At 40.1% G+C, this 288,358-nt stretch overlaps 1 protein-coding gene and 2 long non-coding RNA genes across 9 annotated transcripts; all 3 read left to right on the top strand.

Moving 5' to 3' along the window:
• Positions 1-57,355: 57,355 nt before the first annotated feature.
• CHN1 (chimerin 1) lies at positions 57,356-254,270 on the top strand. Of its 7 annotated transcripts, none has more exons than XM_021076315.2 (14): positions 57,356-57,444; positions 57,575-57,770; positions 106,683-106,721; positions 113,879-113,934; positions 130,686-130,717; positions 133,208-133,321; positions 171,544-171,832; positions 208,140-208,217; positions 230,233-230,317; positions 240,693-240,866; positions 241,852-241,929; positions 244,679-244,816; positions 251,872-251,977; positions 253,381-254,270. In XM_021076315.2, the coding sequence occupies exons 2-14, from the start codon at positions 57,752-57,754 to the stop codon at positions 253,550-253,552; spliced, it is 1,380 nt and encodes a 459-aa protein (XP_020931974.1). In that variant the 5' UTR covers positions 57,356-57,444; positions 57,575-57,751; the 3' UTR covers positions 253,553-254,270. The 7 variants fall into 7 exon arrangements, with proteins under 7 accessions (XP_020931974.1, XP_020931975.1, XP_084855686.1 ...); XM_021076316.2 differs by having other exon boundaries at positions 130,686-130,772; XM_084999559.1 differs by lacking the exons at positions 57,356-57,444; positions 57,575-57,770 and adding exons at positions 57,955-58,101; positions 59,263-59,296.
• On the top strand, positions 68,115-72,379 carry LOC146395991 (uncharacterized). The gene is made up of 2 exons (XR_014829611.1): positions 68,115-71,742; positions 72,320-72,379. It is a non-coding gene; the product is annotated as an uncharacterized LOC146395991 (long non-coding RNA).
• Positions 138,711-141,147, top strand: LOC146395990 (uncharacterized). Its single transcript, XR_014829610.1, has 2 exons — positions 138,711-139,847; positions 139,961-141,147. It is a non-coding gene; the product is annotated as an uncharacterized LOC146395990 (long non-coding RNA).
• Positions 254,271-288,358: the final 34,088 nt, after the last annotated feature.

Below are 288,358 nucleotides of genomic sequence, written 5' to 3'. Positions count from 1 at the left end.
TCTCCTTCAAAGTGTTTATTACCTGAGAAGAGCCTGATACTCTATTTCTGTGATGAAATTAATTCCTTCTCAGAGAAGTTTCAGCTGCAAGGTACTCAGGCCTTTTTCCTCTTCACTTTAAGCCCCATTCATACACAGTGAACCTTTAATTTATGTCTCCAGCCCAGAACATTCCCTTAGCCACCCACAGATTCACTGGCCTTTGGCATCTCATGGTGACTGCCTAACGAAACAACTCGGAGTATCTTCAGTGCTGACCTCTGATCTTCCCTCACTTACCTTCGAACATACTGCTCCCATTCTATTTCATAAATCAACTGATGCCAACTCCATCCTTCCAGTTGCTTAACCCAGAACACCCTGTTCTCATCTTTGATTCCTCTCTTTTCTCATAACCCACATCCAACCCACTGGGAAATGCTTTTTGCTTTACCTTCAAAATAATACAGAATTCAGCCATTCCTCACCATTACCAGTGCTATCACCTTGATCTGTGCCCTCACTGTTCCTCACCCAGATTACATATTTACCTTAGAACCATCTTCTTTCTTCCACCCTGGCTACTACACCCCATCCTCAATATAGAGTGAAGCTTGTCAAATATATATCAGGTTACGGCACTGGCACTCCTCTATTCCAAATTCTAGAATGGCCTCTCGCTGCATTCATAGCTGGAGTCTGTACAGTGACCAATAAGATGATCTGTTCACACATCCACCACCCATTGTATCTCTGGCTTCATCTCCTAACACACTGTTTTGTTCGGTGCATCCAAAGCACTGCTAGGAGTCAGTCATTGTCCTAGGCACTTGGAATATACCAGTAAACAAATCACAAGAATCCCTGCCTTTGTGAGGCTTACATTCTAAGAGAGGGGAGGGGGTGTTGAGAAACAACACAAGAACATCATCATATTAGAAGGGAAAAGTGCTAAGTGAAGAAACAAACACGCCAATTTTGCTGGACAGCATTGGAGTGACACTTCAGTCTTCACTCTCAGTTTGAACCAATTTGAAGAGATGCAAAGAATCACATGGCTATTTTTTTTTTCCTAAGGTACACATTTCAACAAATGTGCTTAACCAAAATTACATGATGTTAGATAAAAAGATTTCATGAAGACAAGCTGATGAATGATACATTGAAAGAGCATACTCCTTTGATTTATTTCAGGAAAGATCATCTCTTGTCTCTGGCATGTACCTACTATTAAGTGTAGTTTTGCTAATTCTCCATCCATTAGTGATGCTTGACACTAATAATTTATTTGTGAGAATTATGGGAGAGTTCTTTTTACTTCTAGACTGTCACCTTAGAAAAATGTACACATGTACAAACCAGATACACACACACAAAATGCCTAGAGAACACAGTTCTCAAAGCAATTAGTTCTAAAATACAGGAGAAAATTATAATCTGACTAGGTTATCATGACCAAAGATAATAGTTATTTTTGAAGCAATTATACCATCTTGTGTCTGATGTAATTATAAAAAATTATTTCTTTAAACTTAATAAATACAAATAAACTTTCTGTAATTCTTTTTTAAAGGGCAGGTCTTTCTAAAATATCTGTAACTACAGATTGAGACTTGAGTGTACAATGAAGCAAAGAATTAAGATCCTTCTGTGTGAAAAAAAACTCAGAATATATAAAAACCTTTCTGGAGAAATAAGTAGTCCTACCATTTAGGTAAATAGTGAGTTGCCAACTCTATGGTGCCATAGAAAACGTACAAATCAGTGGAAGTGTTTCCAAAACAAAAGGATTGATTAGTTCTGAAGTAACCAAGGCTATGTGACATTGGAAACTATAACAAAAGAGAAAATATGCATAGTTTTATTCTGTTGTAGCACTCCAAGGCACCAAATGTTAATTCTAAAATTACCAAATGTGTCATGGCACTCGAACCAGAAGGATCGTCATTATTCGACAATGGGCCAGTGAGTTGTAACTTTTTCTCACACGTACATGCATATTTTTCCAGTATCTTTGTGAAAGGAGGACATCATTAGTACACTCATGTCACTGTGACAATGCTTCCCTTGCCTCAATTTGCATTAGATTTTACTTTTAAGATATCATTCATTGAGCTAGGTTTTTTTTTTTTTTTTTTTTTTTTTTTTTTTTTTTTTTTGGTCTGTCCCACAGCATATGGAGTTACCTGGCCAGAGGTCAGATCAGAGCCAGAGTCGCAACCTATGCTCCAGCTGTGGCAACTCCAGATCCTTAACCCACTGTGCTGGGCTGGGGAACCTATGTCTCTATGCTGCAGAAACACCCCTGATACCGTTGCACCACAGTGGAACTCTAAAGCTAGAATTTTTTGAACAAAACAGTTGCCTTGGTTTTATCGTGCGTTCCCTCTATTATTTGGGAAAGCATTTCTGATGATGAATTTCATATTTAACTATCAAGTCAAATAAACATAGGTTTACTTTGTTCAGTTAATTTTACAGTAGGTTTTGTTTTCTATGAAAGTAGACAAAAGAATGTTCCCTCAAGAGAGCGCTTTAAAAATTCATCTTTGCTTTAATAAGTTTTTAAAAGAATGTAAATTAAAAGAGATGTTGTTTTCCATAACCTGACACGAAAATTATTTAATGGGGATTAGTTAACAGAATTTAAGACGGTAGAGCTATCTATTACAAATTTCTCCTAATTGGGACCAAGTGCTTCATGTGATGGTTGAGGAAATGAGAAACTTTGTCAATACCATTATCCTCAAAAATAAATACTTCTGCATAATACGGTATTAATGGGTAATCTATTTTGTTTGATTTTTTTCCCACCCCCAATTTTTTAAATCTCTGTAATTAAACATGGGGCTAAGTTCCTCTGTCTGTTGTTGGGAGGTGTGCTAGTTAAAATTCATTGTCATGGGATCTAATAATATCAGTGAAAAATAAGTTAGGTAATAATATAACCATCCTAGCATAATTGATGTGAGCATTTAAAAATTGTTCAAGAGATAATTATTGACTTTCAGCAACTACTAATTTTCTAGAGAAATACTTTGAACATTACATCTTAATTTATTCAGCTCAACTAATGGTTTCTGAGGTGGTCGACTTCCAGCACCACAAGGCACTCTGCTAAGTCATAAACAACATGGCAATAGCCTAAGTTAACACAGTGCAAGCAAAGCTCTTCAGATCTTGTTCATGACACTGAAAACCAGTTCAAATATAACTGGTGGCAATTCCTTTTTTATGGACTAGAGTATGTTTGTGACAGGTAACATTAGATAACAATGTTGAAAATAAGATATGCTTCTATTGTCAATTTCATTCATGTGTCCTATTTACCTGTAGAAGTTGTGTAAGTGCCTCAGAAGTAGTGAGCTATTGAAAGTATCATTGATCTATAATTTAAGAACTTGCAGTAAAGGTATTTGCATGTGTACTATAACTAGTAGTATATAGGTATATATAATTTTAAATCATTTATAATTTAAAAATACTTTAATTTCTTGCATAGTTTCCCCCAGAATTTTTTAATCAGAATTCCTAGCATTAAAAAATTAGTTTAGGTGTGTCTTATTTCTCTTGCTGGTAAAAGCACATATGAGTATTGACCCACAATACTTATGGGCTATGACAGGCCATGGATGAGGAGAATTTGACTAGTAAGTACCTAGCAAGCAACCTACTTTGTGCTGAGGTGTTGGACTGTAGGGACGACAATAAAAATAAGGACCAGGATCTAACCCACAAGTAGGATCTATTTAAAAAGACAAAAACTGTTGTTACACCTATGACAGAAATAATCACAATCTACAACTTCGAAAAAGGTTTTATAAGTTCACAAAAGGAGGGAGTTGTGGCTCATCAAGTTAAGAACCTGACTAATACCCATGAGGATGTGGGTTCGATCCCTGGCCTCTCTCAATGGATTAAGGATCTGGTATTTCAGAAAATGGCTGTGGTGTAGGCCAGTGGCTATGGCTTTGATTAAACCCCTAGCCCGGGAACTTCCATATGCCCTAAAAAGACCAAAAAAAAAAAAAAAAAAAGTAATAAAAGGAGATAAACCACATTATACTTGAACTTTGCCTTAAATTATGAATGAGATTGGTATAGAGAGGAAACTAAGGTAAAGACAAAAGTTTAAATCAACACACATATTATGTTCATAAGACAGTGGAGAGACAGAAAGAAGAGGGTGAGGAATGAGAAATGTTACACAGAATAGGGCTAGAATTATAGAGGGTCTTGAAAGTTGATTTAGACTAGAAAACTTGACTTTCAGAAGAGAGACATAAAGAAACTGCCTTAAGAAACACACAGTAGGGAGGCTGGGCCATAGGGAAACCAGCCAACAAATTGCACTAATCCAAGCATGAGTTGTAACAAGCACTAGGGAAGAAGAGCCAATGAGAAGCAAAAGGAAGAGATATAAAGAATGTTTTGCAAGGAATACCTATAGAATTTATCCACTAATAAGGGAGATTGTGAAAAGCACAAAGGTCAGAAGACTGGAGAGTGGTAGTGTCATTTGTGAGAACAAGAAAGTTGGGAAAAGGAAGCCAGTTTGGGAAGGAAAGATGATTCGTATTTTGGAGATAAATGCGAATGTCCAGGAAGCACATAAAGATAAAGTAATAGCCTCTACTGAGTATGTATTGTTTACTCAGTCACCTGCATCATCATCACAAGCCTATGATAGTAGTAGCATTTCTTCAGTAAAAAGAAAGAATTGATTAAAGCTTTAGAAGTTGATAATAAAATTCTGGGACTGAATTATCTCAAAATATCTGAAAGAAGATGGAGACAGGCAGAAAATCAAGTCTTGAATCGTACCAAATGAGTATAACAAAGAGAAAGAGCGGAGTGATCAGAAGAGAGCCAAAATAGTATGGTAATTCATCTCTCTAGTGGTCTATAATTTATTAAGTACTTTTATAGATATTAACTTATTAGAACCTCTGAATGCTAGGAAGATGGCATTATCCCCATTTTAGATAAGACATGAACCTCCAAGTTGAGTTATTTGACCAATGTAACACAACCAGCAAGATCAACATCACATGCATCTTCTAATCCCAAATAAAAGTGTTTTGTCCACCAGAGACAAGAAAAGCAAAATTTAAAAGAGAATTGGTTTACATGCAACAAAAATGTCAAAGGCTGTGAAGATTTAAAATGCCACTTAATTTGGCAATATAAAGGCCTTGCATAACTTGTGGGAACATTTTTAGCACAATGATTGGGACAAGTGGCAATAACCTCTATAGGCACTTGGATTTTATTTCTCATCTGGGGATCAGTGGAAGGGGGATGTCTAGGGCTTTCTGATTTCTGGAACTAGACCCCTGCTTTAAAGTGGGATCTCAGGATTGTACCCACAAAGAAATATAAAAGGATGGAGTTCCCATCATGGTGCAGTGGTTAACGAATCTGACTAGGAACCATGTGGTTGCAGGTTCGATCCCTGGCCTTACTCTGTGGGTTAAGGATCTGGCATTGCTGCGAGCTGTGGTGTAGGTCGCAAATGTGGCTTGGATCCCGAGTTGCTGTGGCTGTGGTGTAGGCCAGCGGCTACAGCCCCGATTAGACCCCTAGCCTGGGAACCTCCACATGACACGGGAACGGCCCTAGAAAAGGCAAAAAAGAAGAAAAAAAAATACAAAAGGAAGCTAGTTTGTTTCTGCCTAAGTTCTGAGTTGTAAAAATATCTCCTCTGAAAAATGGAACCCTCCTAGCACCATGCAATTTGGTTGCAGTGTTTTAATGTGCATTATCTACATGATCTAAGAATCCAAGCTGAAAAATTAACAGGATATGGTTTTGGCATAAATGCAGAGTCTCTACAAGTGAACATTCCCACAATCCAAGTCATACTCGAGTGCCATAGGAAAAAAATTTACCTCACTAAAAATATGCATATGTTTAAAAAAAAAAAAACTATCATAAACCAGGATTAGAAAACAAGAAACAGGAAGATTAGAGCACCAGGAATTCGAGCTAATAAAACAACCAGAAAAAAAGGTATAAGTATATTGACATCATTAATGATTAAAAGAAGAAATCAAAAGTCTAAGGAAAGAAGGGTGTTCAGTTAGCCCTCGGTATCACAGATTCATCATCCGTGGATACCGAGGGCTGACTACACTACACCATTTTATTTAAGGGACTTGTGCATTGATGGATTTTGATATTCAAGGGGGCCCTGGAACCAATACCCATGGACTCCAAGGGATGACTGTACTGTGAAATATGAACAGGAAGATTTGAAAATGGTCAACAGAACTTTTACAAGTGAAATGCACACTTTGAAATGGAAAGGTTAATGAATATATTAACTGTAGACTAGAAACAGTAAACTCAAATTAGACTCAAATCAAGAAGAACTAAAAGAGAGAAGCTTAAAGAGAAAGAATAGAATAAGACACTCCTACATCTTTTTAATAGGAATTCCAAAAGGAATGACTTTTTAAAATGGGAGAGACTGGGAGTTCCCATCGTGGCACAGTGGAAATGAATCCAACTAGGAACCATGAGGTTGTAGGTTTGATTGCTGGCCTCGCTCAGTGGGTTATGGATCTGGTATTGCCATGAGCTGTGGTGTAGGTCGCAGATGTGGATTGGATCTGGCGATGCTGTCTGTGGCTCTGGCGTAGGCCGGCAGCAGCAGCTCTGATTAGACCTCTAGCCTGGGAACCTCCATATGCCACAGGTGTGGCCCGAAAAAGACAAAAAATAAAAAATAAATAAAAATTTAAAAAATTTTAAAAATTAAAATAAAAAAATAAAATGGGAGAGATTATATTAAAAAAGATAATGACTGAAAATTATCTACTATAAATGAAAGACATGAATTCTCAGATTCAAGAAACAGTTTACATAAAACAATCTCTTCTTAGACACATCATGTTAATACTTTAGAACTTGAAAGACAGAGAAAATCTTAAAAGCAGAGAAAAGAAACTATTCCACAAAGGAATAAAAATGCTCCCTCTCCCCCCAAAAAAAGCTAAAAAAAATATTGATAATTGTTAACCCTAGATTGTTTTCTCTACTTAAGAGTTTTTGAAACTTACTATATGCCAACAAATTTCACAGCCTATAAGGAATGGAAACATTTCTAGAAACATACAACCTACCAAGACTAAATCATGAAGAAATAGAAATTTTGAAGAGACTACTATTACTACCAATAAGGAGATTGAGTCAGTAATCAAAAACCTCCCAACAAATAAAAATTCAGGACCAGATGCCTTCACTGGTAGCTTCTACCAACTATTTAAAGAAGAACTAATACCAATTTTTCTTAAACTCTTCCAAAAAAAATATAATAGAAGGAATACTTCCAAACTTATTTTACAAGGCCAACATTATCCTGATAACAAAAACCAGATAAGAACATAACAAGAAAAACAAAATTACAGTCAATATCCCTGAAGCATGTAAATCCAAAAATCCTCAGTGAAACGTTAGCACACTGAATTCAACAATACATTAAAGGGATCATACACTTTGATGAAGTGGGATTTATTCTAGGGATATAAGCATGGTTCAAAATCTTCAAATCAATCAACATGTTACAAAACATTAACAAAATGATGGATAAAGATCACAATCATCTCAATAGATACAGAAAACACATTTGACAATTCAGTATCCATTTTATGATTGAAACTGTCAACAAAGTGGGTATAGAGGGAACGTACCTCAAGATAACAAAGGCCTTATAGGATAAGTCCAAAGCTAACATCATAGTCAGTGGAACAAAACAGGGACCAGGAACAAAAGAAGGATGCTCACTTTCACTACCTCTATTCAATACAGTATTAGAAGTCCTAGCTAGAATAATCAGGGAAGAAAAAGAAATAAAAGTTTCCAAATTGAAAAGGAAAAAGTAAAACTGTCACTATTTGTAGGTAATGTATTATATATATTAAACCCTAAAGATTCCACCAAAAAACTGTTAGAATAAATGAATTCAGTAAAGTTTCAGGACACAAAACCAATATACAAAAATCTGTTGCATTTCTATATACTAATAACAAACTATTAGAATGAGAAATTAAGAAAATAATTCCAGCCTACAAATAAAAAATGCTGGAGAGGATGTGGAGAAAAGGGAACTCTCCTACACTGTTAGTGAGAATATAAATTGGTACGACCACTATAGAAAACAGTATGGAGGATCCTCATAAAACTAAGGATAGATTTACCCTATGATCCAACAATCCCACTCCTGGGCATACATCCAAACAAAACTAGAATTCAAAAAGAGACATACACCCCTATGCTCATAGCAGCAATATTCACAATAGCCAAGACAGGGAAACAACCTAAATGTCCATTGACAGATGAATGAATATAGAAGATGTGGTGCATATATACAATGGAATACTATTCAGCTATTAAAAAAATGAAATAATGCCATTTGCAGAAACATGGATGGAACTAGGGATTATCATACTGAGTGAGTGAGGTTAAGTCAGAAAGAGAAGGAAAAATATCATATGATATATTATGACACAAATAAACCTATCTACAAAACAAAACAGACTCACAGGCATAGAGAATAGATTTGTGGTTGCCAAGTGGGAGGGGTTTGGGAGAGGGATGAAGAGGGAGGTTGGAATTAGCAGATGTAAGCTCTCATATACAGAAAGGATAAACAACATGGTCCCACTCTACAGCACAGAGAACTATATGGTGTCCTAAGATATACCATAATGAAAAAGAATATTTTTTAAAAAGAATGTGTGTGTATATATATGTATATATATTACTGAATCACTTTGCTGTACAGAAGAAATTAACATAACATTGTAAATCAACTATACAAGTAAAAAAAAAAGAGAAACAATTCTATTAATAGTTGCATCAAAAAGAATAAAATATCTAGAAATAAACTTAACCAAGGAGGTGAAAGACTTGTACACTGGAAACTTTAAGGCACTTATAAAAAGAAATTGAAGAAGATACAAATAAATGGAAAGAAATTTCATGATCATGAATTAGAAAAACTAATATTGTTAAAATGTCTGTACTAGCCCAAGAAATCTACAGTCATTGCAATTCCTATCAAAATTCCAATGGCATTTTTCATAGAAATAGAAAATCCTAAAATTTATATAGAACAACCAAAGCCCCTAAAGAGCCAAAGCAATCCTGAGAAAGAACAAAGCTAGAGGCTCACATTCCCTACTTTTGAGGTACAGTTGACTCTTTTTTTTTTTTTTTTTTTTAATTATTATGGCCACACCTGCAGCACATGGAAGTTCCCAGGCTAGGGGTTGAATCAGAGCTGCAGCTGCTAGCCTACACCACAGCCATAGCAACACCAGATCCAAGCCACATCTGTGATCTACACCACAGCTCACAGCAATGGTGGTGAGTGAAGCCAGGAATTGAATCCATGTCCTCATGGATACTAGTCAGATTCATTACCACTGAACCACAATGAGAACTTCTTTCAGTTGACTCTTTTAAAAAAAAAAATGCTTATCCAAAAGGGAAAGGACAGTCACTTAAATAAATGGGGTTGGGAAAACTGGACAGTCACATTCAAAGCAATGAAGAGGGATCACTGTCTTAGACCACACACAGAAACTAGCTCAAATGAATTAAAGACGTGAATGTAGGACCAGAAACCGTACAACTCCCAAAAGAGAACATAGGCAGTAACCTCCTTGACACAGATCTTGGTGACAACTTTTTGAATCTGACATGGAAAACAACAAGAACAGTAAAAATAAACAAATGGGACTGTATCAAACTAAAAAGCTGTTGCATAGCAAGAAATCCATCAACAAAATGAAAAAGTAGCCTACCAAATGGGAGAAAATTTTTGCAAATCACATATCTGATAAGGGGCTAATATCCAAAAACTGAAAGAACGCACCAACTATAACAGAAAAAAATAAAAACCATTATCAAAAAAAGAACTCCTACAATTCAATAGCCAAAAAAACAAACAACCTGATGATAAAATGGGCAGAAGACCTGAATGGACATTTTTCTTATGACAACATATAGATGACCAACAGGCATGTAGTTTCCCATTATCAGGGAAATGCAAACCAAAACCACAGTGAGATACCGCCTTACACCTTTGAGAATGGCTACTGTAAAAATACAAGAAATAACAAGTGTCGGTAAGGATGTGGAGAAAAGGAAACCCTCATGTATTGCTGGTGGGAATGTAAGTTGGCATAGCCACTGTGACAAACAGTATGGAAAGTCCTCAAAAAATTAAAAATAGAATTACCATGTGATCTAGCAATTCCACTTCTGGGTATTTACACAAAACAATAAAAACCGTAACTCAAGAAGATACGTGTACACCCACATTCATTGATTGCAGCATTATTTACAATACTCAAGTCATGGTAGCAACTTAAGTGTCCACTGATAAATGAAGGATAAAAATATCATGGTGTGCATATATGAGGGAATACTACTCAGCCATAAAAAGAACGAAATACTTCATTTGAGCCAACATAGATGGACCTTGAGGACATCATGTTCATTGAAATACTCAGAGAAAGACAAATATTGTATGATCTCATATGCAGAATATAAAAAATAAAAAACAACCCCTGCCTAACCCAAGCCTATAGATATAGAGAACAGATTGGTGATTGCCAAAGACAGAGGGTGGGTGGAGACATGGGTGAAGGGGGTCAAAATGTAAAAGAATAAATAAAATACAATTTTATTAAGACATAATTTTAAAAACTAAAATGCTTGTCTATATACCACTGGAATCACTGCTAGGGTCACCAGTGTTTCCTTTGGAAACAATGGGGTCAGTGGGTCACTGACATGGGCTGTATATGAAAGCACATCTGGAGCTACCTGGCTGACTGGAGACAGAGGGCTAAATTGCTCAGTATAATGCAGCAGGAAGGCACTGGGATTTCTGTAGCAGCATGATGGGGGTTGGAGTGGGAGCACCAGAATGGAGAGGAGCTAAGAGGGGGTTGGGAGAGAGGGAGGGCTGATTGGGGACAGGGTGCCTGTCACCCTTCTTCCTTCATCTCCAGTCACCCAGCTTCAGGACAGGGGGCTAAACCCCAACATCATCTGAGTTCTCTGGCTCTGTCCCAGCTATCTGGCTGAGGGGGGCACATCATCAGAACAACCTAACAGTCCTTCCTTCTATCCTGGTTCCTCTGGGAGAGGAAGGCACACTCTCAGTTATCACTTAGTTCTTCCTGTATAATAAGTCACGCCTAACCACTGGCTTGTAACAACAAACATATCTCCCGAGTCCCAGTGGGCTCATACATGCATCTGTTGCTGTGGGGGGCTGAGGGCAGCTTTGATAATCTAGGCCAGGTTTCACATGTTGGGTGGCTGGCTGGTGCAGGCTGCTCCATGCCTTGGACCTCTGTCCTAGGGTCTCTGTCCTGGGCCCTCCAGCAGCTTCACACAGTAGCTCAGACTCCAAAAGGTGGAGTGGAGGCTGAGACCAGCTTGGAACACTAAGAGAAGCCAGGGATCGAACTTGCATCCTCATGGATACTAGTCAGGTTTGTTACCACTGAGCCCCAACAGGAACTCCTACGGCTGACTCTTGAATAATACAAGTTTGAATTGTGTGGGTCTGTTTATAAATCAGTTTTTTCAGTAGCAAATACTATGGTACTTCATGATCTGCAGTTAATTTGTTGAATCCACAAGTGCAGAACCATGGATGTGGAGGAACCTTGGATACAGAAGGCTGACTCCAAGTTCTATGGAGAGTTTCGGAAGGATAGACGGTCATTGTCTCTAACCTCAGTTTGTTCAAGGGTCAGCTGTATACTGCAAAGGTACAGTAATCAAAAGAGTATGGTATTGGGGCTTTTAAAATCATACCTCCAAACATTAAATAGTTAGGAATAAACCTGACCAAGCAGGTCAAAGACTTATATGCTGAGAACTATAAAACATTAATCAAGAAAATCAAAGAGGATTCAAAGAAACGTAAAGATATTCCATGCTCCTGGATTAGAAGAATTAATAGTGTTAAAATGGCCATACTACCCAAAGCAATCTACAGATTTAATATAATCCCCATCAAATTACTCATGATATTTTTCACAAAACTAGAACAAACAATCCGAAAATTTATATGGAACCATAAAAGACCCAGAATTGCCAAAATAATCCCGAGGAATAAAAACCAAGCAGGAGCTATAACTCTCCCAGACTTCAGACAATATTACAAAGCCACAGTAATCAAGACAGTGTGGTACTGGTACCAAAACAGACAGATAGACCAATGGAACAGAATAGAGAACCCAGAAATAAACCCAGACACCTATGGTCAATTAATCTTCAACAAAGGAGGCAAGAATATAAAATGGGAAAAAGACAATCTCTTCAGCAAGTGGTGCTGGGAAATCTGGACAGCTGCACGTAAATCAATGTAACTAGAACATACCCTCACACCATGCACAAAAATAAACTCAAATGGCTTAAAGACGTAAATGTAAGACAAGACACCATCAAACTCCTAGATGAGAACATAGGCAAAATATTCTCTGATATCAACCTTATAAATGTTTTCTTAGGTCAGTCTCCCAAGGTAACAGAAATAAAAACAAAAATAAACCAATGAGACCTAATCAAACTGACAAGCTTTAGCACGGAAAAGGAAACCATAAAAAAAAAAAAAAGATGGCCTATGGAATGGGAGAAAATAGTTGCAAATGATGCAACCAACAAGGGCTTAATCTCCAAAATATACGAACAACTCATACAACTCAACAGCAAAAAAAAGCAAACAACCCAATTGAAAAATGGGCAGAAGACCTAAACAGACGTATCTCCAAAAAAGACATACAGGTGGCCAACAGGCAGATGAAAAAAATGCTCAACATTGCTAACTATTAGCAAAATGCAAATCAAAACTACAATGAGGTACCACCTCACACTGATCAGAGTGGCTGTCATTAATAATCTTTAAATAGCAAATGTTGGAGAGGGTGTGGAGAAAAGGAAACCCTCCTACACTGTTGGTGGGAATGTAAATTGGTACCACCATTATGGAAAGCAGTATGGAGGTACCTTGGAAAATTAAATTTAGAACTACCCTATGATCCCACAATCCCACTTCTGGGTATATATACAGACAAGACTTTCATTCAAAAAGATACATGCACCCCTACGTTCACTGCAGCACTTTTCACAATAGCCAAGACATGGAAGCAACCTAAATGTCCATTAATAGATGAATGGATTAAGAAGATGTGGTACATATATATGCAATGGAACACTACACAGCCATAAAAAAGAACAAAATAATGCCATTTGCAACAATATGGATGGAACTAGAGACTCTCATACTAAATGAAGTAAGTCAGAAAAAGAAAGACAAATACCACATGATATCACTTACATGCAAAATCTAATATATGGCACAAATGAATCTATCTACAGAACAGAAACAAACTCATGGATATGGAGAAGAGGCTTGTGGTTGCCAAGAGATAGGGGGAGGGAGTTGGATGGATTGGGAGTTTGGGGTTAGTAGATGCAAACTATTGCATTTGGAGTGGATAAGTAATAAGGTCCTGCTGTATAGCACAGGAAAGTATATCCAATCATTTATGATGGAACATTATGGAAGATAATACGAGAAAAAGAATGTATATATATATGCATAACTGGGTCACTTTGCTGTACAGCAGAAATTGACAGAACACTGTAAATCAACTCTAATTAAAACATTTAAAAACAGTATGGTATTGGCATAAAAATAGATATATAGATCAATGGAACAGAATAGAGAACCCAGAAATAGACTTATGCATATATGATCAATTAATTTACAACAAAGGAGCCCTGAACATACAATGAAGAAAGGACAGTCTTTTCAATAAATGATGTTATTAAACTGGACAGCCACAGGCAAAAGAATGAAACCAGGCCACCATCTTATACCACACACAAAAATTAACTCAGAATGAATTAAAGACTTGAACGTAAGACCTGAAACCATAAAACTCCTAGAAGAAAATATAGGTGGTAATCTCCTTGAAATTGGTCCTGGCAATGATTTTTTTGGGTTTGATACCAAAAGCAAAAGGCAATGAAAGCAAATATAAACAAAGAGGACTACATTTAACTAAAAAGCTCCCTCACAGCAAAGGAAACCACCAACAAAATGAAAAGGCAACCTATTGAATGGGAGAAAATATTTGCAAATCATAGATCTGATGTAAACATCTCACACAATTCAACAGAAAAAAAAAATTGATTGAAAAATTACATATAGGAGTTCCCATCGTGGATCGGCAGGAACGAACCTGACTAGTATCCATGAGGATGCAGGTTTGATCCCTGGCCTCACTCAGTGGGTTAAGTATCTGGTGTTGTGGTGAGCTGTGGTGCAGGTCGCAGACACAGCTCAGATCTGGCATTGCTGTGGCTGTGATGTAGGCCAGCAGCTATAGCTCCGATTTGACCTCTAGCCTGAGAGCCTCCATATGCCAAGGGTGCAGTCCTAAAAAGACCAAAAAAATAAAAATAAAAATAAAAAAAGAAAGAAAAATTACATACAGAGGAAAGTGATAAGAACCACAGCAGACTTCTTGTCCAAACAAGCCTTCTCAGTATCTCCTTAACGTGCTGGTGAGAAAATCAATTAATCTAGATTTCTTTATTCAAAGAAAATATGTCCAAAGTTGAAGGAAAAATACTTCTTAGACAAGCAAATACAGAAAGAATTTATTAACTTAATAATTGTATTGCAAGAAATGTCAAAGGAAGTCCTTCTAGAAGAAGAAATATGATAACAGAAACTTGGATTGACAAAAAGAAACATGGTTTTCCAGAAATGGTTAAAATGAAAGCAAATATAAAAGACATTTTTTTCTTATGTCTCATCACTATAAAAGTGATTAAAGAAAAAATAATAGCAGAGTACCATAGATTTATAGCATATGCAATAATAATATGTATGACCACAATAGCAGAAAAGATGGAAGGAAAAATTGAAATAATATGGTCGTAAGGTCCATATACTGCATGTGAAGTAGTATGATAATGTTTAAAGATACAGTGTGAGGGAGTTCCCACTGGGGCTCAGCAGAAACAAATCCAACTAATAACCATGAGGTTGTGGGTTCTATCCCTGACCTTGCTCAGTGGGTTAAGGATCCGGCCTTGCTGTGAGCTGTGGTGTAGGTTGCAGACTCGGCTCGGATCCTGCATTACTGTGGCTGTGGCGTAGGCCGGTGGCTACAGCTCCAATTAGACCCCTAGCCTGGGAACCTCCATATGCCACGGGTATATCCCTAAAAAGCAAAAAAAAAAAAAAAAAAAATACGGTGTGATTATGCAAAGATAAATGTTGTAAATCCTAGGGCAAATACTAAAAAAAAGTGTAACTAATATCTTCTTTAAATAGCTTCTATAAACTATGAATATGAAAAAACAAACAAAAAATACTACAACCAAAAATGTAGATAAGGATGATAAAAGGAAAATCCAAACAGCAAGCATATACAGTATGTTTTAAAAGATTCAACCTAATAATAACCAGGGAACTGTAAATAAAAACAATGATATAGAAATTTCTCAACAGACTAGAAAAATAAATCAAATGTGACCAAGTATTGGGAGAGGATGTGAGGCCATGGAAAGGCCCGCACTTTGCTGGTGGAAGCATATATTGGTGCCACAACTTTGAAGAGCAACTTTATAATACTTTACAAAGCTGACGACATCCTACCACTCAGCAATTTCACTTCTCATGTCTAATTTTTCTCTAAGTGTTTCATAATTTATCTTTTTTGTCTTTTTAGGGCTGCACCTATGGCACATGGATGTTCCCAACCTAGGGGTAGAATTGGAGCCATAGCCGCTGGCCTACACCACAGCTCACAGCAACGCCGGATCCTTAACCCACTGAATGAGGCCAGGGATCAACCTGCACCCTCATGGATACTAGCCAGATTCATTTCCACCAAGCCACAAGAGAAACTCCAAGTGTTTCATAATCTAAAATTTAAAAATAACAATATTACATAAAAACAATTTTACTAAAACTACACTGAATTTTTTGGAGTCGCTCTTTGCCAGTTTTTCTGATAACAACCTGCGTTTTAAAACCCCGTTAACAAACCCCAGTCCGTAAATGTTTCTTCTCTTGAGGCTGTTCATAATCTTAAATAAGGTAAATGTTTATACCAAGAGCAGATTTACTTGACCAATATTTGAAACAAGTAGCCAGGGCTTTTATATCCTAAAATGCCACTGCTGATCAGTTTTTCATATATCCAATATGATTCTGAGATTCTACGTTTTAGTGGAATATAAATACCCCTTTGGACAGATACTACTATAGTACTATATCATACTCCTTTAGGACAAACCAAAATGGACTCAAATTAAGCAACTCAGCGTCAATATATATAGCAGAACTTCTTTTTGAACCTAGAAGAACCAATAGTTTATCTTCTCAAAAGAAAAGTCTGTCAGGAAAATTGTATTTAGAAGGAAAGCCATAGTTAGCTTTGTTTGTTTGTTCTGGCAGTGCCTGCAGCATAAGGGAGTTCCCAGGCCAGGGCTCCAGCCTGTGCCTCAGCAGTAACCCAAGCTGCTTCAGTGATAATGCCGGATCCTCAATCGACTCTGCCGCAAGAGAGCTCCCATAGTTAGTTTTTTAAAAAAAAAATTTTTTTATTTTATGGTCTTAAGATCATATGTATCTAACTGTAAATTAGTGTATTATATTTGTGTTCTACTTGATAGTGAGCAGAAGCCACTAAGAAATTTATTGCAAAAATACTGTATGGAACCTACTGAATATCACGCAAACATTAAAATCATAATTTACATTCTAATTACCACTATGTAAAAAGATGCATAGGACAAGATGAAATACATATATATATACATATATATGCATATATATATATATATATATGTATGTATATATATATGTTTTTGTTTTTTGTTTTTGGTCTTTCGAGGGCCACACCCATAGCATATGGAGGTTCCCAGGCTAGGGGTCAAATCGGATCTACAGCTGCCAGACGATGCCAGAACCACAGCAACACTAGATCCGAGCCACGTCTGTGACTCACACCACAGCTCACAGCAACGCCGGATCCTTAACCTACTGAGCGAGGCCAGGGATCGAACCTGCAACCTCATGGTTCCTAGTTGGATTCGTTTCTGCTGTGCCACGCCAGGAACTCCAAGGTGAAATAAATGTATTTTTAAAAGAAAAATAAAAGTAATGCTTCTGCTTTCCTAATGATTTAGTTCAGCATTTTTTTCCTTAGAATTTTGGAATTTTCTTTTTGGATGTTTGCTCTTATCTGGGAGAACTTCAGCACGGCAGCCAGAGCTAATGAGGAATGCAACCCTATCTCCTCCAAACACATAAAAATGCAATCTATTAAACTGGAAATGTTTTAATGCACAGCTGAGCTATAAAGCAAGAGGAGTGCCATGAATAAAGAGGATAACCACCACACAGAGATGGACTTGAAATTAGATGTCCTTGGCTGCAATGGATTCCCATTATAAAGGCAGAGCCGGGAAAGCACGATCCCGGTAAAACTCCAGTCCTTAGCAAGAAGAAACGATTGTATATCTTCCCATCAATAGCTACATTTTGAAGCTAGAGCACCATTTTCAATGGAAGGGGGTCATCTCTACAAGAGGGTACCTCTTTGGCTACCAAACATGGAGTGCACTCTTCTTCCCACACTCTTCTCCCAAGGGAAGAAAAACCAAAGTCCCATCAAGTTACTGCATCCAGGTCAAAGTCCAGGGCTGGTGACACACAGACCTCCCTACCAGATCTGGGTGCGGCTCTGTGCGACCTCCCAACACAGAACCTCAAGGACAGGCTATCTTCCCTCAGACTCCCAGCACCACTCCCACTATACCACTGCAAATCAAGGAGAGGATAATTAAACAGAAACTTCCCTCCAGAAAGCAATCAGAGGACACACAGCAATCACTGGTCTGCAGCAATTATGACATCTGATGGGACAAGCATTGTGAGGATTTTCTTTTCTGGTTGTTGGGGAATGTCCTTGATCTGGGCCTGATGCCACTTGGTAGAATCCTTCTATCCTCTATGGCCCCTGTATCACCTTAATGTCTCTTTAGAGTTTTAGGCGCAGCTCGTTTTTCCAACTCAGCCACTCTGGTTCTGACACCTAGACAAGAGGGGCCACTGCCCTCAGCTCCACACTTTAATTATTTTTGTCTTTTTTAGGGCCGCACCAGTGGCATATGGAGGTTCCCAGGCTAGGGGTCAAATTGGAGCTACAGTTGCCAGCCTAACACCACAGCCACAGCAATGAGGGATCTGAGCCGTGTCTGCAACCTACACCACAGCTCACGGCAACGCTGGATCCTTAACCCACTGAGTAAGGCCAGGGATCGAACCCGCAACCTCATGGTTCCTAGTCGGATTCATTTCTGCTGCACCACGACAGGAACTCCAGCTCCATACTTTAGAGAGTCCCTCCGTCACTCAAATCTCATACTGAGCCCTGGCACAGCACAAACAGTTGCTCTCATATCTTACACCGCTCAGGCCCCAGGAATACACTTCTATACATCTCTTTCATATGTCATCAAACCAAAATAACTACATCAGAGTGTCATGCCCTCTTGTGGGCTGTCACGGCTGATGTCAGAGACGAGCGCTAGTTTATAGTGGAGGGAAGACTGGAGTAATAAAAGTGCTTAGGAAAGAAGAAAGACTAACTTGCCAAATCTCTCTCATGGTGAAGGCAATAGATTCTGCGCAACAAAGTATCATTTCCCAGTATTGTCAGATGCCCATTTTCTTTTCCTGTTCCAATTTGTAGTATTGTCAAAAGATGTACATAGTGCTTGAGAAATATTTTGCAATAGTAATAATTCATATTACTCTTAAATTTGTAAATAGGAGATCTAGACGCATGCATAAAGTGATGTTAAGTCCCTTTAGACTGGCAACTAGAAGGACACTGAACACTAAAACTGCAATAAAATTACAAAACATCAGTAAGATTCAAGTTTCAAAATATTAAAATTATTTATGCTTACTTAATTTTGATTTATAAGTTTGATATTAATTATAATTTTATTTTACCTTTTCTAGATAATTTTGCTATTGTGAGAGGAAACTTTTTTGAAAATAAAATATAGTTTTAATTTTGTTTTTACATCTATATATTTTCCATCTTGATAAAAGTATCTTTAAATTTTATGTACTTTGAATAATTATTTTGGGTTTTTTCATTGCCGTTGTTGTCTTTTTAGGCTGTGCCCATGGCATATGGAGGTTCCCAGGCTAGGGGTCTAATTGGAGCTATAGCTGCCAGCCTACACCACAGCCACAGCAACGCCAGATCCAAGCCCCATCTTCCATCTACACCACAGCTCAGGGCAATGCCAGATCCTTAACCCGATGAGTGAGGCCAGGGATCAAACCTGCGACCTCATGGTTCCTAGTGGATTCATTTCCCCTGCGCCACGACGGGAACTCCTGAATAGTTATTTTGTTTTTAACCTTTTATATCCCTACAGTCAAGAGAACAGAAACAATGTAAAATTTTATTATATCCATGCTGTTACCGATTTTATTAAAATAAAAATTATATCAAATGTCCCAAATTTTAAAAATTTTCTTACTCATGTGAATGTTACTGACCCATCAAAACCCACCTAAAATATGTGCAACAATAATTAAATACAGCTAACTGTGACATTTTCTTGACTCTCAGTCATTAAAAAATAGCTTTACATTATTTTTAATTTTTTCATTATGGAAATACATTTATTGAGGCAGGATGGTAGAACATATTTTATTTAACATTTTGATATCTCAGTTTATAACTTTCAAACATCTAGACAATTTTATATTCCTCCTTCTGTACTCTGACCCCAGACTTCAGAAATGTCATCGGCAGACCTACCTACAAGGCCCTAAATTCAAACTATTCTTTATTCCTTTTCATTTGTGTGTGTAAATCAGACAATTCATATCATCTAAACACTGCTTATCACCATGCCAAAGTTGGAGGTGGGGGGGCTCTTCAGGGTCTCAAATCAGCGATTCCAGAGATCACAAATGTCACTTCTACTCACAACCAAGAACGAGTTACACAACTTAACCCAGGCATAAGGGGACCAGAGCGGAAAACTGAAAAGACTGGGCCAGCACAACAGATGTGTTATTTTCCTATTTTACAGATGAGGCAATGAACAACCTTTAAGTGACCAAGGTTACATGGTTGCATAAGCAACAGAGTCAGAATTTAAACACAGGCAGCTCAGGTCATCAATCTGCTCTCTTAACCATTATGCTACACAAATCCTCTGGGAATCTGAAGAAACCTTGGGTACTGGTCTGGACATGCACAGGATGTGAAATCAGAGTTCAAAATATAGGTTGATCTCATCTAGCACTCAAGGACACAAGAAACACCTACTATCTAAGAGTAATTTTTACAGTGTTCTGACCTAAGAACTGCACACCCAGCCAACTTATCTTTTATGTACATTAGTGCAAACACTACCAAGGAGACAGACATCCAAAGACTCTGGAGGATTGTTCCCTTACCTCTTTCAGTAAATTAACAAGTCCATTCAGCAGGTTTAAGTGAGCCCGGTAGAACAGGTTAAAACGAAAGGCTGAGTGCTGGAGGCTCTTTATCAGCCTCCTCAACCAGGAAACCCACTGTTAGATCCCCTGAGTTCTTCACTCTCTCCCATCTTCCCTATAAATATATAAAGTATTTTGGGGCCTCCTCTCCTGCAAACTGGTCCACATGCATGCAGTCCAGCTAGGCCACCCCAAGATCACCCTTCTGTGGAATAATGAGAGCTCAGGGCAGTGGTGCCCTCCCTGGGCTACTTCACTGTAAGGGTTTTTTCCCTAATTAAAATCATATTACATATGAAATTTACATCACATGACAGTTGTGATGTGTATACACATTCATTACAAGACACATTTTTGAACACCCGGGAATCCAGAATGTATGCTACACACACACATTAAAAAAATAAAGATACCCAGGGAAGGAAAAAGAATCAGAATAACTTATAAAACAAGAAGATCTCTCATACCAAAGACAGTTATGGAAAATAAAACCAGTAAAATGTGTTAAGTGTAAATAATTATTGATACTATACCTGTGATCTTAAGTAGAATTGTTTAAGGAAGTCTTTAAATGTTACAGGCAAAAACTACAAAACATTTTTCTGGGAAAAAAAGCTCAACATGGTTTCAACAAGTCTTGAAAGGTAGGGTGGGGTTATGTCCCCACCTGAATGAAACTGTACTAAAATTCTTGTTCTGCTCTGAAGACTAACAGTTGTCCCCAATATCCTATCTCATCATCTTAAATAGCATTAGAATTTTCAGTGGCATTTGTCCACCGAGCTACAGATTAATATATCCGTCAGGCAGGGTCCATTCAGGAAAGCTGAAACCATGCTAGGTGTTTAAACAAAGAATTTAATATAGGAAATTCACTTAGCAAATGTTGGAAGACTGAAAAGTCAAAGAGGGAATGTGGTGGTAAAACAGGTAATAGTTTCAGGAAGCAGCCAGAAGTCCTAGGGCTGGGGGACCAGAGAGAAGAGATGGAAGCTGCAGAATCAAAAAGCTCAGAGAAAGGGTCCCCCAAAGCTGTAACACAGCCCTCTGAGGAAAGGGTGATGAGGGTAGCTCTGGGAGTGCCCAAAGAGGTTGTATCCTGGAACCAGCTGGTGTGACTGGGGTGCATGACCATTCTTGGGCCACATGAAAAGGATAGCCAGCAAATAAGGAAGCAGCATTCGGCTCTTGCCTTCTCCTACCTTACAGCTTCCCTCCATGGCATCCTTTCGGTGGAACTTCTCATGACGTTGGCTGACAAAGAAGAAATGTAGTTTGCAGAGTCCCAATCCCAGTATCGAATCCCAAAGTTTAGAAGGGTGGAAATGGATCAAAGTGCTTGGTAGCCATGCAACCGACTTTCCCAGCTTCCCTTGCCACAGGGTGGGCAGGGGAGGCCGTCCTGGCTCCCTTCAATGAATGGGAATCACACGTGCAACTGCTGGGTCACGGCCTTCCTTTTATTTCCTTCCTCTGGCTGCGATGAACACGTGGAGGTGAGCTGTGATGACCACGCAGATGAGGTTAACACTTTACAGGTGGTGCAGTAGTAAAATTGAAAGGGCCTGAGTCCCTGAAATCATGAATCACGGTACATTAACTCAGACAAATGTTAATTCCTAGCAGAAATCATGAAATTGAGTGAAAGGGGAAAAAGCAATATTACGTAATAAACACAAAGATGGGTGATCTCCAACTATATTCTCTGTACAAGAGATGCACATAAAACAAAAAGAGATGGAGTTCCCTGCGTGGCTCAGGGACTAATGAAACCAACTAGCATCCACAAGGATGTGGGTTCGATCCCTGGCCTCGCTCAGTGGGCTAAGGATCTGGCGTAACTGTGAGCTGTGGTGTAGGTCGCAGGTGCTCCTCAGATCCAGCTCTGCTGCTGGCAGCTATAGCTTTGATTCAACCCCTAGCCTCGGAATTTCCACAGGCAGCAGGTGCAGCCCTTAAAAAAAAAAAAAAGAGAGAGAGAGAGAGAGAGAAACTTGAAAATAAAGAGATGAAAAAAAAAGAAATGGTAGGGAAAGACAAACTAATAAAATTGGGATTCAAGGAACATTCAAATCTGAAGTATGAAATTTGATCCCAAAAATCTATCAAAAACATAAAAAGCCTTCTATCCTGAACACATCACCAAAATATGTTGAACCATGGATAAACTGGATCCCTAGAATTTTGAATTCTTGAAGACTGAAAGGGAATTGGGCTTGGATTGTCATACAACCCAAATTTAATTCACCTTTTAATGTTCCAAACATACTCATATATTAGATAAAGCAGCTCAGAATTTGAGAAATGTATTCATAATTATCAGGTAATTATTCATTGGAGTCTATGAAGCCTTTGTGGGGAGACTTGCTTTTCCACTGATGGGATGGATATGTCCACTGCGAGTCATTTTGGGACCAGCTCAGACCCCTCGGAGACAAGGCTTTGGGCTGCAGAGAGAAGTACCCCCAGGAAACAGGAGGCCGAAATCCAGGGCGTGGAGATCCTGGCATGAGTGACTCCTGCTCAGGTGGGCTGAGTAGGAGGAAGGGACTCCAGGTTAAGGGCCCTGGAAAGGTTTCAGCCTGCGTAAGAAGAAATGTTTTTGTTGTTGTGTTAATGGTGCTTTATGCTTTTTTTCCTGTCTGGTACTTTCTCCGTGATACCTGGACCTTCCGGACAGTCTCATTGTCTTTTTATTTTATTTTTTATTTTTTATTTTATTTTATTTTATTTTATTTTATTTTATTTTATTTTTTGTCTTTTTGCCTTTTCTAGGGCCACTCCTGTGGCAGATGGAGGTTCCCAGGCTAGGGGTCTAGTCGGAGCTGCAGCCGCTGGCCTACACCACAACCACAGCAACGCGAGATCTGAGCTGCGTCTGCGACCTATACCACAGCTCACAGCAACACTGGATCCTTAACCCACTGAGTGAGGCCAGGGATCAAACCCACAACTTCATGCTTCCTAGTCAGATTCGTTAACCACGGCGCCACGATGGGAACTCCTCATTAAGACTTTTTAAATGTTCCCACCTGACTTCAGCTTTCACTGTGGGTGATTGAGGCAAAGTTGGCGCAGGGAGGGCAGCAGCCTGAGAGCATAGCGCAGCACCAGCAGGCTGAGGTCCAGTGACCATCACAGTGTCCTTTCAGCCTCTCAGCTCCCACACCACCTCGGCCCTCTTTGGACTCCTTAACCAGATGCTGTTGCCATTGGCATTTGGCTGGGCCTGTGTGCTCTGGGTCTGTAGCTGCCTGCTGTCACCCTGGCCAAAGGGGCTCGAGGCCCAGGACCTCATCACCAGCCCACTTTCTGCTTCAAGAGGAAGGGTCCCTGAGCTAAGTGTTCCAGCCCAGGGCTGGCGTTCCTCCTATGGCCAGATTTTGTAGTTTGCTTATTTGAGGGTGGAGAGAGGGGTCGTGATCCTTAATCACTGATCTGAGGGAGCTCTTTTTTTTTTTTTTTTTTTGGTCTTTTGTCTTTTTAGGGCCACACCAGCGGCATATGGAGGCTAGGGGTCTAATTGGAGCTACAGCTGCTATACCACAGTCACAGCAACGTGGGATCCGAGCCATGTCTGCAACCTACACCACAGCTCACGGAAACACTGGATGCTTAACCCACTGAACAAGGCCAGGGATCAAACCCACAACCTCATGCTTCCTAGTCAGATTTGTTTCTGCTGCACCACGACAGGAACTCCCTGAAGGAGCTCTTTAAACTGTGTAAAAGTGGCTACTGGGTACACAGGAGAGAAAGCCCCCAAGCTTGTGGTCATCAGTGGAGTCCTGGGCTAAATACTTTGTTCCCAGGGTCTTTTGGGTTATTTTTTGCCAGCTATTCCCAAACTGTCCACTCTTCCAGGTCGGCTGTGGGATCTTAGGAGTATAACTGTCAGTAGGGTTAGGCAAGGAGTTAGACTAAATGTGGAGCCCATTGGATGATTCCAGGACTTTATTGAGCTTGTTTATTCTCCTCAAGGGTCACAAGATGAGATGATTTTGAGCTGTCATGTGTGCTCCAATCAAAGAAAAACTGGGATCGAGTGAGGCAGATGACGTAAGAGATAATGGGGGGCTCATTTGGGAGAGGAACAGATGTTGGGAGGCAGTAAAGATGGCTGTAATCTGGGTGGGAGGCTTTGGGGTCCCTGCTGTGTCACCCTCATTCTTCAGCAAAGTCGCAAAGCATCACAATGTTAAACATGTCTGGAGCTCTTAGAACAACAGAGAAGGGCTTCACCTCAACATTTGATCCCCAGCTGAACGAAGGAGATCTGAACTCAAGAGCACAGAGAGCAGCAGGAGAACATAGTGAGTGGAAGTACTGGTGAGGTTTTCAAATTCACACAGATCCTCAAATTGAGGTTTAGTCCAAGTTTCATCAAGAATTCTGGAGGAAATAAAAGGGGGGGAGTTCCCATGTGGTGCAGTGGAAATGAATCCGACTAGGAACCATGAGGCTGCAGGTTCAATCCCTGGCCTCTATCAGTGGGTCAACGATCCAGCGTTGCCATGAGCTGTGGTGTAGGTTGCAGATGCGGCTTGGATCTGGTGTTGCTGTGGCTGTGGTGTAGGCCAGCAGCTACAGCTCCAATTAGACCCCTAGCCTGGGAATCTCCATATGCCACGGGTGTGGCCATAAAAATAAATAAATAAACAAATAACAAAGACTTCTGGAGAAACACAGAGGCTCCAAGTAATGGAGAGTCCAAGGATACCGCAGTGGCCTCCAAAGGAGCAGAGGTCCTGGGTCACAGAGACCCAGCAGGAAAAAGACAGCACACTTAAATTAGGTAATGTGAGGAGCATTTAATAAAGAGACTACATACAAAGAGGAGGGCAGAGAGTTTCTACAAGTTCAGTGACTGGGGCTCATCATAGGGCAAAGAGAGTGAGTAGTTACTGAAACCCAGAGGAAGACACAGATCCTGGGAAATTTAGTTGAGAGCTGCAGCCAGCCCACAATGACCCCATAGGAAGGGACCTGGATGAACAAACATCCCAACCTTTCTCCACCCTCCCTCCAACCTCCAGTCCACTGGCTAAACTCAGCCAGAAGCCAGAGGACAAAGGAATCTGTTCATCCAGCCTACACAAGTCAACCCACAAAATGAGCTGGAGATGGGTGGACACTGGGCTTGGGGTGGGGGAGGGAGAGCAAACAGCAGACGTCCTGCACAATTCCTGTATGTTATTTAGTTTTCAGGCAGAAATATCAATGAATCTGAAGAAAACAATGCACTTGTTCTTAATATCTGCTACTTATCAAGCATTCTGTACCAAACACTATACCTTAAAAAAAAAAAAAATTCTATTCTCTATAACAACCCTGGGGGTGGGGAGGGGGCAGATATGGTATCACAGGTGGGAAAGCTAAGCTTCAGAGAGGTCAAGAGGTTTTGCCCACGATCACAGACCTGGTAAGTAGCAGGATTAGTATTCAAAGCCAGGATGCACATAGAGGGAAAGGAAGGCTTTGGGTTGTTACATCAAATCCTATTTTATTACTTCTTTTTTGTTTGTTTGTTTTTGTTTTTTTAAGGCTGCTCCTGCAGCATATGGAGGTTCCCAGGCTAGGGATCTAATCGGAGCCGTAGCCACCAGCCTACTCCAGAGCCACAGCAACTGGGGATCCGAACTGCATCTGCAACCTACACCACAGCTCACAGCAACGCTGGATCCTTAACCACTGAGCAAGGCCAGGGATCAAACTGGAAACCTCATGGTTCCTAGTCAGATTCGTTACCCACCGAGCCACGACAGGAACTCCGTATTTTACTACTTCTAATGAGAAAGAAAAATGTATTTCTTTTACTGAAATAGCTGTTCTTCTAGCTTGGAGAAACTTCATAAGAGAAGATAATTTCAGTTTTTAACAGTATTTAGTAATGAATTTGCAGAAGGCTTGGTCTGTTTAGTGTAGAAGTGGTAGACACTATTCAATGGGACTAAGAAAGGTAGTTAAGTATCGTTAGTTTAAAGGGGAACTTGATTTTTTAAAATATGAAATTTTCATTTTTTTTAAAGGCTCAGGACTTGCAAATACAAAGCAATTTCTCATTCAGGCAAACATTCATCATTCTCTCTCATGTAGGACCTGCTTCCTTTCCCCAGATCTTTTTACAAGGACAAACAGAAAGACCTACTCATATTCATCTCCTTTAAAGACAAGCAGGACAGAGTGTAACACTTGAGAAAAGCAAAGTTTTCATTTATCCCATAGCTGGTCTAGAAAACTGGAGTGGATTGGAAAGGAAATATTGGGACTGAAAGGCGGCTGGTAGTATGTTTACCTTTCAGTACATTTCCTTTTGAAATAGGAATCAAAAGAAATTTTGCTTTTGAATGAATTGGACAAAACACCACCTAGTGGTAGTTAAAAATATTTTAAAAGTGAAGAGAACATATAAGTTCCCTGTAGAAAATTTGGAATCATTTCACTATCAGTTTATTTTACCAGGTAACTTTAGCTTAAGATGAAAATATCAAATACGAAAATATTTAATATAAAATATTATTTAATATTAAAATAAATACTATATAGCTGGGGACTGTGGAGGCTATTACTGTAACAAGCTGGGCAGATAAATTCCTGTTGCACCAAATATCCCTGAATACTTTTTTTTTTTTTCCTACTCGACTGCCTCATAGCATATGGAGTTCCTACCCCCATGCTGCAGCTGTGGCAATGCCACTGGATCCTTTAACCCACTGTGCTGGGCTGGGGATGGAATCTGTGTCCTAACCTGCAGAGACACTGCTGAACCTGTTGCACCACAGCAGAAACTCCTGAATACTCTTTTCTTTTTTTAAATTAAAAAAAAAATTTTCTTTTTATGGCTACACCTGCAGCATGTGGAAGTTCCCGGAGTAGGCACTGAATTGGAGCTGCAGCTGCCAACCTATGCCCCAGCCGTGGCAACGCGGGATCCAAGCTGCAATCTATGCTGTAGCTTGAGACAATTCCTGGATGCTTAGGCTAGGAATCGAACCCGCATCCTCACAGAATCAACATCATGTCCTTAACCTGCTGAGCCACAATGGGAACTCGTAAACACCCCTTTTATAATGCGTGTGTTACAGAGTAGTGTACATAGCCAATGGGATACAGTCTTTATGTGGAAGCCCAGAGAAACATCCTTCCCACATTCCAAAGTTTTCATTTGAAAACTAGCCTGAGATGATAATTTGCTTCATTGGCTGTACCAATGAGTCCTGCAGTGCCCCTTCTTTGTAGAGTTACCTCTACTCTTCTCAAACCTTCATCCACGTGTCCATCTCTCTGAAGGATTCGATGCTCTGCCTATTACTTCGCAGAGAAAAGAGGAGCTTTCACATGGAAAGTCACTCAACCACCTGCCACTGAAGCTGCACACCTCCATCCTCTTCCAGCTCAAGCCCAATGCTTCCATCTGAATCTGGGTACCTCTCCTCAGACTTCCTGGGGCTGTCCCTCTCTCTACCACCTCCGGGTCCCTCCCTGCTTACTCATTCCCAGCTTCATTAAAATGGGATGTTTGGAGTTCCGGTTGTGGCGCAGTGGAAACAAACCCGACTAGTATCCATGAGGACGTGGGTTCGATCCCTGGCCTTGCTCAGTGGGTTAAGGATCTGGAGTTGCTGTGGCTGTTGTGTAGTTGGTGGATGTGGCTTGGGTCCTGAATTGCTGTGGTGTAGGCTGGCAGCTGCAGCTCCCATTCAACCCCTAGCCTGGGCCTACAGGTGGGGCCCTTAAAAAAAAAAAAAAAAAAGTCAGTCACTGCCTCTATCTTTAGTCCTATTTCCTTCTTTACAGGTAATCTGAACTTGCTGTCCCTAATTCCTTTTTTTTTTTTTTTTTAAGGTCTGCATCTGTGGCATATAGAGTTTCCCAGGCTAGGGGTCAAATCAGAGCTACAGTCGCTGGCCTACACCATGGCCACAGCAAGGCAGGATCTGAGCCATGTCTGCGACCTACACCACAGCTCACAGCAATGCAGGATCCTCAACCCACTGAGCAAGGCCAGGGATCGAACCCGCAACCTCATGGATCCTAGTCAGGTTCATTAACCACTGAGCCATGAAGGGAACTCCAAGTGTCCCTAATTCTTTATCTGTCATTCATTCCTTAACCAAATGGAATCTGGGCACTTAAGGTTTCTCTGCAGCATTTACCTTAAGTGATCACTCCTTCCTCACTGAAGTGATTGTTGTCCCTTGATTCCTACGGCACTCTCCTCATTCCCCCAACACTCTCATCTCTAACTTTCCTCTTTGTCCATTTAAAGTGCTCTTTAAATGTTGGTGTGCCCTGGAGATGGCCTTCAGCTCTGGAGGTTTCACCCACTCCCGTGGCTTAATTTGCTGGTGGACGGAAGGGGTCGGCCACCTGTTACAACTTGCCACACGAACAACCACGTCATTGTTGCTCAAAATATTATGTACATTCTTTTGTTAATTTATACTCTGCCCTGTTGCAAAATGGATTTGAGGTATAAGGACATGTCTACAAAATAACTATGTGCTACTTATTACCCTGAACACTTTAAATGAATCATCTAATTCTCACAACAAACTCATGAATCAGGTTCTGTTTATTTCATCCATTTTGCAAATTAAAACACTGAGGATCTGAGCAGATAAATAATTCTTGCAAGGTCAATAGAGAGTAACAGCTAGGATTCTATAATGGGGTAGTGTCTCAGTATTAAATGGTACTCTTTTCTTTACTCCTCTCACCCTAACAATTAAGCAGTAGTAGTTTTCTAGGTGCATGACCTACAGAGGAGCCATGGAAACAGTCTAGAATAAAGAAGTTATAGCTCAATTTTAACTTTCAAAACAGAACTTGAAAGCCTGCGGTAGGGAAAAAAACCCATAATGAGAAGCCTGGCTTTCTACTGCAAGCACAAAGCCCTTGAGTGAGACAAAGATTCTTGCTATACCTCCAAACGCTGAGAATTGTACTTGGAAGATTACAGAATGTACCGAGAACCACTGAGAAGAAAAACCAGAATGTGACCTACAGGCCATGCTTCCTGAGTTGGGGAGGAGCTTGGGGAGATGTGGGGGGATGAGGACTTAACCCATGTGACAGCCTCTTCCTTGACCCCCACTTTGGGGCCAACATTCTGATGTAAGGGAGTGATGAGGCAAGCAGATAGGTGTGGAGAAAAAGCAGGTGGGCTTGTTTCTTGCTTTCTAGTACATGGCAAAGAAAGTTGCAATTCTCCTAGAGATGCCCTGTGTTTGTAAATTGCCAGGATAACATGATCCCAGGAGGTGGATTAGCAGCAGATGAGAGAGAGCTGTTTAGATGGATGCGCCCCAGGGCAAATTCACAGAGACATGGGCCCCCCAGAATGGAACAGGGAATGCATTTAAGGATGGACACAGAAGTGCTGAGAGCCTTGGGAGCCTGGAAGAGATGCAGGATCAGGACGATGGAGTCTCAGAACACCTGGAGGCAAGACTCACCAACATCAGCAGGGAAGCCCTTATAGAGGGATCAAAGATCTCAGAGGATGACAGCTTGGAACTGGGCCATCCCTCCTCATTACCATGATATAATTTGAGGTTCCTTCTGAGCCAAAATGTCACTTGGGAAGAACAGAATGGAAGTGGGCACATCCCCTGAAAGATGGACCACTCATGCCAAAGACTAGTGAACTTAGCCCAGAAGCCAGGAGTGAGGCTGGGGCTTGGGAGAGAAGATTTTAAGAAACAGTGAAGTAAGAGTCTAGGCACCACAAAGTCCCCCATGTCATGTGTCCTCTGGAGCTGTCTTTGTTTTTCTGCTTTGTTCCCCTGTAGTGACTGGTCACAGAAATCCTGGTGGCCAACTGTCTTGGACATAGCTGGAATGGGAATCTCATCACTGCTGCTCATTTTTGTGTGTGTATGTGTGGTTTTTTGTTTTTTGGGGGGAGTTTCTTTGTTTTGTTTGGTCTTTTCCTCATTTTCTTTGCTTGGGAGATGGGGAATTAAAAATACTTTTGGGGTGGTATGAAAGAACACTTAAAAGCTAATTAATTTGAAACATCAGTTGTGAGAGTTTACATTTGCTGACTATTTCTGGATATAACCAAACAACTCAGGGTGAATTAGAAGGGACTGGCTCCTTCTCTTTGTGTCCAAGGAGTACTTCCCTAAAATGCCAAGTTCCTCTTTCAGAGCTATGTTCTGGGTACCTTATTAAATATTTCATTAATGTGCATCATCTGTGTGTGTGTATTCCTCAAGACCCAATGGAACCTGAGTGATGAGAATACAGAAATCAGCATACCAGGCAAGTCATAAGGAACAGACCCCCTTGGTGATGCAGCAGACATGGGGGCATCGACTTACTAGCATTCCTGCTTCTTTTCTTTATCCATTCAGTCCGGACTTTGTTCAGGAATCAGGCAGACATGTGCTTCAGGGAACTCTGGCCTCTACCTAAATCAATCCCTGTAACACCAGGACCTTTGCCAGTGATAAGTTTAGCAATGGGCTAAATTCTGTTCAATAATACAGAGAGCAATAGCTGCTGCGAAGGTCCGGGATAGTTCAGGGAGGGCATCTGCAGTGATCCGCTGGGGCTGCTGGAACAAATGACCACAAACTGAGTGGCCTAAATAACTATATGTATTGTCTCATGGTTCTGGAGGCTGGAAGTCTAAACTCAAGATGTTGGCAGGGAGAGTGCCTGTGTGGCTCAACGGAAACAAATCTGACTAGCATCCATGAGGGCATAGGTTCAATCCCTGGCCTCACTCGGTGGGTTGAGGATCCAGCATTGCTGGGAGCTGTGGTGTAGGTCGCAGAGGTGGCTCAGATCCCCCGTTGCTGTGGCCGTGGCATAGGCCAGCAGCTGTAGCTCCAATTCAACTCCTAGCCTGGGAACTTCCATATGCCACAGGTGGTGCCCTAAAAAGATTAAAAAAAAAAAAAAAAAAAAGAAAGAAAAAAAAAGGTTAGAAGGATTGGTTCCTCCTAGGGCTGTGAAGGAAGAATGTGTTCCAGGCTTCTCTCCTTGGTTTGTCGATGGCCATCTTCATGTTCTAATGGCTTTCTCACTGTGTCTTCATATTGTTTTCCTTAAGTGTGTTTCTCTGTGTCCAAATTCCTCCCCCCCCCCCTTTTTTTTGTCTTTTTGCCATTTCTAGGGCCGCCTCTGTGGTATATGGAGGTTCCCAGGCTAGGGGTCTAATCAGAGCTATAGCTGCTGGCCTACACCACCGTCACAGCAACACGGGATCCAAGCCGCACCTGCGACCTACACCACAGCTCATGGCAATGCCAGATCCTTAACCCACTGAGCAGGCCAGGGATTGAACCTGCAACCTCATGGTTCTTAGTTGGATTCATTAACCACTAAGCCATGACAGGAACTCCAAAATTTTCCCTTTTTGTAAGTGATAGAAAAGGAGAAGACAGAGACAGAGAAGGAGGCCACTGGAAGCCGAGCCAGAGAGTAGAGCTGGGCAGCCAAAGAATGCCAAAGACTGCAGCAATCCCAGAAGCCGGGAGAGAGGCATGGAGATTGTCCCTCAGAGCCTCCAGGAGCAACCAACTCTGCTCACGCCTTGTTTCAGTTCTGGCCCCCAGAACTGTGAGAGGAGACACGTCTGTTGTTTTAAGCCACTCAGTCTGCAGTAGTTTGTTAAAAACCTGTGTGGCCCAAAGTGCTGCATTCACACAAAGAGAAGCACCACTGAATTAGCTAAAAACCATCACACCTGGAATAAACCTCCACAAAAAATAACATGAATGCTGAACAAGCAGACGAGCAGCAGGCATGCAGGGAAAGCCAGTTCCTGCACAATCAGGATGAGCCACCCAGAGCAGGATCAAGGTGCTTGGGGTGTACAGCCTGCTGTGGCAGTGTCCCTGGGATCTGGGAAAGAAGCTCAAGCCTCACAGAGGAGGAGAGGGGACTGCAAACACTACAGTGGCCACAGGAGACCAAGAACAGAAACAAGTCCTGGCTAGTTAGCTTATGAGATCACACTTGAGGGCAATGTGACTAGAAAGCTGCCACTGGTTCTGCTACCCTTGGACACTTACTCAGATTGCACTGCTGTCCCAGTAAATAATTTTTCAACAGTCCCTTCATCTTTGCATTACTGTTCAAGAGTTAAAGCCATAGTGGCAGCATCTGATTGGCTGAGCTCAGGTCCCCAGCTCCCCATGCTAACTCCCAGGGGATGGAAATGATAGAGACAGAGTAGGATGATTAGTTAAGAAATCCCACTAAGATATTAAAGACAGAAAGGACATTGTAATGGAGTCTGGGAGACTGTTGTAGGCCAATGACCACTTAAGAAAAAAATCCAGTAAACCAGCAACTATCTACACTAACTTAAAGAAGAGCAGGTGCACCAAAGTGCCAGACACACTCCAGCCACAAACTCTATAGTTAAAACACAAGAAATAGATATGGGGTCTGAATCTTGATACATGAAATCAAGGAGTTAATAATCCTTGAAGAGCAGCATTTCTGCAAGTAGCCAAGACAGAAATAAAGGGGAAAGGGGAAAAAAAACTAGATGAAAAGGGATATTATACCAAAACCTGAGATGTATTACTATATTTCAATATCTGTTATCACCCTTTTGCTAATATAATATGATGTAAATAGCGCCATGACAGTCCCAGTTAAGCCAGATAGGGTCAAAAGAGAAACTATTGATGTAAGCCTTTGATGTCTACCCCCAAATGAGGAGGAAGGTGGTCTTCTCCACTCCCCACTTTTTATTCAATTATAAAAAAGTAGCCTTTTTTGTTCTCCAGGCTTCTACATTCCTCTACCCTTTTGTCTTTCACAAGCGCACTATGCTAATAGACTCACACTTTGCCTGCCACTTTGCATCACGCTGAGTTCTTTTCGGGAGAAGACAAAAGCGCACGAGCTTCAGTAAGTTCTGACACCGGGTGAGCGGTTTTAATTAAAAGACAGTGGGTTTGAGTCCCAGCCCGCGAGTTTAAAAAGTCCCACTGCAGAGGAGTTCCCCTCGTGGCTGAGTGGTTAACGAATCCGTCTAGGAACCATGAGGTTGCAGGTTCGATCCCCAGCCTCGCTCAGTGGGTTAAGAATCCGGGCGTTGCCACGAGCTGTGGTGTAGGTCGCAGACGCGGCTCGGATCCCGCGTTGCTGTGGCTGTGGCGTAGGCCGGTGGCTACAGCTCGGATTAGACCCCTAGCCTGGGAACTTCCATATGCCACAGAAGCGGCACTAGAAATGGCAAAAATACAGGGGAAAAAAAAAAAAGTCCCACTGCAGAAGGAGCGTGGTTTCAGAGAGGTTACCTGTCTGCTTCTGGTTCTGTAGGGAGGGAGGCTTTTCCCCACCAAGGCTCACCCAACACAGAAATAAAGTTCGGATGCTGAGCAGGCAAAGAAATTAACAAGTATCCACCACAGGGAAAACGTGCAAGCCAAGCATCAGAAACAAAACCGATTAGGAGCTAGAACCCAGAAAGGGGGAGCTTGCTCGTCCCAGCTGAAATGATATGGGAAATGAAGGGAAACTTCCATCGATTTCAATGAAGAAAGAAGAATTTTAAATTTGATTCCATATCACTGGGCAAGGGTGGACTGAAAAATACCTTGTAGGGAGCACCCGAATGAAAAAATTCGCGTTTGGCATATCTCCCGAAGCCCTGGACCACAGACGGAACTCCAAAGACTAGGACCCGGAGGTGTGAGCAGGAGGCTGTGCACATGCGCACCTCGAGGTTTGCGCTCGGGGTCCACCTGCTGGCGCGGTTTTTCTTCAGCTTCTCTCTCACTGAGCCTTTCCTGTGCAAGGCTCGCGCTGCCCAGCGGTGGGAGGTTTAGCAAAAGTGGGCCCAGCTACAAAGTCTAGAGTGGGTTCCCCAAATACGAGTGAAGGAGAGGTGGTTATTCAAGAAGGCAGTTCTTGGTGGGTGGGGTGGGGATTGGAGGCTGGATGTTCTGTCATTCCGGAATGCCCAAGGCACCTCAGGGGTGAAGCAGAGGATTTCTGTGGTCCTGAGGTTGGGTATAGAGTTGACCTTGTGGCTCTCAGGGGTCTGCACTTCAACTCGATGGTCAGGACAGAGGACAGACGCCTGCAGACTGTGGCGCTGCAGGGCCCTTCTTGGCCCACCTCCCTCCCCCTTTCTCACGCTCCCCACGAACCTGTCGGCAGAAGAGCGGCCATTCTCAGCAGGTCTGTTCTTGCCGCTGGTGTGACTCATGGCTTTTTGGCTGTGACTTCTCTCTCACCCAAGACTTGTATATACATATAGCCCAGATCAGCTGAGTTTTATCACTGCTTCCTAGATTTCTCCTGCTTCTCTTCTCCAGCTTAAAAGACCAGTTCTTCCTCCCACCTGCTGCCCTGTGACACGTGCAGGCTCTCATGTTTGGGCTTTTTGTGTTTGTGCCCCGCATCTCAGAGACGTACACAGCATGATATAGAATAAATTTAGCTTGTTGCTTGGGGACTAATTCACTGCTAAATGACTTAAATAAATCCCACTGGGGTTACTGCAGACAGTCCTCCTTAGCTGTGGGTACTGTGGAATACCGATCGAGAAATCACTGGTTAGAGAGCAGCGCTCCAGTGGCCGGGGTCTGTGGACCTGATCGCCCTTGTTCATAGGGACAAGCCCAGCCCCAAGAAGCTTTCTTAGAGACACAGTTTAACTGTGATTTAAAAACAAAACAAAACCCCAAAACTAGGTCTAATTACAACTGTACACCTCAAATGTAGATCTTGGAGAATTTTTAGGAATTTATGTACTTATGTAACTGCTACCCAGCTCCAGATACACATGTAATTGGAGTTGAGCATGTGAGTCAATTTCTCCCGGGCAGGGGCACCTAAGGCATTGGTTCTCAAACTTGAACATGCATCAGGATCACCTGGAGGGCTTGTTAAAACACAGATGGCTGGACCCCACCCTAGAGTTTCTGATTCAGTAGGTGTGAGGTGGGTTGAGAATTTGCATCTCTAACAGTTCCCAGAAATTGCTGATGCTGCTCTTAAGGCCCACACTTAGAGAACACAACCCCAACGAGGACTCAAGGATTGCCAGTAAGTATTAGTTAGGCTGCCTGGTATTTGTAACCACACAAAGGAAGAAGGTCCTTTGGCAGAACAATTTTAATTAAAATGAATCAGCCAGGTACTTAGCTGATAGCCTTTAAATTCTGACATTCAGTTGTCTGGCCCAGAACCCTTTGATCTAGTCCCTGTTTCCAGCAAAGAGGTCACCAAAGTTATAAGCACAGATGGCATCAGCACATGGCCTTTTTGAGACTACTTACCAGGGAATTAATCCGTGTTGAGTATCCAGAGAGCTCCAAAGGATCAGTGTGCTTATAAAGTCTAGAAGATTCACTCTACCCTTTTATAGCCGGAGAAGGGGTATTGACAGATTGCTTTTGATCCTCAGAAAGGGATAACCAGTCAGCACACTTTAAATGCTAGGGCATTTAAAGCATTCTTTAAAGGAGGATTGTGGCATAATAAGAAATATATATTTGGTCTTTGGCCCCAGTTCCTGTCACACAGTTCCTAAAACCCTTGGAACCTCTGGAGAGTGGTAAGTGTCTTTAGTATGCTCGTTAGGTGACTGGTACCTGGAAGCCTCTTGATAGCTTCTGGATGAAGTTGGTTTCCAAGGCATGAGTAGAGGGTGGGAACTTTCAGCTCCACCAATGTCCCCACCTCTGACTGGGGAGGGGCTGGAAACTGAACTCAGTTACCAACGGCCAGGGATTTTACCAATCATACCTACATGATTAACCCTCCATAAAAACCCCTAAACCAGGAGTTCCCATCGTGGCGCAGTGGTTAACAAATCCGACCAGGAACCAAGAGGTTGCGGGTTCAGTCCCTGGCCTTGCTCAGCGGGTTAAGGGTCTAGCGTTGCCGTGAGCTGTGGCGTAGGTCGCAGATGCAGCTCGGATCCCATGTCGCTGTGGCTGTGGTGTAGGCTGGCAGCTACAGCTCCGATTCAACCCCTAGCCTGGGAACCTCCATATGCCGCAGGAGCGGCCCAAGAAATGGCAAAAAGACAAAACAAAACACCCTAAACCATGGGTTGGAGAGCTTCCAGGTTGATGAGAACATTGAGGTGCTGGGAGGATAACCTTCCCAGAGAGGGTGTAGAAGCTCTGTATCATTCCTTGCCCTGTGTATCTCTTCTCTTTGGCTCCTTATAATAAACCAGTAATATTAAGCAAAGCACTTTCCTGAGTTTTGTGAGCCATTCTACCAGTTAATTGAACCTGAGGCTGAGGTTGTGCGAACCCCCATTAACGGCCAGTTTGTTAGTCAAAAGTATAGGTGACAGATAGTCTGGGGCTTTTGACTGGGCAGTCCTATAGGCTCTGCAAGCTAACTCCAGACAGTTAGGGTCAGAATTGAATTCTAGGACACCCAGTTGGTGTCTGGAGAGAAAAGAATAGATTGATGTAGAAAAACACAAGCACAGTTAATAAATGTAAAACCAACCACCTAAAATGTGTGTTTTTGTTTTCACATTCATTTCTCTGAACCCAGAAAGTTCTTCATAACTTTCCAGATATTGCAGATTTTTAAACAATGATTGTACACTGCCTTTTTTATTTCTTGGCTGCACCTGTGGCGTGTGAAAGTTCTCAGGCCAGGGATCTAACCTGAGCCACAGCAGCAATCCGAGCTGCTGCAGTGATGACGCCAGATCCTTAACTCACTGCACCACATTGCTCCCACATTGCTTTTATAATTGGAACAAAACAAAGCCCCAAAGAAAATAAATTCCAGGGAAAACAATAATAGGGACTTATGTTTAAATGATTCACCGACAGACACCTCTTGCTGCTTCTATTTGGATGAACAAATGAATTTAAGAATTCCTATATTGCAAGATATTTACTTTTCTTCCTACAAACAAATATATATATCAAGTGTCCATGAGCTGTTTCTCAGTGCTATTTGAATCTACTTTACACAAGAAATAGGGAGTTCCCATTTTGGCCTAGCAGGTTATCACCCCAACTAGTGTCCATGACAATGTGGGTCCGATCCCCGGCTCCACTCAGTGGGTTGAGGATATATGAAATAGATTTTTAAACAATAGTCTTTTAATTTACTATCTTTCTATAGTTCTTTTTTCTTCTTAAAAAAGCAGCATGGGGAGCTCCCATCTCAGCTCAGTGGAAAAGAATCTGACTAGCATCCATGAGGATGCAGGTTCAATCCCTGGCCTTGCTCAGTGGGTTAAGGATCCAGTGTTGCTATGAGCTGTGGTATAGGTCACAGATATGGCTCAGATCTGGCATTGCTATGGCTGTGGTGTTGGCTGGCAGCTGCAGTTATGATTCGACCCCTAGTCTGGGAACTTCCATGTGCCACGGTACAGCCCTAAAAAGAAAAAAAAAAAAAGCAGCATGAAAGTAGAGCAATGTATGGATATGGAAGGAAGGTTTGCTTTTTGCTTCGTTTTGTTTTTGTTTAAGAGAAAAAGTAAACCACTTTTACTATGGAATAATTCTGGTCCCCCTGATTCATTTTAATCCCCCAAGTTTACTTGGTGTTGGCTCTGCTAGGCAGTGGTCGTTCTATGAGCAAACATTCTGGCAACTCTTTCTTTAGAAAGAAATGCACTTACAGACAGGATTTGCACTATCAGCTTTGTCTTCTGGGCCTCTAGGGCTGAGGGGGAAGTGACCAAAATGAGAAACTACACTCAGATAGATTCATAAAGCTTCATCTTAACATCACATTGGGGCAGGACTTCCTCTAGTTCCATCCGAGGCTGTGGCCAGGAATGGCAGCAGTAGCGAAAGCAGACTCAATGCTAACCACATGGCACAGTTCTGAAGACAGGGCCTGCTGGGGCCAATCTGTCCGGGGAGGCAGCCACAGCTCTCTCCGTTCGTGTTTGTTAGGGCAAAAGGCAACCAACATATGCAGCTGCTTCTACTTTTTAAAAGTTGCAGCTCCTTGGTCTAGTGTTTGGTTGACCTCCTTTAAATCTAAAAAACAAAAAATTTTTTAAACAGTTGTTTGTTTGTTTTCGGAATATGAAATGAAACAGAGCAGTCATGGATAATCCCCCACTCCCCACATTTAGCGTTCTTTGCTAATATGTCCCTAAACTCATGCTTACCCAGATCCTCTCGGGGGTCAGGGGCTTATCACTTTGCAAGGCAGCCCTGTCCACCACCACACAGCTCTTGTGGGTAAAAAGCACATCCTCATGCTGAGCTGGAGTCCGCTACCCGGGCCTTCTCGCTGGGATTTCTAGAGGATGTCAGATGAAATCCCATCCCTCTACCACAGGACAGCGCTTCAAGTATCTATTATTTCATTTTCTCCGAATCTCCTGTCATTCAGAACAAGCATTTTGAAGGCTCTCAACTGATCTTCAAATTACATGGTTGCTACACCTCTCACTTCCGTCTCACTCTCCACCAGACGCTCTCCAGCCTGTCCAAGTGCTGAATCTGTACTCTCACTTGATGAGCATTGAACGAAGACCCAAGGATTGTAATCTTCCTTAATTGACACTACCGCTAGCCAGGCTGTCTAACCTTTGAAAGTTTTATGACAGCCTTGCCATTCTCCTAGCTCAGAATGAGTTTGTGGTCAGCTAACCCCATGCCACTCCCCAGACTCAGGGTCTTTATTACGTGAACTTCTGTTAAACCACCTTGTGTTTAATTATCTGAGCCAGAGTATGGGTCTTTATATGTGCCTGGTTAAATAGCAAATAAAAACCCAGATTCTCAGGGAAAGTAGCAATATCATCTAAGATTCCACAAATAGTAACTGAGACTTTAGCATATCATTCCTTGAGAGCACACCAAATATTATTCATTCCTGACTCTTATCATTCAAAAAATTATCAGCATCAAAAAAAAAGGAAAAAAAAATGAAAACACCTGCATGTACCAGGCACTGTTTACATACTTTTTGTAAATTATTTAATCTTCATAACAACTTTATGGGCTAGGTCCTATTATCATCTACTTTGAAGAAGCTAAGACACAGAGAAATTAATAACTTGCCCAAGGTCACAAAGTTGATAAATGGCAGAGCTGAGATTCATGCCCAGGCAGTCTGGCTTAAGAAGAGGTGTGCTTGGGGGTTCCCACTGTGGCTCAGTGGGTTACGAACTGAACTAGTATCCATGAGGATGTGGGTTCCCTATCTTCGCTCAGTGGGTTAAGGATCTGGCATTGCTGTGAGCTGTGGTAGGTTGCATACGCAGCTCGGATCAGGTGTTGCTGTGGCTGTGGTGTAGGCCGGCAGCTGCAGCTCCTATTTGACCCCTAGCCTGGGAACCTCCATATGCCACAGGTGCAGCCCTAAAAAAAAAAAAAGAGATGTGCTTAATCACTGTGCCACTCAAAGTGATGTTTCTAGTTCTCTGTGACCAACAGATTTATAAAACTATCTTTGAATTTGAGAGCGTAGTCATTTATTTATTTACTTAGCATTTGCCTTTTCTCAGGCTTTATGCTTGGCACTTGGTACACATAAAGAGGACAAGGGGGAGGTGATTTTGGTCATAAGTGACAGAAATCTGGCTCAGGCTAGCCAAAAAGGAGGGGTCTATTGGTTCATATATTCTAAGTGTAAGAGGAGTAAACCTTGATTTAGAGGGAATGGGACCTAGAGGCAAAGTGTTTAGAGGATGGGTGGGGTTTATTCCCAGCATAAGATGAGGGAAAGCCAACTAGGCAGAGATAAATAAGAGCCATCTGTAGCCAATGGAGGTCTTTGGTTACAACCAACAGGGACCTATACTTTCAAGGCAAAGGAAATGTCTTAGAAGGTATTGGGTGGATTTTAGAATCATAAAACCAGCTGAAGAACCAGGCTCACCAGGAACAAGAACGAGGGCAGCTTGAGGGATGCCAGGAGCATGAGATTACCTGACAGGCATCTTCCCTAAAATGAATCTGATAGGGATGGAGTAGGCACAGGTGGATGCAGAAGTCCCAACAGGGGATCATAGATAAAGAGGGAAACCTGGGGGATGTTGGGAGACCACTATAAGTTCAAGAGACCCGTCAGAACAAGCAGGCTTGCTTGACTAGTCGGGGTTCGAGAATTGTCTCAGGTCGTTGGGTAGGGGATGAGGTCTGCATTCAGATTCAGACCAAAGGCAAGAGTTTGAGGACCACCCTTCAGCTGATTTGAATACACAACTTACCAGATGCTAAGGAGGAGCTACTACTCCCAGAAAGGAAGAGGCAGACCTTTCCAACCCCCACTTCCCTTGGTGGATAAAACTGTGGCCCACCAGATCCTCAGGGCAGAGCTTCCTTGCCTGCCTGCTTGCATCTTTCACAAGCACCCTATCCTAATAAATCTGTTCCTTGCCTCTCACTGAATTCCTTCTTCACAGAGGCATAAAGAACTTGAGCCTCAGTGAGTCCAGACACGGGATAATTCTAATTTTTTTTTTTTTTGTCTTTTTAGGGCCGCACCTGTGGTATATGGAGGTTCCCAGGCTGGAGTATAATCAGAGCTGTTGCTGTCGGCCTACGCCATAGCCACACCAGATCCAAGCCGCATCTGTGACCTACACCACAGCTCATGGCAATGCCAGATCCTTAACCCACTGATCGAGGCCAGGGGTCAAACCACAACCTCATGGTTCCTAGTCAGATTTGTTTCTGCTGCGCCACAACCGAAACTCCTAATTTAAAACAGTGGGTTCAAGTCCCAGCACGTGGGTTCAAGTCCCAATCTGGGTTTTGGCTGGGTTCAAGTCCCAGTACGTGGGTTCAGGTCCCAATCTGTGTCCTGGCTAGGTTCAGGCTATTAGTCCTGTCAGTTTCAAATCTGCACCAATCATTTTTACCCCTCCATGTCTCTCCACTCAAAATTAATGAGCTATCTCTGCACATCTGTTAGAATGGCTAAGATTAAAAAGACTGACCATACCATGTGTTGACAAGCATGTAGAGAAAAAGGAGCTCTCAGACACTGTTGGTGGAAATGTAAAATTGCACGACCACTTTGCAAAGGAGTTTGGTTATTTCTTAAAAAGTTAAACATGCATTTATCATCTGACCCAATCATTCTACTCCTAGGCATGTACCCAAGAGAAATGGAAGCATGTGTGTCTACTAAGATTGTACACAAATGTTCATAGCACTATTTCATCATCCTCCCAAACTGGAAACACCCCAAATGCCCATCAAAAGGTGAGTGAATAAACAAACTCTTGTATCCATACAAAGAAGTACGACTTGGTCATAAAAAGAAGTGAGCTATTGATGCACATCAAATGTCGTCCCTCAATGACAGGGATGAATCTAAAGTAATTATGCTGAATGAATGAAGGTGGTCAAAAAAGATTATAATGTATATGATTCAATTTATATAAAATTCAAAAAATGCAAACTAATTTGTAGTGACGGAAGGAGAATCAGTGGTTTTTCCACAGGGAGCAGATAGAGGAAGATATTAGAAAAGAGAAGAAGAAAATTTTTTGAAGTGATGGATATGTTTATTATCTTGATTGTGGTGATGGTTTCACAGGTATATACATATGTCTAAATGTAGCAAAGTATACATTTCAAATATGTACAGTGTGTCACATGTCAACTATTCCTCAAAAAAAGCTGTTAAAAAGGTTCTCTACAAAGTGTCCCCTGAAGATTAGAAAGCCACAACGCCATAGCAGCTACCACTACCTCATTAACCATATCTCTCCCTCTCCCCTTTCACCCTCACCTTCCCTGCTGCAGCCTCTGGCTTGGTTGTTTGAACGCACAAGTGCTATCCAACCTCTAGAACTTGGTGTTCCCTCTGCCAAAAATGCTCTTCCCCCAGATAGTCCTACGCCTTTTTCCTTGACCTCCTTCACGTCTTTGCTGACAAGTCCCATCTCATTGGACAACTTCCCTGACCACTGTACTTAAAACAGACACCCTCACCCCCTGCACTGCTGTCCCTTTCCCCTGTTTCATATGACTCTAGAGCCCTTAACTACTTTCTGGTATACAATACAATGCACTATAATTAATTGGATGTCTTTTCACACACAGAAGGCAAACTTCACGAGGGCATGGATTTGTCCCCAGCCTTCAGTATGTAGCTGGGCACATAGTAGGCACTCAAACATTTGTTGGATGAACACATATCAACCAATCATTGAATGTAAGCTGCCCTTATGTGAATAAAATGAATTAACAAAAGAATAATATCAGTGTTGTGCAGAGTCTGGGAAATGATTGCTTCCATACACTATTGATGAGACCGTAAAGTGGTACAATGTTTCTGAAGGATGTTGTAGCAATAGGGATCAGAAGTTTTTTTTAAAAAGTGCCTCTCTTGTATAACATTAACTTTACTTCTAGAAGTTTACCATAAGGTAAATATTAGTTAGAACTCTTTTGACTACAAAAGCCAAGAAACCACTTGCTTTAGGTAATAACGGTGGAGTGATTTATTACAAGGGTATGTTATAAGCCATATTACAAAGGAAGAAAGGGAGAACGCATTATGAAGGGCATTTAGACATCTCTGCCTCACCCACTGTCTTCAGTCAGGCTCCCCAGGAAACAGATGGAGACAGGGATTTACATGCAGAAAGTTTAGCAGACAGTGCTCTTTGAATCAATACCTGTAAGAGAGCCAGGAAAGGAGGACGGAAGAGAGGGCAACGTTGAACTGTGAGGTTATAATCAAGACCACAGTCACAACACCCCGGAGAGCCCTGGAATTCTCCCAGATTGAGGCAAGGAGCCCAGCCCTTTATACCCACATGTCAACCAATCATTGCATGTAGGCTGCCCCTATGTGAAAACAGGTATGACCTTGGCCCAAGCAGCACCTTTAGTCCAAGGACAGGGCCTGCGAAACAACTCAGCTGTGAGCCATCAGCAACATTCTGGCATCTGGGGGAATGGGTACTGCACTCCCGATGGGAAGGATCTGGGCAGCACAGCACAGCATCTACTCTACCTACAGGACCTAAAGAAAGGTTAAGTTCTTCCAAGACTTAGAATAATTGGAACCAGATATGTGCATGCTGTCAGGGCATCTCTCTCTCTCTCTCTCTTTTTTTTTTTAATGCACCTCTTTCATGCCGGACTGCTGTTTTCTGTTTATTATTCCACATGCAGTTCCTAACTTCAACATTGCAGAGAAAGGGGCAAACCCATGCTTGCATGTGCCAAATCTGTAGAATCAGAAAAAAAATTTGAAAGACTGTGAAAAGTTAACAGCGGCTATTTTTTGCTAGTGGAATTAACAATGGTTTATCTTTCCTCTTTTTCTTTTTGCATATATATCTTTGTAATTGTTATATGTAGAAAAATAATGTTGTAATTGAATTTTTTTTGGGGGGGGGGCGTCTTTTTTTGTCTTCCTAGGACCACACCCGTGGCATATGGAGGTTCCCAGGCTAGGGGTCCAATCGGAGCTGCAGCCACCAGCCTACACCACAGCCACAGCAATGGAGGATCCAAGCCGTGTCTGCAACCTACACCACAGCTCATGGCAACAACAGATCCTCAGCCCACTGATCGAGGCCAGGGATCAAACCCGCATCTTCATGGCTTCTAGTTGGGTTTGTTAACCATTAAGCCATGACAGGAACTCCTGAAATATTTTTTACAAAGAAAATGTAATCTTCTGTCTCTGGCTCTCTGTACAAAAAGGGCCACTTGGTATAGGGTAGAGAAAGATTGTTCATATAAAACAAGAACCGGTGCGAAAAAAAAAAAATCTGGCTTCATTTTGGAGAACTTATTCCACTGAAGTGCAAACAAATGAAAACATGGAAAAGCCAAATATCAGCAGTTACAATGAACCTCCTTATATCCTGGCGCTCCTTAATCCTCTATCATGCATCCATGCTGTAAGTGCAAACTTTAAACAAAACCTTTCCATTTGCCTTTGCCAAAATACAGGGTGGAGCAGGGCAATGTGAACCACTGACCAGAGTGTTATCAACATCCCAGTACACTCATCACAAGGAGGCCCAGCTTGTAAGCAGCCTATTTGGAATCACTGTGCTAGCTTTTATACTTACATTGATATATTCAACTAACCTTTGCTAAGTATCTATATGCTGGGGAATATAAAGGCGTTCCCATCGTGGCTCAGCAGAAACGAATCTGACTAACATCCATGAGGGTGCAGGTTCGATCCCTGGTCCGGCTCAATGGGTTAAGGATCTGGCGTTGCCATGAGCTGTGATATAGGTTGAAGACGTGGCCCAGATCTGGCATTGCTGTAGCTGCAACATAGGCTGGCAGGTCCAGCTCTGATTCCACCCCTAGCCTGGGAACCTCCATGTGCCACAAGTGTGGCCCTAAAAAGACACAAAAAAGAAAAACACAACAGAACCCTATTCTTGATCTTAGGATCCAGTGTGTAGAAAGGTAGAATGTGTGTGTGTGTATTATTCACAAATATATATTTTATATGTTTGCATATATAGTCAAATCATTATAATATAAAGTGTTTTTAGACCCACACTTGACCATAAGGCACAGAGTTCTCTGGGGGTTTAAAGCATTGCAACTTCTGGGAGGGGTGACTTTAGGGAAAATTTCAATTTAAATGACTATTATGGGAACTCAGCTGAACAGTATTATTATACATACTGTTATATATTTAATATATCATTATATATTTTTAAATTATATGTAATGTATATATATCATTTCTACACACACACACACACACATGTTTTGTTTTGCTTTAACCCAGTATCTGTATTAGCATATCCATATACTGCCAGGGGCTGCACAGGCTTGAAAACTACTAGGAAGCCTGAAAGAACAGACATTAAATATTTCCAAATTAAATGAAACTCTAACTCCCATCTTTAGGAAGGGCAAGAGAAGGGTGAAGTCTCAAGGCCCCAAGGGTCTGAGGGAGCAGGAAAGACCTGGAATGTACATGCTGTCCAGCCCATCTCCCTCACTCTAAGAGAAGCCTGAGTTTGACCCTGATGACAATAAGACAAGCAAACATCACTTCTTCCTTGAAGGAGATTATACGATTAAAAAAAAAAAAAAAAAACTGGAGAAATCAGTTATCCCATTACTTAATGGCACAACAATGTATGTTGAGTGGTAGAAAGCCTATCATAGTTTGAGGGGGGAGGTTTTTGAACTAAAGGGAGACTTCGGTTCAAAGTGTTGGGATGGGAGTACCCATCGAGGCACAGTGGAAACGAATCTGACTAGGAACAATGAGGTTTCGGGTTTGATCCCTGGCCTCGCTCAGAGGATTAAGGATCAGTGTTGCTGTGGCTGTGGTATAGGCCAGAGGCTGTAAGCTCTGATTTGACCCCTAGCCTGGGAACCTCCATATGCCACTGGTGCAGCCCTAAAAGACGAAAAATAAATAAATAAATAAATAAAACAATTTTAAAAAGTAAAAAAAAAAATTGTTGGGACAAATTAACCTTGGGCTTTGAGGACCAGGAAGGGGTGGGGAACACAGAGGCAGGGCCATGCTGAGTGAAGACCGGATGTGAGAGATTTTTCTCTTTCTAGATGTTTTTTCTCTTTGTTAGGACTAGCACTTTATTTCACCCTGTCTCTGGAGGTTATCTTTCTCCAATTTGCATTGTTCCTCAGAAGAAACACAGGAAACACAGGAAGACATACCCTAAGACGGCTGCTTTCCCTTAACAGTTTAAGAGGTTCTGGACACTTGTAATGTTTTTGAAGCCTAGGAATCAGGCTATTAACGAAGGCGTATTAACAAAGTCACTCACGGTACAATAAACACGCAACAGGAAGCTGCTTATTCTACCTCTTGGAATTTTAAAATTGTGTCAATAAAGAAAATTGTACCCTGGCACTCATCTGTTGAAGAACCTACTATGTTTTGACTCCTTGAAGTTCCTGGGTGAGGAATGTGTTGGCATCACGGTGGCAATGACAGTCCCATGGTAGGTGGGTTCTAAGGACCCTTCCCCTGCTTCTCCCCCCTGCCTGGCTGGTTCCCTCTCACCAGTCACCATCATCCAGAGAGACTTCAGGGCAAGAGCTACAAGTTCACTCTCCCCTAGTGCTTAAAAATCTAACCCCACTCTAATTCAATACTATTCCTTTCTTCGGTCTGCCCCAAACATGTATTAAACATTTCAATCAGAAAAAAAGCCACTTTGTAAAATATGGAATTCATTATAGATGTTTTATAAATACACATTGTTTGCTTTACTAATTGGATTTCATCTCTGTATTTCTGAGCTGGTACATTGTCATCATCAATGTTTTATCAGTTGGATGTTTAACTTCTCAACTGGATTCAAACTGGAACATCAGCTCTAAGCTCAAGTTTTTTAATAGCAAAATTTTGTTTATAGCATTAGGTTTTTACACTAAGGGGTCCTCAATGAGCAAACTATACCAATATATATATTAATATACCAATGATTAAAATATGTCTGTGGCTAGACCTTTAGAGAAAGCTAGTTTGCTTTAGTTACCCAAGCATTAGAGTTCGGAGTTGGAAGTCCTAGATGCCAAGATCTATCACACCTGGTTTCTGTGTGGCTCAAAGGAGAAAATGTCAGAAAATATTTCACACAGTCCTGGTGCTCATTTTAAGCTGGGGACAAAATTTATTAGAATTTTTTTTACCATCTCATCTTCTAATGAAAAGGCCAGATTTCTGTTTGTTTTGTTTGTTTTTTGTTTGTGTGTGTCTGGGTGCAGAATCCGGATAATGGGCAGAGAAAGTGTAGAACTGAAAGGCGAGACAGGGAGGAAGATGCTTACTGGGTGAGTTCCTGGATGCCCCGTATAGTGAGAAATTTAGGCACCAGTTGAAGGTTAAGGAAAGTAAACAGAAAATAGAGCAATCAATGTGTATAATAGAATATAGAGCTGGGGAGAGTGCAGGAAGGCCAGATAGGCTCAGGAATGGGAGAGAATTAGGACGGTTTGAGAGCACTCAGCTGTGGACTATGACAGGAAAAGGAGGAAACGAGTTTTAAGAGGTGTTCCTGTGTGGTATAAGGTAGATATCCTGTAATATTCTTTGTGAAATTCAAGCTTACAATTCCTTTTAAGTTACTTTTGCCAGGGGGACTTTTTCTTGGAAAGCCACTCTATGCAGAGACTAGGCCATTTGGGGTCCTTGAATATATCCATTTTATAAGTTCTATCATTATTAGCCAATTATTAACATAAATAACACCCAATCCTGATTTTTATGAAGTATGTGATTGTAAAACCTACTGGCTCATCACACACAAGCAGATTTGGGATACCCGTTGAGGCCCAACTAGAAATCCTAAAGCACAAAATAATTTTCCTTCTCTTGATTACATATTTTCAAAGAGATTTAAATTATTTTGAAATTGAAAACTATCACGACCAAACGGCCAATGCAATGAAGAAATCCAACTGTTTAGCTGGCATGGTATAGGAGACAAACTCATTTGACAAAACAATTGATTATACACTTACCTAAGGTTGTGTTGGTTGAAGCCACCATGAGTGTAGACAGTCTGGGAAGCAAATATCTAAGAGGTTAAAAGAGTCGGACATTGCTCTGACATTTCAGAAGACTTGTTGGTACAGGACTTGGATGCCTACCTTCAGAGAAAATTTGGCTTTTACTGAATATTGATGGAGATAATCCTCAGGGAGAGAGGACAAAAAACCATATTTGTTGAATGTCCGCTCTATGCTTTATTTAATCCTCAGAGTGACCCTGAAAGGCATAGGTGTGGGAGTTATATGTGTGAGTTCTCTGCCCAGCCCTTTCTCTCTCCCCAAATTATATGCTGGTTTTTCTTTGGGGAATTCACCTCAGCCATGAGGTTTAGGAAGATTAATCCACTCAGGTTCAGGGTAACCTGTGACTGGCCTGCCCTCACCCTCTCTCCCTGGCCACTGCAATAATTCATGGATGAGTGCATATCCCAGTTCAGGCCAATGAGAGCAGGATAGTCAGGACTTGTGTAAGACCTGGAGAAGCGAAGAAACTAGGTCCTTGGGGATTTTTTTTTTTTTTTTTTTCATGGCTACACCTGTGGCATATGGATATCCCTGGGTCAGGGATTGAATTGGAGCCTTAGCTGCAGTAACACCAGATCCTTTAACCCACTGCACCAGACTAGGGATTGAACCGGTGCCTCTGTAGCAACCCAAGTCGATGCAGTCAGGTTCTTAACCCATTCCACCACAGAGGGAACTCCGTTGGGAATACTTTATGCATTGCTGGATAAACCTTCCCCGAAATTCACCCTGATTCTGTTTTTCCATTACAGACCCAGTATATGCCTTTTGTTTCAGCAATGAGAGTGGTTTTCTGTCAACTGCAACCAGGAGGGAGCAAATCAAGTAATAGAGGAGGAAACTAAAGAGGAGGAAACTAAGTCCAAAAAAGATTTAAATCAACCCCCAATCACATATAGAGAGATGCAGCCAAGATTGAAGTCAGACATTGCTGACCAGTATTTTTCAAAATGTGCTATGGTACTGAAGAATTTTTAGAGAGGTAGCAGAGGACAATTCTCCCCCCCCAACCCTGGATGGAGTCACATTCAGTGTTTCATAGCTATCTCTTTTATAAGGCTATACTCCCACTCAATATCAAGAGGCAAAAAAATTCAAAAAACTCTTTCTTTTACCATGCTTGGTTTCTAAGTTGTGGAAGGGTCTACTCTAGTGCTAGCCCTTTCATCTCTGCATTATGGCTGGTACTCTCTCTCCATTCACGACTCTCTAAAATTTAGCCTTGGATTTCCCTGGTGACTTACCGGGTTAAGGGTCTGGCATTATCATTGCAGTGGCTTGGGTCACTGCCATGGTGAGTGTTCAATCCCTGGCCTGGGAACTTCCACATGCCATGGGGCATGACCAAAACATAAATAAATACAATAAAATTTAGCCTCATTTCCCTTGGATACCAGGGGTTTTGAGTGACATCTCCTGGAATGGTTGAAAGCTAAGCTTACTCAAAGTTGAGACCAGAATTCTTAGAACTTGGTGACAACTGCAGTATTATATTAGGTGTACAGGGCTTGAACTAAGAGCCACTGTAATTCAATTTCTCTCCTTTCAACCTATGCTATACACAGATATCAGATTCATCCCTCTGAAGGTCGGCACTGACCTTACCGCTGCACAGATATTTGCTCTGGCTTCCCAGGGGTCTACACCAGCAACCTCCAAAGAAGAGTGTGTGCATATTCCAAGGGATATGCAAGACTTCCATTGTCTTGTGGAAAGAAGAAGGAGAACTTCTACGTATAGTTTGTTATTTTTCTAAGTGAGGAGAAAATTAAGCTCTCTTAGTGTTTTATGTACAGACTGACACGATTCCCTTGGTTTGTGTGTTGGAAAGCCCCACATCACATGCATTACGTGCAAGTGATCCTGACGGAGGAAAGGGAGTTCAGCGAGGAGGTGGGGGTGATTTGACTATGTATTTGACTCATCGTTTCTCTTTTGACTCCTTGCAACTTACTGCCATTTACATAGTCAAGTTAATTGGACTTATGGGTTATGTCATATGTTTTTCTGTTAAACTAACCTTTACCAAATTGACATCTGTCTTTAAAGGATCCTTTCGAAGAAACCACACACTGAAAATCACACTAATAATACCAGCACAAGTAAACATAAAAGAAATGGAGGAACTGACATGACGTCTATCCTTGGTGCAAGCCCTTTGTCAGCTACCTTATAAAGTAAAATAATGATGATATAATAAGGCCTAAGTCGAAGCTGAACAAAAAATAAGAAATTATCAAAAAAACTTTAAAAGAGGGATTTATACCATTAATGATAAACTTCACCTGAAGGGTATATTGCGCTATTGTGCCTTAGGTTGTAAGCTTACAATAATAGAGTGCACACGGACTTTCCATGTGGCTCACAACAATAACGTGTGCGTGCACACGTGCACACACACACACTGGTGTGCACTCAATTTGTTACTGGAAAATAGGGCAATAAAAAAACTTGAAACCAGAGTTTTATATCATGAATTCAAATTTCTTGGTGCTTCAAGTACTTATAAAAAGCCAGTAGAGGAGTTCCCATTGTGGCACAGCACAAACAAATCTGACTAGTATCCATGAGAACGTGGGTTCTATCCCTAGCCTCGCTCACTGGGTTAAGGATCTGGTGTTACCGTGAGCTGTCGTGTAGGTCGATGATGTGGCTTGGATCCCACGTTGCTGTGGCTGTGGAGTAGACAAGCAGCTGGTGGCTCTGATCTGATCCCCTAGTCTGGGAACTTCCATTACGAAGCAGGTGCGGCCCTAAAAAAAAAAAAATCCAGTAGGGTTCAGATAACATAATAAGCATCCATCCAACAGCTTGGCCTTCTATACATGTCCCCAGCCCACATGTCTAACCAGTTCTCCTGTTGATTCCTTACAACAGCTAAACTGTCCTGCCTGCAATTCTTCTCTTATGATTGCCCATCTCTGACCTCACTACATGATGGAATATGAAGGGGAAAAAAATATATATAGAGAGAGAGAGGGAGAGGGAGAAAGAGAGATGAATGACTGGATCACTTTGATGTGCAGCAGAAATTGACACAACATTGTAAATCAACCATATTTTAATTAAAAAAAAACAAAAACAAATGGAGTTCCCTTCGTGGCTCAGTGGTTAATGAATCCGACTAGGAACCATGAGGTTGCGGGTTCAATCCCTGGCCTCACTCAATGGGTTAAGGATCTGACATTGCCATGAGCTGTGCTGTAGGTCACAGACGCGGCTCGGATCCCACGTTGCTGTGGCTCTGGTGTAGGCCGGTGGCTACAGCTCTGATTAGACCTCTAGCCTGGGAACCTCCATATGTCTCGGGAGCGGCCCTAGAAAAAGACAAAAAAATATATAAATAAATAATAAATAAATAAATTAATTAAAAAAAACCCCTCACTTCTCTTCTGGTTACCTAATTCCTGTTCATACTTCCATACCTCAAAGTTTCATCCTTCATGAAGCTTTCATCCATTTTATCAGTTGGAAATAATCTTTCTCTCTTCGGAACCTCCATGATATTTAATCTGTACCCCTCTTGTGGTCCTGTCATTGTTTCATTTCTAAGTCTTATCCCCAGGGGGATGCAAATATTTAAAGATCTGGATACATGTTTGATGTATCTTTGACTCCATTGCCAGAATCTATCACAATGCCTAGCATATCATAGGTCCTTAGTAAATATTTGCTGACTGCATGAAGGATGAATGGATAAATTCCAATGGGTACCTTGTCATAAATGTCTGATACAAGCCCTATTTCACAACAGTATACATAGGCGCTTTGTGAAAAATTCATCACAGGAATAGACAAGATTTGAGCCCAGACCGTGTTTTTAATCATGGAAATACACTTCTCTCTTTTCCAACTCTGTTATTTAATTAGAGATTGTGTAATTCTCACCCAGAGTTCATAGCTATTTTGCTGATTTATAACTCACAATGTAATCAACTTGAATAAGTCATCTTACTGCAGACACCCACATTAACCTGAAAAACCATGGTCATGCTAGGGAGATTTGATTTGTAGCCAAATCTTCTTACACCCTCTTGAAAACAAAGTCTGGCAAAAATCCAACTGCTGAAGTCAAAGAGACATTTAGATACACTCTGCATTAGATATGCCTGGTGACCTCAGAAAAATACACACAAACGGAAAGGCTGACTTAGAGTACTAAAAGATGATTACAGCTCAGAACAAAAGCTTTTACTTGAGAGCAGTGTAATCGCTGTACTTTTATCTAACGTGTATTTGAAAATGTATTTGATTTTAAACCTATAAAAATTTCCAAAAGATCTGCTATACTATTTACCAGGAAAAAAGTATTCTTTTAAATGTGTATTCAAGACAAATTAAAAGACAGATCCTTTTATACCCTTTCTTTTCTCCTGGTTACTCGAAACCAGTGGTCATTTTGACTTGTCAAAATTAAATTGTATTACAAAATTTTAAAAATTGGACCCGTAGCTTTTAGAAGGTTTTAACCTGCGGTTCATAGCAACACTTGTAGTCCTATCACCTACTGAACTAAAATTTCCTCTTCAAGGTAAGCAATTATCTTGGGTCAGGGATAGAAAACCTTTCCATTCTGCTTTTGAACATCAATTTCTCCTCTCTTCACACCTGTACACGAACACGCAGAGCTCTTCTACAGTTTCTTTTCACTTTGAAAGTGATGTCATAAAGACTGAGCAAATACCGCTTAGTAATATGCACTTGGTCAGTAACATGCAATTCCAAATCGGCGCCCAACCAGCCAATAGACACCTCCCCGCTTACTATAATTTTGGTGGGATTACCTTCTGCTACTATAAGAGGCACTATGGAGGGGAAATGAAAACGTTTTCAATTCTTAGGGATTCTTATGGATGTTTCAAATATTACTTCATTTCTCAGATCCCAAATTACTCCTATGGACATAATTTAGGCACCCTCTGGTGGTCAATAGAACACAATTAACTCTCCTAAACATTAATTTGAATTATTTAAGCTTGATGGCCAATTTAACATCTCATGACATAAATGTTCTTTCCCCCCTTAAATAGTTTATGGTCTAAATCCTTATATTCAAGACAAACGATGCCCCTGCTCTTTGTACATACATGGCTTTCCCCAGTGAAAGTACTATTTATGCATCATGAAATGCCATGCAAACCCCAGGTAGGCCTCAGATAAAAAGCAGAGGAGAACTCATCCAGCTTCAGTGTTTAAGGAGAACATTAAAAAAACAGAACGAATCCACTCTAAACAAATTCACACTATGGAAATAAATACTTCAACTGGTAATATAAACATAGGATAGAATGTCACGTATTGTGAATAGTTTAAATAATTTAAACCTTAATCAGTATAACTGAGGAATAGAAGACATTTCTATCACATTAGCAGAAATATGTTATGTGATTTTTTTTTTTTTCTTCAACAGCAAAGCTTCTGTGCTATTTTGGGAACTGTGTTAATAGCATTGGTATTCCTAGTGTTTAAAGCTGTGTTGACATGATAAAGTGCTATAATTTTAACTTGTTATTGTGAGACAGAAAGCACCTCATTAATTTCTGCTTCATTCAAAACGGAGGAACAAATCAATGTTTACCAATGGGAATGAAGCTAAATGAGTAACAAAAAGAAAACCCCAAACACTTGTGATAAGTCATTAGTTTAAAATGCAGAAAAAAATTTTTAAAAGGTTGTCTATGTTCTGTTTAGTCAACAAAACCTAAATAAAAACAAGAAACCATTTTTAGTAAATTTGAAATGGATTGTTCAGTGTATACTTTTAATTTTAATCTTGTTAATCCTGGAAATAAGGTTGCTTTCTATATAATAAATATAATGTTGGTATAAAATATGACTTCTTAGTCACTTTAGGTATTTATGAAACTGTAATGTCAGACTCAGATTTATTAGATATACCAACACTTTGAATACACTGAAAATTCAAATTAAAAAGTCATTTTATCCATAATCCAGTTCATTTAAAAATTTTAAAATATCACAGAATGACAGCTAAAACTAAAAGGAATATTAGAGATACTTCATCTCATCCCTTTATTTTACAAACGAGGAAGATAAGAACCAGAAAGAGTATTGGTCTAAAAACTGAACAACTATTTAGTAACAGCAAACTAATCTGGCCCTTCTAGGTACTTATGTATTAAGCACCAAAGTAAATCTTTTTTTTTTTTTTTTTCTGGGCACACCCGTGGCATGCAGAAGTTCGTGGGCCAGGGACTGAACCAGAGCCACAACAGGGACAACACTGGGTCCTTAACCCGCTGAACCACTAGGGAATTTCCAAAGTTAAATCTCTGAATGAAAACATAAATGTTTTGAAAAGTCAATTCATTTTTTTTGTCCTTTTAAATAATCTAAGGCACCGCCCATAATAATCACTTCCCAGTGGTTAACACCCTTCCTTACATTGAATCTGTAGCAAAGGGCTATTGCTTTATTTCCAGTGAAGTGAGAAAAGAAACACAATCTGTTCCTCATTGGATAATACATTATGAAAATGAGTACGATTGTCAAAACATAGCACTGTGATTAAGTATAGAAAGCATTTTGTTAGACCATAACACCATTGGGAAGTCAATTGAAAGAATGAATGACTTGTGGAAATCTAGGGGAAAAGAGATGCTTAAAATGGAAAATATGGCAACATTCAGCTCTATTGTTCCGAATAGTATCCTAAAAACATCTTGGGGTGTGTGTGTGTGTGTGTGTGTGTGTGTGCGCGCGCGCTCCAGCGAGTGTGCCTGTATGTTTTGGGTGTGGGAGTGCTAAGACTTGCATAGAAAAGAGGAAGGGGAGAGGAAGATAATCCCTACCTGCTCAAGCTGGGTCTGCCACTAGGATTCAGCTGTGAACAGCCACAACTAGTGAATGCAAAGCTGGTTCAGTAACCAAAGCTTGGATGGACAATGGGAGGGTAAGTCTGAGCACAGGACTGTTCATTTCCCTCCGAATCACCCCTAGCATATCCCTCCAAATACAGAGACAGTTACCAACAAACTGAGCTGTAGCACCACAACCTTGATGCTCAATTACCTCTCTAAGAGAGCTTAGCAGAAAAAAGCACTTTTATTCCCTTAGTCTGATTGGACACATCATTCTGAGTAGAAGAGCATATGAAGAAAAATTCTTTTGGACAAAATTCAACTTCTCAAACTCTAAGAAGACACAAACATGTAAAATGGCTGAGGACAACATCCCCCCACCCACTGCCCTTGCAACCATGCTTCTAATACTAAACAGATTTTTCTTTTAAAATTCAAACCATGTAGGCTTTAAATTGGTGGGGGATGGAGGTGGGGGAGGTGGTCAGGGAGAACACCAGATGCCCAAGATTTCCTATTAGTTCTGCCACTATATAGGTATATATATTTGGGGAACTCTTTTGAACCCTGCACCCTCAGATTCCTTGTCTGTATATTGGGGAATTTGGGTTCCTTTCTGTTCAAAATTCTGTGCTTCCATGTGAAAGCAGGATTTAAAAAAAATTTAATTATACAGGCAAAAATTTTCACAGAGTACAAAAGAGGCTAACCTAAGGTCCCGGAAAAATCTGTAATCCCTCTAAAATTGTGTGAAAAAATTTTGGTGCGTGATGGATGTACATAAACATTTTTTTTCAGGAAGAGAGACGGTATTTTCATTAGCACCTCAAAGGGAAATTAGGTGACCTCTGACTGAGAGATAAATGGTGTCCTTAGTTTCTGCTTTATCTGGTTATGAGCATTTTAGCAGCAATCTTTACACAGGTATAAAATCTGCCCCAGAAAGCTTTCTTGAGTTCCTCATTTATCTTCATGAGCTGTGTGTTTGTAATTTCTCATGAGCAGAAAGCCTGTTCAAAATTGAGTCCTTGTCATTAAAGATTTAAAATTCTGGGGATTGCCAGATTTATTTTGATATTAGTGGCTAAAGGAGAGCCATTTTCCAACATGAGAAAATTTCAAGCATATAGCATCTTAACTATTTGCCCAATGATGTTGAATTATTTTACTATTTCTTTTTTCTTGAGTTAACCGACATGAAACAAAAGGCTGGCTCCTCCTTCCAACCTGCTTTTCTTTTTTTTCTGATCTGAGTCTGCTGTGAAATGATGATGAAATTAACTGTGGCTCTATGTGAAGTAGTAATTTTCATTTTTATAACGATTTTGATCCTCAAGATAAATTAAATGGAAGATATTTATATAATATTCTTAAAAGAATTAGCTTAAAAGTAGAAAGAAGAGGAAAATGACCTTAGGGAATCTGAGCAACTGAAAGAGGAAAGACGCTTCCAGGAAGAAATGAGAACCAAAAAATCTACATGATTAGACACCAAAATAGTATCAAATCCCTAAGCAGAGAAACAAAAAAGGAGGAGGATTTTTTTTTTAGTGAAAAATATAGCAACTAGAGAATACTTATTTTTTGAATACATTAAATGAAAACGACCAAAACCCATCAAAACCGAGCTTTTCAAGAACATCTTTTGCTGATAACCTCAAGGCGTTATATGGCTTCTCTTTAATTAAGGCAAAGACAGAGGCGATCAGAGAACATCACAGAAAAAAGAATGTTGCCAGTGATTATCAGATAAATGCAAAAAGCTCAGGGGACCAATCTTTTGTGGTCAAGGAGACATGCCGGTCGGTGAGAGATGCTGATTATATTCCCCTAAGACAATATCAAAGAGGTGCAAAGTAAAAAAACAGAAAATTAAGTTTAAGCATTGGCCTTGTAACAAATTACTTTAGATATTCCCAGAAGCTTTTTAACCAACTCCTGTTTCCTCACATATGACAGTCTGACCAGAACTACTCCTGATGGCTCCTAAGTCCAAAGGGAGAGGAAAGCAACATTCAGTGCCTCTGCTCAACTCCAGGCTCCCTTCCCAGAGCCCAGTAGCTTCTAGTCAAGGGCTCCAGACTCCGTTAACCCAGGAGGCGCCAGGGGAGAGATATATCCTCAAACGAACCCAATCCCTAGATGACCCTGGCTGGGTCTTTGCATTCAAAGAGCATCCTCCAGAGACTCTTCCTCTTTCGAGTAACAGCTCAGTTCTTTTCCTCTCAGCGCCTCCACAAATCCCACTCAAGGAAAAACACCCTAGGATTTCAGTTAAATCGCTCACCACCCCCGCCCCGCCGCGCTCCAGGAGGCCGCCTCCTGGGCTGCCTGGGGCAGGAGGGGCGCGCGGCCCCGGCCGCCGCGCGCGCCCGTTGCCATGGGAACGCACGGGGCTCCGCCGCTCGAGGGGGAGGCGGGAGGAGGCGCGGCGGCAGATCCAGCGGGAGACGCTATCGCAAGATGGCGTCTGCGAGGCCGCGGGATGCGGAGTGAGCGCGCCCCGCCGGGGGCTCTGCGAGGCTGCTCCTCTTGCCGCCGCCGCCGCCGCCGCCACTGCGGCGCCGCCTCTCCGCCTGCCATTGCACCGCGGCGAAGCCTTCCCGCCTCGCAGGTACCCGCGCCCGCGCGCGCTTCGCGTAGTGCACAGATGGCAGTGACAAGTGCCGGCTCGCCGAGGGCTAGCGGGTCCCCCCTTGTCCGGGTGCGTCTGACAATAACGCGTAAATAACTTTTTCTTGCAGCGGCCCCCTGCCCCCCGGCCTGCAGGCTCCCAGCGCGCCCGCGCCCCCACCACGCCCCTCCGACTCCCGCTCCCTCCGAGGTGTGAGCGTGTCGGGCAGATGCGGTGATCTCCGGCCGGCCTGGGAGGAGCGCGTGGACCAGCGGGCGGCGGCGAGCAGTTGGCAAGCGCCTTTACAATGGCCCTGACACTGTTTGGTAAGTGGAGCCCTTTGCCCACGCCGCCGCAGGTGGGCCGCGCCCTGGGGCTGGGGGGCGGGAGCCGGGGCGCCTGGTGTGGGGACGCCGTGCGCAGTGTCGGCTGCCGGCCGAGGCAGCGGAGTTGGGGCGCCCCGGGCGCCGGGCTCGTTCCCTTGCTCCTCTCCCATTGTTTCCTCTCCAGGCAGGGCCGATGGGCGTGTGCTCCCCTGGCCAATTCTGGGCTGGGAGGCTCTTTGGTCCTGGGTATTTTGTAAACCGAGGATTCTCGAAGATGCCAACTTGGGAGCGAAGTTAGCTGGATGTTTCCAAACCTGTGTTTCTCAAGTCGGTAAATAAAGATCGTGGAAAGTTTATTTATTTTGAACAAGATGTCTGTGTATCCCAGCCCCCCGTGGAATTGCCAAATGCATGTATTGATTCCTGTTGGGTTTGGGGGGATTTTTTTGGAGTCGGTATATTCCATTAGAAACAAGAATAAGTGGTGCACTTACATTAATATTTGTTAGAATTGAAAATGTTAGCTCTTACAAATATGAGCAGACGGAAGAAAGTTCGTACTGAAAATAAGTAATTTCAGGAGAATATCTTGGAATATTTTAGGAAAGAAATCTTACTTCTGTAATGTAATTACAGTAACACCATTGTTTCAGTGGTTGACTTAAAGTGTTTTTATTTCCCCCCCCCCAGAGTTTGTAGTGACAATAGGTTTGAAAGAAGAACTGAAAAAATACTTCATTTTCTTTTACATAAACAGACCATGATACATGTGTACCTTGCTTTAAGAAAACTAAATAGGGGGAAATTTAGATGTTAAAAGTATCAGTTTTTCAAAGAAGAAAAGTACACTGATATGTACCTGATAGCTACAAGGACAGTTTTAGTAAGTTACTCAAAATATCAAGTTTCCAGTTACATTTTAATAATGTCACTTGATCAAGCACGTTACAGGCATCACATACCACAGTGCTTTTTGATGTAAATACTTCAGAGTGAATTAAATTGCTGGAATCAAAGAGTTACTTTCCTTTAACCATCTTATTTTACAAATTAAATGTAGACCCAGAGAGGTTATTTCCCAAGGTCACATGGCCCTTTTGTGGTAAAACTGAGCCTGGAACATAATATGCCAGTCTTCAGTCTGGGGCATGTTTACTTAACCCAAATACTCACAGTACTAGAAATGACATGTCTTATTTGGTGTTGGTTCTCCATAAGTGCTTTTTTTTTTTTTTTTAAATCATTCTTCTTTCTCTCAAAGAAATAATAATTTCTTGATTTCCAATGCCTTGAATCAAATCTGCATTACTTAGTAGAAGCATTTCCTTTTTTTTGGTACACAAGTTTTAAATGATGGAAGGTTTTTCTCATAGTTGATATTTCTTTTGCAGAAATGTTTATACATTGTTGTAGCTAATGCATAGCAGTCAGATCTACTGAAGTGAATTCTCTTTACAGCTATTTCTGATTAAATTCATTTTCCTTTCTAAAGATATAGCCTGAATTTTCAAGGTTTGTTTTCAAAGGTAAGTTGTACACATCAACGACTTTCCAAAGACTGACGTTCTCAAGGAATAAAACAGATAAATTGGGGAGAAGTGGAGTATGTGATAAGGCCCTTTTAAATGGATTCCTGTTATTAAACCTTTACTGAGGTGTGGGTGAGGAAAGGAAGAGCATGGAATTGGACCTCTAGAAGTATCTTTAAAATTTTAAAGCAGTCTTGTGGGAAAATGGAGCTTAGTTTACAACATCCAATCTGGTTAGTTTTTAAGAACATTTCTTTGTTGTAGAGCAAAGTATATCTATGTGCAGAGGCTGTTTTTTCCAATAATGATAGAGCAGCAGTTATCTCCAAAGTGTGGTTGCACACCACTCATCAGACATCTGAGATGTCTCTTAAAAATGTAGATTCCTTTGCTCATAGACACCCATAGAATCTGCACTTCTGGGGAAGGGGATTTTTAAAAGGACTCCCCTGTGATTCTTAAACACACTCAAGTTTGAGAAATCTTATTTTAAAGATAAAAACTAGATTTGTTTCCAGGAGTTCCCGTCATGGCTCTGTGGTTAACAAATCCAACTAGGAACCATGAGGTTGCAGGTTCAATCCCTGGCCTCACTCAGTGGGTTAAGGATCTGGCGTTGCCGTGAGCGTGGTGTAGGTAGCAGACGTGGCTCGGATCCTGCATTTCTGTGGCTGTGGCCGGCAGCTACAGCTCCGATTAGACTACTAGCCTGGGAACCTCTGTATGCTGTGGGTGCAGCCCTAGAAAACACAAAAAGACAGAAACAAAACAAAACTAGATTTGTTTCAAATTCAAAATAGCTTTTGTGAATATGTTAAGAGCAGTCCTCTAAGGTTAGAAAAAATGAATTTTATTTTAGATATTTCCACTGTTTAACTAGTTGGGCTTAGAAGTACCTCATATCCCTTTGTATTTACTCTTAATAACCACCCTAAAACAGAGGAACAATGACATAAATTCTATGAGATGGTAAAAAGAAGGTTGGAATAAGAAACTAGACAAATGTGACTTCTCAGTCGTCAAAGTCAGAACTCCATAGTTTTTCTGCCTAAGCCTTTCCACAGTAACTACTGCCAAACCTCTATGTTGTGTATGTTAAATGTGTTAGTTGGTTAAGCCATTGTCTTACAGGAAAGTACCAAAAACTGGGTGGCTCACACACAGACTTTTATTTCGCAGTTTTGGAGGCTGGGAAGTCTAAGGCCAAGGTTCCAACTGATTCATTTCCTGGCAGGGGCCCTCTTTGTGGCTTGCAGATGTCCATCTTCTTGCTCTGTCCTCACACAGTAGAGAGAGGGGGAGAGCAATCTCTCTTAATGCCTTATAAGAAGGGCACTAATCCCTTCATGAGGACCCCACCCTCATGACTTCATGTAATCCAGGTACCTTCCAGAGGCCCATCCCAGTTTTGGGGTAGGGCTTCAACATAGGAATTTGTTGGGGGGACACACTTCAGTGAGGAGCAGCCAGCAATTGAGTCTAGCTTTTTTGCTTTGTGTTTTACATGTCCATTCTTTTTTTTTTTTTTTATAATTGTAAAGAATGTTCTTTTTACAACACTCTTAAGTCAGCTATACTCCAATGAAATTAAATTTTTTTAAAAAAAATAGATGGGATGGAAAAAATGTCAGAATGAAAATTTGTTATTTTTATCTTTTGTCTTTTCAGGGCTGCACCCAAGGTATATGGAAGTTCCCAGGCTAGGGGTCGAATCAGAGCTGCAGCTGCCGGCCTGTATCTCAGCCAAAAAAAGATTTTTTTACAAAAGAATGTCCTTTTTGTAGGAAGTTAGTGAAAGTTAGATTCATTTTAAAAAACGAGCGCTTCTAAAATTACCTGATACAATTTTACGTTATATATATGTTTAATTTTTTCCCTCGGGTATGTTGTAGGAACTCAGTGATACAATATGCCAAATTGGATTTCCCTTGTGATGCGGCAGGCTAAGGATCCAGCGTTGTTACTGCAGTGGCTTGGGTCACTGCTGTGGTGCCGGTTTGATCCCTGGCCCAGGAACTTCCACATGCTGTGGGCGTGCAAAAAAAAAAGAGAGAGAGAGAAAAAAAAAACTTGCCAAATTAAACTAAAGAGTGAGGACTGTCTTCTCTGTTGTCTTCACTATTAATCACTTTTGCTGTTTAAAAGGATATATATTTTTTTGGTCTTTTCTTTCTTTCTTTTTTTTTTTTTTTTTTTTTGTCTTTTAGGACTGCACCCGCGGCATATGAAGGTTCCCAGGCTAAGGGTCCAATTGGAACTCTTGCTGCAGGCCTACACCACAGCCACAGCAATGCGGGATCCAAGCCACATCTGCAACCTACATCACAGCTCATAGCAATGCCGGATCCTCAACCCACTGAGCAAGGTCAGGGATCGAACTCATGTCTTCATGGATGCTAGTCAGGTTCACTAACTGCTGAGCCACTATGGGAACTCCCTGTTTAAAAGGATATTTTTGATGAGGATTTCCTTTTTATTCTGCCATAGAACCAGACCCCCTGATTTTACAGTGTCATTTGGGGGTTGAAAATGGGTATTGGTGAAGCTTCAGGACTCTGTAGATGTTTTTCTTCACCTTTCAGATGAACCAGTCATCAACATCAATATAAGTAATTTTTAAATCCTCAAATCCTAAAAATTAGTCAAATATAGTTCATTATCTGGTATGAGTGGGTGCACCTTGCCATGCTCATTCACCAAATAGAGCAGTTTGCAAGAAACATGGTCCCTGTCTTCTGAGAGCTTCCATTCCAGAACTGTAGTGTTTGCACCTAACTACCTCATTCCATATGGGTTTTGTTGGAACTTCTCCAGCCGAGAAGCACAAGTTGTCTAATGACTGCTGGCCTAGAAGGAAAGTGTCCGATCATCTAACTTAGGACTTCTTAGCTGGCGTATTGGACAGAATATCCTGAATGGCCACAGGAGTAGTAGAGCCCTAGTTGACAGAGATGGGTGAAAAGGCATCCTGTCAGGTCATCCTTTGGCAGGAAGTTCTGTCCTTTACAGCCAAACAGAGCTCTGGTTTACAAACCGGACCACCTGATGAGATTGGGAACTGAGTAACCATCCAGATGGGCTAGCTAAACCGGAATAGCTGTCTTCTCTCTCTATTTGGGTAGACTGGCTCTGGCATTGCTCCCACTCCCCCTTTTCCTTTTTCTTCTTATTACTAATAGGCACCATCATCACTGCTACTCTCATTTTTAGGATCTCATTGTAATTTCTTACCTTCTTGCCTCAGACTCTTCGACTAGCACGGAAACCTTTCATTATGCTGCTTTATTTGGCATCTTTCACTGTCCTGACACACCTGCCTGTGGGCGTGATTGTGAGATCCTTTGGAACAGTGAAATGGGGATGGAATATTTTTTGTGATGTCCTTAGGAAATTTTCTGATTTCCCTTGACTGTCCTTGGCATTAAAATTTATTTTTAAAAAGACAGCTGCACATCTTCAGTATGGTTTATTTGACCCGAAGCTAATTTTATAGGAACCCCACGCCTACCTCCTGGGAGTACACTCCCTGCTGACGTTTTTATTTTTCAGACTTTGCTCATCAGAGAATATGAGAGGGAGTTAGGTAAGCAGCAGGGTGGTCTGAGCATAGGTGCCCAGCTGCTTTTCTTAGAATGTTTCATCTTTTCAGCTGTCAATACAATCACCATCCTTATTTAAATACTTGGCCATATCCCTTTTCTTACTGGTATCAAAAATTTGATATTTTAGCTTTAAAAAGTTTCTTTTAATGTGTGGAGATTTGGTACTGTGTAAGAGAGATCAAAGAATTACAGGTGTTATAATTCTGATAGTCACCATCTGTGTACAGTATGAAAGAAATACATTGATAAACTTTTTTGAGTCACATCTGTCCTTGCAAATAACCATCCTATAAGTGCTATAATCTTTGAAGATAGAAGATAATGGTATGTGTAATTACAAACATTTACCATATTTGTCAAGAAGAGTTTTGTTTTAGATCAGGATCTCTCAACCTTTTTTTTTCTCCAAACTTTAAAAGAAATCACCCTCTGTAAGAAGCCTTTTTAGACTTTTTTTCTTTCCATGAAACTTTAATGCCAGAGACTTGGTTTATGGACTGTATGTATGTCTGCTGTCTGTTTTATGCATAAAAAGAGTAATTTTTTTTCAGTCCCCCCCCCCAAAGCCAGTTTTTGCTCCCTCAAGGGTAGTCTTACCCCCATTGATAATACATGTTTTAGACTAACTTAAAGTAATCAGAAGAGTATTAGTTAGGGAGAAAAATACTGTTTGGTCATGCTTTGTGTGCCATATGATAATAGTTCTGAAGGTATGACGTATGTATAATGTTATACATTTTTCCTCAGATTTGTTTAACCTAAATGTGAACAGTTGATTCATCTTGAGAGCAGGTATAAAAAGAGTTTCAGGGAATTCCCTGGTGGCATAGTGGTTAAGGATCTGGCATTGTCACTGCTTTGGCTCAGGTTTGATCCCTGGCCTAGGAATTTCTGCATACCAAGAGCACAGCAAAAAAAAAAAAAAAAAAAAAAAAAGTTCCTTGCTGGGCTGGGGTTTGTGCAGCCCCAGAAAGGAACAAGGCCCTCTAGTAATGATAATATCCTTTGATGTGGGTGATTGATGTTTTCTTAATCTTATATAAAATATCAGTAACATCACCTTTAAAAGACTTTTTTTGGGGGAAGGCCACACACCCAAGCTTATGGAGGTTCCCAGGCTAGGGGTCCAATCGGAGTTGTAGCCACAGCCTATACCACAACCAGAACAACGCAGGATCTGAGCCCATCTTCGGCCTATACCACAGCTCTCAGCTGGATCCTGAACGAGGCCAGGGATCGAACCCACGTCCTCATGGATGCTAGTCAGGTTCCTTAACCACTGAGCCACACAGGAACTCATAAAAGACTTTCTTATCTGCAATATTTAAACTAAATGAAGTCACTGAACTTTCTTTGTAAACCTAATACAAGACAGATGTTGAGCCTGGGCTTTCACCCAATCACTAGTCATAAGTAATTCTTACATAGAAAATGAATTCTATAAATTTTGATATTTTTTATTATTAATATAATCCTATTGTACTTAGAATAGAAAAAAACTAAGCAGAAAGATGCGACCATATTTTACATTGGAAATTGACATTAAAAAGAGTCATGTCTGAAAAAATAACATTACAAATATATAATACTAATTTAGTTTCTTATATTTAAAAACCAGAATGTGTACTTTGTGAATATACCAAAAACTACTGCATTGTGTATTTTAAAAGGGTGAATTTTATGGTATGTGAATTATGTCTCAATATAAGATTATATTAATAAAATCATGGGATAAGAGATCAGATTGAACAGAAGGAAAATTTACTTCACTTAAAAAACAGAAAATACTATTTTTAATTTTTTAAATTATTTTGCTTTTTAGGGCAGTTCCCACGGCATATAGAGGTTCCCAGGCTAGGGGTCAAATTGGAGCTATAGCTGCCTACCTGCGCCAGAGCCACAGCAATGCAGGATCCGAGCTGTGTCTCTGACCTATACCACACCTCAGGGCAGTTCCGGATCCTTAACCCACTGAGCGAGGCCAGGAATCGAATCTGCAGCTTCATGTTTCCTAGTTGGATTCGTTTCTGCTGTGCCATGACGGGAACTGCAGAAAATGCTATTTTTTTTTTTTTTTTTTTTTTTTTTTTTTGTCTTTCCTAGGGCTGCACCCACGGCACATGGAGGTTCCCAGACTAGGGGTCTAATTGTAGCTGTAGCTGCCATCCTGTGCCACAGGCACAGCAGCTCCAGATCTGAGCCACGTCTGTGACCTATACCACCGCTCATGGCAACACCAGATCCTTAACCCACTGAGCGAGGCCAGGGGTCGAACCCGCCACCTCATGGTTTCTAGTCGGATTCGTTAACCACTGAGCCAGGACGGGAACTCCAAGAAAATGCTATTTTTAAAAAGTTTTATATATAGGAACTTTTAGGACTTACCATGTTTTTAGAATTTTTTTTTTTCCTTTTATTCTCCCAGGAACAAAATTTAAAAATTGATAGGTTAAAATACCCCTACCTGTTTTGAATGATTTTTTAAACTTAGCAAAGCAGGAATTTCTTAGAAGGAGTTGCTGCTGACAATGGAGTGATTTGCAGGAGAAGGAAGATGAGTCAGGCCAGGCCTGCCGCCAGCTGCATGATGGCGTGGGGCCACATCCTTGTGTTTCATCCAGCTGCACTGAAAGTGGTTCCTTTCCCTTTCCACTATGACTTTTTACCTTTGAATTTCATGGTGTAAAGCAAGCAGAAAAAGGATGTTGTCCAGGAAACATACAGTCTCTGCTGAAATAAATTTTTATGACCACAAACTTGACATTTCGAAAACCAAATGGGTCCTCTTCTTTAAACTGCAAATCTTTCCTGATTTTCCCATTTCTACCACTAGTACATAGCTTCAGCCCTTATAGTATATACTTTCTGTCTTTTATATGGAACTTTATTTTTTGGTTCCTTAATGGCTGCGACGTTACTTTGTTAGAGATGACTTTAGGATTTGAAGTAGCTTGTACTGGGACAGGTGACAGGTGACAGGTATGTGTGTAGATGTTACATTGAGGGTTAGGTAAATAGCTGCGTGACCGAAATGTTTTCCCCTGCAAGCCTTTCATGGTGAATGAGTTTTATGCAAATATATATATTTGTCTTTTTAGGGCCGTACTCGCAGCATATGGAAATTTCCAGGCTAGGGGTTGATTTGGAGCTATAGCTGCCAGCCTACCCCACAGCCACAGCAATGCAGGATCTGGGCCACATCTGTGACCTACACCATAGCTCACAGCAACGCCAGATCTTTAGCCCACTGAATGAGGCTAAGGATCAAACTCAAGTCCTTATGGATACTAGTTGTGTTAGTTACTGCTGAGCCACAACAGAAACGCCTATGCCATTATATTAAAATTAAAGCATTATTTGTAGCATATTATCTGTGAGGTATAACATGAGAAATATAGATACTTCATATAGCCTGGAAGCATGTTTTTAATTTATGGACTGAAGATCTTAAAGTAGTAAGACAGCAAACATTCTGACTGAGGGAGCTGCACTTTAAGAGAAAAGAAAGTGGTAGATATTTTTACAGGGGTGGGGGGCATTACTAAGAGGGACCTGCATTGTGGGTGGTGGTATAGTAAGCAAAGCAGGATAAAAGCTCAGGGCATCTGGGATGAGGGGGAAGGAGTCGTGGTAGTATCGAGTGGGAGAAGGAAGCAGAAGCAAGAAGTGTACTCTTTCATGATTTTCCTGAGGACTCGCTCTGAAGCCTGGGAAGTGTTTTCTTATGATTTGTTTATTCATCTGTTCCATGAATTGAGGGCCTGATCTGTGCAGGTGTATACTAATTGCTGCCCTCAAGGAGCATATACTTGCAGTGGAGAGAGACAGACAATGAAAAAGGTATAGTGGGAGCTCCTGTGGTGTGTAGGTCACAGACGTGGCTTGGATTCCGTGTTGCTGTGACTGTGGTATAGGTCAGCGGCTGTAGCTCCGATTGAACCCCGGGCCTGGGAGCTTCCATAGGCCACAGGTACAGCCCTAAAAAGACGAAAAAAGAAAGAAAGAAAGAAAGAAAGAAAGAAGGAAAGAAAGAAGGAAAGAAAGGAGGAAAGAAAGGAGGAAAGAAGGAAGGAAAGAAGGAAGGAAAGAAGGAAAGAAGGAAAGAAAGGAAGGAAGAAAGGAAAGGAAGGAAGGAAGGAAGAAAGAAAGAAAGAAAGGAAGGAAGGAAGGAAGGAAGGAAGGAAGGAAGGAAGGAAGGAAGGAAAGAAAGAAAAAATGTAGTGTGCCAAGTGGCTAATGCTATGAAGAGAAACGAAGCAGGGTGAGGAGGGTGGGGCTGGCTGTGCGGCAGAGCGGCGAAGGCCTGGCAGCAAAGGTGGATTTTGAGCAGAGACTTGAAGGAAGTGAGGGAAACAGTCCTGTGAAAATAGGGAATCGCCTCAGGGAACAGGCTCTAAGGCAGGGGTGTGCTGGGCAGTTTCAAGGAACAGGAAGAAGGGCAGTGTGGCTGGCGTGGAGTGAGCCTCGGCAGGTGGTCAGAGGTGATGGCAGGGGCACGGGGGAGGAGTGCTGGGGTCATGGATTATGTCGGGCCCTGACCATAAACAGAGTAAGGCTTCTGAGTTTCTTCTGAGCGGGCTGGGAAGCTGGCGGAGGATGCTTCCATAGCATGTAGTGTAGAGGAAAGGGCTTCGATTTTGAAGTAAAAGCTACATTTAATCCTTTCTCTGCCAAGTGTCAGCTCATGTCCCAGTCTCATTTCCGTATCTGTAGAACAGAGGCTATTAATTCCTTTCTCCCATTAGTGCAAATGTAAATGAGATCATGTATGTAAGGTTCTTAACACAGTTGTTGAAGATACGTAGTAGCTAATAGTGTCACTGATATTATTGTTATCACAAATACTGGCAAAGATCCAAGATACTGAGTTTCTCCATTTGTTTATTTCACAAGTCTGATGACCCACTTGAAAAAGTGGTTCTGTGATATTTCCATTTGCATGTGTGGCTAAATACATGCCATGTGCCCCTATAGACTTTGAGAACATTTTGATGGAGACCTGGTTCAGGGAGGGCGGTACTGTGAAGACCAGATAGACTCTTCCTTCCTCCCTCCCTCCCTCCTTTCCTCCTTCCCTCCCTCCCTCCCTCCTTCCTTCCTTCCTTTCTTTCTTTCCTTTTCTTTTCTTTCCTTCCTTCCTTCCTTCTTTCCTTTCCTTTCTTTTCCTTCCTTCCTTTCTTTCTTTCTTTCTTTCTTTCTTTCTTTCTTTCTTTCTTTCTTTCTTTCTTTCTTTCTTTCTCTCTTTCTTTGTTTTTTTTAAGGGCCACACCTTTGGCATATGAAAGTTCCCAGGCTGGGGGTTGAATCAAAGCTGCAGCTGCCAGCCGCCACAGCCACAACAATGCAGGAACTGAGCCACATCTGCAGCTCATAGCCATGCTGGATCCTTAACCCGCTGAGCGAGGCCAGCAATCAAACCCAAATCCTCATGGAGACTACTTGGGCTTCTGAAGCTGCTGAGCCACAATGGGAACGCCCAGATCAACTTCTGGTCGTGCTGGATACTTGGTACTCTCTAGTGCACTCTGAAAATGTAAAAAATACACTGGTCAACAGGCAATGCTTACCTCTCTTTTGGGAGGTGATCCAGAATACAGTCAGATCTAGCCCTAGCCCTCGTGGCACTTAAATTATATCAAGGACTCAATGGTTGGCACATAGGTGCTTAGTCCAAGTTGATTGAATAAATGAGTGAATGAAGAATAAACATATAGCAGAGGTCTGTTACTCTATATAATTATCCTGTGAACAGCCTCAAATCAGTATAAACATATCTTTTTTCCTCTTTCATTATTTTGGGTTATTCTTGCTTATATAAGAGTCCATAATTGGGAACTCAGACTTGTCTCTTAGAAATGTATTAGTTCAAACAATTCACTTCCCTCCCTGAAACCTTCCAGTGGATTAAGATTAAAGGTAAGTCCAAATTTCCTAGCTAGCATAGAAGGCTATCAAGATAGGAGTGCTGCTTACCTGTTGGGCCTCATCTCTTATCCCCTCCTCAGATGTTGTGCTTCAGGCATCCGAAACAACTTAAAGCTTCCAGAAGGGATTGTGCCCAACATGGCTTTGGTGTCATCTCACAGGCCTTTCTTTGCCTCATTTCCCTCTACACATCTTGCAGAAATCAGTTTGAATAGTCGCCCCTTCTAAATGGTCTTTGTGAATTAGTTACACCTTTTGTACATTTGTAGTGCTGTATACACACATCTCTGCCCTGCTCCTTATCTGTAGTAATGTAATGGGTAGTTTGTATTCCTGTTTTCCCTATTAGGTGAAGTTCCTTAATGAGAAAGCTATGGATTTCTTCTTTCTATATTTAACAACTGCCACCGTGTCTGATGCATTCCAGCTACTCAATAGCCAAACAGTAAATGTTTGAATGAAGGTTTGGTGTTACAGTAGTCTACTGTATTTCTTACATTTGAGAGTAGTTTTAAGGTCCAAATCCATATAATACACACCCTCTGTTTTTCATTTTTTTTTGCTCATTTGTTCATTTTTTAAAAAAAATTTAGTAAATGGGCCATTATATCATCCCTTGGTTTCATACTCTAATGTGGAATCCCCAACTGGAAGCTCACAAAGGCTTGAATAAAATGGAAATTTCTCTGGGAACAGACTCTGAGTTTTAACTGTAGTATTACTAACCACTAGCAGATGTTTCTAAACTATTTGGTATAATTAGATAACAAATCTACTTCATTAAGCTATTGTTCCTTTTCATTTCAATAGTACAAAGGAATTGCACATAAATTAGCTTGGTTTGTTCCTGTTTTACCCTCACAGTAGGAAACATAATCAAATTGAATAGGAATTCAGTATGAAAATGGCTAACTTAACCTTTTAGAGGTCTGAAAATAAAAACAACATAATCTTTCTCTCATAATAATAAATTTGAGTGCTACATGAATGTCCTTATTGTCGTATATTTATTAGAAGAGCAGATTTAAACAACAGTTTGAGCATTTGTATTTTTTTAATTTTAATTTTAATTTTTAAATTTTTGGCTTTTTAGGGCTGCACCCGCAGCATATGGAGGTTCTCAGCCTAGGGGTTTTATCAGAGCTACGGCCGCCCGCCTACACCACAGCCATAGCAACATCAGATTGGAGCCGTGTCTGCAACCTACACCACAGCTCATGGCCATGCTGGATCCTTAACACACTGAGCGAGGCCAGGGATTGAACCCAGAACCTCATGGTTTCTAGTTGGATTCATTTCCACTGCACCACAATGGGAACTCCAGCATTTGTATTTTTAAGTGGAAAGATTTAAAGGAAAAAACTTTATTACTTACTAATACCTCTCATTGTTCCAGAAATAACTTGAGATGGTTTCCAAAAAGATACAGTGCAAGAGGACTGAAAACAATAGGCATGGGAATTCATTTTTCTCTGTCTCGTATCATTAGTTTCTTCCTCTCCCTTGGATCCTGGATCATTTCCCTCTGATTACAGCCATGCTTTCCTACTCCGTGTGGAAAAGCCTTTCCTCAGGGTTGGAACCCTCTCAAGTGCTGCCGTGAGTTGTTATTGGCCCTCTTCTTACCAGAGGTTTATGGAAATAGAGTTCCGTATGTCACACCTCTTCTTCCTGCACGCCTGCTCTTTAACCCTCTTCTGCATCCTCTCTTCCCAGCCACCATATTTTATCCTTATTGATAATGAGGCATCTGTGAACGTCATTCCTCTCTAGTAGAAAAAAAGATTAACAACTGTGAAAGAAAAAAATGTTCTGACACTTGTTAAAACAATAAGGAAGACTTTCTTTAAGACTGTTGCAACAGGTGTCGAGACCATCAGAATAAGAGAGATTAGGCTTAACTCCCATTATAAGAACAAGTGGGGATTTAGAACAAGTGGGGAGCAGGTTGTTATTGGTTGTGAGGGGTGTCAATGAATGGAAAATTATTATGAGGAGACGAAGCTATGGGGATTCTTGCTGAGGACAGGCCAGGGTGGTCACATATCAAGGGTAGGGGGTGAGGGATTTGATCAGCTATCAAGAAGGATCAGATATCAAGGGTAAGGGATTCTTTCTAAACTGACTTAGAATTCTTGCTAAAGCTGGGCATTGCAAGCCTGAAGGCTGGGGCCAATGTTGAGTTCTTAAGAAATAGGCTTAGACAAGGCATGGAAACAACCTAAATGTCCATTGACAGATGAATGGATAAAAAAGCTGTGATGTGCGCGCACACACACACACATACACACGGTAGCATATGAGCCATAAAAAGAATGAAATAATACCATTTTCAGTTACATGGATGGACCTAGAGATTCTCATACCAAGGGAAATAAGTCAGAAAGACAAAACACCATATGATATCACTTATATGTGGAATCTAAAATATGACAGAAGTGAACATATCTATGAAACAGAAAGAGAACAGGCTTGTGGTTGTTGTGGGGGAGGGACGGAGTGAGAGTTTGAGGTTAGCAGATGCAAACTATTACATATAGAATGGGTAAACAGTGAGGTCCTACGCCAGCACAGGGAACCAGAGGCAATGTCTTGTGATAAGCTGTAATGAAAAGAATATGTACAAAAGTATACATGTGTCACTGAGTCACTTTGCTGGATAGAAGAAACTAACACAACATTGCAACATTATTGAACTATACTTCAATAAAAATAAAAAGAGAAATGGGCTTAGAGGAGGCTGAGTAAAATTTGCTCGAGAAGAGTCCTCGTCACAGCTTCCATTTTATATTCTGCATCGTCTGTATGGAAGTACTTTATCAATTTATAGCCAGTATACAATGCTACTCCTTAGTCCCCATGTTTGATCTTTTTGCACTGTTTAATTTTTTTTTGCCCTTTTTTAATGCTGCACTTGTGGTATATGAGGTTCCTAGGCTAGGATCGAATTGAAGCTGCAGCTGCTGGCCTACGCCACAGCCACAGCCACAGCAACACCAGGTCTGAGCCGCGTCGGCAACCTACCTGCATTGCAGCTCATGGCAAGCTGGATCCTTAACCCACTGAGTGAGGCCAGGGATGGAACCTGCATCCTCATGGATACTAGTCAGGTTTGTAACCACTGAGCCACAGCAGGAACTCCATCTATTTAATATTTTTGGTTTCTTCTTTCTTGTAACTTTTTTGTCTTGCAAAATGTCTTATTCTCCTGCTGTTCTTTTCTTCTCTTTCACTGTTCCTCAGTTCCCTCTTGTTTGTTCCTCTATTGTCAGTACTTTTCAAGAATGGACCTTTTGGAGTTCCCGTTGTGGCTCAGTGGTTAACGAATCTGACCAGGAACCATAAGGTTGTGGGTTCAATCCCTGGCCTCTCTCAGTGGGTTAAGGATCTGGCATTGCCATGAGCTGTGGTGTAAGTCATGGACACGGTTTGGATCCCGAGTTGCTGTGGCTGTGGCGTAGGCCAGCGGCTACAACTCTGATTAGACTCCTAGCCTGGGAACCTCCATATGCTGCAGGCACGGCCCTAAAAAGACAAAAAAAAAAAAAAAGAATGGACCTTTCAGAGTACCCGTTGTGGCTCAGTGGTTAATGAACCCGACTAGTATCCATAAGGACGAGGGTTCTATCTCTGGCTTGGCACAGTGGGTTAAGGATCCTGACTTGCCGTGAACTGTGGTATAGGTCGCAGATGTGGCTCGGATCCCACGTTACTGGGCTGTGGTATAGGCTGGCAGCTATAGCTTCGATTCGACCCTTAGCCTGGGAACTTCCATATTCCCTGGGTGCGGCCCTATGAAAAGACAAAAGAAAAAAAAAAAAAAAAAAAGAATGGGCCTTTCTTTCTCACTTGGGAGTACGTAGGCTTCGACACTGAGCACTGTGTGGGTGATTCCAAGGTCTCCATCTCCAGCCCTGCCCTTCCAGATCCTCTACATCTCTATCAGGATTTCCTGCAGACTTTTTTGACTGCACTTGTTTCCAGCACCAAACCCTTAGCTTTTGTCCTTTATCCTCCCTCCTTTTGCCTGTAGTGCCCAATCAGCTGCCAGCTCTTGCAACGTGATCTTGGTGATAGCTTTTTTTGTTTCACTTTTGAGGGCCGCGCCCGTGGCATATGGAAGTTCCCAGGCTAGGGGTCTAATCAGAGCTGTAGCTGCCGGCCTACGCCAGAGCCATAGCAATGCAGGATCCGAGCCATGTCTGTGACCTACACCATAGCTCACAGTAATGCTGGATCCTTAACCCACTGAGCGAGGCCATGGATCGAACTTCATGGTTCCTAGTTGGATTCATTTCCGCTGCATGACACCGGGAACTCCATCTTGGCAATGGCTTCTGTTCTATTCCTTTCTCTGCATTTCCAGCTCTTGCTGTGCCCTTCATCTCAGATTTGCAATCCATACCCTCCACCCCTGCCATCCATTCAAACAGAATCCCTTCATTGTCTGAATTATCATTTTATCCATGAATCTCCTGTGACATTTGTCTTATGTTCCTTTCATACTAAGTAGTGGTGTATCTTACCTTTATCCTGTATTTTCCAGGTTGATAGTTTCTCTAAGGGAAGGGTCATTCTTGCTCATTTCTGTACTCCTTAGTATGCTTGGCACAGTGCTTCACACATGGTAGGGGCTCAAAAAATATTTAAGTGCATAAAATCGTTCTTAAACTATGGTACTTCTCTAGTTTAACCATTTCCAGAGTAGAAATATAAAGCATTCTCTAATTTTCTCTATAACTTGATAATGCTTTAACCAAGTTAGCAATAGTAAGCATATCTCCAAATTTCTCATATATTGTTTTTGTTGTCTGATGATCTTATTTTCGGTCTTTAAAGGAAGAGATACATATATTCCTGCAGTATGGATGCATGTCAAGGGCAGATATATCATTTACTTGATGATTGGTTCCTTCTGTTAGCTTGGCTTTTAAAAAAAATACCAGCTGAAATGCTGGTTGAATTTATACTGCTTTATATTCTATAAAAATCTTACTCCTAGAAAAGGGACACTAAACAGTAGTATCTGCAAACACAGGGCTTGTTAATCTAGGTTGATTTGCTGGTTCCTTTAATGTTGCCTGGTGTCCACTATTCACTTGAAAACAGAAACCTCCTTGTGGAGAAACCATGCTAAAAAAAGAGAAATGATGGGTTCTCTGGTTTCATATGTGATCTCTGCTTTTTTAGACATTTTCCGGTCATTAGAAAGGAGTGGTGAAGAGTCCTTCCTTGATCAAGCTCTCTTTCAGACCTTGGCGGGTTAGCCAGGTTCATAGGACTTTTACATATTAGTCTGCCATTTAAAAGCTGGTTTAGGAGCTCCTGTTGTGGTGCAGTGGAAACAGATCCAACTAGGAACTGTAAGATTGCATGTTCGATCCCCCTCAGTGGGTTGAGGATTTGGCAGTCCTGTGGCTGTGGTGTAGGTTGCATACAAGGCTCGGATTTTGCATTGCTGTGGCTGTGTCGTAGGCTGTAGTTGTCGCTCCAATTAGACCGCTAGCCTGGGAACCTCTATATGCCGCAAGTGAGACCCTAAAAAAAAAGGCAAAAAATAAGAAAATAAATAAAAGCTGATTTATTGAGTGTTTTTAAAATTACTAAATAGAAGTCACTAAGCAGTGGACTAAAAAGCTTATGCTAAGGATTTCTTTTCAGAATGTGCTAAAATCCAAAAAGATACATGAAGTTGGTAGTTTAAGGACATTTCATGTATTGCCAATGATACTTCATTTAATTGTAAAAATTTTTTTATGAAATTGATTTTGCAACTCCTATAAGTTGCCTTTGGTGATACTATCTATTTATGTCTTTGGATGGCATTTGTTAATATTCTCAGATTGCTCAGTTATAAAGATGCTCATTATCTATGTGCAAAATATGTAATTAAATATGGAAGCCATAAAAGCAAAGTTCATGTGTTTTTTTCCTTCATCGTAATGTTTAAAAGTGAACCAGTCTTTTAAGTTACAGTCTTTGAATGAGAAACGATCCTCAACTTCTCAGATCAGTCTTTCCGTTGAACTTAAAAGGATAAGTTATTTCTAAAGAATAAGAAAAAGGAACAAGATGGATTAATAATACAGTAATAAAAAGAAAGGAGGAAACAGACATGGCTGTACAGTAGAGAGGCTTGCGGAATACTTAGATGCCTGTCATCTGGAATTTTCAAGACAGATGACTCACTCTGGAGAGAATTTTTCTTGTGCTGCCTGCCCTCCCTTCTGCTATTCTTAGGTCTCTCCAGATGGAGGAGCTCTTGCTCTCTCTTTCTCTCAATCTTATACCCGCACATCCACGCCCCCCCCAACCCCCGAAACACACACTCACACAGTGTTCCAACTTGGGAAGGATGGGAGAGAAGGACAGTCCTACACACGCAGGTCCCTTAGTCCTCTGGGGTAAGACCTCATTCAGCTCCAGGTGTCTTTTGACTTAACGCCTCTAATCAAAATGTTTCTCCTTTCATTTTGCTCTTCAAGTATCATAATTGACCTTAGGGAAAATAGAGGCATTTGAAAATTCAGAAACAGTTTTTTGAAATAGTTTTCACTCAATCGAAAGTTGATGAAAGTCTCTACAGAAAATATCTAATGTTTTCAGGTCCTATCATAAGCTATTTTCTGTTACCAGGGAAAGAAAGAACATTTACGCATTTATGTGTGTTAATGTTAGGTAAATTTGCAAAAGATCTGTCCCAACTGCCCCAAGTATTTTTTTTTTTTTTTGGCAGAGTCCTCAGCATGTGGAAGTTCCCAGTCCAGGAATCAGACCCATGTCATAGCAGCAACCTGAGCTGCAACAGTGGCAACACTGGATTTATCCAGTTCTATCAATATATTCTATCTAGTTCTATCTATATATTCAGCACATATATAATGAGCATCTTGTTATCAAATTTTAAATCAGCTTGGCCAAAGTAATGTTCTCTCCCATCTCCACCCCCCCCCAAGTATTTAGTCTTTTATTTCCCTCTCATAAAGAAAATGTTAACACTTAACTTCCTGAGTTACCAGGGAGCTCCAGGTTACATTTAAAGTAAATGTGCTTGTAAGAGTAACTTGGTCCCCATGCTGTACAGCGGAAGAAAATTAAAATAATAAAACAAGAAAAAAAAAGTAAATGTGCACTTTTAATATATTGCTTACTATGTACTTTCAGCTCTCATGGTTAGGTAAGGTATAATTTCTTTGTTTCATTAAAAAATTTAAGCAGAAGTCTTATGGAAATATAATTAAATTGCATTTAATTAATAATCCCTACACAAATGAACCTGTCTTTAAAACAGAAATGGACTCACAGATATAGAGAGCAGACGTGTGGTTGCTAAGGGTGAGTGGGGAGGCAGTGGGATGGACTGGGAGTTTGAGGTTAGTAGATGCAAACTGTTACATTTAGAATGAATAAGCAGTGAGGTCCTACTGTATAGCAGAGGGAACTATAGCCTGTCTCTTGGGATAGACCATGATGGAAAATAATATAAGAAAGGGAATGTATATGTATGAATATGATTGGGCCACTTTGTTATACAACAGAAATTGGCACAGTATTATAAATCAACTATACTTTTTTTTTTTTTTTTTGGTCTTTTTGCCTTTTCTAGGGCTGCTCCTGCAGCATATGGAGGTTCCCAGGCTAGGGGTCTAGTTGGAGCTGTAGCCGCTGGCCTACACCACAACCACAGCAACTCGAGATCCGAGCCGTGTCTGCAACCTACACCACAGCTCACGGCAACGCCGGATCCTTAACCCACTGAGCAAGGCCAGGGATCGAACCCACAACGTCATGGTTCCTCGTTGGATTCGTTAACCACTGTGCCACAATGGGAACTCCAAAATCAACTATACTTTAATAAAAAAAAAAATCCCAGATTGGGAGACCAAGAGTTTATAGTACGTGAATTTCATCTAAATTTTTTTATTGGGAAAATATAGCCACTTGTAGTATTTTAGCAATAAATACTATCAGCACTTTTTCAAACTTAGGATTTTAAAGCAGACATAGAAATGGTTATGTAAACTGAAATGAAGTCTATCACATTAAACTCTCATGTTCTACATTTTGCATCTTTTTCCTTAAGTTATATTCATCTGAAATTTTTTCTTAATTATAAAAATACATTGTTAATTCTGAAAACTTGGATGAACTGGTATATTTAACACTGTGTTTATTATCACTTTAAACATTGTCTCTTTTCTAAAGAAAGCAACCAAAGATGAAGTTTAATAGTCTTCACATTTTATTTTCCAGTGCTTTATTATAAAAAGATTCATAGCCCCTGGGAAAGCTGCTATAGAAATAATATTATCTATCATATTGTCACAAGGCAACTAAAATATTATGGTAGTTATAATGTGAATAGTCACTTGTAAAAACTCTAATAAGAAAAAAAGTCATTAGCACTAGCAAAATGGTATGCTCTGGGCTGATTTTATTAAAACAGATGTGGGAGTTTGTAGAAATTAAAAGTTCTATCAAATTTTAAATCAACTTGACTTGGCCAAAGTAATGTTCTCTCCTATCTCCACCCCCTCCCCAAGTATTTAGTCTTTTATTTCCCTCCCATAAAGAAAATGTCAAACCTTAATACAAATCTCCCAAGTTCTTCCAGCTGGTAGTAGGCTTGGGTTTCCCTTTGCAAAACAGATAACTGTCTCAAAGTTTTGTGTCTGAGAACATAGTTTCTTAAAAGATGAATGCTCTGGAAACCTACAGGCATTGTTGCATCATCAACCAGTAGCCGAATTGGGATTAAGCACTTTTAAGTAGAACATTGGGAAAGACTTCTCAAATGGGTAGCCTGCTTTATAGCTTTGGAAGAAACAAGCTTGGATGCCATTGAGTATTTCCCTGTTGCCCTCAGAAAGAGACCAGGAAAAAGAACTCTGAAGAAAACATTAGGGAAATTACAAGGAAAAAATGTAAACTGAGGGCCGCAGCTGGGATGCCATCAGTGGGCAGATAGGTAACATAGACAATAGGGAATGTTGAGGAATATCCTAAATTTTTTTTTGTCTTTTTGTTTTTTTAGGGCTGCACATGGAGGGTCCCAGGCTAGGGGTCTAATCGGAGCTGTAGCCGCTGGCCAACACCACAGCCACAGCGATGCAGGATCTGAGCTATGCCTGCAGCCCACACCACAGCTCATGGCAACGCTGGATCCTTAACCCACTGAGAGAGGCCAGGGATCGAACCTGCAACCTCATGGTTCCTAGTTGGATTCATTTCCTCTGTGCCACGACGAGAACTTCAGGAATTTCCTAATTTAATTAAATTAATTAATTAATTAATTAATTTTTGTCTTTTTGCCTTTTCTAGGGCCGCTCCCGCGGCCTATGGAGGTTCCCAGGCTAGGGGTCCAATCGGAGCTGTAGCTGCCAGCCTACGCCAGAGCCACAGCAATGCGGGATCTGAGCCGCGTCTGCAACCTACACCACAGCTCACAGCAACGCCAGATCCTTAACCCACAGAGCAAGGCCAGGGATCAAACCTGCAACCTCATGGTTCCTAGTCGGATTCGTTAACCACTGTGCCACAACGGGAACTCTAGGAATTTCCTAATTTTAAATGTTGATAGTTAATTTGGGCCTTCAAAAAATCACTGTTTGGGCCAAAGGAAAAACATCTTTGGGTTGGTGGTGAGGTAACTCCCAGCCACTCTGTAAATTTAGAATATTAGTGTTTTATCTTTAATATTACATGAAAAAAAAAAGCTATACTATTTCTGAAATCTTAAGAGAATCAAATGGATACGATTCTGGGGCATTTTCTCTCTGTCTTTTGGGGTTTTTTTGTTCGTTTTTTCATCTTCGTATACTATCTACCTTAACTCCTAACTCAACTTGTAAACTTTTGTTTATAAGGCACACATATACATAGTGGATCTATGGATGTATCTGTTAATTTCACTAAATTTTAGGATCCTTGTTAAATTTTTTGGTTTAGTTTTTATTAACAACAAGAGACCTCTATTTTTTACAAGGTACTGTTCTAAGACTTTGCTACATTACAAAATCAGGAGAATCATTCTGATTTCTCCACTAAGAGAAGTTAGTGCTCTTAAAATTCCTTTGGTATATAAGATTCTCAAACTTCGTTATTACATATCTCTCCAGCCTAACTTTTGTGGATGCTCTAGAGATCAAATGGGATGGTTTAGTTATAAATATTCTAGTACCTTAGAGGAAGGATCTTACCTCAAATTCCCAAATATACTTCATTTGGGAAATTACCTTTAGTGAATACTTTGATTTAAATTAAAGTAACATTTTGAATATTGAAGATATTGTATTGAATATAATGATTTGCTTCTGGAACTGTACTGATTAGAATGAAAGCATTTTCTACAGAGTCCACAAGGTGGCACTTGTCACCCTGTTTCCTTGCTTTTTCCTTAGCTTAAGGAAATTTGGCAACAATTTAAGAAGAAACATCTAAATATTTATGTATTTTAAATGTTAAAGCTTAGATTTCCAGAAAGCTTGACTCCTTGAGACTGATGAGCTCCAATTTAATGTTTTGAAAAGTGCTCATTTCTAATATAGGAGCTAAGAGTCCTTGCTGAAGAGTTTTAAAGTTATTTTGAAAACATACTGGGTTCTGTGTAATACAAAAGCTGCCTCCATTCACTCCACTCACCTTTTCTTTCTTTCTCTCTCTCTCTTTTTTTTTTTTTTGGTCTTTTTAGGGCCTCACCTGTGGCATATGGAAGTTCCCAGGCTAGGGGTCGAATCAGAGCTACAGCTGCCAGCCTACACCACAGCCACAGCAACGCCAGATAGGAGCCGCATCTGTGACCTACGCCATAGCTCATGGCAATGCCCTTTCATTAACCCACTGAGCAAGGCCAGGTATCAAACTCAATTCCTCACAGATCCTAGTCAGATTTGTTTCTGCTGAGCCATGAAGGGAACTCCTCACCTTTATCTTTATTTGTTTTTAAAGAATAGATGATTATTTAATATATGATTTATGAAACATACAGTCTGTATGCACAGTTTCTAGACATCTTAAAGGACGTTTATAAGGACCTGGCCATTAGTAGCTGTTCTAAGATGATTATTTTGTTTCCTAATTAAAAACAGGAGGATGTAGTTGGATTATAGTTCAGAATTTCTAATTGTGAATGAGATTTAATAAGTGAACAGTAATGCAGGGCAGTGGGAATCCACCCAGTTGTAATCTGGATCACATTAGGCTTCTTTTACTCCTGTACTTTTAGCATTTCGTTAATCCTGCTTTTCGATATTTATTCTTTACATTGATGTTGTTAGGAAAGGGAATTATACTGAAGTTATATTGAAGTTGGTAAAGAAAGCTTTTATATTTGTTTATTGTTTTGTAAAATCCAGTCCATAATTTCAATGAAAAGCGCTATATTCATGAAAAAACTAAGACGAGAGTATATCCAGTAAAATTTAGAGCAAATTAGGTTTGTTTAGGTCTGTAGCATTCCATAGGTCTGATTTTTCTTAGCTTCATCATAAAAGTGGTCAGTGGGCTCAAAAGAATGGTGAGTAGGATCAAAGTCAGAGCTTGAAATAAGAACAGTAAAAGGAATTTTCTGTTGAAAACTAAGTCACACTTGGAAAATCTGAATTGAAGCTTATGGTCCAGTATTTTAGATGGTTGGGAGAGGAGTCATTTTTTACCATTTTTATGAAGGTTTGTGAAGAAAGAATCTATTATGTATGGAGAAAGAATCACTAAGGGTTCCTTTTTTAACCCAGTTATCACATGTACTGGCTGCTAAGCTTGCATCGTGAGTGTGTTCTGTGGGTAGGCTGCACACTGAGACCCTGGCTCTGTCCGCTTGCCCTTTCCCATGTCAAGGCTCTAGTGTTCGGCCTCAGGTTGCCCTTACTGACATCATACCTCTTTTGCCCAGGATCTCCTTTAGATAGGCTTATGCAGCACAATCTCTTTTAAAGTTCAATAATTTTCATTGAATTTATGTAAACATTGAATTAAAGCTAGATGAATTTCTGAGCTAAGGAACTTCCTGAGAAACACTGGCAGAGTAATGTAGCGTGAGAGCAGTAGTCGGGGATGTACATGGTTGACTTAGCCCTGGCGTCTTGGAATCATGAGAAAGATGATTGTCTTTCCGTTGATAAAATGATTGCGCTTTCAAGCGTGCCTATTTCCAGTTTTTTTCCTAGAATTAAATTTGTAAACACTTCTGAAAATGGCCAAAAATATCAAGCAATAAAACTCCTTTCTCTTTCTCTGTCCTTAAATTTATCGTACACCTTTGAGACCAAGTGAAAATTAAATAGCTTAAACTGCAATGTGTTCTTTGTGGGTCTTTCCCATTACTTGTTTAGAAAATATAGACAGGGATGTAACTATCAAAGAAAGGATTTGTCTTTTCAGTTGGTTGACTGATTGACTTTTTTTTTTTTTTTCCTGAATGCATGAGCTCTGAATCTTGGTTCTAGCTCTAGATACATTCTACTCATTTCTTTTGATCTCTAGCAGTGGCATGTTATATTTGAAATTTTTGGCCCTGAGATATTTTTGGCCCATAACAAGCACTGTGTGAGATAGTTATTGCACTCTCTTCTCACTTGGTCAGTAGAACTACTGACATTGTATTAGTAATAGTGGGACTGTAAGAAGCCATGTTTATTCCTTAAGGGTTTGTTTGTTTTTTCATTTTCGAAGTGTCACATACAGAAAAATATACAATACCTATGCATATTTTTGTAAATAGACACATAAATAAAAATAGTAAAATACAGATGTCATAATCTTCATGGATCATTACAAAATGACTCTGCCTGTGTAACGACTGCTCAGGTCAAAGAATAGATAGAATGTTGCCAGCATCCTAGATATGATTCTCCTTTGGAGCCCTTCCCAAACTCTGTCCCCTACTGCCCTCAAAGTTTATCAGTATTCTGACATCTTACTCTATAGATATCATATTGCCTGTGTTTTTTTTTTAAACAGCATTTTTTCTTTTTGGTGGTGATTATGAAATGCTTTTTTTTTCTTTTACTTTCTTTTTTTTTTACTGCAGTCTTTAGTAGGATCCAATTCACCCAAGTAAAATGTTTCTTAATCTCATGGAGGGCGAGGGAATGGTATATGGGGAAACACTATTTTTTTTTTTTTTTTTTTTTTTTTTTTTTGCTATTTCTTGGGCCGCTCCCACGGCATATGGAGGTTCCCAGGCTAGGGGTCGAATCGGAGCTGTAGTCTCCGGCCTACACCAGAGCCACAGCAACGCGGGATCTGAGCCGCGTCTGTAACCTACACCACAGCTCACGGCAACGCCGGATCATTTAACCCACTGAGTAAGGGCAGGGACTGAACCCGCAACCTCATGGTTCCTAGTCGGATTCGTTAACCACTGCGCCACGACGGGAACTCCGGGAAACACTATTTTTAAAATACATTTTAAATTATAAATTTGAAAAATGAACACAGTAATTCTGGTAGACACCTGTCTATTTTAAATTGCCAAAAGATGTCAACAACTGGTGAAGTTTCATGCTATTGCCTGCAGAAAAAAGGACCTGCAGCAACACAACCTCACATCTGTTTTCACACTTGCCACCAAAGGCAGAGGAGAATAAATGGGTGAGGTTGGTGATTGAGGGGGGATGTTTCTGGGTCATAAATTGATGTAACCATAAGCATGCCATTTGAACTAAATGTCATGTCTTAAAAATAGGTGTGAACTTTGATATTTTACTCTGTAATTTGACCATTTTTAATGTACTGTTATTCCCTGTCATCAGAAAAAATTAAGTTAAAGGACAGAGTGCTGATGCAATTTGCTGTCACTTCTGGAAAACTGCATTAAATTGATGAGTGTTCAGACTCATATACACTCATTAACACAAATGGGAAATTTTGGAGTTCCTGTCATGGCTCAGGGGAAACGAATCTGACTAGAATCCATGAGGATGCAGGTTTGATCCTTGGCCCCCTTGGTGGGTTAAGGATCCAACATTGCTGTGCGCTGTGGCTTGGATCTGGCATTGCGGTGGCTGTGGCATAAGCCGGTGGTACAGCTCCAATTCGACCTGTAGACTTCAGACCTCCATATGCTGAGGGAGTGACCCTAAAAAGACAAAACAAATAAATAAACAGAAAATGGGAACTTTTTCTTCTCGCCTTGGGAGATATGCTCAGGCAGCCATAGGAAGGATGCTGAATAGCCTGGGCAATGTTTTTGTGCTTCACTTAGTGGGAGTTTCAGTGGGTGTGACCTTGCTGAGAACTTAAATTGCTTTGTCCTATCAAAATACTTGTTAAAGGAATGTTTTCAGTGACAAAAGATAATGGTGCTATGAATGCTGCACTGGCTTCTGGAGTGTTTGATGGCCTTGGGTGCTGAGAGCATTCACATAATTTTACCTGTCTTCTTTTTAGCCCAGTCTCTTGGATATATACCCATGGATTTTTTTAGCTGATTTCAGAAGTCTTGCTTTATCATCAAACACTTTGCAAAATGACATTTTTGCATGGATGTTATTATTATATATACAGAGGCCAAATTTTTATACTTCTTATCCAACTTGAAGTTAAAGAGCTGGATTAGTTTCCTCAGTTAGTTGCTTAAATAGACCTTTGAGCACATTAAAAGATAGCATTTGATGATGGCACCTTTGTCCAGTTGGGTCCCTTCCCTTGCCAGTTATGAATTAGCCTATATCCAGGGTACAAAATTTGGCCAAATTTTACATTCCAAGGTGATTCTCGAACCAATCTGCATAAAAGCTTTAAGCAGTTTTTCAATTTGCCAATTAGCTTGAAGTTGAGCATCTTATTTTACTATTCCCAGCTGGGAACAGTATCTTCTGTTTAGTTGAAAGAAATATTTGGGGCTTTTCCTAAAAAATTTACATGATAACTCATCACTGGAAGAGTGATAATTTCATTGCAATCACTTCTTATATAAGAAACATAGACGTTTAGTTTGTTTTGCTAGTTCACAATGGTTGACCCATTTAAAAAATCATTATTTTAGTACATCAAATGCTTTTTGGGTGATGGCTGCTGATTATTACTGATCGTTAGTCATGGTTAAGGAAAAACAGCATCCTAATCACCATTAGGAAACTAGGTGTATCTCAAGTTAGTTGCTTTAGAATTTTTTTTTTTTTTTTTTTTTTTGGTTGCACCTGCAGCATGCAGAAGTTACTGAGCCAGGGACTGAACCTGTGCCACAGCAGTGATCTGAGCCAGAGCAGTGACAATGCCTGATCCTTAACCCTCTAGGCCATCAGGGAACTCTGTTTCTTTTTAAAAATCATTTGTACTTAATATAGATTTAAGCTTAATTACTCATCCTTTTTCTTTTTAATCAATGATGCATGCTCCCATGTGAACACAGTTTTAAAGTCATAACAAATAAAGGCTATACAGTTTCACATGCAGAAAACTGGACTTAATGTATTCTTATGTTATGGAGACTCATAATGTCAGAGAAATAGAACTAAATGTAGTGCTTACAAACCTGACTAAATGCAAGCAGGAAATTTAACTGACATGTTGGGGTTTGTGGGCTTTATTTGTGTGTGGTCAAGTAAATAAGCAAATAAACCAAACATTTGTTCCTATAGTGAAAAAAATGTTCCCCTTCTAAATATTGGTGTTGGATGTTTCCCTCTTGGTGAAGTGAGTATAGCAGAAGTTGTGTTGGTCAGTGTTACTAGCCTGTCTTTTTCTCAGAGTATTAGCTTTTATTAAGTTCACTTAGACTTGACAGAAAGAAAAATGCCCTAAGAACATAAAAGTGCCAACAGTTCCAGTTTTGTTTTCTTTTTTGATTTTTGTTTAGAAGCATTTCTACTCCTAGGGCTTTCATAACTTCCCTGTTCCCCAGAGAAAAGCAAGAGTCAGCTGGTGAATACAAAAATGCCAGAATTTAAAATCTTGGCATAAGATTGCTTTAAAAGGATGTACCATGTTAATCCTGTGAGCATCCTAAATGTTGCTTTGTACCCCTTGTATTACAGATGACCAGAGTCTGCCACTAGATGGGTTTCCTAGGTTGACTGTAGGAAAAAAGGAATAGAGACTTGAGATTCTGGCTTGAGTGATGTTATTAAGTATATCTGGCCTTCTTGTAGTAAATACTTAGCTTATAATCCACAAAACCTCACATTGTTCAAGAGTATTTTATCAAATGAAGTAATTACTCTGTATATCATGAACAGGTTATTACGGTTGATAATGGTAATATTTCTCATTTTTCTACATCACTTAATTTTGTTTCCAAAGGTCTTTCTCTTTCATTGAAAATCCGCTAAATCCTCTGTAAAATGTGCTGTGGGTGTGTGTAAAATTTAGTAAATGGCAAAGTCTGGGCTTGAAATTGGCTCTCCTGGTATCCATTAGCAACTCTATTCTAGCACTTCTCGTACTGCTTTGTGATTTTTTAAATGTCTTTCTTCAGCCCTAAACTATGGATTCTCAAGTACAGGGACAGTGTCTTACTCATATTTATTTCTATAGAATGAAGCCCAAAGTCCCATCCATAGTACTTAATACGTGTTTGGTGTAGATGACTAGAAATGATTTTTATCCAATGGTAATACAGATTTTTCATCTCTGAAGCCACTAAAGGTTTAGCTGTCATTTTGATTTCCAGGATATTTATTTTGAAAACATTTTATTGGTATAGCCAGTCTGGAAGGATAAGACATAGTATGCTGGGAATGGTTTCAAATTATTGTGTATCATTAATGACATTTCCTGCTAGCTAGAATTTATTCAAGATGTATTTCAAATCTAGAATCTTTATTGTGTTTTGACAAATGCAGGGCAAGAACCAGAAGTAATGATAAACTAGCACTGATGAGTGATGTATTTAAAGCCTGGAATTAGCAGTTAGAAAATGGGTATGTCTCCTAATGTGATGCAGTGGCAAGTATAAATCATCATCTATATAGTCGGCTTGCAGATATATTTAACTTGAGTCATGGCTGGCTTCATGGATGTGTGACCTGTGTGGTCACAGTGATCTGGACTCAGAAGAACCTTGCTTTTAGCTTAATGCTCTGCTCTTGCCATGTGGAAAATTTTAATAGCATTTTAACAAGGGACTTGAAAATTATGTGGCAGGTCCTGCTCTGAATTACAGGGAAATTATCACAGAAATACAGAATGTCAACATTCTATAAAACAGGTGGTCCTGATTTTTTTTTTAAGTGTCCTGAAAACTCTTTCAAAAGGAGGAGGACCAGGAAATGTGATCAACTAAAGAGTTTTATTTAAACTCTCTTGCTCACTCATGGCAACCAAATGTGATGCATGAACTTTGACTGCTTCCTTCATCAAACAAAACAAAAGGACATTTTCTACATAATTGGGGATATTTGATAACATATTTAAACCTAAACATACCTTCAGTGTCCTTTGTACTCACTGGTGATTTTTTGAGTTTCTCTTTTGGGCAGTTTAACTATTTGTAAGGGGTATTCTGATGAACGAAGGAAACATTTACTAACTTTTAAAATAGAACACGGAGTTTCTGTCATGGTTCAGTGGTTAATGAACCCGACTAGTATCCATGAGGACGCGGGTTCTATCCCTGGCCCAGCTCAATGAGTTAAGGATCTGGCATTGCCATGAGCTTCGGTGTAGCTTGGATCCTGCATTGCTGTGGCTGTGGTATAGGCCTGCAGCTGCAGCTCTGATTGGACCCCTAGCTTGGGAACTTCCATATGCTGTGGGTGTGGCCCTAAAAAAGACAAAAGACAAAAAAAAAAAAAAAAGAACAGTATCTTACAATTATCATATGAGTTTGTTTCTTTGTAAATCTAAAATACATTAAGGGATTTTTATATTCTTATTTTCCCTGTATCTTGAAACATTTTGGCACTTCATCTTCCTAGGAATTATTTCATTATTACTTATCAGTTATTCTAAAGTATGATAAAAGAAAAAAACCTAAAATACTAAGAAAGCAAAAATATTGCCATTGTGAAATATATGATTCCTGTTTTGTCATTTGTCAGTTTTCTTATTGCATTGCCCAAAGTGTTGAAACTGAGCAGGACCATATGGGGCCCTCCTGGGTTCAGAAGCCCCCTTCTCACCCGTTTCTTGTTTACAGAAAAAGGCTTTAGTTTCCTAGGCCTTCCCTGAGGTCCTAAGAGCAGACCTAAGCATTTAGCAAATAGGGAAGTGAGAGAATGCAGAGACAAAGGAAATGCAAAGTCCTAGCTCTTTTTCAAGGGATGTACAAAACAATCTGACACAGGTTGTTGAGTTGTTCTGCAGAAGTAAAGACCTCCGTCCACAAGCACTAGACTCCAGACTGATTGGAACTAGAAGGTTAATGATTAGGATTCCAAAGACATTACCTTGTTACCTTACCACCAACCAATGAGAAGAAAGTCCACAAGCTGCAACCCTTACCCCAAATGTTGCCTTTAAGAAACCTTCCCCAAAAGCCATTGGGGAGTTTGGGTCTTTTGAGCATGAGCTACCTATTCTCCTTGCTTGGTACCCTAAAATAAATGCTGTACTTTCCTTTATCACAACCCAGTGTCAGGTGAGTGGACCTAAGTTTGGTTAGATAACAGTATTACATCATTTTCAAGAAGATATAAAAGAAGCTCAGAAATATTATCTTTGTATTTTGTTAAAATTTCACTGCACACAGTTGAAAATTTATAATTTTTTATTTTCAGCCTATAATGGCAAGGATTTTTCAAAATGTTTTTATTTTGACATAGGAGGACATCATAATTATTAGATAAATAGAAGATGAACAGATAACAGCACTCTAGATTCTAATGATGATCGTTAAATTTATCATACAGAAGAAATCTCAATAGAAATCATTAGCTGATGATATCTAAGGTCCAGGGTTAGTGACCTGGCTTACTGCCTGTTTTTATAAGTGAAGTTTTATTTGAAAAGCCATGCCCACTCATTTATATATTGCCTATGGCTGGTTTCCCCTAAAAGGCGGTTAAGTAGTTGAGAGAGAGGTGGTTTGGCTTGTAAAGCCCAAAATACTTACTGACTCCTTACAGAAAAATTTCACCAACTAATGTCTTTGCTGGGTTTTCTCAATCTCAGAAGTTGACAGTGAACAATGTATATGCCTAAGGAAAAAAGGAAATAATGTATTTAAATTCAGTTAGTTGTCCAACAGAAAGGCTTTCATTGTATCATATTTTGCAGCAAGAATCTGCATTATGCTAATTTAAAAATAAATTGACATTATTTTTCCATCTTTACTCATGTTTTTGCACCAAAATATGCCTGATACAGCTCTTAAATGGACAAATACCTAAGGTGAGTATGTTTATGAAAGTGACAGGAAGAAAATGGGTGATGTAGAAATTTATTGGCTTGGTCATTTTTTAAAAAAAGTTACGGCTATATCTTTGGCATATGAAAGTTCTTGGGCCAGAGACTGAATCCAAGCTGCAGCTACAACCTATGCTACAGCTGTGACAATGCCAGATCCTTTAACTTACTGTGCCAGGCCGAGGATTGAATCTGCACCTAGGAGCTGCTGCAGTCAGAGTCTTAACCCACCATGCCGCAGTGGGAACTCTTGGCTTGATCATTTTAGTAAGTTTTATAAACCTAAGAATGAAAATGTTTTGCAGTTATGGAGCAAAGGAGATGGCTCTTTTATTTTTGACAAAAAGCTAGAACATTAAGAAAATATTTTTGAGATATGAAATCTTTATTGTATATTGACAGAGTAAGTGCATGAAGAAGGACTAAAGCAGTGATATGCATCTTTGATAAGCAGCATCTCTATTAGAGATGTTTTTGAAACCTGGAATTGGTACTTCAGAAATGGATCTGTTGCTGGTTCAGGCATGACAGTTGGTGAGCAGTTAGTTGCCTTCAAAGAATTGCTTCATATTTTGGCCATATTATCTTCAGAACAGGACAGTATGGGAAAAAATTGGGGCTTGCTGCCATCCTTTTATTCTTAACATCTGTAAATTATTCATAAAATGACTTAAACATAACAAAAATAGATTTAATGGAACAGGATAGTGAATGGTGTTGACTTTTTTCCTGGCTCACAGAGGGTTTATTTCTTGGGTGTGATGATATTTTGGGTGGGTTGGAGAATGTTTTTATTTTTAGGACATGCATGCTGAACTATTTATAAGTGAAGTTTTGTGATGCCTGCAACTTACTCTGAAATTGTTTTGGGGAGATTATATGGAGAGAAGAGGGAGAAGGAAGTAACGGGAGCAAAATGTTAATTAGTGAATTTAGATGAAAGATACACTGGTGTTCCTACATTATTCTTTCAAGTTTTTTGAAGGTTTGGATATTTCAGAATTGAAAAATGGAGAAAAAAGCACAGAAATGAAAATTTGGCTCCCAAATAGATGAAAACATAACCATTTTCCCCTCAGTACTCTTTCCTTTGGGGGGGCACTTACATATATACTGTAAATACGTATTTTTAAATTATTTGTTTAAAATAATTGCTTCTGACTGTATCAGCATTTTATTGCTGAGCAGTAAAGGAATACAATGGTGAATTCAATGATATGCATTTGTTTGCCACCAGGGGTTTTCTTAGAACTTCTTGTGCTTTTAGAAAACATCACATATACCAGTAAAATGTAGAGATTATTTTCATTATATATTAGGCAATTTTTTTTTGTCTTTTTGTCTTTTTAGGGCCATACCCATGGCATATGGAGGTTCCCAGGCTAGGGGTCGAATCGGAGCTGTAGCCGCCGGCCTACACCAGAGCCACAGCAGCGCCAGATCCCAGCCGTGTCTGCGACCTACACCATAGTTCACGGCAACGCTGGATCTATTGAGGCCAGGGATCAAACCTACAACCTCATGGTTCCTAGTCAGATTTGTTTCTGCTGCGCCACAAGGGGAACTCCAGTTAGGCAAATTTGTTAAAACGGTTAACCCCAGTGGGTGATCCAGCTTGTGTCTATATCTTCTGTCATTTTTATCATTTCTTATGGCCTGTTTACATGGCAAATCAAGATAATTTTCTCTAAAATTACAAGCATATGTTTTGTACTGAGAACTTGAGTTTTCTGAAATTGTTTACTTCACATGTATATTAAATGCGTGAGAGAAACTGGTCTCATGTATGTGTATGTATTAATGATATGAATGAAATTTTATTACTTTATTTCTGGCATTTCATGGTTGCTGGAAAAACATTTTCCGCAAGCACATTTGCATTGACTTTCAAGAGTATACTACATTTTTTCCTTTTTTTTTAAATTAATTAGATTTTATTGGCGTATAGTTGATTTACAGTGTTGTGTTAGTTTCTGATGTACAGCTATGTGAGTCAGTTATGAGTATACTAAATATTTAAAAATTGCTGCAAAGCAGAATTTGATCTAATTGTCATTTGTAAACTGTAAAAATGCATTTATTTTTGTTATGATATAAGAATTTTAAAAAACCCGATTAGAGATAAAGAATTCTCTCTTACAGACTGATAAAGGCGCATGAAAATGTTTTTCCGTTGCTGTCATTTCTCTGTGCTTGATGCTGGTTTGAATCTGATAAGCTTTTTTCATTTTTCAGTGACAATGACCTTTTGTTCTCCAGTTCTGTAGTATTCAGCATCCTTGAGGGCATTCTAACAATGTTCGTGCAGTAAAGCATGCAGACAGTACTTTAAACCAAATGCTTGTTCACAGCTGCGTGAAGTAAATCACTCAGTCCGCTTTCTGAATAACAAATAATATTGTTTATTGGAAAGCTGCGTCCAGGCTGGAGTTAAACAAAAGAAGATTCTATATAAATATCTTAAACTGATTATCTCCCTTTTCATTTTGGTAGAACTATTGGACTGTAACATTTCATGTGTGAAGTGTATTGGGCATTTAGCACAGCATTCTTTCCGAGTCCTGAAGTGAAACTGGTGGGAAAAAAGAATTGATGTCTTTTAAATATAGACATTTTGGAAAATTCTTTAAAGTGTGGTGTCTTGAGAGACTTCTAGGTTTTCTGTTTACATGGTAGTCCTCATTTCCCATTGGAGCTGGTGGGACTTCATTGAGCTCTAGCTGTATTCATAAAAAAGGTCCCTTGTACTGCTTTATAAATTTATTTCTTCATAAATATAACCGCTACCTATTTTCCTCTTGTGCCCCATCCCACATTTGATATTATATGTGTGTATAATTGTCATATATATGCCATCTATTGTCATATATGTATATTTATAATCTGTGTATAATTGACATGTGCATGGGGGTTGAAATCCTATCAGATAAATGTTGACTGGAATCAAATTAGACAACTTTGACTCGGTATCAGATAGTCCCTTTTGTTAAACCGTTTATCATTCATCCTACAGAAATTGCTTAGTAGTTTAGGAAGTGTTCATTGAGGAGTGACAGAAAGGAATGTTATTTTTTGATGACTTAGGTTTATGGCATATAACATGTTCTGAAGAAAGTCTTTGAAAATCCTAACAGGTGACACCTACCTTTCTTTCCCTGAAAATTCCTCTCATGCCACATATCTCAGGAATCAAGTTCAAACATTTTTTTGCTAATAATAACAGCTAATTTGTCCAGCTGACTCGCCCAAGGTCAGACTCACAATTAGTAAGTGTAAGGGCTCAGATCGCCAGAGCCCTCACTTGTAACCACCACCCTGCACCGCCAGAACTGGGAGCAAAGTGAGGCGAGTCCTCATGGTCAGTGCTGCCACTCACACCAGCTTGGCAGGCAACGTGCAGTTCTTCTTCCTCCTAAGCACCCAGGGTAAAGCACGCAGGCATCTTCGTTTCTCTTGCTTGCATGATGTGTTCATACAGACACATCCCAGAACATTGTTTCAGTCATTAATTTTTTTGACCCTGTTAGATATATTATCAACTGCTCTAGAAGAAAATTGTGTTTTGTAACTGGGTTTTGAACAGCCTCAGTTGGTTCTCTACTGTCAGGCCAGAAGATCACAGAGCTCTGAGGAATCTAAAACACAAATAAATGTGTTTCATATACATATTTTCTGTTTTATGATCCAGCAAAATGTTGAGTCACTGTAGTTCTGTAAACCATATGTCAAGGCATGGACTCTGGTGGGAAGGAGGCATGATGATTGGACAACAGCCCGCTCGGCTCTGGAAAATACCAGTGAGCACAGTCATCCTCATCCAGCATTCTCTTCCTGAAACTTAGACTTTCACTTTGATGACCCCATATAGAAGAATTTGTGCTTGAGGGACTGAAGGGTTCCAGGCAAAAAATAGCATTAGGGTAATCCTGGATCACTAGGGAAGCTGTGAAAGCCCTCATAATTTTCTATTTATATGAGAAAAAGAATGTGTGTGTATATATATATGTATGTGTGTGTGTGTGTATATACATATATATATACACACACACACACATATATGTCTGGGTCACTTTGCTGTACAGCAGAAATTGACAGAACATTGTAAATCAACTATAATAAAAATCGTAAAAAATTATTTTTATATTCACTGATATGAGAAGACAGAAGAACAGAGAAAGAGCGTATCAGTTACTTATCATTCCTTGTATATTAGCATCTTTTCAGGATCTCCCTCATCCAGAGTTTTGAGACTATGCTTGTAAATTCATTGTTTTCACTTGCTCTGGATTTACACATACCAAGAAGTTAAATATTCTGTTTCTGTCCTTCTATATGCGTAGCGGAGTCAGAGTTTTTCTCTGATAAGGTTATACAGCCTAATTCCTCACAGTCTCAACATTGAATATAATACATGTAGGTGGACTCTGTGACCTGACTTGATGGCCTCCCTCTCAACAGATCGGGAAAACCAGTTCTGAGATCTCACATCACTTCCTTTGCCCCAGCTTCCATTATTTGTTGGAATGGTGCATTGCTAAAACCAGGATTACTGCTCTGCCACCCACTTTATCTCTTTTTTTTCCCTTTCCAATCTTGCATCACACATTTTTAAATCATCCCTAACAAAAGTGAGTCATGGTTTAAATATTACAGGATGTAGAAACTTCAAGATTGTAGAAAGTATATCTGCATATTCTGGCAGGAATTCTCATCTTAGGAAAATTTGAAGTTGGAAAGGAATGACTGTTCTTGACCTTATAGAACTCCTTCGTAAAATGCATACTAAGTGCCTTTCTTGTCACTCATCTCATCAGGATGAGGCAGCCTCAGGGCATACCCCACTATGGGCCTGAGATAAGGCACTTCTAATGCGGTAAACACTCTATCTGGACATAAGGACCACAGAATATCCTAAACATTTCTTTGAAAATTGTACTCAATTTTGAGATACAGGGAAACCAACAGCAGCAGGAAGACTTTGAGAGCATCACGCGGAACCACAAGGGAAACCAGCTTGTCTCTGCTCTCCTTGGAAGCTGGTCTTGAAGCTCGATAGACATCCCAGGACTTTCATTGTCCGTTCTTCAGCCTAGTGGTAGTTATTGTACACTGGTGAGCTGCACTTGATGTATGTCCTCAGACATCTGATTCTGCTTCTGAGACATTCTCATTTTCCTTCTGCTCACATGAACCTCCTTAGATTGCCTTTCTTCAATACCCAAGCCATGTGACTTTGTATTTTGGCTCCTTATTGCTTTGATGTTTTCTAAGTTGTTACCTGGCTTTGCACTCTTTGTCCTGCTTCTACCCCAGTGTGCCTTTATTAGTGTCAGTGATGGTTAGGAGCATGCAGTCAGGAGTCTCGTGATCTTGGCTCATGTACTGGCTCTGCTGCTCATGACTTTAAACAAATGCCTTGATCTCTTTCAAGTACTGATTCTCTTACCCATAAAATGGTGATAGTAATAACACCTGCTTTATAAGATTGTTGTGAGGCATAAATGGAGTAAGTGTCAGTATTTAACAAGAGCCTAGCACATTGTAGGTGTTCAGGGCAACAGAACTTACTTCTGTCTACTAGTTATTGTTTTAGGCCAGTGGTTCTCAAACTCTTAAATCCCGGGACCCATTTATATATTGAACATTATTGAGGAATCTAAGGAGCATTTGTTTATGTGGGTTATATATATATACATGCATATATGTGTGTGTGTATATGTATATATACATATTGCCATTTACTATATTTGAAAATTAAAGTGAGAAATTAAAATTTTATCAATTGATTTAAAAACAATAAACTATTACATGTTAGCAGAAGTAACATATTTTATAAAAAAATCACTAATTTTAAAGTATTACATGTTAGCAAAAGTAACATATTTTATAAAAAAAATCACTAATTTTAAAGTGGGAAGAGTGGCACTCTTTTACCATTTTTTTCAGTTCTTTTATGTCTAGCTTAAAGAAGAAAGCTCATATCTGCAATCATCTGTTGTAATATGTTGTTTTGATTGGAGTGTATTAAGAAAATCTGGCCTCATACAGATAAGTAGTTGGAAAAGAGGGAAGTATTTTAATAGTCTTTTCAAGTAGTTGGATATATTCTTTGATAGGACAAGAAAACTTGACAAGTGGTAGTTTCCAAAGGTCAGTTGTAATGTTGGCTCTAAAACCATGTTAGTGAACGTTGTGTCCTCTGTTACATTAAACTCTACTGGCCTGTTCTGTATTTTGATTGAATCTTTTACCCATGTGTGATTTTGTCCTATCATGCATTTGTCTTTTCAAAAATAATTGCTCATTGAGTTATATAAGTCTTCTAAAAGTTAACATGTTTCACGAGTTCCTGTCTTGGCTCAGCGGAAACCAATCTGAGTAGTATCCATGAGGATTCAGGCCTCGCTCAGTGGGTTAAGGATCCAGCGTTGCCAGGAGCTATGGTGTAGGTCTCAGAGCTCAGATCTGGCATTGCTGTGGCTGTGGTCTAGGCCAGCAGCTCTAGCTCTGATTCTACCCCTAGCCTGGGAACCTCCATACGCAGAGGGTGCGGCCCTAAAAAAAGCAAAAAAACAAATCAAAACCAATATAGTTTGGTAAAATGTTAGTGTTTTACATAGTGATATCTACTAAAGAGAAAGAATGTCATGACAACTAAGGAAAATAGGAGAGAATATGAGTTCTTGGGTGGGGGAGGGGGTTGAACATTTTAGTTAGGGTGACAGAGAAGGCTTCACTTAGAAGGTGACTTTTGAGTGAAGAACTGAATTAGATAAGGAAGCCAGTCAACCGAGATTTCTGTAGGGAGAACATTCCAGTTCCAGGGAATGTTAGGTGGGAGTGTTTCTTGTGTGTTTGATGAACGGCAAGGAGACCAGAGAGACTGGCCAAGAGTAGATGAGGAGAAAGAGAGAAATAGGAGACGAACTTAGCAAGGTAAGGACAGATCAACTAGGGTGTTAGGAGTTAGAGCTTCTGGAAAATCAGGTGCGTGCTCATCAGCTGGGAGTCTTGTGAAAATGCCGATTCTGCTTCACACGTGGGAGTTGGGTCCTGCAGTTCTGCATTTCTTACAGATTACCAGATGACGTCAGTGCTGTGGTCTCTTTGTTAGCAGTTTGGTGGCTACGGTAAAGAGCTTGGCTCTTATTCTGAGTGACACAGGAAGCTGTTGGAGAGAATTTTAGCAGGAGAGTGTCTTGTTCTGACTTAACATTGTAATGTGATCAGCCATAATATTAATAAGAGTAGTGAGTCTATAATCTCTTATCCAAAACCTTGGTAAATAATGTGTGTTGGAATTGGGAATTTTTCAGATTTTGGAAAGGTAATGCATTTCACATATGGGTGTGTGTTATATATTATGTTTTATAGCACCCTAGCAGTGCCTGACATATCACTCTGTAAGCAAACATTAATATTTCTGCAGTGAAACGAATGAAGTCACACTCCATGGAATAAATAAGGACTAAATATTCCCATATCCATTAAGGTGAGGTTTTTGCCATCAAATGAGTTGTTAGGAACTATAAAAATACTTTTAGGTTCAGGTCAGACTAGAGTTTGCTGCCAAATGAGTTATAAAAATACTTACACTCTTCAAAGCATTCGGATTGGGATATTTGAGAAGGAAGGAGTCTTTGTTGCTATTATATTTGCAGTTAGTTGCTCTTCATGTCCCCATGCTTCAGGAACTTCTCTAAGACAAATAAGTCCATTACGTGTTCATTTTCGGCCTTGTTGGTTGCAACTGTTGGCAAGAGACACTACAGTCCCAGATCTTTTGTGCCCTGGGCTCTGCTCTCAAAGGAAGTAAAATAGGTACCTATCAATTTGGAACTCAGGTTGTCATTTCCAAAGAGTTTTTTGCTTCTTGGCAGCCCATGCTGTCATGTGTGCAGTCAAAGCACGGTTAATTAAAACATGCTGAGCGTTTTATTATACCTTGGGACAGTTAGCATGTGCTTAGAATTATCCAACTCTGCTTGTTTGTGGTTTACCAATATGACTTCCATATCTGACTCTGTTTTGTTTTCTACAGCAGTGAGCTGTCTTATTCCACATTTGGCTTCACATCTTATAATCTAAAGCAAAATTTTTTGTGTTCTTCAGAAGCCATGTGTGTGTGAGTTTGCGTGTGAGAGAGACAGAGAGACAGATACGACTGATTGTTTTTTTCCAGAGAAGTTCAGTTTGAAAAGAAGCACATTTGGAAATTATCATTATAGGTTGAGTAATGTTGTGATCTTTTCCCTTCTTACTTGTCTGTGATGTCAAAGTATTAAAAATAGAAGTGTTACCTCTCTTTTTTACCATAGCATTTCATTTAAGGGCTACCAAGTATCTGTCCTCTTGAGAAAACTTGAAAACACAGATGTAAGGCAAGACTTTGAAAGCTTGCTTTCCTTTCATTGGCGAATCCTAACTATTCTATGAGTCTGCGTAAAAAAAATAAATAATAATGCATATTCTAATAAACACATTCTGTTGCATGCTCCTAAGCCTGAGAATATGGTGATAGATTCCTTCTCCAATGACAAGGATCCAAGTGAGTCACTGCTGCAAAATTGTGTAGCAATGAGAAATGCATGGATTAGGAATAATTTGTCCCAAAGGATGAATAACAAGGAGAGAAAACATTGTTTGCAACTTTTCCTTTAAGAAAAGAACAAGGAGGATATGTATACTGTCTACTGAAGGTGGTAAGGGCATTTGAGACAACTGGGTTATAGTTCTTAGATAACTGACTAGGAAATCCCCACTAAAAATATAGTTTTCATTGGTTATTTTACACAACCTGTATTTATTATTTATTTATTTATTTATTTATTTGTCTTTTTGCCTTTTCTAGGGCCGCTCCTGCGGCACATGGAGGTTTCCAGGCTAGGGGTCTAATCAGAGCTGTAGCTGCTGGCCTACACCACAGCCACAGCAACGCGAGATCTGAGCCGCGTGAGCTCACAGCAACGCCGGATCCTTAGCTCACCGAGCATGGCCAGGGATCGAACCCGCAACCTCATGGTTCCTAGTCGGATTCATTAACCACTGAGCCACGACAGGAACTCTACACAACCTGTATTTATAAAAAGTAAAAATTCTGCACAGTTTTCATGGGGTTCCATTTTAATATCTGTAATTTCAGGTGGTCTGGATGAAAGTCTTAAGTTGATGAAAAAATGTTCCCAGGTATATTTTGTGTGTGTGGTAAAATGTATATACCATATGGTAGACTCTTTTAAGAATGAATTACAAGGATTTCATGAATAATTAATTTATCACAGCTTAATTTTAGACATGTGAGATACAGAGAAATTCAGTAGAAAGGCATATTTCATTGTCGTTGAGTTCTGTGTATTCTGTTTTTTGTGGTAGAGGGTTTTAGGAACTGTATCATTAGTACAGGTGAATTCTTTTACTTACCTAACAAAATCTAAGTAGGTATAATTTGGGCATATTGAGAGGTTACTAAGAGGCTTGGAAGGAGCTAAACCTCTCCTTGAAGTTCTGTGGTGGAAACCTCATGCTAAGAGGACCTGAGGAATTTCTGTTAGTATGCTGACTTTTTAAGATGAGCGTCATTAAAAATGATCAAACCCTTTAGAGAGAAAACTTAGATATAACTTGTTGTCTAGAAGAAGAATTAGTAGGTTGGAAAATGACAGCCCTTACTTTTGAATTGAGCTGACTGACCCAGTTCCTGTGTATGGCTTTTTGTTCCAAGAGTCCTATATAGTGAAAAGATTTGAGTAAGCAGAAGGCTTTGTTTGTGTAGTCTGTTTGCTAGGTCTGCCAAGTTGGTTAGAGGAAACATTGCTTAGGTCTTTAATTAAAGGCCAAGCTTGAATTTGAAAAAGAAGAGTTTTCCAAGTTTGGCTCACATTTCATTTAGGAGGCTTTGTTGGCTCAAGCTGCGGGTCCACAGTGAAGCATTTGAGTACTGCATTTGCAGAATATTTGTTTTGGGAAATTACATGTGAGCACTGTAGTTTGCACAGTCTCAGAAATTTTCTTTCTTTCTTTTTTTTTTTTTCCCAGGTATTAAAGTTCTGGGTCATTATTCTCTGAAGAATTAAAAACAATTATCTTTGGCTTTAAAAATAGTTTATTTCTGTCAGAATTGTATCATAACACATCTGTTTCCAACTTGGAGTAGTTTTAAATGACCTTGTTTCTTCTAAGGGTGAAGTTAACCGACCTTATTTGGCCATGACTTTGCAGAGTGAATTTTAATTATCTTAGTTGAAATGCTTACTTACTATGTTTTGAAGCATCTTCTAGGAAAGAAGTTTAGTCAGGATATGAGTTACCTAGAAACCTAGCAAAGGTCTTTTTTTATTTGTTTCCTCATTAGGTTAGAATCGTGTATGTTGTTATGAGCCTTTTTTTTTTTTTTTTTTTTTTTTTGACTGCGTCCAAAGAATATGGAGGTTCAGGCCAGGGATCGAAACTGCCATAGCAGTGACCCAAGTTGCTGCAGTGACAATGCCCGATATTTATTCTGATGTACCATAAATCTCCCTATTCTGAGCTTTTTAATTTTTTTTTTTTTTTGGTCTTTTTAGGGCCACAGCTGCAGCATATGGATGTTCCCAGGCTAGAAGTCGAATCGGAGCTGCAGCCACAGCAACATGGGATCCAAGCCATGGCTTCGACCTGCACCACACAGCTCATGGCAATGCTGGATCCTTAACCCACTGAGTGAGGCCAGGGATTGAACCTGAATTATCATGGATACTGGTCTGGTTCATTACTGCTGAGTGAGCAGTTTGGTTGCTTTATGACTCTTTGAAATATTAATGTAGTAATTGTTTAGCATTTTTTTGTGAATTTTATGCCCTTGTATTTTAAATAGATCACTTTATAGTAAAACAGAGTTTTATGGTCACAAGCATCTTATTATTTTGGTATGCCAAAATTGGTGTGCCAAAATTTGCTACAGAAACAGAACATCAACAGGTGGGGATTAATCATTAGTGCCTTGTATTTTCTAGTTAAAGCAGGACAGGGAGATCTCTTGCCAGTGGGCTCAAAGGTGTATTCTTCATTTCAAGGGAAAAAATGCCTTTTTTCTTATAAATAAATTTTTTAACAGAAATCTAAGATTGCTTTTTCAAACCAAAAGCAATCTAAAACAAATGTGCTTTCAAGCATTAATTGCAGGAGTTCCTGTTGTGGCTCAGTGATAAGGAAAATGACTAGTATCCAGGAGGATGCAGATTTAATCTCTGGCCCCGCTCAGTGGGTTAAGGATCTGGCATTGCCCTGAGCTGTGGTGTAGGTCACAGATGCAGCTCGGATCCCATGTTTTGTGGCTGTGGCGTAGGCCAGCAACTACAGCTCAGGTTTGACCCCTAGCCTGGGAACTTTCATATCTTGCAGGTGCGGCCCTAAAACGGAAAAAATAAAATAAGATACATTTTAAAAATAAAAATAAAACATTAATTGCATAATTTTTGAGCATTCATACATCCTTAGTCTAAACCTCATTTAAAATAAAACATAGCCCTTTTTGAGAAGATCCATTGTGTTGTTAAAAAAGTTGTAAAAGCCTTTTTGTTTTGAGCCTAACCATAATATAAGAAAAAAGAATGTATATTATGTATAACCAGGTGACTTTGCTGTTCAGCAGAAATTGACAGAACATTGTGGGTCAACTATAATAAAATTTTTTTTAAAAAAGGTTAAAAACCCAGGAAACAGGTTAAATTTAACATTCTGGTCTCTTCTAGAATGAACTATTTATTTTTTTCAAATAAAAAGTTAATCAGGTTTAAACTTCATCAGTGGAATATTACTCTAAGCCAAGAATTCACAAGACATAACTATATAATGATATATAGTAATAATACATATATGTAATAAAAAATGAAATTTGTTTTTTTGTTTTCAAAGTTTAGTCATTTTAGTGATATCCATAGATTTAATTGAACTAAGTAGGATCTAATTGAAGAGAGCATAAATGTTTATTTAGTCATACAGTGTTTTAAGTTAATCTAAAAATTCAGAACATTAGGATATTTATAAGTAGATTTAATCTTACCAATCAATGAATGAAGACTATTGAGTACCTCCCAAACAACAGCCCTAGTTTTGTAAATTATAGTATATCATATCAAAGATAGTATTTTAGATATAGTTTACTAAGGTTTTAAAAATCAGTGCCTAGGAAGTTCCTGTTGTTGCTCAGCGGGTTATGAACCTGACTAATATCCATGAGGATGTAGGTTTGATCCCTGGCCTAGCTTAGTGGGTTAAGGATCCAGTGCTGCTGTGAGCTGTGGTGTAAGTCACAGATGCAGCTTGGATCCTATGTTGCTGTGGCTGTGGTGTAGCCCCACAGCTGTAGCTCTGATTCAACCCTTAGCCTAGAAACTTCCATGTGCTGCAGGTGCAGCCCTAAAAAGCAAAAAACCACAAAAAACAAAAACATCATTGCATAAAGGTACAGGTAAGTATCTTTACATTTTTAATATTAAAGGATAAATGGATGTCCTGAATATATTGTTATTTAGAGAAAAAGCAGCACAAAAGATATTATAGGCAAAAATAAGTTTAAAGTAAATCTTGCTTAAATATATATCTTTGAGTTAAAAAAAGCAAGAAAAAAATTGGAATCATTTTCATAAACATGCTAAAAAAAGTCCAAGAGTACGATTTGACTCACAATCTTAGTGATTAACCAAAGATGAAAAAAAAAAAATAAAGATTGGCTTACATACACTGAGGTATATGAAATGATTGGCCAATGGGGACCTACTGTGTAGCACAGAGAACTCTATCCAGTATTCTGTGGTAATCTATGTGGCATGAAAATCTGAAAGAGAATGGATGTTTGTACATGTACACCTGAATCACTTTGTTGTACAGCAGAAATTATCTCAACCTTGTAAATCAACTATACTTCAGTAAAACTTTTTTAAAAAGCCAAAACAAAATTAAGAAACTATTCTCTTTTCCATAATGAATGCTTGCCATTCAATTAGCAAATTCAATTAGAACAGGGAGAAGAGGAAAATGAAGCTCCTCACAGTGACAGCTGCTTAAAACAATCTTAGCATGGTATAGATGCATGCCTAAATTAAGTACATGCCCACAAAATCGATTAAAATAGTTCCTCCATTGCCTTTAAATGTAATACTATTCATTTACTACATGAAAGATACTTTTATATAAATATCAAAATCATGCTGGCATATAAAAATGTTAAAATAATCAGAAAGTTTTGTTCATTTAAAAAATATGTATTAAACGCCTTCTATGGTTAAAAATGCCAATTACAACGTGGGTCCAGGTATAGTTTATGCCTATACCTGGCAACACCGGATCCTTAACCCACAGAGCAAGGCCAAGGATTGAACCTGTGTCCTCATGGATGCTAGTCAGATTCGTTTCTGCTGAGCCATGACGGGAACTCCCTAGAATCCATATTTTTGAAACCAAAAAATTTGAGAGCCACTGGTTTAAAAGATTTAAAAATATTTAAATATCTGTCAGACCCTTTGTTTTCTTTGACCATGCCTGTGGCATGCGGAAGTTCCTGGGCCAGGGATCGAACCCGTGCCACAGCAGTGACAACACCAGATCCTCAACTGCTAAGCCACTAGGGAACTCCCCATCAGACTCTATAATGGTAAAAGGTGAAGCCCTTTTGGTATGGTCAGAGTGTCTTCAAACTGGAATCTATCATCATTGAATCTGTCAGTTTCCAGTTGTTAGGCATTTAGGTTGAATCCAGTGTTTTAGTTTTCAAAGTAATATTTCAATGGTGTTCTTCTAAATTAATATTTTCCTAACATCCTTAACTATTTTGCAATAAATTCCTAGAAATAGAACTGCTAGGTCAAAAGATATGCACAAGGAACTGAACTGTTATGTAAATACAGAAGCCAAATATACTTCCACACACACACATATATATATGTTTTGTTCTGATTGTTTTTGTCTTTTTAGGGCTGCACCCATAGCATATGGAAGTTCCCAGACTAGGGGTCAAATCGGAGCTGTTGCTGCTAGCCACAGCAATGCCAGATCTGAGCTGTGTCTGTGACCTACACCACAGCTCACGGCAATGCTGGATCCTTAACCCACTGAGCAAGGCCAGGGATCGAACCCGTAACCTCATGGTTCCTAGTCGGATTCGTTTCTGCTGCACCATGACAGGAACTCCTATGTTTTTTTTTCCCGTAATCAGTGCCCCGATTAGCAAAAAATTTAGTTTCTTCTTTAGGCAGTCTCCTCCTCCAAGTGTGACCTTCAGGAGCCTTACTCAGTCCCAAAGTGGTCCCATCTTCTTACAAATGACAAAAAGAGAACTGTAGTGTAATAGTGTACTATTTATCTTCCTTCTCTTTATCACTTTCAGTCAGTGTTGAAGACCAGTCCTTTGTTGATCGTTGCTTGTCCAGCTCCTGCTAGGATGGTCAGACCTGGCCCAGGTCAAAGTAGTGACTCCAGTTGGAGATCAGGATTGCAGTTTATTAGTTCACACTCTTACACTCAATGATTCCATGTGCCAGGGAGGCTGAGGTCAGAGACACTTCTAGCCTCTGCCTCATGCTGGGCCAGAATCTGTCCTCCCTCATAAACCCACAAGCTCTTCGTGTGAACCTAGATCACCAATTTCAACTAATCCATCTTCAAAGTCATTTTCTTTCAGGAATGTTTCTGTCTTTTCTTGCCAGTGGAACTAGGTTGGGGGTATAAGTGTCTTGTATGGCAGAACTTCTTAACTTGGATGAACCAAAGATTAGGGTAGGAGTTCTCTTGTGGCACAGCAGGTTAAAGATCCATTGTTGTCACTGCAGCAGCCCAGGTCATTGCCGTGGTGCAGATTTGATCTCTGGCCTGGAAATTCCAGATGCTATGGTGGGCATGGCCAAAAAAAAAAAAAAAAAAAAAAAAAAAATGATTGGGTAGTGGGGTAGTATTTCTTCGCTTCCAGAAGGATTTAGGGTAAAATTGGTCTCTGCAACTCTAGCAGTTAATTTTTGCATGTGGAGAGTTTAAGGTATGTTTTTCTAAGCCATGCAACTTACTCCTTTCAATGGGCCTCTTTCCCCTGAGTCCTGAGGGCTGTGGTGCCTCCCTTTATCTAACTTGTTCAACAAAAACATTCACACCAAAGTCACCTAAGGATCTCTACCCCTAAACACAAGAGGACTCTTGTATTTTTCTTTGTGGATGTTCTTTATTTAAAAAAATATATTTTATTGGAGTACAGTTGACTTAGAAAGTTGACTGTTGTAATTTTTAAAATGTTTCCTTTCAAAGAGCATCTCATTTAATTTCTTCCTTAACAGATGCCTGCAACACACTTTCAAAGGCTCATGATATCTGTTGCCAGTTGTTCTCTAGAGAGGTCACAGCAGTTTACACTTCCTCTAGAAAAAAATAGATTGCTAGGAAAAGACTTTTTAAACCCGCTGTGTTCTCAGATATCACTAATAATTAGGATTGTTTTAATGTCAATGGAAACTTGACCCTAAATCCCAATATTTTTTGGTTATTTGATAAATACTCATTTTATTGGGACACTTCTGTGATCGTACCATCTTGAATAGTATCTTGTGTAATAGAGCCAGGTGTATAGGAAGAACAAAATAATAAGAAAAAAATGCATAGGTGGAATCATTGATGATGGCCTGAGGCAAGTATGGTAATATCATTGTGGTTGGGTTTGTTTGTTTGTTTTGGCCACACCAGAGGCATATGGAGGTTCCCAGGATAGGGATTGAATTGGAGCTATAGCCGCTGGCCACAGCAACGCCAGATCCGAGCTGCGACTGCAACCTGCACCAGAGCTCACCACAGCGCTGGATCCTTAACCCACTGACCAAGGCCAGAGATCAAACCTGCATCCTCATGGATACTAGTGAGATTCGTTTCCACTGAGCCACAATGGGAACTTCTTCATTGTGTTTTTAAAGTCACTTTTGGTGAGGGCAAGAGAGGGTACTCATATACTAAAGGTCTCCTAAGTGCAAGGGGCTTTATGTATGTTTAATCCCCCTAACAAACCTGTGTTGTTACTGTTCCCATTTTAAATGATATTGTTATTCCATTTTAACAGCATGGTTGATCACAGTCTCCAGGTTGACTGACACTGTGTGACCCAAAGCCATTGCACCATAAGTCACATTGTTACTCTCTGGCTAGCCCACAGCTCTCAGGCAAATGCAATTACCTCCTAGGAGCTAAGGACAAAAGTCAGGCCTCTCCTAAGTGCAAGGTTAAATTCTTTACTACTCTGGTCTCAACCTTTTTGGGTGCCCTCCCTCTTTCTGACCACATGTGCTGTCTTCCACATGGTGGGTCAGGAGGTGCCTGATCCCCATAGCTTATACTGTTTGGATCCTGGCAAGGAGGCCAAGACACATGTGAGTATGGCCAAGTGCCAAGAAAGTGAATGTACACTCTCCTGTTAAACCCTGAACTGGCTTAGGATTGAATGGCAATATAACAGCATCCATATGGCATCAGTGAAATCATAAAATGACTCGAATGCTTAGAGGCCGATTTTTCCTAGTATTAAAAACACGTAATTCAATGAATTATCATTTAATTAAGACAAACCTCATAATTAACCCTCCAAAAACACACAGACACACATTCGAGCAAAGTAAATATGTATATATCTGTACATCACTGTGGTAAGGTCATATTTCATCCTAATGTTGTATCATTACTAGGTGACTTTACTTGACTAGCAGTTTTCCTAAATAATTGCTCATTCATATTCAGATAGTCCTCATTATTCTTGATTCTGTATTGGCAAATTTGCTAACTTGCATTTATTTGTAACCCTAAAATAAATACCTAATGACACTTTCGTGGTTATATGCCAACATTTGTAGCATGGCAAAGTATATGAATTGCATGACCTGTTTATGCCCAGCTGAGGTTGAACAAGGCAACTCTGCCTTCTTTGTTTCAGCTCTCTCACTGTAACTAAGTATTCTTTTCATAGCCTATTTAGTGCTGCATTTTTTGCATTTTTGTGACTTTTTATTGGTGGTTTTGCTTTTAAAATGGCTCCGGAGCATAGTGTCAAAATTCTGTCTGGTGTTCCTGAGTGCAAGAAGGCAGTGCTGTATCCTGGGGAGAAAATACAAGTGTTAGATAAGCTTCACTGAGGCATTAGATATGGTGCTGTTGGCTGTGAGTTCAGTTTTGATGAATCAACAGTATGTACTAAATAAGGTGTCTTTAAACAGAAATACATAGAAAACAAGGTTACGTATTGATTGGTTGATGAAAGTGTTGTGACAGAGGCTCACAGGAACCTAACTTGTGTTTCTCCTAGGAGCAGTGTTCAGTGTAGGTTAATTCATTGTTTATGGTGACATTGTAGAAGATAATTATCATGAATAATGAGAGTTAGCAGTATTTGCTACATTACTTCATTCATTCATTCATGTAATCTTTTATTTGTTCCTTAAGAAAACATGTAAAACACAGGAAAACTTCTGCTGGATGCCAAGCAGTTTCTACGTGACTTGGGATTTCCATTTTATGTTCTTATGCCCATCATTAGTAGTCTTGCTGTAGCCTTCTGACTCAAAGTATTTGTGTGATAACACATCGTAAATGAAGTGTGAGATAGTATTATAAAGGTTGGGAGGTGGGGGCTGAATGTTTTGAGTCCACAACCATTTTATTTGAGCTACATATACAAGAAACACCCTTCTCAATAAACATCCCAGGAAATTTCTTGCCTCCTTGGAGACCGTGATTTTTAGGGTCAGATTCCTCAGTGGGTTTATGTTGGATCCAGCACAGCCAGGTGATGTGTCTGGCCACACCTCCCCACACCAAAATGCTGTGCCTGCTGGTTTGGCCGTGTGGCCTTGCAGGTGGGGCTTTGTGCTGGCAGGATTGTTCCTCAGCTGTGCTTTCCAGATGAGAAGCCAGACCCCACTGTCCCCGCTCCTTTCTCTAACCCCCATCTCCCTCATGTGTTTGTATTTCCATCTCTTTCCGCTGCCTCTTCACACTGTCTCCTAATCCACATTGGAGCAGAGTAGGGGCAGTAGACTTGGCGAGCACATGTTCACCTCATGTTCTTTATGGCTCCCCAGATACACCCGTCCACTGAAGTGTTTCTCATTTCCTGGTTTTGATTGTCCAGGATGTATGAGGACTAATATCTGTACTTTGCTGTTCTCTCCTGATGATAATAAAACCTGTTATGTTGGAATCCCCCAAATGTGATGAAAGGAAGGATAAACAAATTCCAGTGATTTCAGGGATCTTTCACTTTAAGCCCAAAGACATTATTGACTCTTACCCCAGTGACTGTAAATGAATGCCAGCAGTAAAAATTAAGCTTGATGTTTTTATAGGATAAGCAGTTGAATGACTATAGTAACTTTCTTGAAACATCTTTGTGAAATTTTACCCCAAGAAAGAGAGGTTCAAGACTAAAAAAACCTTTGAATGCCCGTTAGTGCCTAGCACAGTGCCTAGGACAAATAGACCTCAGCAAATATATATTAAATGAATTAATGATGATAATATCTCATTGAAAATATTAATATTCCGTAATATTAATTTGGTGTTTATTCTTTCAGATACAGATGAATATAGACCTCCTGTTTGGAAATCTTACTGTAAGTACACAAATAATTTAAATTGGGTGTAATATAGTGCTTTATAAGTAATATAAATATATTAGGATCATTAGATATGAATATTCGTTCCATTGTGTGTCCATTATTGAAAAATTAATTTGCAGCAGAATTTGTGAGTAGCACAGAAAAAGAACCTGTGAGGAAACAGGAGTGTTTCCCCCAAGTCTGTACCTGGTCTGCATGTCTGGAATATATCCCATCCCTCTGAGTGTGCATGGAATTCTGTATTACGGAACTTGAGACACCACTTGTTGACAATAGCTGATAAAACTAATGCAAAGAGAAGCTAAGTAGGAATTCAGAGAACCTAGTTATTCTTAGATCCTGATTCCTTAGATAAAAAAATAAATAAATGGTAAGTCAGGAGGCTCTCTTCCTAGAAAGGGTAAAAAGAGACCAAAAAAAAAAAAAAAGTGTTCTTCTTTTTTAGGAGTTGTCTTCCAAAATAAAAAGAGAGATATTTGAATTCTATATTGTTCTTTAAACTTTGCATTAGAATACAGATTTTTTCAAAAGAGTCTACATTCTAGTGCTTTATTTTCGCTTCCTTGTTTTCTAGAGAATATTACTGCATCAAGTAAAGGGTATTTCAGATTCTAAAAAGTGCATGTAGAGTTAATAAAATCAGAATTGTTTTTTAAAAAAATCCGTGAATGAACTATGGCAGAAACCAACACTGTAAGCTGTTGTTCGTTGTCTATAGAGTTGAATAAGAAACCTGTACTTTAAATATAGATCATTAGCATCTCTGTAAATGTTGTTTTGATATTTATAAGTTGCTGAAATTTGCTGACTGAAGGAGGAGGAATTCAGATTCTTACTGGTTTTATGTTCCCGGAAAAATAGATAGTTTTATTTTAATATGTTACCACTTTGGGTTAATTATAGTAAGCAAAATATGAACAGTCTAAAAATATTGCCATAGGTGCATTTTCCCCTACCCCTGCTATATATCCTTTTTGTTTCTGGGGAGTATAGTTCAAAGAATGTATGAAAAGGACTACTGTTCTTTACCTCCCAAAGATTTTGTCTCATAATCTCATTGGAAGGAAGCCTATTTAAAATTCTTCTCTGCATTTTCTCGATTTCAATTTATCTTTATTCCCTTTGCTCTGACTTGCGCCTTGCACATTTTAATGTAAGCATTTATAAAGCCTCAGACTGTTATTGAATCATGGTGCTGATTTTTCCCCCTGAAGAATATTGATTACTAAATGTAGTGTATGCAATTTGTGTTTTCTGTATCTTCATATGTCTTAAAGTAGCTATCATTTATCTTAAAAATTGCATATTTCCTTTTTTCAGTACTAATACTGAGTTTTAAGTTTATTTTAGTGACTTCAGTGCCTGAAGAACACCCCCTCTCCATCATTTTAACAGTAGAAACAAGGAAAAAATTATTAGAATAGACTATATCTTCTGACCATCAAATGCAAACACTTGCAATTCAAGCAAATTTTATGATTAAACAGTGTTAAAAGCCAAGTGGAAAAGTCCATTTTTAAAATTGGTCATGTGAAATTTCCTTATGAAATCATGATGTTCATTCTTCTAAGAATTTGTATATGTGCAAATTTTAACTAATAAGAAAACATATAAAAATTACATCTTCACATTGAAGTAATTGTTACGATGACCGTTTAGATTGTTAAATGTGTTTGTCAAATTCTGAGCCTAGAAAAAATTGGGATGTAGGTTGAGTTCTTCTGTTTTCTTTCTGTTTTGCCTTTGCCACTCAGTCAGTTTTACAGTTTTTTTGTAATTTTTTTTGCTTTTTTAGGGCCACACCTGCAGCATATGGAGGTTCCCAGGCTAGGGGTCTAATCGGAGCTATAGCTGCCAGCCTACACCACAGCTCTCAGCAACACTGGATCCTTAGTAATACATTGAGCGAGGCCAGGGATCAAACCTGCACCCTCAGATTGCTAAACCACTGAGTCACGATGGAAACTCCTCAGCTTTATAGTTTTATATTCATTTTAATTTGTTTTATTTCTGGGCTGCACCTGTGGAGTGTGGAAGTTCCCAGGGCAGGGACTGACCCACACCACGGCAGTGATCCAAGCCACTGCAGTAACAATGCCGGATCCTTAACCTGCTGTGCCGCAAGAGAGCTCCACAGTTTTACGTTCAGCTATCTGTAAATAATCTCCAGTATTTATTAATAGTACTGTAAGAAGTTCATTTGTCTGGGAGCTTGTTCATCTTAATAGGAAAAATTTAAAAGCTGATAAATCTGTGACACCTTTATTTTCTCAGAAGTGATTGAAACTTTAAGTTACTGGGGAAGTAGGCCCTGCTTAGTACTCTTTAATAATTGAACCATGACATTTTGTTTGTTTCTTATATATCCCTTTTCAGAGCTGATAATTAAAAATTCTATTTGACCATCGTTGGGACTAGGAAACCATAATGCATTCATCATCTTCTCTGGTGACTTTTTGTAATTAAAAAAATTCTCAGGGTTCTTGTTGTGGCTCAGTGATAGTGAACCCAACTAGTATCCATGTGGCCATGAGCTGCAGTGTAGGTCATAGACGTGGCTCAGGTCAGGTGTTGCTGTGGCGGTGGTGTAGGCCAGTAGCTATAGCTCCAATTCGACCTCTAGTCTGGGAACTTCCATATGCCTCAGGCATAGCTCTGAAAAAAAAAAAAATTCTCAAAATGGTGATAGATTCTAAATGGATTGAGATTAAAAAAAAAATCAAGTTTGTCAGTCCACATAAGGAGATAAATGCAGAATAAAAACTTCAAAATGTTCTGATGGTTCACTTGTATTCTGTATTACATCAGTAAGACTAAAGAAAACAGTTAAATTTTAATGTCAAAAGCTGTGACATGTTAAGGGTTTTTTTTCTGTCTTTAGCTTGGTGGGGTCTGAACAGCTTTTCACAGTGTGATTCTATAAAAAACCTATTTTCACTGTGATTCTATGAGAAACTTATTTTACCCATGCCTCTCTTATGTTTTCTGATTTTGGTTCAATTGAGCTTATGAAAACATGATTTTAAAACCTTACAAATTCACACCAATAATAAAACAGAATTAGCAAGATGTTTAAGTTGAGCACTCTTTTAAAACAAATACAGTTTTGTTGCTTTTTTGATATGTATTGCTTGAATTAAATCAGGGGCCTAACATGTAATAAATAGGCCAGCAGGGCAGGTGGGGCCTGTGAGAAAGCAGAGCGTTGATGCCCCGGCTGTAGGGAGTAGCTCATAATTGGCTTCCTTTACTGTGAGCGTCTAAAACTCTGGGTCCAATGCTGTTACATCTTCTGAGTTTTCAAGAGAAGCTGGAATTCTCTTTTGGTTTTGTTGTTAAATCTCTTTATTTTTAAATGTTAAAAAATTTTAATTTAGGCAATAGCAGACCGAAGAATGTGAGCCAGTTTTGACCTCAAGATACCAACTTAGAATTTATAATCTCTGAGCTTGATTAGCAATGTGTTGGAGTTCCCGCTTTGGTATGGTGGGGTAAGAATCCCACTGGAGTGGCACAGGTCTCTCTGTAGGTGTGAGTTCTCTCCTCAGCCCTGTGCAGTGGGTTAAAGGATCCTGTTTTGCTGCAACTGAGGCATAGGTCTCAGCTCCTTCTTGGATTCAATGCTTGGCCTAGGAACTTTCGTATGCCGCAGGTGTGACAATTAAAAAAAAAGGACATTGTTTCTAGGTACTGAGAATGTAATTAATGAGTACCTAGCGTGGACACTTCTAAGATGATTGAAAAAATGTTGAGTACTTTAATCATATAATCTTTTCATCTTGAATTTATCTATTGTATGATTTTTTAATGATCCTTTTGATAGATGTTCATATGTTATATTCAGGTATCCAAAGGCGCTCCCATTTTATACACACACACACACACACACACATATGTGTGTGTGTGTGTGTGTGTATATATATATATTTTAATTAAAAATGAGTCTTAATGGCTCAGTGGTAATGACCCCAACCGGTATCCATGAGGATGCAGGTTCGATCCCTGGCCTCACTCAGTGGGTTAAGAATCCAGCATTGCCCTGAGCTGTGATGTAGGTCGCAGACATGGCTTGGATTGGGCATTGCTGTGACTGTGGTGTAGGCTGGCAGCTGCAGCTCTTATTCGACCTGTAGTCTGTAAACTTCCCTATGCCATAGGTGTGGCCCTGAAAAGCAAAAAAAAAAAAAAAAAAAAAAAAGTCTTAAAGGTAGACTAACCATTGATAGTCGGTAAGAGGTATTTGTCTAAAAATTAGTCTTCTCTATAGAACAGAACCTTGCCCTTTGAAACTGATTAAAACAAAGGATGAGATTTTCATGTAATGATACTCTCAGTCTTCTTTTCATACTGATTTATCTTAACATTTGCTTACTGAATAAGTAAATATATTACTGACTATAACTAGACACTATAGTATTTGTGCTTTGAGTCAAAACCAACATTACTTTCTTTAGTAACTTTTAATGTCCTTCTTGGCCACCATTCATTTCTCGTAATTGAGTTTCTGTAGGTGACAGTGCTTTCCAAAGCATTTTTTTTAACAAGGAAAACAACTGGTCTTTTGAGACAGAAATGTGCACTGAATTTTCACATCTTAGAGTTAAAGTTACCAGTGTAGAGGAATGGATCTGAGGAATGGACCTTTTTGCAAATCATGTTGTGATTCTCTTAAGAGGATGCGGATTTACAGATATCTCTGGCAATACACATGTTCTCATTATCAGAGCCAGACAAATTTAGTTTAGTTTCTTTCTTTCTTTCTTTCTTTCTTTCTTTCTTTCTTTCTTTCTTTCTTTCTTTCTTTCTTTCTTTCTTTCTTTCTTTCTTTCTTTCTCTTCCTTCCTTCCTTCCTTCCTTCCTTCCTTCCTTCTTTCCATCCTTCCTTTCTTCCTTTCTCTCTTTAGGGCCACACCATAGTATATAGAGGTTCCCAGGTTAGGGGTCGAATCAGAGCTGTAGCCGCTGGCCTGTGTCGCAGCCACAGCAACACCAGCTCCAAGCTGTGTCTGCGACCTACACCACAGCTCATAGCAATGTCAGATCTTTAACCCACTAAGTGAGGCCAGGGATGGAACCTGCGTCTTCATGGATACTAGTCAGATTCTTTTCCACTGAGCCATGATGGGAACTCCTAGTTTAGTACTTTCTTTTGTCCCTTCCCCATCTTATAATTATTCCCTTCATATCATTTCTTTAATCTGTAAAAACATATTCACAGGAATATTTTTGAAAAACTCTCAAAATAAAATATGGGTATTTTAAAAATATTACCTTTCTTAGGGATTTTTGCAGCCAGCAAGAGAAGGCAGAAGAATCCATTTCTATCAGTAGATTTCAAATATTATTAAATGAGAAAGAGTTTTATTTTTTGATTCTGAAATAGTAAAGCTATATCATCTTAGCATCTTTGAAATTATAGCATCACCATGTTATGTTCGGGTGAGGAACTCAAGATGCATCTTGGTAACCACATATTATTGTAAAGAATTTTATGTATTAATATCAGTTATCTACATAGAATAATGGCTAATCTTTATTGAGTATTTACTATGTGCCAGGGACTACTTTGTCTTTCACATATATTAAGTTATTTAACCCTTTTAGTAATCTATGAAGTAGAAACTGTTAAGCCCATTTTACCAATGAGGAAAACTGAGGCTTAGTATGCAGTGTTAGTGGCAGAGCACCCGTGTTCAAACTCCAAGTTGTCTGATGTAGGAGTTCAGATTCTTAGCTGCAATACTCTCTCGCCTTTACATAGCAATACAGAACAGTGATGTGTGTCTCTGTATGTTGTCAGTGTATATACTGTATGTACACACACATGTACATATGTGTCCAGTTCTATATGTTTAGACATGTTCCTGTATTATATATGAATACATATGATCAGAGATGGAATCTATATAATGATAGCCAGTTGAAATACGAGATATTCATTATCTGATAATCCCAGATGTCTGGGTAGTTTGATGTTATATCGACCAAATGTCTATGTATTTAAATACAGGGTTAACTTAAGTTCATTTATCTGTGATTATACAGATTTCCCAGTGGCTCACATAATTTATATGAGGAGGTATTTGTCTAAGAATTATTCATAATTTTGTAGAAATAGAAAACAGATTTTCTCCAACGTAGGCACATAAACACACTTTCTCTGATTAACCACACTTACTCGTCATTCATTCATTCTTTCTTTCTTTTTTTTTTTTTCCTGCTTTTCAGGGTTGCACCCACGGCATATGGAGGTTCCCAGGCTAGGGATCGAATCGGAGCTCTAGCTACTGGCCTGCACCACAGCCACAGCAATGCAGGATCTGAGATGTGTCTGCGACTTACACCACAGCTCATGGCAACGCCGGATCCTTAACCCACTGAGCGAGGCCAGGGATCGAACCTGCATCCTCATGGATGCTAGTCAGATTCGTTAACTGCTGAGCCACAACAGGAAGGAACTCCCCTATTCATTCTTTCTTTATTTCAAGTTAAAAAGCCTAAAGTGAGGTTTAGAAGGACATGGTATTGATACACTTTTCACCAATCCATCTTCATAAACCCTAACAATTATCCTCTGGCAACTTAATATTTAAGTGCCTGAATCCTCTCGTTTGCTATATTTACCCTAGTTGAATAAGTGGTGGTAACTTTAGCCCAGAAATTTTGTTTGTAGGGGAAATTATCTTTGAAGATAGATGTTCACAATATAAGTAGGGGAGAAAAAAAGCATATCTGTTACATTTAGCCTATAAATCCTAATTTTAGTTTCAAGTTTGACATTTAATAATGTGCTCTAAAAATATACAACTATTATTTTGTTACAACAGAGACATGCTTTATGAAATAGATCCACAAAATTGGGGAATATAAATGACCAGATTATGGAGAAAAGAGCCAGATATCCAGTACTGATTTGTTAGAACATGTCCATGGGTTACAATTTTTTAATTTATGTTTCCTTCTAGGCTATAACTAAATTTAGTTTGGTTTACTTTCTTTGCTTTGTTCATAACAAAATTTAATTTAATAAGAAATAGGACTATACCACAGTTTTCTTATGAACATAAAAAAAATAGGTAGGTTTTGATTTCTAATACATTCAGATGTTCTGCTTAAGGGAAACTGACATCTTTTACTTTCTACCTTCCTAGTATATCAACTGCAGCAGGAAGCCCCTCATCCTCGGAGAATTACCTGTACTAATGAGGTGAGTGTAATGAAACCATCATAACTGTCTCTCAATCACTTGTTTCCCAAACTTTGACCTTCCTCAGTGCCTTGATTATTTGTAGAATTAACTGTTTACTGTAGTTAGGATCATAAAATTGTAATGTGACTGTATTTTTCTTAATATTATTCTCACTGGAAATAGCTACCACTTTTTACAGTGTAGAATGACAGTAGAGTCTTAAGTGATGTTAGTATTCTTTTAAGTGTATTCATACATCTTCCATTTCTTATGTTTTATTATTTTTAGAACAGTGTTTGAAGACATCATTGTAGCATCATTGAAGTAATTTTTCCATTAAAAAAGGTTTCAATAATGATTATAAGAGCAAAAGTCATGGACAGTTCACTAAAAAAGATATGACACATGGCAATATATGAAAAGATGTTCAACTTCATAATAATAAGAGAAATGTAAATTAAAGTACACAGAGAGACTATTTTCACTTTTCAGATTGGTTAAAGTTCAAAAGCTCACAGGAGTTTCCATTGTGACTCAGCAGGTTAAGGACCCAGTGTTGTCTTGTGAGGATGCAGGTTCGATCCCTGGCCTTGCTCAGTGGGTTAAGGATCTGGCATTGCTGCTGACTGTGGCATAGGTCACAGATGCAGCAGCTTGGATCCGGTTGTGCCCTGGCTGTCACGCAGGCTGCTGTTGTAGCTCCCCCAGCCCTGAAACTTCCATATGCTGCAGGTGTGGCCATAAAAAGAAAAAAAAAAAAAAGCTTAGAATATACTCCTTATTTGGTAAGCCTGTGAAGAAACAGGCACTTACACATGGCTCATGAGAATGTGAAATGCTATAGCTTTATGAGAATTTTGTAATATCTAACAAAACTATATCTCTATTTACCCTCTGAACTGCTAGTCCAAATTCTAGAGCTTTATCCTGATGAATTGCCTGTACAGATATGGAATAGCATATACTCAAGAGTTTTTGATTGTAGAATTATTTTGTAATAGTGGAATGTTGGAAAAAACCTAAATGTTCAGAGGGGACTGATTGAATAAACTAAAGAGTAAGGAAGATTTCTGTGAGCTGATATGGAATGATTTCTAGACACAAGAGGTACAGATAGTAATTATAGTCCCTTTTTAGTAATGAGGAAAGGAAAAATAAAAAATAAAACTTATTTTTGCAAAAGAGAAACACAGGAAGGATTAATCCAGATACCAGTGAAATAGTTTTCCATAAGAAGTAGATGAGGAGCAGTGTGCAGGGGATAAAGGTGGAGGTGAGGATATGTTTTTTTTTTTTTTATTGGAATATAGTTAACTTACAATGTTATGTTAATTTCAAGCATACAGCATAGTGAATCAGTTATACATATGCATATATCCAATCCTTTTCAGATTCTTTTCCCATATAGATTACCACACAGTACTGAGTAAATTTCCCTGTACTATAAAGTAGGTGCCTGTTATCTGTCTAGTCCATATACAGTAGTGCATATGCATCAATCCCAACCCTGTAATTTATCCACCCCCATACGGTTCCCCTTTCATAAACATAAGTTTGGTTTTAGAATCTTTGGGTCTGTTTCTGTTTTGTAAGTTCTATTGTATCATTTCTTTTAGGTTCCACATATTAGTGATCTCATATGATATTTGTCTTTGTCTTACTTTACTTCACTTAGTATAGTAATTTCTAGGTACATCCATGTTGCTGCAAATGACATTATTTCATGCCTTTTTTATGGCTAATATCCATATCCATATATATATATATATATATATCACATCTTCTTTATCCAGTCCTCTATTGATGGACATTTTGGCTGCTTCCATTGTCTTGGCTATTGTAAATAGCGTTGCAGTGAACATTGGGGTGCATTTATCTTTTCAAATTATAGTTTTCTTTGAGGATACATTTTTATATAGATTTGACTTTTGAACTATACAAGTATTTCACATATCCAAACAACCAAGTTAAATAAAAATGATTTAAACCCCCTTAAAATTGAAAACAAATTAAAAGAGGAACTTAAAAAAATTCATAATGTATTCACCCAAATTAAGTAGATTTTAAACATTATTTTGCTATACAAACTTAAAGGGAAATGTTCTAAGATTCATAGCCTGTAAAATGATCTTTAACTATAGCTAGATTTGTTATTAGTGGTACTTGTGTAGAAATTCTGTAATTTGTTATAGTATAAGATAGAGGAAATGAGTAATTATATACATATATATTTAGATAGAGATATCAAAGAAATTCCATATATTTAGTTGATTCATACTAATACAATGTAAATTAAACCAGTTTGGTATTTGACCATCCTTAAATGTGGAGCCTTAAACTGGACACACTTTTCTTTCTGGCAGCCAAACAATGGGAGTATAGTTAGAACTTTTAAACTCGGAAAGCAAAGCCTCTACTCTCTGTGACAGTTTTGGAGTTGGCATAGCAGGGAGCTTGATAGCGTTTTTGAAAACAGCTCCTTGTTATTGTAACAATTGCAGTAGAGGTTTTCTAGGCACCAGGAGTAAAACATACTGAGGTGAGACAAAATGCACCAAACTCAAGTCAGTGCTGTTAGTGTAATGGAAAATGTAGAGAAAGTGACACAGTCGACATTGTGTTCTAATTCTAGTTACAGTACCAGGGAGATGTATATTTGGTATGTTGTTGTTAGCACGTGTTTTTAAAAGTTTCTCTTCAGACCTTAGAAGCAGAAAAATTAACTGTAGTCATTTCTTTCCTTACCTGTCTCACTCTAGTAGATTATTTCTAGCTATCACTAGCTATGGTACTGGTGTGTAATAAAGACTATTACAAGTTTATAAGGTGAATGAAGGAGCTGTTTTTGTGTAATTTATTTTTCAACACAGTGCTCTTAATGTGGTTTACAAAAGCATGTATTTTTATATCTCCTAGAGAGGCTCCAGTTCTTTCTGTGACATGTATGTATTTATTCATTCAGCCAGTATTCTAAGTTCTCAGGATTCAAGACCCCTCTTGAAAGCAAGACCCATGGAGTTCACATTGTGGCTCAGCAGTTAATGAACCTGTATAGTATCTACGAGGACGTGGTTCAACTCCTGGCCTCGCTCAGTGGGTTAAGGATCTGGCATTGCTGTGAGCTGTGGTGTAGGTCACAGATGCAGCTCAGATCCTGCGTTGCTGTGACTGTGGTGTAGGCTGGCAGCTGCAGCTCTGATTCGACCCCTAGCCTGGCCTGGGAACCTCCATGTGCTGTGGGTGTGGCCCTAAAAAGAAAAAGAAAAAAAAGCAAGACCCCTCTCCTCAAGTAGCTTACTATCTCAGGGGGAATGGAGCAGTAAATCAACCATTTCAGCAAGATTGTGACAGTTATCTTGGTACATGTGTGCAGTTCTTACGGCCAAGTCCTGGTAGGAGAGTGACAGATGAGAGCTCTAAGTGCTAAGCAGCCCTTACTGGTGCAGATGTCTGTGTTCAGAGCTCAGAAGTTTGGACTTCAGCTTTAAGAGTGAAGTGTTTTTAAGCCAGAGAAAAGCATGATCAGATTTAAGCTTAGAAAGTACTTTCTGATGTTAAGTGATATGGAAAATGGCCAGAGAGGAAGAGGAATGTTTTAGAGGCAAAAAGAGGAATTACAGTGGTCCGAGTGAAAAGTGATAAAGGCATACAATTAGACACTGGTTCTGGAAATTGTCAAGAGGGGCAGGAAATGAGGATCTGTAAAGCCATGGCATCCACAGGCCTCGGTGACTGGATCATCACGGGATGGAATGGGAGGGAGGAGTCTTATAGGTGTTGGGGAACCAGTCGGCTTCCCTCTCACCATCTTCTCTCAGGGCAAAAAACCACAACCTTTTTCAGTCTGCCTCTGCCCACTCTGCACATACTCCCAACAAACAGAATATGTCTGGAGAAGAACTGAGTTCTGACCAGGCTTCACATTAAATTTATGAACCTTGAGGTGGTCCTTGATGCTCCCTGGTGGTCATACTGTGTGTCTCTAATCCATTTCACCCTTTCCCCTCAAACCTCTTCTAATCTCAGTTCCATAATCTTGTATCCTACTTGACTTCTAACTGAATCCATCAGAAGAGAACTTCCACTGCATTGACTCACTCATCAGCATTTGGGTCCACATATTCTGCATTCCTTTTTTTTTTTTTTTTTTTTTTGCTTTTTTAGGGCCGAATGTGTGACACATGGAAGTTCCCAGGCTAGGGGTCAAATAGGAGCTGCAGCTGCCAGCCTTTGCCTCAGCCACATGGGATCCCAGCTGTGCCTGCGACCTGTACCACAGCTCACGGCAATGCTGGATCCTTAACCCACTGAGCAAGGCCAGGGATCAAACCCACATCCTCATGTTTCCTAGTTGGGTTCGTTAACTACTGAGCCACGAAGGGAACTCCATGTTCTGCATTCTTGATCATAGATAATGGCCAGCTCTCCACTGTGCTAGGGCCCGTTTCTTCTCATCTACTCAAGAACATAACCTTGGTAGTTCTCCTCCCTGCTCCATCATTAATAGTTTTTCTTTTCTACAAAACCATCTTCAGCAGCCCACAAACATCCTATGATTTCTTCCATCTTAAAAAAATTCTCTTGACTCTACTTTTGCCATCTGTGCTGCCCAGTTTCTGTGTTCCCCTTTGTGGAAAACACTTGACAGTGTTGTCTGGACCTGCTCCCTCTAACCCTGCTCTGCCCATTTTCTCTTAAGCCCATCTCAGTCCAGCGTGGCTTTCCCTACACTTTGCCAGAACTGCTTGGCATGGTCACCAGTGGCTGCTAAAAATCTAGGGTTGGTTCTTCTCTTGTTTTTCCTATTGGCAGTGGCACTGGACACAGGCAATGACTGCCTCCTCTTTGATACACTTTCTTTGCTTTTTCCCTTGATATTATGGTCTTCTAGTCTTCCTCCTGCCTCCACAGTGTCCTTTGCTGTTTCTTCTTCTCTCTGACCTCTCCATGTTAGGGTGCCCCACAGCTCAATCCTTGATCCTCATTTTTTCTCTACTTGTATTTACTTCTTGATGATCTTACCAGTTTTAGGCTTCAATACATCTCGTATTTCTAGTCCAGTCCACTCTCCCCACAGTCCATACTCTATAACCAGTTGCTTACTCTGTATCCTCCCAGACATGCTACTGGATGTCTTTGATGTTAGTACTGTAATTATTTGGGGGGGGGGGTCTATGAACCGTGTCCATATAAGATGGCAAACCTTAACAACAATATTTAACAACAAACAACAATATTTAAATTAGGCCAATTAATAACCCTACAATGGCCTCTAAGTGTTCAAGTGAAAAGAAGAGTTGCATGTCTCTCATGTTAAATCAAAAACTAGAAATGATTAAGATCAGTGAGGAAGGCATGTCCTAAGCTGAGATAGGTGGAAAGCTAGGCCTCTTGAATTAGGCAGGTAGCCAAGTTGCGAATGCAAAGGAAATGTTCTTTATAGGGCCACGCCTGAGGCATATGGAGGTTCCCAGGCTAGGGGTCTAATCAGAGCTGTAGCCACCAGCCTACACCAGAGCCACAACAATGTGGGATCCGAGCCACGTCTGCAACCTACACCACAGCTCATGGAAACGCCAGATCGTTAACCCACTGAGTGAGGCCAGGGATCGAACTTGCAACCTCATGGTTCCTAGTCAGATTCATTAACCACTGAGCCACGACGGGAACTCTGGAAATGTTCTTTAAGGAAAATAAAAATGCTATCCCAGTGAACACACAAATGATAAGAAAGCGAAACAATTTATTGCTGATATGGAGAAAGTTTTAGCAGTCTGGATAGAAGATCAAACCAGCCACAACATTCCTATAAGCCAAAATCTAATTCAGAGCAAGGCTCTATTTCTCTTCAGTTCTTTGAAGGTTGAGAAAGATGAAGAAGCTGTAGAAGGAAAGTTTGAAGAGATTGGTTCATGAGCTTTAAGGAGAGAAGCCATCTCCATAACATCAAAGTGCAGGGTGAAAGCAGCAAGTTATCCAGAAAATCCAGCTAAGATCATTACTAAAGGTGGCTACAGAGACGACAGGTTCAGTGTGAAGGAAGTTGAAATCCACAGCTTTACATTGGAAAAATATGCCATCTAGGTCTTTCATACTAGGAAGGGAAAGTCAATGCCTGCCTTCTAAGTTTCAAAGGACAGGCTGACTCTCTCGTTAGGGGCTAATGCAGCTGGTGACCTTGAGTTGAAGCCAGTGCTCATTTACCATTCTGAAAATCCTAGGGCCCTAAAGAATTATGCTAAGTCTACTCTGCCTGTGCTCTATAAATAGGACAACAAATCCGGGATAACAATACATCTGTTTACAGCATGGCTTGCTGAATATTTTAAGATCACTGTTGAGACCTTTTGCTCAGAAAAAAAAAAGATTCATTTCAAAATATTACTGCTCATTGACAGTGTACCTGGTCACCCGAGAACTCTGATGGAGATGTACAGGGATTAATGTTTTCTTGTCTTCTAACACAACATACATTCTGCAGTCCGTGGATCAGGAATAATTTTTTTTTTTGTCTTTTTGTGTTTTCTTGAGCCACTCCCGCGGCATATGGGGGTTCCCAGGCTAGGGGTCGAATCAGAGCTGCCACAGCAACGCGGGATCTGAGCCGCATCTGCAATCTACACCACAGCTCACAGCAACGCCAGATCCTTAACCCACTGAGCAAGGCCAGGGATCGAACCCACAACCTCATGGTTCCTAGTTGGATTTGTTAACCACTGCGCCACGACGGGAGCTCCTCAAGGAGTAATTTTTACTGTCAAGTCTCTTTATCTAAGAGATACATTTCATAAAGCTATAGCTTCCATAGGTAGTGATTCCTCTGAGCAAGGTGAATTGAAAATCTTCTGGAATGGATTTGCCATTCTAGATGCCATAAAGAACGTTTGAGATTCATGGGAAGAGGTCAAAATGTAAGCATTAACAAGAGTTTGGAAAAAGTTGACCCCAGCCCTCATGAATAACTTTGAGGGGCTCAAGACTTCAGTGGATGAAGCATCTGTAGATGTGGTATAGCTAGCAAGAGAACTAGAATTTGAAGTGAAGCCTGAAGATGTGACTGCATGTTGCAATCTCATGATAAAACTTGAATAGATGAGTTATTCATATGGATGGGCAAAGAAACCAGTTTCTCGAGATAGAACTAACTCCTGGGGAACAGGCTGTGAAGACTATTGAAATGACAACAAAGGTTTTAGAGTACTTTGTAAACTTAGTTAATAAAGCAGCAGCAGTTGGGGAACATTGGCTCCAATTTTGAAAGACGATCTGCTGTGGGTAAAACGCTATCAAACAGCATTGCCTGCTACAAAGAAATCATTCATGAAAGGAAGAGTCCATTGATGAGGCAAACTTCATTGTTGTCTTATTTTAAGAAATTGCCGCAGCCACACCAACCTTCAACAACCACAACGCTGATTAGTCAGCAGCCATCAGCATTGAGGCCAGACCCTTTACCAGCAAAAAAGATTATCCCTTGTTGAAGGCTCAGGTGATGGTTAGCATTTTTTAGCAATAAAGTATATTTTTAAATTAAGGTACATATATTGTTTTTTCAGTCATAATGCTATTGCGCACTGAATAGACTACAGTAGATTGTAAATATAACTTATATGCACTAGGATACCAGAAAATTTGTGGGATTCACTTTTTTGCGGTATTTGCTTTATCATGGTAGTCTGGAACCGAACCCACAATGTCTCTGAAGTCTGCCCGTATAAGCAAGAAATAAACCTCTATTGTGTCTTGTTGTTACATATATTTAAATTGGTTTGCATAGTAAATTATTCTGTACTCTCAGTTGTGTAATTGAGATAGTTCTTAACTGATCTTTCCCCTCACAGCCTTTTCTCATCATAGAATATTCCTTTTAAAACTTTTCAATCAGATCATGTCACTCATCTGCTCAGAACTGTGCCCTGGCTTCCTATTTCACTCAGAGTGAAGGCCAAGTCCTTATCCTGGCTTAGAAGGCCTAGGATAATCTCCCCACCCACCTTGTTCTGCTGTACTCATCTCCTTCTTGTGTCCCTGTCCTTCCTCCTCTCCCTTGTCCTACTTCTGTCACACCAGCCTTCTTACTGCTCCTCAGATCCTCCAGCCACGCTCCTCTAAGCCCAGGCACTGGTTCCTCTTCCTGGAATCTTCTCTAATAGCCACATGGCTAAGTTTTTCATATCCTTCAAGTTTTCCCTTCTCAGTGAGGCCCATCCTGACTACCCTATCAAAATTAGACTTTATCACCCCCAGCATTTCCAGTCCTTAGCTGTTCTAGTTTGTTTTCATAGCACTTTTTCTTTTGTAACATACCATGTAATTCCATTATCTGTTATGTGTATTGTTCACTGCTGTCTTTCCTTGCTCAGCTATAAGCTCCATGAGAGTATAGAGTTCTTACTCTTTGTTGTTCATCACTCTTTCCCAGGTGCCTTGAACAGTGCTGGTAGGTTCTTAACAAGGACTTGTCAAGTGAATGAATGGGAGGCACAAAGCGTTTGTTTCGCTGTTACTGTGTTTCAGAGGATGTGTTCTGCCAGGTGGGAGCTTAAGAGTTTGGTACAGGAGTGGGAGGAAAGCACCTTAAGTGAAATTGTAGCTTCACTACTGATTGTCTCTATGTGCTGACAGCCTATAGCCCAACTTTTGATTCTAAAAAAATAAAGATTATCATGCTCAGGTTCTCTTGGGTGTTGTGGTGATCCCAAATTTAACACTTAGAATAGCACGATAGCTGGGAAACATTTTCCATGAATATTTAGTATATTGAATTATTAAAACGAACTATTTTTAAAATCAGCCAATCCACTCATAAGGCTGTTTTCACCTTATTTTACTTTTGAAATGGTCTTTGAGTGTCGTCTTTTGCTCTTGTCTAAAATCCATTGTTCATAAGCTGTTGGATAGTAAGATATGGTTTGGTGTCTGTGATACCTTGATGAAGAAGTACATTTATCAACTCAGAGATTAGAGCTACAATTTCAGAGAGAATCCCTTTACCAGTTAACTGTTACATAAACAAATTGGTAGTTTCCACCTCCTTACCCCTACTACCTACAAGTTACTTGAATCTAAGGTGGGAAAATAGTGGGAAAAGAAGTTTGTTTTTAAAAATATACCTATTTGCCTCTCTAGTATAGTCTGGTAATTAAAAAAGCTAATATTAAAAAGCAGAGGGAGTTGCTGTCATGGCTCAGCCATAGTGAACCCGACTAGGATCCATGAGGATGCAGGTTCTATCCTTGGCCCCACTCAGTGGGTTAAGGATCTGGCATTGCCATGAGCTGTGGTGCAGGTCGAAGACTTGGCTTGGATCCCGCATTGCTGTGGCTACGGTGTAGGCAGGCAGCTGTAGCTCCAATTAGACCTCTAGCCTGGGAACTTCCATATGCCGCCCATGTGGCCCTAAAGAGCAAAAAACAGTTTAAAAAAAAAAGAATAACTGGCTTTCAGCAAGTCACTGAATAATAATCACTGAGCTTTTAAAAAAGGTAAATATTATTTATTGAACTTGTACAATCTGACTGTAGTTAGAGAACTACCTTATTTGGCATGCTGAAGTTTAATGGTTTTCTTGGATAAGGTCTAAAATACAGTAGCATGCAAGCTGTATTTCAGACTTTGGTCTAAATACTGAAACACAGTTCCCCTAAAACTAAGTTCTTTATCCTCTTTCTTGCCACCTTTGACCTGTGCTAATTGAACACTAATCAATCAGAGTCAGATGCCTAAAATTGCTGTTGTTGATAAAAATCATTACTGTCCTAAAGTTGTTATTATAGATATTATTATTAATGTGCAAACTCAGGTTGTTTCTCCAGGGCAAGATGATCTAACAGACCCCTGAGACAAGGACCACCAGACCAGAGACTCGTAAATCAGAGACAGCCTGACTCCTGAAACTATGATTAAGAAATATCACAAGATGATCATTAATCCCAGACTTTTTGTTCTTCCTCTAAAGAAAAGTACCCCTGACTCAAAGACCAAGTGGGTAGGAAGGTCACCCATTCCCTTGCTTGGTGCCCTGACATAACCCTTACTTTCCTACAAATACCTGCTGTCAGAGTTAAGCTTTCTGTGCTGTGGGTACATGAGTCCTTGCTTGGTGATAATACCACCAAGAGTGTTACAGGATTCAGGAGGAAGGCAGGTACCTAGACGTTTATCCTCTTAATGGAGGATAAAAAGTTAAACAATTTTTGTAAGTTCTGTAACATTTCTGATCTCATTTTTGTCTCCTTTTCCCTACGAGTCATTTGCAGCTGTGTAATTCTTTGACAAGTACCCACTCCTCCGCTGTGCTGGCACTTTTCTGATGGCCTTTTCTTGACGTTTTTGGAAGTTAATTTTTTTAGCTTAAGTTTATTATCCGCATTGATATTTTCTGTAGTGTGAAATGCAATGAAAAGAAACAATAATTTGGAAAATGCAGTGGAAAATGTGTGCTTCCAGTGGAAAACTACATCGCCTGCCGGACATCCTTCTACATTATCTGATTCTGGTCTCTATTGTCTTTGAGTTTTTTGGATTTTTTTTTTGTCTTTTTAGGGCCTCACCCGAAGCATATGGAGGTTCCCAGGCTAGGGGTCTAATCAGAGCTATAGCTGCTGGCCTACGCCACAGCCACAGTAACATGGGATCCCAGTTGCATTTGTGACCTACACCACAGCTTACGACAACGCTAGATCCTTGACCCACCGAGCAAGGCCAGGGATCAAACCTGGGTCCTCATGAATACTAGTCAGGTTCGTTAACCACTGAACCATGATGGGAACTCCTCTTTGAGCTGTTTTAAATCAACTCTTCCTCCTCCTCCTTCTTCTCCTACTCTTCTCCCTTCTCTCCTCCTTCTCCTTTTTCTAGTCCTCTTCCCATTCCCTCTCTTCCTCTCTCCCCCACTTTAATATAGGAAGTAAGAATGGATCCAGAGCTAGATTTGAGTGTTGACGGACTTACAAGCCTTTAATTCAGAATCTGCTATTGTAGGAAGCGAATACCAAATGTGTAATTCCCCCCTTTCCCTCTTCTCTGCCTCCAGGCAGCCAAGCCATTTTGAAAAACAATGCAAAACAAAATCTTGACATTTGAAACTATTTTATTTTTGTGTCTAGGTTTTATATGCATACTCTGGATTGCTGTCTGCAAAATTAGTAATATTTGGCCAAGGTCATACCATTTCTTAACATCTCACATATGTATACTCTAACCTTCAAGAAGCATCTTATAGAATTCCAGACTGTGTTTAAAGTGCTTGTGTGTATTTACCGTTTTTTACAATGTAAACACAAAGGAGATAATGGTTTCTTGTGAATTCTGACCAAGTCAGTACCACTGTAGGAAAGAGCAGAATTGAACATTTTGGAAATGTTCTAGTGGCATTCCCATCATAAGTTTATATTCTTTAAAATGGAGTTCAAATTAGAAAAAAAAATTTTGGAACTACTGTTTTGAGCTGTAGCCATGGACCAGGGTTTCATTAGTTAAATAATATGAAACATGAACCTGTAACGTTGCGGGGGAGAAGGGAAGGAAATTAACATTTGTAATACCTTTATTATTTATTTCTACTGTTTTCACATTTCCTTTGGAGAACAATATATTTATTTATGAAACAAGTGCTTTTTGTTTTTGCGGAAAATAAAATATAAGAATTAAGACTTTATGGAGTTCCCTCTGTGGCACAACGGGATTGGCAGCATCTCTGTGGCGTCAAGTATTCAGTCTCCATCCCCACCCTCACACATTGGGTTAAGAATCCAGAGTTGCTCCAGCTGGGGCATGGGTCACAACTGAAGCTCAGATCTGATCCCTGGCCCGGACCTCTGTATGCCATGGGGTGGCCAAAAAAGAAGAAAGAAAAAGAATTGAGACTTTAATTTGAAAGAATATGGTTTGGAGAATTTGATTAAAATGTTTTATGTATGAAGAAAATAGGTCATTACTTACAAAACTCTACAATAAATGTTAATTTAATGGATTCCATTGACATTTTAAATATTATAAAATGACATCTGTTTCGTTATCGAATTCTTGTACTATGCACTTTATCATCTTCAGTAATGGTAGATTAACTTAAATTTTTCTTTCTCTGGTGGCAGAATATACATCACTTATGCAAACCAAGCTACAGAATCTTTTATGAGCACCTTTTATTTTTAGTTTGAAATTTTTTGTTCTTATTTCTCATTTTTTCTACTCATGATAAGGTATTTAAAAAGTGTTTACTAAATATAGAGAAAGCAAAGCATATAATTTAATACAAGTACTAATTTATTTATTTATTTATTTTTGCTTTTTAGGGCCGCCTTCGTGGCCTATGGAAGTTCCCAAGCTAGGGGTAGAATCAGAGCTGCAGTTGCCTACCTACAGCACAGCCACAGCAAAGCAGCATCCATGCTGTGTCTGCACCCTACACCACAGCTCACAGCAATACCGGATCGCCAACCCACTGAGCGCAGTCAGGGATCGAACCGGCATCCTCATGTATACTAGTCAGATTCATTTCTGCTGCACCACAATGGGAACTCCCACAAGTACTATTTTAAAGTCATGTCTTGTTCAGTCACATTGACCTCGGTTTTGGTCTGTAAAAAGTTCCTTAACTATTATTATGAATTTTAAAAACTTAGAAATAAGCATAGAAGTGTTTGTATACACATAAACATATTTTTATTATTGCATGTAATATTATTCCCAGTTTGATCTATTTGCTAGTAAACTAGTTTGGGATCATTCATAATCATTAGTTATACTATTGACTGAACCGTTCATTATGGAGTAATGGTATACTGTGAGTTTGGAAAGACTTCCAAATCACTACTAAAATAATGATATCTTAGACATCCACAAAATACCTAAATGCTGTTGTAGGGAGGAGAAACTTCTCTACCTTCCTAAGTTCGGTGTCCAAGGCCTGCAAATTAAACTGACCAAAGGCCAAAATCAGTTGTGCTATGAAGATGGATACTTAGGCAATCAATGGAAGCATATTGTGGACTTAATGCAGGACTATCAAATAACTAAATAATCAGTATTTATCTTGGGTTGTAACACTTTTACTGAACGAAGCTTGGATCTACTCCCCTCACCACTTAGCAAAGCCAGTTAACTGACACTAGGTTGTGGTGAAGGAAAATACAGCATTTATTGCACAGCTAAGCAAGGAACTAAGGAAGGGCAGCTCATGATCAGAAGAACCCAACTCTCCAATGGCTCTCAGGGAAGGGCTTTTAAAGGCAGTATTTGGGGTGGGGACTGCAGGGTGCATCACTTTCTTCTGATTGGTTGGTGGTAAGGTCGTGGGTGGTTTTTCCAGAACCTTAATCATCAGCCCTCTGGTTCCAGCCAGTCTGGGGTCTACATGCTTGTGGTCAGAGTGTAGTTACCATTCTCCACCTGGGTGGGGCGGGGGCAGGGTGTCTTACTTTCTGCAGAACAGTTCAAAGAAATGCATCAGATTGTTGTGCATATCCTTTCAGGGGGACCTAGGACTCTTTAATCACTGAACTATTGTTTCTTGACTGCTTTTCTTTTGTTTCTGCATTTCCTCACTTCCCCAATTACTAACTGCTTGAGCCTGCTCTTTGAAACTCAGAAAAGGCTTTAGAGACTAAAGCCTTTTTCTCCAGACAAATAATGAGAGACATGGAGGGCCTGTGATTCTTGGGATGGCCCTGCCACAAGAATCTCTAGGGAGCAGAGTGTAGTCAAGAACTTTCCTCTCTTTTTACCTCAGTCACATAGGCCTGATAAAGTATTTTACCTCCAGCCACCTGCAAAGATCTTATGATTTGAAGGAAAGACTATGATTTCCTCTTCTCAAAATGTTGGGGGACCCCATTCTCATGTGTCTGGGACTCCCACATTAGGTTACAAGTTGCACAAAGGTTAATCGTGATTTCTGTTTTTTTTAAAGTGATATTCTTTAATTTTAAAATTATTTTACAGTTATTACTAAAGACCCTTTTTTGCCTTTTCTGTGGCCCCCTCAGTTCAGTTATTGCCTAGCTTCCTTGAGGTAACCATTTTAATTTGGTATATATTTTTCCAGGTCTTTCTCTATGATATATATGTGTTTGTGTGTGTGTATGTGTGTGTGTGTGTGTATTCCTAAGTGGTGTCATAACTATTTTTTTTTTTTTTTACTTTTTTTAGGGCCACACCTGCAGCATATGGAAATTCCCAGGCCAAGGGGTCGAATCAGGGCTGCAGCTGCCAGCCTACACCACAGCAATGTGGAATCTGAGCCACAACCTACACCACAGCTCACAGCAACACTAGATCCTTAACCCACTGAGTGACTTCAGGGATCGAGCCCACAACCTCATGGGTACTAGTTGGGTTCAAAACCTGCTTAGCCACAACAGGAATGCCTGTATTATTATATTATAGCTTATATTTGTATTCAGTAACTTGTCTCAGTGACCTCTTCATGTTAGTTCCTATAAATCTACATCATTCCTTCAAACCATGTATGTTATTTACAGTTTAAATTATTCCTATTAGTTTATAGGAATCATTTAAAATTATAAAGCAGTTTAGTTATTCCTCTATTGGTGTATGTTTGTTTCCATTTTTAAAATGACTGTGAACAGTGCCTCAGTGAACATTCCAATACATGTTCTCGTGTGTATATGCGTGAGTATTCCTCTACAGTAAATACCAAGGGTTTGCACAATTTTAGTTTGAATGGACACCACAGAATTGTTCTTCTGGATAACATTTTATCATATAATACCACAGAACCTTAATTCTTTGAGACCTAAACATTGAATTTTTATTTCAAAAGCAAAGGTTTGCTTTCAAGCATATCTATGACCCAACTCTAATGAGCTCTGGACCTAAAAATAGAATAGCTTTTCTCTTTAGCTGTAGGGACCAGCTGGCATATTTTTAGTACACTGGGTTTTAGGAACAGAGAAATTATGCAACAAAACCAGATCAGGTGGAATTTACTTTGAGAAGACAAATAACCTGACTGCCTCAGCAGACAGCAGAAGATTCCTGAAGGGAAAGTATTTCTTAAATATCATTTTTAGGAAAAGGTAAAATTGTGTCTCTCCTACAGATATGAAGATAAACATGTTAAAAATGTATTTACTCATATGATATGAGGAAACCAGGCAGATGTTAACAATCAGTTCAAAGGAAAAGTCAAAATAGCATAGGAATTCAAGGAATATTGAGATGAAGTGCAATTAGACACAAAACCTGTTCTTCCCTGAGAAGGGGGTACTGAAGATGTCAATTAAACTACCATGCAGAAAAAGTTTATATATATAAGGTTATATATAACGTTTATATACATAAGGTTTATACATATATATAGGTTTACATATAAGTTTATATATAAACTTATATGTGTAACACACACATGTGTAGAAATGGGTATATGTATCAGTTACCCACATCTTAGAGAGTTCCAGCATAGCTCAAAGACAGTGATCTGGGCTAAATAAGACAGCCATGTATGCTGCTAAATCATGCATGGTTTTTCATTGAAATATAAAATGTGTTTCTCCAAAATGAATAAATATCTGGAGTTTGCTGAAAACAGTACCGACTCTTGATGACCTGTGGGTAAATCACATAGACTTGGCAGTCAGGCTCTGTGTAGAGATGTTGGGAGACAGTAATTGAAAGGATTGATTTTGAGTTGCTTTGGGAGCTACCATATTTAATTCCGATAAGTCAGTGTCTCAGAGGGCTTAGGCTATTCTTGCTCTTTGAGAGTAACAATTCCACTTTTACCTTGGGCTCTACCACTTTGTAACCTTGAACAAGTTATCTACCCTCTCTGATTCTCAGTTTTCTTCATCAATAAAATGAGAATGATAACACTGTCTTATGAGAATGAAGTAGAATAATTCATCTTGTTGTGATCTCTAACTGTAATTCTAGCACCGTGCATGAACTCCATAAATGTAGTCCTTGATGTCACCCATGTACCTTCTTGGGAAAGCTTATTCCCTTCCTGTTAGCACCCAGAGAGGCTTTTCCAGGTCATCCAATTTAAATACCTAATAGTCCTCCTTTTTATGTTACTCGTTCTCATTTTCATTGTAGCACTTAGTACTACTCCCTGTTCTCTTGTTTTATTTCTTTACATTTCCTCATGTCTGTCTCATTGTTAGAACATAAGTCTCCAAAGAGTAATGGGTATTTTTGTCATATTAGAGGTAGGACAATGTTTACCAGTTATTTACCACTTGATAAATGTTTCTTGAATGAATAGGACAAATATTCTAAGTCTACCCCGGTAAACGTTTCTTAGAATCTGTTCCACTGGGTTGTTCCCTAGTTTCAAGGAGCACCCTGGCCAAGAGAAGCTAGGGGAGATAAACTGTGAAGAGGGAAGAGCTGATGGGAGAACAAAAGGGCAGGATTCTATGGAGATGTTAACAGAATGGAAAATGTGGCGTAACCGGGAGAGAGAGGATGGGAGAGAAAGCCACAGTCTGTTCTGACGCAATTGTGGCATTAAGTTTTGGGATGTTTTATTTTGCTTCTTGGATAAAGTGATGTAAACATTTTTTCAGATTCATAAAATCCTGGAAGTGAAAGATAATTACATGCATAGCATTTTATAAGTAAGAAAAAGGTCTAAGAGATGAAGTGACCAGTCCAAATGGCACAGACCCCAGACTCTGATTTTTCTAATCTTATTCTAGTTCTTTTTCTTAATATATGCTTTAGCTTGTCAGTATTCAAAATGTTGCTATAGTCTGAACATTTCTATTTTCATAAATATCCTTTTTTCTCTTTCCCAATAGGTAGAAAACAGACCAAAGTATTATGGAAGAGAGTAAGTATGGATTATCAGAAAACATTTTAAAGATTGGAGTATGTAAGAGGGACAGGTAAATGGATGCTTTTCATAAAAATTAAAGCAAAAGGAAGGCGGTATTCAAGTTTGAATGAGTTAAATTATTTTCCTGATTACAAATGTAATTGTTGTAATTGGTGAAAATATAGAAAATAAAGATAAGTATAGAGAAGAAAATAGCAAAGGAAAAAGTATATGTAATACTGTTAAAGATGCAAATTATATAAGTAAAGAAATAATACTAGATGTATATAAGGAAAAGTGTGTATTTATGAATGTATATACATACATATATGCATATAATAGGGTATGGATGGTTTATTCTACATTTATACTTTTCTTTATTTTCCAAATTTTCTGTAAGTTAATTCTTGCTATCAGAAATAACTGTTGTTAACAATTTCAGGTATTATCTTCTGAAGATCTATTTTCTTAATGGCTTTTACAAAATTGAGATATTATACATGTAATTTTTCTAGCTTTATTTTTCTGCTTAATATTAATAATGAACATTTTTCTATTTTATGAAAAATTAATAATTTTTAAAGTACTTAATTCTTCTAATTATTAAAAAAATGAAAATATAGCCCTTTAAGGGAAAGAATAAAAACCACATATAATCCCATCATTCCCCAAATAAAATCTTTTTTTTTTATGGCTTAAGATCATATCTGATAAACAATAATGTATAAAATAAATATTTTAAAATTATCTAAAATTCTTTTTTAAGTTTTCAAGAATCTTGTGAGTAGAACACAGGCACTTAGATGAATTGGGGGGAGCCACGAGTGTTCTCTATGGTTGTGTGATAATTTAGTCATTCCTCTGCTTTTGGCATAAATGTTGATTTTAAACTATAGTAGTATAGGTAACACCATAAGAAACATCCTAGTGCATAAAGCTCTTTCTGGGGTGGAAATTTTGGGTCAGCTGATATATGAATAGTTTTAAGAATCTTTAAATACCACCATGAAATTTTGTTTCAAAATTTGTTTCCTTGAATGAGATTTTCTTTTAAATTAGGTTTTTAAAAATAAAAAGATACTAAATTTTACTAACTTTAATTGATGTCATGTAAAAATAATAAACCAATACATTAATCTAATGTATGTGTTGTTACCACGGATAGGTTCCCATCTTCTGCTCTAACAGAATCAGAGTGGACCTCGTTCTAAAAGATTGAGGAATTTGTGGAGATAAGAAATTCCAGGAGCCCATCGATAAACCTCGCTGTTCTAATTGTCATGATTTAAGCATCCCTGCCACAAACTGCTTTAAGGCTTAGACTAAGAAAGACCAAACCTTTCTCGTGAGGAAAACTCTGAAATGTTGCCACTCGAACCCTCATAAAGCTCCTAAATTATTAAGTTGCCATTTCAGGGCCTTTTCTTTCTTCTCTCATTTTTTTCACTTTTAAAGTTTTATTAAAGTATAGTTGATGTACACTGTTGTGATCATTTCTGCTGTCCAGCAGAGTGATTCAGTTATACAGAGACACACATGCATTGTTTTCCAGATTCTTTTCCCATATATATGATCACAGAATGTTGGGTAGAGTTCCCTGTGCTGTATATAGCAGGGCCTTTTCACTGTATCATTCCAAATGCAGGAACTATGGGCAGGAGGTGGTGGGGAGCTTGTACCTTTAGAAGCTGCAGTCTCATTTGGGCCGTCACTCAAATCAGTTTTCTTTGAGTTAATAAAAGGACGTAATATATGTCTAAGTTCTTTGTAAAGGGTACATCACCATACACATATTAAGTGGTTTTAAGTTTTTAAGATTAATCATTAGTCACCACTGACTTCTTAAATTTTTCAGCGTTTTAGATTGTTATAGGTGAATCTACCATGTTTTTATAAGGAGTGTGTTATTTATGTTTATTCTTCTTCCTCCTTTTTTCTGTGTTAATTAAAAATAGGGTTTTAGCAGGGAGTGAAAGCAGGTATTACAGTTGTTTGCTTTTGGCTTGAGTATGCACTGATGCAGACTATGCACATTATTGGGCAATCATGCCAATTAAGGGCAACCCAGGGTCCTGGAAGATTGCCAACATAGACTCTGAGCCAAGATTTTGGAGCAGTGCCACTGGTGTGAAGAAAGGAAGCTGGACACATTTCTGTGTATTTTTTAGCATGTCCATATGGCCAGGCGGCTGCATAAGAAGGGAACTGTCCTCTTGAGAGAGCTGGTTGATCTTCCTGTAGATGGATGTGAATTTTGATTCCATGATTGTTTAATGGATTGGAGAGCTACTTTGGTGCTGGTCTTGTTACCACAGCGAAGCTGGCTGGGGGCCAGGCCCAAAGAAACACAAGCGTGGTTAAACTCAACTGCTCCCCTTCGATTATAGAGCAGCACTTTGTCTGGAAAAGAACAGGAGAAGTGGGGTGGGGGTGGGGTGTTGTTTTATCTTGTTTTATTGAAAAAGGTGGAAAGCATGCAGTTTGTGAATTGACTTTGTTTCTTAGGTTTCACGGCATGATCTCCCGAGAAGCAGCAGACCAGCTCTTGAGTGTAGCTGAGGGGAGCTACCTCATTCGGGAGAGCCAGCGTCAGCCGGGAACCTACACTTTGGCTTTAAGGTTGGTCATGGACCTGTAATTATAACTGTGCTTCATTTAAAACCCTCTTAATAGAGGGCTTTAAATTTTAAAAGCATCCAGCATGTAATTGAATTGGTTCTTGTTTTCTTGGGACCTAATTACCATTTTAATAGCTCTGAGACTCTTAAAAAATTCCTCATGAATGGTAGCACTCAGTAATTAAGAATTGAAAAACTTTTAAAGCATTTTTATTGTAGCTGCTTTCGTCTATTTCATCTTGCCCTGTTCTCTCCCATCTGTCCTGCTGTGTCAGCTCCCATCTATTTTTGAATAAGGAAAGGAGCTTTATAAAGAAAAAAGATCTTTGTAAAATTAAAGCCGATGTCATTTCTCTTAGATTGGCTTTTGGTTGAAGCAGCTTTTCTTGGGAACTCTTGGCTCTTTCCTATCTACTGAACTTTGTCTGGCGTTTTGGCTGTTCTTCGCTTACAATGCAGTGGCCAGAAACAAATATTTCCATTAACCCTGCAGTAATAACAGCACAGTAATATAATAGCATGCTTATCTATTGGGCTTACCTCCTGCCAGGCCTCTAACCTCATTTAATCTTCACAACAAGTTTAGGACATATGTACAATTACTATCTCCACTCTACAGATAAGGAAACAGAATACCTAGAGGTTGAGTAACTTGGCCAACATCATACATTTAATAATTCATGTAGCTGGTATTTGAACCCAGACAATTAGGCTTTGGAGCCTATGCACTTAGACACTGTTTATTGCTGCTTCCCCAAAGGCTTGGAATAATCATCCATTGTCTTTCTTCATTCCTTCATTTGTTCATTCATGCATTCATTCATCCATTCTTTGGAAATGATTTAAAAGTAGAAACCTCAGAGTTTGGGTCATGGCTCAGTGGTTAACGAACCTGACTAGTATCCTTGAGGACTCGGTTTAGATCCCTGGCCTTGCTCAGTGGGTTCAGGATCCAGTGTTGCCGTGAGCTGTGGTGTAGGTCACAGACACAGCTCGGATCCCGGGTTGCTGTGGCTGTGGCTGTGGCACAGGCTGGCAGCTACAGCTCTGATTCAACCCCTAGCCTGGGAACCTCCATGTGCTGTGGATTCGGCCCTTAAGAGACAAAAAAGATTAAATAAATAAATGAATGAATGAGTAAATAAATAAATGTAGAGACTTCATAAGAAAGAGGTCAAAGAAATAATATTTCTGGGAATTCCCACTGTGGCATAGTGGGTTAAGAATCCGACTGTAGCAGCTCGGTTCACTGCAGAAGCGTGGGTTCTATCTCCAGCCCGGTGCAGTGGGTTAAAGGTTTTGGCGTGGCCACAGCTGTGGTGTAGGACGTAGCTGCAGCTTGGATTCAGTCCCTGGCCTGAGAACTTCCATATCCATGGGTGCAGCCATTAAAAAAAAAAAAAAAAATAGAAAACATTTCTTTTGGTAGGCACAAAGAAAGAACAGAAAGATAATGTTTTCGCTTAGGACTCAGACTGTGTCTAACTCCTTTTCTAATCACTTATGCCTAGGTGAATGAGCAGGGACTGCTCCCATCCACCAGATTTGATACTAATCTTTCTGACAAAAAGAATCTCATAATTCAGTATTACTTCATGCTGAATTCTGTAGGATTTTGTTTTGTTGTGTTTTGTTTTGTTTTTTGGCCATGCCAAAAATGTGGACATTTCCCAGTCAGTGATCTAACCCATGCCACAGCACCGACTGGAGCCGCAGCAGTGACCACGCTGGGTACTTAACCTGCGGAGCTACAGAGGACCTCCACGTGCTGAGTTCTGAATCAATGGCATACTTGGAGAATAGTGCCTGTTAACAGGAGTTTGTGGAAATTGGTTGTTTATGTAAAATTATAAAATACAAACCCCCCTTCAATTAAGTAATTGTATTGTTTTTTTCAGATTTAAATTGTAGTTATGTAGGGAAAAAAATCTTGGGCTGGGAATTCAAATACCTATTCATTTTGCCCCTAAATGAACTAGGAGACTGATTTAGAGCAAATCACAGAAATTCTTGAAGCCAGCTTCTTCCTCTTTCTACTCTTAGCATTTTATAACTCTAGGATTCTGCGGCACCACATTTCCAAATAGATGGTCATCTGAGTGCCTGGGTAGATAATCCTTGATGTAAAGGCTAGCCGACCAAAATAAGAAAAAAGGAGGTGGGGTGAGAGGAGAGACAGAAATCTGTACCACACTCTCTTCCTTTCCCTTTGTTGCTGGCTCCCCATCTTCCTCCAAGGTCCCCTAGTCAGTTACAAAGTGGATTTGAACTCAGTTCCATCTCATTGAAGAATTCAGTCACTTCCCTGTGTATATGGCGTTGCTTCTCATAATGTGATGTTCAGGCTGTTTTTCTTGAATGACACCAGCAAATGCCTTGAGGCCAAGGATTCAGTTTCAAAAAAAGTAGCACCCAAACCTTCCAAGCTCTTCCTCATTCCCACCCTCTCACCCTCTCTCATGCTGCTCATCACCATCCACTTTGGCCCAGGAAATCCCAGAATTGGATTGAAGAATTGATGAACATGATATTGATGAGAGTGTTTTTAGTTTATAGGTCTAGGGTAACCTAACTTTCCTTTTGTTATTGAAAGTCATCATAAAACTGTAACATGGAAGATAAATAGTAGTTAGTACAAGGGTTTATAGTTGGCGTAGGGAATTTGTGAATAAATGCACTGTGAGTGATCTACATGCTGAAATATGATTTCCTTTGTTTTGGACTATATGTATGGTAGGGAAGTGTTAAACAGAATTTGAAATAGAAGTTGTATGGATATATCTTTTAATCTCATCTGATACTCCCCATTTCAACTAATGATTCTCCTAATTCACATCAATTTATTTATTTTTTTGTCTTTTTGTCTTTTTAGGGCTGTGCCCGTTGGCACATGGAGGTTCCAAGGCTGAGGATCTATTTGGAGCTGTAGCTACTGGCCTGTGCCACAGCCACAGCAGCAAGGCATCGGAGCCACTTCTGCAACCTACACCACAGCTCACAGCAACGCTGGATCCTTAACCCACTGAGTGAGGCCAGGGATCGAACCCGAAACCTCATGGTCAGATTCATTTCCGCTGTGCCATTATGGGAACTCCAGTTTATTTTGTTTTTTAACGTAAGGCATAGTCCACTGGGGTGAGGGCGCAATTTGAATTTATAGCCATCAGTGTTTATCATGCATTTACTGTGTTAAACAGGGGCCCTACAATTAGGAATAAGTCCTTGAACTCAAGTTGCTCCATAGACACCTCAACCTCAGTATGTCCAAAACTGAACTCAACAGTTTTCCTCCCAAATAAGCTGTAACACCTATATTCAGTTTAATAACTGGTGCTACTATTATTTTGCCAGTTCACAAGACTGGAGCTAAGACACCAATTTTCTTTTCTTTTTGTCCTATTTTAAGATGTTTGTAGGACTGCCCTTATTCATTTAGAGGCCCCCATCATACATCATCATATCAAATCCTATCTGTGTCCCATATTAAATCTATGTTTTTTGCTGTTAAGTTTGCTTTGTTAATATAAATTGTTTTTGAAATGAACTTTAGTTTTATAACTTTCCTTTGACATTTTGGAGCCACACCTTTTTGTTCATATTTTATACCTTTTTTATAGACGCTGGAAAGCCCAAAGTACTGTGCCTTGGTTATCTAATGTTAAAAGAACTTTTTCTTTTTACTTGTCTCATGCATCCAAACCCAAAAATCTTTTGTTTCTTAAGTATATCTCAAAACTTCCCCTTCTTTTCAATCAAGTCACTTCCTGGACTCGTTCCATAACTGTCTAAGGTATCTCCCTTTCTCAAGCCTTGTCCGTTTAATGCATCTTCCACGGTATCATAAATGATCAATCTTAAAATCCGACACAGCGATCAGCAAGGTTGTAACACTGAGTAGGGCACAAGGTTTCAAAGACCATGGCTCCCTCCATCACTGGCATCTCCCCCATACCTGGGGAGCCTTTAGTGATGATCCTTGTGTATAATGTGAGGTATTAGGTCAGGAGGATGTATGTATGCTGTCACAGTGTTACCCTTTTTGCAGTCCGAAAAGAGATTCTTATCGCATGGCGTGGAAGGTCGTCTGTGGTGTCTGTGGTTGATATCTCACTTTCCTCTTCCCCCTCAGCCTCTCCCACACCCCATCTCGTCCTGAATTTCCAGCCAGGCCCATGCCTGGCTTTTTAGCCTTTGTTCATGTGGACCCCTTGGTTCACGAAAAATGATGGTTGTTGCTTAGAGTCTTTAATACAGGGAAGCATGAGACAGACACCCACATGATTAGAGTGTATAGTCGAAGATTAGATGTTCTCCCAGGCACTAGATTATACCTTACGAAGCGTGAAGTGTTCGTAGGACTTTGGGATGTTCTGTATGTTGGTTTTGACATTTGTATTAGTTATGGTTTAGTGACATCGTGGCATGTGTCGGCTGTAAGTAATCTATAATAATTTAAGAAGTTTGGTTGAAGACATTTTTCTTTATGATTTTCATAGTTTTAGAACTACTTCATAAGTCATTCTATAATTTTTCTCACTAGAAGAAAAAATTGGGTTTTTTTCCAGTGTTGTACCTATGGAGCGACAAATGAAAAGGATAGGACCATGCATGTTTTATATTATCCTTGTTATTAAATGTTAAGTATATGTAAAGAATACTTAAATATAAAGTTACTAAATGTCATGATACTGTAAGTGTAGGTTTATTCATCATAAATGCTTTTCGGACTTTTCTAAATTTTTTTCTCTGAACTTGTAACTTCCTGACTTTTGTATCTCTGAACTTCAATTTGGACATTTGCTATTGACCTATCTTCCAGTCTACTAGTCCTTTATTCTTCTATTTTTTATTGGCTGTAAATCCATTTATTGAGTTCCTAATTTCATATACTGTGTTATTTAGTTCCATAATTCTTACTTGCTGTTTTTTTTAAGATTCTAATTCTCTGATGAAATCTTTTCCTGCATTTTCTTCATTTTTCCTATATATTCTTGAACTATAACCTATTAAAACAGTTGTTTGCTGTAAATGATTGTTAGAATTACATAAGCTCTGTACCATGAATTCTTAGAAATAGTGAAAAAGGAAGGTGAAAGACTAGTGAAGAGCTAATATACGTGATCCTGTGAAATGATCTTTTAAATACTTGGTATCTATTTTCTCATTGACACCACTGTACCTGATAAGAATCTAAACAATTTCTGTGTATAGGTCCAATTACAATCCATTCGAAACTAATTTTTTCACTATTTTTATCTGAAAATTTCATATTTTTTAGAAGTAGAATTGCTGGGAATATAAAAAGCTCTTTATAGCTCAAAAAATTATACATAACATTTTGATCCTAATAACTGTTTATTTTTTCTGCCTTGACTAAACCATGCAAATAGGTGACTCACAGCTGAACATTAGGATCTCGCTATTATTCCTCCTAAGCCACACATTTAATGGGGAGCATACTTGCTTAGACTCTATCAAGAATTTCCTTGGAAATATTAAAAACACCTCTTCATATCTACACTGCACATTTAACCTGGCTTCAAGACGAGAGCTGTGCATTATTTTGACTTACATCTGACAACATTGGTTCCCTTTGATATAAAATATATCCCTTTTTCCCAGTGGCCTGAGCTGCTAAATTTGTTCAGTTTTCCTGAGAAGAAAAAGTACAGTTTTTTTTTTTTTTTTTGGTCTTTTCTAGGGTGCTCCCGAGGCATATGGTGGTTCCCAGGCTAGGGGTCCAGTCGGAGCTGTAGCCACCGGCCTACGCCAGAGCCACAGCAATGCCAGATCCGATCCACATCTGCGACCTACACCACAGCTCAGGGCAACGCCAGATCACTGAGCGAGGCCAGGGATCGAACCCGCAACCTCATGGTTTCTAGTCGGATTCGTTAACCACTGAGCCATGCCGGACACTCCAAAAAATACAATTTTAAGTACATATTTTATTAAAATTAAAAGCAAGCTAGAAGAAGAAACATTTAAGACGCTATTGACATAAAGAGAAAATGTTTTAGTGTAAAGTGTAGGTGAAAAGAGAAGAGGAAAGTCAGAATAAGAAATTGAGATTTTTGAAATATCTATCACAAAAGAATTACCATTACCCCCTCTTACTGTTGGAACTTTGGAAGTGAAGCTGTAGCATAGATTTTGGAGTCAGACAAACCTAAGTTCTGGTTGCCTTACCTTGTTCTATATATTTAACCTTTCAGAGTTTCAGTTTCCTATATGTAAAATGGAGATTATAATCCCATTATTTCTCAAAAGAAAACTTTTGAAAGTCTGTGATTAGCAGCATTCCACTTTCAAGAATCAGATTCTCTACCCACTGAGATGGCTTCAGTTGCAAGTAATATCTGATATTAAAAATAAACAAACTCTCCAGGATTAAATAGTAAACTAGTTAAGGAAATATCTCACATAATGAGAAATTCAGAAATGCAGTAGCATGGACAATCAGTATCCCAGGGATGTCATCAAGCACTTGTTTTTTTGTTTGTTTTTTTGTTTGTTTTTTTATTATTGTTTCCCCAATACAATTTATTTTCTACTGTACAGTATGGTGACCCAGTTGCTTTTTTTTTTTTTTTTTTTTGGTCTTTTTGTCCTTTTAGGGCCACACTGGCGGCATATGGAGGTTCCCAGGCTAGGGGTCTAATCGGAGGTGTTGCTGCCTGCCTACGCCACAGCCACAGCCACAGCCATGCCAAATCTGAGCCTTGTCTGCAACCTACACCACAGCTCATGACAACGCCAGATCCTTAACCCACTGAGTGAGGCCAGGGATCGAACCCACTACCTCATGGTTCCTAGTCGGATTCGTTTCCACTGCACCACGACGGGAACTCCTCATCAAGCGCTTGTGATGTTTCGGTTTCTGTTCATGGCTGAAAAGTCAGCATCAGATCCAGTCTAAGGGCGCTTTTCCTTATGATCAAAGGCAACCATTTAGGTCAGTCATAGTTGTGTGCTTTCCTCTTGATGCCTGGTAAGAGAGTACAGGGGAATCTCTCCTCTTGCATGCAATATGCATCCTTCCCTTCAAGTTGATTGGGCCAGCATGGGTCTCCCTTTCCCATCCACGGGTCAGCAACAGTCTGCAGGGAAATGCACGTACAGGTTGTTTGTCAGACTACCACCTGCTCTTGGACCTGGGAGATGGGATCAGCTTCCCCTGGCAGATAAGTCTTTGGGAACAAAAGACAAAAAATCTGTTTTCTCTTCCTGTTTAAAAGAAGGAAGAAGGTTGAAGTGAAGAGGGAAAATGGATATACGAGTTACACAGAGCAGCATAGAGGTATTCCTTAAGGTCATTTCCTTGTTAGATAATGAGGATCAATCCGTGGTGTAATTCTACATATCTTTTAATTCTGATCAACTTCTTCTTAAACTAGTATATCCAGTTTTAGCTTTGGTAAAATAAGAAAATCTGGCATGAGTTCCAAAGAAAACCTTAGATGAGGCCAGTCACCAAAGTTATGTAAATTCTGTTTCAGTGTTGTTCTTTTGCTATAATAGTTCCAAAATATGATTTCAAGTGTTTTCCAAACTGACTTTAAAATAATTTAATATTTTAAAGATGTTGAAAACTAGTTATGTTTAGCACAGTAAAATCCATAGTTCTTTTGACCACTATAAGCCTTAAAATATTTAACCCTAAAATGTCACTAATATGTGTCAAGGTCATTCCTGGAAATAAGGGGCTTGGTCTTCATTGTTAATTTGGATAGTTAATATCTTTCATACAACTGTATCAACAAAAACAGTAGCATTTACTGAACTCTTATATTCTGCCAGGTACTATACAAATGGGTCAAAAAGAAAGACATTTAAGCTGCCTATTAAAGGTAGACTGTAAGTTTTCCAGGAAGAAGAATAGGATGTGTTTAAAAAAAAAAAAAAAAAAAAAAGCATTTGGGGAAGAAGTAGCCAAGAAAGGAATATATAGAATAGCATGGAACATGTGTTGTATGGCAGGCTGCTGGGGCTTGGAGGTGCAGAAGGTTTTAGCAATAAGTGTGCCAGGAGAGCCTAATTTTTCCTTCTTAAGAATTTGGACTTTTTTGGGGGGTGAAGGCTTTTATTTATTTATTTATTTATTTGGTTTTTAGGGCAGCACGTACAGCATATGGAAGTTCCCAGGCTAGGGGTCAAATTCAAGCTGCAGCTGCTGGCCTACGCCACAGCCACGGCAATGCCAGATCCTTAATCCACTGAGCGAGGCCAGTTATTGAACCTGCATCCTCATGGATGCTGGTCAGGTTTGCTAACCGCTGAGCAACGACAGGAACTCTGTACTTTACTCTTTTTTAAACTTTTTCTTTTTTTAGTTATAAATAACATACTAATTAGCTTATTTAAGTGTACATTTCAATTTTTTTTTAAGTGCATTCACTGGGCAACAATCAATTTTAGAACATTTAATTACCCTAAAAAGACACTCCATACCCATTTGCAGTCACTTCCCATTTCTCCCCAACCCTCCCAGCCCCAGGGAACCATTAACCTACTTTGTTGTCTCTGTAGATGTATATACCCCGGACATTTCATGAAGGTGAAATCGTGTATGATACGTGTCCTTTTGCGACTGGCTTCTTTCCCTTTTAGCATGTTGTCAAGGTTCATCCATGATGCTGCATATGTCACTGCTTTGTTTTTTTATTAATGAATAATATTGGAATAATGTTCCAGTGTTTGGACATATATCACATTTTTTTCATTCATTAGTTGATGGATATTTGAGTTGTTCCCACTTTTCGGCTATTATGAATACTCTGATATGAATAATGCTGTCTGTATACATGCTTTCTCATGGACATATGTTTTTATTTCTCTCCTGTATATACCTAGGATTGAAATTGCTGGATCATATTGTAACTATGTTTAACACTTTGAAGAACTGCCAAATTTTTTTCCAAAGTGCTTTTATCATTTTGTAATCCCACCAGCAACATGTGAAGGTTCTAATTTCTCTACCTCTTGGCAACACTAGTGGATGTAAAGTGGTATCTCATTGGAGTTTTGATTTGCACTTTACTCTTTTGTGTGTGTGTGTGTGTGTGTGTGTGTGTGTGTGTTTGCCATTTCTAGGGCCGCTTCTGCGGCATGTGGAGATTCTCAGGCTAGGGGTCGAATCGGAGCTGTAGCCGCCGGCCTACATCACAGCCACAGCAACACCAAATCCGAGCCGCGTCTGAAACCTACACCACAGCTCACGGCAACGCCAGATCCTTAACGCACTGAGCAAGGCCAGGGATCAAACCCACAACCTCACGGTTCCTAGTCGGATTCGTTAACCACTGAGCCACGACGGGAACCCCTGATTTGAACTTTACTCTTGCTGCTGCCCTACGCCACAGCCACAGCAATGTGGGATCCGAGCCGCGTCTGCGACCTTCACCACAGCTCGAGGCAACACCAGATCCTTACCCCACTGAGCGAGGCCGGGGATTGAACCCACAACCTCATTGTTCCTAGTCGAATTCGTTTCCGCCACGCCACTATGGGAACTCTTGCACTTTACTCTTGAATGGTACTTTACTTTGCAGATTTTTATGTGAAACATGGCTTTTATTTACTAGTGTTCTATCTGTTCAAACTTCAGTTCCCTCTCAAAAGTATGCATCCATAGCAATGTGCTTAAAGCAGAAGGCAGAGAAATTAAAAAAAAAAAAAAGAAAGAAAAAAGATTTCAAAAGGTATTTGGGGGGTTGTATTTTTAAGGCACAGCATAAGTCAAATTCCACCAAGTATTTCATTTAGGGTGAAGTTGAGGTTCAAGTATATTTTCTGGCTAATAAGTAGGAACTTTGAAAGAAGGGAGAATTATGACTCTGACTAACGACTCTGAAAGAGAAACTGGAATCTGACTTGTGTATCTACTTTAAGGTGCAGTAGGAAACACAATAGGTTCTTTTAGTTTAAGAATTCTTTCTTGATAACCAGAGACAGCACCAAAATGTAAGTGCCTCCTTTCCTGTGAATGATGTGCGCAAATATTTTATTAATGTGCCTAGTGGTTTTTTACATATAACAATAGTTAATATTTACTGAGTTTTGACTGTGTCAGGCACTGTGGTAAAGGCCTTAGGTGAACCATCTTTTAGTATTTTCTAACACTTTTCCATGTTATGGCACCCATTGAAGATGCTGTTGTATGGCATCCTGAGAGGTAAATGTAGGTGGCTGACTGTGGCCAAATGTGACCAGCCCAAGGACATTAGCTGCATCTGACCTTCCTGGCTTCTGAAAGGGCTGACAGGTTTGTTTATCGCATAACCTGTAACCTCTGTCCTGGCATATAAGTTGGAAAACTCAGTTTTATCTACAAAATAAGCCCATGCAGGATATACTGTATTTTCTGTTCTTGACAGATTAGAAAACTGAGGCTTATCTTGCTCAAAAACAAAAAGCTAAGAAACAGAAACTATAACCTGTTCAAAACAATATCCAGGAGTTCCCGTTGTGGCTCATTGGATTAAGAACCCAAGTAGTATCCATGAGGATGCTGGTTTGATCCCTGGCCTCGCTCAGTGGGTTAAGGATCTGGCATTACTGAAAGCTTCGGTGTAGATTGCTAATGCTGCTCAGATCTGGCATTGGTGTGGCTGTGGTGTAGGTCAGCAACTGCAGCTCCAATTTGACCCCTAGCCTGGGACTTTCATATGCTGCAAGTGCAGCCCTAAAAAGAAAAAAAAAAACCCAAAACCAATATCCAAAATAATAATAAAACATGCAGCACTATCTAAGTTGCAAAGGAGTGTGACATAAGAGTAAACCCTTAGCTTAAGTTATCAATACAGTACCATTTTTATAAAGCAGATAAACCTTTGTTTAAAACCTTTCCACCTCTCCCCTGCCCCCTGCAAAAGAAGAAAGCCAAATTAAGTATATATGAAGTTTAATTATTTAAGCTAAAATTCCCTTATAAAATCATTTGGTGATTCTTTGTGCTTATTAAAATAATGTTTTATTAAAAATAATTTTGTCCTGAGTTTGGATAGCTTTTCAGAGAAAAGCAGTAATCATCTATAAAAATAATAGCATATATGCGTCCATGTCATTAACACATGTCTATTGTGATTATGATATGGTAAAAAAAATTTTTTTCAAATAAGGGAATTGTGTATAATGATAAATTGTATTACTTTCCCACCATATATTTCTAGTTCCACTCCATAGAGATAATGCTATTCACAATTATTTGTTAGTCCTTCCAGGAATTGGTCGTGTGTAAGATGTACATATGTTTTTATGGCAGGTGTGAATATTGTGTTTTGTTATAAGAGATAATTTGCGTAGGAGCTATCCATAGCAGCAAAGATCAACTCAAGTCTTTCCAGAGATTTGCCATATTGTCTGCCTGGTTATATAGTTAGGTAATAAACAGCCGATGCCTTTGAAAAACCACCAATACCTTATTTATATAGTTCTAGCTGATGTTTGGTTGTTTAAGAACATGTTGAGCTAGATTCTGTGAATTTAGTTTCAGTTCCTATGATAGGGATTGATGATTGATAATAGAATGGGCAACAAGATGATAAAACAGGCTCCCCTGTATTACATAAATGTATATTTATTTATTTATTTATTTATTTATTTATTTATTTAAGGGCTGCTCCTGCAGCATATGGAAGTTCCCAGGCTAGGGCTTGAATCTGAACTGCAGCTGCTGGCCTGTGCTACAGACACAGCAACATGGAGTCCAAGCCACATCTGCAACCTTCACCACAGTTCACAGCAATGCTGGATCCTTAACCCACTGAGCAAGGCCAGGGATTGAACCTACATCCTCATGGATACTATTTGAGTGTGTTTCTGCTGGGCTACAGCGGGAACTCCACATAAACGCATTCGTGATTTAATTTATTGTGGCTTTTAGTTTAGAATGCTGGTAAGGTACTATTAAGGGAGAAATTCCAGAGAGAATGTTACTTCATCTTTACAACTCTGAAGATTTGGTAGGAAGAAACTATGGCTACTGTATTAGAAAATGATAAAATGCATTGAAATAAAAATGTAATCTTGCTAATGATTGAAAAAACAATTCCTAATTGAATCTCAGAGCGTTAGGTTGACTTTTAAAGTGAACCCAGCCAAAGAGTTCCTGGTAAAGTCATAGAATTATAGTAGATACTGATACAGGGGCTTTCATATTTCTAAGATATGAAAATTGGTTAAAAGCTTTTTTCATGTTTAGGAAGAAGGATCAAAAGGAACTGGGGAAGGATTATGCTGCTGGTAGGCGTTAACATGTAATGTACTGTGTGTTCTTTTGATTTGATAGCTCATGATAGGTTTAGTTGGTTACCATGGTTTCATTTCATTTCCTGCAAACCTTCTTGTTGTGCTATTTGGAATAAGTGGCAAATAATGTTCTGCAGAATAATTTTTCAAAAATGTTTTTCTGCTTTCCTTAGTGGAGCTTATGAATCACTTTTGGGAAAATTTTCTGGATAGAAGGGTAGGTGATAAAACGCATTAACAACAATAGAATTTAGTAGTCCTGCAATATCAGAAAATTAAAATTGATAAAAAGGATGGCATCATTTACTTTAAAATGTAATACTATGTTGTCAGTGCCATAAGCTTAAAAAAAAAATATTGGTGTATGAAGGTTCCTCAGGTCAAGTATGCTTTATAAAACAAACTGAAGAAAGTAATGACTATGACACTGTAAGGAATGGGTAGTTTCATATAAGTCATCCTTTACTTGAAAAAAATAAGATGTGTTCCTAAAAATGGGTTGCAAGTTGAACCATGTTATAAATGCACAAAAGTACATGGCTTTTTAAAGAGATTAGTTTTTCTAATCAACAGTAGTTGAGGAAAACAGTCTTTGGGGTAAAAAAGTAGAAAAGCAGAAAAAGGAGCTCCTGTCATGGCTCAGCGGAAAGGAATCTGACTAGGATCCATGAGGATGCAGGTTCGATCCCTGGCCTCGCTCAGTAGGTTAAGGATCTGGCGTTGCCATGAGCTGTGGTGTAGGTTGCAGATGCGGCTTGGATCTGGTGTTGCTGTGGCTCTGGCATAGGCCGGCGGCTATAGCTCCAATTTGACCCCTAGCCTGGGAACCTCCATATGCCGAGGGTGGAGCCCTAAAAAAAAAAAAAAAAAGAAAAAGGGAAAGAAAAGCAGAAGAAATGCAAAAAATCACCTCTAATCTGCCTACTGAGAGATAGTCACTGCTAAAATTGTAGTGTATGAAATTCTAGTACTTTCCTGGGTTGAACAGAAATGGTTTCATACTAGGTACACTATTTTATGGTATATGTTTTCAGTTAGCTGTATATCATGTGCATTTTCCATGTCAGTAAATATGTGAGAAGTTTGCTACTTGAATTAATTCTTCATAAGATCAGGTTTCACCTCCCAATTTTTTTAAACTCTTAATTTTCGCTTGTATATAACGTATTTAAATTTAGGTTCATCATAAACTTTTTTTTTTAACATGTGCACTACAGAAAATATGTAAAATGCGGAAAAGTAAGAAAAGAAAAATATTACCTGTAGTCTCATTGCCACCAAAATAAATGACATTTTTGGCATTTTAAAACTGTCCTTTGTTGTAGCTTCTCTAAAAAGATTTAATGATACTCTTCTGTGTGTTGAGGCTATAAGGATGAACAAGACAATCAAGATCCCTGGCCTTACGGAGTCTTGTCAGATAGTGAGAGGATTAGAGTTTAACGAAATTGTCCCACAAATATAGAGTTCAAAACTTAGGTGAGTGCTGTGGAGAGAAAGCATGGATGCTATGATTGTAGAAAGGAGAACCTGATCTAAATTTAAGGCACTGCAGTCAGGGAAGGCTATTCTGAGAAAGTGGAGTCTGATTTGGGAAGTGGAGGATGTCGGAGAGTGAATCTGAGGGAAGAGGGTGAGAATAAGGCAAAGAGTGACCCAGGAGGAAAGACCAGCATGAGCAAGGGCTCTAATGCTGACGTGCCGCATGCTAGGCTGAGAGAAGGTGGAAGAAGGATGCTGCTGAGGGGGTGGAGGGTGAGCTGGAGAATGACAGGGTGAGGCTGTGCCATCTCCTTCCTGTGGGCCACGTTAAGGATTTCACTCTTTAGGGATCCTTGGCCAAATTTGAAGCTAGGTTGCAATTCGATCCAAGGTTGAATTTCTTTTTTGGTTTCTATAGGAAAAACAGTGAAAGGAGGGCAATAGTGAACACACAAGGCAGTTAACTTGTTGCATTTTCTCTTAGTGACCTGTTCACATCTATTGCCCTATAAATTCCTTGTATATTATGTAGGCAACCATTTATATTTACTGTGCATGTATGCTTTCTCTATTTTTTTTGGTTTTGACAAAAAATATTTCAATTGTATATGGTTACATTTTCAGTGACTCTTCTTAATGACTTATTCTGTTCTTCTTTAGCCTGGAAAGCACCATCTCCACCAGAGCTTTGATAGTTAAATTGGTTCTCTTCTGGGTTTTATGATTTGTTTTATACATTTAACTTTTTAATCCCTCATTGATTTGTTTTAATATCATATAAGATAAATATTTTCCCCAAATGTGTTCTTTGGATACTTTTTCAAGGTATTGATAGATGTCACAGAAGTAAGTTAAATGAATTTTGGAATTGGTGTATACTAAATCCCTTTTCTAGAGATTTTTTTTTGCAAGACTCTAAGAGTCATATAGTAAAACAAGACGAACACACATATCCACATGAAAAATAGTAATTTGTTCAACCTCCTGTAAGGATTTCCCTAACTTTTTGATGATGAATAGTGCTTATTAATATCTCATACTACAAGATAGAAATTCCAAGTAGATTTATCCGCTAATTGCTGACCAGTGGTTCAAATTCTAAGTAGTCCTTTCTTTCCCAATTGTTAGAGGTTATTCTTAACATCATACTGCTATCAACTATACTCTGAAATTTGCCTAAGCTTCTCAAAATTGAAGTCATATTTACTTTTCCTTTCTTTAAGCCATAGTCAAAAAGACATGGCTAGTCATGTGGATCAGGTGTTGTCAAACTCTTTCTGTAAAAGATCCAATAGTAAATATTAAAGGCTTTGCAGGCAAATTGAGACTCTGCTGTTATGTAGGTACTTACACAGCCATTTAAAATGTAACCATTGAAAAATATAAAATCTGTTCTTAGCTTGTTGGACATACAAAAATGGGCAGTGGCCTGGATTTGACTGGTGAGTTTGCCAAGCCTGATACAGGGCACTGTGTTCCTGCGACTGCACTGGGCAAATCTTTGACCTCCTTATGCATTCTAGAGTTGACATATAGACTGGGTCATGGCCACAGGGGAAGAAGATATTTATAGGATGTCTTTATAACTTCCTTTTGCTTTAGTTGTTCAGATATAATTCCTATTATTTTTATCAGCAATTTTTAAACTTATCTATATACCATGACTCTTTTTAATTTGTATATACCATGTCTGTCCTCTCCAGAGGGCCTTGCCTTTTCACCTTCCACATTTTTTCTGCTGCTAGGCTTTCTGTAGCACTTTTTTTATTCACAAAGATTCTCTTGGCTTAAATACACACTTGAAAGGAGGAAGGTGCCAGTGCAACAGGGGAGCCTAGGAGGCAAAGGAGTCTGTCCCACTGACCAAGCAAGAAGTTTAAAGCTCTGGAATTTTCTGGGAGTTTTCCAAGCAAGTCCAGTCTCCCTCAAACTTAAATTATACTCTTGATTTTCCTATATCATTATAATAGGCAAAAACATCTTTGGGGGGTGATAATATCCAGGTAATGGAAGATATTTAAGAGCATTTCTATCTGCACATTTTTAGCTCTCTTATTTTGTTACTGTCATAGAATTCTTGCACAGGCCAGCTGGTGGGAGCTAGTGGCAGAAAGTTGTTCCTAGTATCACTTCTAAAGAATTTGATATTATACTCAGAAAGACATGACCTTATAGAGGAAAACCCCAAGTAACAAAAACAAAAGTAGACTGAGAATTGTGATTAGGTTTGACTAAAAGTAACTGAGTAGGTGTCCATTCCTAATACAAAATAGATGTTTGTTTTTCTCCCCCATTCATGAAATCCGGAGGTGTTGCAAGGCTGGTGTGGCCCTCTGTGAGGTGGTCAGTCAAGACTGGTTCCATCTTGTTTTCCTGTGTGCGGCTTCCAGGTTTATCTCAGGAGGCTGCTGGAGCACCAGTCTCTGTCCACATCCCAGCTAATAAGAGGCAGAAGGGGTGAAGATCCCTGTCACTTTCACTTTGTTCTCTTTGGCCACTCCGATCAGCAAGGGAAGCTGAGAAACACTGTCTTCAGTTTAGGGACCATATTCACACCAGAAAATCAGTTTTTGGGTTTTTTTTTGTTTGTTCTGTTTTGTTTTTTTAATGGAGGAAGAAGAGGGGAATGGATATTGGGAGACTATCGGCAGTCTCTGATATGAAAGTAAATTGCAGGTTTTTGTCAGACTTTGTCTTAGTTAGAGGCAGATCGTTCATTCTGGGCAATACTGAGAGCTGGTTCTTCCTTCCTTCTTTTCACCACATGCCTCTCTTTGTTGATAGTCCCAGAAGAGAACTGATTGTCATCAGTTCGGGGGAGCCTCGCCTCTCCAGGTTGTCAGAGCTATCTTGTTCAGCAAGCTTTCCAGGTCAATGGTAATTATTTTTGTGGTTTTTTTTTTTTTTTAAATCAAATTATCTGGTTTCTTTATTTCCAGAATAAAAGTCCACATATATGTAGTTCAACTAGCCACTAAGTAGGTTGATGAAACTTTCCATTGCTTTTGTGAACTAGGACATGAGAGGAGGAATACTTTTTTTGTGTGTGCAGATGAACGTTGGAGTGTTTTAATTTTTTTTCTTTTTGTCTTTTTAGGGCCACACCCATGGCATATGGAGATTCCTAGGCTAGGGGTCAGATCAGAGTTGTAGCCACTGGCCTACGCCACAGTCACAGCAACACCAGATCCAAGTCACATCTTCGACAGCAACACTGGATCCTTAACCCACTGAACGAGGCCAGGGATTGAACCTGCACCCTCATGGATCCTAGTTAGATTCATTTCCACTGAGCCATGACAGGAACTCCTGTTTTAATTTTTTTTAATTATCTTTTTTTTTTTTTTGTCTTTCTGCCATTTCATGAGCTGCTCCCGCAGCATATGGAGGTTCCCAGGCTAGGGGTCCAATTGGAGCTTTAGCCGCTGGCCTACGCCAGAGCCACAGCAACGCGGGATTTGAGCTGCGTCTGCTACCTACACCACAGGTCATGGCAACGCCGGATCCTTAACCCACTGAGCAAGGCCAGGGATCGAACCCGCAACCTCATGGTTTCTAGTCGGATTCATTAACCACTGCACCATGACAGGAACTCCTCTAATTATCTTGATGATAGAACTAACATATCTTAGAAATGTCTGAAAAAAATACATGTATGTGTATATATATTTCTCATACACACACCCACATCTCTGCATACATACACACACAGATTTCTTTGAAGATAATTTTGTCATTATCCTAAGAAAAACATCAATCTTTTGTCATTTATGCTGCCAGCTGTTCAAGGATAGACTTCTGCCCTGTCAAAATATAGGAGAATGAATGCATTTTCTCAGATTGTAGTGTACGAAATAATAAAAATGCATTAAGTATACAAAGTGATAAAATATGCTTATTTTGGGAAAAATCATCTTTCCATTCTTCAAATTTCAGTGGATTTCACAAAATGTAACATCCATTTTGAATAAGAAAGAGCATGAGGTCCCAAATAATTAACCACCTTTTTTAGTCAGATTTTATCAGAACACACAGGTTTCAGATTTCAGAATACACCAATCTTAGAAGTTGCTAGAATGTACAAATATAAAATGGGAAAAGTCCTCTCTTTTCTTCTCCCTCCCTATTTTTCCATATTTATATGCTGTTTCACTAAAGCATATATATGATTTGAATGTTGATATGACATTTATAGTGTAGATAAAAATATAATTCATACCATTACATGATAGGTGCAATTATATATATAGTTGGTGATATACATTAAAATTTAACTAGTTGAGTCTGGCATTTGACTAACAGATATGAATGTTGAATATTGATAAGCAGAATTAAGTACAGTGATGTTAGAAACAGATACATTTTAACTCCATGCACTTACCTAATAAGACTGCCCTGCCTGCCCCCAGATATCACCGCATACTTTTTAGAAAACTGTGACTTAATTGTATTTAGTTTGTAAAGAACTAACAAAGGTTAGGAAGAGTGACAGGTAGGTGACCTTTTATCTTGAAAACAGAAGGAAATCAAGTATGTGTTTATGATTGTGAAGAGGGAACAGAACACAGATGATGACATTAAGAAAAGTTACAAACTTAACCTTTGTCACACCCAGGACATAGAGAGGTTAATGAGTTATGTGGCAGTGTCCACTTCTGTCTCAGGAATATAAACAGGCTCTTTATACTCTATTGGGGCTATAATGAATATATATATAGATTTCAGTGTAGGTTCAATCCCTGGCCCAGCTCAGTGGGTTAAGGATCCAGCATTGCCATGAGCTGTGGTGTAGGTCACAAATGGAGCTGGGATCCTGCATTGCTGTGACTGTAGCATAGGCTGGAAGTTGCATCTCAGTTCAACCCCTAGCCCCCCTAGCTGATTAGATTGGTCAGCTAATCTGTAACAAAAAAAGGCAAGAATATACAGTGGTAAAAAGTCTCTTCATTAAGTGATTCTTAGAAAACTAGACAGCTACGTGTTAATGAAATTAAAACATTCTCTAATACCATATACAAAAATAAAATCAAAAGGCATTAAAGACCTGCATGTAATGCTGGATACTATAAAACTCTTAGAGGAAAACATAGGCAGAACACTCTGACATAAATTGCAGCAATATCTTTTTTTTTTTTTTTTTTTGTCTTTTCTATGGCCGTCCCCATGGTATATGGAGGTTCCCGGGCTAGGGGGTCTGATCAGAGCTGTAGCTGCCAGCCTACGCCAGAGCCACAGCAATGCAGGATCTGAGCTGCGTCTTCAACCTACACCACAGCTCACAGCAACATGGGATCCTTAACCCACTGAGCGAGGCCAGGAATCGAATCTGCAACCTCATAGTTCCTAGTTGGTTTCGTTAACCACTGAGCCATGATGGGAACTCCAGCAATATCTTTTTTGACCCTCCTCCTAGAGTAATGAAAATAACAACAAAAGTAAAGAAATGGGACCTAATTGAGCGTTAAGTTTTTTGCACAGCAAAGGAAACCATAAACAACATTTCAAAAAGACATTCCTACAGAATGGGGGGAAAAAATTTGCAAATGATGTGACTGACAAGGGCTTGATTTCTAAAATATGCAAATGGCTCATAAAACTCAACAACAAAAACAACCCAATCAAAAAATGGGCAGAAGATTTAAATAGATTTTTCTCCAAAGAAGACAAAGATGCTCAATACCACTAATGCAAATCAGAGCTACCATGTGGTATCACCTCACACCTGTCATTATGGCCATTGTTAAAAAGTCTACAAACAATAAATGCTAGTGCAGAGAAAAGGGAATCCTCCTGCACTGTTAGTGGGAATATAAATTGGTACAACCCCTATGGACAACAGTATGTAAGTTCCTTAAAACACCAAAAATAGAACTACTATATGATTCAGCAGTTCCACTCCTGGGAATATATCTGGAGAAGACTATAATTCCAAAAGATACTTGCACCCCAGTGTTCATTGCAGCACTGTTTACAATACAAGGCATGGAAACAAAGGGATAGGTAAAGAAGATGTGTATATTTGTACACACACACACACACACACACACACACACACTGGAGTATCAGCCATAAAATATAATGAAATAATGCCATTTGTAGCAACATGGAGGGACCTAGAGATTATCATGCAAAGTGAAATTAGTCGGATAAAGACATGTATAATATCACTTATATGTGGAATTTAATTTTAAAATGATACAAGTGAAATTATTTACAAAAGAAACAGACTCACAGACTTTGCAAATAAGTTTATGGTTACCAAAGAAGATAGGCTAGGGGAAAGGATAAATTAGGAATTGAGGACTAACATGTATACACTGCTATATAAAAAATAGATAACTAACAAGGATCAAATATATATATATATATATATAGCCCAGGGAACTCTATTCAATATTTTGTAATAACCTACATGGGAAGGGAATCTGGAAAGGAATGGATAAATATATATGTATAACTAATTCACTTTGTTGTATACCTAAAACAAAAACATGCACACACACACAAATTGAGTTCCCATTGTGGCTCAGCAGTAACAAACCCAGTTAGTATCCATGGGGATCCAGGTGTTGCCATGAGCTGCCATGTAGGTAGCAGAGGCGGCTCAGATCCCTGGTTGCTGTGGCTGTGGTGTAGGCCGGCAGCTGCAGCCCTGATTCGACCCCTAGCCTGGGAACTTCCATATGCTGTGGGTGCAGCCCTCAAAAGACAAACAATAACAATAACAAAAATAAACAAGCAAAAACTAACATAAAAAAACTAGCACAGCATTGTAAATCAACTATATCCCAATAAAACTGAATTTTTTAAAAGAGAATGTGTCATTTAATTTCCACATATTTGTGAATTTTCTAGTTTTCCTACTGCTCTTGACTTCTAATTTTATTTCATTGTGGTTGGAAAAGATATATGATTTAATCTTCTTAAATTTGTTAATGCTTGTTTTGTGACCAACATGTTCTCTGTGTGCTTAAGACGAATGTGTTTTCTGCTGCTGTTTGGTGAGCTGTGTATGTCTGTTAAGTCCATTTGGTCTGTAGTGTTGTTCAAGTCCTCCCTTTTCTTACTGATCTGTCTGCTTCTATCCATTGTTGAAAGTGGGGCATTGGAATCTACTATAACTTTGTAACTATTTCTCCCTTCAATTCTATGAATGTTTGTTTCATATATTTGGGTGCTCTGATGTTAGGTACGTATATATGTTATGTATGTATGTACGTATATTTATAATTGTTGTATGTTCCTGTGAATTTACCCTTTTGTCATTATCAAATATCTCTCTTTGTCCCTTGTGACAGTTTTTGACTTCCAGTTTATTTTGTCTGATGTAAGTATGGACACCCTTGTTCTCTTTTGGTTTCTATTTGCCTAGAATATCTTTTTTCATCCTTTAACTTTCATCCTCTGTGGGTCTTTATATCTAAAGTGAGTCTCTTATTGACAGTGTATAGTTGAATCTTTTTTTTTAGTGCCATTCAGTCAAATGTTGTCTTTTGATTGTGGTGGGAGGCTTCAACCCATTTATATTTCAAGTAATCACTTATAGGGAAGGACTAAACTATTGCCATGCTATTAATTGTTTTCTGTCTTACAGCTATTTTATCCCTCTTTCCTCCTACCTTCTCTTATGTTTCATTGTTTTTTGTGTGTGTAGACATGCTTTGACTCCTTTCTCATTTCCTTTTCCGTATATTCTTCTTCTTTGGCCACGCCTGCAGCATGTGGAAGTTCCTGAGCCAGGGATTGAACCTGCCCAGCAACAGTGGCCCAAACTACGGCAGTGACAACACCAGATCCTTTAACCACAAGGCTACCAGGGAACTCTCTTTCTGTATTTTCTATTGATATATTCTTCATGGTTACTATAAGGCTTCCATGAAACATAGTAATCTGTTTTCAGCTGATAAAACAACTTCAGTTGTATAAAAAAACTCATATCGCTCCACCTCCACTTACATTACTGACATCACAAATAACCTCTTTGTATATTGTGTATCCATTAATGTAGTGTTACAAGTATTTTTATGCTTTTAGTTTTTGTATTCTCTACTAGAATTAAAAGTGCTTTATGTACCACTGCATAGTGTAACAGTATTTTGTGTTTCTCCATCTAGCTATATTTACCAGCAGGCTTTATATTTTTAATATGTTTGCCTGTTGCTGTCTGCTATCCTTTTGTTTCAACTTGAAGTCATCCTATAGCATTTTTTGTAAAGCATTCTAGTGATGATGAACTGTCTTAGCTTTTGCTTACCCGGGAAAGTCTTTATCCTTCATTTTTGAAGAATATTTTGGCTAGATACAATATTCTTGGTTAGTGATATTTTTTCTTTTAGCATTTGAATATATCATCCACTCCTTTCTGACCTGTGAGGTTTCTGCTGTGAAAGCTGCTGATAATATTATCGGAACTCTCTTGTACATGATGAGTCCTTTTTCTCATGCTGCTTTCAAGATTCTCTCTTTGTCTTTGACTTTTGACATCTGATTATCGTGTGTTGCAGTGTGGACTTTTTTCTGTTCATCCTAGTTAGAGTTCTTTGAGATTTCTTGCATTCAGATGTCCATTTCCTTCCTCTGATCTAGGAAATTTTCTGCCATTATTTTTTCACATGTGCCTTCCTCTTTCGCTTCAAGTTCCAGTATTCCTATAATACATTTATTGAGCTCCTTAATGATGTAACGTAAGACCCTTAAGAATGTCACTTTTCTTCATTTTTTTTTCTTTTTGCACCTCTGTCTCAGTGGTTTCAAGTGACTTATATTCGACTTTTCTGATTCTTCTGCATGAATAAGTCTGATTATTGTAATCTTTAGTGCCAACATTTTTCTTTGGCTCTTTTTTGTAGCCTCTGTCTCTCTTTTGATTTTCTCATTTTTGTTCATGCATCATTTTCCTGATCTCATTTCATTTAATTCTCTATGTTCTCTTTGAGATCATTGAGCCCCTTTTAAAAAAAGTTATTTTGAGAGTTCTCCTTTGGTGCAGTGGATTAAGGGTCTGGCATTGCACTATAGTGGCTTGGGTTGCTGCTGTGGTGCTGGTTCAGTCCCTGGCCTGGGAGCTTACACGTACCATGGACATGGCCAAAAAAAAGTTATTTTAAATTTTCTGTCAGATAATAGATATGTGTTTCTTTAGGGTCGATTTCTGGAGATTTATTTTTGTTCCATTGTTTTTGCCCCATGTTTCCCTGATTCTTCATCTAATTTGTGATTTGTGAGTTTTATCCATTTGTGAAAAGAGCCACTTCTCCCAGACTTTAGACTGACTTCATATAGAGGTAGCCCTTTACCAATCAACCCAGGTAGAGGTTCTGGGGGCCTCTGACACTTTTTGAGGGAGGATGTGACTTCTCTGGGCTTGTGTGTGTGTGTAATTTCCTGATTAAAGAGGTTTGTCAGTTTCTTATTCAGGACCTTGTGATCTCTTGTACTTTCTGGTGTCTGTCTGTGATACTGCAGATTGTCTGGTGTTACAGGGGCAAGCTGCCCTGCTCTCTTTGTTTTCAATTACCCCCAGGCATCCGGAGTATACCAGCTCCCTGTGAATTCTCCAAGTAAGTTAAGAGAAATACCAGTCCCCTGGGTGGCTGTCTGAAAAACTGGAATACGGGACACTTGCCTCACTCTTTTTTCCCACCTGAGGGAGAAGCAATAAGTTGGGCACCTTGTCCTGATTGCACCAAGCCATGCCAGCCTCAGTCTGGGATACCACAGGCCCACAGGCCTTCTTTTTTTTTTTTTTTTTTTTTTTTTTTTGCATTTTAGGGCTGTACTCTTGGCATATGGAGGTTCCCAGGCTAGGGGTCTTATCAGAGCTACAGCTGCCAGCCTATACCACAGCCACAGCAACGCCGGATCTAAGCTGCATCTGCCACGTACACCACTTCATGTCAACGCCAGATCCTTAACCCACTGAGCGAGGCCAGGGATCGAACCTGTAATGTCATGGTTCCTAGTCGGATTCGATTCTACTGTGCCACGACAGGAACTCCACCACAGGCCTTTTGATGCTGCAGCAAGCTGCCCCCAACTTTCCCTTTCTTTCAGCACCCCCAAGCATCCACACTATGCCAGTTCCGTTAGCACTCTGAATCGGGTGAGACAGTAGCCCATTCCTTGGGCAGCCCTTGGAAAAGTCAGAATGTTAGACACATGTTCCATTCCGATCCTCCCCTTTCACCTCAACTCCCCCCCACACACACTCCAGCTACACCTGGACAGAAGCCGTAAGCCAGGCTGAGCTGTGCTGGCTTGGGGGAGGGGTGATCATAGATAAAATGAAGCACCTCTTCTTAGCCTGTTTCTGTGTAGCTGTTCTTGGCTTTGTACTCTCTTGGGGTTCTGCAGTTTCTTTTTTCCTTCCTTCCTTCCTTCCTTCCTTCCTTTCTTTCTTTCTTTCTGTCTTTCTGTCTTTTTAGGGCCACACCCATGGCATATGGAGGTTTCCAGGCTAGGGGTCTAATCGGAGCTGTAGCTGCTGGCCTACGCTACAGCCACAGCAACACCAGATCCGAGCTGTGTCTGCGACTTACACCACAGCTCACGGCCACGCTGGATCCTTAACCCACTGAGCGAGGCCAGGGGTAGAACCTGAAACCTCATGGTTCCTAGTCAGATTCGTTTCCACTATGCCACAACGGGAACTCCATGGTTCTGCAATTTCTTAAATGATTTCTAGAGTTCTCATAAAATAATTTTGGTCTGTAAATTGTTAATTCAGTGTCTCTGTGGGAAATGTGGGCTGGGACTTCCAATTCCTCCATCTTGCTTTTATATTTCTTTTGTACACGTGACTTTTATCTCATTAAATATGTTGATTGTTTCTTCTGATTTGCCCTCCTCCCTACCCACCCTCCTTAAGTTGTCCTGTTTACCTTGAGTCTAGCAGAACAGATCTCCTATGACTATCCCATTTATCCCCAGACTAAAATAGCTGCCCTGTGGCCCCTTGTCAGCATTCTGAGTGAGTGTTCCTCCCTCCTCCTGTTCCCCATCTGCTCGTGTCAGACAATTGTGTTAGCTTTTGGCTCTGCTTCTGTTCTCAATTGTGGTCATTCTCCAAGCCACAGATTGACTGCTCCTGCTAGGTCTTTCAGAATTTTTCCTAAGGTTTCTAATAGATATTTGCTGTCTGGTTTTTGGGCTCACTCAAAAATCTACTTACAGCTCAAATATTTTTTTATCTTTATGAATGATACATAATGTGCAAGATTATATTTCAGTCGCCACCTGGTTCTGTTAATTGCATGGTTATTATTTTCTGAAAAGACCTTCATGTATTCTTTGAGTGTACCTAGGAACAAGGTACCATCTGCAGTAATCTATTTACATCTCTGTCTGTCTTTACAAATAAACTGAGGTCCTCCACGGCAGGAAGTAGGTCTTGTTCAGTTTGGTTTTCTTGATTTTTTTTTTTTTTTTTTTTTTTTTTTTTTGGTCTTTTTAGGGCTGGACCTGCAGCATATGGAGCTTCCCAGGCTAGGGGTCTGATCGGAGCTATTGCTGGCCCCCTAAGCCAGAGCCACAGCAATGCAGGATCCGAGCCGTGTCTGCGACCTACACCACAGCTCACGGCAACGCCAGATCCTCAACCCACTGAGCAAGGCCAGGGATCAAACCCACAACCTCATGGTTCCTAGTTGGATTCATTTCCACTGCGCCATTATGGGAATTTCAAGACACTAAAATTTTCATAGTATATTCGTGATAGTGAGTCTGAGGGCACAAGAAAAATATTAAACCGTAGTCTGCATGTGATACTTAGAATTTTGTAGTTTATATAGAAATGATTAAATAAAAACATTTTGTTGTTTAAAGGAATTAAGTAGTAGAAATCTGGAAAATAAGCTTTTAGTGGGAGCGATCAACCAACTCTTGAATAAGCCAAATCCGTTGTCAGTATACAAACACATTGGTTGTTTCTGGACCTACCTTGGTTTTAACAAAATTATAACATATATACAATAGTTTTCTATACATAAACATGTACATTTACTTATGGTGCTAGATATAATATGTCTAGTGCTTCTCTGATTTAGTAGCAAAATGAAAACAGGGAGCAGAAGTTACTATAATTGGTTCACTACATTGGAAGGGTTTTTTTGGTCTATTTGGTAAGCAGTTCATGTTATCCAGATCATCACACAGAGCATTATGTCTTTTTAAATGTCAGTATGCTATGGTATACTGACATTCTTTTTAAATTTCACCCCACAAAACTCTAGTATAATCTGCTTATGTTTGGCAATTCTGCATTACTCACATGTGTTTCTTAAAATATTTTTTATTGTTACATTTAGCCGACCAATGTAGGGGAAAATGTTAATGAAGTGTTTACTACTTCTGTTCAATACTTATGAACCATGAACACTTTTCAAGACAGGAAATGATAGGATAGGATCTGTCTTGGATAAACTCTGGATGGAGTTTGCATGGATGGGAAAAGATCAGTCAATAAATGTTTAAATGAAGAGGGAGATTGAAGTATCTCAGGTAACTATGAAAGTTTTGGTCATGTTGACTGTGTGGATGGCGGCTCTATTAAGGGATGTTGGAGTGGGATTGGTTTCCTGAAGAGGGAGAAGAGATGAGAGAACTGTTAAGTCCGGTTGGGGGGCTTCTTGATTTGGTGGTGCTTAGATATGCTTGAGGAGAACGGTACATAAAATCATGTTGGGCTAGGAGCCTTCCAGGGAGAGACTGTTAATTAGCCCTTACTGATGGAAAAAAAGAACTATTTTACTTTAAACAGTAGATTGGGCCTTTAAATTTTTGTTTTGTTTGGGGTTTGGGTTTGGTTTTCGTTAGCCTTCCTATCTTACTGTTTCAGGAACGTGGATCTCTTTGTTGTTTCATCTCTAATGTGAGAGAGTTGGATTAGACTGGTGTTTCTTTAATACACCTGAGAATAACCACAGGATCTTGTTAACAATGCAGATTCTGAATCTGAAGGTCAGGGGTGAGACCTGGGGCCCTTCCAGCAAACATTACCGAAGGATTAAACAATCACAAAGGTCTCTTCTATCTCCAGTCTCACCTTTCAGACTTAAGCTTTTGTGTTTTTCTTTCTTCTTTTTGGCCCACTCCATGGCATATGGAGTTCCCAGGCCAGGGATCACATCTACACCACAACTTGAGCAGTGCCACAATCTTTAACCCCTGTGCCAGGCCGTGGATCAAACTTGGTCCTGGTACTGCAGAGACACCATCAATCCCATTGTGCCACAGTGCAAACTCCATGTAGCTGCAAATGGCATTATTTTCTTTTTTATGTCTGAGTGGTGTTCCATTGTGTATATGTACCACATCTTTTTTATCCATTTCTCTGTCAGTGGACATGTAAGTTTTTTCCATGTTTTGGCTATTGTGAATAGTGCTGCTGTGAACAGAGGAGATGCATGTATCTTAAAAAAAATTTTTTTTTTAATTTTTAAAAAATTATTTATTTATTTTTATTTTGTGGTCACACCTGTGGCATGTGGAAGTTCCTGGCTAGGGACTGAATCCACACCTGTGACCTGCACTGCTGCTGCAGCAACACCGGATCCTTTAACTCACTGGGCCAAGGATCAAACCTGTATCTCTGCAGTGACCTGAGCTACTAAAGTCAGAATCTTAATCCACTGTGCCACAGCAGGAACTCCTTTATTTTCTTATTAAAGTATGGTTGATTTACAATGTTGTGCTGCATGTATCTTTTTGAATTATAGTTTTGTCTGGATATATGTACAGGAGTGCGATTGCTGGATCATAAGGTAATTCCATTTTTAGTTTTCCAAAGATTCTTCATACTGTTTGCCACATTGGCTTCTCCAGCTTACATTCCCACCAACAGTATAGGGGGGTTCCTTTTTTTTTTTCCCCACACCTTCTCCAGCATTTGCTATTGGTAGGCTTTTTGATGATGGCCGTTCTAACCAATATAGAATGGATAAACAACAAGGTCATTGTAGTTTGATTTGCATTTCTCTAACAATTAGCAATATGGAGCATCTTTTCATGTGCCTATTAGCCATCTGTATTTCTTTGGGGAAGTGTCTATTTAGATCTTCTGCTCATTTTTTCATTGGGTTGCTTGGTTTTTTGTTGTTAAGTCGTATGAGCTGTTTGTATTTTGGAAATTAAGCCCCTGTCAGTTGCATTATTTGCAGATATTTTCTCCCATCCTATAGGTTTTCTTTTTATTTTGTTCATGGTTTCCTTTGCTGTGCAAAAGCTTGTAAGTTTGATTAGGTCCCATTTGTTTACTTTTGTTATTATTTCTATTGCCTTTGGAGACTGACCTAAGAAAACATTGGTTCTATTTATGTACTTTTTTTTTTTTTTGTCTTTTTAGGGCTGCCCCTGCAGCATGTGGTGAAGTTCCCAGGCAAGGGGTCTAATCCAGCCTGCCAGCCTATTCCACAACCACTGCAACACCAGATCTGAGCCTCATCTTCGACCTACACCACAGCTCACAGCAACACAATGCTGGCTCTTTAACCCACTGAGCAGGGCCAGGGAATCGAACTCATGTCCTCATGGATATTAGTTGGGTTTGTTAGTGCTGAGCCACGGTGGGAATTCCTGTAAGAAAATGCTTTGTTCTAGGTATTTCTTAAAGGTATCGATATTAAAATGTTAAATTGCTATTACTATAGATGCAATATTTGTAAAAACAAAACAGAACAACAACAAAAAGTAACCCAAATTAACTAAGTCACTGACTTCTAAAGATTTTTTTTGAAAATAAGCTACAACTTTATATCAAGAATGCCTTTCTGCTGTCTTTAAACAATAGCTTGTTTGGATAGAGTATCCTCACTGTTTTTTTGTTTTTTTTTTTTTCTTGCCCTCAACACTATATGGTTGTCACACCAGTGGCTGTTGACATTTATTGTTACAGTAGAGAAATCTTGAGGACACTCCTGCTTTTCCTCCCATATGAACTATTTCCTGTCTGGTTATCTGAAAAATTCTTTGTTTATTCTTCACTTTTAGTAACTTAAACCAGGATTTGTTTTAATGTTGATCATTCTTTAATAGATTTATCCATTAAACAATGTATTCTTTCATCCTTGAGATTTAGTTCTTTTTTTTCTTCCTGGAATATTTGAAGGCATGTTTCTGAGAAATTTTTCTGTTCCATTTCTTAGCATCTGAACTTCAGGGGCATTTTTAATGTTGTATTGTCTTAGTCTTCTATGTTATTTTCTACCCTGTGATTGATTTACTCATTTATTTTTCCTCTGCAGTCATTATGCCTATTCAAGCTTTATCTCCATGCCCAAAATTTTCAGCCTTGTTGATCCTGTTTGCTACCATTTGTAGTTATCTATTAGATTTGTAGTAGTATTTTGATACTCAGTTTGTTTCTCTTAGCTTTGTGATTTTCCTTTTCATCTCATTCATTTAAAAACTGATCATTGAATTCTGTTGTTAAATTTATATTCTTTAATTCTCTGTAAAGCACATATAAAGAATCTGCTGCTTCTTCTTCCAGGGGAAGGTCTTTGATGGTCATTTAGATGCTGTCTATATTCTTTGCTGTTATTCCTTAAAGAAATTTATTATAAGATAAAACATATACAAAGTGTATAAAACTTATATGTACAGTGTTAAAAATAAATTACATTTAAATAGATATAGACTTATATAATCCCTACCACATCAAGATAATACATTCATTGTAGTCCAGAAGGTCCTCATGTTTCCCTTTCTTATTATTATCTCTACCTACCTTACACTGTAGTTAACCACCAGACTCACTTTATCGTTGCCTTTTTCATGCTTTTCTTCATACTCTTACATCCATATATACATTCCTATATAATGCAGTTGGATTTTGCCTGCCTTTGGACTTTATATAATTGAGCCACACTTTATATAGTACTCTTTTGTGACTTGTTCTTTTTTCCCAATGTTACATTTTAATAATTCCTCCATGTTGTATCTCTCTGTTTACCTTGCTATAGCATGTTTTATTGTGTTAGGGTTCTCTAGAGAAGCAGAACCAATTATATATATATAATATGTAATATATGGAATGAGATATATTACAAAGAATAAGCTCATGTGATTGTGGAGCTTGGCAAGTCTTAAAATGCAGTGTAGGCTCAGGTCTGAGACCCAGGAGAGCTGACGGTGCAAAGTCCAAAGGCAGTGTGCTGGAGGATTCCCTCCTGCTCAAAAAGGTTAGTTCTATCCGCAGAACAGAGCTGGATAATAATGCCTCATCATAGTCAGATCTTCAGCAGATTGGATGAGACCCACCCAATTTTGGAGAGCAGTCTGCTTTACTCCAAGTTCACAGATATAAATGTTAATCTCATCTGAAAACACCCTTCCAGTTGACACAGGAAATTAATCACCACAGTATGGGTACCACAGTTTTTAAAATTTCACGGGAAATTTATGTGGTTTCTAGGCTTAGGCATTTTGAACGTTACTCCTGGTGTGTGTGTGTGTGTGTGTGTGTGTGTGTGTGTGTGTGTATTTCTATTCTAGTGCACATAATCACTCATAGCGCCAGGAGTATTGCCTAGGATTAGGATTGCTATGTCATAGGTATGCATATATTCAACTTTACTAGATAATTTAAAACCGTTTTGTCAAATAGTATGCCTGGTGTTGATTATATTAGCTACTCTGTGTATCCTTGCTGGTGCTTGGTATTGACAGACTTATAAAATTTTGCCATCATGAAGATATAACTTTTATCTACTGGACTACTCTCTGAGCACCTTTTCATGTTTACTCTTTTGGTGTGGACCTATTTTTGTCCGTTGTGTAAACTTGCAATCTTTACTTTCGATAAATTTTCTTGAATTACCTTTCAGATTTCTTCCCATTCTATTTTCTCTATTCTTTCTTTCCAGACCTCCTGTTATCTAGACATTAGACTTCTGGGTTGATTTTCTGTCTTATTTTTCATCATTTTGCTCTTCTTAAATATTTTCTCAACTTTGTCTTTAATTTCTTCTTCAAAATTTTTATTTATGCTATATTTCCTTTTTCTACTTATTTCTTTGTGTGTTCTATATTTATTCCTTTTGTTATATCATCCTCATGTTTCTTGCTGAATCCTATTCAGTAATAGAGATAGGACATATCCTAATTTTGTTTCTTTGGGCGTATTGATAATTTTATTTATTTTTATTTATTTATTTATTTATTTATTTATTTATTTTGTTGTTGTTGTTGCTATTTCTTGGGCCGCTCCCACGGCATATGGAGGTTTCCAGGCTAGGGGTTGAATCGGAGCTGCAGCCACCGGCCTACGCCAGAGCCCCAGCAACGCGGGATCCGAGCCGCGTCTGCAACCTACACCACAGCTCACGGCAACGCCGGATCGTTAACCCACTGAGCAAGGGCAGGGACCGAACCCGCAACCTCATGGTTCCTAGTTGGATTCGTTAACCACTGCGCCACGACAGGAACTCCAGTATTGGTAATTTTAAAAACAGTGTCATCTCTTTGCGTGATTTGTTTTCTTCAGCTTGCTTTGATTCTGTTTATCTGTCTCTGTTCTTCAGATGTCAGGTGGTCCTTGGCTGACTGCTCATATTTAAGTTTATTTGGCCCTAAATGGGTAGAACTAGACAGATCAATAAGAAAGGGGAGAACATGGACATCACTATAGATCAATCGGACCCAACAGACATATACAGAACATTCACCCAGCAGCAGCAGGATACACATTGTGCTCAGGTACACAGGGAATATTCATATATCACACATTGGTCACAAAACAAATCTTCACAAATTTAAGAAGATTGAATTATACCAACTATCTTTTCTGATCACAGTGAAATGAAATTAAAGTCAAGAGCAGTAGGAAAATTGGAGTATTCACAAATATATGGAAATGAAACAACATACTCTTGAATAATCAATGGGTCAAAGAAGAAATCACAGGGAACTTAGAAACTCTCTTGAGGCAAGTAAAAACTAAGAAGCTGACTGGGAGTGCTGAGAGCTTGAGAGAAGCCTCCCAATTCTAGGGTGATATCACTTCTTAAGTCTTTTCAGTTGGACTGGTAAGAAGATTTCCCGAACGGTGCAAGCCTCCTGAGAACCTGGTGGTGAAGAGAGATGAAGTCTCAATCTTCAGTATTTAAAACTTTCAGTTAGTTTTTAGGCTGTATCTCTCCCTTCAACTCTGACTGGTGTTTTTCAGTTCAAAATCTCCTTGATTTACTATCCGCAGAACTGAGCTAGCATCATCCGTCAGAGTAGGGAAGGGGGTGTGTTGGGAATGGGATTGGGGGCATATCTGCTTCTTAAACAGACCTTCTTCAGTTCTTCCTTTGAGCTGCCTTTGAAGTTTTAGTTAGGTACATTGATTTGTTTCTTTCCTGAAGATAATTTATTTTGCCAAAGGAATATCATCATGAGTTCACATATTTTAATATTTTGCCCTGTTTGCCATCCAAAATTATATAGCAAGATAGACAAAAGTAGTACCCTCCCAAAAGTTTTAGATGGAGAAAATATTTTGAAATTGTACGTAGTTGTGTTCTCTTTCCCTTAGCCTTTCTTACTTAACCTAAATTCATTTTTTAGTATTTAAGTGAATTGAATAATGCGTCATCATATTCTTGGCTCTGTTTTAACCCTTCTTCTAAGGATATGTTTATGATGAAAGAATTTTTGAGATATTTGTATTTCACCATTAAATTGCTTCTTTTACTGTGATTAAACAATACACAAATACATTTTTATGATAAATAAAAATCATTTTTGTATATGGGTTTCTGGAACTAGTTCTAACATTTTATTAACTGAGATAAGCGTGTTGTATATGTTTTGTTTTCTGTTTGTTCACAGAAAACATGTGTTAGTTTAGAGCTTTCCTTTGAAGAGATAGTTCCAAGTACTTTGGCCTCAAATCAGAGCTAATTTTTGGTTTTAGAAAAAGTACAGTAAAATCCCAAAGGCTATTCTTTGTAATATTTTCATCACTTTGTACCACTAGACTAAATTTTTATGAGTACAGTTTACTTGGTAAAAATTAGAAAGGATGGTATGAAGGATCTTATTCACTTTTTAAAAGTTAGGTGTTAGAATTATGTATTTTGAAATTCATCTGAATGCAACTGGACACAGCATTAAATAGTTTTTCAAAACATGAAAACCAAAACCTGGAAACATTTGGAAAAAGACACAGTCTTTCTAGAGAGCGGTAATTATGTACCACAGTAGCATTTCAGATTATCCAGTCTTTTCTATTTGTTAACTACACTACCACTTTGGAGAAAATGAATTTTCATCTTGTTGAACTGTATCTGGGTAAGAATTGGACCTATACAGTTTCAAACATGTTCCTCAAAAAAACAAGGGCAGGAGTTCCTGGTGTGGCTCAGTGGTTAACGAATCCGACTGGGAACCATGAGGTTGCCGGTTCAATCCCTGGCCTTGCTCAGCGGGTTAAGGATCCAGAATTGCTATGAGCTGTGGGTAAGTCACAGAGGCAGCTCGGATCCCGCGTTGCTGTGGCTATGGTGTAGGCCGGCAGCTAAAGCTCTGATTCGACCCCTAGCCTAGGAACCTCCATATGCCATGGGAGTGGCCCTAGAAAAGGCAAAAAGACAAAAAAAGAGAGATTTAAAAAAAAAAAGCAAGGGCAGAAGCAGAGAATAAGTATAAGAAAAGATGAAGATTTTCTTATGAAAATGAAAGGTAAGTGGTTTAGCTTTAACAGTTTTTACAAATCAGTACTCTGTAGTCAAGAGTTCTGTAGTTGTCGCTCGATTCATTTAATAGGTCCTGCTTTCCAAACAAATATATTCACTGACCTTTCTTCTTTGAAATCAGAGACCTAACTCCCAAGGACCTGTGGAAGGACGCTCCTCTTCTCTCCTCCCCTCTTTGCACTGTGTTGTAGTTCCACCCACTTAACCACGTAGTTTAAATTTACTCAGTGGCATTTAGAAGAAAAATTAACAGGGAACTCCTTGCCTTTCGTTGACTGTAAAGTTAACCAGTGCAGAGATATTCCTGTTCAACCAGCATTACCAGTTACTTCTTCAGCTGCCTTCAGTGCGTATTTATTAAATATCTTTTCTGTTTTACTTTCTTGTTTGATAATCATTGTGTCATTCTCTGCAGAGGTCTAAGCTGACAGGAAAAAGGAGATTATTACTCATTGACCCTACTTTATACAGTTGCTCCCGAACAGTGTGGTGGTAGGAGTACCTACCCTCTGCACAGTAGAGAGCCTCATAGCACTTGTAGTTGGCCCCCTATATCTGCGGTTCTGGATCCATGAATTCAACCAACTGCAAATAGTATAGTGCTGTGGGATTTACTGTTGTCAAAAACCTGTATCTCTTGGAGTTCCCATCGTGACTCAGTGGTTAACGAATCTGACTAGCATCCATGAGAATGAGGGTTTGATTCCTGGCTTCGCTCAGTGGGTTAAGGATCTGGCGTTGCCATGAGCTGTGGTGTAGGTTGCAGACGCGGCTCATATCCCGCATTGCTGTGGCTGTGGTGTAGGCCGGCAGCTACAGCTCTGATTCAACCCCTAGCCTGGGAACCTCCATATGCCGCTGGTAAGGCCCTAAAAAGACAAAAAATAAAAGACAAAAAAACAAAAACAGAAAAAAACCCTGTATCTCTAAGTGGACCAATACAGTTCAAACCTGTGTGTTCAAGGGTCAACTGTACTTAACTTTGACTTAAATATTCTTATGCAACCCTCACAGCCATGTTAGGTTATTACTGTATAGGGTAAAGTTATTACTGATTCCAAAATGCAGAATCTGAAGAATGAGTTTCCCAAAATTACCCAGCTAAGAAGTGGCAGCTCCAGGATTTAAACTTAATTTATCTGATGCCAAAACAAGATTTTCTTTTAAACACATAGGATCCAGGACTTGCCTGCTCTTGGCCAAACTTTGTTTCAAGACTGCAAGGATCTTTTGTATTTGCATATACGCAGTAGCTCTGAGATGGAGGCTTAAGTGTATATGTTCAGATCTTGTTAAGCAGTGAGACTTGTATGGGTTTTTTTGGTCGGGTGTTTTTTTTTTTTTTGTCTTTCTAGGGCTGCACCCCCGGCATGTGGAAGGTCCCAAGCTAGGGGTCAAATCAGAGCTGCAGCCACTGGCCTACACCAGAGCCACCCCAGCCACAGCAATGCAGGATCTGAGCCACATCTGTGACCTACACCACACCTCAGGGCAGTGCCGGATCCTTAACTCACTGAGCGAGGCCAGGGATTGAACCTGCTTCCTCATGCATGCTAGTCAGGTTCGTTAACCACTGAGCCACAATGGGAACTCCAGCCTTGGTTTTTATAGTGTGAGGGAGATACTGGGTTTACTTGTTTTCATGTTATCACTGAACAGAAATGTAACTTTTCTGCATATGAATAAGGTTATACACATCATTATAACCATTTTTTAGAAATCAATCTGAAGATGAACTTTTTAAAATTCAGCATTTCATCTTGTCTTTGTATTGACTTATTTTACCTTTGTTTCCTGTAGAAGCTATCAAGGAAACGGGAACTTTATTATGCACCACCTAACATTTAAGAGTTCCTGGGTGTTGTGTTAAATGTTTGTTGTATAAATGACAATCTGTGAGTGATAAACTTTTATAAGAAAAGATTCCTTCTTTGTCCTTAGTTTTGGCATCTCCTTCTCCTTTTAATGGTCTTTTTTGTAAAATAGACACACTTCTTCCTTACCTTGCTCAAAGATTTTCCGTTACACCTTTCAGATCGTGGAAGGGGAGAAGTCTGTCAGTCTGTAAGGTGATGCTGTCTTTTTACGTAGCTTCCAAAATAAAACAGAGGGATGTTCAGAGAAGGCAAACAAAGCTTATAGTTCCTTTCATAAAAAGAATGCAGTTTTTAAAAATTCAGTCATAATTCTCATAATTCCAAAATGGAAATTCATTTTCTTTTCCTTAGAGGTTAAGTTTTAATCACCTGTATTATAAGCTAGTTTAGTTATCTGATCAGTTCCCTTAAGGCTGGATGCTTGATTGGTTGGGAGGTCTAAAGCTCAAGTGCAGGCTGAAGGGGAATTGGGAATCATGCATAGCATCTCTTAAACTCACTGAGCTGAGGAAAAGAAATACATAAACCTACTGAGACTTTTTTTGCCCAATAACCCCGGGAAACCCTCTCCTTGGATGACTTAGGAACAGCTCCCTTGTAAAGTGCTGAGAAGTCTAGCCTTAGATTTCCACTCTTTCAATTAACCATCCCACCCCACTTGAGGCCATCTTCTCTTCCGCCCTCTGCCCATACCTCTCATATTTCAGAAGACAATTGAGTGACAAATGCCTGTCACCATTGCTTAGAGAGTCTTTAAGGGCCATACCCATTGTGAAAATGCTCATTGCAAAATCTTAACCCAGCAGGAGTGAAATGATCTAATCTCTTACTGAAATGCTTCTGAAACAACTGAAATACAAAGGAATTTAATGTTAAACAATCTAGTATTTATTGCTATATGAACCTTAGAAAAATTATAAAGTAGCTTTCTATGTTTATTTCTTAATAATAGATGGTGAATATTAGTGAAAAGGAAATAATAAAAGCAGTATATGAAACTGAAAAGAACTTTTATATTTAACTTTGGTGTAGAAATCTTACCATCCAACTTTTTATACTTATGATGAAAATGTACTCAATAGAAATATGTGTTTAACAGTAGAGGAAAATGAGAATGAGAAAGTGGAATTATATGGATCATTCACTTGAGTATAAATCAAAATTTAATTGCTTTTAAAGAACCTAAAGGTATATAAGTTTTATTTTAGAAGAAGGACCAACATGGATAGAATGTTGGGATTAAAAAAATCCCATGGATTAAATTATTATTGAAGTCTAATTTGAATTAGAGAAACAGAGATATCACAGGGAATTACAAAAAATACTTTGCCCCCCCCCCTTTTTTTTTGTCTTTTTGCCTTTTCTAGGGCTGCTTCCCGTGGCATATGGAGGTTCCCAGGCTAGGGGTTGAATCGGAGCTGTAGCCACTGGCCTACGCCAGAGCCAAAGCAACACAGGATCCGAGCCATGTCTGCAACCTACACCACAGCTCACGGCAACGCCAGATCCTTAACCCACTGAGCAAGGGCAGGGATCGAACCCACAACCTCATGGTTCCTAGTCGGATTCGTTAACCACTGAGCCACGACGGGTCCCCCCCCCCCTTTTTTTTTAATGGCCGTGGAATATGGAAGTTCTCAGGCCAGGTATTGAATCCGAGCTGCAGCTGTGACCTACACTGCAGCTGTGGCAATGTCAGAGCCTTTAACCAACTGCACCAGGCCGGGAATTGAACATGCACCTCTGCAGCAACCTCAGCCACTGTAACCCACTGCACCACAGTGGGACTCCTATTTACTTTTTTTAAGGGCACATTTAAAGTGAAATCTTAAGAGGTTTCTAATGACTGTCCTCTTGGACTATACCTTATATCAGAATAGTATTGTTACATAAGTGTGCAGTTCTATTAAAATACTTAAATAGGTATTAATTAAGTATTCTAACAGAGTATTCATCTCTGTTCTATGTATTTTTAACAGTAAAATTCAATATATCCTTTCTGATTTAAATTAGGCTCACTCAGGACTACTTCCAAAGACCATGACACTGCCCATTGGTGCCTTTCGGCGTCAGCTTTTATTAAAATCAGTGCGTGTTCTTGCCTTTGTCATCTTGCAAGGACACCAGTGCTAGTTATGCCAACTTGGATCTGTTTCTGAGGTTTGCTACAGGAAGCAAAACACTGAAATTATCATAAAACTAGACCAATCTTTTCCAGTTTTTAAAAATGCCACTGAAACATGACTCAAAAATGAGAATAGAATTTCTAGAGTCCAGTAGTTTAAAACTTATATCCTTTCTATATATTGTAAGCATTTCTTGCCCAGACTCAACAGGCAGACAGAAGAATGGCTATGTAAAAGGGCAGAGCAAGTCCTTGACCTGTGGCTAGAAATAGCCAAAGTGTTTCTGCACCATCCTACATTACTGTATGACTCAGGTTCTGGGATCAGCTCTACTGTAAACGATGGCTAGCATCACACTCAGGTGAGCCCTGAGGAGAGCCTTCCCGTTCAAAGACATGAATGGTGGGGTCTGAAATACAAAGAATACTTTTACCGATCAACTTGAAGAGAATATGCTAATGTAGAGAAAATTCATATAGTGTGTAGTTGACCACTTGATTATAGAATTCTAATCGATTACAAGGTTTATTTTCCCCTGTTTTTCCTGCAGGCATAATGCTAAGAAGAGAAATAAGAACAAATTTGTCCTTCTAGGGTAGACATGCTTTTGGCTAGTTATCCCTCATTGTTGAAAATTCATTCTTTGTGTTCAGAAGTTTAATTTTCCATATTTCAGACGATTCCTAGAGATTAGCCACAGTTTATTTAAACAAAGACACACACAAAGCAAAAGTTTAAAAAAATTTTTTTTCAGAAAGAATTCACTTGCTTATTTTTCTTAAAAACATCTTTCCCATTTCATTGAGGCAGATTTGGAAGTCAGACCAGAAACTTCAGGCTCTACTACGATGGAAAGCACTTTGTTGGGGAGAAGCGCTTTGAGTCCATCCACGATCTGGTGACTGATGGATTGATTACTCTCTATATTGAAACCAAGGCAGCAGAATACATTGCCAAGATGACGATAAACCCAATTTATGAGCACATAGGATACACAACCTTAAACAGAGAGCCAGCATACCAAAAACATATGCCAGTCCTGAAAGAGACACATGATGAGAGAGATTCTACAGGCCAGGATGGGGTGTCAGAGAAAAGGGTAAGCTACCATAAAACCACACTTTATCTTCTTCTGTTTGGGATCCTTATAAGAAAACCATTATTGTCAGAAGAGATTGACTTCTCCTCAGTGCTCTGGGAAGGATACTCATTGTCCTTGTTGTCTAGTATCTGTGATGCTGAGCTTTTTGCATATGTCTAATTCTCGTTCAGGTAAAATACGTCAGGTATGTTTTTGTACTCCTGATTTCAGCAGTTTCACTGTTTAAAAAATTTGTGGGGAAAATGCCCCCTAGTAAAAATTTTCAGGGGCTTTGGTCCAAAGCATAACGTATACTAGCTGTATTTCATAAAAATTGAGAGGGTCACATTATCTATCAAAACTACTTTCTTTCCCTTAAAGATAATTTACTATATAAATAATTCTGTTCTTGAGCCAATTGGCATGATAGCTGTATTTTTAAATACACATGATTAAATTTAGTCCATCAGTAACTGTGGTACTATTTTGAGAATCAGTCAGGCTTGAGTAAAAGGAGGATTTGTCTCTTTATGGACTTAAGTAATTGAATCAGAAAGATTTGATTTTAATTACAAAAGACAGTTTAAGTCTTGCATTTGTTTTATTTTAATTGTAACGTATTTACAGTTAACATCAGAAGTTTTAATTCCTTGGCCTTAAAGATAATTTTACTTTGAAAATTGTCCCTAGCCTCCCCTTCATCCCCCAAGAAAAAGAGTAAGAATTTCCTCATGTTTTATACTCTGTGGGATTTAGGTGGGAGAATTTTTATGAATTCTAATTGTAATTGTGTTAATTCTTACATTTTCTAGTATCTTCTGTTGCAATATTAAAGAAATGTAGTACTGTATAGTAGCTTGAGCTTGATTCTGTCACCAAGCAGATTTGTGCACAAATCCTGTCATTTTACCAGTTGAGTGAACTTTGGCAAGTTTAATCTTCTTATTTATTTTCTGTGCTTTCATCTACTTATTTGAAAAATTGTAATAATAATCAACTTGTGAGGATTGATGAATAAGATAGTATGTGTAGAATAATCAAATGGGGCTTGGCACATAGTAAGCACTCAGGATGAATCTGGTGATAATGTTACAGTCATATTACCTCAAGGCAGCATTGTAAAATACTTACACTTACCTTGGACTATTTAGGCACAGAATGGAAATTTCAAATGTTCATAATCCAGCCCAAATTTTAGTTTCTGACATATCTTACTTAGAGTGGCATTTTGTGGCTACAGAGAAACCGTTTTAAATTATAGACTGTAGCAAATGGTTTCTCGTATACTCATATTTGTTAGGAACTACGAATCTTTTTTTTGGAAGTAACCAGAATTTAGCATCCTAAATGCATCCTGTATTTAATATTGTTCTCTTCACTCTAGTTCCTATTTTCTCACTTTTGGTTATTTTTTATTCATAGCATTTTTCAGTAATACTTGTATTTAAATATCTAATACTGATATTACAGCTTATGAAGATGTGCTAGAATACTAAGTTAACATTTGTGAAATTAAAAAAAAAAAAAACCTGTAGCTGCGAGTCTTGCAAACTTTATCAGCCTAATGATAACCTTTTGTAAAGTGTTCTGTATGTACTTTTCTAAATTAAGGGACTTGAGCTGAAGATACTTAGCTATTTAACATTGAGTTAGTCTAATTTAACTTCCCAGAGATCCTTAGCTGTCCCTCCAACAAAGTGAAAATAATCTTCACAGAGGCAAGAGACTAAGGTAGAGAGTGCCTAGAGGATGCTTTTAGCTCTAGGATCCATGATTGCCCATGTATTCTGGCCATGTTACCAGTTATGTTACCTGGGTTTTTTGTGCTGAAGGCCAATGACAAGAAGAAGAATGAAGTTGCTGGCCCTGGCTCTGGAAAGTGTCTCTTTTCTTACTTGATTAAGAATCACCTCTTAAAAACTATTCTTTGGAGTTCCGAATGTAGCGCAGCAGAAATGTATCTGACTAATATCCATGAGGATGCGGGTTCGATCCCTGGGCCTTGCTCAGTGGGTCGGGGATTCAGCATTGCCGTGAGCTGCAGTATGGGTCACAGACGTGGCTCGGATCCCCTGTTGCTGTGGCAGTGGTGTAGGCCAGCAGCTGCAGCTCTGATATGACCCCTAGCCTGGGAACTTCCATATGCCACAGGTGCAGCTCTAAAAAGCAAACAAACACAAAACCAAAAAACTTTGCTTTAAACTGCATGCATCTTAAATCCAGCTGGCTTAAAATCTACTCACTCAAAACTAGATTTATTTTATTTACAGGTGTCATCCAACAGGACAGGGATGATGACCTGTTCAACAGCTTGAAACATTGATTCCCTGTCACAGTGGATGACATTTGTAAGTAAAGACAATCATGTTTAACTGATTTAAAATACCTATTGACACAAGTGTGGTTTAATAAATATCTTACTGGGTCCTGAATAGCTAAATCATTCTTGTCCATGACTCCTTTTCCTCAGAGCAAAAAGTGTTAGTTTTACAGGAGCTAGTAGCATGCTGTTGTGAAAAGAATGTTAGCATTGGACTGAAAAGCTAGGTTCTACTGCAGGCGTTGACTTTACGTGTCACTTTGGGCACGCTTTTTCACTTCTCTGAGGCTGTGTTCCCCACCTTTAATGGGAGGGCTTTGGACTAGATGATATCCAAGGTCTGGTGTGTAGAGTCTTCAGGGAGTGCTGGTTTTGTAGGAGGAAGAATAGCACAAGAAAGAGCACAGAAGTGGGATCTAGAAAGGGGAGATCTGTTTTTAGCTTATCCACTAACTCATGTATGACCTCGGGCTATCCCCCAGCCTGTGCGGACTTCACTTTCTTCATATATAAGACAAGGAGTTTTCTACAAAACATTAACTTTCAGAATTTTAATAAATACGTACTGCAAAAAGAGTTCTGTGCTCAAATAGATTTGGTGATTTTTAAACTTGACCGTTACTTTTCTGTAGGCTTCTCAGCTTTGCTAATACCTAAGGTGCATTTTGACTCTCTCAGGAATGCTTCCAAACTTACTGGAATCACCCTGCCACCATTTAGAATGGGAATGTTTCATGAAACCCACTTTGGGAAATTCTGAGCCAGATCATCTCTTAAGGTCTTCCCTTGTTCTAAAACTGAAGGATGAGAATTCTGCACATATATTTCTTCCGTCTTTAAAGTGTAAGTTGAGCATCTGATCTTTTGTGGACAATTGGCAGAATGGTTTTATGGCCATAAAATTTTTTGCCACAGTAAGTGAATCCTGAAAATTCTTTGTTGTTCCTAGGAAATCTGGTGTCCTATTGTGAAGGGGAAGTTTTCAAGTGACATTTATGTCATTTTTCTCCTTGACCAAGTTGCTTCCGCAGCTTAACTATCAATTAGAAACTAAAAAATATTTTCAAAAATGGTGAGAGACATTTAATCATGAAGCTGTAGCATGTTAAAAAGCCAGACTTTCTTCTCTTCTAAAACAACTTAACTTTAGCTGTCTAGATTGGTTAAGAGCCTGACTTTTGTTCCTTACTTTTTAAACATCTATCTTGGAACTGTATTTGAATAGTTTCTTCTTCTGAGTAGTGAATATAGTACATTTGCTTCAGCAGATACTGGACCTGTGGCAGAATATAGTGGTTATTACTTCTTAGTAACTTAACTTTAAATCTTCCAAAACCATGCTTTTGAAAATGTCTCCTGTGACTATTAATAGTAATAAACTGTCAAGTAAGATATATAATTTGCATTTCAGAAACTATACTGTGAGTCAGAACTCTGACTCTAGCCAGAACCTCTTTACGTTCAGATTTAGTCCTCCAAGCTCCACACCTTTCTCACCTGGAAGGATGACCTTTGGTGGTAAAGGTGGGCAAAATCACCTTGGTGGTTTTGTGGCACTTCACCAAGCTAAAGAATTTGTGTGTGTCTATGTATGTATATGTTTTTTCTTTCCCTGGAGGTTTGGAATGAATGCAGTTCTTGGCATATTTTCATATTACTTTATCCTTAAGGAATTTCCTTTACAATTAAATTTCATTTTTCAGAGACTTTTTTGGGGATCACCAGACAGCCTACCTGTTGAAAAGCCTTGTGAAACTTGAAGTTGAAATGTGAGCCCTGCCGGAGTTCCTCTTGTGGCTCGGCAGTAATGAATCTGACTAGTGTCCATTGAGGATGTGGGTTCGATCCCTGGCCTCGCTTAGTAGGTTAAGGATCCGGCACTGCTATGAGCTGTGGTGTTGGTCACAGATGCATTGCTGTGGCTCTGATTCGATCCCTAGGCTGGGAACTTCCATGTGCTGCAGGTGTGGCCCTAAAAAGCAAAAACAAACAAAAAGAAATGTGAGCCCTGCCAAAAACTGCCATAAGTCCTGAATTATTTGGGTCCCTCCATAAAATGGCAGGAGTCTTTGTCCCTGGGAAAGCAGAAGCACAGGCTTCCTGGTCTTCTGTAGCCTTGGTCTCCCCTAAAGCACTGCTTCTAAACGTTTGTGCTTTGCTTAAATATACATATAGCACCTTTTCTGTATCCGTATAATCTCAATGAAGAAATCAGCAAGAAGACCATACTTAATCATTACACAAGTAAGAATACCAGAGGAGTGGGTAGCATGAAGCAGTCTGCATGTTTGATTCCTGGATTTTGTGTTTTCCCAGTCTTTTGGGGCCTTTTCTTTTCTCCTGCCTTGTTCCTCCCCAAGCTGTGTTCCTCTTGTTCTCCTTATCTCTGCCTTTATCCACATCTGTCCTTCTTGCCCCTCAGATTTACATGCTCACATCTCCTCTGGGGCTTGTTCAAAGTTAGGATCAGCTGTCCAGGGATCAGCTGTGAACAGGTCCTTAGATAACTGCCAGCTGTGTCTGGATTCACTTATTTGTATTAAAAAAAACAATTTAGTAATTTATGAGGAAGTCTACAACTTCTATATAGTGAGTGTATCTCCTCTATACTTATGCTTAAGAAATCAAGAACAACAACAACAACAAAAAGAAATCAAGCAGGTTTTTTTGTTTGTTTAAAGCCTACATGGTCAGTATATAAGTATGTATTAGTCTCTGTGGGTTTAGCAAGCCCTTCACCTCCCTGGGTCTCAGTTTGTCTCAATCTCTGAAATAAGGTCTGTGAATTCCGTAGCACTGAGATTTTGTAAAGTGCCTCCTTGTTCCTGATGCGTTATTGTGCTCTAGGCTCAGAGCGATCACCAACCAAGTGCCCATTCATGAGTCTCGGTACTGTTCCCCTCCCTCCACCTTTGCCAGAAACCGCATGTTCAAGTTTCTCTTCAAGATCCGTCTTTTCGCTGCTTCAGCTGCCAGGTTCATCAGATAATATCAAAAAGCTCCTCCTTGCTCCATCAGAATATAGTCTTTCTTCATAATACTGTGATACCTTTAATTGTGTCCCATCAAGAAGCATGTGTCTTTGCCCAGTAATGTGCTGTTGATTTTTAAGGTGAAGTGTGTCATTTTCCTGTACTATTTACATTTTAGGATTGACCAGTATATTAACTCCACTTTTCCTGCATGTAAGACAAGGGAAGCCTCCTGCATCGATGCCTTGTCAGTGAACTTTTATTGAACCCTGAGCTCCATGTTGAACCTGTTAGGGCCTCTTGAATTTCCCCTTATTCTCTTAACTCCAGCTGGGTAAACCCTCTCCTTCCTTTGCCTGAATGTCTTCACACTTTGTTTTCTAAATAGTCTTTCATGAGCTGTTAAGTTAAAAGCACAGCAGAATATCATCCCCATTTCTTCTTTGGTTTCCATGAAGTCACTCATCTCCTATCGGAATTATTTGCATTTAATTCAGCCTCCCATTTGTAAGGAATCAGGCTAGGCTCTGGAAGTAATAAAAGATGGACAAGATTTGAGCCCTGCCCTAAAGAACTTACATTGTAATGTTCTCATTGTTTCTACCCTATTTAATTAACACTTATATGTCTTGATAGCAAAAGGTGAGCTGCCTGTATAACATCTAGAATTACAGGTGTTCAGCACATATTACGTTGGACTTACTCTGAATTTGAGTTTGCCACCATAATAGCCCATCAGATCACAGGAAACACTTTTGTACACACGAACATTAATTTTTTTTCAGAATCATGAATCTGAAATTAATACAGCATTCTGGCATCTATCTCAGTTTCAAGGCTTTAATTGAAAGGCTTTAATCCTCAATATTGTTTTACTTCTGATTCAGCCTCTTGAGTTTTATATAAACAGTTGTTGACTAACAAAATAAACAAATAAGTTTCTATATTTTATAAATTCAGCCAAAATCAAGGCCCTAATGTAATTGAGCCCTAAGACTGAGGAGGAAAATATACTACTTCAACTTGATTTGATACTGTCTAATTTTCCCTTTAGGAACTCAGAATCTTTAGAATGTCCTGTGATGCAGGGAGGGCCATTCCTCATTCCACAGGTATAGATAGCATCTGAGTTACAGACATGAAATAGTTTGGGGAGGCTGGTGGATGGATGCCCTTCTTTAGGGATATGCTCAAGGAAGCCACCATGGCAGAGGATGAATTCTTGAACTCATGTTGTCAGTTGCGTGTTACGACCACCTAGACCCCATCAGAGAATCTCATGCTTGAAATGATTAATGAAAACTCAAAAGGGGCCCAGGGAATTGTTTGCGTGAATCTCATCTGCCCTTCCATCTTATCACCCACAGAAGAGATTAGTAATTGAAAGCCATTAGGGAAAACCAGATGGAAAGAGGAAGATGGAAGATAAACATCAGTCTCTGCTCCAAAGAACCAGGCCAACGGAAGACCAAATTGTAATTTTCCGAGCCAGCTGCAGTTTTGGAAGATTTCTGTGTATTGGCCAATTACATAAATAAAATAACTCTTAAATTACTGGTTTGAGGGTTGGAAAAGGAAGCTATTAGAAATTCTGTGACAATTGCTATTTCAGAGCCTTTAGCATTGTGGCCAGGAAACAATCCTTGGAGGAAGATCCCTATCCATTAAAGTGATGAAACAGAAATCAACTCCAGTGGCTTTAGGAAGGTCATAGCATTTTGCAGTCCCAAGCAAGTCAAGACCATCAAGCAGTAAACTGGCCTTCCCAGGTGCTCACAAACTCACTTTTGGGCAATTCTAAAAGAATCAGCTCTCCGGTTTTAGGAAATCCTTACATTGGCTCTTATGCTCAATGATTTGGGTCTGTAATTTTCATCTGCTTTTTGATCCATATTTCCTCCTGATATTTGGAGTCATTTCTCTCTCCTCCTCATATTTAGACCTCTCAGATACTGGTGAGTCATAGCCATGCCCTGAGCCTCTTAAGTTATGGAAACTTAATTGTTTTTATAGGGCCGCATAAGTTAGTTCTCAACTCTTCTTGGATTTCCTTCAGGTTGTTATAACTGGTCGAAAATACTCAAACCTGAGCACTATACTGAAATAATTAGATTCTTTTTGGGTTTGTTTTTGTTTTTGTTTTTTTGCTTTTTAGGGCTGCACCTGTGTCATATGGAGGTTCCCCGACTAGGGGTCAAATCGGAGCTACAGCTACCAGCCTACACCACAGCCACAGCAACGCGGGATCCGAGCCATGTCTGCGACCTACACCACAGCTCTTGGCAACACCAGATCCTTAACCCACTGAGCGAGGCCAGGGATCAAACCTGCGTCTTCATGGATGCTAGTCAGGTTCGTTAACCACTGAGCCGTGATGGGAACTCCTAATTAGATTCTTTAAGTAAGAAAGTATAGACATCTCTAATGGTTACTGCTCGTACCCTTGCCTGTCTTTTTTTAGATTTAGTACTGCTACGTTATTTTCACTGGGGTTTGTTCAGTAACCAGGATGAGTCAGCACTATTATCCCCATTTCCTTAACTTCTAAAACCATCCTGGGAAAAGCCACTAATCCTATAGGTTTGCTGGTGACCTGTATTTTGCATCATTAAATTTTACATCTCATACAACTTAAAAATTTTTCCATGAGAATTTCTAAGTTACTGTACTTATTTACCAGCAATGTTTAATAAAAGGTCACCTCTACTATAAAATCTCCCTCCAAAAGCAGACGCTTTTATACAGGCTGCAGACTGCTTAGCATCTTCTGAAGAGGTTTATACCTCCCTTCCTTTCACTCACTCAACAGGAAGGGATTCCTGATTGGGGGTAAAGTTTGCTTCATAACTTTCGAATGACTTTGGGCTGCTGCCAAAGTTCATAGTGAGGAAAACACTGGGGCTCTACCCCTTGAGAACATTCTGTTTTTCCTTGTAATTGGGGCACCTCTACAGATGAACCCATCTCTCTTTATAGGCTCTTCATAGGCCATTCTCATTTTCCAAGAATTTTTTTATAAGTGAACTTTATTGAGGTATTATTTACATATAGTAAAATGTATATGGTTACATACACAGTTTGATGAGCTTTGACAAAAGTATGCATCTGTGTTACACCGCTTACAATCAAATATAAAACTTTTCACTACTTCAGAAAGTTCCATAGTGTCCCTTTGTAGAAAATCCCACCCCCAAACGCCTGCCTAAGGCAACCACTGATTAGATTTCCATCAGAACAAGAAATTTTTTTAATGGTTAATGTGACAAGTGACATCCTATGTAATATATTAGTTTTCTACATTTATAGCACTCCTTACCTCCATCTTTTTTCTTTTGATTTATTGTAAACACATCATCTTATTATCATCAAATACCTATCCTCCTTATCTCTGATATTAGATGTAAAATTTCTCAAGCCATCTATTTTTAGGGAAATATGAACAACACAGGAATTGTTGATATGTAGTAGTGATAGGATACTGTGTGTCTTATTAAAGTTATATCCTATCGCTATGGACGCTTCACTTTTCAATCTGTAATAAAGACTTCAATAAATTTGGGTGCACAATGAGTGAAGGTTCTCAGGTGCAAGAAGGAAGATCTTATCCGCCCTGTCAGGGTCTTGGACCAGAGCCAGAAAAACACACCCAGCCCTCCTTTAATCACTGGCCATCTGCCTTGCCATTCCTCTCTGGCCTGGGCTAAGTCCCATGGCTGGTGTCAAATTGATGGGACAGTAGCGTGTCCCCTACTCTCTAGTATCACAATGTAGGAGCAATAGTATCACTCGAGAAAAACTACCATTTCTGCTTCCTCCTCCCATTCTACTCCAAGGGGAAAAGGAGTTCTTTGTGACAGTGCTGTGATTGCAGAATTCCCTGTGGAACACCACTAAAGCATTTTTTCCCCCGGCTTTATTGAGGCCCCTAAAACATTTAGATTTCTCTCCATACAATCCTTGAAAGCACGCAGGTGCAACCCACTCAAGAGTTCCGTAGACTAGAGTTCTCTGCCCGGTCTGGGGTGAAGAATGACCTTCTTTTGTGTAACAAGCTCCCTTGGGAGGACTTCCATGGGAGAAATGGTTGTAACTTTTTGGAGAAATGGTTGTAACTTTTCTCCTGTCTCCCTCAGAAAAGCCTATTGGGCTGTGAGTGAATGAGGGGATTGTTGATAAAAGCAAAACCTTGACTTTACTCCAGTTTCTTAAACTAGATTGAATCACTTACATGTTAAGGGTCCATAATCACTTTCGATGCACTTTGACTTAGAGTAGGTCCGCCTAGTCACCTGGAACTGCTCCCTAAGCAAGCAGACCCCTGGGGCTCAGAGACCTCTGCCAGGGACCCTCTTTGGAACCCTGCATGGTTTCTTGGCCACATTCTGGAAATCTAGTGTTTCTCAAGACTGGGAGATAGGTGATGTTTGTGAACAAGTCTAATCACATTCCCTGAAACTATTCTTAAACTAAAAAAATAATAATAAATCATGGATTGATATAGCTAATTGTGAATTCAAGAGACTTTTACCTTAAAAAAACACATATTCTTCATTTAAAAACTTAAAAAATATGAAGTAAAGAAAGAAGAGAGATTACTCAGTCCCACCATCCAAAGACCAACTCTGTGTTAACATTTTGATGGGTTTCCATCTAGCGTTCCTATGCACAGCTTATTTAAACTCTCATATTTCCATCATGATCCATGTTCATTGCTTATGAAAATAATAGTGAAAAATAGTAAGAATATAAAAATCCCACCAGATCCTGCTACTGACACGTAACCTAACCAATAATATTCTGCTGTTTATCCTTCCAGAGAGTATGTGTGTAAGAGAGAGAGAAAGCACGCCCCACTCGTATATCATTTACAGTTACCCAGTTCTAAGTCAACAAAGCTTTTTGAGAGGAAGGGCTTGCCATAAGTTCCCTCTGCAGCATACAAAGAGGGACTTAGCTGGAACTATTATTTAAACCAGAAATATTTTGCTATCTGGTGGACTTAACATTCTAATTAGCACTTATTTCAAGGCAAATAGTGAACTTCCTTTGTTTCCTTTTAGATAAAGACCCCCCAAAAATGCCTTTGCCTAATTAATGATTATGACAGATGCCTTTATTTGGAAGCAATGCTCATAGTTATGGCAAAGGGGCTGATTTTTTTCCATTTTTTTTTAATTCATAGTGATACTGGATTGTAAATTTTTTTTTATTTTATGATTTTTATTTTTTCCATTACAGTTGATTTAGAGTGTTCTGTCAATTTCTACTGTATAGCAAAGTGACCCAGTCTCACACACACACACATAATTTTTCTCATATTGTCCTCCATCATGTTCCATCACAAGTGACTGGATATAGTTCCCTAAACAGGTGGTTTTAATCTTTCACTTTGGGTTTCACACCAGAATATTCTAAACCCTCAAGCTAAATTAATTTTTTTCTCTCTAGGGCATAATATGTAAATAGTAATGGATCTTTAACATTTGATCTGGTATTAACTCATAAAACAAATTCTGCCCTATAGTGTTTGGTCAAAGCTTTAGAGCAGTCTGCAGCATCTAGTTCAAATGCTCTCTTTATGCTATTTTCCTCTCTGCATTCCTTATTTTTTGAGATTCGTTTTCCACAAAGATCCACCTTTACTCCTCAAATAGAAGCATTCCAAAAGGACTTTGATTATCACAAGTTATCTCCTATCTATCCAGCCATTCTTTTAAATTGGGCCTCTTCTTGGAACAGGAGACCAGGATCCTCATCTCATGGCTTTAATTAACTAATGGTGTCATTTCAAGTGTACCATCAGCTGTACAATGAACTCAGCTTCATAGATGACATTCAGGGCCTTCTAGCCGTAATGACTCATTACCTCTAAGTTGTGTGGTGTTGGTGGTATAGTGGTGAGCACAGCTGCCTTCTGTTACCCCTGAGTGTTCTTTGTTAATCCTCAGGAGGTTTCTCAGACTTAAGATCCCATAATTCTGAGAACTTATCGTTCCGAGAGGTAGAACACACTGAAAACATGCAGATTTAGGTAGGGGCTTGACGACTGCTGACTAGAACTCTAAATCTTTGAGGTGCCCACATGACTTTTTTGGCTTCAGTAAATGGAAGGTCTCTTTTTGCTCTTCAGTGTAGGTCTGTTGTAAAAGTTGTAAAACTAAGAATTATAACAGAAGTAATTAACATATATTGAGCCTTGTTATGCGAGATAGTCTGCTAAGTCCTTTACCAGGTTATCTCCTTCAATGTTTACAGAAGTCCTTTTGTTTTTATTTTTATTTTATTTTTATTTTTATTTTTTTGTCTTTTTGCCGTTCCTGTGCCACATGGAGGTTCCCAGACTAGGGGTCTAATCAGAGCTGTAGCCACCGGCCTACTCCAGAGCCACAGCCACAGCAATGCAGGATCCAAGCCGCGTCTGCAACCTACACCCCAGCTCACGGCAACGCCAGATCCTTAATCCACCGAGCAAGGGCAGGGATCAAACCCACATCCTCAATGGACACTAGTTGGATTCGTTAACCACTGAGCCATGACGAGAACTCCCAGAAATCCTTTTGAAGGTAGTTATAATAAAGTGGGTATCTTTGGAGATGATAGGTTTATGGTGAGTTATCAAAGGAATTCTAGTATGTTTTAATAGTGCATCCTTTATTATTAAGTATGAAGTCACAGAGGACAGCCAGACCCTTCTACGAGATGCTTCTTGGTGTCATCATAGAAACTGAACATTGGATGGTGGTAGTATTTAGACTAAGTGGATCGCTGTATTTTGAGTAATTGGATTACTCAAAAGAGAAAAGTTAAAACATCCTGGAGAAGTTCCCTGGTGGCCTAGTGTTTGAGGATCCAGCATGCACTGCTGTGGCTCAAGTCACTGCTGTGGCATGGGTTTGATCCTTGGCTTAGAAATTTCTGCATGTTGGAGGCTCAAGCTAAAAAAAAAAACAAAAACTAAAGCCAAAAAAAAAACAAACAAAAAAAACCCAAAACAAACAAAAAGACCTCCTGGAACCTGTCCATAGAAAGTTGAAACATAGTTCAGATGGACCCCTGCACACATTGAGGCATGCCACTCTAGAAGGGCAAATCAGTTTCACTTTTTAAAGTTAACTCTTATCAAATGTTAAAAGAATAAAAAGATTCCAATTTACACAATAAGAAAAATCTATGTTTAAATTTTAAATATATATAAAAAAAGAAACAAACTCTCCTTGCTTATAGTGTAGCTTAGTTCTCTAATGGTTGCTTGTGTCAAATTCTACCCTCTGTTCTTTAAGTACCACAGATGTGTGCAAATCCAAATAGTCTTGTTCCTTTAATGGGAACAGCACCACCACAAGAAAATAAAAGAGAATTTATGCTTATGTGATGGTGTAAATTATACATAAATGTGCAAAGCTGTCAGTAATTCAACATGTATATTTTGTTTTGTTTTTAGGTTTGTACTTGCGGCATATGGAAGTTCCTGGCTAGGGGCTGAATTGGAGCTGCAGCTGCTAGCCTAGGCCACAACTATAGCAACGTGGGATCCTAGCCGTGTCAGCAACCTACACCACAGCTCAGGCAACACTGGATCCCCAATCCACTGACTGACGCCAGGAATCAAACCTCACATCCTCGTGGATACTGGTCTGGGTTTCTTACCCCTCAGCCACAAGAGGAACTCCAGCATATGTATTTTAAATCACAGTATACTTAATAGAATGTGATCTAGGTAAATTTCTAAGGTTTTTATAACTGAACCATATTAAATGATTAACATAATTTATATATTAATGAAATATAGTGGTAACTAAGATTTATAATATAATAAAGCATGTCATTTATTATATATAAGTCAGTATACTTTTACATTTTCAGTAGTTGACTTAAATTCAGGCTGACATCTTCGGGTTTTCATCATTTCAGTCTTCAGAATGCTTATTAGCATTTCACTGTTAAAGTTAAAGCTTACCTTAGCTCTTTGAAACTGACAAAAGACCTCTGAGTTGACAGTCACCTCCTAAATAAACAAGATTTTGAAGGCAGTTGAAGTTTCTTTCAAATCACTATTCCAGGGAGTAAATGGAAAACTTACTGTGGGGAGTTTATTATGATTTAGAAGCAAAAAGAAAAATGAAGCAAGCAAACAAACAAAAAAAATCCTCTCAGCTTTTTAACACAATTTGAGTTTATCATTTTTTGTGGTATCTCTCAGAAGCAGGGAAACCAGTAACAATGAATAAGGATTTGCTTCAGAACCTATAAGTGAAACAAAAATTAAAGATGCTATTACTACTGATAGTACTTCCAAGGAATAAAATGAAGAAAAAAATTTAAAATAACTTTAATGTAAAATAATCTTTGAGGAAAGTTCTAAAATATGCAGTCATGAATAATTATTGTGTAGAAGGGCCAAATCAAGTCAGTATTCTCACCAGTGAAGCTTTAGATACAGTAGAGATGCCTGCAGAAATTTTGGTTCAGTAGAATCAACATGGGGCTCAGATACCTATTAATGTATTTGTCTTTGTGTATCCACGTGTGTGGTGTGCATGAGATCCTGTTGTGTAGTAAAAGTTACAACTAATGGATTAAATCAATTGATTCTCAGACTCTTTGGACTTAGGACCCCCTTACACTTTAAAAATCATTGAAGATCTTAGAAATTTTATTTATGTGGGTTCTATCTATGACATTTATTATATTGGCAATTAAAAGATTTTTTAAAATACCCGTTAGTTCATTTTAAAAACAATAATAAGCCCATTGCATGTTAACATAATAGCATTATTATTAAAATAACCATAATTTGTGAAACAAATGTAGTTAGAAGAGTGGCATTTTTGCATTTCTATAAATCTCTTTAAGGTATGTTTTAATATTAAGAAAGACAGATTCTCATAAATCCTTCTGCATTCAGTCTATGGTAGTATGTTATTTTCATTGAAGCATATGAAGAAAATCTGACTTCAAACATACACATTTGGTAAAGAGAATATCTTTTTTTTTTCAGTTAACCAATTTTATTTTATTTTATTTTTTTGTGAAATTTTTTTTTTTTTTACAAAATAAAATACAAATATTTAAACACAATTACATTCACACAGATTATTACATCATGGATCTTAAGAAACAGATTAAGTGACTCCCTCTGGAGAAGTGGAATGGAAAATATGCTGAGACAAATAGGAAATTTATTCTATACTTTATCCCATTTTGTATGACTTTCATCTTTACTATTTAGTATTATCTATTACATTTCAATTTTTCTTTAAAAATTGGCATTATATTAAAATTGTGTATATTATGCAACTAAAATTTATAAAGAAGAAAGCCTTATATTCCATTAAATATTTTATATAGCATAATAAAAAGAATCACTTAACTGGTAAGAATAACAAAAATAATATATCCTCTGAAAATAAGTAAAATATAAAATGCATAAATTGGTTAAAAAACAGTGTGACTATATAAATATGCCCTCACAATTTGTTACATCTTACTGATTTTTCAATATAGGCATTACACCATTCTAGGTGATGTGATAAACAAGACATTATAGACCTTACATTGTACCATGGAGAGAAATGGTTATTAATAATACAATTGTAGAACTGTTTTATTGTACAGTTGCATTATTTAATTATAATTATCATAAATTCTTTGATGGAGAGGAAATCAGAATCAGATGTAAGAAGACTTCAGCATTCCAAGAGAGATATCAAATGACCCCCTTCGTGGTGGGTTATGTGCTTATTTACTATGAGATATATTTCTTCTTCAGAGATTCCTTGTTTGTGTATCAATTGTAGATTTTTGGTTTGCAGTTATTCTGAAGTTTTGATATGAGTCTATATGTATACAAGATTGATTTAAGTTGTTGTTCTCTTAATTGCAAGTTCATCTCCAGTGTCCTGCATTTGTACCCACCTCTTCTCATTATTTCTGATTTGGGTGGTATAATCGTGCATGGATGATTTCATATCTTTACTGTATATATACCTTTACTGGTGTGCCTTGTCATTTGTGGAATTTTTGTTTCCTGTTGCTATCTTTTCTTTTCTGCCTAAAGAAGTTCCTTTAGTATTTGTTGTAAGGCTGGTTTAGTGTTGCTGAATTCTCCCAACTTTTGCTTATCTGTGAAGGTTTTGATTTCTCCTTCAAATCTGAATGAGAGCCTTGCTGGGTAAAGTAATCTTGGTTGGAGGTTTTTTCCTTTCATCACGTTGAGTATATCATGCCACTCCCTTCTGGACTGCAGAGTTTCTGCTGAAAAATCTGCTGATAACCTTATTGGGGTTCCCTTGCATGTTATTTGTTTCTTTTCCCTGGCTGCTTTCAAGATTTTCTCTTTGTCTTTAATTTTGGTTAGTTTGATTAATATGCATCTCAGTGTATTCCTCCTTGGGTTTATTTTATATGGTACTCGTTGTGCTTCCTGGATTTGAGGGAGTGGTTCCTTTCCCATGTATGGGAAGTTTTTGGCTATTATCTCTTGGACTATTTTTTCTGTCCCCTTCTCTCTCTCTTCTCCTTCTGGCACCCCTATAATATGGGTGTTGTTGCGTTTCACGTTATCCCAGAGTTCTTTGAGATTCTCCTCATTTGTTTTCAATCTTTTTTCTCTTTTCTGTTCCGCATCCGTAATTTCCACTAATCTGTCCTCCACCTCGCTTATTTGTTCTTCTGCCTCCTGTATTCTGCTGTTAGCTGCTTCTAGTGAATTTTTTATTTCAATTATTGTATTTTGCATCTCTTCTTGTTTAAGTTTTATATCTTGTATCTCTTTGGTCCGTGTTTCCTGTAAGTTATCCATCTTTGCCTCCAGTTTATTTCCAATGTCTTGCATCATCTTCAGCATCAACAATCTAAAGTCTTTTTCCTGGAGGCTAAGAATCTCCTCATGGCTTAGCTGTTTTTCTGGGGTTTTTCCTTTCTCCCTCATCTGAATTATAGTTCTCTGTCTTTTCATTTTTATAGGTTTTTGGTGTGGTGACCTTTTTACAGATAATAGGGTTGTAGCCTCTCTTCTGATGTCTGCCCCCCTTGTGGCTGAAGTCGGTATGGGGGCTTGCTGTAGGCCTGCTGATGGGAGGGGCTGATGCCTGCCCACTGGTAGGTGGAGCTGATTCTAATCCCTCTGGTGGTTGGGATTTAGTCTCTGGATGGGATTAGAGGCAACTGTGTGTCTGAGGGGTCTTTAGGCAGCCTGTTTACTGAGGGGTGGGGCTATGATCCCACCTGGATTGTTGTTTGCCCTGGGGCTTCTCAGCAGCTGGCTGAGGGGTGGGGCCAGACTTTCCCAAAATGGCCACCTCCAGAGAAAGGCAGCTGCTGAATATTCCCGAGAGCTTTGCCTTCAGTGTCCTTCCCTCACAACAAGCCACATTCACCCCTGTTTTCCCAGGATGTCCTCCAGGAACTGCAGTCAGATTTGACCCAATTCCTATGGAGACCTCATTCTGCCCTGGGATCCAGTGCACATGAAAGTCCGTGTGCACCTTTTAAGAATGGGGTCTCCGTTTCCCCCAGTCCTGTGGAGCTCCTGCGCACAAGCCCCACTGGCCTTCCATGCCAGATGCTCCAGGGGTTCTTTCTCCCAGTGCCGGATCCCCGCACGTGAGGGTTTGATGTGGGGCTCAGAACTCTCACTCCTGTAGGTGAGTCTCTGTGAACCAGTTAGTTTTCAGTCTGTGGAGCGTCCCACCCTGGAGGTATGGGGTTGTTTATATCACGAAATCACCCCTCCTACCTCTTGATGTGGCCTCCTCTTTTTCTTCTGGCGTAGGATATCTTTTTTAAGGTTTCCGGTCCATTTGGGTGGAGATTGCTCAGTCTTTAGTTGTGAGTTTTGTTGTTTTTAGGAGAGAAGTTGAGCTCCAGTCCTTCTATTTCGCCTTCTTAATCCTCCTCAGTTAACAAATTTTATTAATATGGAAAGATTTATTGAATTTTTGTTAAAGTATACTTGATTTACAAGATTCTTTCAATTTTTGCTGTATAGCAGAGTCATCCAGCCACCCATACACACCCCTATTTTTTTTTTTTCATTTAACACTAGGTTCTTGCCCAAAAGACTAGATACAGTTCCCTGTGCTGTACAGCAGGACCCCATCACCCATCAGTTCTAAATGTAACATGCTGCATATACCAACCCCAAATTCTCCGTCAATCCCCCCTTTCCCTCCTCCCCCCTGGCAAACACAAGTCTGTCCTCCATGTCCATGATTTGTTTCTGCTTTGTAGATAGGTCATTCATGCCATATTTTAGACTCCATATATAAGTGATATCATATGGTGTTTGTCCTTCTCTTTTTGACTTTACTGGTTTCATCTATGTTGCTATAGATGGCATTATTTTGTCCTTTTTTATGGCTGAATAGTATTCACTTGTATATATGTACCACATCTTCTTAATCCATTCATCTATCAATGGACATTTAAGTTGTTTCCATGTCTTGGCTATTGTGAGTAGTGCTGTGATGAACATAGGGGTGCATGTATCTTTTTCAATGAAAGTTTTGTCTGGATATATGCCCAGGAGTGGGATTGCTGGGTTATATGGTAATTCCATATTTAGTTTTCTGAGGCACCTCCATACTGTTTTCCACAGTGGTTGTACCAATTTACTTTCCCACCAACAGTGCAGGAGGGTTCTCTTTTCTCCACACCCTCTCCAGCATTTGTAGTTTGTTGACTTGTTAATGATGTGGCCACTCTAACCAGTGTAAGGTGGTACCTCATTGTAGTTTTGATTTGCATTTCTCTAATAATTAGTGATGTTGTGTATTTTTTCATGTTCCTATTGGCCATGTATGCCTTCTTTGGAGATATGTCTATGTAGGTCTTCTGCCCATTTTTCTATTAGATTGTTTATGTTTTCTGTTATTGAGTTGTATGAGTTGTTTGCATATTTTGGAGATTAAACCTTTGACTATTGAGTATTTACAAATATTTTCTCCCATTCTTGGGTTGTCATTTCAATTTTTTAATGGTTTCCTTTGATATTTAGAAGCTTTTGAGTTTAATTAGGTCCCAATGGTTTATTTTTGTCTTTATTGTCATTATTCTAGGAGGTGGATCAAATAAGATATTACTTTATGCCAGAGAGCATTCTGCCTGTTTTCCACTAGGAATTTTAGAGTGTCTGGCCTTAAATTTAGGTCTTTAATCCATTTTGAGTTTATTTTTGTGCATGGTGTTAGAAAATGTTCTAATTTAATTTTCTTATATGTGGCTACCCAGTTTTTCCAGCACCATTTATTGAAGAGACTGTCTTTCTTCCATTGTTATGTTCTTGCTTCCTTTGTCATAGATTAGTTGACCATAGGTGCTTGGGTTTATTTCTGGGCTTTCTATCCTGTTCCGTTGATCTGTATTTCTGTTTTTGTGCCAGTACCATGCTGTTTTGATGATTGTAGCCTTATGGTATAATCTAAAATCAGGGAGCCTGATACCTCTAGTTCCATTTTGTCCTTTTCAATATTGGCTTGGCTATTTAAGGTCTTCTGTGTTTCCATACAAATTTTACAATATTTTGTTCCAGTTTTGTAAAGAATGTCGTTGGTAATTTGATAGGGATTTTGTTCAATCTATAGGTTGCCTTATGTATTACTATCTTTTTTTTTTTTTTTTTTTTTTTTGCTTTTTAGGGCCACACCCATGGCAAATGCAAGTTCCCAGGCTGGGGGTCAGTTGGAGCTGTATCTGCCAGCCAACACCACAGCCAGAGCAATACCAGATCTGAGCCAAGTCTGTGATCTACATACACCATAGTTCATGGCAAGGCGAGGTATTAGCCCATGTCCTCATGGATACTAGTCAGGTTTATTACTGCTGAGCCATACCAGGAACTCCTTGACTCTATTGATTTTTCCAATCCAAGAGCATGGTATTTCTTTCCATCTACTCATATCATCTTTGATTTCTTTCATCAGTGTCATACAGTTTTCAGAGTACAGGTCTTTTTTCTCTAGGTAGGTTTATTCCAAATTATTTTATTCTTTTTGATATGATGGTAAACGGTAAGGTTTCCCTAATTTCTCTTTCTGATCTTTCATTGTTAGTATATAGAAATGCAATTGATTTCTGTGTATTGATTTTGTATCCTGCAACTTCACTAAATTCATTGATGAGCTCTAACAGTTTTCTGGTAGTGTATTTAGAATTTTCTAGGTATATTATCAATGTCATCTGCAAACAGTGACAGTTTTACTTCTTTTCCAAGCTGGATTCCTCTTATGTCTTTTTCTTCTCTGATTGCCATGGCTAGGACTTCTCAAAACTATGTTGAATAACATTGGTGAAAGTGGACATCCTTGTCCCACTCCTGATCTTAGTGGAAATGCTTTCAGTTTTTCACCATTGAGAATGATGTTAGCTATGGGTTTGTCAAAAATGGCTTTTATTATATTGAGGTAGTTCCCTTCTGTGCCCACTCTGATGGAGAGTTTTTATCAGAAATGGGTGTTGGATTTTGTCAAAAGCTTTTTCTGCATCTATTGAGATGATCATATGGTTTTTATTTTTCAGTTTGTTGATGTGGTGTATCACATTGATAAATTTGCAGATATTGAAGAATCCTTGCATCCCTGGGATAAATCCTACTTGATCATCATGTATGTTTTTTGTTTTGTTTTGTTTTGTTTTTGTCTTTTTAGGAGATCGCACCTGCGGCATATGGAGGTTCCCAGGCTAGGGGTCAAATTGGAGTTGTAGCTGCCAGCCTACACCACAGCCACAGCAACACCAGATCCCAGCCAAGTCTGCAACATACACCACAGCTCATGGCAGTGCCGGATCCTTAACCCACTGAGCGAGGCCAGGGATTGAACCTGTGTCCTCATGGATGCTAGTCATATTTGTTTCCCCTGAGCCATGATGGGAACTTGTGATCTTTTTAATACATATATTTGTATATAGTTTGCTAATATTTTGTTGAGGATTTTTGCATCTGTGTTCATCAGTGATATTAGCCTGTAATTTTCTTTTTTATGCTATCTTTGTCTTGTTTTGTTATCAGTGTGGTGGTGGCTTCATAGAATGAGCTTGGGAGTGTTCCTTCTGCTGCAATTTTTTGGAAGAGTTTCAGAAGAAGAGGCATTAATTCCTCTCTGAATGCTTGATAGAATTCAGCTGTGAGGCCATCAAGACCTAGACTTTTGATTTTTAGAAAACTTTAAACCACACTTTTAGTTTTAGTGCTTGTGATTATCTATTCATATTTTCTGTTTCTTCCTGGTTGTCTTGATAGGTTATATCTTTGTAAGAATCTGTCCATTTCTTCTAGGTTGTCTATTTTATTGGCATACAGTTGCTCATAGTAGTATTTTGTGATCCTTTGTATTTCTGTGGTGTCTGTTGTAACTTCTCCTTTTTCTAGTTTTATTGATTTGAACCCTGTCCCTTTTTTCTTGATGAGTCTGGCTAGAGGTTTATCAATTTTATCTTTTCAGGAAACCAACTTTAGCTTTCATTAACCTTCTCTGTTGTTTTCTTTGTCTCTGTGTCATTAATTTCTGCTCTAATCTTTATGGTTTCTTTCCTTCTACTAATTTGGGGCTTTGTTCTTCCTTCTCTAGATTTTTCAGGTGTAAGGTTAGGTTGTTCGAGTTTTTCTTCTTTGCTGAAATAAGATTGTAGTGCTATAAACTTCCCTCTCAGAGCTGCTTTTGCTGTGTCCCATAGGTTTTGGATTGTTGTATCTTCCTTGTCATTTGTCTTAAAGTATCTTTTAATTTCCTCTTTGATTTCTTCAGTGATTCATTGGCTGTTGAGTAGCATACTGTCTAGCTTCTAGAAATTTGTGTTTTTTGTTATTTTTTCTTGTTGATTTCTAGTCTCATAGAAAATGCCTGAAATAATTTCAGTTTTTAAAAATTTATCAAGGTTTGATCTGTGGCCCAAGATGTGATCTATCATAGAGAATGTTCCTTGAGATCCTCAAGTGCGCTTTAGAAGAATATATTCTTCTGCTTTTGGGTGAAAAGTTCTGTAGATATCAGTTAAGTCTGTGTTTCCTTGTTGATTTTTTTGTCTGGACAATCTGTCCATTGCTGTCAGTGGGGTGTTAAAGTCCCCCACTACTATTGTGTTACTGTTGATTTCTCCTTTTATGGCTGTTAGTAGTTGCATTATATATTGTGGTGCTCCTATGTTGGGTGCATATATATTTACAATTATTATATCTTCTTCTTGGATAGAGCCTTTAATCATTATGTAATGTCTTTCTTTGTCTCTTGTGACCTTTTTTTATTTTTAAATTATTTTGTCTGATAAGAGTATTGCTACTCCTGTTTTTCTATAATTTCCATTTTCATGTAATATTTTCTTCCATCCTCTTGCTTTAAGTTTGTATGTGTCCTTAGATCTGAAGTGGGTCTCTTTTAAGTAGCATATATATTGGTTTCTTTTTGTATCCATTCAACCAGTCTGTGTCTTTTAGTTGAAGCATTTAATCCATTTACATTCAGTGTAATTATGGTTAAGTATTTACTTATTGTCATTTTCTTAATTGTTTTGAATTGCTATTTTGGGTCTTTTTGTCTTCCCTTCCTCTTTTTGTTGTCTTCTCTTGTGATTTGCTGACCATCTTTAGTGTTGTTTGGCTTTTTCTTCTTTCTGTGTGGGACTATTATAGTTATTTGATTTGTGGTTCCCATTATATTTCAATAAAATTTATATGTGTGCCAAATTGTTTCTGGTTGCTGGTCTCTTAATATCAAATGCATTTTCAATGTTCTGCATTTGTCCTCTCTTCACATGCTTGCTAGTTTTGATATCAGATTTTCAGTGGGTCATTTCCTGTTTTTATATTATCTTTGCCTTTACTACTGAGCTTTTCCACTTCTAATATTCTTGTTTCTACTTGTGGCTTTTCCTTTTCTGCTTAGAGAAGTTTCTTTAGTTGTTGATGTAGAGCTGGTTTGGAGGTGCTGAATTCTCTCAGCATTTGCTTGTCTGAAAAGCTTTTGATCTCTCCATCAAATCTGAATGAGAGCTGCGCTGGATATGAGTATTCTTGGTTCTACATTCCTCCTGTTTATCACCTCAAATACATCTTGCCACCAACTCCCTACCAGCTTGTACAGTTTTGCTGAAAAATCAGCTGTTATCCTTATGGGGATTCCCTTGTATGTGATTTATTGCTTTTTCCTTGTGGCTTTTAGTATTTTTTCTTTGTATTTAATTTTTGTCAGTTTGATTAGTATGTGTTTCTTTGTGTTTTCCCTTGGGTTTACTTTGTATGGAATTCGCTGTGCTTCCGCAACTTGAGTGAGTGTTTCCTGTCCCATATGAGGGAAATTTTCAGCTCTAATCTCGTCAGATATTTTCTCTGGCCCTTTGTCTCTCTCTTTTCCTTCTGGAACACCTATGATGCGGGTGTTGGTACATTTAATGTTGTCCCAGAGGGCTCTCAGACTCTCCTCAGTTCTTGACATTCTTTTTTCTTTATTCTTTTCTGTGGCAGTGATTTCCACCACTCTCTCTTCCACCTCACTTACTCATTCTTCTGTCTCTATTAACCTGCTATTGGTTCCTTTTAGAGTATCTTTCATTTGAAATATTGTGCTGTTCATCTTGCTCTTCAAATCCTCTAGCTCTTTGTTAAGCATTTCTTTTAAGTTCTCAATCCGGGTCTCCATTCTTTTCCCAAGATCTTGGATCATCTTTACTATCATCACTCTGAATTCTTTTTCAGGTAGATTGCCTATCTCCTCATCATTTAGTGGTTTTTGTGTGTTTGTTTTTGTCTTGTTCCTTTTTCTGAAAGCTACTTCTCTGTCATCTCATAATGTCTACCTTCTGGGCATCATCCCCCTGACAGTAGGTATGTAGATGCAGCAGCAGTTGCCCAGCCCTGAAGTTCTCAGGGGTGGTAGTGGTTCATGTCTACCCAGAGCACGTGTTGGGGACAGCAGTATCACACTCCCTTTCCTGGAGCTGGGTGGCTGCTAAGGATGGGATCTGTGAGACAGGTAGCAGTGATTCACAGTTCATAGGATTGCCTTTGTAGCAGGCAGGGCCAGCAGTGTCTCCTGCAACCCTTCATGCTACAGCGTAGCTTTCAGGACTATTTCCTATAGTTTGCAAAGTCAGCAGATGCTCCTATAACCCCTCCCTTTGCCAGGAAGGCTCTAGTGACTGCTCTCTGCAGCTGTAGGTGCAGGCTCTGCCATTCTGCCATCACTCCCCTTGCTGGGCCACTCTAGGGATCTAGCCATATAGCCCCATGGGTGGGGGGCTTCTCCCTAACTGTTGCTAAAAGGCTTTCTCTGTAGCCGCAAGATGTGTACCACTGGCTGTCCCTCCCCCATCCCCAGGTGCTGGTGAAAGAGAGTACCTTAATAGCCTTTTCAGATAATTTGGATATTTCTCTTTGATATCACACCAAAACTGAATAAGTGATATTTCTCAAAGATTACTTGCAGTGTGAAACCTGAAACCTTATAAATAAGCATTTCTTATCTGTCACACTAAAATCTATTGATCTATCTTGAACTCTGAATGAATCATTCAACTATGAATGATTCTGTAACATCATGCATTGGTCATTTCAAAAATATTAGTTCATGAGTTATTTAGGTCTTTTGAACATTGACACATTTCTGTTGATGATATCAAAAAATTGCATTTGTTAATATCATCATTGATCTCATCAGAAAATTCATATAAGTAGTGGGAAGCTGTCAAGTTTAGGGTGGCAGATAAAAAAATTTCCAGAATTCTTATTGTCACTTGAAAGTGTGTATTTTATCACTGATTGTCAGTTGTTTTCAATTACAGTGGAAGGTTCATTTTGTTCATTTTTGAGAAAATGCCAAATCTGAATAACCAGAATTTATATTAGTTGTTTTTCCAAGTTTTCTTTTTTTAAAAAGGTTTTTCATGGAAAAAGCTGCCAACTCAGCTTGCAACTCAAACAATACTTCTCAAGAAAACCATCCCTAGAAGGAACCCAGAACCCAGATGTCTTTTACATCATTTGGTATGAGGCTCTTTCTCTTTGGAAGAGTTTTTCAAATGTGTAGGTATAAAACTCTAAACATAATCCAGAGTAGAAACAAGAGCGGAGATAGAGTTAGGAAAAAACTGTCCAAATACGTGACCCACAGTAATAATTTAATACACTATTGTTCATTAAAAGCAGTACCATTTGATATAAAATAATGCATTAAATTCTATATTTAGTATCTCAAAGACTAGGTTTTTTTGAAAATGAAAACAACAGAAAAGCATTATGCAACTGATGACATGATTTAGTATTTTTAACACTAAAAAATGTAACCAAAGCATCCACTTTAAAAAATCTACAGCTGATCCTGCAGGAGGAGATATTTTAGGCAAGTTATTTTTTTAACATCATACTTCTCATTTTAATGTCTTCCTTATTAATTCATGCATTTGAAAATAGTTTCATCTCGGAATTTTCCAGCAAGTTATGGGTTTGCGTTCACAGGCAGAAAAATAATTAAACTTTAGGCTTATTAATGGTAGATACTACCATATTCTTCTTTCCTTCTAACATTTTCTTGGAATTAATCAATACAGAGGGATTTTATTCATCCATAAATTTTCATGGCACTTTGCACTGTTCCTCCAATAATAGCAGTTTGTTCTGGCGTATTAATTTAAATCACAGTCCAACAGTTTTTAGAACTGAAGGTTGCAGTTCACGAATCCCAAGCATCCTTTGTATTTCAGGTGGCACTTGGTCTCTTAACACAACAAATGTTTTCAATTCAGTCTCATCCTTTAGTCAGCTGTGTTGCTAAGATACCTGTGTTGTCACATATTTTCTCTTTAACGTGTTTTCAGTTCACATTTGCATACATTTTGGCCTTCAAATGAGGAGCCAATATTTAAAATGCTCTTCTTCCTTGTACCTCTGGGCAGCCGTCACTTTTTTAAAGACCAAGCTATAAGACATGTTTTAAATGGCCATTTTCTTTGTATTAAATCTATTATGACCATATCATAAGGGCAGAGAGCTGAAGCCATTTAGCCAGGCACTTATCTATGAGTCTCAAGGATCCAGTGAGGCCTGCAAATGTGATATGAACTTTGTGTGTGCTCATTCCTTCAACATTTAGCACCTACTCTGTTCCAAGCATTGTTAGGTGACAAAACTAATGCTAATGATGTCAGCAGTGTCAACATCACCACTGTCCCCTGGTTTTGAGAGCTTTGAGAGCCCTCTGCCTGCTGGGTACTGAATATATGTGCTTTACATACGTTCCATTCATATCATCATTCCAATTTTACAGATAAAGAAACTGAGACTTTTTCCTAAGATCCCATAACTAATAAGTAAAGCTAAGCTTCTTTTAGAAAGGAGCCAAGCTCCTAACCAGTTAACTACAGATAATATTGAACTTTAAAAGTTTTTTTTTTTCAACCCTTTCTGGAAAGGGTGATTAAGCATATTGAGGAGGAGAGTTTATAAACAGCAGATATCTCTTTTTTAAAAAAATTGAAGTATTGTTGATTTACAATGTTAGGTTAGTTTCTGGGGTGCAGCTACATATTCTTTCTCATATTCTTTTTCATTATGGTTTATTATAGGATATTGAATATAGTTCTCTGTGCTATACAGTAGGACTTTGTTGTTTATCCTTTTGAAAATAATAGTTTGCATCTACTAACCCCAAACTCCATGTCCATCCCTCTCCTTCTTCCCTCTCCCTTGGCGACCACAAGTCTGTCCTGTGTGTCTGTGAGTCTTCTTCTGTTTCATAGATAAGTTCATTTGTGTTATATACTGGTTCCACATGAAAGTGATATCATATGGTATTTGTCTTTCTCCATTTGACTGACTTCACTTAGTATGAGAATCTCTAGGTCTATCCCTGTTGCTGCAAATGGCATCATTTCAGTCTTTTTTGTGGTGAGTGGTATTCCCTTATACACACACACAGTCTTCTTAATCCATTCATCTGTCACTGGACATTTAGGTTGCTTCCCTGTCTTGGATATTGTAAATAGAACAGCAGCTCTCTGTGTGCATTATTTCTGATAAAAAGAATGTATGAGGTGTTAAGCAAAATGCCCTGTGGTTTGGCCTTTAGAAGGCTTAGGAAGGCACATCCATAGTGGAAGGAGAGCAAGAGAAATCTGAGATGGAGAGTGTAGAAGTCGCCTGTTAAGAATGTCTGAAGGACCATGAGAGCCGGAAGTAGCTGGGAAGGGAGGGCATAGACATAAATTTCATGAATTAATTCAACCTTTATTAGAATATGTGATTGTTAGGGTTAAAAATCCATTATCCACACACTGCTTAACTCAATTATTATTAATTCAATAAATATACATCTATTTGCTTCATATCTGTTCCTTTTGAATATAGCATAGGGCCCACTTCTCTGGTATTTACCAGTTATACTAATGTCTGGAGCATAGTAGATATTCAATAAAATATGAATTGAATGAGAATTGAGAGAGTATGTATTGTACATGTATACATTGACTATTTCTGTATTTTCTTTTAATGGGTTTGTGAGCTATAGGAAGTGTTTATACTTTTTCAGGCCATATGTCCAGAACCCCAAATTCTCTTAAAGATAAAATGCATCTTAATTATGTAATTACCCATTGGATTGGTCATTCTGGAGCCTTTGTTATAAATGTAAGTCTTAGTTAATTGTTTACCCACGAGATTGGAATGGCTTTCCACTTTCTAAATTATCTATGGCTATTTGGTGAATTTTAATGGAAAGCCTAATTACCTATTTCTAAAGACAGCTTAATTGGTTGCTCAGGAGACCCCTCTCTCAATTCATTGGTTTGGGAGGGAAGTTTTGTTGATTTGTTTTTATTGAAAGAAGGGAAGGACAGAGGGAGAGAGGAAGGAAGGAAGGGGGAAAAGCCAATGCAAAAACAAAAACAGGCATGCTGCTCAGTAACTTTCCTAGAAGTCCTGGTAGACACTTGACAAAAGATCTGCATCTGTCTAAGGAAAAGCATCATGTCACTTTACCCACTACCATCAAAATAATTTAAAAGGCTTTTAAAATGCTAGAAATTAATCACCAAAGCTGCTCTTATTTCTCTGAATATTGTAAGCCATTTGTCAGGCTTAGAACTGATTTGGGGATGGTCATTTATAGCTGTGGATATTTCTGCTTGCTGATGGTTCTGTGTCTTTGTAGCCCTGGCCTTACCAAAGTAAGAGTCAGTCTCACATGTCGAGTGGTCTTATCTCCAGGGCCCAGGAAAGCAGGTAGAACATAGGTGTGAAGTCAGGAGGCCTGGGTTCCCACCATTGCTCCTTTGCTTACTGATTTCTGACCCTGATCAAATACCTTGACATCACTGTACTGTCATTCTGTAAAACAGGAATGTGAGGATACAGTCAAATAGTGTGTATGATAAAGCTCTTTGTAAAATATAAAACTCTGTATAAATAAGTGCTCCTGACCTGGAGGCAGTATAAGCGTTGGGCCAGGATTTTTTTTTTTTTTTTTTTCTTTTTAGGGCTGCACCCATAGCATATGGAAGTTCCTACTCTATGGGTCAAACCAGAGCTGTAGCTGTTGGCCTACAACACAGCCACAGCAACATGAGATCCGAGCCGCATCTGCAACCCACCCCACCACTCACAGCAACACCGGATCCCCAGCCCACTGAGCAGGGCCAGGGTTCGAACCTGCATCTTCATGGATACTGGTTAGATTCATTTCCGCTGAGCCATAACAGGAACTCCGGGCCTGGATTTTTTTTTTAAACCAAACGGGCAGAAGAATACAGTAATTAACATTATCGTAAGGTAAGACTAGAACAGGATCATGAAGCCGTATACCTCACAGATTCCTTTTTGCTGTGCACTGTGGTGACAGAATCAGGCCTGCTGCTGGAAGGGATTTTGTAAGGCTCCCTCAGTCACCCAGACCAGCTCTCCTGAAACGAGATGATGATTTCCTGCTACTCGCAGGACCTGCTAAACCTAATGATAACTATGACACATTTTCCCAGAGCATCAGTTTTACTCAGTAGTCATTGATGGAAAACATTTTTTTATTGAACTTGTTATAAGGGTACATTTTGGGGGCTTGGAGAGCCACTCCTGGATCCCTGCATGTCCCTGTTCACAGTTGGCTGCTACTGGGCACATTTTGGTGTAAAAGGTGGTGAAGCACTAGCTTCCGCTGGCCAGCGAGCCTTAAATAACATCTGACCTAATCAACCCAAGATCTTCTGTTGCTCCCTAAATTATCTCCTGTTAACCTATCCTTTGGGGAGGAGGAAAATGGCAAGGTAGATCCCTCTCAACACATTAAAATATCACTAAAAAACAGACGTTAAATCATCTTTTAATCTTTCCTTCTTCCTTCGCATGGGAAGTTGATTGCAGTCTTTCTGTGCCTTATTTTCTAATGCACTGATTATTTGTGGCCCTGGTCCAGGTATAAATAAATATAAATTATGGTTTTTATATTCCACATATAAGCGATACATGGTATATTTCTTTCTCTGGCTTACTTAGTATGGTCATCTCTAGGTCCATCCATGTTGTGGCAAATGTTATTATTCTTTTTTATGACTAAGTAATATTCCATTGCATATATATACCACATCTTCTCTATCTATTCATCTGCCAGTGGACATTTAGGTTGCCTCCATGTCTTATCTATTGCAAATAGTGGTGCTGTGAACATTGGGATACATGTATCTTTTCAAATTCATTAGGATCCTTTGAACTAAAAGGAATTTCATAAGATGAAATACTCTGTACATGATATGAAAGTTTATCTTAGAAAAGTGCCCAGATGCAAGCTATTTTTACTCTTTCAGCATCATTATCTTAATGTAAAACGTGCCATGAGGTAGTGTGTTAATTTATAAAGAAAAGGAAAATTAATATCTGGCAGTGAGGTGAACAGTTAATACATCTATGAATTATTCTCATGCTTATACTTCTTCTCAGGGAAGTTATTTATGAAAGGCAAATCTTCAGGCCACCATTGCTATTTTCAAATACTAAACATAGGTTTTCAGGAGTTCCCCTTGTGGCACAGCAGAAACAAATCCTACTAGTATCCATGAGGATGCGGGTTCAATCCCTGGCCTTGCTCAGTGGGTTAAGGACCCAGCAGTGCTGTGAGCTGTGGTGTAGGTCGCAGATGAGGCTTGAATCCAGTGTTGCTGTAGCTGTGGTGTAGGCCGACAGCTGTAGCTCTGATTTGACCCCTAGCTTGGGAACCTCCATATGCCACGAGCTTCTCTAATTTCATCTCCTTTATTGTTGCAGAATAATGAAAGTATTTCTTTAAGTCGTACAGATAATAGGTATCAAAAGTTTGGGTAAAGCAAAATCCAAAATGTTGGTAACACATTTCCCTAGGTGGTCCCTCAGGTTCATTTTGGGAGGAAAATTGAGAAGTTCCTAAGGAGGCCAGTTTCAGGTTTTCATTTGGAAGAACCAAACAGGAATATTGTTATGATCATCACTTCCAGTGGCCAAATTTTGGAGAGAGTTAGACTAGAATATTTTACTCTCACTATGTAATTTTATATATAATTACATGTTAACTTGTTACGTGATTCAAGACAGAAAAACATCTTCCATTTATTTTACTTTACCTTCCCAGAGCTTGTGTTATATAAATTGCTGTCAATACACCAGGGCTACCATTTCGTATCTATTAAGAACTTGTAAATTAAAAAATAAGACTGTGTCCTGTGAATTAACTTCAGCATCACCACCTAAGGTATCTGAGCAGAGAGATGCAAAATCATCATAAAGAAACACCTGGAAAAAGGAGACTCAAAGAGGTAAAAGCTGCTTATGCCCATCCAGGCACTGGCTTAAAATGCAAGTGCCCCTCATTAAACGGGCACTGAGCATTCTAGGCCTGTGGCATGGCCATCCTCATTATAGAGGACTCAATGGCTATCTTAACTCAGTGCATTAAATATTCAGTTCATCTAGCCCAGTCCACTTGTCTGATTCCATTGTCATCCACTTCCTAATGATTTTTTGTTTCCAGTATAGGTGTGCTGCCCCCAAAAAGAGCATGTCGGTCGCCCACCTTTACAGCAATTATATCTCACATCTTAGTATAAACCAGATACCTATCATTCTGCTTTTACCTATCAGTTTCATGAGCTTGGTGTTATAATGTCAGTCTCCCTTTGAGAAGTAGATATGACCTCCTTGCTGACCAATTAAGTTTCTGAGCCTCCAAAAGTGAGTACCACCCAACAGCCTGGAGGAAATTAGCCAGAACTAGCCTGAGAGGACTCGCTTATGGCCAGGCTGGCCTTTCCCACTAACACTCTCACACCTCTATATCCCTTTGTGCTGAATGAGTATGAACCTGCCTTTTTCCTCTTGAATTTCTGTTAAAAATACAGAGAAGACCAGGGAGTTCATTGAGTCCAGCTAGGACTCAGAAAACAGTTCAGTGACTTGGCTGGTATCAGTCAGAACCAGGCTTGGGAACCAGCCGGTGTACCACTCCACCCCTTCCCTCTGGGCTGGGTGTGCAAAACACTTCCTTAGACTGTCACTTGGAGAAGTTAATCATTTCTTTTTTTGTTGCTTTGTTTTTTTGTTTGTTTGTTTGTTTTGTTTTTAATTACTCAAATGAATTTATCACATCTGTAGTTGTATAATGATCATTTCTCTTTCTTGAAAGAATAAGGAATTCGGGGCTGTGCTTTTTTTTGTTTGCGCTGTTTTCAAATGTCCTATGTTTATAATTATCGCAGATAAGTCTGTCAGGGAACATGTTAGACTGTACAGAGTTTGGTGGTATGAGTGTTAATATAGTATGATTTAAATTTATTATTCACTGAAATGAAGGCGCTGACATGCCTTTTGTCACCTGTTTAGAGGGATATTGCATTAACGCTAGAGGAGTTACGTAGTGGAGACCCAGTTAGGAGTTACGATGTGGCTGATGCTAGGAGCATAAAAATTTAGGGCCCTGGCTGGATAGAAGTTTCCTGTGCAACATCAAAAGTTATTTGTCCCAACATAACGTAAGGAATTTTTAGAGTTCTGTATAGAAATCTCTAATGTTTGACTTACACTTGAAACTTTTGAGGAGGTGATAAATCTGGTAAATGCTATAAATTCAAATATAAGCAGTACTAAATTGGCTAGTAATCTGAAGGGCACTAGAAGATAAATGATCTAGAAACTTATTCATATGATAGCCTTCCAAAATTGCCCATTAGCTATAGGGAATATGAGGGGCGGGAGAGTCTATAGGAAACAGAATTTGAAGTCACGAGGACATGGGTTCAGCTCCTTTTCTCACCACATACTACTTAGGTCAACTTCATCTCTCCGAGCTTGTTTCTTTATCTATAAAGTGACACCTACCTAATTGTTTTAATAACCATGTCATACCTATAAAGCACTTACTAGTACTGTGTAGTTGTCAGCTAGAGATGTAAGCCAACATTGTTAAGTACCTTGCATATGTTCCCCTCTTGGCTCTAATAGAGAGAAACTAGGTTACAAATGAGAATGCAGGGAACACAGGTATGAATAATCTGTGTTTCTAGAGTGAGATGAATTTGCTTACATCTACAAATCTTGATAGTGGAAAAGCTGTGGTGTTTATATTTCAGTTTTAACATTTTATAGCAATTGTAGGATGCTGCTAAACCTGAGCCATTGACTCAGTCACCTAATCCAGGTACTCTTCATCATCCTGAGCCTCAGGGCCATGCCAGCTAGAACACTGCTTATAGTGCTTTTTGGGTAGAATGTTGATGTAGCTTAGCTAACTGGAGTATTGAGCTGTGAGTCTCTGATGTCATCATGCTGTACCAAAGGAGGTGGCTGTTTGTGTGTGGTCTTTCCAGTTGCCTAGAGAAGGTCTTACTATGAATGAGTCCTGACATTTAGTAATTGGAGATTTACTCTTTAGGCTTAAGTCTTGGTCCCATACTCAAAACCATATATATTCATGGAAAAGGAAGTAACCAGTCATTTGTTCCTTAGTGTAGTGAGTTGATAAGACCCTTCCTGTAAGCAGCATTTGAGGCAGGAAGGAGGAAAGGGCAGGGATTACTCAGAGTTTGTGCCCAGGGGTTCAGATTACTGGAACAGTAGAAGTTAAAAACTGTAGAATGGTGGTACTTACGATGTGGTTTTACTTATGATGTGTCCCTAAACCACCAGGTTACAATTTGACTTGAAGCTGTCATTGCTTGTGACAGTGGCCTTGGGTCTTTAATGTGTATCACTGTCACACATCATACTAACCCTGATCTTGGGGTCTTAGACACAAGGAAAGGAAGGGAAACTTCTGTTTATTGATTACAGGAATAAAGTAATCATATTGTCTCATTTATTATCTCATTTAATTCTTAAATAATTCTATGAGTATTTTTAATCTATTTAACACTTTAGGGAACAAGACAAATAAGTCAGTAGCTTGACCAAGGACCTGCCGCAGCCAAGAGATGACAGGGTTAGGTCAGCACTTGTGTCTGGCCCTGGAGCCCAGGATGCTGTTCAGTACAGTTGGTGAAAATGAGAGGCTAGCTCAGCACAAATCCAATATTATTACTAGACAAATAACAAGGGAATGGGGTCAGTGGTAGAAATTTCTATATTTGAAAAACAGCAAATGCAATCCTTTGTAAGGTCACCTGTTTCCCGCTTCTTGTCCTTACTCCTCCCACAACGCTCCTCTCCTTCCCCCTTCCCCCAGTTTTCAGAGTCCACCTCCCTGTACTACAGATGGTTTGGACAAAGGTAAAAACAGAGAGGTTGTGGAATCTAAAGGTAAAAACAGAGAGGTTGTGGAATCTGCACATTCCCCCTCTCTTTTTCCAGGCCAGTCACCTTCATCCAGGGGAGCATTGCAGAAGCGATATCCCTATCAAGCACGGCTCGAGTCAGGTCTAAGACAGGGCAAAGTTTCCCAGGCAAAATAAAATGCTAAATACTGCTGGTGTGTCCAGCAAGAATGACCCTGTGGGACCTACATGCCTGGCCAGTTTTTCTTAACCATCTATTGTTACTCTTCGCTTACCATCTACCGCTACTCTTCGAAGTTGAAAGGACAAAATAAATAAACTACCTTCAGTAGAATCAAAAAAAAAAAAAAAACAACAACAACAACTACCCTCACACTCCGTGGTTTTTTTCTCATTTTCTCACTTGATTGGCAAGAGTGTAGTGTTTTAAGAGCCCCACTCCTAGCCAACGTCTAAGCTAATAGCTGTATAATTTTGACAAGTTCGCTTCTGTAGGCCTCAGTTCTTCCAACTATAAAATAGAATAATATATGCTTCATAGGCATTTTGCTGTGGAATTAATGGGATGCTATATGTAAAGTGCTTCTTAGCTGGGTTCTTAGAGCATGAGTACTTAATAATCAATGAATGATAGTCATAATTAATAGATGCTGTAACTAAGTAGATAGATATGGCCAGAAAAATATGAGTGGTATACGTGTGTCTGGAACATTAGAACATTGATACTGGTTCTGAATTTAAGAGTTAGCAGTTCTGACTCAAGAGCTCCTCAAAATTAATGCAGAAGGCGTAATAGTGACAAACCCCCAGCAGCCACTTGAGGGGGTGCTAAGAAGTTTTTCATCCTGAGCCATTGTTTTCTGTCTCCTTTCTGCCCTAGGTAGTTAGTTGCCCAAGTTGTGATTAATCTAGTATTTCTTGCTTAGGTAGAAAAATTACTCGGGAAGGACATTATGACTCTGCAGAGTCGGCAGTAGACCCTGCCTCTCTGTGACAAAATGTTCACTTTTACCCAGCCATGAATTTCCTAGATAACTCTTACCATGAATATTTTTATACTTTGGTTGAATTTTAATTACTAGAGCTGAAAGACTGGGGATGATTTATAATAAAGGACCTTGATCAGAAATATTCAGGGGAAAAAAATTACTTGGGTTGCATGGGTGATTGTTTTCTTTAACCTAGTAACCTGAACATTCCGTGTTAAATATTGTGGAGGAAAAAAATACCGAGAGATTTGCTTTTGGAATCTTTTTCTGGGCCCACTGAGCATCAGAAAAATTTCCCTTTAGGTTGTACCTGACTAAGAGTTGGCTGGCCTTTTTATTTTTAGTTATCACATGACAAACTAGATCTAAGCTGACGAGTAATTTAGGTTAGGCAGGGAAAGTTCTTTCCATTGTATTTCTTCTTGGAACAAACAAAAACCTGTGTCTCATATTAGTCACCTAAGGATATAAATTTGTGGAAATGAAACATTTGTAGATATAAATATTACCTTTTGCCTTTTATTTTCCTAGAAATGTTTTTAAAAGAATAAACCATTTTAAAAGATGGGATTGTAGACTCAAAAAATAGTGGCATGCTTAAAAAATCAGTCATTCAGTATTATCAGTATCTAGCATGGTTTAAGGACCACTTTAGGCCCTGATTAAATTAGAATCTGCATTAGTCCCATACCCCCTGTAGATTATGAAATCTGAGATAAATTTTGTGCAGTTATTTGAGAAAATGGGCTGAAATAATTTAAATGTAGTTTTAGATTCTTTAAATACAGTGTAACATTAGAATCATAGTGAGTTGAACTTAATTACCCTAGCATGAGGAAACAGATGGGAGGTGTTTAGGGAACCAATATGAGAAAACTTATAGCACCTGGGTAAAAAAGTACTGAATAGGCATTGTTCTTAAATAAGGCTGGGTTTGAGTCTCTTGCACAGCACCTGCCTTTCTGCATCAGCAAACATCCAAGGGTCAGATAAGCACCTTGGCACTATATCTGGGAATTATGTACTTGAGGAATCGTTCCCAACCAGGTTGCAGTATGACCTGGCCTAAATCTCTTTGAATAAAAGAATGCTGAGATGAAAAATTGAAATAATGATTGGACCTATTTAAGTGTAGGCCCACAACAAAACTACTCACGGTAGAGGTTTAGAACTCACTGCTCCAGGGTGTTACTGTTATGTGCATGCTCCTTGTTCTACATGAAAATAGGATGATACCTAAACTCCTTTCCTTTTTCATCAAAGTACTTACCAGCTTTTGCTCATCTTTTACAAAATCAGGTTTTAGTTAACTAACCTCAGTCCATATGCACAAAGGCAGATTATTGATCAGCCTTTCATAATTTACCTGCATAGTGATGCATTCTTTTTAAAACCTAGTGCTGTATGTTAATTTTCCTTTGCTTTTAATAGGGGAAGAAAAAATCCATTTTGTAATGATTCATGACTCATTCCGTGCTCATTGTCTTCCTACTGATTTTTTTTTTTTTTTTTCCCCTGCCTTGAGCCAGCAAGAAAATCTTTCGTGAGAGGAGGGAGAAACAGAGACAGAGTGAGTTGAGGAATACAGTACTTAAATACTGTTGCTTGATTTTCATTGGTTATCTCCTCTCTTACGGTGACCAGTCTAATCCAGCCTGCCTTGTCAAATCCCTCCCCGCCCCCACCCTCTGCCAGGGGCTTCACAGGGTGGCTGTTGCTAGAAACTGACTGCAGGCAGTATGTAGGCATCTTGCATTCAGAATGGACATTAAGATATTGAATAGAGAAGAAAGCTTTTAGAAATGTATCATTTGTCAAAATTGCCTGGCTCTTCAAAAAGGATAGAGAAATGCTGAATGTTTTGTATGCTGGCATCGACTCTTCATTTCTGTTCAGACTCTTAAGTTTTCAGAAGCTTAAATATAGAGCCCTTTAAAAAAAAAAAAAAAAAAAAAGAAAGGAAGAAAGAAGAATTTTTCTGGTTAGTCGACCTCTTTTTAAGAAGTGCTTCATCATCCTCCTCCACCTCTCCGTGATGTTTCTCTGCAGCTCTCTGTAGGGTAGGGTTCTGTGCTGGCTGGCAGAATGCTCATTTGTTAGCTGAAGAGAGTTCATCGACAGACATAGATCAATATAGGTTTTCTTTATTTCCTGTGAATTCCAAAATGCCATCCAAAGAGTCTTGGTCGGGTAGGAAAACTAATAGAGCTCCAGTGCACAAATCAAAACAAGAGGGCCGTCAGCAAGATTTATTGATAGCAGCCTTGGGAATGAAACTGGGTTCTCAAAAGTCGTCTGTGACAATCTGGCAACCTCTGAAACTCTTTGCTTATTCGCAGTTGACATCACTTGTTAGAAGAGCAACTCTGAAAGAAAACGAGCAAATTCCAAAATATGAAAAGGTTCACAATTTCAAGGTAAGAATACTTGTTTTTAACCTTTTCTTGTACGAGAGGAAATGCACATTACTTGAAATACACAGCGTTAAAGTGATGTCTCTTTGAAACTAGGATGACTGGACTAAAATGTTCTTGCTATTCAAGGAATGAAGATGTTTTAAAGATGATTTTTTTTTTTTAAGCAATAGCTGAATAAAAGTGGTAGAATCTAACCCCGTTTTCTCTAATGCTGCTTTAGTATTCTCTTTGATCAGTGTATACTCAATGGTAAAAGTCCTGTGATACTTAAAAGGTCTCATTTAATAATGATTTTGACATTATTTTTATTTATGATGCAGCTTGTCTAACTACCTTTGTTGGATATTTCATGGGAGGATTAGATCTAATGTCCTGTCGTTTCTGGTAAAAAGCTTTGGCTCTAAGAGGCATGTGTTGTTGCATCTGGATTGAGCAGATGGTCTGCATTTCCCATAGTTTCTGCCTTTTCTCCTCTGCTAATGAGTTGACCATGATGAAAGGAGGACAGCTACCATGGGCTTATTATGCTGCTGACACTAGCAGCTTCTCTTCACTTTTTGAGTATTTACTTTCACCTTGTGTGTGTGTAGAGTTTTTAATTATTGTGTTAATGTGTTTTACCAACTATACTTTCATCGTTTTTCATCAAGATGATGTGTGTGTTGATTCAAGTTCAGTGGACACCCTGTCTGTATTTATAGCTTGAAGTTCAGTCTTTTGCACCCTAATTCAGAGAACATACAATGTGAGCCTGTGCGTAAGGAGACCCAGTTAAACTTACTGGGTAGATGCACTAACATTTCTGTAGTAACTTCCCAATAGTTACATACAACTTTAGGATGAAGTTCATGAGACATGAATATTGTTAGTGTAGACAAAATGGCATTAGTTTTTACATTAGGGAGTATCTGTTTTTCAAAAGTTGATAAAGCTGGAAACCCTGATCTTCTGTTCATTTATGAAGGTATTCAACATTTATTCAGCAGATAGAAGGGACCAGGCTCTGTAGTAAGAAATTTCAATTCCAAATTTTTGATTCCTCCTGATTTTTAACACTAGCATTTATTTTACCCAAATGCTAAATACCCAGCCCCTGGTATGCTCTGCTTTTTCCATAGTGAAAAATAGATTTTTATGTACTTCAAATTATTTGAGATAAGGGATACATTCCAAAAATGTATGGGCTGTGTAAACACTGCGAATATTTCAAGGTAAACCAAACAGCATTGTCTTCTCCCTCTTTGAACATCTTTTTAAGGACCTGACCTTTCATCCAGTATTTTTTACTTAAAATGAAATTGAGACCAAGCAGTGTGTGCATCCAGTCTCAATCACATCCTCCATTTATGTGCCTAAACAGCCCATGCAGGTACTAGGCCTCAGTGTCTTCTTGTGATATACAACCTGGTCTTGCAGAATCTTTATCAGGAAAAGGACCCAAAATACATCCTTTTGCAAATGTTAAGTTATGTACATGTTTGGTCGCAAAAATAGCCATTTAGGGTCCTAAGCAGGAAATTATGCATACCCCTTAGAAATGGCTGAGATTTTTAAATATACCTTCAAAGATGTACCCCTCTGGTACATTAGGCAGGAACAGATTGCCCCTATGAAGGATGTCATTTCAGTGCTCAATTCACTGTGCATGCTTTCTATCAATACTGATAAAGAGCAAAGTAGATTTGTTCAAAGATTTGCATAAACAGGCACATTCTCTAATTCTTCTTTGCTTGTGCCTCCAGTAATTTCTCAATTTTCATTTAACACGTGGCATTAATGAGCAGATTTTGTACAGCCAGAAAGTGCTGACTGCGGGACCCGTTGTGACTCATAGCTTGGTACCCACACTGTTTTAAAGATACTTGTCTTTTTTGTTGTTTAAAAAAGGCACATTAAAAAGTCGAAGTCTGCTTCCTTCTCAAGCTAAAAAATTAAAACCAGCTGGAGCTCACTGTTTTAAAAAAGAAAAAAAGTAAAGTATGTATGCTCAGGAAGAGCTCATGTTAGACAGTGAGTTGCACCACATATGTTTCAGAGTTTGCTAATAAGGTCAAAAGTCTCAGAATTTGACTCTTGCCATTGAAATCATCCTATGTAATTTAAAAAATGTTTCTGTGGGGGTGGCATTAGAAAAGAGAGAAAGGGGGTCATACCTGACTTCCAAGCACATCCCCAAAAGAATTCAGACTCCGACACTTACAGATGTGACATGTAAGTGTGTACAGTTCTGAGATTTATTGAATAAAACATCCTGAGCATTTACATAATGATAATCATTCACACGGCCTTGCCATGGACTGCCCCTATGTTGGTAAAAGTGTCCTCAACCTAACTACCAACCCACTCACCAAAGCCTCCTTTCATGTGGTTTTCTTTTTTGCTTCTTGAACTGCCTTGTTACATAATGTTGCTCTGTGGTGTCACACAGCTGCCAAGTCCCATTTCAGAAGGTGAAGCCACGCGTGTCTTATACCTTTGGGGAAAGCATGCACCAAGGTGAAATCCAAAAAAATCAACGGGGCCTGACTCCAGACTCCAGGCAGGTGTTTGCTCTTTGTTGTTGTTGTTTCTTCATTTTTAATAGAAGGAGAAAAAAAAAAAAAAAACAGGAAGGCATCCCATTTTGCTGTGTTATATAACACAGTGTCTCCCCCCCACACCCCACCCCCGCCATTGTTACTTATAAGGATTTGATAAAGAAACGGTAGTTGTCTCTCTTAGGGAAGCTATCATTTTAAAAATAAATGTACCACATCCTTTAAAAATGATTACCCTGAGAGAGAGAGCACAAACACTAATTTCTTAAGCTGACTTAAAGACAAAAACTAAGCTAAACTACCGTTTAAAAGTCAGACCCAGGCACACACATCCCCACCCCAGCAGTGATTGCATCCTTCATCTGAGGCTCCCCAGATAGAATGCTAACTAAGACCCAACCCTTGCCCTCAGCAACCTGCTTGTTATTTGTCTGACCTTGGGCAGATTGCTTCATCGCTTTAAACCTCTGGTTCTCCATCAGAGAAACAGAATTCCTGGTGTGCATAGGTACATGGTAGCTACTGTTTTTGTTATCACAAATTACCCTTAAGTGGATATTTTTTTAAATCCACACAAGCCTGTTTCTTGCCCAGTTGCAGAGGTCACGATGCAGTTGAGAACCCCGGCATGATTGTCGTGCTAAAGAAAGCTCTTGCTGCTTTCTTAGCTCCCAGGCACAGTTAGATGTTATGTAAAAGCAGTGCATTTTCACGCACCACAGCATTCAGTGAAAGCCGCTGTATTGCTTTGACTCCCTTCAAAGTAGTCAATGTTTCATTTGGTATGTTTAATTCAAATAGTTCTAGCAAGATTACATAAAATGTAATAATAATAAGAGAAACTTGGCTACTCAGGCAAATTAAATAATTAAAAGAAAACATTAAAAATTATAGATACTTTTGGAATTCTCTGGTGGCACAGTGGGTTAAGGACCAAGGTTGTCACTGCTGTGGCATGGGTTCAGTCCCTGGCCCAAGAACTTCTTATGCTCAAGCGTAGCCAAAGGGGTGGGGGTGGGGGGGAACTTTAGATATTTTAAAATATGAGTTTGGTTCTTTTCTAAGGTAGTCTTGATGTGGTGACTGGTCGATTGTAGAGTTTCAGAGACTTGCTTTCTACATAGAAATGAAAGATGTGATATAATAATAGACTGAATGTTGCCAAGATCATACACAAGCAGTGAATCCTGAGGTGTGAATTAATAATGTAATTAACACTGTAAAAGGAACTTTATAATATGTAATAAAATTACTGATTCAAGACCTACGGGGATATAGTGATAAGACTTAACCCATCAGTCCTGGCCACCAGACCAGACGTCTTGCTGTTTGATAAACTGAAGGGTAGAAATGGCCAGCACTCCTGCTGAAAGTGAACGGCCAGCACTTCCTTTCCTTCAGAGGACATGGACAAATCCAAGCCCTGTGGTCTTCATTTGATTCATATTTGAGAATACAAGATGAAACAACAAAAAAAATAGATTTAGTATAAAATATGGAGTTAAACTACCTGATCTTTAAGTTCCAACAGCTCTAAAATTCTCTGATTAAATTACATTAACAGGCATTAGATTTGTTAATATAATTATTCTCTCTTCCATAGTTTACTGTTAAACTATATATGAAAAAATATTTTTAAAAACTAGTTATATTAACAGTCAGTGAAATGTCATATTCAAGGACCATGCCTACCACCTCCTTTGGTATTTTCCTCACCAACCATCATAACACCACCTCCCCCCTTGTTTTCTCCCTCCATTCTTCCATTCTCTGTCTCCATTATCTAGTAAAATGCCCTGAAGATGCTCAAGAATAAATGAGCACACGATGTGACATGGGGGATCTTTGTTGTGGGGGTGCTTGTGGTTATTGTTATTTTGAAACTGCCTTTCATGCAGCAAGAAGACACAAAAGACACATTTTTTAAAATGAGCTTAAGATTTGTTACAAAATTTTAAAAATCAAATTCATGTGAGTCTTTAAAATGAAATAAAACCTAAAATGTCATGTTTATCTTATTTGACTGGACAATCTATGTTCACATTTTAAGTGCTCAGAAGTTTGAATATTGTTTTGAATTAATAGTAATATAAAGAGTTTAAATGCATCATGACAAAATGGAAATGGTAACCTGGACTGTCTCATTAACCTTTAGCAATGATGTTACTCATCATTGCTTCTCCTGTGGATATAAACATGGAGTGTCCAATGTAAATATTTTAAAAGAGAAATGTTTTTCTCCGAGTAGGAGACTGTATTATAAGTTTCTACATTATACATGTATATGGATATATATATATGTATAACTCACACAAAATTCCTGCTTCTTAATGTGGGTCACTTGCAAGAGAAAATAGAAATAAAAATCAGAGCATAGCAGGGGTTTTGTCAGTCTAGGTCAGTCAAACTTGTAGAGGGTGATGGAAAGAAAATAGGAGATTGGACAAGATCATCTGTAAGGTCCCTGTAGGCACTGTGTTTCTGTTGCTATCTGAGGTGCTGTGGAAGCCAAAACAATAACACCACATTACTCTGCTTTTCACTTCCGCCCCTGCTGGTAGTGAGGAGGGACCACAGAGACTCCCCATGCACTTCTCTCCAGGCCTACACAATGCCCCCCAGCTTTGTGCCCCTTTCAACCTCAGTTCTGTCTATCCTATAATGATAGCAGGAGAACAGCTTATGACACCTTAAATATAAATCTAGATCATTAAGGTCATTAATGTTACTGCCTAACATTAATAATCTAAGGAGAAATATTTCACGAGGTTTTTGTTGGTTTGCTCATAGTTGCTTATACGTCTTCATAGCCATTTATGGAACTAGAGAATTTTAAATGCTGTACTTAACTCAAGAGGAACTCATCATTTCATGGATTGGAAGAATTAGCATTGCAAATGTCTATACTACCCAATGTGATCTACATATTCAGCGCAATTCCTACCAAAACCACAATGATGACATTCTTTACAGAAGTGGAAAAAGCCATCCTAAAATTCATATGGAACCGCAAAAGACCCCCAACAGCCAAAGCAATTTGAGCAAGAATAACAGCACTTGAAGGCACCACACTTAATGATTTCAAAATATATTACAAAGCTATAGCAATCAAAACAATATGGTGCTGGCATAAATACAGACCTATAGGCCAATGAAATGAAATACAAACTCCAGAAATAAATCCATGCTTCTACAGTCAGCTGAACTTCAACATAGGTTCCAAGAACACTAAATGGGGAAAGGACAGTCTCTTCAATAAATGAGGTTGGGAAAACTGGGTATCCATCCACAAAAGAATGAAATTGGCTCCTATCTTAAAACATTTACGAAAATCACTAAAAACAGACTAACGATTTAAGTATAAGCCCAGAAACCAAAAAACTAGTAGATGAACGCATACAGGAAAGGTTCTTGACATGGGTCTGGGCAGTAATGATTCGGGTAGGCAGCAAAAGCAAAAACAGACGAATAAGATTGTCTCAAACTAAGAACTTCTGCACAGTAAAGGAAACGGTCAACAGAGTGAAAAGGCAACCTATGGAATAAGAGAAAATACTTGCAAAGCATATATCTGATAAGGGACTATAGAGAGGGAATTCATACCATTCAAAATAAAAAAAATAATAATAATAACTTGATTTAAAAATGCACAATGACCTGAACAGACCTTTCTCAAAAGAAGACATCTAGATAGCTGAAGGGTGTGTGAAATAGTGCTCAGCATCACCATCACTAATTGTCAGGGAGACACAAATCAAAACTGCAGTGAACTGTCACCTCACCCCTTTTAGAATGGCTGTTGCCAAAAAGACAAAAGATAACCAGTGTAGGTGAGGATATGGAGACAAGGGAACCTTGGCACACTGTTTGTGGGAATGTAAATTGGTACAGCTGTCATGGAAAACATTATGGAGGTTCCTTTAAAAATGAAACCTACATTATGATTCAGCAGTGGTTGCCCTTTCCCACTGTTGATTGTCTGCTATACAGAAGATTTATCATTAGATGTAGTCTCATTTGTCTGTTTTTGCTTTTGTTGCTTTCAAATTTGGAGAGCGATATGGCAGTTTGTATTTCTTACTTGGAGACGTTTGGTGGAATTTATTAGGTGTGCTTTTTTACGGAAATAAAAAACAAAATATTAAAGAGTAAATTAAAATTTGGGGAGAGATAAGCAAGTTTGACTTTCTCACTAGGAGTCCATTAATGGAACTTATTAGATGTACAGTTTCTTTTACGAAATTAAAACCCAGAAGTTCTGGTTATGGCTCAATGGTAACGAGCCCAACTAGCATCCATGATGATGTAGGTTTGATCCTTGGGCTCACTCAGTGGGTTAGGGATCTGGCATTGCCCTGAGCTATGTGGTGTGGTTTGGATCTGGCATTGCTGTGGCCAGCAGCTATAGCTCCGATTCATCCCCTAGCCTGGGAACTTCCATATGCCATGGGTCTGACCCTAAAAAGCAAAAAAAAAAAAAAAAAGAGAGAGAGGGAGGGAGGAAGGAAGGAAAAAGAAAATAAAACCCAACCAATTTAAAAATAAAACAAAACCTGAGGCTAGCCTTTAAGATGTTAGACTTGACATTTTTAAACACCTTAAGGAGAAGCCTGGCTCTATCTCTCTTGTCAGAACCTATCATAATTCTTACTTTCAACCAGTATCCTAATTTGAGACCCTGAGCCAGACGAATGCATCTAATATGGTATTGATTATTTCCAGCAAGTATGTCTGTCATACTGACTTAACGTCTTAGAAAATTTGGCTTCTCCAAAATTTATCCCAAAGTAAAGGACCAGCCTGGCACGTGACCGCCAACACAGTAACAAGTTAAGGATATAAATAAATCCGTAGGAAGAAGACACAATTTGAAAAAGTCGTCTTTTCCCAAATTCTCTTCTTTTTGTGCTCTCTGATTGTGTCCACTCAGTAATCTAACCTCCAAGAATTTGGGACATGTTAGTACTTTAAAGGCAACTTATACAGTCACTTGTATCATACATCCATTCTCCTCTTGCACATTTAACTGAGAATTAAGTCTTAATTATACTCTGCTTGTTTTTTAATAGAAGAGATAATTAAGATAATAGGAGATAATATTTCATATCTCCATTTTTCAAAGCCTTGTTTAATTGACAAATTATACTTCTATGCTTCATCTTCTCTGTGACCCACTGCACTAACCTTTCTCAGAGGACAAGAGTCTTACTTAAAAGTGAAGCCATTATTGTGACTTTAATAAAATGGTCAAGCCTATGCCTGAGGAATATATATGTCATAACATCTTCACTTATTGTCTATATTGTCAGGTTTCCTGTCTCTCAGCACAATTATTATCATTATTAACCTAGCACTCAATATTCGTATGTAATAGCATGTGACATGAAAATATCACTGCCTTTGTCAGAGAGTCCAAAGAGCAGAGAAGAATGAGAGATATGCATATAGACCAAAGGCAGTGGAATATAAATCTAGGAAGGGTCTTTTTTAAGTGAAGAGAACACATGATTGATTTTTCTTTCTTAAATATTCTACCATGGCACTGTTGGTATCTGAGAAACCACTAACAGGTTGTTTTCCTGATAAATAACGTAATGATAGCTTTTTTTTTTTTTTATGCTTACTAACCTCTCATCTTAAATTATCTTAAGAGTCTTCTTGCTACAAAATAGGAAAGCTAGAAAGATAGGGGGAACTAGCCCAGTGGGGTTAACACATCTGAAGGTCATGATCCACTGCTTATTTCCTACATTTTTTTATGGGGGAGGCGGGGAACCAAGGCAGAATTAGGTGTGTTCTTTTACACTTGATCTTAGCCAAAAGGCCGAGAAGTGATGGCGTGTTCATTTAAAGTGTTATCCAGACATAAAAGTTAAAAAGAAAAGGATATTTTCATTTTTAGATCATGGGAGCCAGAGGATTCTTGACATATTAAGTGAAACCTTCCAGTCTGTTGTAGTAGAGATGATGTTTTAGTTGTGTGAATGCATTTGTCTAAATCAGGCCTAAAATGTCCGGCTCAGTCTTTCTCTTTTGTAGAACTCCCTTTGTTTGGAGTTCTAGCCCTAACATGTTCCATACTCTGGTTGCAGCTGAGGCTCTGCTTTAGGCTTGCACAGTGTGTTCATAAAGAGACGGTCCATCTAGGAGGCATGTGATTTTGCTTTGATGATGGTTGCTATTACAGCTCATTACTCCACAATTGTATGACATTGCTTCAGTGTGTCTTTAAAAATCCATTTGGAACCCATGCCTGGTATTTGATTGGATGGAACCATTTGATGGAACAGATGGGAGACTTTCCATTGCAAGTGGCAGAAAACCCAACCCTTGCTCACTAAGGCAAAAAGGGAAATTATTGGCTCACATGGTAGGAAAAGTCCAGTGTTAGTGGAACGTCTCCCTTGTCCCAGGGACCTAAAATGCCACCAGAACCCTGTCTCACAGCTCTGTCTTCATTTTTAGGCTCCCTCTGGTGACAAGATGGCTGGCAGAAGCTCCAGCTCCGTATATTTGCAGATACTAGTCAGCTGCAGAAAGAGACTGAGCAAAGGGTCGAGGCCTGGCAGGCATTCACCCAATTATCTGATAGGCCCATCTCTGAACCAGGAGCTCTGGTTCAGGAGAATGGAATGTGCCAGTTGGCTTAGATCTAGGTCACATCCTCCTCCCTTGGAGGAGAAGGTCAGCTCCGCACAGTTCACATGGATTGAGGACTGTTATCCCAAAAGAAGACATTTATTCTGTGTGGCTCAAAAATAAGGAATGCCTACTACAACATTAAATGACCAAATGAAATCACCATTTACAAGATCGTAGTGCACAACCTACTGGCACAACAAGGTAACACTTTGCTGAGAGAAGCGTGCTTGTAGAGCATGAGGACAAAAGAATCCTGAAGCAGTCCGGCCCTATATCAGGGTCACTGAGAATTGCTGATGAAGTTAACATCCTTTGACACATGTTGAAATTGAAGCTGAGAGGAGTTGCAGGTTCTAGCTCCACAAAAGATCAGTTTTAGAAACAAGAATATAAGCTGAACTTCCACTTTCAGTCATGATGGAAGACGAAGATATACCTTCCCATCTAATACAACTAGCAAACCATAAAAATATATAAAACAACAGTGAGATATTGAACAACGGGGTTCTGTTATGCCTGAAGAAGGAACACAGACAAGATGCATCTTTTTTTTTTTCGCCTGTCTTTTTTAGGGCTGCACCTGTGGCATAGGAAGGTTCCTATGCTAGGGGTCAAATCAGAGGCATAGCCACTGGCCTACACCACAGCTCACAGCAACACCAGATCCCTAACCCACTGAGCGAGGCCAGGGATCGAACCTGTGTCCTCATGGATACTAGTCAGATATATTTCTGCTGAGCCATGATGGGAACTAAGATGAGTCTTAAGATTGTTCTCACTTACTGCCCGGAGGCAGTTTCCAGGCCACAGTGATGGAAGGAGAATGCACAGAACAACTGTTTGAAGCTATAGTTACCAAAAATTATGTAAATTTGATGAAAATCCATAGATCCAAGAAGTGCTGTGAACTCTAAAGAGAAGAAGATATAAAAATAACACCAGGGCACAACATCATAAGCAAATTGCCTAAAATCCAGTCTAAAGAAAAAAACTGAAAGAGCAGCTAGATAGAGGCAAAAAGAAAACCAGGTTATAGAAAAGTTTTCTTCCTAAAGTGGTTCTTTATCTCAACCTGAGAGGTGAAGTTATTCTTCTTTCACATATGATAAAATATATAAAAGATGTCTGTGGAGTTCCCTTCGTGGTTCAGTGTTTAATGAACCCAACTAGTATCCATGAGGACGTGGGTTCAGTGTCTGGCCTTGCTCAGTGGGTTAAGTATCTGGTGTTGCCATGAGCTGTGGTGTAGGTCACAGACACGGCTTGGATCTGGCATTGCTGTGGCTGTGGTGTAGGCTGGCAGCTGTAGCTCCGATTAGACCCCTAGCCAGGGAACCTCCATATGCTGTGGGTGTGGCCCTAAAAAAAGGCAAAACAAAACAAAACAAAAAAATATATATATATAAAAGATGTCTATAGGATCTAGAAAGTAAATGTGTTTGGTTTCTCTTGAATTTCATTTTCACATTCCAGCTTCATAATGCGTTTATAGTGTTATGGCTTTATAGGACTTTAAATGTGCACATTTATATACAGGAATATGCATTTTTAAAAGAGGAGAAATTATTTTTATACTGCTTTTAAGATTAACAGCTTTAAGTAAAGTTTATTCCACTATAGGAAAAATATGTCAATAGAAGAAACAGATTATTTTCCTTTGTCACTGGTACTCTTACCTGTCTTACACAAAGTTTTTTAAAAAGCAGCAAGGCGTAGTTCCCATCATGGCTCAGTGGAAACGAATCCAACTGGGAACCATGAGGTTGCAGGTTCAATCCCTGGCCTCGCTCAGGGGTTTAATGATCCGGCGTTGCCATGAGCTGTGGTGTAGGTCCCAGACGCGGCTCAGATCCTGTGTTGTGTGGCTGTGGCTGTGGCGTAGGTGGGTGGCTACAGCTCCAATTGACCCCTAGCCTGGGAACTTCCATATGCCGCAAGTGCGGCCCTAAAAAGGAAAAAAAAAAAAAAAGGCAGCAGGGGAAGTGGGGAGAATACATATTAAATACAGTTGAGTAAAGAATGACGGCAAAATTCTCATCAATCACACAAGACAGTGGAATAACATCTTCAAAGCACTCAACAACAACAACAAAAATATAACCTAGAATTCTATATGCAGCAAAAATATCTTTCAAAAATGAAGATAAAACTAAAATATTTGTTTTTTAAACAAAGAAAAACTTGAGGTTCATTCATCACCAAGGGACCTAAACTAGGAAGCTCTTCATATGGAAGGAAAATGATGCCTGATGGAAATTTATTTATTTATTTGTTTGTTTATTTGTCTTTTTAGGGCCGCACCCGAGGCATATGGAGGTTCCCAGCCTAGGGGTCTACTTGGAGCTACAGCTGCCGGCCTGTGTCACTTCGGCAGCAATGCCAGATCCAAGCTGCGTCTGCACATTTAGCTTTATACAAAACAATAAAGAATGCCAGAAATGGTAAACATATAAGGTTAAGTTTACCAAATAGGTAAAAATTGGGTTTTTTCTTCATTGTAGTGTTTTTTAAAAATTAATTTACTGTTTAAAGCGAAAACAGTAATATATTACATAGTTTGTACAAGTAAAACAAATAACAATAGCAAAAAATATGGGGCAGGAGGAGTGGAAATATACTGTGGAAAGATACACTATACATGAAGTGGCATAATACTGTTTGAATGTAGACTGATAGGTTAAAGATGTGTATTATAAGAAACCTTAGACTAAACTCTAAAAAATAAAATTGTTATAAGCTAATAGTGGAGACAAAATGGACTTACAAAAAGTATATAATTTATTCAAAAGTATGCAAGAAAGAACAAATGGAATATATAGAAAACAAAAGTCAGATGAGAGCTTTAAACCCAATCATACTGATAGTTATATTAAGTGGAAATAGACTAAACACTCCATTAAAAGACAGAGGTTGTTGTCAGATTGAATTTAAAAATCAAGATCCAACTATATTCTATCCACAAGAAACCCACTTTAAATATAAAGAGACAAAGAAGTGAAAAGATATATAGACAACAATTCAAAGAAAATTAGAGTGGCTATATTTATACTGAACATAGTAGTTTCAGAACTAGAAATATTATTGGGAGTAAAAACGGTACAATTGATCAAGAGGACATAATTTTAAAACTTATATGAACCTAATAACACATTCAAAATATGTAAAGCAACAACTGAAAAGTGAAATAGACAAATCCACAAATATAGACAGAGATCTCCACACTTGTCTTTCAGTGATAGGACAAATAGACAAACTGAATAGAAAATTAGTAAAGATTTAGAAAGCTTGAACAAAAGTATCAACCAATTTGACCTGATATTTGTGGAGTATTCTACTTGGCAATAGCAGAATACACATCCTATTCAAGTGAACATGGAATATTTGCCATGATAGACAGTATTTTGGGCCGTAAAACAAGTGTCAATAAATGTGAAATGATTGAAATCATACAAAGCCTACCCTCTAGCCACAAGAGAATTAAATTCAAAATCAATAACAAATATTTGAAAGTTTTCCCACATATTTAGATATTAAACAACTTTCTGCCGAATAACTCATGAATTAAGAAATCACAAGGGACATCAGAAAATATTTTGAACTGAATAAACGGAAAAATACAGCATAAAATTTGTGGAATGTGGCTAAAGTAGTGCTTATAGTGAAATCTATACCATTAAATGCTTATTTGGGGAAAGAATAAAAAAGGTCATGTCAATTAGTTAGGCTTCCACCTTAGGAAACTAGAAAAAGAAGACCCAATTAAAGCAATAGAAAAACAATAGAGAAAATCTGGATCTCTTTTTTTTTTTTTTTGTCTTTTTGTCTTTTCAAGGCCACACCCACGGCACATGGAGGTTCCCAGGCTAGGAGTCTAATCAGAGCTGTTGCTGCTGGCCTACGCCACAGCTACAGCAATGCCAGATCCAAGCCACGTCTGTGATCTACACCAGAGTTCATAGCAACGAAAGATCCTTAACCCACTGAGCGAGGCCAGGGATCGAACCCTCAACCTCATGGTTCCTGGTTGTATTCATTTCTGCTGCGCCACGACAGGAACTCTTTTTTTTTTTTTTTTTTTGGATCTCTTTTATTCATGCTTCAAAAAGGGTTTTAACTAATTTAATAATTTTGTGCACTTTAAATTTTTTTTCCTGGTGTATTAGAGGAATGCTTTTTTCATATGTCTTAACAGTAAACTTCTTTAGATGACATTTTTAGAACCAAACCAAAGAGAAGTTGAAACCTGGTTTTGTGGAAATGTTGATATTTGTACAGACATGGCTTGCCTTTGAGGAATTGTGGAAAATCAGATAATGTGGATTCGTCCGAGGCTTTTTTGTGTCTCATTGTTCAGCTTACATATCTAAAATGTGGTATAGAGATTATCTGTCACTCACTTGTGGATTGTACAGTGGTTTTTATTGCACAACAAAGTTCATTCATTTATTTTCCTATTACACCTTCATAATTTTTGGAGTGTTGATTGATTACTTAATACATTAATCCAAATAATGAAACTAAACTTTCAAAGTAGAAGTGTTTTAAGTATGGCATTTGACATTCATCTTTACCCATGATTCAGTTTAGAGGCAAAGCTTTCATTAGAGCTCCTGTGGAAAGAAATTTGCCTCTAAAACTTGAAAAATGTCTAAACATTAAATTATAGGCTTTTTTAATACCTTAAACACCCATAGTTCGGAATGGAAAGTGTTTTTAAATTACTGGTGATATTTATTGTTATGTCACCTATTGTACAAACTGTACCTTGGAATGTGATAAATAAAATAAATGCCTTGAGTACTTTGGTGTTTCCTCTGCCTGATTCCTGGATTTCAAGTTGATAGCTCTGTGTAGGGGCCACTCTTGCAGTTTAGAACAGAATGCTGACACCAGAAACTCTGTGTTTGAAGCATTAATATGGTTGTATGATTCTAAAGCAGTTCACTTGTCTGCATTACATGAACTCTGCTGTAATTTCAGCGATATTTCTACCTCCCTGAGCTAGTGTTGATGGGGATAGGCAGATGGTGAAGGAACCCATCAAGAAATTTGAACTTCGTTAATAAAGCCCTATATAGGGTTAAGGTGAATGGATTGTGTGAGTAGAATTGGTAGTTCATTATGTTACATGCTTACTTAAAGTATCATTTTCTGTACCAATGAATAAACCCAGTTTTATGTTTTTCACATGGAATTAGAACTAAATTAGAAATACTGTCCTAGTTGTTGCCCTGTTAGTAAAGTAAAACCAGTGTTGTCATAGCCTGACCATGTCATATCAGCTCTCTCCTCTAAGTGATTTCTCATATGTAAGGGGACACCACTTCTTCGTGATAGGACGCGTGTATGTCCAGCAGGCTTTTACGGTATCTCCCTCAATTTTGAACAGTTTTTTCTCCCTCCTGAAACATTAGGTCACTGAGTTCTCTGTCATTTGTCATCCTTTTCACAGTGATAACTTCTGACAGTGTTAACTGCTTGTGTGGTGAGGGTGCGCCTCACAGCCCCTGAGTAGTGGCCAGTTGTAGAAACTGGTAGCATCTCGGCCCCTTTGCCAGCTGTCCACTGCCCCCACGCACACGGAACGCCCCTGATTATGTGCTGCTGCCCAGAGGGGCTGTCCCTCCTCTGTTTCAGCAAGGGCTCTGAGCATTCCCTGCCCTCCCTCCTGTGGGCACCGCCTCACACATCCATTCCATCGAGACCAGACGAGAAGGTCAGTGCTTCTGGCCTAACTGTACCCAAACTACACTGTTTGTTACGGATTTTTCCTGAAGACTTTTAAGAAAGTATTTATTGCCTTGATACTAAAGATAACTCCTATTTTTCAGTTCCCCTTCCCCATTTTTTTTTTTTTTTTTTTTTTTTTTTGCAAGCAACCTCTATACAGTTTTATGTATGTGTTGCTAATGGCCGCAACCAATGTTCTGCATTGTCTTCTCCTCACATGGGGTAAATCAAAATACACTTTTTAACTGAAGAGGTCAGATTAGGACCAAAATTCTAAATTCCAAATCTTTTGGATCAAAATTAAGCCATCTTGGCGAGACTAAAATTGGTTACATAAAAGAGTACATTCTGGTTGCCCTAAAGATAAAAGTGGGAAAAAGAGAGAGAGAAAGCCTTTCCTGCCCAGCTGCCTGCCTACCTACATTCCTTTCATTTTGATTTTGATCATCTGTTCTCTTCCTTCATTGCCCAGTACCATGCTGGAGAACTGACTCATCAGCGCCTCCCAAATGAAGAGCAGCAGCTGAAATGTCATTCCCACCTTCCCAAGCAAAATTTCCTTTCCCCTAATGTTCTTATCGCCTCCAACATAGTTTGCGTCTGCAGCAGACTTTGCAGGCGTACTCCTTGGCTATTTGCATTCATGCTTATTTCTAGAGGTAGTTATTATGGCTTGGAATAATGAAGATGTGCTGAATTTTTTTTTTTTTCTCTTCCCATAGCATAGAATTCTTTTCCACTGTTTCTGTTACTGGCATTCAGACTGAAGATGTGAATGTCAGACACACGAGAAGCAGACATGCTGGTTTTCTCATAGAAGCCAGGGTTTGGGTCAGTATCACAATAGGCCCAGTTGAGAATGGCTTCAGTTTTCACCTAGGTCAGTACCTAGAAGACACAGGACCCTTGGCTTGTGCCACCCAGCTCCCTCCCCGTCTGTCCTTTTCAGCCTGCTTCTCACCAGTGCAATCTCTGTGACGGACTCTGTTGGGGTCCATTAATTAATCCAGTCTTTCATCCCAGTGTTTAAGGTGTTTGAAGGGGCAGGAGGTATTCCCAGGTGAGAGCAGTCTCAGATGTCATGGTAATAAGGTTGTCTTTTTTTCTAGTTGCAAAAAAGAAGTCCTTAAAACAGGTTGCTCTCCTCTTTGTTCATGAAGGTATAATTCATGCTGTGCGCTCTGTCACTTTCATTTGTCAAGAGGTACCAAAAATTTGGGAGGTGGCCTAGAAAAGAATGCCTGTGGCCAGCTTACAAGGTTGCTTTTCTCAGAACCATCTCTGACCTGTCATTGTTACATACTGATGCTGATTGTTACCAAAACATTCCTCAAAGGAGTTGCTTTTTTTATAAAGTGATCAAGTGGTTTGCTTAAGTAACTCTAAGGAAGAAACAGTTTTGGTTGTAAAGGAATTGGTTATTTTCCCACCTTAGAAAAGCCAGTGTGTGTCCGTAAGGTCATAGAGTAAACAGCAGAAACAGGTCGCTTCTCCTTCTAAGACACAATAATTGGAGACTAGAGAATGTCATAGAATAACGCAAGATGCATCTAACACCTCCTTTCTCACAAAACCCTGTCCCCTGGTCTCAGCCACAGGAGACACAGACAAGGAAAGACAAGGAACCAGAAGTTTGGTGGGTTTTGTTTGTTTTATTTCCTAATGCCTTCAGGAGGGAGAGAGATGACACATATTCTTGATTTACGTCCAGTACTAGTGAGCTTATCAGATTTCCATGTCCACAGCTAAGAATTGATGGATGAGAAAGGAAGAAGGGGATGAGGAAAAAGGAGAAAGAGCCGAGAGCCTTGGAGAACGAAGAAGAGACAGGAAAACTAAAATATGAATTTAGGGAAACGGAAAAATCTGGGGCAATCTAGAATAAAAATGCCCCCAAAAATGACACATAGAAAATGTCACTTGGAGTTTCTGTTAGGGGTGTTCTGTTGTAAAGACATTAGTAATTTGGATGACCTGTGTGGATCTCGAAGAGTGTCTGTTACACTGTAGGACATTCCAGGGAAAGGTCTCGCTCTCTTATAATCCAGGGCTCGGGTCAAGCTTGGGCACGCTTTTGAACCCCTCCAGGCCTCCTTTCTCACAGATCCCACTCTAGCTCTTAGCCTCCTCCGAAGCAGAAAGAACCCCAAGAGGCAACTTTTGACCTATTAATTATTGTGTTTTGAATATCCATTGCATTGTGATTTAATCATTTGAGGCGGGTCATCAAAATGCAAACATATCTAATAAATAAAATTGCCTGCGGGTGCCTCCTCTGCAGGACCAGCACCCTGTTTCCGTCATGCCAGATAGAGCAGTGCAGGTGCAGAGCTATTTGAAGTTGTACAGTTTGTGCAGTTGACATTTTCAAGATATCTCTTACTAAACTGGTAAAATATATTGATATGAACATCACTGATAATGTAAAAATGCATAGAAAACAAAACATTTAGATAAAGCTCTAATATGATACAGTCACCTTTTAAAAAGAAAGTATTTTGTCACTTTTTTTTTCTTTTTTGGCCACGCCGTGGTATATGGAGTTCCTGGGCCAGGGATCAGATTTGAGCCACAGATAGAGCTGTGGCAATGTGAGATCTTTAACCCACTATGCCCGGCCAGGGCTCCAGAGACGTCGCCGATCCCTTTGCACCACAAAGGGAACTCTTTTTTTTTTTTTGCTTTTTAGGGCCACACCCACAGCATACGGAAGTTCCCAGGCTGGTGGTTGAATCAGAGCTATAGCTCCCGGCCTACACCACAGCCACAGACACACGGGATCCAAGCTTCGTCTGTGACCTACACCACAGCTCCTGGCAACACCAGATTCTTAACCCACTGAGCAAGGCCAGGGATCGAACCTGCAACCTCACGGATACTAGTCGGATTCATTTCCGCTGCGCCAAGAACAAGAACTCCCTGTCACCTTTTCTTTAATGCACTAGATACTGTTATAGTACGGCTGTGGTGTCATCTAGAAAGAAGCCTGCTTTCAAGTCCAGCAGCCCTTCTCTGAATTTCTGGCCAGTTTCAATTCCTATTTCCTAGTTTTTCTAACTTTTCATTTACTTAGTAACTGAACTTACTTCCTAACACACAGAAACTGGATCCTCGGGGATGAACTCCCTTGGCCTTCTGCCCCATCACTCCTGCCCTGCACAGTCATCCTCTACCCCTCACCCTTGGCCCTCCCAGCTCAGGGAAGGGAAGGAGGGGTGTATCTCTTATTCAAAGCGAATCCTTCTGCCCTGGATCCCATCTCCACTGGATGCCCTCAGGAACCTTATCCCTGAGTCACCTCTTCTTTCTCAGGAGTCTTCAGTCAACCATTTCCTCCCTTCTGCTCTTCCCTCCCACCTACATCCACACCTGTTCTTGCACTTTTCTGCCGTCATGAGGCCCTACACCCTAAGAACTAGCTCTGGTTCTTCCCCTCTCCTTCACCTCTGATTCAGGTAGTCAGCAAGCCTTGTTGATGTTGCCCCCCCCCTTTTTTTTTTTGCTTTTTAGGGCTACACCAGTGGCATATGGAGGTTCCCAGGCTAGGGGTTGAATCAGAGCTACAGCTACTAGAGCACAGCCACAGCAACTTGGGAACCAAGCCGCGTCTGCGACCTATACCACAGCTCACAGCAATGCCGGATCCCTGACCCACTGAGCAAGGCCAGGGATTGAACCTGCATCCTCTTGGATCCTAATCAGATTGGTTTCCACTGCACCACAACGGGAACTCCCTGCCCGCATTTTCTCAGTCACCACTGCCTAAGTCACCTCCACAACATCTACTGCTGCTGCAGCACCCTCCCTAGTGTGTCTTCCTCCACCCTGTGCCCTGGACTGTGTCACTTTCCTTAAAACCTTCAGCGCCTGGCATTGCTGCCTGAATACGTATACATTTGAGGGTGTGGAAGGGGCCTGTCTGCTTCTCTGTCTCCTGCCACCCCAATCCCTCCACTCTCACCCACGCTGAACTTCCTCACAAGTCTCTAAACACCAGTTTTTTTCACTCCTGCATGCACTTTGGATTTCCTCGGAGCAGCCTTTCCTAACGCACCCCACTTCAACACACACACACACACACACACACACACACACACACACACACACACCGTTATGCCTGATCTACTCACCTGCTAACCCCTCTCATCCCAGAAGCCTCAGCTCACTCATCTTACCCAGCACTGCCCATCCCTGGCTTCCCTTCCATTTTGCAGACTCTTTCAGAAGCTTTTCACCTTGTATCCAACAGGGGAAAACTGTGGAGAATTCCTTGAGCCAATTTTTTTTTATCTTTGTATATGTTATCACTTAATAAATGTTTATGAATGGATAAAAGTGATTAATTAGTGAAGTCTGTTGTTTTGATGGCCTCTAAGGGAACACAAAAGACAAAAAGGCTACAAAATTCAGTTTTTATAAATGCAATCCAGTGCCGTGGAGTCATGAGGTCACAAAGCAAGCAAAATTTAATAACAAGTTTTAGATTCAAAAATTCAAAAAGGAATCCAGTTAAACTCTATTACACAGCTGCAAGTGTCGTTGGCTTCTAGTGCTTCAAGGCCTACTTCTAGAACCATTTCCTGGAGAACTATCTAACCTGCCTTACAAGCAGTTTAAAAAACAACAGCACCACTAAAACCAGCTTCAAATGGCAGGATGCCTTTATAAAAAGCTGTCCAAGAAGGAAATGCATAAAGAACAATTTCCTAAAGATTGTGTTCTGAGATGTGTGTGTGATCCTTTGATTGAAGAGCATCGAGCCTGCTTGGGCAGTAAAACCCTGTCTTCAGCATATGTAATATGAAGACATGTCCCATGGTTGGAAAGGCCACACTCACTACTGCTTTTGTGAAGGTGAAGAAGGGAATCGGCTTTATCACAACATCTCAACACTCGGTTCTTTCTGCCACAAGCCCTTCTCTGTTTCAGTGATTTACATACCAGTGTAACCTGAACACCGTCTATCATGACATAACTGGCAGGGACAAAACCAGGACTTCCTGCACACCTCAGTCGGATTTATTAACCTGGCTAAAGGATACTGGATTATCCTGAGACTTTCCCTAAAAATAACTTCACAGTTCTAAAGCCATCTCATGATTATATAACTTTTAAAATATGAGTCAGTGCTCTGTACTTCACTCATTTTCCTCAGATGAAAGCAAGATTGCCTACTTTATCCAGTTTTATTCGCTGAGAGGAGCGCAGAAAAAAGACAAAAGAGATCACAGACTATCTGAATGTTGACCTTGGGCTCAGCTTCAGGAACGCCAGGAAACGCTTTCAGTTTACAAGCTCCGAATATCATTAACAATCCAGAAGCAACTGTGTCTGCATACCTGACACTTTTCCATAAAAGACAGAGAGGAGATTGTGGCCGTCTTTTCAACATCAACATGATGTTTGGTACTTGAGCTCACTTAGCAGCGACCAGAGTCATAAGCACATACGTGCTGGGAATGAACCCTGGATTATCCCTGTAGCCGTATATGGATATTTTGACCAGTAGTAGTATTTTGAATTATTATATACCATATATTTCATCAACTTGAATATGTGCCTTTTTTCCATTTTAACATCTCTGAAATTAGGATTAATCTTAGAATCAGTGGCATGTCCTCATTTAATTGGCATGGATTTTCTTAATGGAATATGTGTCTCTTGCATGCAGGGGAATTCTTATGTTCAGTAGCATCTTAGGCTTACAAAACTAGTTTTATATAGATCTTAAAAATCACTCGCTTTTGAAGACCTATTTAATACATAAATAGAACAGTAGTAAAAATGACAATCTTAGCTGTGAATTTCATTATTTGCAATAGCTGTTTTGGCAGATATTTATGTTGGAGTCAAAGCGTTACACTGTGATTTTCACTCTCTTGTATTACTGTTTTCTGCTGGAGGAAATCATACATAAAAAGAAATTATCTCAAGTAAACGTAATTTGATTCAGATCAGTAACTTCCTTGTTCCCTCTCCCTTTTCTTTTAACTTATCTCTTGAGTACATTTTTAGCCAATATATGCTCATAAGTCTTAAAGTGTTACTGATAATATTCAGGATTTTTCTTTCTTTTATTCTTTAATGTTTGGGGTTTGGATTTATTGCTTCTCTATTCTACCAATGTTTTTTTCATCTGGATAAGCCTAAATGGCTCCTCTTGCTTATCCGTAAAGTCTGTAGTTACCTTAGGATTTCTTCTTTGGGGGGTTCCTTTCTTAGGGATAAAAGAATCAATGCATTCTGGAGCTGGAAAGATGAATAAATAATCACTATACCCAAACAGGATTTCTCATTAACTGTAGCTTCTGCAGAGTCTAAAATATATTCATTTTCTTTGTTAACATAGTAAGTATCAGAGTTTACATCGTGGCACAATGGAAACGAATCCAATTAGGAACCGTGAGGTTGCGGGTTCGATCCCTGACCTCACTCAGTGGGTTAAGGATCCGGTGTTGCCATGAACTGTGGTGTAGGTCACAGATGCAGCTCTGATCTGGCGTTGCTGTGGCGTAGGCAGGCAGCTGTAGGTCTATTACACCCCTAGCCAGGGAACCTCCATATGCCGTGGGTGCCCCCCTAAAAAGACAAAAAAAAAAAAAAACCATAGTAAGTATCAAATGGTTTTGAACAGAAATTGCCCTTTTTGATGATTCTATTGTGAGTAGCTCCTACATATCACCTTCAACACCTGCGGTCCTTACTGGTCACAGAGGCCAGAAGATGGGTCATCTGAAGACTCTGCACTATGCCTGGTCCTCCTCCCGCGTGCCCTGGCATTCAGCATATGCCAGTACTTGTATAGTGCACTGATGAGACTGCTTACAGCTGGAGGGGGCCACCTGGAAAACTCCACTGTAGAAATTGTTCTCAAAAGTAAACTGCAGCATATTGGTTTGACTTATCACCATTTGTGAAACAAAGAGGAAATCAAGCTCTGAAAACAATGGTAACTGCTTGTCATTTCCACTCAACCAAGGTTTTTCTAAATGTAAAGCATATTGTGCCTCCTCAGTGCTGACGGGCTTGTGTGTAAGGGCTTTGATGGGAAATAACCTCCTCCCCCGTGCCTTTCCTCTGGCCACTTTGTCACTACTCTTTTTCAGGTCCATACATTCAGAGGGCCACACTGGTGTGAATACTGTGCCAACTTCATGTGGGGGCTCATTGCTCAGGGAGTGAAATGTGCAGGTAAGAGCTCTTTCTTTTCGCTCCGTTGAGTAAACTGAGGAGTTTCAGGAGTAACTTAGGGGAGATTTGCTGTCATGCACATACGGTGGGTTGGATCCCCATTGGCTTTGAACATTCAATAGGCTGGATTCTCAGGGAGCCACTTTGGAAACTGATATTTTATCTGCGCTTAACCTTCTTGTTCTTAAAGGGCAGCAGACTAGGGATCTGGTCCATTAAAAAGAGAAAAGTCGTCTTGTTCAAAAAGTCTGATACAGGGAGATAAGAGTAAAGCAGTTATATTTGTCTTGCCTTTGATGTGGCAGTAACTAAATTTATGAAAATGAATTTTTTAAAAGCAGTGTACAGAGACCTATGATTGTTGCCTTAGAAACTGAATTTTAAAGATAACTTGTTAAGCTAGATTGTCCTTACTGAATGTTGCAAAATCAAATTGAAGCTTTAAAAATCTGTGAATTTATCTTCAAAGATGATTACCAAATTCTAAAAAATCACTGTCACTAATATTTGTGACATTTTGAAATCTTGACTATGCCAAATGGTTTCTATAAAATATGACCAGAGTGTTTTAGATTTAAATTTAGAAACTTTTGAGACTTCCACATAAAGAAATAACCAACTCAGGGATTTATTGCAATGCTTTATGAAATAAGTAGTTATTCACATGATATGAAATTCATTTGCATAGAACAACTATACTGAATAGTGGCCATTTATACAAGCTGCTCTAAATTCTCGCATAGGCTTAAAAATAATTATTTAAATTTCAAATGCATAATGGTAGGTCAGAGAAGTTTCTTTCTGCTATTTAAATTCTAAAACTAAAAAATACTTTCATATATGTCTCTGAGCTTGAAGCTTAACTCTAAAAATGTATATGAAGAGTAAAGGATTTCAAAATGGTAACTGAAGTAATTCTGTCAAACTTAGCACTATAAAAATCCACATTTCTTTTGTAGCATGATTTTTAATGGAATTTTTTGTTGTCCATTATGTGTAGAAACTTCTGGGGTATGATTTTTCTTATTTCTAAATTGCACTTTCTTTGCAGAGCAAAGTGCAATATGCATTTACCTGTGAACTTTCCAAGTCACCCCTCCTTCAGCAACTACTCCTTTGGTACCACCAAGGCATATGATAAGGTTCTAGGCATATATCACTAGCCAGATCCATCCAGGGACCTCTCGGCCACAGGGAGGGGTAGAAATTCCCCCCATCTTGACTTTGATCTGTGAGGAGGCGTCCGTCAAGGACAGCCTCAGCTCAGAGCCAGTTTGATTCCTCCATCATCCTCGAGGGCTGACAGTCCCATTTGCAGGTCTCTGCCCAGAGAATAAATGAGAACAACATGATCTCTCTGGCTGGTGGTTACCTAGAGTCAGGATGTCATCGTCACGAAGGCTGTAGCTGGACCTTTGAACTGGATGACACTGCAGTGGGACTTAGTGGTGTAGTTGAGGCCATCCACCTTGCAGTGGTTTTTCAAAGGCAAATGGAATGTCCTTTCCAAAGCATAGATCACCTGCTCAAAGAGTGACAGTCTCAATAAGCCTGGTTTGCCTTTCTGACATAGCCTTGACCAGCTGAGACTGCACTGGTTTCTGAAACACTCTATGACTGTCAGTAACTCAAAAGGTTTTCTTTTTTTTAGAGCAATGATGTGTAGCATTTACACTTTGAAAGAGTGCAGGCCATCTATGCAAGAATTCTGAGTCCGCTATTAGAGAATCAGTACCGCACATATGAATGATCTTTGGCCATATGCTACCGTCCCAAATCATGTTTGAAAGAAGTGTTTGGGGACATTTAGGATGGTAATAATGTGAAGGAAAAGAATGATTTACCCCATCCCCTAGCCACCCACTTGAATAGCCTCTACTTCTTGTTGTGAGTAAAGGTCAGAAATTTAAAGAATAGCCCTTTCGTTTTGTTCAGGCTTGTCCTCAAAAGCATTATATTCTGTGTGGCTGGAACTATATTCATGAGCAATGTAAGAACAAGTCAACCCAGTTTTTAGAATGTGGAAGGTTGAGATTTGAATCACTCTGTTTTCTATAACAACTAACTAATTTGGAGTGACAGTGAAATTCTTCCATCTGAAGTGGCTCACCCTGACCTTTGAGCCATCTACTTTATATAAAAGCATCTACTCTGTATTAAGCCATCTACTTTATTTTATAGAATGCAAATTAAGAATTGAGAGAGAGAGAAAGAGAGGTAGGGAGAGGGCGAGAACTAAGCGTGTTATGGTGAACATTGGTGCTTACTTCCCAATCCTGAGAACCTGTGACCGTGTTTCCTTTTGTGGCAAAGGAGACTCTGATTAAGTTTCGGAATTTGAGATGGGGAGACTATTGTGGATTGTCACAATCACAAGGGTCCCTGTAAGAGGGAGGCAGGAGAGGCTGAGTCAGAGAAAAGAGGTAAAGACAGAAGCAAAGGTCAGAAAAGATGCCCTGCTGCTGGCTTTAAAAATGGAGAAAGGGGACCCTGAGCCAAGGACTGCGGGCAGCCTCCAGACGCTGGAAAAGGCAAGAAAGCACATCCCCCCCTGGAGCCTCCAGAAGGAACACAGGCTTGCTAACACCCTGATATCAGTCCAGTGAAACCGATTCTGGACTTCTGACCTCCACAACTGTTAGATGATAAACTCTTGTCTTAAGCCACTGAGTGTGTGGTAATTCGTTCCAGCAGCAATGGGAAACGAATGCACTAACCACTAAACATGAAAACATTTCCAAAGAAAAATGGCAGACTTACTGCCTTTCAGAAAAGAGATGTGTTTATCTGCTTTTGATCCCTAAGACAGCTTGCTTTGTTCTGGTTTCTTTTTTCAAAATGCACCAAAGCAGAAGAGAACTTGTCAGGAATTTTTTAAGGAATGTTTACCAAAAGCAACGATTTTGTATCCCACCACCTCCCTCCTTAACATTATGCAAAGTGTTGGATGGCGTTCTAGTCACCAGGCTGACAGAGTTGCTGTTGGAATTAGACTGAATCCAGCTGGTAGCAAGCAAGCTGTCCCTTAGGACTAAAAGCTCTAGGCTTGCTCAGCACCCCACAGCCGACAAGGACAACTGAGGGAGCAACCGAGAGAGTCATGAGAATACAGCCACAGCAGACACAATCTTTCCAAAACCTCGCAACACAGAGTTCCATAGGCAGCATTCAGCATCTCATCTGCCACTGTCTGTCTCCCTTACTGTAGCCTTCTGTAAAGTGAGTAAAATGACATAGCAAGGGACTGCCTCACTGCAGCTTGGGAGTGTAGTTACTGAATATTTATGAGCGATGTAGGTAGCCTGTAAAAGTTAAGAGCAAAGGATCATCATCCAGATAGAATGCTGTCTCCAAACCATTTTTCCTTTCTTTATGAAACTTAAGCTTATAGGTTAAAGTAACCTATTGTTATTTAATTTACTGAGATCGCCAAATATCCCTCTCACCAAGATGATATTCTACCAGCATTCCTGAATTGTTTTCATTTTAGCCTTACTACAATATGCTAAGAAGTTAAGCCAGGTGATAATTGTCATAGGAGTTCCCGCTGTGGCTCAGCAGGTTAAGAACCCAACATAGTGTCCACGGGGATGAGGGGTCGACCCCTGGCCTCGCTCAATGGATTAAAGATCCGGTGTTGCTGTGAGCTATGGTGTCGGTTGCAGACGCTGCTCGGGTCCCGCGTGGCTGTGGCTGTGGCTGTGGCGTAGGCCAGTGGCTAGAGCTCTCTTTCCACCCATAGTCGAGGAACATCCGAATACCGCAGGTGCGGCACTGAAAAAGACAAAAAAAAAAAAAAAAAAATTTAATAATTGTTGTAAATCAGACGTATTAACTTAGTGTTGGTTATTTATGAAAGTGACTTCGTTTTTCCAGAGTATCATTATCATTGCTGGCAGCCCCCAAAGGAAATGGCAGTAGTTTTTTTCCTAAATAATAAAAAGTATTTATTGCTTCATGCATATACAAGCACTTAACTTTGAGGTTGGAGAAAAGAAGGGGAAGCAATGTCTTTTGTTTTAATCCCTGCTGTGATTATACCTAAAAAAGTTATGTTTGTCCTTGTAACCCAAGGAAAAATTAGTTAAACTTGCTTAAGACTTTTAAGTGAAAGCATTATTTTCATAAATATTCCAAAGAACAAAGCAGTCATTGTAATTTTGCTTATGAAAACAGCAACTTCTGATGCATGTTAGAAACAGCCTATTCCCACTTTTTCTGGGTGGAGGTGGGGGTAGGGGCATCTAAGAGACATGTTGAAAAATAAAACTTATTTGCAGTTATTTAAAATAGGAACACTCACAGAAAGAATGAATAATTATCTTTCCTTTTGAAACACACATTAACATTACCCCCTTCATGCTAGCAATAGAATATAAATATTATCAGCTATTTATTTCAAAAAATAGGTTTCTGTGTTTTTTAGATATAAAGCACACATTTTTTTTAGAAAAATCAAGCCTAGAAAATCTGTGAGTAACCTCAAGTTAGTAGTCTAAGTAATCGATATATTTTACTATTAAAGGAGAAAATAAAATATGATTTGAATTTTTTATTCATTATTTCATATACTTATTAACTTGAAGAATTGGGAGGAGGAAATGTGGTTTAATTGTGACATAAAAATAACCCACCAAACCAAGAGAGGCAACAAATGAAATAATCTTTTATAGACTTTTTTTCATTTAGAGTGCAGAGCCTCCCTGAGAGAAATGGAACTATATAGGAGTTATATGACTTTAATAAATAAGTATGAAAACCAAATAAAGTCTTAATGGCAAACTGAAATATTGATATACTGCTAGTCCCTGAAGCAGCAATTTTCAGAGCAAGCTCAGAGCTGGTATATTACACTGTGAACTTAAGGGTATAAAGATGCTTTATTTTAATGACTTTGCCCTATCCTTTGGTCTTCTGAAAGACTTCATATCCAGTCCTGCCAAAAATTTGGCCTTTGAAACATTTCTAAAATTGAGTATTAATGTATTGTCCCACAGCTTAATCTTATTCAAAAGAAAGAAAGAATATCACTTTCAGAAACATTTCCCTCCTTGTTAAATACCTAAATCTAAGCTCAGTCATCACTTACCCAGTTTTCACTGAGTCACAAATAAATTAGGCATTTGATAACTGCAAACATTCACTCAAAGGAAAAAGTTAATATTAACATCAGACCATTAGTGCCGTTTAGATGTTCTGATTTCTGTGAATGCATCAGAATTTTACTGTTTTGCTTTTTACTGGATTTCCATTTACAGTTTATACACAGGGAAAGAATATGACAAAACAAGAATATGATGGTTTGGTTTTATCACTGCATTTTCAGAGTCCTTGCCAAATCACATATAAATATCTATAACAGTAAAATATAGCAGTATCTTTTAAACACAAATATAGGCAACAAATAATGGGTAAAATATATGTTATTGAATAAAAAGTTAAAAATAGCAAATTCATCTTCCGTCCTGAAAATGACTCCGTGTGCGTGGTGTGCTGCCGGTGAGAGGTGAGAAGAGCACAGGCTGAGAATGAGGAAGCCAAGGTTTAAACCTCGATTCTCTACCACTTTCTGGCTGAGTGACTTGAACAAGGCATTTGGCCTCTCTGAGCTTTGTTGTCCTTGTGAAATGAAGACACTGGAATAGGCTCTTACCAATAGCTCCTTCCAACTGGATCTGTGACTTCCATGTACAGATAGAAGTCAACATTGTACAGTATGAGGCATGTCAACATTGTTGTTAGATAATGAAGCTCTGCTGACTTTTACACTTTTAAAATACTATGTGAGAGTCTTTCTGGTTCTAGACCAGATGCAAAATGTTTTGCTCTATCCTTCACAATAATAATAATAAGACCTGGGACAGAATATATATGTCAACTATCAGAAGACGCTGAAGTTGGATAAAAGAAGGAAGGCTGATTAGGAACCTCAGGACTCAAGGAACCTAGAAGCAAGTTGCTGGGTGGTATTTTGGGTTTTGGTTTTTGTGAAATTCCTATGTATCCCAGCCTGAGCACTAGGGGTACCCACAACCCATAAATGCCAACAAGCATAGACAAAGGTCATCCCAAGGAAAGCCTTCTCCTCCTAGCTAAAAAGCCCTGGGAAAAAAAAGGGCAGCCCAGCCAGACAGAAATATCTTAGCCTTACCTACCTACCACTCTCCAGGTGAATGCCGTGACAAAGCCACATTGCTACTCCTCCCCAGTGGAACCCTGCTTTCCATCCCATTCTGCAATCACAAGGTTATACTTCTCTCCTGTGAGTCTGTGAATGGAGCCCTGTCTTCCGTCACCATCTTGCAGGAAGAAAGTGGTACCCCTCCTTGGCTGAGCCTGTTGGCAGGACCCTGACTTTCATCCCCACCCTATAGTAGAAGCAGTACCCACTCAGCCCAAGTCTTTTTCAATCCTAACCTACATTAATGAGGCAGCTGCAACCATGATCAGAACTCTGTTCCATGCCACCCTGCAGTTCCATGTAGCACAGCACTACTCCCCATACAGGTTTGTGGGCAGACCCTGACTTCCATCCTCACTCTGCAGTGATAACTAGGAGGTGGCCCTCTTCCCTCTGAGAACATGGGGTAGAGTCTTGCCATTTGATAGCATACAAGTCTGGTAGGCAAAGTAGCACTGCAGTAGCACGTCAAAGGCTTTATAAACTAGATTGACACTGGAAACACAGCCTACAACAGTGTGCTAGGATGTGTATTCTAAATCTAAACAGGTTAACTACCTGCTAACATTAAAGATTTCGATAGGAACCAGAGTCTTATAATACTCAAAACACCCAGGATGTAGTTCAGAATTACACTTCATACTTAGGACCAGGAAAATCCCAACTTAGATGAAAAAAGACAATGGACAGTTGCCAATATTGAAATGACATAAATGTTGGAATTAATCGGACAAGGAAAGCAGCTACTATAAAAATGTTCCAAGAAGCAATTATAACACTCTTGAAAACAAATGAAAACAAAGGAAATATCAGGGGAAAATGAAGATATAAGAAAGAACTAAATGGAAATTTATTAACAAATAAACCCAGTGGATGGGCTCAATAGCAGGTTAGGATATGTCAGAGGAAGGAATCTTGGAGCCTGAGGATAGATCAATAGAAATTATCCAGTTCAAATGAAAGAGAAAATAAGACTTGAAAAAGTGAACTGAGGAGTTTCTGTTGTGGCTCAGTGGGTTAAGAACCCAACTAGTATCCATGAGGATGCAGGTTCAGTCCCTGGCCTCGCTCAATGTGTTAAGGATCTGGCATTGCCACAAGCTGTGGCATAGGCAACAGAGGCAGCTCGGATCTGGCGTGTCTGTGTCTGGCTGACAGCTTGACCCCTAGCCCAGGAACTTCCATATGCCACAGTGCAGCCCTAAAAAGCCCCCCAGAAAAGTGACCTGAGCCTCAGAAACCTGTAAGACAATAAGAGGAGATTTGACACTTGTGTTGTTGGAGTCCCAGGAGAGGATAAAAAATGAGAGGGTGAAAGTACTTGAAAAATGAGTGGCTTAAAACTCATCAGATTTGAGAAAAGCAGTCAGAGAAAAATGATGTACTTACTTGGAGATACTTTTATGGAAATGAAATGTATTAAGAACAGTGTAGATGCAGAAAGCCATAACCCCAGTAGCCAAGTCCTTTTCAGGACCTGGCATTCAAATCTGACAAACACAGAATTCACTTAGAGGTCAGGTTAGCTCTTGACCTTAAGCTGATTATGAAAGTGCTGTATAATAAACTCTGGGGCGTGAGCGAGGAAAAGCTTCATTCTTCTAAATAATAGCAGAGTCATGGTAGATACTTAAAATTTCCTGTGTGTGTGAGCACATTATTTATATTAACATTAAACCCTCACATTAACTTAATAGATAATAGAACTGAATATTAGATACAACACGAATAGATAAATACAACTATTACTCCCATTTTATGTAACCAAGACACAGGAAGTTTAAGTAACTCACTCGAAAATCACACAATAGGTTCTAGATCTAGCTCTAACTTCATAGGATTTATCCAAAATACTATAAGGAAAAATGAGGCATTTTAAGTGAACATTTTGCCATTGATTTGCCTTACGAGTGAACCAGATCTCATTTATATCTAATATAAAACATGGAGTTCCCGTTGTGGCACAGTGGTTAACGAACCCGACTCGGAACCATGAGGTTGCGGGTTTGATCCCTGCCCTTGCTCAGCAGGTTAAGGATCCAGCGTTGCCATGAGCTGTGGTGTAGGTTGCAGACACAGCCTGGATCCCGTGTTACTGTGGCTCTGGTGTAGGCTGGCGGCTACAGCTCCAATTAGACCCCTAGCCTGGGAACCTCCATATGCCGCAGCAGTGGCCCGAGAAATGGCAAAAAGACAAAAAAAAATATATATATATATATATTTTTTTATAAATATATAAAATGTAAAAAGGAATTTGGAGTTTGGCTTGTGTACCCATTTGGATGTTATTTAACTATACAGAACAGGGTTGGGTAATTTCTTCAGATAGTACAGGTCAAGCTCCTTGCTCTGGAAGCCTTTATGTGTTCAAAGCAGCAGCTTTTGTTCTTTAGCGATGATGTTTGGGTGCCCTTAGCACTGGCTGTGCCGTCTCCACTGCTGTTCACACACACACTCATGCATGCAAAGACTTAACTTCCCTCAACACCTAGCACATGGGAGGTGCTCAGTATATATAAATTCCTCCCTTAAACTCACCACAGGCTCTAAGTTCTTATTTCAAGTTGGCAGTGTCTACATATTTACTGAAAGAACAATTTCATTTATAAGTTTTGGCTAATTTTCTTTGTCTTTGTTGATTGTTATAATTATCATAAATAACTAGCAGCTTTACCACAAGTCAAAATAATGATGATAGGAATCAGCATTTGTCTAACATGTTATAATATGCACACCACCTCGAATGCATTGGCTCATTAATTCTCATAATAATTCCAGGAGGTAAATGGTACGCTCCCCTTTCTGCCAAAACAGCAAGCAAAACGGAAGCTTGCTCAAGGCCCACAGACAGCGGTCGTGGCATTGCATGGTCTTCAGATTCCTTTAGACCTGGCCATAAAGTCTGTATACCCACCTTCGATTGGGTTTATGAGAGGTCAGCATCAAGTTTTCATGAACTTGAAAACAAATGGGTAATGTTTTTGAAAACATAAAAGTCACATTTATTTTAGTTAAATTGTTTGGGGATGGTCCATTATCTCTTAGGACTAATTTAGCGAAATATTTGTATTCCTTTCTGTTTCATCTAAAATGCCATTTGTGCTCCTCTTGTTGAAAATAAAATGTCTCAAAGTATTAAAAAAACTTTTGGGTCCTGGCATCTTAGAAGTTATAACCCAGTAAAATAACAAAGCAAAGGAATAACTTCAGTAGAGGCAATATGATATAGGTGTTAAAATCGATCTTTGTAGGCTTGAGTATCAGTTCCACTGGGTACTAAATGCTGTGGGTAAGTTAACACATGTATGCGCTTACTTTCATCAGGGTTTTAAGAAAGAAAAATAATAGTACCTGTTTTGTGAGTTTACAGGAAACATTGTAAACCACTTGAAATAGTACTTGATGCAAATTCCAACTACAGCTATGTTTAGCTACTAGATATATCTTCCTTATCTCATATATAAAGGATTGTGAATAGATATAAATATGAACGGCACCATTTTAAGAGAGCCCTTGGGTACTCTTACTCTTGGAGGTTCAGTTCCACTTCATATCAGATGTATTCAAATTCAATTATATTCTACATTAAGTATAATTTTTATGTAACTTTAAAGAAATGGGTAAAATTTTAGTTGGTATAATATTATTTTGTAGATATTTAATTTGGATACTTACTAATTTTGTTTGGTGTGAGCAGGTATTCTGCTGAGATTATAGTAAAATGACAGAGCATGAGCTAAAATTCTGGTCTCCTTTTTTTTTTTGTCTTTTTTTAGGGCTGCATCCGAAGCATTTGGAGGTTCCCAGGCTAGGGGTCTGATTGGAGCTACAGCTGCCGGCCTACACCACAGCCACAGCAACTCGGGATCTGAGCCACATCTGCAACCTACACCACAGCTCATAGCAATGCCGGATCCTCACTCGATCACTGAGCGAGGCCAGGGATCGAACCCTCAATCCTCATGGATCCTCATCAGGTTCCTTAACTGCTGAGCCACAACAGGAACTCCTCTGGTCTTCTAACGTAAAATCAAATTTTTATCAAAGAATGGATGGGAAAAGTGTTTTCCCAACCCCTGCAGCGTCTTCCTTTTTAAAACCTAACTCAAGTTGGAGTGTCTGGCCACAATAAACACTCCAGAAGGCTCAAAACTCTGAAAATAATGTTGTCCCTGTCTTGATTCTTCTTTTTAGATTGTGGTTTGAATGTTCATAAGCAGTGTTCCAAGATGGTCCCAAATGACTGTAAGCCAGACTTGAAACACGTCAAGAAGGTGTACAGTTGCGACCTTACAACACTTGTGAAAGCGCACATCACTAAGCGGCCCATGGTGGTGGACATGTGCATCAGGGAGATCGAGTCTCGAGGTGAGGCGTTTCCAGGGCAGTTCAGAGCAGTCATCACTCCCTGCCACGGCCAGGTTTTCTTTTTTCTTTCTTTTTGTCTTTTCTAGGGCCGCACCCGCAGCATATGGAGGTTCCCAGGCTAGGGGTCTAATTAGAGCTGTAGCCGCCGGCTAACACCTCAGCCACAGCAACACCAGATCTGAGCCACGTCTGTGACCTATACCACAGCTCAAGGCAATGCCGGATCTTTAACCCACTGAGCAAGGCCAGGGATCGAACTTGTGTCTTTGTGGATGCCAGTCAGATTTGTTTCCACTGAGCCATGACAGGAACTCCACAACCAGGTTTGCATCTGAAAGTTTAGGGGGAATGATTTCAAATGATCTGAAAGTGTGATATGAATTAATTTAACAAATAATTAACCAGCATGATTTCAAGGTACATTTAACCAGTTATGGGAAATATGCTTAAAGAGGTATTGATGGATGATGCTTCCAGGCTGTAAAAGTTGACATGTAAACACCACTTCATTATTTAGTTTTGTGTTTTTCTTAGGTCCAAAAAGCAAAGGTATAAATGCTCTGTTTAAAACTATGCTAGACCGAAAAACAAAACCAGAACTACACCCTAATTATTCTTTGCCACTTGGGAAAAACTGCTGTAGGCCTATTAATATAGTTTATCTTAGTCTTCCATTATGTAAAAGAATTTATGATGTTACTGGGGTGATGAATTATTTCCCTTAAGACTCAACATGTTTGATCTAATTAGACAAAATGATGAACCAAATTACAAATATTCAGGTGACAGTAAGTCAGAGTTAGAGAACTGTGAGTGAGATGGTTTTGTTTTAGGAGAAAATTGTGAAGAGGTTTCTAAACATGTATATTTTATCATCCTTCCTAACACATTACTTCCCTAGCCTGAAGTATGGGAAGAAGTTAAAATTGGAAGAAAAGGCATAATTCCAAAGAAACTAATTAGCTCCCTGGCTTTATTTTTACAGGTCTTAATTCTGAAGGACTGTACCGAGTTTCAGGATTTAGTGACCTCATTGAAGATGTCAAGATGGCTTTTGACAGAGGTTTGTTTTCTAGCAGGTTCATTACCTTAGGGCAATAATACTCTATCAAAAAAGGCATAATTTCTTATGTTATACTTTGCATTAATCTTTCTAAATCATTAACGATTATTATGCCAAAGAAAAAGACTTACCTATAATTTTTATTATTTTTTTATTAGTCGTAAGTGTTAAACTGTTAAATTTCAGGGTGAGAAAGAAGCTTAAAATTTAACTGTTTTACCAGTATTTGAGTCTCCAGTGCTGGTCCAAAGTATATACAGAGCAATTAAATTTACCAAGAACTATGGAGACAACAGGGCAGTGGGTGGGAGGGAGGGAATCTAAGTCATTTCAGGTCTGAGTTACCGGGTTTGTGCACCTAACTCTGCCTGCTGGGCATGCATCCTCAGCTTCTCGTCACCCAAGTCCTAGTTCATGTGTCAGGGTAAGAACCCCAGAGGAGCTGAGGACCTTCTGGCATCAGACCCACTGTGGGAGGAGGGAACCAGCCAAAGGAAAGCTCAGTGCAGCTTCTTTCATGTTAAGCAACCTTTTTTTTCCCCCCGTCTTTTTGCCTTTTCTAAAGCCGCACTCCCAGGCTACGGGTCTAATCGGAGCTGTAGCTACCGGCCTACGCCACAGCAACGCGGATTCGAGCCGCATCTTCGACCTACACCACAGCTCATGGCAATGCTGGATCCTTAACCCACTGAGCAAGGCCAGGGATCGAACCCGCAACCTCATGGTTCCTAGTTGGATTCATTAACCACTGAGCCACAGCGGGAACTCCAAGCAACCTTTAAACTAAGATATATCCCCATGGTTCTCCGGTTTGTCTTTGTTTTTGAGTACTGGCGTAGCTCATACCAAAGAACTGTAAACTCGAACACAAGAAGTGAGCAGAGTAAGAGTTGTGATCTTAGAGAGCCTCTTTCCTTGGCAACTATATACTTCTAGTCCTCCACTCCTCTCCCAACGCAAACCTCTCACAGCCAATGGAGGCGAAAGACAGAAGAAGTGAAATATTATTACTGACCCAGTAGGAGGAAGTCTGGGCCAGCCTGTGTACTGGATAAGATCAGAGAAGATGAGGTGAAGCTGTGGCACCAGGAACAACCCTGAACCAGCACCAGGTTGAATCTTAAGAGGCATTTCTTTTTCTCTGGGAGGTAGCAGCCGAGCGCATCCTTTCCCAGCCACCGGCCGTGGGAAATTTCCCAGATAACGCCTCCCCTCCTGTCCCTGCCCACAGTTTCCCCTATGAACTTCCTGCATCAGTGCAATACACCTGTTCCAACTGATGAACCAATACCAATGCACTATGATTAACTAAAGTCAGTAGTTTACAGTTAAAGTTCACTCTTTATGTTGCACAGTTCTGTGGGTTTTGGCAAATGCATAACATCACATATCCACCATGACGTATTATACAAAACTTTCACTGTCATAAAAATTCCTGCACTCCACCTGGTTGCCCTTCCCTTCCTCCCCCTGAACGCCTGGCAACCACTGATCTTTTTACTGACTCCATAGCTTTGCCTTTCCCAGAATGTCAGATAGTTGGAATCACACGGTTCATAGTTTTTTCAGTTACTTGGCAATAAGCATTTAAAGTTCCTATGTTTCTTCGTGGTTGATAGCGCATTTATTTTTGATTGCCAAATAATACTCCTTTGTCTGAATGGACCACCACTTATCTGTTCACTTACTGAAAGCCATCATGATTGTTTCCAGTTTGGGGGCCATTATGAATAAAGCCACTATAACATATGTGTGCAGGTTTTGTGTGTGGACCTTTGGGTAAACAGCTAGGAGTGTGACTGCTGGACCAGGTGGTAAGAGTTGGTTCAGCTTTGTAAAGCCCTGCCTGTCTTCTGCCGTGGCCGTTCCATTTGGCATTCCGGCAACCAGTGAGCATTTCTGTGGCTCCACATTCTTGCCAGCATTTTGTGGTGTTCGTGTTCTGGATTTTAGCCATTCTGATCTCTGTGTAGAGAAGAGGCTGCTTTCAATCACTAGGAATCTTTTATAAGCCAAATGGAATAAAAGAAATGTAGTGTTAGATCTAGCTCAGCGTAGACCCTCATTAAATCTTAAGCAGATGAAAATTGAGATGTTTGAACAAAGTACTAAGTGCAGGGGAGTTGGAGTGGCCACCCTGAAGGAAGCCAGCTTTGCTTGAGAGTCTTCAAACCCAGCAACTCTAAGATAGTCCTCTATTTTATAAAGGAATGTCTACATTCTAAAGTTTTGTTTTGCTTTTTCACTTCTCACTACCCCTCCTACCCCCAGGGCTCAGGCAAGATCCTAACGTTATGTGTAGGAGCCTGGGATGAATCAAAGGTGGCCTCGTGCAGGGTCCTTTCTAAGTTGGGAGTCCCTCCGTTGTGAGTTTCCATACTCTGTGTTTATTTTGAAAAGGCAGAAAAAGTAATCCCACATTATTCTCCTAGGAATTCTCAAGTACTCCTGAAATTTCAAAGTATTTCTGTTCACCTCCATCATCTCCTACTTTCCCCTCCATCATTAAACATGGGAAAATAACTTTAGAAGAAAAATTTCAAAAACCAAGTTTTGTCTTTCATAGGAAAAGACTAGATAGGTAGATAGGTAGGTAGACAGAGATAGATAACTATGTCAGCACAGTGAATTTAATGTTAAAACCTGAAGTTCTGCTGACCTTTAAAAATTGTATATAAAAAAAATGTCATTTGTTAAAGCTGCTGTGAGTCCCAATATTTACTTTTGTTTCTTGTGACATCCTTTAAAGATGGTGAGAAAGCAGATATTTCTGTGAACATGTATGAAGATATCAACATTATCACTGGTGCGCTGAAACTGTACTTCAGGGATTTACCAATTCCACTCATCACGTATGACGCCTACCCGAAGTTCATAGAGTCTGCCAGTAAGTATGAAGGCACGCATTCCAAATAACCTCTTCTCAGTAACCATGTCCCCTGTTTTTTTCTGCTGAGTATCTTAAATGCATTTGATGAAATGTTTTTCCCTGGCCTCTCTCCGTGGTTAATATACTCACAAGAATCTTTAACTCTTCTCTGACATGGGTTACTTATGACTTCTGCCATCAGAAGCATCTTTGTAATGTGCTAATAACCTTTATTTTCCAAAGCAAGGCTTGTACCAGTTCTCCTTAGATATGGACCAGGACTTTTGTAAAATTAAAAAAAAAAAATGGGGGGTCCCTTCATGGCTCAGCCATTAAAGAACCCGACTACGACCCATGAGGTTGAGGATTCGATCCCTGGCCTTGCTCAGTGGTTTGAGGATCTGGCATTGCCATGAGCTGTGGTGTAGGTTGCAGATGTGACTCAGATCCTGCATTGCTGTGGCTGTGGTATAGGTCGCCAGCTGCAGGTCCTGATTCAGCCCCTAGCCTAGGAACCTCCATATACTGTGGCTGCAGCCCTAAAAAGCAAAATAAAATAAAAATAAAAATGAATAACTCAAAAACCAAAATTGAAAAAAAAAGCCAACTATTTTGTTATTAGATTTAGCAAGCATAAAGATTACTCAATCAGATTGCCATAAAAATTTCTAAATTCTTACTCTCAATTTCTGTACTTAGCCTGTGACAGGCCATTAACAGTTTGCAAACTGGCACTGGTCTGTAGATCATACTTGAGGAAGCACTGTTTTAGATCAAGAAGTTATTTTTTAAGTTCTAGTTGAGATGAAAATGAGAAAAAGCAAAGGCTCAATTGTCAAATTTTATTTATGGTGCAAAAATCATACCTGTAATTCACACTTGTCTTTTTAAAGAAGGGAATTCTTAACAGATTTTAAGTGTCGGCATTACCATTTTTTAGAAAAGATAGGCTATTTCTGTCACTTGCTTTTCTTTCTTAAAAACCATATGTTGTCTTGATCTTTAAATAATAACATCACTTCCTTAGTAATACTGATTTGCTTTTTGACTTTGAAATTTCATGAAGTACAAACTTTCTTTGTTCTGATTTTCAGCTTTCCCTGTAGAGCTCGTGTTGAGAATTTTTGTGGTTAGTTCCATGGACCTCTGATTTCTTGCGGGTCAGCTCCAGCTGTCCTGTAGAGAACAGCTATGAGCATTACACCAATTTTTATTAAACGTTCATGTTAGGAGCCTGAAAGACTCTAGATCGCTTCCATGGGAATTCGGGATGGATTCAGGGCAGATCATGAAAATTGTCCAAGGGAACTTAGAGATTCTTGTTTGCTGGGGCAGAAGTTTCCTCCCCAAGGAGCTAAGGCTGATCGTCATTAATCTGGAAAGCACTTGACACATGTCTGCATCACGAAGGGCTGCTCAGAGCACGGTTTTTTCTGATCCCCAGGACAACACTGAGGGCTCCACTGGACATGTTCCTGCCCCCAGGCTGCTTGGGAGTAAAAGCGAAACTTGGCTCTGTAGCTACTACCCCCGGGTGTCCAGTAAGCAGAGGACAAGGCAAGGTTATAAACCCCAGTTCTGAACACTCCACAACCACTTCATCGACGCACAAGAAAAATCTAAGCTCTCCTTATGGATTTAAGGCCTTTCGCCCCACGCCCCCAAAGTACCTCATCCTCTTTGCCCACACCCACCATTGCTGAGGCCCTCCCCCCTCTTTATTATTCTTCCAAAGCCTTTGTCACTATTCTTGGGTTTGCGTCTGAAACAGCCCTCCTGTTTGAAATCAGCCAGCCCCCTTATGTCACCTCTCAGAGAGCTCTTGAAAGCACATCATAAGAAAGAAACTTTTGGGAGTTCTCTGATGGCCTAGCGGGTTGAGGCTCCTGCGTTCTCACCGCTGTGGCTCTGGTTGCTGCTGTGCGGCATAGGTTCAATCCTGGCCCAGGAATTCTCACATACTGCCTGTGTGGCAAAAAAAAAAAAAAAAAAAAAAAAAAAAAAAATACAAAAAAAACAAAAACAAGGGAGAACCTGAAATAAAACATTGTAACTCTCAGAGTTCCCCTCGTGGCTCAGTGGTTAGCGAATCCGACTAGGAACCATGAGGTCGCAGGTTCGATCCCTGGCCTCACTCAATGGGTTAAGGATCTGGCGTTGCCGTAAGCTGTGGTGTAGGTTGCAGATGTGGCCCTGATTCCAAGTTGCTGTGGCTGTGCCATGGCTACAGCTCCAATTCGACCCCTAGCCCGGAAACCTCCATATGCCGCAGGAGTGGCCCAAGAAATGGCAAAAAAAAAGGCAAAAAAAAATAATAATAAATATTGCAACTCTCATTTAAAAACAAAAAGAAAAGAAACTTTCCTAAATCAAGGTGGAAATTTCATTTCCTTATAATATAAAACTATTTTGATGTTTTAGACCAAATACCAAAACCCCGGGCCTAATACTTATGTACAATATAAGCATTTCCTCTACATGCTGGATGTTGATATCAAAGATTTTGTGGAACATTAGATCCTTGTATCATGTCTTTTCTAGTGGTAGCGTCTGCTTCATTCTTTAGATGCAGAGACACAGCCATTCTCTTAGTACAGGCAGATAAGGAAGATGAAAGAAGCTCAGACTTACAGAGCATTTACTAGGTGCCAGGAATGGAGCTAGGCCCTTTACATCCGTGGTGTTGTTTTGGAAGAACTATTATGGGTATAAGTACCTCATCCAAGGTCCCTTAGTGAAGGTGGCCCTCGCATTCAAACCTCCATCTGTCTAACATCAAAGCCCTGGCTCTCTCTCCTCTGCACACTGCCTGGTGCTCTGATGGAACAGGGAACAAAAGACAGGGATGAAGACAGGAGGGGAGGGGCAGAACCCCTTCCAGACGAAGCCCTGGGCTAGCACAACCATCCCTGGGGGTGCTCCTGAACTTTTTTCTCTCTCAGCCCCTAAAACAACTGGGGCCATGTGCTTTAGGTCTCAGGCATCTCTGGCACTTATGAGCCACCCTTGTCAACAAAAAAGTCAGAGTTCACGCTAAAGCTTTCTCCTGCAAAAGCTTTTTGAGCTCTGCCCTTGCCATCCCCCCACCCCCCACCCCCAACCCTTGGAGAACATGCTGGTTGAAGGCTGGAGAGAGTAGCTGCAGGAAAGGAAAAAGGGATGCAAGGGTGGAGGAGGCCAGGGCATCCGACCAAAGGCTCAAAGAGCTTCAGAATCCCCTGGAAATTCCCTTATGACCCATCTAGAAGTCTTGGCCTAGCCAGCCCTTCTTCCTCGCTCCCTCCCGCAGTGAAGAAATTGGTGCCCTAGAAGACCTGCTTCTCACAGGCCCTGCTCACTGCCTGGCGGAGCTCCCAGGAGGGCTGCGTGCAGAAACCTCCCTCTAGCTGAGGAGTCTCAGCTGTCTTCCCAGAAGACCTTAGAACAGCTCCATGACTCAGTCAGCAGCTAACCTTGAGCGCGTCCCTAAACTCTGAAATAAAACCCAGGGTTCTTTGTCCTCAGCAACTTAAAATGTCCTAAGAGAAGCCTGGGAAGGGAGCATGCAGAGTCATCCACCCCCGACCGCCACCACTGGTTCACCTCTTCTGCTGGCCTCAAGTTTTATTCTTCTTGTATTTGCTCTATCCAGAATTGATAGTACTTTCTTGCAAAGAGCTTACAGCTGGCTCTGATACAGGTTCCTGCCCCCTCAGTGTCCACACCCCCAAATCCTCCAGACCCTCCCTGGCCCCCATCTCAGCCACCTTTCTCCACTGGATGCCCATGCCACTGACCTGACAGTCCTGTCTGGTCTTTTCTACTAGACCCTAACCCTCTCAAAGGCAGGGGTCCTCTCCTGCTTGTTTCCCCACAGTGCCCAGTTACATAATAGATGCTCGGAAACACTTGTTGAATGAGTCAACATAATTTTTTTATATTAAGAATCATAGACTCTTGGAGTTTTTGGACACCAAAGAACTTCTATAAAACATTCTCTTTTAAATACCCTGTAACTGCAAGATCACTGCTTCTCTGGGCAGCTCGTCCACTGATGCACAGATGTCCACTGACAGATGCACACAGAAGTCTGCCTGCTTTTCACGCCCTCCCATTGGCGGTGGTCCTAGAATCATGCTCTCCCACATGCAAGCCTTGCACAGACTTGAAACAGCTGACGGTGGACCCTCATCTCTGAGTATCTTCCAGTGCGTGTGTCTCCCTCTTAAATGATGCTGTGGTTTTCTTGGGGCTAAAGATTTGTGCTCTCTGAAAAATTGGGATCATGGGTGATACTCTTCCAAGTGGAGGGAAAAAAAGATAAATGAATTCCAGAGAAGAATTTAACATCAGGATATTCAAGTGCATTTTGTCCAATGTCCCCAAATGTATACCTCCAGTCTGGACCTCTGCCTAAACCCCAGATTAATCCCCGGTTGGCATATTCACTCGGACGTCTGAAAGATGCCTCAGACAGAACTCTGCGTCGTCCACCTAGACCTCCTCCATCCAGAATCTTCCCCATCTCAGCGAACTGATGCTCCCTCCTTCCAGCTGCCCAAGCTCAAAACTTGGCTCACTCTTGAGCCTTCTCACTGTCATACATTCACCATCAGGAAATCCTCTGACTCTACCCTCAAAAAATACCCATCATCTAGCACCTTCTGACCTCGTTTGCTGCCACCAGCTGGTCTTAAGCGAGCATCAAGCCTCACCTGGATTTCTGTAATAATAACCAGAAGGATCCCTCTGGTTTCACTCTTGTTTTTACATACTCTGCACATTCTTTACACCCACGTGGCAGCCAGAGGAGAGAGGGTGTGAAGAATGTGCCCCCGTTTATGCAGAGATATCCGATTTCTCTCGGTAAATGCTGTGCTCTTAGAAGAGCCCAGGGCACTGACGAGGTCGAGCATCCTATTACCTTCCCGAGCTCACCCCCTTCTTCTCTCCCTCTGCTCAGTCTCCTGCAGCCACACGTGGCTCCTTGCTGTTCCTCAGATGTTACAGGCACACTCTCCCCACAGGACCTTTGCACGGCTGTCCCTCTGCCTGGAACCATCTTCACCCGCATCTCTCCATGGGCCTCATTCCCTCATGCACAGTCTGTACTCAGCACCTTCCTTCTTCCTCAGGTCTATCCTGACTACCCCACTTAAAATTGCACCCTCTTCTCAGCCCTTCCGGTGTTTCTTATCCTGCTGCTTTTTCCATAGCAGGTGCCTCGTTCTAATCTACTGTAAACTCTAAGATAGAATAGTCATTGTTTCTTATCAGTCACCTCTCGGAGAAAGTAAGCTCTCCATGAGCAGCGAATTTTGCTTATTTGCTAGGCCCCCAACACTGTCCCTTTCACACAGTCTCCTTGTAAAGATTATAGAAATTAAAAATGAAACAAGTTACTCTTTTTTTAATTTCTAGAACACTGTAGTTTCAAATCAGTCCAAGGTTAAAAAAAAAAAAAACCTAGCTAAATAAAAACTAAATGGGATTTTTTTTCTCTTAATTCTAGAAATTAAGTGATTGAATTTTAGGATCTGAGATATTATTGCTCTTATGAATCAGCACACTTTAGAAGCCCCAGGGGTCAAAGAACCATGAGTTATTTATCATAGCAAAAGGCAAATAATATGTTCTTTATTGCTAAGAAATGAATGAAGAACTTTGGGGAAGCTTTGGGCAGAAATTGTAAAATGACCTAAGTTTATTTGAATTAAAAAAGCTTCAGTCACTGTTCACATTCTAAAATTTATCGGCGCTCTGCCAGTGCTAGGAACTTTTCACATTCATCTTATATCAGTTTTTAACTTGACTCCAATATGTTGCCATTGAGTTGGTTTGTTTTATAAATGAGAAAAAGTAGGATTATTGTCATAAATGTTATATCCTGATCAGATGTGGCCTTCCAGCATTTCAACACTGCTATCCAGCATTTCAGGGCACCCCATCTTCCTGATAATTGGGTTGAAGCAAGAACGTGCTAGGGTCTTTTTTTTCTTTTCTTGGTCTTTTGTCTTTTTAGGGCCACACCCATGGCATATGGAGGTTCCCAGGCTAGGGGTCAAATCAGAGCTGTAGCTGCAGGCCTACACCACAGCCACAGCAACACCAGATCTGAGCCACATCTGAGACCTACCCCACAGCTCACAGCAACTCGGGATCCTTCACCCACTGAGCGAGGCAAGGGATTGAACCTGCAACCTCATGGTTCCTAGTCGGAATCGTTTCCATTGTGCCACTATGGGAACTCCTAGGGTCCTCTTTTTGAGAGCACAAAATTTTAAAGAGGTTTGTTGTTTCTGAATATGGGAATAATTGGTGAATTAAGTGTACTCGGTGACCTTAAAGGAATGTGGGGGTTTTTTTGGCCAACAGAGAACTGAAATATCCAAAGGAAGAGGATCTTCATCAACATTTATACCTTCGTAAGAGCCATGTTTATTTCAGGGATCCTGCTGTCACTCAGAACATTTGGAATTGATTTCAAAGTCTGCCTTGCATTTTCCTGACTATCCTAAGTGGTACAATATTTTTGTGCTTTGAAGGTAGAATTAACTTTTTTATATTCCAAAGTAATTTAAAACTAAAAGTCTAATGAATAATGGAAGTAAATATTGGATGATCCATTTCTTGGTTTAAAAAGGGAGCGTTGGGCCGGTGTAGCTTGTGTATACCATTGCTGAAAGGAGGTTTTCACAGTATTTGGAACAGTGCAGCATCACTTAAATATGTCTGTAGTGTTCTAAGATGACCTCATTTGAATGTATATGTTTTCATCCTCATGCACATATGTGTCAGTTTTATAGTTACAACCTATACATCTGATATCCAATTTTCATGGTTTCCAGACTCCAGGACCCTCGAGTGAAAACACTGCATGCTCTCCCCAAAAGTCCAAGAACATGCTAATGCCACACTGACATTAAACTTTTGGCAATCTGAGATTTGAACCTTAGAAAACATTTTCCAAAACTGTGGGCAAGGACTGGTGAGAAAGCATTTCCTACCCATATGGGGAGATCACCACAAGAATAGAATTAAATGGACCATTTGTACCAATTTTTCTCTCCGTGGTATTCCTCTTGCTATTGTAGAAATTATGGATCCTGATGAGCAATTAGAAACCCTCCATGAAGCACTGAAACTGCTGCCGCCAGCTCACTGCGAAACCCTCCGGTACCTCATGGCGCATCTGAAGAGGCAAGTCACAGACTTGGAAACTTATACTGGTACCACATTCACATGTTAAGAGTCAAAGAGAGCAAAGGTGAAAGGACATCCGATCCACTGAATGAATAAATAAATGCACAGAGAACTTGTCTCTTTGTGTGAAATCGCACACGTTGGGAAGGAATGCTAAAAATATTCTGCACTGCAATACTGAATGCAGACTTGACTCTGACATAAATGGATTTGCAGTTTCAGTATTTGTGTGCGAACATACTAGAAATACCAATGTTCTGCCAGGGACTTGGATTCCTTTTTGTGGAAAGGGACAAGCTTGCAGCTGTAAAGCACTGGTATTAGCATAATAAAACAGAGTGAAGCAACTTGCAGGAAGGCTCCCTTTCCTTAAGTCTTGCTCCAGAATAGGCACTTCAGACGTGAGATTTTAGATTGAATTAATGTTGCCAGTGCTCAAGACTGCTTTAAAAAGTGGTAGAGTATAATAAGGGGTAAAGGGAGAAATGGAAAGTAAAATGTTTCAGTGACTTCTGGTTTAATGTTTTAAAGTGATTGATGGTGATGTCGCTTTATTTCCCTGCTCGCTCTCCCCAGCTGAAGCAAAGTTTTTAAAATTATGTGACCAAGTTTTAGTGGTTTTGGGTTTCCAGCTATAAGACCAATCGGAAACAAAAAAGATAACAGAACTTACATCTCTTTTGTTGCCTCTAGGCACCAGGTACCCAGAAATGAATGAATATTTAACTCACGGTGCTTTTAAGTATTTACATGTTTTTCCTCCTTAAAAGCACCAGGAGGTAAAACTTTTATTTCATGTGCTTACAGCTTCGCTTGTAAATTCAGGTTTGCTTCCTATGTGGATGCAGTTAAGGACTCCACACTAAAACAAAGGGATAACTCTCAAATTATAGTTCGTACCTTTGCTGCAGCAGAGCAGGGAAAAGAATATAAATACTTATCCTCCCCGACAAAGCACCCTACCCATCTCTCCCTAGCTTCTCCATAAACTCCCCAGCTTTCACAAATGCTCTGTAGGAAACCAGATCTCTGGAGTGGAGAGAGGGCTGGTGGAATAATTGACATGACCCAGTCCCTTCTCAGTTTGCAAACAGACCCCAGCAGCCCCAGGCTAGGGCAGGAGAATCCACAAAGAGAACTGACCGCACCTGGCCAGCACATTAACTCAGGCTTCAGCTTCAGTGACCACCAGCAGCTTCCATTATTTGCTAATGTCTTGTATGTTACACAAAGTCTGTACTTGGAAGTTGAGGCGGAGTACAGAGGAAGCACCCAACCGCAGAGCTGATCCGTGGGTGTAAACCTTTCTTGTGAGTCTTGTTTCTGGCTTAGCACTCAAGCACAACGGAGACCCCCATGGCCTGCACACAGTCACCCCCCCCTTCCTTGTATTTTTGCAGAGTGACCCTCCATGAAAAGGAGAACCTGATGAATGCGGAGAACCTTGGGATTGTTTTCGGCCCGACCCTCATGAGGTCTCCAGAGCTCGATGCCATGGCCGCACTGAACGATATACGATACCAGAGACTGGTGGTAGAGCTGCTTATCAAAAACGAAGACATTTTATTTTAAATTTTTAGTTTGAAGGAAAACAAAAATGTTTTACAGATGAAGGAATGTTTTATAGTAATTTAATTGGCTCTTATAGCTGAATTATTTCTTGGTTAGAAGTTCGGGCATATAACCAGATGAAAATGAAGGAACTTTTCCATTGTTTCTGTAGCACCGCTCAGCTGTCCTTGTAAAACCGTGAACACACGCTTTCCAATTCTAGTAATCCTGGGTGTTTATCATGTTAAGAGAATCTCAAGCTATTGCATGATTAGCCCCCTGTTTGGCAAGGGAACCCCATACAAAGGAGACACCAAGCCTGCACCGCCCCTTCGTCCTGGGTCGCCTGTGGTTGTGATTCAGCATGTTTCGCAGAGTAAATCTGTCGTGACTTCGCTTTTGGGTCCTCCGTCATTGGTTTCTGATGCTTACATAAACATGCACACACACGGATCAAACGGCACCTCTGGCTGCTGCATTGCCATAGACTATAACATATGCCTACTTTCTCAAATGCTTTATTTCTGGTTTCTCTTAGTTCTTCTCTAACATAGTACTTTCTTTCCAGCAAAAGCAGAATGTGTTTTCAGATTTGCTTTAGTAAATTATCTATACCAATAAAAAAAGAACAACGCAGAGCATTTTCTGTTAAATTATTATTGGTTTTCAGTTGTAATTTTGTGTTTTTATCTGGCATGCATTTATTAATTTATTAAATTTGGCTTTTAGAAATCAAAAATATGGATAGCTTCCTTTTTTCTCATGACTGAGAGTCTCTGGAAACATGTGTTCGGCTGTTTATTTAATGCTGAGTACTCCCTCGCATCTCTTTTGTTTACTGCTGAAAATTTTGCATTGAGCTCCTAAAAAAATTTTTAAACCGCTTAGAAAAAGAATGCCCATTCATTGGATTTACTTTTCTCCTTGTATACTATAGCAAAAATCTAGAATATTTTCTCAGCTTTCTGGGAGAGTAGGGAGGGCAAGCAGGAGTTCTTCTAGAGCCATCAGAAAAAGAAAAAAGACTAGAAAGAGTGACTTTCTAAACATTTGGTTTGTTGGAAATGCATGATGTTGACAAGCAGTTGAGCCAACCACGCTGCCTGAGAAGGGTGGTCTGTGTGCAACGTGACACCGGGAAACCAGGGCGTGGGCCTGATACCTTCACTAGCCACCCATGTGGCGTCGAGCAAATTACCCTCCAGAATCTGTTTCCTTATCTACCAGATGAGCACCCTTCCAGAACTAAAGTTCTGTCCTGCTTTAAAAATTAAAAAAAAAAAAAGAAAAAGAAAAATACAAGACACAGTTCCATTTTTGCCATTTCAATCCTTAAGGCTTTAAGACTCTCTCAAAGATAATGAGGACAGAAGTATGGAGTTTTTCCATATTTTTACCCTTAGGCTCTAGTAGGAAGCTGATTGTATGTTTTATTAATGTTGATACTCAGTGTGGTTATGCAGTCCGTCACTGTGCTAAGCAACGTGGGATACATAGATTAATAAAGTACAGAACTTTCTTTTATATATCAGACATTTTCTTTAAAATGGAGGTCACTGAAGGGCACTAAACACTAAGGCGCTGCTTTTGACTCATGAAATACACTTGTCAGAGAAATCTGCCAACTTGGATCTGTCCCTGGGTAGGCACATCTGCTGAACTGCTGCTTTGTGCTCAGGACTGAAAATCATTCTGTACTGAGTCCTTTTAAAGGGGGAACTCAGCTGTAAAGAAATATGCCTCATTAGAACACAGGGAGTTCCCATTGTGGCTCAGGGAATTAAGAACCCAACTAGTATCCAGCGGGTTCAATCCCTGGCCTCACTCAGTGGGTTAGGGATCTAGTGTTGCTGCAAGAATAGGTTGCAGCGGCAGCTGGGATCCAACTTGCTGTGGCTGTGGCATAGGCCGGCAGCTGCAGCTCCAGTTCGACTCCCTACCGGGGAACTTTCCTATGCTGTGGACACGGTCCTAAGAAACAAAAACGAAAGAACCACAGTCCCCCTGCTTTTTTCCTAAAGAGAACAGGTATGGCTGACTTGAGAGCAGGCACTTTTTAGAATGAGAAGTAGATCTGGGGCAGGAGCTGGGCCTGATCAGTGTAAAGATTAAGCAGCTGTTCAGATAATGTGCTGAGTACGTCTTCAGACAAAGTCACTGTTCACCAGGTTTGTGACCAAGGGCACTGGCTATGCTTTTAAACAGATGGATGTGTGGTGCATGCCCTCAGGACGCAGGTTCAAATCACAGCTATGTGGTCTGGGAGCCCCCTTCCACTGCTGAGAGATGCTCCCTGAAATGAAGGAACCATTCCCAGTCACTTAGGGAGGCTCTTAGTAATTAACCAGAGTCTTTTATACATCTCTTTCCAAGACGAGTTAGAGATTTCTTAAACCTTGACCTTTATGACGAAGCAGAGGTTTCAATTTCCGTCCCAGCAGGAGTGGGAAGAGGGACAAGTAAACCTCTCCTCCGTCGCCCACAGACTTGGCAGCACTGCAGATACTCTGTCCTGAACATAAAGTCTCTTTCTCAAGTTTCTATATATAGTTTTAAAGAAATGACTGAGAAATCAAAGATTTTCCCTTCTCCCCATCCATTTTTCTGTTAGTTTTTAATGCCAGTTATTGAGACCAGCTGGCTAGAGGAAGTAGCTCTTCACGGAACCAAGAGGAAAAACGTGTCCCAAAGTGGAAGAATGGCTATTTATCAAAATATTTCTGATTACTTGATGAGCTCAAATAGAAGGTCTCTGAATAAATTGGTTTCAGGGCCGCGACACCACTCATTTTTAACAGAGTATTTTAGAGTTTATGGTCCCGAAGCTGATGACATATTATTGGCAAGTCCACTGGGAACCAGAAAAGTTTGTTTTTCATACGCATTGGAAAAGCAGGATGCCCAAAACTTTTCTCCCAACTGTATAGTCATTGGGAAGATAACTTCTCATGGAACTCTCGAAGCATCTTTACAACGCGATTTGCCTGTGTCAACTGCTCGGCATTCACGTTTGTCTCTTAGTGTCAAGTGAGAGGCACTTCCTTTTATGAGCTGAGATAGCCAGTTCTCTCTGTACATCACCACACATCACACTCCCGAGGGACACAGCTCGGCTATGACCCATGACCACCCATTGTGGTGGGACACACAAGGCCAGAGAAGCATGGCTTTGTCAGGGATCTGCCAGCCTCCCTAATTTTTATTTATTTATTTATTGGGTTTTTTGTTGTTGTTGTTGTTGTTTTGTGTTTTTTGGTTTTTTTTTTTTTTTTGCTTTTTTCTAGAGCCCCTCCCATGGCATATGGAGGTTCCCAGGCTAGGGGTCCAATCAGAGCTGTAGCCGCCAGCCTACACCACAGCCACAGCAACGCGGGATCCGAGCCGCGTCTGCGACCTACACCGCAGCTCATGGCAATGCCGGATCCTTAACCCACTGAGCAAGGCCAGGGATCGAACCCACAACCTCATGGTTCCTAGTCAGATTCATTAACCACTGCACCATGACGGGAACTCCCCTAACTTTTATTTCATTTTTATGTATTTATTTATGGCTGCCCTGCGGCATATGGCGCTCCCGAGCCAGGAACCAGATACAAGCCAGTCTCCCCTAAGCCACAGCTGCAGCAATGCTAGATCCTCAAAACATTTTGCTGGCTGGGCATCGAACCGGTGTCCCAGCACTCCCAAGATGCCACTGATCCCGTTATACCACAGTGGGAGCTCCTAGTCTCCCTAATTTTTAGAGATCCAGTTCTCACTTACATTCTCAACAAATGACACCCAGACCTGCAGCCCCTGGTACGTCAGCACTCCTCGTTCCACACCCATTGACCACCTGCTCCCCAGAGCCAGGCACAGTGCCCGCTGGGGAATGAAGTCAATTCCACTTCTCAAGGAGCTTCCTGGGTCACCTTGACCTCAGGAAACCGCTTCTGTCCTTTTCCTCCCTGAATGTCTTATTTCCTATGGGCCTCAGCGCCAGCTGCATGTCCCTGGGCTGGAGGTGCACTATCCAAATGGGACAACGGCATGAAAGGGCCCCGTGGTGCCATCCTCCGCCTTGGGCTCAACTAGCCTCTAACAACCCTGCACTGCGTGAGGCCAGGTGAGGGCCGCCTCAGTCTCCTGCAGCCAGTGCACTTATCTCATTTTGGCCAGTCCATCTTTCTACAAAGAGATGTATTTAACCTGACAGCTCAGAGCTTTACCATTTATCTAAAATTGATCATAGGATACCACTCACATGTGGAGTCTAAAATATGACACAAATGAACAAAAAAAAAAAAAAAAAAAAAGGAGTTCCCATAGTGGAATCCGACTAGGAACCATGAGGTTGTGGGTTCGATCCCTGGCCTTGCTCAGTGGGTTAAGGATCTGGCATTGCCATGAGTTGTGGTGTAGGTCACAGACGCAGCTCGGATCCCACATTGCTGTGGTTCTGGCATAGGTCGGTGGCTACAGCTCCGATTGGACCCCTAGCCTGGGAAATTCCATATGCCACGGGAGCAGCCCTAGAAAAGGCAAAAAAGCAAAAAAAAAAAAAAAAAAAAATATATATATATATATATATATATATGTATATATATATATATCACAAATGAACTTACCTACCAAAACAGCTCCCCTAGGTAACAGACTTGTGGTTGTCAAGGGGGAGGGGAGGTGGTAGGGGGATGGGTTAGGAGTTTGGGATTAATAGGAAGAAACTATTACATACAGGATGGATAGACAAGGTCCTACTGCATAGCAAAGGGAACTATATTCAATATCCTGTGTTAAGCCATAATGGAAAGAAAATATATGGATAACTGAATCACTTTGCTGGACACCAGAAATTAACACATACTTCAGTAAAATAAATCAACCATACTTCAGTAAAATAGACTGATTTTCAAATATATATATATTAAAAAATAAAACAGACTATGTCAGTCCTCACATTTCCCAAATAGTAATGAAGGGAAAAAACTGAAGTCCTTGTTTTCTCTAGATTTTGCATAGTCAAGGAATTAGGTTATGACTAATACACCCAATCCTATTTAAAACCAATCAGCAATTGTATTAGTAATATTATTACAGATTCAAACATTTGTTGGCTTTAGCACATTCTTCTACCTTATCAAAGTCATTGGGATCTCTCCACAAATGCTTAATTTTTTAAGTAAAACTATTTCACTAGTCCTGTGAATCACACAGGTATCTCACATCAGTTGATATTTCATATATTGATACTAAAAATCAAGAAAGAGCTAAGCTAAAAATGATTCACTCATCAGCACCAGGAAAGCCCTGATTTATAATTTTTGTTCTCTGCTGAAGAGATATTTTAATATAATCAGTAATAGCATCTTTCACCATGTAAATATTTTCCTTTATTGCTTTTTCCACAGGCTAACACAAAACATGAGGAATGTAAGCATGTTTGCTGACCTAGTTTTTGGAGCTCTGAAAGTGTTGGGAGGTTTACTGTTGTTCAGATATAGTCACGATTGCATTGTAGTAGGTAACATCAGCATGTGGAGCTAGAAAACTTGTTTTTTTCTGGTGCTTAAACATAACTACTTCACTGCCTGTGTCACTGTGGCAACACACAAAGCAAAAGAAGCAATGTTTAGAGATTAAAGTGACTCACTGAAGAAAATTAGCAAGAAGGGCCTTCCAGAGGTAAAGTGCTATAAACTTGGAATGTTCTGGAAACATAAAAATATTTTGGTTTTCATCGTATCAATCTCAGACTAGTGAGATTTCCTCTGATGTGTCTCTAGGTACAACATGGGCACAGGCTGAGGCTTGTCTGTGCAAAAAATCCGGGCCTGGCCTGATATCTGGCTGCCTCTCCATAGGAATGAACATTTTCCTCAGGCAGTTTTTGTTCTTACCAAAGAAATTTTGTAATAATGAGATGAGGAGTAATTTGCCCACTTAAAAAAAAAAAAAAAGGCATTCAAACTATATGAGAGAGCAGGTGATATGGGCATACAAAGGTTAAGTTATACTATACCAGTGCCAGCTCTGCCCCAAGATTCTAGGAACACTGTGACATCAAAAACATAAAACGTGGAGGCGGAGAAGTAAAAATGTAGAGCTCTAAAATGTGTTCAAACTTAAGTTATCATCTAAAATAGACTGTTATAAATATAAGACATTTTATGTAAGCCTTGTGGTAACTACAAAGCAAAAACCTATAGTAAATACGTGAAATATGAAGGGAAAGGAACCTAAGCATCCCGTTATATAAAATCATCAAATCACAAAGGAAGAAAGCAGAAATAGAAGAAAGGAACAGAAGAACTACAAAACACCCAGAAAACAATCAGTGAAATGGCAATAAGTATGCAACTATCAATAATTACTTTAAATGTAAATGGACTAACTTCTCCCTTCAACAGACATAAAGTAGCTGTACAGATCAAAAAATATATAAGGCCATCTCCATGCTGCCTACAAGAGACTCATTTCAGAAGTGAGGACACATGCAGACTGAAAGTAGAGGGATGGAAAAAGATATTCCATGCAAATAGAAACCAAAAGAAGCTGGGATAGCTATACTTATATCAAGACAAAATAGACTGAAGAAAAGATTATAATAAGAGACAAAGAAAGCCATTACATAACAGGAAAGGGGTCAGTCTAACAAGAGTACATAACATTTATAAATATTTATGCCTCTAATATAAGAGCACCTAAATACATAAAGCAAATATTAACAGACTTGAAGGAAGAAACAGCAATACCATAATAGCAGGGGACTTTAATAACTCACTTTTCATCAATGGATAGGTTCCAGACAAAATCAGTAGGGGAACATGGACCTTAAATGACACACTGGATCAGATTTTTGGAACAGAATCACATAGAATATTCCACCCAAAAGTCACAGAATACATATTTTTCTCAAGCACACATGGAACATTCTTCAGGATAGATGTTCAGCCACAAAATAAATCAATAAATTTTAGCAAGGAAACTAAAGAGGATTCAAAGAAATAGACATTGCATGCTCCTGGGTTGGAAAAATTAATGTTGTAAAAATGGCCATACTACCCAAAGCAATCTACAGATTCAATGTGATCCCTATCAAATTACCCAGGACATCTTTCACAGAATTAGAACGAACAATCCAAAAATTTATATGGAACCATAAAAGACCAAGAATTGCCAAAGCAATTCCGGAGGAACAAGAACCAACCAGGAGCCATAACTCTCCTAGACTTCAGGCAATATTACAAAGCCACAATAATCAAGACAGTGTGATAGTGGTACCAAAACAGACATACAGACCAATGTAACAGAATAGAGAACCCAGAAATAAACCCAGACACCTCTGGTCAATTAATCTTTAACAAAGGAGGCAAGAACATAAAATGGGGGAAAGACAGTCTTTTCAGCTAGTGGTGCTGGGGAAACTGGACAGCTGTATATAAATCAATGAAACTGGAACACACCCTCACACCATGTACAAAAATAAACTCAAAATGGCTTAAAGACTTAAACATAAGACAAGACACCATCAAACACCTAGAAGAGAACAGAGGCAAAACATTCTCTGACATCAACCTTACAAATGTTTTCTAGGTCAGTCTCCCAAGGCAACAGAAATAAAAGCAAAAATAAACCAATGGGACTTAATCAAACTGACAAGCTTTTGCACAGCAAAGGAAACCATAAAAAAAAATGTACAAAAAGACAACTTACAGAATGGGAGAAAATAGTTTCAAACGATGCAACTGACAATGGCTTAATCTCTAAAATATACAAACAACTTATACAACTCAATAGCAAAAAAGCCAACAACCCAATTGGAAAAAATGAGCAAAAGACCTGAAAAGACATTTCTCCAAAGAAGATATACTGATGGCCAACAAGCACATGACAAAATGCTCAACATCCCTGATTATTAGAGAAATGCAAATCAAAACTACTGAGGTACCACCTCATACCAGTCAGAATGGCCATCATTAATAAGTCCAAAAATAACAAATGCTGGAGAGGGTGTAGAGAAAAGGGAACCCTTTTGCACTGTTGGTGGGAATGGAAATTGGTACAACCACTATGGAAAACAGTATGGAGGTACCTCAGAAAACCAAATATAAAACTACCATATGATTCAGCAATTCCACTCTTGGGCATATGCCCGGACAAAACTTTCCTTGAAAAAAGACACATGCACCCGCATGTTCATTGCAGCGCTATTCACAATAGCCTAGACATGGAAACAACCTAAATGTCCATCAACAGATGAATGGAAGATCCTGCTGAATAGCATTGAGAACTATGTCTAGATACTCATGTTGCAACAGAAGAAAGGGTGGGGGGAAAATGTAATTGTAATGTATACATGTAAGGATAACCTGACCCCCTTGCTGTACAGTGGGAAAATAAAAAAAATAATAATAATAAAAAAATACAAAAAAAAAAACAGATGAATGGATTAAGAAGTTGTAGTATATATACACAATGGAATACTACTCAACCATAAAAAAGAACAAAATAATGCCATTCGCAGCAACTTGGATGGAACTAGAGACTCTCATACTAAGTGAAGTAAGTCAAAAAAAGAAAGACAAATACCATATGATATCACTTATATCTGGAATCTAATATATGGCACAAATGAACCTTTCCACAGAAAAGAAACTCATGGACTTAGAGAACAGATTTGTGGCTGCCAAGGGGGAGGGAGTGGGATGGACTGGGAATCTGGGGTTAGCAGAGGCAAACTATTGCCTTTGGAATGGATAAGCAATGAGATCCTGCTGTATAGCACAGGGAACTATATCTAGTCACTTATGATGGAGGATACTGTGAGAAAAAAAATGTATGTATGTGTGACTGGGTCACTGTGCTGTGCAATAGAAAACTGACAGAACACTGTAAACCAGCTGTAATGGAAAAAATAAAAATCATTTAAAAAATAAGTTTTAGAAGACTGAAATCATATCAGATATCTTTTCTGACCACAATAGTATGAAACTAGAAATCAATTATAAGAAGAAAACTGGAAAATTCACAAATATATGGAGATTAAACAACATGCTATGGAATACCTTGAGACAAACAGAAATGGAAATACAGCATATCGAAATTTCTGGGATGCACAACAGTTCCAGGAACAGAAGAAGCTGTTGGTCAGCAGCAGGGGATGGCATTCAATGTAGCCATAAATGTAGGGGTTTCGGGCCCTCAGCCCACTGGTGATCTGCTTCTCTGACTCTACCCTTCTCCTCCCCAGTGCAATGGTTTTCAAACTTCAGCATGGTTCAGAGTCACCTGGAAGACTTGATAAAAGACCTTACTTCCAGAGGTGCTGAATTAGGAGGTCTGGGGTGGATCCCCCCAAATTGCATTTTTCTTTCTTTCTTTGTCTTTTGTCTTTTTTGGGCCATACCCAGGGCATATGGAGATTCCCAGGCTAGGGGTCTAATCAGAGCTACAGCTGCCAGCCTACACCACAGACATAGCAATGCGGGATCCGAGCCGTGTCTGTGACCTACACCACAGCTCACGGCAATGCCAGATCCCCAACCTACTAAGCGAGGCCAGGAATAGAACCCGTGTCCTCATGGATCCTAGTCAGGTTCCTTAACCACTGAGCCACAAGGGGAACTCCCAGTTCACATGTATAATAAGCCCCCAGGTGATAAGGATGCTGCTGGTCCCAGGATCACACTTTGAGAACCACTAGCTCAGCATTTCTCAGCCCTTGCTGTACGTTAGATTCACCTGAGGATCTACCGCAGCCAATGATATCAGGTGCTCTGTGTGTGAGGCCAGAACACCAAGGATACAGAAAAGAAAATATTATTTTGCTGTTATTTCCAGAGTCAACAGAGAAACAGATCAAATATTCTATTTAGTTGCACTGATTGCAGAACATGTTCACAACCACTTCATGGAAACGGTCCTTTTTCCTAAATTAACAGAAATTTGGGACGGACATGGCGTATCTAAACATTTTAATCCCTAAGCATAAGAGATTAACAGCCAGAGACAAAGACTGAACTGTCAGTCAGACATTTTATTGAAAAGGACCCCTTCTTTTTTTTTTTTTTTTTTGTCTTTTTGCTATTTCTTTGGGCCGCTCCCACGGCATATGGAGGTTCCCAGGCTAGGGGTCGAATTGGAGCTGTAGCCACTGGCCTACGCCAGAGCCACAGCAACGCGGGATCCGAGCCGCGTCTGCAACCTACACCACAGCTCACGGCAACGCCGGATCGTTAACCCACTGAGCAAGGGCAGGGACCAAACCCGCAACCTCATGGTTCCTAGTCGGATTCGTTAACCACTGCGCCACAACGGGAACTCCAGGACCCCTTCTTAATACATGCAAACTAGTGCCTTTGGAGTGGATAGGCAATGAGACCCTGCTGTATAGCACAGGGAACTATATCTAGTCACTTGTGATGGAGCACGATGGAAGATAATGTGAGAAAAAGAATGTGCATATATACATATACATGTGACTGGGTCATTTTGCTGTGCAGTAGAAAATTGACAGAATGCTGTAAACCAACTAGAATAGAAAAATAAAAATCATTATGAAGAATAAAGAGGCAACAAGGATATATTGTATAGCACAGGGCATTATAGCCATTACCTTATAACTTTTAATGGAATATAATCTGTAATAATAATGAATCACTATGATGTACACCTGAAACTAATATAATATTTTAAATTAACTATAGTTCAATAAAAAATACAAATATTTAATAGAAAAAAAAAAAAGGATCCCCCTCCTGGGCTGTCACCACCTGTCCCCTCCTATGAGACCAGCAGGTGGTGTTGCCTCACTTAGCTGCCGGGGTGCTCCTGTGTGTCTGGGCAGGCCTGATAACATAGGTGATTCTAATGTGGCCCTCGTGTGCAGACTGTGTACTTCCTGTTGGTGTGTTAAAATGTGCCCAGGATTTTCGTCAGGTATGGTACACTCCAACATGGAAATGATGGTCCCTAGAAACCAGAGGCATGGCACAACACCCAGGGCCACATGGAGATGGATCAGGGTCAGTTAGGAACAGAAGGGCCAAAGGCCAAACATGGCCCAAAGCCTTTATTGAGGTTCTCCTGGGAAGGAGTGGACAAAGCAAGGTAGGTCTCCTGAGTTCGGTTAGGATTGGATAGTTTGAATAATTTTGACGGGCTCTGGCATAAGAGTCCTTTGAAATCTCTAGGAGTTAGCTCACCCCGGGAGGGGCCATCCGTTCAGGATGGATGGAGGCCTCCAATGCCAGATCATCAAGACAGAAAATAAGAAAGTAGAGTCCACAGTGGGCTACGTGTCCTTCCCTTCAGAGACTCACTTCCTGTCTCTGACCTAAGTCTGAATCTCTCCTCAGCATCTTCTTTCCTTACTCAAATGTCGTTCAAAATTGCATAACTTAACCTAAGCTAGATGTTAAGTCAGAAAAAGAGATGGGTTCTTGTGAAAGTGATTCTGGAGTAAATCCCTTCAAGCAAGATTCCGCATCTCCCCAGCTACATTTTGTGAGACGAGCATTCTACAAAATGGAGAGGATACAAATTGTTCTGAGAACTACAACAAACTGCATCAACCTAACGCAGATAGGAGGCCTAAGAGCTGAGGCCACTTGTGTCAATATGACAGCTCTTTGTTCCAAGAGACCTCTGCCCAAGAAAGATAAGACTGTTTGCTTCAGGAAATTCTTGTAGATCAATTTACCTGAGACGAGGGACTGCTCACCTGTGCAAACAGCTTGCTGATCAAACAACAGCCCACCCCTTAAGACCCCCTACATGACTGTTGCTGTGTTCACCAGTCTTCTTTTTCTATTGAAGTAGAGCTAAATCACAATGTTGTGTTCGTGTCTGCTATATAGCAAAGTGATTCAGTTGTGTGTGTGTATGTATATACATTATATACACACACACATATTCTTTTCCATTATGGTTTATCACAGAATATTGAATATAATTTCCTGGGCTATACAGTAGGACCTTGTTGTTTACCCATTCTATATATAATAGTTTGCATCTGCTAGTCCCAAACTCCCAATCCACCCCCCCACAACCAGTCTTAAATGACTATGGTCCCCCACCTTAAAAGACACATCTTAAACACTTGAGCCCAGATCCCAGAACCCCTGCCAAGCCCTCCTCTGACTTCCCGTTTTTGCACCCTCCTTGGCTGCTCTGATGCTCTGCGGACTGTCTTCAGTTCCAATGAGCTGACTTTTGCTTCATTAGCAGGCAGTCTGCTAATACAAGAGCTCGCTGGTTATTTCAGGAGCAAAGGGCTGTGTAGCAAGTAAGTTTGGGGAATACTATACGGTATTGACTAACAGGGGTATGAACTACGCAGGTCCACTTATACATGGATTTTTTTTTTTCAATACGTATATACTACAAGATCCATGATACATGATTCTGCAGAAGCAGAACCGGGAAAATGGAAGAACCATAGATACAAAAGGCTGCCCATGAGCGATGTTCAAAATTTCGACTGCACAGAGGGTCAGAGCCCCTAACCTCCGTGGCTCAAGGGTCAAGTGTATATCAATGCCACTTTTATTATTATTTATTATGTTAGCATAAGAAAGAGTCTGAAAAGTTATGAATTCACAAAAAAACAAACTTGAGGAGATTGAGCAAGCTGGCAACTCGTGCACAGGAAGCTTTGTTTTTCTGCAAACTTAACTAACTTCTCTAAGAACATTTTCCCTCTTATAAAGCAACTATACTCCAATAAAATAATTTTTAAAAAGAGAACACTTCCCCCTTAACATCAGTTTTTAAAACATTGATTTACATAAAGTCACAAATGATTCGAGAGAAATTAACTACTAGGCATGTAATGTATTTTCCCTTTTTTTTTTTTGTCTTTTCTAGGGCCGCACCTGCGGCATATGGAGGTTCCCAGGCTAGGGGCTGATTCGGAGCTGTAGCTGCCAGCCTATGCCAGAGCCACAGCAACGCCAGATCTGAGCCGCATCTGTGACCTACAACACAGGTCACGGCAATGCCGGATCGTTAACCCACTGAGCAGGGCCAGGGATCGAACCCGCAACCTCATGGTTCCTAGTCGGATTCGTTAACCACTGAGCCACGACGGGAACTCCTAGGCATGTAATATATAACTGACATCCTGGTGTCGATGGTGAGAGAGCAGACACCAGGCTTCCCCCCCACGGAAGCGTCCTCACCACCATCAGCGGAACTCCTAGGCATGTAATATATAACTGACATCCTGGTGTCGATGGTGAGAGAGCAGACACCAGGCTTCCCCCCCACGGAAGCGTCCTCACCACCATCAGCGCCACTGTGCTGGGCTGGCTGCCCCAGGAGGGAAGTTTCCACATTTCGAATGGTTTCTACCTGATGAGTGAGGGAGGGTTCATTGGCCACCAGTCTATCTGCAGAGAACCCTTCCCTGAGGACCTCCATCAAGGTAGCCACCCACTTTGTCAGAGCAGCCTCTGGCTTTGGATTCCCAGAGCCCCTCAACTTTGCACTTGACAGAATGAGCCTCAGTGAATGCTCACCAGGGAACACTCCTATTCCAGTGGCGCCACTGAAAAACCAGAGGAACTCTCCACCTCGTCCCTTGGCAGCTCCTCAGAGCGGGGAGGAGAAATCAGGCAGGAAGAAGGCTCACTTCCCTACTGTTTCTGCTCTGGAAACACCCTGGTTTTTGTCCCGGATCGAGGAGGAGAAACAAATACATTATCAGCAAAATCCAGGATCCAATGCATTGTCTGTGAGACAGGTGGCCAAGGCAAAAGGACGATGGCCTGACAAAAATCAAGGTTATTCAAATTACCAGTGAGTGTTTTGCCTGTGTGTTCCTTGATATGTCCTCATTAAAAATGAATCACCATTAATATTAATTATGGTGATTAAAAGGGAACATCTGTGAAGACAGACCTGAATCCTTATAGCTCTGGCTGAGAGTAGCAAGATAAAACAGAGCTGCCAAAGGGAAGAAGCTTCATCAGGTGGAGAAAGAAGGAGGGAGGGAAAGACAGGTGTTACCTAAACCCGCTTGGGCTAGGTGGCCACCTGGGTTCCCGGAGACACCGATGCTCTCTCTCCCTTTCTCCCCACTTCTCTCTTCCCCCCATGCTTTCTTTGTCTTGCTGCCAGCTCCTATTTAATAGCTGTCTGTCTGCAGAAGGAAGCCAGAGCTTTTCATTCTGCAAAATCCAGACCACGCCGTGTCTACAGAGCTAAATATGGGTTAGGCCAAAGTTTTGTTTTTTTTTTTTTCCTGGCCTACACCCTATGGACCACAGTTCTTTTTTCTTTTTCCAACTTCATGGTGAGGGGAAACAGAGGGTTTGGTAGAAGATCCCTCTGAGGGGGAGCTGGGGAATGTCCCACAAAGAATACATGCCAGGTACCCGCCTCCATAGTGGGTATTGAGAAGCCTCAGGGCAGGCCCAGAGGAGGACAGCCCAGCCCAGCTGGAACCTGAGATGCAGAAAAACTTAGGCTGGGAGTTCCCGTCGTAGCGCAGTGGAAAGGAATCTGACTAGAAACCTTGAGGTTGCGGGTTCGATCCCTGGCCTCACTCAGGGGGTTGAGAATCCAGCATCGCCGTGAGCTGTGGTGTAGGTTGCAGATGCGGCTCGGGTCCCTCATTGCTGTGGCTATGGTGTAGGCCAGTGGCTACAGCTCTCATTAGACCCCTAGCCTGGGAACCTCCATATACGGAGGGTGCGGCCCTAAAAAGCAAGAAAAAAAAAGAAGAAGAAGAAGAAGAAGAAAAACTCAGGCTGGAAGGAAGCACTTTTCCCTCCCCCACCTCATCCTTGCTTGAAGACAAAGAAAAGCAACAAAGAAGAAAAATCTCTATGATCCAACAAGAACATGAACAGTTGCTTTCTTTCATGTATGTCTTCCTTATCCTGAGGCCTGACCCAAGCAAAGATCACACAAAGGGCAAACATACCAAGTCAGTTCTCAGAGGGCCCAAGGCTTTCTGCAAGGTTGTGGGAAAAGAGACTTCAGGCCTGGAATCTAAAAACAAAACTTGCTGTTCATGAAAACTGAGAGGTGAGGGGCACGCTGGCCAGTCAGGTACTGGGGACCCTGAAACATCAAAATTGCAGGCTTTCTCCTCTATCCACAGCCTTCCTGTGCCAGCAGGGAAGGGTGACTAGGGGGGGTAAGAAGGCCTCCGACCACCCCCACCCCCCCCCCCAGGGAAGGGGAAGGTGGCCTTATCACAGCTTGGCCATCCTGAAATGCTATTTGAAAATGGCACCGAGAATGTACATTTGAATGAAGTCCTTGTTTTGAAAGAGCAAAGAGAAATGATACGGAGACTCTATAAAGGGGTTATGATTTCTGCTTAAGGGAATCAAGCACTAAGGATCCAATTATCATCTGAGTTTTTACTGAATGTGATTACCAAGGGGCGGATTTTCTGGTCAGCTGCGCCCCCTCACCCCCGCACTCTGAAGCCCTGAGTAGGTTGTAGGGGTCGTGCATTTCTGCCTCTTAAGGACTTCCTGGAAGAGCTGGTCCTCTGCTCCAGGCTAGATGGGTCCCCAGGAGTGTCCCTTACAGATGTGAACCAGCCCTTACCAGCAACCCTGGAGGCCGAGAACTACTGCAGTGGGTGGTATCATCTGGGCCCACTGTGTCTGACAGCAGGGGCTGAAGAGTGGAAGCTTACAAATAGGTGGGTGACCTGGCAGAGACGCGTGGTCATGGTGGAATCTGGTTGCCATGGGGATGTGAGGTTTTCTGCTCAAGCTGTTTGAGAAGCAAATTTTCCATTGTGTGTATGTAAACATGCTGCAGCATCTTTAAATTCATCATCTTTTCCAAACAGCATCCAAGATGGGCTCACGCATGAAAAGAATCCTCAAAGCTATTTTTCCATGGGACAGCTCCTTGGAGGGTAGCTGGCTTTGGCCTTTGTGTAGGCGTGGGCTATTTTTCTTTTCTTTTCTTTTTAGGACTGCCCTTACTGCACATGGAAGTTCCCAGGCTAGAGGTCGAATCGGAGCTGCAGCTGTCAGCCTATGTCACAGCCACAGCAACATGGGATCCGTCACAACTGGGACCTACACCACAGCTCATGGCAACACCAGATCCTTAACCCACTGAGCAAGGCCAGGAATCAAACCCACATCCTCATGGATACTAGTCAGGCTCGTGACCACTGAGCCACAGTGGGAACCCCCTGGGCTAGTTTTCAAGAAATGGCCAGATCTGCCTGGTCGCTGGTCATTCGGGTCATCTCTTATGCTGACTGGGCTACCAGAGGGGCTCCAGAAGCCCACCAAGGACAGTGTTTTCTTCTCCTTCAGTCTTCAGGGAGGACACCTTACCTTGTTTTCTGTCTGTCCTGCAATTCAGAAATGATTCCACAGCCCTGGTTTCCCTCCTCTTTCTCAACATGCAGGAACAAAATTTTTGAGTCCACCTGAGTCCGTTTGGGTTGCTAATACAAATTATGACAGATGGGGTGGCTTCAACAGCACACATTTATTTCTCATAGTTCTGGAGGCTGGAAGTTCAAGATCAAGGTACCAGCAGATCCAGCAGGAAGACCTGCTTCCTAATTGACAGATGGCTGCCTTCTTGAGTCCTCACTGAGCTGAGAGCAGAGGGAGAAAGCAAGCTCTCTTGTCTCATCCTATAAGCACATGAACCCCTTCCAGAAGGTTTCATCCTCATGACCGAATTACCTCCCAAAGGCCCCACCTACTAGAACCATCACATTGGTGGTTAGCATTTCAATATATGAATTCGGACAGACAGACGTCTTCAGTTCATAACAGCCCCTGTAGCCTTTTTTCAAGGAGGTGGTAAAATATAACAAAATTTACCATCTGAACGCTTTGTAAGTGCATGATATTCACAAGGTCGTGCAACCATCACTACTCTCTATTTCCAGAACTTTTCCCACCATGAAAACAGAATCTCTGTGCCCATTAAGCAATGGCACATAAGTGGAATCATACAGTATTTGTCCTTTGGTGTCTGCCTTGTTTCACTTAACATAATGTGATCAAGGTTCATGCATGTTACAACACATATCAAATACTTCATTTCTTTTCTAAGACTGAATGATAGTCTGCTATATGTATATCCATTCATCTGCCAGAGGCCTCTGAAGTTTTTTCCTTTTTTTTTTTTTTTTTGTCTTTTGTCTTTTTAGGGCCACACCTGTGGCATATGGAGGTTCCCAAGCTAGGAGTTGAATTGGAGCTGTAGCAGCCAGCCTGCACCACAGCCATAGCCACAAGAGATCTGAGACTCATCTTCAACCTACACCACAGCTCACAGCAACACCAGATCCTTAACCTACAAAATGGGGCCAGGGATCGAACCCAAGTCCTCATAGATACTAGTCGGGTTTGTTAACCATGGAGCCATGACAGGAACTCCTGTTTCCATTTTTTGACTGTTGTGCCTAATTCTGCCAAAAACATGGGTGTACAAGTATCTGAGTCTCTGTTTTCAGTTCTTTGGGGTATATGCCCAGAAAGAAATTTGCTGAACTATTTAGTACCTCCATGTTTAACTTTTTGAAGAAGTATCATGCTGTTTTCCAGTCCCTGTGGACTTGTGATCCACGTGTTTCCTGGGGCAGATGAAGACTCTTTCCTAATAGAGTTTGGCAATAAGCATCATTGTATTTATTTTTTAATTCTCTCATATTCACTCACCTATTCTCCTCTGAGAGTGTCTACGTGTCTTCTTAGTTCAGTTCTCTTCTATTGATTGTCTAGACTGTGATGTGCCTGGGGCAGCAGATTGATGATCTATTAATTAACTGATAGACTAGCAACAAGGTGCAGGTGAGGGGGAAATTCAGCTTCCTGGTTTTTGAAACCCTCCTGAGCCTCCCAGTCCATCCAGTGATACTTAACCTTCCCTACACACCATGGGGACCTGGGCATCTGGTCAGGCAGGACTCTCTGGCCTCCCCAACACTCCAGGACTTCCTGCCCCTTTCATGACGTGCTTTCCTTCATCACAACACCCCTCCACCTCCCCCATGCCCTCCGCTGTCTCCACTCAACCCATCTCAGGACCAGCAGGAACTGATCAGCACCACACACAAGCCTTCACAGAGCTCCCTCTCCTAAGAAGGTCCCCGGCGCTGGAAGCACATTCCCCACCCTGACCCCCACCAACATCTGGCCCAAGGCTAATCTCATAGAAGAAATTGGTAAATAGGAGCAGGCTGGGGAGTTCTCATTGGGGTTCAGCAGAAACAAATCTGACTCACATCCATGAGGACGCAGGTTCAATCCCTGGCCTTGAACAGTGGGTTAAGGATCTGGCATTGCCTTGAGCTGTGGAGTAGGTTGCAGACACGGCTTGGATCGGGTGTTGCTGTGGCTGTGCTGTAGGCCAGCAGCTGTAGTTCTGATTTGACCTCTAGCCTGGGAACCTTTATATGCCATGGGTGTGGCCCTAAAAAGACAACAACAATAACAACAAAAGAACAGGCTGATATAGACAAAGAAGCTGCTTGAGGTTCTTGAAATAAAGGAAGCCTATGGGTAAAAGAAGAGGCCATTTCTAGACATGGAGGCCAGAAGATCTCTTTGCTACATTTTGCTTTTTTTTCTTTTTAGTATTTTTGTTGTGAAATATAATGTATATTCAAAGAAGCACATGAAATGTAATTGGATGGTTGAATGAAAAATTATAAAGCAAACACCCTTGTCACCAGCACCTAAGTTAAGAAGGAAAACATTGCCAGTCACCCCAGGAGCCCCCTCCACCCCGGGAAATCCTAGCCTATTCTGACTCTTCCCTTCCTCCTGGGGTAACCCTAGCCCAACTTTCGTAAAAATTTTTTTCTTGAGTTTCTTCAGCTGTTTGCCACTTTTATATGCAGTCTCTAAAAAGATGGTTTTGTTTTGCTTGGTTTTGAATTTTGCATGAGTGGAATAATGCTATATATGTTCTTTTTGAATTTGCTGTGTTCACTTTGTATTTATGAGTTGTGGTCATGTCATTGCACTCAGCTGTAGTTAGTGCATCTTTACCAATGCATAACCTTCCATTGCACAAACACAGATCGATTTATTTGGGGCATATAGGCTATAAATGTGGATGGACTGTGGGTTGTTTCTAGTTTGGGGATATTATGTAAAAACACCTGTGGTCATCCTTATACATTTCTAGAAGCAGAGCATTCTCCTGGGAGCAGAACTGCTAGGTCACAGGTCTGTCTTTCTTCACATCTACTAGTTAATGAATGCCGGAGTTCCCCTTATGGCACATCAGAAATGAATCTGACTAGGAACCACGAGGTTGCAAGTTCAATCCCTGGCCTCACTCAGTGGGTTAAGGATCCAGCATTGCCATGAGTTGTGGTGTAGGTTGCTGACGAGGCTTGGATCCTGTGTTGCTGTGGCTCTGGCATAGGCCAGCAGCTGTAGCTCTGATTTGACTCCTAGCCTCCATATGCTGCAAGTGTGCCCCTAAAAAGCCAAAAAGAAAAAAAAAAAAGAATGCCACCCTGCCTTCCTAAGTGGCTGTCATTGTCAATCTCACTCCAGGTGAGAAAGTGCCTGCTGCTTCTCAGCTCCCCAATTCTCAGAAAAAATGCTCTGTGAATCTGTACACAAAGAGGGCCTGCCTGGCTCTTCTACTGAAGCTAAAAACATTCAGCAGACACATCCTTGACCTTGGCAAACTCCCGAACCCAGGGACCCTTGGAGATCCTTCCAAAGGAACCCCATGCCAGTTGCAGGGTAGCAGGAATGAGAGAGACATGGCCTAAGAATGAGAACTTTAAGGGCGGGGGTGGGGGAGGGAAGTCTGGGGCTTGTTGCTATCACCCTGGAGCTGTGAACCATAGAGCCCTAGACAGCTACAGACCCAGCCAGTTGGTCATAAAATGTACATCAAAGGCTCAGGATGCCACTAGCTATGGGTTTAAACAAGAGTCCAGGTGTTTCCTGCAATGTCCCTTCCTGCTCCCTACCTGCTGAGCTCACACCTGCCTTACCAGGGCTCCAGCAGGCAGCCTCACTGTCACAGCTGAGGTCAGAGTCTCACTTGGCCTTGCCCACTGGGAGCGTCGCTTGGGCTCTGTGACTGGGGCTCACCCCACGAATAGAACAGAAATGCGGTACTACTCTTTTTAAAAATGTACCTCCTTACTACAAATGCCAAACAACAGAGGTAAGTACAGAGAACAACACAAACAAAGGCACCTGAAATCTCACCACCCAGAAAAAACCATCACAAGCATTTGGTCAACATCACTCCAGAAAGGATGGATGGATGGACAGATAAACGAAAGACAGATGGGTAGGTAGATGGATAAATGGGTGGATGGACACCCAAGTTATACATATAATTCTAGGGAAAACACCCTACTGTACATGTGACTTGAAAATACAAATTGGTTCCTTCTCTTTACAGACTAATATTTGTTGCCTTCTTCCTCTAATTACAATGTAAGATAGTCTCAATGCAGAAACTTGGAAATCATAGAATATATAGAAAAAAAATTTCCAACTATATCCAGTCACTTGTGATGGAGCAGGATGGAGGATAATGTGAGAAAAAGAATGTGTATATATATGTGTATGTGTGTGACTAGGTTACTTTTCGGTACAGGAGAAAATTGACAGAACACTGTAAACCAACTGTAAGGGAAAAAGTAAAAATTATTTAAAAAAAAATAAAAAATTTCATCTGCATTCCACCAAAATATGACTTTTTAACATGTCTGCATACATGTGTATATACATACAATGTAACATTCATCTTTATCAAAACCACATAGCAACACACAGCTCTCACTTACCTTCCTCTAGCTCCTTTTTAGGTTTTTCTACTGCCCAGTGGCCAAGGACTCGCTAGCAATGCTGGCCTCCATGTCCCAGGTTGGGCCTCCTCAAAATGACCCTCCCACCCAATCAGGGTGCAATGATAACCAAATATCACACTTCCTAATAAGGAGCCCAAAAGACCAGCCCTTATTGTCAAATGGTGAATGGCAGCATTTTGTTTCTCAGCCATAAACAGAAGTGCACACACTAAGCAAAACAAAGCCAAACCTACCATTCCTTGTGGTGATAAGCAGAAAACAGAGCTGCATAGCCCAACCCACAGGGAAGACCTATGGCAACAATTTTTCCACAGTAACTAATACTGTTACTAGCATGTTACCATTGGGCCAGTAACCTGCATTAATGTTCTCAGAGTATAGACCCTGGAGCTCAAAACAGGCGCCCACCCCCCCCCCCGGGGGGGAGCAATGTGGCAGGATGCCTGGGCTCCAATGTTTCCTTAAAAAGCACAAGATGAGCCAAACGGAGACCGAGTAGTTTGTGTCCATAACTACAAGGCCTTGAACCAAGTTTTAAAACAAACCATTTAGGAAACAGAAACAATAAATAAAATTCTGCTTAAGTCAGTCCCTAGAGTCAGCTGGGGGAGTTACTTCTCCCTGTGAAGTGCTCCCACCACCCTCTCCGCGACCAACATGCAGCCCGCAGCCCGGGAGGCATCTGGGCCTCTTTTCCAGCCCCAGGCTCTTGTGAGAGGTTTTACCAGGGCCTAGGAAAGTGGCCCTGAAGCTTTCTAGCTTCTTCCCCAAGCTACAGAGAGCTGGGCTGCATCTACCTGGCCAGGACAGGTGTTGATTATCCTGCCGGCAACCCCTCATTCTCACTCTTGCCAATCTTCCTGCTGCCTCTTGGTATTCAAGAGTCAGAGGGATCCCTAGGAAATCAGAATCTCTCCAGGTCCCTTCATTAGGCTGCTCCTTAACCCACTCCTCAGTAACCAGGTGGCCAGCTTGGCTGCGGGGATCAGAGTTACTCATTACTATCCCCAGACAATGAGATTGCATTTCAACTGGGTCCCCCACCAGAAGCTACGGTGTCCTGGTGTGGTTGGTGGGGCTGTGCTCAGGGCTTGCCGGCTTGGGGGTGGGGGGAGGCTTGGATCACACCATGTGGGGGCTACTCCCTCCATGCCCGAGATGGTCCTGATTTCCAGGAGGTGGGGGAAGGGATAAGGGGGTGCGGAGGCACCTCGCCTTTCTGTCTGGGCCGCTCTCTGTGGGGGCGCAGAGCAAGCTCGCTCAGCTCAGCCCCGCAGCACCAGCTGGTGAGCTCTCCGATTCTCTCTCTATCCCCCATGCCACCTCCTCCTCTCACCTAAAACGGGAGGAGAGAGGGGGAGGAAATGCTGCCTTTTCCTCCTGTGCTGAATTTATCCCAACTGCAGACCGGCTGCAGAAGCCGGGGAGAAGATAAACAGAGAAGTCTTGTTAGAATCTTTCGAAGCCTCCCGGCGTTCTCCAGCCCACTCTGTTCCCTTCCTACCTGGTCGGGGAAGGAACTCTGGCTCCCGCCGCCCCGTCCTGCATCTAGAGATCGCTCTTTGCTCTCAGCAGTTCTCCCACGCCGCGTGGGCGCTGCAGACCCCGCTGAAGCCCAAGCTTGGTTCCACGTGCTGGGAATTGGGACAGGTGCTTAGCATTTTCTAACCAGGTCTCTCCTTCGCCTTGGCCGCTAGTTGGCCACTGGTCCACCCTGCCCCCGCCCCCTAATCTTTCTGCGGAGCAATGGCCCAGCGTTGATCCCACCTCATACCCCGCCCCCTCTCCCGATGTTTCTGAGGAGCAGTACAAAAACGGCAACTGCCGGAGAAAGAGAAGGGAAGGGCATAGATATCCACCAAGTAGACTATCCAAGCTTGGACCAAGGGTGATGGGTGCAGGGACAGGAGGGGAAATCTCCAGGAGTCAGATGATGTTTCCTTTCATCTTCACCAAATCCCATTGACAGTAAAGTGGGCAACGGGCATCTGAACTCGGGCGTATGGGTGTGTATCACCTTGCGGTAGGGCACAGGCAAGTGGCCGGCCTTGACCATTTAAGTCAGCTCTGAACTTGAGGGAGAAGGCACAACGGTGGCAGAAGCCAGGAAGGACACCTGTGGCAAGGGCTGGGTCCTGTGTCTGCAGGCCAATGGTGGTTCTTGGTTCCAGCCTCAGCCTCCATCCAACCCAAGTGGTGCCTGGGGGGCTGCGATGCCCCGAGGTCCCCAGCAGGGGGCGCAGAGTCCCTAGGAGGCCTGGGTTTGGGATTGATTTTGCCTGTGGGCCTGGCTATGGCTGAACCCTCATGCCTCGGCTTTCCTAAATGAGCTCTCTGGATCCACTAAGATCCTGGACCATCCCATCACATTAAACACACTTCTCTTCTGCCTAAACCAGCCAGCATTGGCTTCTGTAACTTACCGGTGAGAGTTCCAGCCGGTTCCCCAAGCCTCTGGCCTCTAAGACTTCCACCCTGCTTCTTTCCAAATGCTCTTTGCTGCCAGAGACCAGAGTAGGCCCACTCCACAGAGATGAACCAAGCACAGCACTGCTAATAAAAAGGAGAAAGCCTCCAAATCCAGGACCAACCCTGCCTCCCTACCTGATGGCTGGGCTTCTTGCACTGGGGAAGTGGGGCGAACTGTACCCACCAATCCTTGGGTAGATGGAGGAGTGACCAGTTCCATAGGTGGGGGGAGCACCTGAAACAAGGCCACTGATCAGGGTAAAGTGTGACCTCTGGAGAAACTTGTGCCAGCCTCCTGCATGGCTGCTGGACAGGTGGATTGGAGCCCAGCTGCTCCATCACAAGGTTATTGCTAAATAGGACTCTTATGACTAAGAGCAAGGTGCCCAGATCCCAGCGTGTCTCCTGCAGTGTTACGATCCACAGTGATTAACAATCACCATAGTCCCATCATAATAACAATTCCAAAACCAGGCAAGTATTTCCTTTGGTCTTGCCTCTTGTATTAGTATTTTTCTCTCTGCACATGCTTTTAGCACCTGCCTGCCAACATTAGTTATTTTAACTGAGACGGGGTGGGCCAGAGTGTCCTTCTGTGGCTTGAAATTATGTGTTTGCCTCGGCTCTCAAGAGTCAGAATGTATGATTCCTTAGTCCTTGGGAGAAGGGTCAGATCACAAGAAGCAAAGGGTTTCCTAAATCCATCCAGATCTGTGCGGAGGGAGTTGTGGAAGAGACCAAGGGGGCTATACTTGAATTAAGACCCAGGTGACTCCTTTTGAATATTGCTGGCCTCACAGAAAGCTATGGTGCTCCCAGACCCAGAGGCCTCAAGCAGACAGAAGCTGGTCTCTGACTGTTAATCCCTGAAGGCTGTGTAATTCACCCACAAAGCGGGGCTCTGAAGTCACTGGAACAAGCAACATGTGGGGTCTGCCAGAATCCAGCCTCCTATGGTCCCCGGATCCCACCTTCCCGCCAACCGCGAGATGTGTCACCATTCCCTGGGTCTGCTTAGCTGGAGAACGTGTGATTTCTGTGTTCCCGGGATTCATCGGAGTTCACTGCTGCTGATTGGGTTTGTACGTGGCAGTGGAGACATTGAAAAAAGGATTTGCAGTCAATTATGTTCTCCTGGAACACAGGAAGGGGTTGTCCTGTCAACGCTGAAGAGGTCTCTACTTTAATAAGCTGCTCCAGACAAAGGCACAAAAGGACATTATCGTCCCCGAGTACCTATCTGTAGTGGCTTCTGTTGAACAAGAAATGGAGCTCTATTTGGGCACTGAGTGAGCCGGCGTTACTGCACTTTCAAATCACCTGCTTCCCACGGAACACAGCTGAGTGTGATCAGGTGTTAGGGCCACTTTAAAAAATCATCCCCAAGGAAATGAAATGCACAAATGCTCTTCCTGTGGCCTGTTGACCAGAGCTTGGTTTAAGTGCCCCAAACCCAGGAACTGGGCACTTACCATCCCCAATGCCCCCCCTTAAGCCAGCCACATGGCACACACCTGGAGGAAGAGACATGGAACTCTCCCTGCAAGGCTTTTTTTCTGGTCCGGAACAAATCATTCTTCAAATGTTTTAACATCCTGAGCGTGGGTGGAAGTGATGCTTACTTATGTCTTATGGAAAAGATGGCATGTTTACAAAAGAATCATCTAGCTGACTGGGATGGTTGCAGGAAGGGCCAGCAGTCACTCAGGAAAAACAGCAAGGCCTTGGATGCTCCTGCCTTTTTTTTTTTCTTTTAGTCTTGGTGGGTCAACTTTTGCCACTTTTTTTGAATGCTGGGGGTTTCCAAACCTCTGCCCTGAGGATCTGGAGGCACTTCCTGTTCGCTGGGAAAGCTCCACATTAATTGCTCTGAAACAGTCAGGCCACCAGGGCCTGGGAGTGGCTGGGAGGAAGTGGGCTCAACCTGGGGCAGGCCCCTAGGGCAGCGGAGAGCCCCAGTGGGGGTGATCTTCTGAGAGGGTGACTTCAGGCATGGGTGGTGGTGGGAGTGAGCAAGGGTGCAGGCAGTCCGTGGTGAGAAGGGGTTCCAGGCAGGGGGGCAGCACCCAGTATCAGCCGTGCCAGACCAGCCAGGGCCTGAGGTCCTGGCACTGTGTGTGTCTCTAGGATCCCATGACCAGCCCATAGATGTGATACAATGTGGTCCAGCTACTCCTGCTATGGGAACTGGAACTGCACATTTCCGGCCTTTCATCTTGACATGTTGAGGATGAACATGTCAAAATAAGCAAACCACAGCTCCGTCACCAGGGCAAGGGGCAGGGCCGAGGCTCTGGGGTACAGGGAGGGCTCCGGATGGGCTGTGCTGAGCAGAGAAGGGCCTGGGGGCATCCTGATCCAAGAGCCATCTGCCCCCTGCCGGACCGAGCAAGTCCTTCTGCTGGCCAGGGCCAGTGCTGCTGCTCAGACAAGGTGCACAGCCTGTGTGGGGACATATGCTGCGGTTGTCAGGGCCAGATTGCTAATTCCGGTCCTTTCTGGGTGATGCTGGGAAAGCTTCACTGTGGAATTTTATCATTAGCTGGAGAACATCGGGCCCTCCCTTGATCTCCTGCCAGAGTGGTTTTTTGGAAAAGAGCCTGGCTTTGAAAAGGCGAATTCAGAGAGCATAAAGGCAGACCATGAATGTACCGAGCATAGCTTTGGGGTGATGAAACTGATTTTTAAAAAACAAATCAGAATTATGCTCCCAAACAAGCATCCTTGTGTCATCTTCTTGGGGGTGGCAGGGAGAGAGGGGAGGGTACGCCAGCATCCCATTCTAATCCACGTGGGAAAGCTGCTTTATCAAAACGTGACAAAACTTGGAACCCAGTAAATGCAGAATGGTCACAGGTCCTTGTAGAGGCCTGCACCACCTGGCTTGTCTGCATTTCTTCCTAATTTCTCTCTCCAGTGCCCCACCCGTACCCCACCCGTACCCCACACCTTCACCCTCTCCCCGCTCAGCCAGCCAGGATTTCCTGCAGCCTCTCAGCCTGCAAGTCATGGGTCTTACTCCCTGATACCAGGTCCCTTTCCCACATTCCCAGGAAGCTCCTGGGTGCATCTCCCTGGGGTCTCTGACAGTAACCTCCCATGCCCCAAACCTGCTTCCCAGTTCTTCCTTAGAATTCAGCCAACCCAATTTCCTGGTTCTCACTTTCTTAGCTTAGTTCCTCTGAACCTTTCTTTGCCCTTCCTAAGCCATCTGGGAGGAAGCAGATGCTCTGCCTCCATCTCAGGGATGCATTTCCATCTGCAGAGTGTCAGTCTTCATGCTTATGGTACAAGAAAAGGGAGCTCTGGTTTAGGACAAATAGAGCTACGCAAACCCTTGTACAGCAGGGAAGGTGGGGGTGTTTGTCACGGAGCCAGACCCTGGACACACGCTCCTAAGGTCGCCGTTCTAATAAATGCACAAGATCCTTCTTAACCAACATGCTAATTAGTCACCACATTAGAAATGAATACAGAAGGACGATCCTCCAAATTTGCCAGTTATTCTCTAGGAAACACAAGCCAAAGATCAGTCTCTGGGCTCTCTGAGAAGAGCCAGACCCTCAACCTTAATCCAAAATTAATTGAATTGGGCCTGGAACTGGTAGACTGCAACCAAAGACTCTCACAGTCAGATCTCTAATGAGGGCCCCCCCACCCCCCGCGTGCCCCGTGGTGCCTTTCTTCCCAACCAAAAACGCATCCTGAAAGCCTTCATGGCAGGAGAAAGGAGGACAGGCCAGGTAAGGACAGCGTCATTTGTCCAGGACAAGGTCATCCAGGTCATCTGCAGACCCCTCCATCCAGCGACTGTCACATGCTCACAAAGGCTTCTCCTTTCTGCCTGGGTTTCTAAGGGGCGGGGAAGCGGATGGAGTCCAGGGCGCATGCGCGGTTCCTTGTCTCCACAGGGAGGCCGCGGAGTTCCAGGTCCTTCCTCACACTTTCTGAGCTCAGCTTCCCCAGCACCAGCCAAAGCTGCATTTGTCTTTCTTGACCGCAAATCAAGCATCACAGACCTAAATTTTACCAAAACGCCTTCAAAGGCTTCTGAAACAATTTTACCGAAAACTAGAGCAAAGGACCAGCCCGCACAAAATTGACACAACCATTTTGTGATCCCATGAAGAAGGAAAACTGGTTTCTCTCTCTGACCTTTTGCACAGATTGGCAGTAGGGGATAAAGGCATTGCAGGATTAGGAGGCAAGATATCTGGAAATGTATGGAATTTCCCCTGATTCTAGCAAGACGCATATTCTCTGAAGAGCACTGTCTCCCGTCTGGGGGGTAGGACCTCACACGTGGGCTGTCTCCTTCACCTTGCTGTCCCCCAGAGCCATGCTTCTCAAATGTGCCTCCTGGTGGCGCTCTAAGGGCAGGGGAGGATGAATGCACCCCCAGGGAGGGCTCCAAGGGGCCACAAACAGCAGGCATCCTCTTCCAGGACGCATATCTTAGACATTCACGTGACTCTTGCGTTTGTATTTATTTTTACAGAAAAATCAAGAGTTAAATGATTCAATGGTTAACCTAGTCCTTCTCCCTAGGAATGGACCACACAAAGACAGGAACTCAAAGCCTGGACCAGGGTCAAGGACTGGATGTGAGCAAAGCTGTGTTGGGGGCAGGCAGGTGAGGGAGGGGCTCCAATGAGGGCGCTGTAGGGCCGTTCCCCAACTAAGGTGGGGACTCAGGCACCAGGAGTTGGGAGGTGCCGTGGCCAGTCTGGGAGAGTCATAGGGACAGTTCTTGGAAGATGTCTTTGTGTCTCAGGGAGTTCCTGCCCAGTGCAAGCTGAGCTGAGTTGGCAGGGAACTTCCTTAATGGCTCTGCCCACGCTCAGCTGGTCCAGGTGTTTCAGAATCTCATCTAACAGGATGGGTCCTGTTTCCTTTGATTGGAGGTTTCCTTTCCTTTCCGTAGGCCTCGGAGTTCCTGCCCAATGACAGAGGACTTTGACAGGAGATGGGAGCAGCAGCGTTTGGGCTGCCTCATCTGGGGGCCAGATGGCACTATGGGCCATCACTCTCCCAGGACAAACGTCGTCATATTCTTTTCCCTCCATGCCACCAGTTGGTTTCTGGCCAGAACTCTGACAGCTAAACAGACACACATCTTGGTTTACAAGTTGTGTTATTCTCTCACTGCAAATATTAGCCAATATTTCGTTTTTAGTCATAACATAGTTAATGCATAATTTTGCTTGCAAATTAGAGAATTGGCAGCACAGTAAATAAATGGTTAAACTGATTACTTTTTTTTTCCTTAAGTCGTCAAGTAAAATCAAAGCTCCAGGCAGAGGCCCCGTGTCTATCTAGGAGCTCCAGACCTCCCTGGGGACTGCCTGTGTGCCCAGAGTTGTGACAAAGCTCAGCTTGTGCCTCCAGTGCATTGAGTCAGGGCACAAAGAAGGGACACACAGATGTCGGCAACTGAAATAGCACCCATCATGGCCATACAATAGGCTGCTATGCTTAAAATTCGTGAAACCGAGTCTCCTTAAAGCCGAGTTGCCCTGCTGAGTTTATGATTAACCTCTCTGTCCAAACTTTAATCATTTTCTTGTCTCCTCTGAGCTCAATCCTGGGTTAACTGAACACTAATCAGCCACAGTTAGAAGGACTAAAATTGCTGCAGTCAATAACATCATTGATGTACAGACCAGGCTGTTTCTCCAGGGCAAGGTGAGCTAACAGACCCCTGCCCCCATCATGGACCACCAGATCAGAGGTCTTAGGCATCCTGACTCCCAAAACTATGGTTAAGAAATGTCACATGGGAGTTCCCGTCGTGGCACAGCAGAAACGAATCCGACTAGGAACCATGAGGTTGGGGGTTCGGTCCCTGGCCTTCCTCAGTGGATTAAGGATCCAATGTTGCCGTGAGCTGTGGTGTAGGTCGCAGATGCGGCTCAGATCTGGCATTGCTATGGCTGTGGTGTAGGCCGGCAGCTGTAGCTCCAATTAGACCCCTAGCTTTGGAACCTCCATATGCCGTGGGTGCAGCCCTGAAATGACAAAAAAAAAAAAAAAGGAAGAAATGTCACATGACGATGATTAAGCCCAGCTTCTTTGTTCTTCCCCTTTAAGAAAACCTCTAACTCAAAGACCAAGTGGGAGTGGATGTGAAGCTTGTCACCTTCTCCTTTGCTTGGTGCCCTGACATAAACCCTTCCTTTGCTGCAAACACCTGCTGTCAGAGTTTGGCTTTCTGCACTTTGGGCACACGAGCCCTTGCTCAGTTACATTAAAATGACAAGCAAAATAGTGCTTGAATAAAATTCAGTCTTGGCTAGCCAACTTCAAAATCTAGCTAGATTAGTATGGCACTGACACATTTTAATTTGTTGTAAGACCCTCTATCACAAAAAGAAGGTAAAACTCCATAAATATTCAAGCACATCTATACTCTTTCCCACTGAACTGCAGAATACTAAATCATTCTGTCAGCTGTTCCCTAACATTCAAGCCCCAGCCTTCTAATCTGTAATTAGCTAAGTGGTCCCAAGACCAAATTACATAGTGCTTAAGAGTATGAGGCAGAGGATCACAGCGGATCTCGGCACTTGGCAGATTTACTCCACACGTTGTGGGCTGACGCTAAAGAAACCCGTTCATGCATTTATGACTTTCTAGGTTTGGGGACTAAACTAGAGCGTGCTTGGATTAGTCTCACGGGTGATATCCTCATAGGACATTCCAGTGATGTATCAGAAGCCTTTACTGAATTCTTTTTGATCCTTCAGCAAATTTTTAACTGAAAGGATTCCGAAGGCTTTACTTCTTTTGGAAAAAGGGCTGACCCCAAGATGAGTAGCTCTTTGATATGCGGCCACTTCGTAGCGAAAGGAATGTGCAAGTCTTTGTTGGAAATTTGTACAAGTGGTTAGGGGACAACTAACACCATTGTCCTAAAGGACAGGGGAAAGGAGAAGCGAGACCTGATTAAAAAACTCCAGCAGTATGTTGAAATTTCTTGTATTCTCTACTTTATCATTATTCTGAGAGCCTTGACAAGCTTTTCTTTTGGGCAGTTTTTTAGGAGAAAGGATTGTCACTCATCATTTCCACTGTGTCATGAATAATAGTAACCACCCAGCTGGACACAAGGTTTCAAAGGCTACATACAGGTGCTGATTTGATTGCGTTTCTTGCACGAATGCAATTCATTTCATTGAAAGACAGTAGAAAGATTCCACGGTGAAAAATGCCTGAGAGGTTGAAAAATAATGTTTAAGTAACCTCTTCGCCAATGCAATGATTGTTTTGAGGAAAATCATTAAAAAAAACAAAATTTAAAAATTTAAATTATCTGTGTCTCTGCTGAGCTAGATATGATAAAATACTATGTTAGTGCAAGTTTTTTTTTTCTAGAGTTCATTATTAATTTTATTTTTTATCATTCCTGTCACTGTGTCAACAGTGGAACATTCTTGGTCCAAATTAAAACTAATTAAAAGTTATTTAGGGAACACAAGTGCATAACAATGTTTAACAGTTAGCACCTCTCAGAATAGAAACTCAAGCAGCTGACAAAATGAAATTGAAAAACATTCATGGTTTTGACTCTTCAGAAGACAGCAAAGACTGACGTTTGCTTATGTAACCGTTATAAACCCAGGATCAGACATTGTCCAGGCTTGGACCCAGCCCGGCAGAAACATATAATTAAAACAATTCGGATCATTTCTGTGTCTTGCAAAAATGCCAATGGTAGGAGTGGGTTTTAAATCTCCAGCAAAGCTCCCTAACAACGCTGTTTGGGCTCCTCTCTCTCTGACCAGCTCTTTTGCTTCTCTCCTCGCTGATTCAGAGACCCAGCCTGAGCTTTTCTCTGTCCACTCCCTCTTTCTCTGCCCTAGTTCTTCATTTGGCATTCAACTTGGCCTCCCCAGCTTCTTCAGTTTTCCTTCGGATGGCTATGACCCAGACTCTGCCCAACAAAGAAGAGTTCAAAACACGCCCTCTGTTACAGACAGAGGGTGGGAGAAGGACATGCTCAATTTTGCATCAGATTCTTTTTTTCTTGACTTTGTGTCTATCCCAGAGAATGTGAGAAACTGTTTGCAGAAGGATTTTGTCACCAAGGCATTTCCTGAATTAATCAAGTGCTTAGACTCCGGAGCTGCAGGGGCCAAGGTCTTGCTTCAGTTCCTGCTAACCATGCTTTGTCTTACAGCACACTGCATGCTTCTACCACCAGGCACGGGTCAGAGTGAACCCCAGAATCGACATAGCTTGCAAGGCTCAGAACTTCTCTCTCCTTGTACTTTATATAGTACATAAAATCTTTCCTTTAGAAGGAGATGTTATATATATTACATATACATAATTATATATATGATTAAATATATAATAGGCATATACCATATGATTATATATAGTTATAGTTATAATTATATATAGTTATAATATGTATAAATTATATATTTATATAGTATATATCACATTATATATTTATATTATATATTTATATATAATGAGATATATATATAATTTTTTATATATATAGTGCAAAGTACAGTTTCTCTAGATGACGCAAGTTTGGGAGGGAATCAGCACCACCCCAGGCCACTTCTCCCCTCAGAGGGGTGTCTTTGAGCACAGTTGGGACCATGAGCACCGTAGTGGCCAGAGCACCGTATTTGGAATCATAAATATCTTGCCCCTGTCCTGGGAAGCTCTGCTACTCCCGCCCTAAGTGAGCTTGGATGCATGAACATACATCCACCCACTGGGTGGCTGTGGGCATGAAATGGTAGCCACCTGGGTCTCAGCAAACGGTGGTTTCCTCCTTACCACTAGACTCAAGGGGACAAAGGAGAGAGTCGAGGTGGATGGGGGACGAATGCGTTCCAGCCCCCGGAAAAAAACAGCACCAAGATGGTATGGATCCATGGTGAGTGAACAGCAACCTGTTCTGTGTTATAAGAAGCATGTCTGTAATCCAATGATTACAGATCCAATAATTCCTACAAAACTGTCAGCCTGAATTGCCTGGCACTGAGCTTGGGTGAAAAATGGTTGAATCAAAAGAAACTCATTGACCATTTCAAACGGACGGAGACAGCGGCAAAAGCAGGTCAGTTGGTGTGAAGTGGATAAAATTTCAGAGCCTGAAGAAGTCCAGATTTTCAGGTGAGTTTCATTTGACCCTTGAGCCGTCCAGTACGGATTCCTGGGAACCGTAAACTGTAAAATGGACCTTTGCGGGGCGGAGAACTTACCCCTCTGTCCCTGGAACGCATCTGAGGCCCCTACCTCCCATGTTTCTGGTGGACCTGAGCCGCCCCATCCCCTCCGCGGTCACGTCAACGACCCACTGCTGCCACCTGCTGGCCGCTGGAAGGAGGCACTCAGCGCTGGGAACAGGACGCTTCGGCTAAAAGGCTTCTGGGAGATGCCCCAAAATATAGACACAGCCTTGAGGGTTTTCTCCAAAGACGTAAGCTTGGGGGGATCCAGAACTATTCCATTGACTAAGCCACACAAGGAGGTCGACTTTTATAAAAGTACGACCCTTCATTCATGCATTATCTATGAAGTCTGTTACAAACCAGGTACCTGAGAGGCACTGGGGCGATTGTCATCCCTCATTTTACCCCCGAATGACGGGATCGGTGTGAACTTCTCCCCATGCACTGAACAAAGCTTTACATTTTTTCATTCTGTCGTGAAGTTATTAACCGAATGCCTACTGTGCGACAGACTCTGGGCCAAAAGCTGAGGACACAGCAGTGAGCAAAAACAGGTGCTGTCTCTGACTCACTGGCCTGCAATCTAGCAGGAGAGACAGACATTAATCAGATAACTGCACAAATACATGTAACAGTGCACAACCGTGATAGGTATAACAGCAAGATATAACTGGGCTAAGGGAAGGCCTAACTGGCTTCAAGTGATTCTAAAATGGAGATTTGGACTATTTGATTTGTATTAAAAATATTTAAGAGTTCCCATCGTGGCTCAGCGAAATCTGACTAATATCCTTGAGGATGCAGGTGCGACCCCTGGCCTTGCCCAGTGGGTTAAGGCTCTGGTGTTGCCGTGAGCTTTGCTGTAGGTAGTAGACACAGCTCAGATCACAGCTGTGGCTGTGGTGTAGGCCGGTGGCTACAGCTCTGATTGGACCCCTAGCCTGAGAACCTCCATGTGCCATGGGTGCAGCCCTAAAAAGACAAACAAACAAACAAAAAAAACACAGCCATTTAAAAATCTTTCCATTCTTTGACCCAGTACTTCTATGTTTAGGAGCTTATCCTAAGGCAACAATCAGAACGGTGGCCTGGTTTATTAGGATATCTATTGCATAACAGCTTATGAGAGCAAAAATAAAAATTAAGGAAATCATTCAAAGGTCCAGAGATAAGGGGTTGGTTAAACAAATTATCATACACTCAAAAAATAGTCTGTAGCCATTAAAAATGAAAATATAAAACCACATTATTTGACTAGGAACCTATTTGTTATATACTTTGTAATAATAAATATATTTATGATTATATTAGAAAATATAGTAGTAAATCCCACTTTTGAAAACATTTTTATGGGTGTTTTCTTCCAGCTCCCTATTACACAATCAATTCTTTTTATTGTTAATGTTAGGTCATTATGACCATCGTGTAAATATGCTGTTATTTGTCCCATCCCAAAAAGGGGGCACAAAACCAAAGCATTTCTATTGACAACTTCTCCCACCAGCTATGACCTTATTTCCTTGTCATGCTTTGCAGTAAATCCCTCCCCTCTTTTTTCTTCTTTTTTTCTTTTTCTTTCTTTTTTGGGCTACAGGTGCAACTTAGGCTAGGGATCCAATCGGAGCTGCAGCTGCTGGCCCACGCCACAGCCACACCAGTCCAAGCCGTATCTGTGATCTACACTGCAGCTCATAGCAACGCCAGATCCCTAACCCACCCAGTGGAGCCAGGGATCAAACCTGAGTCCTCATGGACACTAATTGGGTTCATTTCCACTGAGCCACAATGGGCGATCTTCTTTTTTTAAGGCCTCACCCTTGGCATACAGAAGTTCCCAGGCTAGGGGTCCAATCAGAGCTGCAGCTGCAAACTACACTGCAGCTTGCACAAACTGCCAAATCCTTAACCACTGATCCAGGCCAGGAATCAAACCAGCATCCTCACAGAGATAATGTTGGGTCCTAAACCCACTCAGCCACAATGGGAACTCCTAACCCCTCCCCTCTTAAACCTACTCCAGTCAGCTTTTGTACATGTCAAGGTCAACAGTGGCCGCCATGTTGGTAAGCCCCATGGTCATTTCCATCCTCATCATAGGGCCCATCAGCAGCATTTGACGCTGTAGGCCAATTGTCTTCCTTGCAGAGCCTGGCTTCTAGAACCCCACCTACTCTTGGATCTCTTCCTGCCTCAGTGCTTCCTCCTTCTCAGCCTTCACTGCATCTTCCTCTTCCTCCCAACTTTTCTTTCAACTGAGGTATAGTCAATTTACAAAACTATACAAGTTTCAAGTGTACAACATAGGATTCACAATTTTCAAAAGTTATACTCCATTTACAGTTATTATAAAATATTGGCTATATTCCCTATGTTGTATAATAA

This window comes from Sus scrofa, chromosome 15 (genome assembly GCF_054392235.1).
Source record: "Sus scrofa isolate SSC_HxYL_T2T_F1_AM1 chromosome 15, Sscrofa_HxYL_maternal_Yorkshire_Landrace_v2.0, whole genome shotgun sequence".
Lineage (NCBI taxonomy): Eukaryota > Metazoa > Chordata > Mammalia > Artiodactyla > Suidae > Sus > Sus scrofa.
This window is presented reverse-complemented; position numbering and strand designations above follow the sequence as displayed.

What these genes read in the sequence shown, in the direction of transcription:
- CHN1 (XM_021076315.2), top strand. An exon ending in CCAAAGTATTATGGAAGAGA is followed by an intron (nt 130,718 to 133,207) that starts GTAAGTATGGAT and finishes TTTGTTTCTTAG; the next exon opens with GTTTCACGGCATGATCTCCC. An exon ending in GAAGTTCATAGAGTCTGCCA is followed by an intron (nt 244,817 to 251,871) that starts GTAAGTATGAAG and finishes TTGCTATTGTAG; the next exon opens with AAATTATGGATCCTGATGAG.